Source organism: Bacillus rossius (assembly GCF_032445375.1).
Source record: "Bacillus rossius redtenbacheri isolate Brsri chromosome 9 unlocalized genomic scaffold, Brsri_v3 Brsri_v3_scf9_1, whole genome shotgun sequence".
Taxonomy (NCBI): domain Eukaryota; kingdom Metazoa; phylum Arthropoda; class Insecta; order Phasmatodea; family Bacillidae; genus Bacillus; species Bacillus rossius.
In genome coordinates this window covers 8780584-9068941 of record NW_026962012.1, presented here as the reverse complement: position 1 = coordinate 9068941, position 288358 = coordinate 8780584, and the positions used below count along the sequence as shown (strand labels likewise).

Sequence of the window (288358 nt, the reverse complement as noted above, 5' to 3'; positions counted from 1 at the left end):
GACCCACCCAATTAGCATTATTTGACAATAGGAAATGCTTCTTGGTCCATGTATATTCTGTTAGCAGATCAGTGGGAGTGGTTTGGTGGTAAGATTTAGGGCAGGGACTTCAACCTATAGTATACGCCAGGTAGGTGTTACCGAAGACTGAGATGGGGTACAGTGCTTTCGAGAAAGAGGCCCTTGCCTGCGTGTATGAGGTTCAGTGCTTCGAGAGCTTTATACAATTTGATTAACTCGATTTCATCTGATACAGCTAGACAACACAGGCAGGTAGATGGCGAGGCTAACTTGTTTCATGATTCAGGAAATTAAATTGTAGTAGCTGATGCCTTATTCTGGATTGATGATCCGAAATAACTTGTTTTAGAGGGAGAAAAGAGCAGGTGCTTAGTTCTGAGATTGAAGTGCATGCAGTTGTTACTGCTATTCCTTAATATTTTATATACTTCAGATAATGAATATGATGAGGAGGTTGCGAAATTCAATGAAAGGATTGAGGGAGGAAAACAAGAAGGGTATAAGATAATGGAGAGTATACTGTAACCAGTAAAACCTAAATAAGGAAAATGAAATTATGCTTGTGAAAAAGTTAGGCAAAAGTTAAGATATTATCATGACACACCCATAGGTGACAATTTAGGGTTATGGAAGATCATGGAAAAGGTGAGCAGAGATTTCTACTGGCCAGGTATTAATGATTAAATTGATACATATGTAAAAGTGTGTGCAGTTAGCCAAAATGTGAAACCAGTTTTGAAAAGTAAAGTAGAAAAATTGTAAGTAGAGGTACGTCAAAGATCTTGGAAAAGGTTGTTCATTGGTGTCTTTGGTCCTTTAACAAATCGAATTAAAGTAACAACTGCCTCCTGGTGGTGGAAGGGTTCACAAAATGTTTTATTAATGCTAACTCTAAGCGAAAAACAAAGCAAAAGCATTGGTAGAAGTCCTATAATGATAATATCAGAAAATGACTTGTATTCCAATGAAAAGGTTTTGTAGGATTTGTGTTTTCAAATGTGGGTGGGTGTCAAAAATGTTAGTACCAGTACAAACATAGTAAAAACATTTTTAAAAAATCCAGGTGGCTATTACCATTCTGCGCCATGAACAGCACAGAAAATGAGGTTATTTCCTTACCTTAATATTACTTTTAATTTGGCCATGCACGAGGCCACTAAATATTGATTGCTATGCTCGTTTAAGGTAGAGGGCTAAATAATTTGGAGAAGGGAGAAGATTTTTTTTGGAGAAGTGGTGGGCGAAGTCTTTGAAGAAACCCTAGAAAGCCTGCAAAAGAGTGGCTAAACACAACTATAAAAGAAGAGTTGACTACAAATTAACTAAAGAAGAGTTGGAAATGTGTAAACAATTTCCCACCGGCAGTAAGATGGATTACGAATCACCCAAATTATGTTAAAAGTATACTAACCCGCATTAAAGCTTCAAATTTTTAGTTTTCGGTGATGATACGTTTTAGAGGAAGTACATAGGGAGGTGGCAAAATTATGAAATACCAAATTTTATATTTACATTAAGTACCAGCAGAACAGCACATTTATTTGAGGTAATTTACTTAAGTCGACGACTGTACATTATCGGTACATATTTTTCTGCTCATGGTTTCTGATTTGTAATTCAGTACATTTTTTTGCGATATTAATTAATCTAATAAATTTTTGACATGAATTCGTCTTTAAAATTGCTTCCATAGTGGGAGGTAATTCAAAAAACGAATGATAACAAAATCGGGGGATACAGTTTGGTGTTGCAGCTACATATCTGTCGTCTCCATCAAAAATTTAATTACACCACTGGATAGCTAAAGGACCAAAGAATTCGTTACGCTAAGTGAGGACTGTGACGCATCGCGCGCGGCGGAGGAGGAAGCGCCGCCATTTGAGGTCATTTTGCTGCGTTTTGAGATTTCCATTTAGTATAACTTTTGACTCGGATAAGCTAAGACGTTCGTTTCTGTTTCAATCGTCAGCTCTCGTCAAAATCTATCGATTGCATACATAAAACATTAGTGTAAATTAGTTACAGTGAATAAATATGGTGTTAAAATAAAGTCATGGAAACCCGAAGGACTTCTTAGTATTCAAACATGATTATAACACACATACAATTGCGTATTTTATGTTTTTAATGGAAAATATGACCTGCTAAGTACACGTATCCACATACAACACACGGCCGTGTCCATGACATAGACACGCCCATTTAAAAAAAATGATATTATAGGATATGTTTCGGTCCGGTTTAACAGAGTGCTTAGTATCGCATGGTTCTAAATGAGAACTGTCGCACCAGCGTGGTTCTGCCGCAGCCACAGGATGCTGTGACGTCATGCCACGGCGCGGTGGGACGACCGGGCGGGGACGCACCACAACACCGAAATGCCAAATTGACCACAACGCCGACAGCTAGAAAACTGCTGTGTACCACAACGCCGAATTATACCACAACGCCGAAATACACTAACGCCGAAAAATGTCATTGCAGGACTGCCACAAAGGTTAGGTTAGGTTAGACTAGGTTAGGTTAGACTAGGTTAGGTTAGACTAGGTTAGGTTAGACTAGGTTAGGTTAGGCTAGGTTAGGTTAGGCTAGGCTAGGATAGGCTAGGTTAAGTTAGGTTAGGTTATATTACGCTAGGTTAGGTAGGGTTAGGTAAGGTTAGGTTTGATTGTGGTATTTCGGCGTTAAGGTACATTTAAGAAACACACACAAATTCATTCAGTTGTTATTTCGGCGTTATGGTACACAGCAGTTTTCTAGCTGTCGGCGTTGTGATCAGTTTTGACATTCGGCGTTATGGTATTTCGACGTTGTGGTTACGACCCCGACCGGGCCTCCGGACACACGCGGACAAACAGCACTGTGCGTTCGTACCGGAGCGGTCACCAGTTCCCACTCGGTCAGTTCTTCTGAGTGTGTTGCTGTCATTGTTTGATGTTGATTATTTTACTCGGAGCATTCACGACAGACAAGCGCTGTGTGATCTAGAAGCAAGACGTCGATAAAATATTTATTTCGAAAATTCCCGTACATGTATTTTTAATGGAACTTTAGGTTCCATTGTAGTTTGTTCTGTTAACGGAACAGAAATATTCATGTTAAATTTACAGATGTATGTAAATTTGTACATTTACTCGAAAACAACTTTATCAATAAAAATATATGTTCGCAGTAATAATGGGTTCGGGATTTTAAAACAGGTTATTTATGATTTGTATTTTCCCAGTACTTTAAATAATTAAAGTTATTGGTAGGACCATTCCTTCTATAGCTTTTAATTGGTAACGGTGTCCATTATTTATTATAATTAATAATTTAATTATTGAATATTAGATTATTTTTTCCATAGTTTTGAAAAAGATGCTTGAATGAACCATCAATTAAAATATAAAATTATACGCAAATTTTCTTAGTAAATACTCAGTATTAACACCAACATATTTCATATATGCAAAAATTATCCATAGCAAAGTATTTTGTACGAAGTTACAATAAATTTCTTCTAGTGTTACAAACTATTAGTACAAACTATTAGTACTCTTACTAGTTATTTTACAAAATCGTAAAGGTCCACAATAGTAAGTGGTAATTACAAATGTGTTTAATTACCTTCATCCTTACTAATATTATAAATGCGAAAGTAACTGTGTCTGTCTGTCGCGCTTTCACGCCAAAACTACTGAACCGATTTAAATGAAATTTGGTACACAGATAGTCTAGAGCCTGAGAAAGAACATAGGCTACATTTTAATGCGAAAAAGGGTTGTAAGGGGTTGAAATGGGGGGGATGAAAAGCTGTATGGAAGTATCGTCATTTTTAGAACTAGAAGCTTGAAACATATTTTTTTAGGCTGTTGATTCGAAATAAATAAATAAATATGACATTCAAATTTTGTAAAAGTTTTACCCTCAAGGGTGTAAAATAAAAATATGGAATAGGGGTGAAAGTTTGTATGGAAATATGTAAGGTTTATGTGAATGTTTTATAAGTTTGCGACAAGAGACAAAATATTAGAGCTATTCTGATGTAACATTTACGGAGTCATTACAAAATGTGAAACTGAAGTTAACGCGAATATGAAACTTGTCAAGCACCGCGCCGTACACAATGAGTGCTGTGCTGGCGCGTGACTAGGGGGGGGGGGGGGGGGGGGGGGACGGAGCGCGGCGAGGTACGGCGCGGTGTAGGTGGGGAAATATGCCTAAGTGTGCTTACCTGAACGGGCAGACGACTGTGCTACACGCATGCGAATACTGATTTTTTCCGCTACAAATTCATTATTATTCACTGCAAATTGGTTACAATTCGATTTTCTTACACTTTATACCTTATATACTTTATAACTTATATACTTATATACTTAAAAAATTTAATAAGCTCTTTGCATTGAAATACTGCAAATAGCTCATTAAAGTATTTATATTTTGTGTCTTATTTGTAAAATAATTAGCCTAAATTATTAAAAATGCTACCTAAAGGCCCTATTCCACGCAGACGAAGTCGCGGGCACAGCTAGTAGTTTATAAACCGGTTATTTTAAGGACAAAATTATGGAGGAATCAGCAATCCTTTAAAATTATTTATATATGTAATGAATTTTGTTTTGTAATTACGAATATAGATAATTAAAATGTATAAATCGTTGACGAAATATTCTAAATTTATAATATTTTTATGGGTATAAGCAAAATGCAAATAAAATTAATATATAGGCTACTTGTCAGAAAATCTCGTTTTAATTTTTTTTGGTTCTTCTCAATTTTTAATTATTTTCGATTTGTAAATAATACGCTTTGCTATGTTTTTCTGCTCCCATTGCAATATTGCTACATACTGAAAACCTCCAGTAGTACATTTGTAAATATACGTAATGTATCAAATAAAATTAAAATAACTGCAAGTAAGAATTAATATCCTACCTAATATATAACGGAGTTTCATATGCTGACATCAAAAGCGCAGATGGGTACGAGCCAAGAAGGCTTTTTCACGTTGTTTTCAAGTGTTTGACTTGCTTCTTACGAGAAAAATTATTATTACTGTGAGTATTTAAAACTAAAAAAATTATACAAATTATCTATATTTTGGGTTCAGTTGAATATAATAATTTATTTAGAAGTCAAGATACATAGAGAATAAAGAAACATTAATACTGGGAAGATGGAAACCACCATAGCAAATAATATTAAATTTAATGTTTTATTTACGTACTTAAAATATAACAAAATCATAATATTATATTTAACTAACTCATGGCCTTTTAGCCTTCCGCCAAACCTAAGTGTGGCCACAAACACGTTACTAGTATAACCTAAAGCAGTTAATTTATTCCCCCCCCCCAAAAAAAAATACCCAAATGAGCGTTATTAAAAAGGCTTGATTATATAAAGGCATGTTGAATATAGTATGAAGAAATGAATCTACGAAATAAACTCGGCTCTACATAATAGTTGTTTTTCACGGATAAGGGATCTAACCAAAGTTCTTCGAGGTATATGAATTAAGGGTTATTTTCGTAAAATTTTTGTAGTTATTGTTTATATTATAATTTTTAAATAGAATTATTATTTTTAAAATATTACTTAGTGGCTGAATTTAATGAGATATTGACGATCTCAAATCGAGCCACTCACTATGAATTTTGGTCACTTCAAAATTATTTTTAAGATTTTGGCGCATTAAAAAATTCCTTCAAAAGAAAACTTTGAAAGTGGGTTAGAGAAATGTTGGTTCATCTTGCAAAAATAAGTAATTTTTTTATTATCTGCGAAATAAAATTAATTATATTATATGTAAAATTTATCAAAATACAAGTTGGAAACCTTACCCTTCACCCTTCACTCGTAATCTCATATTTAAAATACTTTGGAGGATTCGCTCGACGCTCCAAAAACCCAGCCATGATTCGAATTCATAAAATTCGAGTCAGTCATCAAATGGTCAGGAGCCTTGGAGGGACCAAACATTAGGTGCCTCTGTGCATTGCATTGATACGTATGGTATAACCTTGACCTTTATTTTTGGGCATTGCCGTTATCAGAGTGGTTTGGGAAGTTCTGTAGTTGCACTGTATCGTAATTTATGAAATAAAGTTATTTATAGAGTAATATATCTCTGACATGATACTTCTTAAAAAAAATTGTTTAGAATTAACGCAGGGTTTGTTTAACCCTCCCTCCTCCTCCTCCCCCCCCACCCCACAAAAATAAATGTGTTGACAACCAGCTAGCCGTTAGGTTGCGTGACGAACGTCATTCCTAACGAGACAGGAGCTCATATTTTCACCCTGAGCAGTAGCGATCCCTCCCCGCGGAACAACACCCCCCCTCCAGAACCCTGCTGCACCCCACCACTCGGGGGTTCCCTCGCCCATGCCTCCAAACACGGGGCGACAAATCATATTACTCCCTTTTGACGCGGCTCGACACCAATTTGCGCACACGCGCGATGCCATACGCCCCCCCCCCCCCCCCTCTTAAGCAACCCTCTCCCGTAAACTGGCGAGCCTTGCCGACGCGCCAAAGAGCTGCGACGAGAGAGCGCGGAGTGATTTGTCCCCATTGTCCCCGCAGTGATACCAACCAACAAACCATGAACTACCACCCTCTTCTGCAGGCGCCCTGGGCTTCACCGCCGATGTGTCGCGCGCGTGTGCGGTTAAGGAGAGATCACACACTTAGATATTTTCAAAGACGACCACCTGGTGTTATGTACTTAGAGATTTGTCTGTGACTGTGCATTCATACGGTTTGAAATGTTTTAGGAGTAGTTTTAATTCGAATACATTCTCTAGAAATCAGTTTTGAAAGAATTTTTATAACTAAGTTTATGAAAATAATAAAATATAATTTTAAATATAGTTACTTAAAAATTACACAATATTAAATATATATGCTTAGCTACATTATTTTATGTTAATTTTTACGTGTGGAAAAGCTGTAGGTTAGTTCAGTAGCCGAATACGAAAGAACATGCAGGAAGTGTAGCAACTAATAAGTGCAATGCAGCTGAAGGTGAATCTCTCCGGAGATTCAAATAAGTGGAACCAGGTCAAGACGGGGTTGAGAACTGCGCTGTTTTTATAGAGACAGTGTCACAGTGACAGTGTCAGTGTCGAAAGGATTATTACATCTATAGTCCGAAAATGAATATAATACTTAAAGCGAACGACTTAATAGGAAAGACTATCTGAACAGCCAGGAATTCCGTTCAACTATATAGGTCTATGTACAATGGTTTGAGAATGAAAATATATAATATCGAAAGATATAAAATTGAAAAGCCAAATAGTTGTAACCAAAATGGCGTAATACGGGTCATCTATTATCCCTTAAAAAACCGCCTATTTTTTTTCTATCGCTTGCCAAATACGTTTGTCTTAGTATAGGTTGGCGTCGTATAACAGGTAACAATGCGCGTCCACAACTTCCTGGCAGGTTGGCATCGTATAACAGGTAACAATGCACATCCACAACTTCCTGGCAGTTGGTCATAGTATAACTGGTAATAATGCGCGTCCACAACTTCCTGGCAGGTTGGCATCGTATAACAGGTAACAATGCACGTCCACAACTTCCTGGCAGGTTGTCATCGTATAACAGGTAACAATGCACGTCCACAACTTCCTGGCAGTTGGTCATAGTATAACTGGTAATAATGCGCGTCCACAACTTTCTGGCAGATTGGCATCGTATAACTGGTAACAATGCGCGTCCACAACTGCCTGGCAGGTTGGCATCGTATAACAGGTAACAATGCACGTCCACAACTTCCTGGCAGTTGGTCATAGTATAACTGGTAATAATGCGCGTCCACAACTTTCTGGCAGATTGGCATCGTATAACTGGTAACAATGCGCGTCCACAACTTCCTGGCAGGTTAGCATCGTATAACAGGTAACAATGCACGTCCACAACTTCCTGGCAGTTGGTCATAATATAACTGGTAATAATGCGCGTCCACAACTTTCTGGCAGATTGGCATCGTATAACTGGTAACAATGCGCGTCCTCAACTTCCTGGCAGGTTGGCATCGTATAACAGGTAACAATGCACGTCCACAACTTCCTGGCAGTTGGTCATAGTATAACTGGTAATAATGCGCGTCCACAACTTTCTGGCAGTTTGGCATCGTATAACAGGTAACAATGCACGTCCACAACTTCCTGGCAGGTTGGCATCGTATAACAGGTAACAATGCACGTCCACAACTTCCTGGCAGGTTGGCATCGTATAACAGGTAACAATGCACGTCCACAACTTCCTGGCAGTTGGTCATAGTATAACTGGTAATAATGCGCGTCCACAACTTTCTGGCAGATTGGCATCGTATAACTGGTAACAATGCACGTCCACAACTTCCTGGCAGGTTGGCATCGTATAACAGGTAACAATGCACGTCCACAACTTCCTGGCAGTTGGTCATAGTATAGCTGGTAATAATGCGCGTCCGCAACTTTCTGGCAGATTGGCATCGTATAACTGGTAATAATGCGCGTCCGCAACTTCCTGGCAAATTGGCATCGTATAACTGGTAATAATGCGCGTCCTCAACTTCCTGGCAGATTGGCATCGTATAACAGGTAACAATGCACGTCCACAACGTCCTGGCAGGTTGGAGCACTGGAGTCCAGCAGAGCTATCTTTATTTCAGATTCCAATTGTTATCCAAAACCCACTCAAGGCCACGTATGGAAAGGTTCGATGCCTATTATTCTCCAGATTTCCCATCCCTAAGTTACTTGTGCGTTTCCGAATCTAATGACATAGCCGTCCCTGGAAAAATAAAATACAAATATATTTTAAAAATAATCTTATGCCTCTATTTATAAAATTATATATATTTTACTACCTAGAAAACTTAAATTATTGAGTTATTATTGTATCGATTTGTATTTATATCAACCTTGATTCATAAAGTACGATTGAGAATGCTATATTGTCAATAAATGTTTTCTAAGTCAATTTTACTATGGGAATGTTGAGTGTTGCTATTCTGAACTCCGCTAGTAAATTTTCAACTTTGATCATGAAAATTGCTTTCAGTCCGATCCAATTACCTTAAGAATTCTCAATAGATCTTATAATATATCACCGTCTTAAAGACGTTCTTGTCAAATTAACACCTCTGAATCAGTGTCATAGAGGCACAAAAGTAAATTTCATATGCTTCCAGGGCAATGCTCGACAAAGCAAAATTCCCGATTTCGAAATTTCAGAAGTTATTCGCGATGTTTAGCAACTTTATGACACAAACTACAGGATTTTAAACAAAAATGTGTGTATTTTTTTGAATGAGAAGCTTTTGAAATACAACACAGATGCTTTTCGTTACATCGAACAGGAACATAGTTTTTTACGTATATAATCCAATGATTTGTGTTGCACCAATGCGACTCACTTTATTTCACTTTCTTCTTGATATATTTTCAATTTTATTTATAAATTATTTTCATCGTTGCACTTAAGTATGTTGTGGCACGCGTCTCTTGTCTACGGGGCTAATTGCGTTGTCCCTGCGTATACCTGCCTCACTGATCAGCGCAAGAAGTGTCCTGCCGAAAGTTTCCTTGCTCTCTCTCTCTCTCTCTCTCTCTCTCTCTCTCTCCCTTCGTCCGCGGAAACCCCTGAAGAAGTCTGGGGACTAGCACTAATAGTAGAAGTACTGCCGTCGTCTCAACAGAAGTAAGGTTAACTTTCTGGTTCCCCAGTTGGCCACATCGCGGGAGCGCGCCACATGCCGCGCCAACTGTTGCCAACACTTGAAAACTTCCCCCCCTTTCCCATCCCAGGGCACAGCCGCCACCCTTCGACACCTTCTCACCTCTACCAACTTCTGCACCCCTACTATCGCCTCTTTCACAAGACGTTATTAGATTCCAAGGAAACTTTCTTAAAACCTCTTGTGCAGCTTTCACCGGCTTACTTCTCGGCCGCGCTGAAAGAAAATAAAGAAAATAATGACTATGTTTATTTCAAACTTTGTTAAGTACCCCAGAAAGCAAGGGCGATTAAAACTATTTCTGCTGAGTTAAACAAGCAAATGCTTTATTTCTATACTCAATAACGTAGCAGTATTAAACACAATATTCATGCATGTATAAAAAAATAACAGTTCATTCAATAATCAGAGCTACATTAAATCTAAACATTAGAAAACTTAAGATAATGGTTTGGAAAATTTTAATTTAACTGCAACGGAGCATGAATTTTTGAATTTGATTGTGTTTTGTCTTGTGTAATGAATGGCGTAACTTAAACATTTATTTTGTTCCTAAATCTATATTTAAGACTTAGATTATGGTTTCGGTTCATAACAACAAAAGACGCATAGTAAAAATTAATACCGCAGAGCCTCTTATCGTCCAGGCTTTAAGACCTTTGCCTAAGAGTAGTGCAAAAAAGTGAAATCTTGAAAGCCACTTAGCCAATAAATTTTATGTATACAGCCTTTACTTGAACTTAAAGTATATATCTTTGTTACCACAATTTCCACGCGAGATAAAGCTTAGCGATGAAATTAAAGATGGATTCCTAGCATCCAAGTTACTCTGTCTCTATAAAAACAACGCAGTTCTCAACCCCGTCTTGAACTGGTTCCACTTATTTGAAACCCCGGAGAGATTCACCTTCAGCTGCATTGCACTTATTAGTTGCTACACTTCCTGCATGTTCTTTCGTATTTCGGCTACTGAAATAACCTACAGCTTGTTCCACACGTAAAAATTGCCATAAAATAATGTAGCTAAGCATATATCTTCAATATTGTATAATTTTAAAGAAACTATATTTAAAAGCATATTCTATTATTTTCATAAACTTAGTTATAAATATTCTTTCAAAACTGATTTCTATTGCATGTATTCGAATTAAAACTACTCCTAAAACATTTCAAACCGTATGAATGCACAGTCACAGACAAATCTCTAAGTAACTATACGTAGTAAACTCAAATACTTGAACTCTTTTTAGGTAGCCAGACGATAATGAATTGTAAAAGCAGTTTCATTTTCAAAATGTATTCTGTAATTTTACGTAAAGTTTTGGTTACAAATATTTGTAAATTTACGTGATCTCAGTTCGCTCATATTCAACAAGAACTGAAAATAGTTCTTCGTTGACTCAACAAAACGCTTAAAAACTTGTAAAATCCTTGGTAAAAATTTAATCATTCATTCAAAATGTATTTTTTTGATCTATTTGAAAAATAACACAGGAATCGCAAGTCAGAACCTACTAAGTTCTTATGAATATATGAATCTATAAATAATCATACCTACTTTTATTTGAGGTGACTTCTTCCGTAGATTAACTTACATTTCTAATAGCCTACCGATGCAAAATAGACAGCGAATTAGAAGGATTTTTTTTAAATAGTTGTTGCTTTGTTACACAATCAATCATGTTGAAATTTCTGAGGAAAAAAAAGGGCAGTCATTGGGACTGTAGACAGGACTGAAAAATTAAAACTTTGTTTACAAATTTGTAATATGACATCATTTCTACGTCAAATGTATGTAAGAAAATTATTTTGGTGTTATATCGCTAGCACGTCGGTGACGTGAACCCATAAGTTTGGCCCCTACGAACAAACCGCTCAACGTGGCTATAGAAATGTTCACTCAAAAAAAATTGGTTGTCTGTAAAGTCGGTTTACGTACAATAGTTTAACGTGACAACGTCATAACAAAACATTGATGAAATGATTGCATACTTTTATGAATAAAATTTAATTATTTTTATTGAATTATCACTATTTTGTATGGATACAAAGAAGGAGTGAAATGAAATCTACAATTTAATTGATAAATTTACTTTTATTTGCACTCATTAATTCAAATATGTTTATTACTTTAACGAAAAGATTATTTTAACTGTAACTTTTATGCATGTTTGCTATTTAACTTCTTCCAATCTGTGTTATTCTGTTAAGGATAGGACGATGATAGGAAAAGTAGGAAACGAAAGGGAGTGTTTCAAGTTTAATGTGCCTCGGAAAAGTCAAATCGATGGTGATTCCAATCGAGTGGAAGAGAGATAGATGTGGCGCAAGCGTAAAATGAGCGTAACGGGACACAGCGTAACGGGACAATGTGCGCAACGGGACACTTTCTCGTGCGTGCAGCCTGCGTTCATCGATTTATTAGACGTTGTCACGTCAAAAAAAAAAAAGCGCTAGACAAGTAGAAGTTCACGATTGTGACTTGACGGACGAGCGTGATGTTTTCAGCTCGTGCAGTACACCGCCCACCCAGCCGCGCGAGAGAGCAGCCTAGCAACGCTCGGGCAGGTGAGCCACCAAGGAGTCTCGCCAGGTCTGGGTGAGGGGAGGGCGGGGAAAGTCCACCTTGACGGAGAAGCCGTGGAAACTTCTCGTCATTAAAACCGTCGTCAAGTTGTCCGGAGAAACACATCGTCCCTTCACCCCAGCGCTCTCGCTCCCACAACAAACACACCCTCTCTCTCCGTCAGTTATTGTTTCCAATTAAAAACACGTTAAACTTGCTCTTATTATTGACGTGGCAACGTCTAATAAATCGATGAACGCCGGCTGCACGCACGAAAAAGTGTCCCGTTACGCACATTGTTCCGTTATGCTGTATCCCGTTACACTCATAGTTCCGTTACGCTGTGTCCCGTTGCGATCATTGTTCCGTTACGCTGTCGGCGATTGCAGTAATAATAGGTTATGTTACAATTGACAAAAAAATTATAGTGATTCATATACTTAATTGATGATAGATATTTTATTACAATTTATTTATATGAAAACTTGTTCATAATTATATTTAAACTTTAGAGCTAAAAGCCAGTTTTTAAAATTAATTACAAGTCATCTACACGTGAACTTTTTCGTCAACTGTTTATAAAGTGGAGTGAAAAGTTAATGTGGTTTTCATTGCTTATTAAAACAATAATTTCGGCAATAAATGTTAAGTAATTATTCTAACATTTTAAAAATCTGATTACTAGTATAATTTCAAGTATTTATTCTTTTATTATTAAAATAAAAATGATTCAATTTTATTCATAAAAGTATGCAATCATTTCATCAATGTTTTGTTATGACGTTGTCACGATAAACTATCGTCCGTAACCGATTTTACAGATAACCAATTTTTTTAATGAAAACTTAAATAAGTGGGTTTAGTCTTACAAACTGTCACAGCTCATAAAAAGTTAATTTCTGAAGATATAATTCGATTAAATAAAACAGTATTATTAACAGTCTCAAAACACTAAAAAAAACAAATGCATTATAAACAAACATTTTTGTAAAAATAAACATTACACATATTAGAAAATAAACAAAGGGTTTTACAGATAGTTAAAAAGACAATTAAAGTAAGAAAAAAATATAATCATGGTCAGACCATTTTATCGTTTATGAAACCCACGATGTCAGAGTACACGAAAGCTAAATTCGTTATTGGTTAATGCTATACACAATAATATTTAATGTCACATACCTTAAGGTAAAGTCCAGAATTATTTGAAGGCGTTAAGTAAATAAATTTTTTAGGTGTACTACCCTTTCCTCAGTAAAATCGCCCTGCAGCCTTTCCTTCTTCGCGCACACGGTGCTAAGGACACCAAGAAACCCTAGTCTGGTCGATAAAACTGTGGTCCCAACACAAGAAGATACAGTCAGAGCTCCCTAAATCAGCTTCTGTAGCTATATATAGTTGTTGTTCATTCTTAATATCGTACCCTTAGATCTAATACATTCGGAAATATGCATTTTCTTCTTTAAACCAAACTTAACCCCTTTACACCCCAGGGACGCAATATTGAAAATAATTTAAGTAATAACTATACAATTTATTTTACCCATCATTAATTTACATTTTTTTAAATAAGTTTTTCAGATAATTTTTTTATTAATAAACCTTCCCCCCTAAAAAATAATAATAAAATCCAAATTTAAATAAACTCAAATATTAGCAATACCAAAATCTAAATCCACGTTTTTTCAGTTTATATCTTCGACGTTTAGTATGCATGACGAGTTCTGAAAAAAATGTGTGGTGTGTTGAACGGAATCAGCCGATCAAAATTATTTCCCAGCGAAAACGGGAAAGGCGTTTATTTCAGTCACAACGAATCTTTAAATTGGCGAAGGACTCGTGATCGGTTTTTCAGGTAATAATAGTGAAATAACTGAAATAATATATAGGTACATGAATGCCGTATACATAATTAATATTTTTTACAAAAGCTTATAAAAACACAGAACTTAAATGTTATTAATAATATTTTAACTATTGCTGTTTTAAAAGTTAATAAATGCACACATATATCATAACAAGTTCAATATTTCTATCCATCACTGTGATATATTATTTTAATTTCAAGATGAAATTAAATTTGAAAAATTGCAACTAGCTCAGTCTAACAATAAAAGTTTAAAATGTGAATAGTTTTAAATATAATTTGTATTATGTGTTCAACTTTGTTCTATGGAGAAAATTGGAAGCCATATTTCGTCTAACCCATATAACTCTACTGTCAACAATTGGAAACAAAAAGTTGACATAGTGTGACAGGGCCTTTTCGAAAAGTTATGCACCACTTGGATTTCTGTGCAAGTATGTGACCACCAGTTTACTCTGAACAGTGCATAATTGTGAATATAGTTTGACCGTATCTTTCGTTCTTGCAATATAACTGGGGGTTGCAGAACTGTTTTCTTTTTCAGTGGTGTAATATCGTTTCTGCAGATACAATATCTCGTATGTTTAATATGGTAGGATTTCAATGTATTGAAAAAAAAAAAACTCAATTTAAAAATCACTTGTTCCCGGAAAAAATCAAGACTGTTTTAGGTCTTTGTATTACAAAATTTAATCACTTATCGTATGTTTTAACTGCATCTAGAGCAGGAAATGATCACTGAACTTTCTGTGTTGAAAGCAATATCATCAAAAATTGACATATACGAGGTTTTGGGTCTGCAACGACGATATTTTAACTCGGAATACAAGCTTTGGAAGATATGATTTATAACGTGTATCGCAACATGGATACGATCTCGCCACAGGGATACAATCTAGCTACAGAGATACAATCGGTCACATGATACGATAGGATAAAGCTCCAACAGATTGACATTTAACCACAAGACTAAAAGCCACGAGGCTACAAGGCTACGATTCTATAAGGTTCTAACTGGCTACGAAGCTGCAAGACTAAAAGACTACGAGGATACTAAACTACAGTGATACAGGAATACAAGACTACCAGGCTACAGGACTACAAGACTACGAGGCAACAGGGCTCTGAGACTACGAGTCTACATAGCTTCAACTTGCTACGAGATTCGAGGCTACATGGCAACAGGCTACGAGACTACAGGGCTATAGGCTACGTGACTACGAAGATACAAGTCAATAAGTTTACAATGCCGCAAGAATACGTGGATACATAGCAACAAAGACTAAGAGGATACGAGTCTACTAGGCTGCAACTAGCTACAATAGCTTCATTTAGCAGCAAGAATTAATTCAACTCATACAAATAACTAGTTGCAAATATTCCGAATTCTTGCAATTGTTAGCGCCACATGCTGTATCGTACAGACAGAGGCTGATTTATATGTGTTGCGGGATGCTCACTAACGATAACAAGAGACGAAGGGTTTTGCTAGACATCAATGAGAATGATATTCGTCTCGCTTGTTAATGTTTCTAAGCTGTCTGAAGTCATAGTAACCGTCTAAGTAATGAATATCTTCTATTTATATGTTTTATAGACACTCATTCTTTCATGTGCGATGCTAGATGCTCACTCACAATCTCAAGAGATGGATAGATTCGCTAGACACCAAGGAGAAGGAAGTTCGTATCGCATTATGATTCTCAGCCGTCTTAAGGCATATTAATTGACCAAGTGAGTTTTTTTTGTTTGAATTCTACGTGATAAAATGATTGTTAGTGCTTTTTTAGTATCATAATTTCACTTATTGAATGTAACAATAAATAAATTGCATGTCTCATAAATACAAAATTTTTATAAAGGTTATAATTTCTCAGAAATAATCAGAAGCAACCGGAGAACATCAGTTGAAGTCTCACCAGGAATAAACAGGAGCACACAGAGAAAAAAAAAAAGCGTCACCATAATTTACCAGAACAACTTGAAGGAACCAACAAAATATTGCCAGGAATAATAAGGAGCACATGGGAAAAACCAACAAAATAATTGTAGGAGTAATCCGATGCACTCAGAGAAAACTAACGCACGATAATTCCTAAATCTAGATCGGTAAAAAAAAATTACAAATAAAAGGATAACAAAAATACAATGAAATACAAAAAAATTCTGGCTTGTGTTAGAACACTATCATTACTGAATAAACGGACGTTCAAAAGCTGGCAGATGTTTTTGTAATTCTTTATTTTTTTTTCCAGTGATCTTGATTTGGTTAAATGTACATTAGTTTTCTCAGAGTGCTCCTGATTATTCCTGCCTATGTATACATATAAAAAGTTTTTTTTTTTTGTTTTGCCAAGTTCTTTTAGTCATAAATGGCGACGCTTTTCCAACCAGTCTAATAAAAATAAGTAAATATATTCCGTGATCATCCTGCGCGCTGGTGCCTGTCTCAAGTGCCTGCGATGTCGCTGTCGTGGGTTCGCACGGTGACAAGGTCGGAGCTGTCGCAGTTCCTGGAGGACGTGGGCGCTCCTACCGAGGAGCGGGAGACAGTGTCAGTCCTCGGGCCGCAGGGCGGTGCGGTTCCTGCGCGCTGGTGCCTGTCTCAAGTGCCTGCGATGTCGCTGTCGTGGGTTCGCACGGTGACAAGGTCGGAGCTGTTGCAGTTCCTGGAGGACGTGGGCGCTCCTACCGAGGAGCGGGAGACAGTGTCAGTCCTCGGGCCGCAGGGCGGTGCGGTTCCTGCGCGCTGGTGCCTGTCTCAAGTGCCTGCGATGTCGCTGTCGTGGGTTCGCACGGTGACAAGGTCGGAGCTGTCGCAGTTCCTGGAGGACGTGGGCGCTCCTACCGAGGAGCGGGAGACAGTGTCAGTCCTCAGGCCGCAGGAGGGTGCGGTTCCTGCGCGCTGGTGCCTGTCTCAAGTGCCTGCGATGTCGCTGTCGTGGGTTCGCACGGTGACAAGGTCGGAGCTGTCGCAGTTCCTGGAGGACGTGGGCGCTCCTACCGAGGAGCGGGAGACAGTGTCAGTCCTCGGGCCGCAGGGCGGTGCGGTTCCTGCGCGCTGGTGCCTGTCTCAAGTGCCTGCGATGTCGCTGTCGTGGGTTCGCACGGTGACAAGGTCGGAGCTGTCGCAGTTCCTGGAGGACGTGGGCGCTCCTACCGAGGAGCGGGAGACAGTGTCAGTCCTCAGGCCGCAGGAGGGTGCGGTTCATGCGCGCTGGTGCCTGTCTCAAGTGCCTGCGATGTCGCTGTCGTGGGTTCGCACGGTGACAAGGGCGGAGCTGTCGCAGTTCCTGGAGGACGTGGGCGCTCCTACCGAGCAGCGGGAGACAGTGTCAGTCCTCGGGCCGCAGGGCGGTGCGGTTCCTGCGCGCTGGTGCCTGTCTCAAGTGCCTGCGATGTCGCTGTCGTGGGTTCGCACGGTGACCAGGGCGGAGCTGTCGCAGTTCCTGGAGGACGTGGGCGCTCCTACCGAGCAGCGGGAGACAGTGTCAGTCCTCGGGCCGCAGGGCGGTGCGGTTCCTGCGCGCTGGTGCCTGTCTCAAGTGCCTGCGATGTCGCTGTCGTGGGTTCGCACGGTGACAAGGTCGGAGCTGTCGCAGTTCCTGGAGGACGTGGGCGCTCCTACCGAGGAGCGGGAGACAGTGTCAGTCCTCGGGCCGCAGGGCGGTGCGGTTCCTGCGCGCTGGTGCCTGTCTCAAGTGCCTGCGATGTCGCTGTCGTGGGTTCGCACGGTGACAAGGTCGGAGCTGTCGCAGTTCCTGGAGGACGTGGGCGCTCCTACCGAGGAGCGGGAGACAGTGTCAGTCCTCGGGCCGCAGGGCGGTGCGGTTCCTGCGCGCTGGTGCCTGTCTCCAGTGCCTGCGATGTCGCTGTCGTGGGTTCGCACGGTGACAAGGTCGGAGCTGTCGCAGTTCCTGGAGGACGTGGGCGCTCCTACCGAGGAGCGGGAGACAGTGTCAGTCCTCGGGCCGCAGGAGTGTGCGGTTCCTGCGCGCTGGTGCCTGTCTCAAGTGCCTGCGATGTCGCTGTCGTGGGTTCGCACGGTGACAAGGTCGGAGCTGTCGCAGTTCCTGGAGGACGTGGGCGCTCCTACCGAGGAGCGGGAGACAGTGTCAGTCCTCGGGCCGCAGGGCGGTGCGGTTCCTGCGCGCTGGTGCCTGTCTCAAGTGCCTGCGATGTCGCTGTCGTGGGTTCGCACGGTGACAAGGTCGGAGCTGTCGCAGTTCCTGGAGGACGTGGGCGCTCCTACCGAGGAGCGGGAGACAGTGTCAGTCCTCGGGCCGCAGGAGGGTGCGGTTCCTGCGCGCTGGTGCCTGTCTCAAGTGCCTGCGATGTCGCTGTCGTGGGTTCGCACGGTGACCAGGGCGGAGCTGTCGCAGTTCCTGGAGGACGTGGGCGCTCCTACCGAGCAGCGGGAGACAGTGTCAGTCCTCAGGCCGCAGGAGGGTGCGGTTCCTGCGCGCTGGTGCCTGTCTCAAGTGCCTGCGATGTCGCTGTCGTGGGTTCGCACGGTGACCAGGGCGGAGCTGTCGCAGTTCCTGGAGGACGTGGGCGCTCCTACCGAGGAGCGGGAGACAGTGTCAGTCCTCGGGCCGCAGGGCGGTGCGGTTCCTGCGCGCTGGTGCCTGTCTCCAGTGCCTGCGATGTCGCTGTCGTGGGTTCGCACGGTGACAAGGTCGGAGCTGTCGCAGTTCCTGGAGGACGTGGGCGCTCCTACCGAGGAGCGGGAGACAGTGTCAGTCCTCGGGCCGCAGGAGTGTGCGGTTCCTGCGCGCTGGTGCCTGTCTCAAGTGCCTGCGATGTCGCTGTCGTGGGTTCGCACGGTGACAAGGTCGGAGCTGTCGCAGTTCCTGGAGGACGTGGGCGCTCCTACCGAGGAGCGGGAGACAGTGTCAGTCCTCAGGCCGCAGGAGGGTGCGGTTCCTGCGCGCTGGTGCCTGTCTCAAGTGCCTGCGATGTCGCTGTCGTGGGTTCGCACGGTGACAAGGTCGGAGCTGTCGCAGTTCCTGGAGGACGTGGGCGCTCCTACCGAGGAGCGGGAGACAGTGTCAGTCCTCGGGCCGCAGGGCGGTGCGGTTCCTGCGCGCTGGTGCCTGTCTCAAGTGCCTGCGATGTCGCTGTCGTGGGTTCGCACGGTGACCAGGGCGGAGCTGTCGCAGTTCCTGGAGGACGTGGGCGCTCCTACCGAGGAGCGGGAGACAGTGTCAGTCCTCGGGCCGCAGGGCGGTGCGGTTCCTGCGCGCTGGTGCCTGTCTCAAGTGCCTGCGATGTCGCTGTCGTGGGTTCGCACGGTGACAAGGTCGGAGCTGTTGCAGTTCCTGGAGGACGTGGGCGCTCCTACCGAGGAGCGGGAGACAGTGTTAGTCCTCGGGCCGCAGGGCGGTGCGGTTCCTGCGCGCTGGTGCCTGTCTCAAGTGCCTGCGATGTCGCTGTCGTGGGTTCGCACGGTGACAAGGTCGGAGCTGTCGCAGTTCCTGGAGGACGTGGGCGCTCCTACCGAGGAGCGGGAGACAGTGTCAGTCCTCGGGCCGCAGGAGGGTGCGGTTCCTGCGCGCTGGTGCCTGTCTCAAGTGCCTGCGATGTCGCTGTCGTGGGTTCGCACGGTGACAAGGTCGGAGCTGTCGCAGTTCCTGGAGGACGTGGGCGCTCCTACCGAGGAGCGGGAGACAGTGTCAGTCCTCGGGCCGCAGGGCGGTGCGGTTCCTGCGCGCTGGTGCCTGTCTCAAGTGCCTGCGATGTCGCTGTCGTGGGTTCGCACGGTGACAAGGTCGGAGCTGTTGCAGTTCCTGGAGGACGTGGGCGCTCCTACCGAGGAGCGGGAGACAGTGTCAGTCCTCGGGCCGCAGGGCGGTGCGGTTCCTGCGCGCTGGTGCCTGTCTCAAGTGCCTGCGATGTCGCTGTCGTGGGTTCGCACGGTGACCAGGGCGGAGCTGTCGCAGTTCCTGGAGGACGTGGGCGCTCCTACCGAGGAGCGGGAGACAGTGTCAGTCCTCGGGCCGCAGGGAGGTGTGGTTCCTGCGCGCTGGTGCCTGTCTCAAGTGCCTGCGATGTCGCTGTCGTGGGTTCGCACGGTGAGAAGGGCGGAGCTGTCGCAGTTCCTGGAGGACATCGGCGCTCCTACCGAGCAGCGGGAGACAGTGTCAGTCCTCGGGCCGCAGGGCGGTGCGGTTCCTGCGCGCTGGTGCCTGTCTCCAGTGCCTGCGATGTCGCTGTCGTGGGTTCGCACGGTGACAAGGTCGGAGCTGTCGCAGTTCCTGGAGGACGTGGGCGCTCCTACCGAGGAGCGGGAGACAGTGTCAGTCCTCAGGCCGCAGGAGGGTGCGGTTCCTGCGCGCTGGTGCCTGTCTCAAGTGCCTGCGATGTCGCTGTCGTGGGTTCGCACGGTGACAAGGTCGGAGCTGTCGCAGTTCCTGGAGGACGTGGGCGCTCCTACCGAGGAGCGGGAGACAGTGTCAGTCCTCGGGCCGCAGGGCGGTGCGGTTCCTGCGCGCTGGTGCCTGTCTCAAGTGCCTGCGATGTCGCTGTCGTGGGTTCGCACGGTGACAAGGTCGGAGCTGTCGCAGTTCCTGGAGGACGTGGGCGCTCCTACCGAGGAGCGGGAGACAGTGTCAGTCCTCGGGCCGCAGGGTTGTGCGCTTTGGGCTTGCGACGGAGCCACCGCCAGATGTCTTGTCCGAGCCAGGAGTGAGGCTACACCTCAATAGCCCACTCGGACCTAAATGTTTTCCCAAGTATATATTTTAGTTATGTTTGCACTGAGACATTTAATATTCACGAAAATCGTAACGTGAATATTTTTTTTTTCTTTCCGGACCACGAAGAAGCTCGACTGAGCCGCAGACTTCAGAAATGTTCCGGAAATGTTCTTCGTCTGATTCCATTTCGGCGAGTGTTTGCATGTCATAGAAACTCATTTATCAATTAATAATTCTTTCTCAGTTTTAGGTGCTGACTGGCAGCGGAGTGAGTGGCCAGTGCAGCCACTCACTAGCAGGGTGCGAGCGCCCCTGGTCATAAATACAGAAATGGATACAAAATATGAAACGCGTCCAAATTCCCAACCTCCCGCATGGTAGACTATTTTCTACTCTGCACAACACCTCATCCATAGCATCCTATTAATCCTGAATACTCTTATGCAATTAATGCGTGCCCTTGCATGCCGTACGTCTGTGCCGAGGGATTTTCCCTGTTTCCATGCAGGTTTTATGAATCCCTACTTATAGTTTCAAGCTAGTTTTAAAATAGGGTAGTTAGTCATAGCACCAATCGGCGGTATGCCTGACTAGTCCCTGAACAAAGCACATGGCTAATCCCAGCATAACTCGGTGCATAGGCTTCAGCCTGAGACGCATCTAGATCCATCCCTAACACGGAATCTCCTAAAATAAACGTAGAATTTTTTAAGTTAGGGAAAAAATTTGGAACGGAAGGTATTAATTATTTTCATGGCACTATTTTGTCTTTCACTATTACTAATATTACATGCTATATTTTCCTTCATCCCTCCATTCAAGTTTTCTTATCATTGGCCAACTTCAATTATGATCATACATCCGCCCTCATACTTTCTTTCCAACCAGTGGTAAGTACGGTATTGTGTGATGAACTTGAGCCAAAACTTGTACAAATACATTACGTGTTTTCCTAGAAAACAATTTAAATATTTGAAAGAATAAAAAACAGCACGTCAACTGCTTTTCTTCTTCTACGAGTACCACCACGACGGTTTCGGATAAACATGATGATTTTTTTAAATTAGAAGTTGCATGAACAAGGATCTTTCGGGCTATCAGACGTGAAGCCTTTTCCCCCTTAGTTTTATTTCTTCTGATTTTCACTCACCAGTATGGCGGACGTTTGTTTATTTTTGTACCAGCTGATCTAACTTGCTTTAATTAACGACAGTAGTTAAGCTGTTCGGAAGTAAATTCGAACAAAATATTACTGGTTAGTATGTCTATATATGTATTAAAACTCCAAAAGAAATTTTCGTAATACAAATGTAACGATGGCATTTATCTACAATTTAACCTCAAATACAAGTACAGCTGATAGATTTGTAAACAAACGGCCGCCATATTGGCACGCGTAGTGCCCTGAAATCCCCTTCACCTTTTGGCTTCACCCTCCCTCGTCCAGAATAGGACCTTGTGCCCCATCTGTGTGTTTCCCTAACCTCTGTCCCACGGGACAGGAGCAGTTGGCACACCTGCGCGAGAGGCGAGGATCCAAAATGTCGTCGCTCCGCATGGCCGCCAGGGGCGCTGGCGCGGCCGCGGGGCTGTCGCAGACGTCGGCAGCGCTGTAATTGGTCGCGACGGCTTTGCGGGACGCCTCCCCCCCCCCTCTTGTCATAGCTCGTCGCGGTCCCAGGCCACACCTCCGCTACGACGAGGCAGGAGGCTTGACGGCTGACGTCACGGGCAGCTCCCGGCTCGCAGCACAGAGTAGATGGCGCGTAGTGCTTCCAGGTCGATGACACCGAGCTTCATAACACTAACTTTATTTTATAAACCAGCATTAATTTTAATAATTGTTAATATTTTTTGTATTTTACCATTTGTTGGTTTAAAAAAAATACAAAATAGGTTCGTTTGACTAATTTTTATACCAACTTTGAAAGAAAAAAAATATTTCAATGCTTAACACATTATTTACGAGAGAAACTATTTGTTAAATTTGCTCACTATTAATAAGAAGGTAATCTTTTAAATAATAAGCTTTGAACAAACAGCAAAATTGATCCAAAAAATGTTTTTGACAAAAATTGTTGTAAAAAAACGTCGTCTTAAAGTTTCGCCTCCTTAGAATTATAAAATTAATATTTTTAGATATTGATGAAATTCAACAGGTGAAATTAGTGAAAAAAATAAATTCCAAAATTTATCTTTAAAAATATTTTATATTAATTAAAAAAGAACGCATTACAAAGTTGTGTTTATGACATTATCAGTTTATGGCGTAAATCAGGCAACAGAGCACATGTCGAGGTAGAATGAACACAACACGCTACAGTGGTGGTGAATAGGGGATGGCCATGTTGTGACTGGGGTACATTAGCGGAATTCTAGGGAGTTCTAGGGACTAGGAGAATACGATGGGAGTATGATGGAAGTATTTCGGGAAAATTAGTGGCGTACTAGGGGAGTTCTAGTAAAGTACTAGGGAAGTACTACAAGAGTACTAGGTAGGTACTTCGGGAGTACTAGTAAAGTACTTTTGGAGTACTAGAGGAGTTCTAGTGAAGTACAAGGAAAGTAATACGGGAGTACTAGGGAGGTTCTTTGGGAGTACTAGTGGAGTACTATTGGAGTTCTAGTGAAGTACTAGGAAAGTACTACGGGAGTACTAGAGGAGTACTATTGAAGTACTAGGTGAGTACTAGCGGAGTAATCGTTGGGTACTAGGGAAGTACTAGTGGAGTATTAGAGGTGTTACGTGGAGTGATAGGGGAGTTCTGCTGGTGTACTAGGTGAGTACTATTGGAGTACTAGCGGAGTTCAAGGGGAATACTATGGGAATACTAGCGGAGTTCAAGGGGAACTATGTGTACCTACTAGGAGTGTACTAAATGGTACACGTCGCCTTCCGCTTTATGGAGGACAGGCAACACCATGACAACTAGACCGGAACCCAGAGAGATTATTTTTAAACAAGTGAAACATTACTACTAGGCAGGGATTCCACCCCAGGACATTCAACTTTCCTGTCACAAGCTTAAAACATAGACCCTTCAACCCAGAACTTTTAGCGTAAGTGAATTCCAGGAAAAATGTATCCCTTTAAATATTTCATGTGTGCTTTCAGTCATGCAACAGTTAAAACATAAACTACTTGGCCTCTTCTGTTTTCAGCACTACAGGTGTTAGGAGACGCTACATTCAAGTTCATTTGTATGCTTCCTTTCTAGGGTTTATCGAGCCCGAAATGCTATTTAACTTTTTCCATGGGAGAGGAGAATTCATCGGGTCATGCAATATCAAACAATAACAAAAGAACAACGTCATTCACAAATGTTTCAACTTCAGCCCCTTGTTTCTTTTATTTTTATACTTATGAATTAATTAGGAGGACAGCTGTCCCCCTTTGCCACAACTCCCCCCCCCCCCTCCACCCAGGATTCATAGTTACCTCTTTTGACAAGAATAAGTGTCACAATTCGATTACAGAATTTTTAACACTTGCTCAAATGCACTTAAGTAGTCTGATAATATTCAGTGTTTTACCTGAAGGTTTTCTTGTTGCTACATTGCAATAAACTTTCACCTTAAATTTTCACAAAACACTGGTTACAAATTATTTATTTATCTTCGTAAATTTACGGCTAGATTACACGTCTTGAATTCACTTACTTGAAACATGATTCAACAGTAGTAATCTTTTAATATTAACAAAACATTAAAAAAAATTTTACGTCCAAGCAAATACTTTTTTTTCTGTTACGCCTGTGTGTTTCATTTGCTTACAACGATACTCATAAACCGGAAGTTGGAGTTCGGCGTAGTTTCTGTGTACATCCAATTATTTGAGATTACGAAGAACTCGTCATTTTTTTAGGAAAATTCTTTGTTAAAAATTCCATAAATTTACTTTAATTTATAACAGTTAAGAGCCAAAATGATCAAGCACATTTTTTTCTCCATTTTGCTCGGAACTGCGCCCTGTAAAAATATCGATATGCTACTGCGGTCTGAGTTGCACATGACAGGTAAACACCGCTTCCCACTGCTCATGAATGGCTTTGGATATTCTACGGCGTATCAAAAAAACAAACCGTGTTGGCAGTTATCAAAGTAAAGAAGATGCCTTCTCGTATCAAGTCTTCTCTGCTACCTCATAATGAAGCGAAATTGGCGTGACTTTATTTAGTATAGGATAACCAATTAGATATATTTTATTGAAAACAGTATCCATGACGTCATTTCCATGCCATAAATGTGTTTGATAATTTCATGTCCAAACCGGTAACACATGTCACAGACGCGTGATTTTCAAGTTTGGTGATAGAAAGTGTAAAAATTACTACTAAGTTAAACTTTTTTTTTAGATTTTGATCTTTAAACGACTTCCTAACGATATGAAATCATGTCAGATACATGTCCTCTGGCGAAAGTGAAGCACTAACTTTGAAGGATGCTCGCAGAGTCGATATGAGCGCTTCCGATGTCATGTGACTGTACGTTTTCCCCGCGTGTCGCAGACAGAGAGGGAATGCGCAGGAAGACGGTGCAAAGTGTGTTAATTGAGGTGGAATTAGCGCCGACATCTTCATTAGTCGCTCACTCCGGCAGCGGGAGGGGTGTGTGAGGGATTCTGAAACACGGATGAGGCCGGAGGGTGGGGGGTCTGAACTCAACTTGCACCCCTTACATCACCTCTCCACCCCCCGGGCACACAAACAACTTGGCTAATTCAATCACTTGAGCAGCGCCTCTGGCGGCGCCTGCTGGTACCACGCCGATAACATGTTCGGCGCAACTTCCACGTCGGCTTTAAAGAACAGCGCATTTTGAACAGTTTAATTATTAAATATCTTCAACTAATATTCAAACAACATATGTAGCAGCTCATAAATTTTAAATGTTTTCGCCATTGATTCATAATAAATATGAAGATCCTTGTCAATCTCTTTTTTCAGAAAAGTATCTATTAGTTATTATATATAAATAAAAATATTTTATTTATTCCGGCAAGTATCTATGTAATAAAATTTAATATAATATTTTGTGTTGAATGCTGAGTTGTTCAGAGAAATCTTGTGTAAAATCTCTCAAATAATTCCTGTCAAGTTATTAAAAATAAGTTATATACCTATCATTCAAAAAAATTCTTAAGCTCTTTAACTATCCTAAAAAATGTACTAGATCATTTAAATAAAGACGAATAAAGAGTATTATAACATAACATTATGGGTAAAAGAACCTTGACTTAACATGTTATTTTTTTGCGTTAACTTAATTATTTTTTTCAAAATACTCCCGTTCTTGAGATACCTTTTTGATAACTGTAATTTGAAACTCATAAACATTAACATATACTTTGTAATAAAAGGAAAATAAATGTAGATGATTCTTTAGAGTTATTTTTGGAATCTGGTGACAAACTAATAATAGCATTCCATATTGGACATCTCTAACCAAGGACTAAAATACGCTGCCAGTTACGAAAATATTTATTTATTATTGGGATTAACGAAGGCCGAGAATATTAATGAATATTAAGTAGAGTTACACAAATATGGAAGTCTATTACTTCACACAGATATTTCCAGCATTGGAATTTCAATAGCACATGAAATTCTTAGACAGAAACCACAGCTACACTATAAATTTGAGCTTAATTGAGGCTGGGTTCTTTTCCCAATTGCTTGGGAAAATGTATGTATTTTTGTTCGCAATACTTTGAATTGATCAGTTATGCAAATATATTAACTAGTTTTAACTGTACAAGTAGTTTACATTTTTGTTTTGTGATTTTTTAACATAATTTCTCCTTCTAGAATAAGTGTTTAGTAGTTGAACATATCTTTAAATATTTAAAGCCTAAATATTAAAACGTTGCATGAATTTATTTTCAGCTGAACAAAAATTCATTAATTAATTTTCTAAGCGTTAGACAACAAAAATAATCCAAAATAGGGTAGCGATATATATATATATATATATATATAAGCAGTCATCTCAAAACATGTCTTCTTCTTCCTTTTAACGAGTCCATAATTTTTACAAATTTTGGAGGATCTATGTGAATTCCGCTTTAATATATTCTCAATTTTCACGGTGATGATACTTCCATTGGTTTCAGTATTCCTTAAACCGTCATCCAACTTCAATTTGAAATCTTTGTCAACATCAGGAGAGCTATGAACATCGAGAACAGGAGAGATATGAACATAATTACTTCAAGACAAGAAAGATTATCTAAATCAGGCAGCACACTCTTCTTTAAAGGAGTAGCTTCATCGTTGTCCCGTTTCTTGTAAGTGTGCTTGGCAATAAAAATTCTGCCTTTTTTAGTTATTAATTCACTAATTGAAAGTTAATCTGATGTTTTATGGTGCGGTGTTACTGATGCCGGTTACTGATGGAAGCAACAGCGTTTGATTTCACACACTTTCAAATACTTTTGTAAACGTTTACATACTTTCTCATACTTAAGCTACTACTTCCGAACATTTTCGCAAATCGTAATTCGCTGCTCTAAACTCTTATCTCTGATAATGGATCTAGTATAAGCATTTAAATTGTGCCAATTTGTATAGTAATTTCCAATATAGTTAGTAATCATATTTATAGCTACCATAAATCCATTTATTCATTCTTAGATTCTGTTACCGGTGTCTTATCACACGGTAACGTTTTTATTTGTATAATTGTAAGCGATACGGTTTTTCGGTAATCTTTATTGGAAGTGACCTGTGTCCAGAGAACTAAGGCCCGTGTGCGTGAACGAAGACCTGAGACCTGTGACCCAGTCATTCAGCGAGAGACCCGAGTCGAATAGACTGGAAGGGACACGGTTCAGTGAACCGTAACCAGTGACCTGTGATCCGAGTCATCCACACCGCGTGACTCTTATCTGCCTCAATTCACAGATAGCGACCCGGTCCCGGGATCCCACTCCAACGACCCGTGATTCTGGTCAGCAATTGTTCGTGCCGAGACCATCGGCGAACAGCCCAGAAGAGAACCGGATCACTGAACGGTGAACCGAAATTATGTATGAAACGATGAATCAGTGACTCTTTGCGGGATGCAAGGGGGCCTGTCAACGCCATACATAACTGCCATGGCTGGAGAATCCCCTCCTAGCACACGATGCATGCGACCCTAATCCCAGCATGACTGGGCGTACAGTAGGGACCTGAAAAATTCGCGGTTTAGATGACCTTCAGGATAGTCTACACAGTCCTCTGTATACTCAGGCAAATAACGCCAGTTCATTGGCTGCTGACTTGTGAGTGGTCTGAACTGGTATTGCCCGTGATTCGTTACTTCTTTAGTTGAGAGTTTCTCATTGGCCCAGAGTCGCCCAGACGAACAGTGAGCCAATGGCAAAAGCAGTTTAAAGGTATACGTGGATGAATTTCAGAATAGCCTATTGCGAAATGAATGTGCGAATTTTTCCGGTATCTAGCGTACAGGCTTCGGCCTGAGACGCACCTAAATCCTTCCTCTCGGAACCCTCCCAAATACACTTAGTTCTAGTGAGATTAGGAAAAAAAATACAAATCGCCATAGATAACTTCATTCCTCGACTAGACAACATGAGATCGCCACTGAAGCATGGATGCACCCAAACCGCCACCACCCGCCTACAATCGTAACGCTGCTCGAAGAGGCAGCAATACCAGCAGGTACACTGGAAAATGCAGCGATAAGATACTGCTCTCCCACACTTAAAAATACTTTGTCATGTAGAAAAGAATGAGAAGTATGAGTGATTGGTTTTGGTGATGAGAAGAGGACGTATTGCTGTTTTATTACCGCTAGTTGTAACCTCATAGGCTAGTTGTAAGTGGCGTGACATTACTTGAAGTTTGACATGGCAGCTGGAATTGACAAACAACGGGGACGCCCAGGGCTGATCAGACGTTGGTGGCAGCCATTTTGTTTTGCGAGCGAGTGGTCCTAGCTCGAGAAGGTCGTCTGCGGACGAGTAGCTGGACCGTCCGTACCCCGTGACGATAATGGCGGCGCAGCTGTGTGAAGACGGAGCAGGCACATTTCTGGATCACCGGGTGGTGGTGACCAAAACCAGCACGCGGAACCGGAGGTGGAAGACGGAGCGGACGATTCCGGACCACAGCATCCTGGTGTCAGGAGACCGGCAGTCACAGTCGCCGCACATCGCCTGATGGCCTGGAGGCCACTTGCAACTGGACTCCGACTGGGCGAACAGCTGGGCTGCTGGTACCGACCAGGCGAGCGACTAACACCCTTAACGTCCTCAGAACGGGATGGGATTCACTTCTAACTAGGAACTTGCTTATCCCCAAGTGGGTTTTATATAACAGTTTGTAAAGTACACGGATCCTTGGACATAGCGCGTTATTTCATTGTTTATTTGTTGTTTATAAGTAAAGTAAATTTATGATCGTTGTGGAATCCGCTCTTAATATGAAGTATAAAGTAAATATTCAGTGGTGGTTGTTTATGCCTGATTGTAGAACGTGTACTTAGTAGGTTAGTTTTGTGGTAAACATAGACTCAATAATTTCCAAGAAATCATCATTATTTAAATAACTTGCTTATAATTCAGACAAGTGCGCTGATTGGTTATATGTGGCTTGTCGACTTTCAATTTTGGGTTCCGCCTTGTTTAAGGGCTGCTGTTATTAAAGAATTATGTCACTGATTTCTTGTCACTGATTTCTCTTAAGTTTTATATTGTTTGTTCTCAACTTAAGTCTTGAGCCATCTTAGAGGAGCTAAGCGAATGTTGTCAGCCGATAAAGTGCTCTAGTTAATTTATTCGTTCATTATACACGATTAGCCCTTTTGAAATTTATTGTTAATAAATGCTGCTGTTATTGTCCAAAGCATACCCTCGCTAGAATTTTTTGAAGATTGCCAACAATTAAATTGAATACACGGACAGACAATAGTAAAATTCTACATTCAACGCATTGTTACAGGCGTTTCAAATTTTAGAGTACTACCCTAATAATTTCCTATCCTTCTTATGCAAGGCGGCCACGCACATGTGTTTTAGAATTTAAAACAAAGAAGGCAATCTACATAAAGGGAATTATAAATAATCAATGAGGAAACAGTAGATAACTTGGTGGACACACATACTAAGTGCAGATAGCTAACATATAGTTACACGCTGGGTTCAGCTGGCGAATAGCACAACGAATTGCAATACAATTGTATAGATCGCATTTAACATTAACTGCCATCTATCGTCAGTAGGCGCAACATCCCGAGACAATTGACTATTGTATGCCTGCTTACAGATTTTTCAATTTGATTTAGTTAGTTTTTTACCAACCGTATTTTTAATATCACTCCAGTCCTTTTGTTATTTTATTTCTATTAATTATTTTTCATGCAAATTTTAAGTTGATTTTTTTATTGTGCCATGTAAGTATAATGTTAGTGCGTACATAATTACACGTAATTATTATTTATTTTCTAATAGCGTTATATTTTTTTCATGTTAATATTTGTTTCAGATTAATATTTTAGTATTTTCATAAAGTATAACTTCTAACGTGTGCAAAATGTTTATAGTATAGACCGTTTAGTGAATTAAAAAAACATGGGCACTATTATAATAATATTCCTTGTCCAAAATCAGGTCTAAAGCTGGGGTTTAATATTTTTTGGGGCCTTTTATCGGAGCCATGCTGCTATCTGCACATGATGGTGGTAGAGAAACGTTTACGATTTAGGCAGCGAATTCTAGAGTCGGGTGCAGAAATTAAGTGTGTGATTCGTGTCTCTAAATTTTAGTTTGTACTTGAAAAACGAATATTTTATCAACCATTATAAATATTATGAATATAATTATAATATTAAATAATATTTCTTCCAAGATTCGTATTATAAGTTTGTATTTATTATTAGTAATTATTATTTTTTCTTATGTTTTGATTATATTAGGAGATATAATTATTAATAATGGAAACATTTTAACCCTTTATTAACGCCCCAGGGGTGGAATTATGTAATTATATATAGTGCTATATTTAAGTTAGCCAAAGGCCTTAATAATAAAAACAAACGTTTCATAAAATTTGGTCAAGTATTTTTCGATTGATACTGGAACAAACAAAAAAATATTAATAACTATATTTTTAAGTTTACAATTTTGAAAATGATTATTCCTACATTTTACATCATTTCAACCACCATATAGACCTTTTATCTCGAACAATTATATCATTAGTATAGATTTTCAACGATTCTGTAAACTTTTCTCGTATTTTTACATGCATATTACAACTATCTTTGACCCGGAGACCCTTTTATAGCTAACTAACTTTATGGTTAACTAACATTATGGCTAACTTAAATATAGACTCCACAATAGAGTAAGTTTAACTTTGAAATTAAATAACTTGTGTTTTATTTGAATTTTTTTGAATTTTTTTGGTAAAAATACAAAGATTTTCAAGTTGAAGGTCCAGGACAATTTTATGAACCGATAAGACATCCCGAATCAATATATTTTTTGTCTGAAGAATGGTCAAACGAAGAACGGCATCAATATAATCACCAGATATAAGGTAAATCTTTTTTAATAATTTTGGGATTTTTTCCGAATATTTTTGTTGATAAGTATAGATTTTCCAAATCGTGGCTAAATTTACAAACAATATTACGGACTTTCCGATAGCTGAAGACGTGGTTTTTTAACTTGATGCACTCCAGCGGGTAAAAATAAAAATATGGCGTTAGCAAGCCCTACCAGACGAAAACAGAATCTATAATAGAGGCATTTAATAGGCTTCAGAAAGATCATAATGGCGTGAATGGTATATTAATTTGTATAAGTCTGCTGGTTGTTCCCACGGAAGAAGTATATGTTGACTTTCTTTTAAATATTTTATTTGAAATAACATTAAACTTTCCAGGTACGAACCGAGAACTCCGATCTTATGGATGTAAGTACGTTTTCATTTAAACAATTAGTATATTTTATAAATATTATATAAATTTTAATGTTTTTATTTGAATATGATAGTGGTGTTAAATTTCATTCACAGTAGCATATTTCTGTCTAGGTGGCATATTTTACGTTCAAGGTCAAGGTCCGTTAAGGTACTTACAGATGTTGTAATAATTGAATACTTAGTATTTATTAGCTGCCAGATAATATCTTCATTGATTTTTTTATTTAGAAAAAATTTAAATAGTTATAGTTATGGATATTTCTTTACAAAAAAAATAAAATTACGTTTTGTATTTCTCACAAACTGTAAAATTTGTCTTTTCAGTTTTTTGAAAACATTTCACTGAAAAAAGAAAATAATTTTCATGGAATTAGAAGTTTCTTGAAATTTTTTTTGTATTCTCCTTTAATACTGTGCACATTGCTTTAGTTTGAAGCTATTAAAATCTACTTCTACTAAGAAGAATATTGGTGTAGTAATAATTTTGGCCGTGTTTTCATTGGCGAGGAATAATTTTTTCTCAAAAACTCTATGTAAAAATCATTGATAGTAATGAAAGACTTCGTGTGACAAGGAATTAACACACGTTCAGCTACGAACATCGAGTAGCATCTTGGAGCGTTATAAATTGTGATGTGATGTCTAATAAATCGATGAACGCTGGCTGCACGCACGAAAAAGTGTCCCGTTACGCACATTTTCCCGTTACGCTGTGTCCCGTTACGCTCATTGTACGCTTGCGCCGCATCTATCTCTCTTCCACTCGATTGTAAAAACCACCGATTTGACTTTTTCGAGGCACATTAAACTTGAAACACTCCCATTCGTTACCTACTTTTCCTATCATTGTCCTATCCTTAACAGAATAACACAGATTTGGAAGAAGTTAAATAGCAAACATGTATGAAAGTTATAGTTAAAATAATCTGTTCGTTAAAGTAATAAACATATTTGAATTAATGAGTGCAAATAAAAGTAAATTTATCAATTAAATTGTAGATTTCATTTCACTCCTTCTTTGTATCCTTAAAAAAATTGTGATAATTCAATATGAATGATTCATTTTTATTCATAAAAGTATGCAATCATTTCATCAATGTTTTGTTATGACGTTGTCGCGTTAAACTATCGTCCGTAAACCGACTTTACAGACAACCAATTTTTTTTTGTAGGCAACTGGTTTCGTAAAGGTACAGACAGGGGCCACGTGAAGGAAGCAGACGTCGACGTCGAGGAAGACAGTGGAGCGCAGCGGTGCGGGAGGGTGACACATGTGTCTGTCCTCAGGGGTAGCTGGCCGAGGGCTGGAAGTATTCCCCCGTGTTTCAGAGGGCGGGCGCCTGCCTCCCCGGTTGAAAACCGCACCGCATCTGTAATGCGGGGTCGTCCAGGGGAGGGCTAATCACGGGGGCAGGGGGGGGCTCGCGGCGGCGGAATACTGAGTGATGTCAGGTCCCACGGGGGTGTGGGGGGTGGTGGTGGGGGGTGGGTATCGCCCAGGCCTCCAGGGGGGACCGCGCGGCCGCAGTGCGTCATTCATCGGGGGGACTTGCAGGGTCTGGAGGGCGAAGAGACAAGCCAGGGAGGGAACTGAGGACAGCACAGGTCCCGTCTGTCACGCAGTGGCACTCGTTTTAAGAAAAAAGCGTCAAGCATCGCCCGGAACTCCTGCGAGCGCGTCAGGAACTGTGACGAGCGTGACTTTTATTTGAACGAATCGTCGTCAAAAGTTTCGTCCCAAAGCTATTTTTTTTATCATTCATTAACATCCAACCAAGGAAAATATTTCAGGGAAAAAATAAAATAACAGCACACTCCCGATTATCAGCCAAATTAATTGGCAGGTCCACCGCGGATAGTGAAAATCGCGGATAATCCGCAAAAGAGCCGAAAATGGGCAACAAAAAAGGGAAACAATAATAGTAGTATAGGATAGTATGTTCTGGCACTGGCTTCTGGCTGTGCATGGTGCGGATTGTGATTGTCTGTCCGCCATCTTGGATTTTGACGTCACGGCGGCCATCTTGGACGAGCGTAACGGGACATAACGTAACGGGACAAGTAGATCACGGCGGCCATTTTGGATCCGCCATTTTGGATCCGCCATCTTGGATGACGTCATTTTGTTTTCTCGAACATTCCAGCATTTTGTTTTCCGCCATCTTGGATTATGACGTCACCGTTGCAATTTCCGTTACGTCAGCCATCTTTAACTTTTTTATTTACTATCCGATTTTAATGAAAATTTTTTTAAAATTTATAAAAAAATTCAATTAATAAAATTTTAATATATATTTTTTTAAAAATTGAACTTTTTAGACACGGAGGTCAGAGTCCTCGGTTCGAACCCGACAGAGGCAAAAAAAATTAAAAAATGGCGACCGATCCTTCCCCCTAGGTGACTGCAAGCAGACTGACCCCCACCACTTATGTCAATGCACATATACCATCAGGTAGTATGACGTCATGTCCGCCATCTTGAAATTGAGACGCCATCTTGGAAATCTTTATTTATTATCCGATTTTAATGAAAAAAATTCCAAAATTCATCAAAAAATTAACGTATTTGAATTCTGTTTGATAATATCGATGTACGTCCTTGGTTAGATTCCCGACGAGAGTAAACAGTCGATCCTTCCTCCATGAAAGCTACCTAGACTGATCTATCACCACCAATACCAAGGTATATATATCGTCAACTGGTATGACATCATTTCCGCCATCTTGTCTTCATCCACTGGAGACCACCATCTTGTTTTCGTCTGCTAGAGTGTGCCGATATCATGTAGTATAATTACCACACCTTTGACCTCGACCTTGAAATTTGACCTTGACCTTGAAATTTGACCTTGATTTGAAATTTGACCTTGACCTTGAACTTTGACCTTGACCTTGAACTTTGACCTTGACCTTGAAATTTGACCTTGACCTTGAAATTTGACTTTGACCTTGAAATTTGACTTTGACCTTGAAATTTTACTTTGTCCTTGAAATTTGACTTTGTCCCAGTCAACCATCATGGATCCGACATTTTATGTTCTGTACATGCTACCAGGAGCGACCACCTGCTGGAGTACACCATCTTGTGCGTGTACTCGTATTATAGAGTACATTTCCATCTGGTTAATTTTATTCTAACCTGCTACATTGCAGTAATCATTTATTACCGAGGTGCCCCCCGCCATCTTGAAATTCGGACGCCATCTTGAAATGATGTAATAATGTAGCTAGAAAAGCGGAAAAAAATCCAAAATTCATCAAAAAAATCACTCATTAACTTACATATCGATTTGATCCGCTCCAGTTTTTGGTTCGACCCTCGGTCGTTACAACAATGTTTAATTTTATGAAAAAAATAATAACTTCAATAAACCATGTTCAACATTCTTAAAGAGACTTTAAATCCTCTACTACCATCATCCTATAAGCCATCAAGACCACCATATTGGAAATTCGTAATTGTAATGCTAGAGATTCGGGAAAAAGTTCAATATTCATTAAATAAATTCGTAATCTATATACAGATTGATTAGATCGACTAAGGTCCTTGGTTTGATCCCTGGCCGATACAAAACAACTTTAATTTCAAAAAAGTACCAGAAAAGTGTAAGGTTCAAGAAATAAAACACCACAAAGTCTTTTACAAACATAAAATTTACTACACAATTTCTATCCTACTACAGGATCACTTGCGAAAGACAGCAATCTTATAAACATTTAGCTTTGCATAGACGTGCAACGACTACTTCTTAGCTCCAACAGCTCCAAATGCTCCAACAGCTCCAAATGCCCCAACAGCCTCCAAATGCTCCAACAGCCTCCAAATGGCTCCAACAGCTCCAAATGCTTCAACTACCTTTTCTTTCAACAGCTCCAATGATATTGGGCTACAATGCTACGAGTCTAAGAGACAACGAGGCTACAAGGCTACGAGTCTAAAAGGATCTAGCTGGTTCCGAGTTATACATGGCTGAGAGACTGCATGACTAAAAGACCGCATGGCTACGAAACTACATGTCTATGAAGCTACATGGATACAAGTCTACTCGGCTCCAACACGCAATGTACACACAGTACACACAGGAAAACGAAAAGTACACACAGTAAAACGAAACGTACACACAGGAAAGCGGAACGTACACACAGTACACACAGGAAACGGAACATACACACAGGAAAACGGAATGTACACACAGGAAAACGAAATGTACAAACAGGAAAACGAAAGTACACACAGGAAAACGAAAAGTACACACAGGAAAAAGAAATGTACACACGGGAAATCGGAACGTACACACAGTACACACAGGAAACGGAATGTACACACAGGAAAACGGAACGTACACACAGTAAACACAGGAAAACGTAATGTACACACAGGAAAACGTAATGTACACACAGGAAAACGAAAAGTACACACAGGAAAACGAAAAGTACAAACAGGAAAACGAAATGTACAAACAGGAAAACGAAATGTACAAACAGGAAAACGAAATGTACACACAGGAAAACTAAATGTACAAACAGGAAAACGAAATGTACAAACAGGAAAACGAAATGTACAAACAGGAAAACTAAATGTACACACAGGAAAACGAAATGTACAAACAGGAAAACGAAATGTACAAACAGGAAAACGAAATGTACAAACAGGAAAACGAAATGTACACACAGGAAATCGGAACGTACACACAGTACACACATGAAACGGAATGATCACACATACAGTAGCGGAAACACAGGCTTATTTGGAAATCAGGATACAAGAAATAAATCATACTTTTTTAAAATATAAATAATTCATTTTATTTTTCATTAGTACACACATGACAGTTAATCAAATGATTATTGTATGTAGCCAGCGTTCCGAAGTTCTTACAGTATGGACGATACTTCCACGATATGCGAGTAGTTTCCTCTACGAACAGATGCCACCATCAGTCTTAGCCGGTCAACCAATATTTTTGGATCTTTCCATGATGTGGAATCAATCTCTTCTGCCACCATCTTCATTGCTTGTTTATTATAAATATTATGATCTCTGGTGTCTTCCGTTTTAACACCATCCTCAGGGTTACTTTCATCATCTAGCCAGCGATCATCACAAGCTTGATCAGATTTATTTATTATAACACGACGTTTCCATCGCTTCGGTCTCAGGATACCACCACATTCTTCGATCTTGTCAGCTTTAGGTTCTGCATCACAGTCTATGCCTTTGTAAACAGCCTCAGAGTCACTGTAGCAATCACCGTAGAAGACAACGTCTTCACCCAGATTACTGCAAGAATTCAATATCGTTGATGTCGAAGTGTCTTCATCGCCTGTAGGCTTCCTTTTCAGGAGTCCACCATTTAAACAAAGTATGGAGGATCTGCTAAATATAGGCTTGAATGTATTCTCACTTTTCACAGTGTTGATACCTTCATTAGTTTCAGTCTTCCCGATACCATCAACATCCTTCAATATTTGTTTCTCGTCACGATCGGCGTGCTAAGGCTTCCATCTTTTCTATATTAATAATATTATTTGTCTTAAAATCTCCGCGTCCGTGTCACTATCACAGATGTAAATCATCATCATAGCTGTCATCAATATTGTCATGAGCTGCATCAATATCACTCATGTTATGATATCGTTTCCTCATTTCAATTGTCAGTGATTTACCACAATCTATGATCTTGTGAGCTCCATTCTCATTTTCTGTAAAAGCCTATGAGTCCAGTTTTATTATTTAATCCTTCAACCCATCATCCCAAACCCGATTAAATAATTGTAGTATATAGAAAAAAAATCATCAAAGTTCCTTTCATTTAATCTTGGAAACCGTATCATCCTTTCCACCTATAGTTTAGTTTCTTGAGCCCAAGAGTCTTTCATTATATACCATGCAGTTTTCTTCAAGAGATGTAGTATACCATTATGTCTACATACAAATCCATCCTATCATTAATTTGTTTACACATTAGAAAAACCTTCACGCTAATTTTACGTGTTTTATTAAATTACCACTTCGACTAAAATAATTACCACACATAGTAATTTCTACAAAGGACACTTTGTCCAAGACATTTTAACCATAATCTGTCTGAAAACAACCATGTCCCATCTATATCACAAAGTAAACGAGGGTTAGTGGAGATAGGTCAAACAAGTGCTAGTCACTCATAGGGTAAGAACAATGTGTTCGATACCTATCTCAGTCAATGTAGCATCTATGTATTTTTATTACCTCATGTAGAAAAATATGTTCCAATGCATACGAATTTAAACTTATTCACATACGACTAGTCAAAAGTACATAAATTCAAGCACGCCAACCGCAAAAAAAAAAAATTCTCAAGGATAGAGGCAGAGACTTCTCGATCGAGACACGCCTACCATCACCTGCAAATGAACATTGACCCCTCGCGCGGGAATTGCAAGCTTGCAGAATGCTGCGACACTCATATGTTTTGTTCAAGACATGCATACATCAATCACTAGCCTTCCAACTCAGTACACGTAAAACTCCAGTGAAATCGTAATCCAGCATACGTAAAGTACTTGCTGGAACCACTTCAAAGTATACATCACCGAACCAGAGCAGAAAATCAGCCTACGAATGTATATCTTGCTACCTACAAAAATAAATGTGTAGCACATATACGAGAGGAGTCGAACTCCACATACCATACTCAATACTCTGATAATTATAAGCGTCAAAATATTTCTAATCAAGACCTTAGCCAGTATACATTTTTTTTTCCATGTTGTAAAAATTCATGTTAGTAATCAGCAACGAAGGAGTGAGTAACTTGGACGAAGAACCGCTTACCAAGTATCCAGAATCTTACAGATACAGCCCATCCAGTGCACCAGCTTACTCCGAAGTGTGGTCAATTGATTAACACTCATTAATTTTTTAATATCACCACCATAGTATACACCAATATATGACAGGTTACGATTTAAGACCATAAATTTCCCACAAGTCTGTTAGTTTTATTTCGGGAAGTAATAAATTATTTCTCAAAAATAATAAATCAAGTTCCTAGTCAGATTTGCTCTAATGTTGCGGTATTACCTGTACCAGCACTTTACCAAAACATCTCCCATAAAAAAAAAATCTTAAGAATGCGGATGACATACTCTGACAAAAATAATTTTAGCAAAAAAAAACAGACTTCATCATTATTGGTAAAACAAAATAATACACACAAACAAGACAAAACGGACATTACAAACCCGACCAAAATTACGTGTCACATGTAGTTTATTACATTAAGATAAACGATGTAGGTTAGGGAAAAATAAATAAAAAATTCTTTAATTCTATAATTTATTTAAAATTGTTCATTTATACACAATAAAATTTGACACTGTATATATTATTTACATTTCTCAGTCCATGCGACATTCCAATTATTAAAATAAATTATTATAGTTCTTATTAAGAGTGACAAAATACAAATAATTCATACAGATCACGATACATCAGTTCAGGAGTGTAACACCTTAGAGGGCCAGAAATTATGCTGGAGACCTTCCTTTACAAAATTTATAATGTTTTTTCAAGTAAAATTTTCGTGTAACCTGTATACCACACTTCTCACACAGAAATTTTACACGGTCAAGATTTCTTCTGCAGCCATGCTTTTCATGGATGCGTGTACTTCGTAGTCGTTCAAATCGTTTACCACAGTAGCAGCACCGATACAGATACTCATCGCAATTACCATCGCTTCCCCGATGTACAACCTGCAAATGAACTTTGCTTTTACAATGCCTAATCAAATTACTTTTGTTTGTGAAATGTACACCACACGGGTCACACGGAAATGTCTCACGATTAGCGTTTCTTCTACAGACATGATTTTCATGTCTTCTTGCATGTTGACGGTATTTAAAACTTTTGTCACAGTACGTACACAGATGTCTCGTCGTTAGACCTTGAGTCACCGACGGCTCGGAAAGTATCTTACTTTCAATGTGCACTGCTGTTGTATGCGACGAAGTCCCGTATGTTGCATGAGCTGGAGATTTCCCAGTCGACATTGACAAATCATATGTACTGGATGCCAAAGAATCTGATGTATACACGACTGATGCAGAAGCTGGGAATTGCTCACAAAATGTTTTATTTACCAAATGCGGAGTAGTTACAGGTATTGTAGTCTCCTCTTCGTTCGTTAATGCACACATTGAAGTCTCTTGGAGTGAAGAGACAGTAGATACAGCCATCATTGAGATCTCTAGAGATGGTAGGCTCGTTACCATCGGAATCTCTGGAGCTGCCCTCATCGTTGTCATAGGGATCTGCTTCGTCATCATCGCCTCCGTCGTCAGGGACCCCGGTGAAGACGCGAGACCCTTCGTCAAGATATCTGCAGCGGGTGACCCCGTCACCATTGGGATTTGTACCGATTTCGACGTTGCTACCATTGAGTTCGGATACACATCAATATTCATGTATCGGACTTATATGCAGACAAGCAAATTCATCAGATCTGCACTGTACCACTACAAGAGGTGGACTGAGGGACCTGCTGTCTAAGACTCGCTTAAATAACAGTGTCCGCTTGTATAATACGCAAGTCAATACATCATCCATTGTTATTACTTAAAAAAATTAGGAATTTCAAGGAATGAGAATTTAAATTATATATACAATCAACTAATCACACATCCTACATACACGGTTAATTTAGACTTAATAGAGGAGCAAGAGTCTGTAATCAATGGAACTTTCACAACCCAAACAAAATTTAAAGTAGGTACCCAAATTTAAATATTATGATGTAGAACTACACATAACATCCAACTGACTCAAAATGACTACAACGCATGACTAAAATAATTTATACGATACCAGGCTAGGTCCAAAGTCAATTTTTTTTGTACCTCTCATCTACAGTTCAGAGGACATTCAGTGTTGATATAGCTACAGCCAAGACATGTCCAGTACCATACATTTTCAAAGCCTTCAAAGTCGATCCTTGTTAAGCCTTATGACAAAAGTCTCCGAAACAAGAGACCTACTCTACAAGATTACTAGACATTTTAAGCTTGTCATAGCACACATCGATAAAAATCTTCGTAAATAACCCTAAATATTATCAGACCACTAGCATTCGATTTATGCACATACAGTAGGTCACCAACATATTCGTCAACACATGACCATTCTACATTAAGCTCCTCACTTACTTATATCAGCCTACTCGACTACACCCAGCACACATAAACTAAAAGAAGTCAAATAATATCCTATTATTTATTTACATTCGAATATTTAACAGCATGCCGACTGCTAATTAAATAAGCCTGACAGTGAACATGTTAGCAAAGTTTACTTTTATATAGGACCAGGAATCCATTGAACCTTCAGAACCTAGCTACACATACACAGTGCTGGATGCAAGGAATTCTACACTCATTTGTCATCACTGACACTCACATTCCATAATATAATCTCAATTCGGCACTCATTTTCCATCATTAACATTCACACAAATGCAAATTAACCACCATCGACACTCAATTCAACACTCACTTTCCATAATCTAAACTCAATTCGGCACTCGTCTTCCATCATCGACACTCATATTACATCATAGGCACTTGAGTCAACACTCATTTTCCATCATTAACAGTCACACAAATGCAAATTAACCACCATCGACACTCAATTCAACACTCACTTTCCATAATCTAAACTCAATTCAGCACTCATTTTCCATAGTCGACACTCAATTCAACCCTCACTTTCCATAATCTAAACTCATTTTCCATAGTCGATACTCAATTCAACACTCATTTTCCATCATCGACACTCCATTCGACACTCATTTTCCATCATCGTCACTCAATTCCTCACTCATTTTCCATCATCGACACTCAATTCGACACTCAATTTCCATCATCGACACTCAATTCGGCACTCATTTTCCATCGATGACACTCAATTCAACACTCATTTTCCGTCATCTATACTTAATTCTACATACTCTTTCCTTCTTCGACACTCATTTTACATCATCTACATACAGTAAAATGGAAACTTTCCATCATCCACACACACACACACACACAGATACATATATAAATATATTCATACACAACTCAATTCTTTAAAGTAGCAAACACATGAACTTTATTAGGGCATGAATAAGGACACATTTTAATAACAATTTTTAAAATTATATTTATATCAAAAATACAAAAGTATAAAATTTCATCAGTCAATACACATTACTAACTTATTATATATACCCTGAAATTCTAAGTTCATCAAATATAGCCCACGTTTCTTTGATAACTGATAAAATTTCGTCATCTTGCGAAACAAGTAAAAGTCGCAACCTGTTCACCAACACGTTCGGGTCTTTCCACGATATATAATCAATTTCACTTGATGACACCATCTTCTTCGATTGTTTGCTGAACATATTCTGAAAATCGTTGTAATAATGATTATGATAAGTTGTATCATCATCATCGCTGCTGTCCACATCTTTATCAAACACACTGACATCTTCATCTTGCATATCCCAGTATTTCGAATTTCTTTTCATTGGAGTACCGTCATTGGCATCAAGCTTACTTGCTAATTTTCCAAACGTCTTGTCACTTTTTCTGGAGATGATACTTTCATTATCTTCTACCTTACTTATATCTCCAACACCATTTAAGCTATATCCTTTCTCAAGACCTGGAGAGATTTTAACACAATCGCTTTTAAGACTAGGTCGATCAATTTCATTGTAAGACATACTGTCCCCGAGCTTGGCTTTACAAGTTTTATAGTGTCTTTTTAAATTCTCTCTTCGTGTCATCCGCCTACCACACTTGCCACAACTTAGTATTTGACGGAATGGACTTTTAACACAATCGTTCTTTTCATGTCTACGAGCATTATAGCTTTTATCAAAGTATTTGCTACAGTATGTACAATGTCCTTCAGATCGAGATCGATATTTGAGTATCGTACCTTCACTAGACTGTACGTACTCCATAATGGTTGAATAGCCACTAAAAGTATTATTTAGGTACTTCGTATTTTTATGTATGAACATTCATCAATTATTTACGGAAAAAGATTTTTTTTCTCATTTTGACTAAAAAACTCATGTTCGACGTAGTTTTACTACCCACCTTCATATTTCCTCATATGTTATGGTGTAAAAGCAACCAAAGTTGGTTGTAGGTTACGGAATGCTCACTCACGATCTGTTGAAAAAGGTGTGCTTCCCTAGATCTCAAGAGGAAGAACATTGACCTTATTTAAAAATTTGCGAATAATATCATGGCCTAGCAAGAATCACAAGATAATCTATTCTCATATTAGCAACCATCATGTATCAGTTGTCTGTATATGCAGTCTCTGTTGTCTGTATAAGTAGACAATGTTTTGTGTGGGATGCTGGATGCTCCCTAACGATCGCAACAGAAGGAGGGCTTCGCTAGAACTCAAGGGGAAGGGAAATCTTCGTGTGTGATAGCTTTTCCCATTTGTTTCAAGACATAGTAATCGTCTGATTAATGAACTTTGGTTTTTGTGTGATTTCCACCTGTTAAAATTCTTTTTTAAGTGTTGATTTGATAATATGACTTCAGAAATTTAAACGAAACTCTGAATAAAATTACCTGTCTTAGAAACCAAGGACAATGCAGTTTGTCCTTCATGTTAATGCTTCTCAGCTGTCTCAAAGATTATTATTTGTCTGAGTAAAGTTATTATTTTTTTAAATCCACCTTGATAAAAATATTGTAAGTGCTGATTTATTGACAGAATTCACTGATTAAATGTAACTCTGACTAGAAATGACATGACTCATTAAGTAAAAAATTCTTCATGCAGAGCTAGATCTCTCACAAATAATCTGTAGCACTCGGCGAAAACCATCAGATGTCTAGTTAGGTATAATCAGAAACACTTGGAGAAAGCCATCAATATAATAACAAGAATAATCTGAAGCACTCGGAGAAATCCATCAGATGTCTATTTAGGTATAATCAGAAACACTTGGAGAAAGCCATCAATATAATAACAAGAATAATCTGAAGCACTCGGAGAAATCCATCAGATGTCTAGTTAGGTATAATCAGAAGCACCCGGAGAAAACCACCATAATATTGACAAGAATAATCAGGAGCACACGGAGAAAACCTCCATAATATTAACAATAATAATCGGAAGCACACGGAGAAAACCACCATAATTTTGACAAGAATAATCGGAAGCACACAGAGAAAACCACCACAAGTTTTCTTTGATATCATAAAAATACAGAAAAAAAAATATTGAAAAATAAAAATAAATTAATAAAAAATTTAAAATGACAAAAAAAAATAAAAAATATAAAAAAATTCTGGCTTGTACTAGAACTATATCTTTGCTTAACAATGAGAAGTTCACAAGCTAGCAGAATCTGTTTAAGACAAATAATATTATTAATATAGAAATATAGAAAAGATGGAAGCCTTAGCACGCCGATCGTGACGAGAAACAAATATTGAAGGATGTTGATGGTATCGGGAAGACTGAAACTAATGAAGGTATCAAAACTGTGAAAAGTGAGAATACATTCAAGCCTATATTTAGCAGATCCTCCATACTTTGTATAAATGGTGGACTCCTGAAAAGGAAGCATACAGGCGATGAAGACACTTCGACATCAACGATATTGAGTTCTTGCAGTAATCTGGGTGAAGACGTTGTCTTCTACGGTGATTGCTACAGTGACTCTGAGGCTGTTTATAAAGGCATAGACTGTGATGCAGAACCTAAAGCTGACAAGATCGAAGAATGTGGTGGTGTCCTGAGACCGAAGCGATGGAAACGTCGTGTTATAATAAATAAATCTGATCAAGCTTGTGATGATCGCTGGCTAGATGATGAAAGTAACCCTGAGGATGGTGTTAAAACGGAAGACACCAGAGATCATAATATTTATAATAAACAAGCAATGAAGATGGTGGCAGAAGAGATTGATTCCACATCATGGAAAGATCCAAAAATATTGGTTGACCGGCTAAGACTGATGGTGGCATCTGTTCGTAGAGGAAACTACTCGCATATCGTGGAAGTATCGTCCATACTGTAAGAACTTCGGAACGCTGGCTACATACAATAATCATTTGATTAACTGTCATGTGTGTACTAATGAAAAATAAAATGAATTATTTATATTTTAAAAAAGTATGATTTATTTCTTGTATCCTGATTTCCAAATAAGCCTGTGTTTCCGCTACTGTATGTGTGATCATTCCGTTTCCTGTGTGTACTGTGTGTACGTTCCGATTTCCTGTGTGTACATTTCGTTTTCCTGTTTGTACATTTCGTTTTCCTGTTTGTACATTTCGTTTTCCTGTGTGTACATTTAGTTTTCCTGTTTGTACATTTCGTTTTCCTGTTTGTACATTTCGTTTTCCTGTTTGTACATTTCGTTTTCCTGTTTGTACATTTCGTTTTCCTGTTTGTACATTTAGTTTTCCTGTGTGTACATTTCGTTTTCCTGTTTGTACATTTCGTTTTCCTGTTTGTACATTTGGTTTTCCTGTTTGTACTTTTCGTTTTCCTGTGTGTACTTTTCGTTTTCCTGTGTGTACATTACGTTTTCCTGTGTGTACATAACGTTTTCCTGTGTGTACTGTGTGTACGTTCCGTTTTCCTGTGTGTACATTCGGTTTCCTGTGTGTACTGTGTGTACGTTCCGATTTCCCGTGTGTACATTTCGTTTTCCTGTGTGTACTTTTCGTTTTCCTGTTTGTACATTTCGTTTTCCTGTGTGTACATTCCGTTTTCCTGTGTGTATGTTCCGTTTCCTGTGTGTACTGTGTGTACGTTCCGCTTTCCTGTGTGTACGTTTCGTTTTACTGTGTGTACTTTTCGTTTTCCTGTGTGTACTGTGTGTACATTTCGTGTTGGAGCCGAGTAGACTTGTATCCATGTAGCTTCATAGACATGTAGTTTCGTAGCCATGCGGTCTTTTAGTCATGCAGTCTCTCAGCCATGTATAACTCGGAACCAGCTAGATCCTTTTAGACTCGTAGCCTTGTAGCCTCGTTGTCTCTTAGACTCGTAGCATTGTAGCCCAATATCATTGGAGCTGTTGAAAGAAAAGGTAGTTGAAGCATTTGGAGCTGTTGGAGCCATTTGGAGGCTGTTGGAGCGTTTGGAGGCTGTTGGGGCATTTGGAGCTGTTGGAGCATTTGGAGCTGTTGGAGCTAAGAAGTAGTCGTTGCACGTCTATGCAAAGCTAAATGTTTATAAGATTGCTGTCTTTCGCAAGTGATCCTGTAGTAGGATAGAAATTGTGTAGTAAATATTATGTTTGTAAAAGACTTTGTGGTGTTTTATTTCTCGAACCTTACACTTTTCTGGTACTTTTTTGAAATTAAAGTTGTTTTGTATCGGCCAGGGATCAAACCAAGGACCATAGTCGATCTAATCAATCAGTATATAGATTACGAATTTATTTAATGAATATTGAACTTTTTCCCGAATCTCTAGCATTACAATTACGAATTTCCAATATGGTGGTCTTGATGGCTTATAGGATGATGGTAGTAGAGGATTTAAAGTCTCTTTAAGAATGTTGAACATGGTTTATTGAAGTTATTATTTTTTTCATAAAATTAAACATTATTGTAACGATCGAGGGTCGAACCAAGGACTGGAGCGGATCAAATCGATATGTAAGTTAATGAGTGATTTTTTTGATGAATTTTGGATTTTTTTCCGCTTTTCTAGCTACATTATTACATCATTTTAAGATGGCGTCCGAATTTCAAGATGGCGGGGGGCACCTCGGTAATAAATGATTACTGCAATGTAGCAGGTTAGAATAAAATTAACCAGATGGAAATGTACTCTATAATACGAGTACACGCACAAGATGGTGTACTCCAGCAGGTGGTCGCTCCTGGTAGCATGTACAGAACATAAAATGTCGGATCCATGATGGTTGACTGGGACAAAGTCAAATTTCAAGGACAAAGTAAAATTTCAAGGTCAAAGTCAAATTTCAAGGTCAAAGTCAAATTTCAAGGTCAAGGTCAAATTTCAAGGTCAAGGTCAAAGTTCAAGGTCAAGGTCAAAGTTCAAGGTCAAGGTCAAATTTCAAATCAAGGTCAAATTTCAAGGTCGAGGTCAAAGGTGTGGTAATTATACTACATGATATCGGCACACTCTAGCAGACGAAAACAAGATGGTGGTCTCCAGTGGATGAAGACAAGATGGCGGAAATGATGTCATACCAGTTGACGATATATATACCTTGGTATTGGTGGTGATAGATCAGTCTAGGTAGCTTTCATGGAGGAAGGATCGACTGTTTACTCTCGTCGGGAATCTAACCAAGGACGTACATCGATATTATCAAACAGAATTCAAATACGTTAATTTTTTGATGAATTTTGGAATTTTTTTCATTAAAATCGGATAATAAATAAAGATTTCCAAGATGGCGTCTCAATTTCAAGATGGCGGACATGACGTCATACTACCTGATGTTATATGTGCATTGACATAAGTGGTGGGGGTCAGTCTGCTTGCAGTCACCTAGGGGGAAGGATCGGTCGCCATTTTTTAATTTTTTTTGCCTCTGTCGGGTTCGAACCGAGGACTCTGACCTCCGTGTCTAAAAAGTTCAATTTTTAAAAAAATATATATTAAAATTTTATTAATTGAATTTTTTTATAAATTTTAAAAAAATTTTCATTAAAATCGGATAATAAATAAAAAAGTTAAAGATGGCTGACGTAACGGAAATTGCAACGGTGACGTCATAATCCAAGATGGCGGAAAACAAAATGCTGGAATGTTCGAGAAAACAAAATGACGTCATCCAAGATGGCGGATCCAAAATGGCGGATCCAAAATGGCCGCCGTGATCTACTTGTCCCGTTACGTTATGTCCCGTTACGCTCGTCCAAGATGGCCGCCGTGACGTCAAAATCCAAGATGGTGGACAGACAATCACAATCCGCACCATCCACAGCCAGAAGCCAGTGCCAGAACATACTATCCTATACTACTAATAATTTCAACTTAAAAATATAAATATTTATGTACAGTAAAAGATACAATTAATAGTAAAAAAATTTAAATGATGCTAAATTACTGAATAATTAACATACAATACATTTCGGTAATGTAAACATAACAAAAGTGTTCGGTTCTAGCTTAGTAACAAGGATACAGTAATTATACTGTTCGTACTCAGAGGCTTCATTTGACACTGCGTGAGTTCCGTGAAGGCATGTGGCGTTTTACTGTATACTGCACACATTACACTTGTCAGTAGAGTTCCAATTTGCTCACTTGTAATAAAATACAGATTTACATATGAGCTGTATTTTTTCGTAACATGCGCGGATAATCCGCACTACGGATTATCCGCACTACGGATTATCCGCACTACGGATTATCCGCCCGCGGATAATAGGGAGTTTACTGTAATTCAAAACATTTCTTATTGATATATAAACTAGCGTGGTAAGTCATAGCTACGTAATACGGGATTACTAGCACATCAAAATTAAAAAAATATATATATATAAGTAAAATTTATAATAAGCCACTTGGTTTTGAAAATTGTTCGCAGGTTTTTCGAGAACTCTCCCGTAACATATAAGGAAATACGTCTGCATGGAATTCAAGGCACAGAAATTTGTAATCCATAGCCTATCTCGATTTCTAAGTATGATATTTATCTTTGTTGATGACTGGTATGATATTTTTTTCACAAAAACAATGGTAAATTTAACTACAAGTCAACAAAGAATTTTAATTCAAAATATTTCTTAGTTATGTCCAAAAAAGTTTTCAACAATAGAAAAAAAAAGCCATTGAAACATTGCATACAATATCAACGTCTTCTAATGTTAAAGACAATGAAGTTTTATTATTGAGAATGCTAAACTTACTTTACTTTAGGAAATATAAGGGAAATTAAGATATTTTTTGAACACATATGCTTTTAACATTTGAAGGGTGCAGGGGAAAAACCAACAGGGTCCATAAAACTAAATTGTGCAGGAGAGAGAAAAGAAAGTTTGAAACGTTATAAGTGATATAATGTAGTGTCCATGTTTGTATAAATTATTTAAAAAATTAGTTTAGACCTCGTTGTGTTCCCCTTGAAAATACAGTAATATTCTGTTTTTATTTTATTGCACAATTAATTATTTACTGAAACAGTGACTGGACTCTGTTGGTTATTCCCCTGGATTTTGTAATAGGCTCAATATATTTCTGGAAATATTGTTTATTATTGAATGTTTTATTAGACTATTAAGTCTGAAAACAACAAGAAACAATCTACAGAGTATATACCTTCGTTAAATTATTTGAGGTCAATGGTTTCTTTTTATGTTCAACTAACATTAAAACAATATAAGATATAAAATTCTGATAGCAAAAAAAAAAGATGATTTTCTATTTAATTGTGTGACAGTATCTTTCCACAGATATCTTTATAATATTGAAATTATCAGCACACATCTAGATATCACTTTCCTCATCAGGGATGTCATTATCATGGCTGTGCTGATGAATAGCAAGAAGTTGTCTGTAGTATTCCTTGGATCCCTCATCTTCACAGAACTTTGACAGGATTTCCAGGTCTCGACACTTCTCATTGGGCAGAGGAATAGGTGCAAGGTAGAGCTGGGCAGGTTCTTGAAGATTTGGCAGTGTGGATTTTTTCTGCCGCTTCTTCAATTGATCCTTTACAAGTGCAGAGAAGAACACTCCATTGTACATTTCTCTGTGATCTACGGTTTTTGGATCTGATTGAACGAATCTTAGCTGTTTTACTGGCCTTATAGCAAAAGGAAGCTTCTTCTTGTACAATTTTGAAGAAAGAAATCCACCCCAGGCTTTGAACATTGTTTGGCCACATGATACAACAACAAACGGATTCGGCTTGGCTCTGGCCCCTTCGATAACTTCTCTCCAGGCATTAGGAGTTTCAGCCTTTGCATGCTTAAGGATTAATCCCATATTTTTATCAGGTTCCATGAAAGAATGGCCACGCACCGGGTATGTAACAGTAACCATCTCAAAACGCCTTAATTCTGTAGTTACATAGTGCAGGAACTGAATGATATTATGATTTTTGTTTTGTCCTGCACATGAGTCGGCGAAGATATGAAGCTTTTGAATGCCAGTGTCCAGATAGGTGTAGAAAAAATGATACAGCATTGAGCAAACATCATCTGACCCCTTTTTTGCCACTGTCTGGTGATAGGTATACATTATTGAGGAGCCACTTGATAAAACATGTACATTGAAGATGTAAAACGCAAGCTGTCTTCTAAAGTACACCTCACTTGAGGTTATGTTTGGCGTAGGAAGATTTGCCCCGAAATCAATAGCAATGGCCTCAACAGTTGGAGACTGCATAGCTTCCTTTTTGGCACTTCTTTTCTTTTTGTATAACCAGTCAGCTTTCTTGAGGTGAAGTGTTCTCTCATCTTCTAGCCTCCTATGATCCTCCTGCAACTTCACTAGATCCTCATTACTTGTAGCACTGGCAATTTTTCTAGCGGTATCGGTGAGTTTGGCTTTATGTTCATCACACCAACAGCATGTTTCGGTTCGAGGATAGCCGAAAGCAATGTTGAACTCAGACACGAAAATTTTTCGGAATGTTTCATAAGAGATGTCAATATTGAGATGTTTAGTCAAAAATAGCCCAAGAAGTTTTTTGACATTCAATTCCTCTGGAAGATACACTTTTTGAGAGTCTTTCAAGCTGTAGTGTGCTTTACGTCCCTTTAAACTACCAAAAAACTGCATCACAGCTTCACGGGTCTGTTCAGTGAGCTTATGAGGGCGATTAGCGTGTTTGCCTCGTCCATCAATAGGTGACGTGCCTGTTGTTCTCAAAGATGTTTTGATTGTGTGTAACCGGGAGGGTTTAATTCCAAACAGTGACTGGAACCCTTTAAAGAATACTGGTACTTATACTGTACAGCCACTCCTTACCACACGAACTTTGTAGCTATAGGAACTATCATTTAACCTAGCATCTTCTACATTCTTCCTTGGTCTTCGCCGTGCCACAGGATGTGTTGAAATAAGGCCTGAGAGATAACTGTTCTGTGCATTAGTACCACCTTCATGTCCAATGTTGTTGAATGTTCTTATTAATTCATTTCGTTCAGCCAAAGAAATATTCTGAAAACATTCAAACCGTTTACACTGACAGTCAACTCCAGTTTCAAATGTCGTTGCCCGCAGCTGCTTGGTAACATCTTTGAGGCGACCAAATTTCATGCGTTTTTTCGTTGTTGTTTCATCACGTGCATGTACATTTTCATCACTCACTTCACTTTCAAGTAATTGAAATTCGTCGTCAATCATTGTTTGCACACAAGTTACTACAGAAATTGAAGAATTATTTCATTCACCATGAAACATTGATTGTAAGAATCTTTTATAACTGGTATAACACAATACAATCTGCATCAATAAACACAAACACACAAACAACATAAAACAATAAAAACCGTCTGGGCCAAAGATAATATAACACACAGCAGTGCAATACCCTACAAGAATCACATAAGTCAGAACTAGGACTGTGTTGGTTATTCCCCTGTTTCAGATGGACTCTGTTGGTTTTTCCCCTGCACTATAAAAATAAAAGCTGCAATACCTTTGGACTGCATCGTTTTTTCCATTTTATCAACTTGCAATGTTACAATAAAGCATGACAGCACTGAATTACAATCATAACCTCAATTTTAACTTTTTTGGACTCTGTTGGATTTTCCCCTGCACCCTTCATTTGGTTTATTTTATTGTTCAACATATTTATTTTTATGTTAATGTTTTTAGTTGTTGAATTAACATACATAATATTTAGTAATTAGTGCCTAGATAATTATAATTAGGTGTTTATATTAAAGCCTTGTGCCTGATTTTCTTGCAAATAATTATGTAACTGTAAAATTATAATCATTTTTTGTGATAATTTTTTTAAAAATGTTGCTTAAGATATCATACGCAAACATTTATATAAATATTTTTTTCAATTTTGCAGGCATTAAAAATCTGACGTGTAATACTTGGTTACATATTACACATTATTTTATCCTGGATGCATATAAAAACGATGGTTTTACTTTTCGTATACATTATGGTCATAGAAGGTAAAGGATGAAATTTTAAAGTGAAAAAAAGGAAAAACCCTTAATAAACCAACTAGCTCATGGATCAATCCCCCCACATATAACCTGCCAAGTGAGTAGTATATCGTTGGTTCTTTCTGGGACTGGAGACGGAGTGAGTTGCTGGTGCCGATGTCCGCCATCTTGGTTTGTGACGTCACTATGGCCATATAGGATGACCTTGACCTTTGACCTTGACTTTGACCTTAAAAATTAGCCAAAATTATAAAAAAAATCATTTTTTTTTTTTTTACAAATTAACCAAAATTTATAAAACATTTTCAGGTTTGAGGAAAAATAATTCGCCAAAAAATCCAAATAAATCCAAAAATTCTACATTTTCCTATTTTGAGGGAATATTTCCGTTTTAAGGACAAATTTCCCATTTTCCCCCTCAAAAATAAAAAAAAAATAATTGGAAATGCGGGATGTCCCAAAAGACTCTTGCCTTTGAAAGAACCCAAATTACTTAAAGCGTCTTGAGAATCCTAAAAGCAAGCCGCCCTTAACCACCGAGTTCACGACCTTGACCTTTACCGTAAACCTAAAATTATTACATTTTTGTCCAAAAAATTCCAAAATAATCCCAAAAATATTTTAAAAAAATTGTCTACTTCAAACGTTACGATTTTAGTTACGCACACCATATTGGATTCTAGATCGATACACTTATGCTTGCGCCCGCTACCTTGGATTACAGAACACTGCACGTTTAGTTACGGTAGTCATCATCTATGTGCTTGACTTCATCGTTGTACTTTTTGTTACGCCAACCACCTTGGATTCTAGAAAAGTTGCAATTTTCTTTACGGGCGCCATGTTAAAAATCCGTATTTTTTATGCTATAAAATCGGTAAAATTTAAAAAATTTAAAAAATTTAAAATTGTAATAAAAATAACCTCCGCCAATTTGAAAATTGACCGTCATATTGTAAATTCGTAATCATTATACAATTTTAATGTTTTTTTTTTAAATTTATATAAAAATTCATCTGATTTTATTTAATAAATAAACGTACTTGAATCGTAGAGTCCTCGGTTCGAATCCGAAAAGGGCGTTCAATTAATAATGGCAATGGTTCCTTCCTCCAAGGAATCTTATAGTCCTATAGCCTCGAAGTCTCTTAGTCTCGTAGTCTTGTAGTCTCGTAGCTTCGTAGTCTAGTTGCCTCGTAGCCAAATGTTGCTGGAGCAGTTAGGCCAAAGACACCTGGAGCCTATGAATTTTGGAGCAAATGACTTTTTTAGCCATACATAGTTTGTTGGAGCCAATGACATTTTGAGCCAAAGACTGTTGCAGCCAATGACTTTTGGAGTCAAGGACTTCATCTTATGCATATTAATTTCTGGTTTTATTTTGACCAAGTAATGCAGTAGGCCTACTGCTGACGTTTGAAGAAACGCATTAGGTGAAACAAACAGAATTATATTTGTTGATTAATAAGAGATTAAAAATATTGCTTAACACTACGCTTACCTGACTTTGTTCATCCGTCCATTGATCAGCTCAACCAGGAAGATATCGAAAAACGTAGCGAGATCAGCGAAAACAAGATCACGTTATTTTCAATTTTATATTTTTTGAATCAACAAATTAAATTATTTCCAACTTAAAGTTTTTTTTAAAATAAAGTATTAAAAATATGAAGGCTTATTTTACTTTATTTTTTAAGATTTAATAAAAAAATTTAAAATGGAATATAAGGTTAATAAACTGAACACACCGCACGCAGCATGAAGATCCTAGTAGCACTCAGGCACAAGCTTGCTTTTGTGAGAGTTTATTTTCATTTAAAACTTAAGTGTGATGGATTAAATATGTAAAATAATGGAAATAAAACAAATTATTGTTTAAAAAAAAAAAGCTGTCTTGAATCTGAATCAAGGTTGCTGTAATGCTTTGAACAACTCCTGCCAGATGAAACATATGTGCCCGCTGACGGGAGTTATGGCTAGGGGTGAGGAGGGGAGGCGGCGCGCGGTAATGGCGGAGTTTCGGCGCGCGGGAGGCGCCTACACGGGAACCTACTCCAACAAGTGCGACTCCTAAATATTGGAGGCGCGCGTCATGCCGGCCGGAGGTTTCAGAGGCGACTCCTTTCTCCCTGGGACATCCCCCCCCCCCCTTCTCAACCTGCTCGGAGCGCCGGACACGACGGCAGTTTTATCAGGAACACGCCGAGACTTTTTTTAATGAAACCACTTCAGAAGGTCGAGTGCATCATTCAGTCCTTTCACCCCGTCGCGTCGCACCGCGCGCCTGGATTCAAAACATTCAGTTGCATTTCCACGTTTCTCCCGATTCCATACATCCTACATTCAATCAAAGCATAAGTTACTTTATTTTGTTAACCACGTGCATCCAATTTGTATGATTATTACTAGGATGTTAAAGACCGAAATTTAAATACCGTTCGAAGCATATTTTTTTATCAAATTTTTTCTTATATCTATTCTTCATTCATGAGAAATTAAAGACAAAACGTAGTTTAAGTATTGTTCAAAACCAACTTTTTTTTTATCCACACTATTCCAAACGCTATACTTTCTACATAGGCCATAAGAGACAAAAATGTCGTTTCAACATCGCTCAATTTTTTTTTCTTTTTTTGTGTAACCATATTATTTCAATTGCTTTACCTCCTTCATTGAACATTAAATTCGAAAACTCTTTTAAATAGTCTTTAAAACATTTTTTTTTTTAACAATAGTATTCCAACTGGATACATCCTGCATGGGACATTAAAGGCAACAAATATTAAAAATAATTTTCAAAACATACAATTTTTTTTGATCTTATTACATTATTCCGGGATCTGCGTTGATGTCGTCACCGCTGCCATCAGGGTCCCCGATGTCGATGGTACACAAAACATAATGGTCTGCGCAATTGTCGTCGTCAGTGCCAATGGTAACGTCATCGCCGCCACCATCAGGTTCTGCTTCGTCGATGGTAAACTGTCCATCGAGCTCGACATTGGAACAGCAATCAATATCAGGTAACGTACCAAAGATAAAGCCGATACGATCCACCCCTCAGCTGTCAGAGGAGGACTGAGGGCCCTGTCGTATAAGATTCGCTTCTATATCCGCGTCCGCTCAAATAATATGCTAGACAAAACATGATTCATTTACATTAATACGCAAGTAAAAACAATATTTAAAAAAAGGAAGCACACTAAAAATCAGGTAACACATTTAAAAGCTCATTAAAAAAGTAAGCGCATTGAAAAAAAAGTACATTTTACTAAAAAGACGCACATTTGTATGAAATTTTGACAAAAAGGAAGCACATTTAACGAAAAGGACGTACATGTGCATTATCATAAAATCAGCGGGGATAAGTTCTCGCCACAGGGATACGTTCACGCCTAATTAATATTTCTTGCCACAGGGATACTATCTGGCGAAAGGGATACGTTCACGCCAAAGAGATTCGATCTGGCATCTGGGACAAGTTCTCACCACAGGGATACGATCTGGTCCCAGGGATAAGATCTCATCAGTAGAATACGATAATACAGGCTTGACTATGTACATTTTAATAAAAGGATGTAGCTACATTTAACGAAACGGATGTACATTTTCACGAGAATTTAACTCAGTAGAATGCAATAGCCAATTTACGGTAAGCTACAATACTTCCAACTGTCTTTGACTCCAAATGTCTTTGTCTCCAAAAGTCATTTGCTCCAAAATTTATTAGCTCCAGCTGATTTTGGCTCCAAAAGTCATCGTCTCCAGCTATCTTAGGCCTAACTGCTCCAGCAGCATTTGGCTACTAGGCAACTTAGCTATGATGCTACAAGACTACAAAACTACGAGGCTACGAAGCTACGAGACTACGAGGCTACATGACAACAGGCTACGAGACTACAGGGCTACAGGCTTCTTGACTACGAAGCAAAAGGACTGCTAGATTGAAAGGCTGCAATTGGCTACAATAGCTTCATTTGACAGCGAGAGTTAATTTATTTCATGCAAAAAATGTTTTGTAAGTAGTCCCGATTCTTGCGACAAATGCACCACATGCTTTGTTACAGAGGCAATCACTCGTTTTATGTGGGACTAGCTGCCCGACCCGGCTTCGCATGGCTATACTAATGGAAAAAAATTAAGCCACATCTCCCATTTACAGAAATGAGGAAAAAAAATTCAGTGAAAATTTATTACTATGCTGTATAATGTACCGGAGAGAAAATGAATAGCACCGATGGTTTCCCGACTCGTGCACGCAACGTACAACTGATGTACCCGTACTTCGCTACGGCAGTCTACAGGCAGATCACTCTTGCGCCACTCATTATACATGCCCCTACTTGTGGGTACGCCACTGCCGCGCGATGCCCGTTGCCATGGAGACGCAGAAGGCATGAACAATGCAAAATCCTGTTCTCATGCAGACAAAGTACCCACTGTTTCCTGGTTTTAACCACCCGTGGGATCTAATTTTCGGAAAATGTCATCCTGCGTAACATAAGGAACATTACTGTGATGTTTCAAGTCTGTAAAATATATATACTTGAAATAAAGGGCAATAAAATAATTAAACACAGAGAGAGGAAAAAAACAATAGTTTAGGTTTGCGATTGAAAGTGATAAAAAGTATTTAAATACTAATTGAACTCTTATGAGGGTACTGATTGCTTCGTTGTTAATATCACATGGGTGTTTTTTACTTGTATGGGAAAATTAAGAATGATAAGGCATCTAGTGCGTGGCAACAATGTTAATAGGCAATAGCGCCTGCGGCATTAACACACACTTTGTACGTGTACTGCATGTTGTATTTAACCCCCTCCAACGCATTTGATTCTAAATTGGACTTTTAGTAAGGATCCCTAATGTTATTTATAATATAATATAGCCTATAGCCTTCCTCGATAAATGTACTATCCAACACTGAAATAATTTTTCAAATCGGACCAGTGGTTCCTGAGTTTAGCGCGTTCAAACAAACAAACAAACAAACTCTTCAGCTTTATAATATTAGTATAGATGCGGGATGCTCACTGACGATCGCAAGGGAAGGAGTGCTTCGGTAGACATCAAGGTGAAGGAAATTGGTCTCACATGTCAATGTTTCTCAGCTGTTTGAAATCATATTAATCGTCTAAGTAATGAATTTTTTCATTTGACATGTTATCCAGATACTTGCTCTTTCGAGTGGAATGCCGGATGCTCACTTACCATCGTAAGAGGAGGGCTTTGCTAGACACCAAGGAGAAGGTAGTTCGTCTTTACTTGATAGTTATCCTCAACTGTCTTAAGGCATATTAATTGACTGAGTAATGATTTTTTTAAATTGAATTCCTTGAGATGAAATTATTATGAGTATTGGTTTAGTAACATACATTCACTAATTAAAAATAACTCTGAATAAAATTGCATGAAACATTTTGTACAAAAATTTTCATGCAAAGATTGATATCTCTGAAATAACCGGAAGCACTCGCAGAACATCAGCAGAAGTCTCGCCAGGAACAATCAGGAGCTCACGGGAAAAAAAAAACCATCCAAAAGAAGTGCCGACATGATTGTCCAGAAGATCTTGGAGAAACAAACAAAAAATAGTCAGGAATAATTAGGAGCACATGGAGTAGACCAACCAAATTTTGAGATGAATAATCAGGGGCACGCCGAGAAAACCAACGGACGTTTTCCTAAATCAAGATCAGCAAATATAAAAAATGTAAAAAAAAATTACATAAACAAAATCTGCCTGGTTGTGAACTTCTCCTTTGTTCGTCAAGGATAGAGGTTCATAATAAAATTAGGCTTATTTATTTTTAGTGCCATAATAATATATTTTTTGCAATTAATACGGTAATACAAACAGCAGTTTCCTCCTGATAAGTGTTAAAAGTATATTTAGTAGACGTATTGGCGCAGTACTGCGTCGGGCGGAAGGGACCTGTTAATTCGCGCGTCGACTGAAGGCCACCTTGCTGCCCCGCTGGACGGGTCGAGCGCCTGTGGAAGTTAGCCCGGATGTGTCCGGTACTTGCCTCCACCCCTCCACCGGCGGTCGAAGTCGGCGCCCGGCCAACTCCTGGGCGTGCCTTTGCCACCAAGGTGGCGGACCGACAACTTCGGGCAGGGGAGGGTCGAGCCGTCAGCAGGCGGTGACGCGGTCTTTGAGCCGGCCAAGTGGTGACAGCGCAGCTAGTTAAGACACCGGCCGCCGGGAGCTGTCACCGGGCCACGCCCTTCCGGGGGTCAAAAGGACCTGCCAGGCCCTATCGCGCCAGGGCTGTTGGCCGGCGGTGACACGGGCCGCGACCCCCCTTGGATCGCACTCCCGAACTGGCGAGGCGAAAAATTTAACAAACCACCCAGACCTCTGGACAAACAACCCTCAAGAGATCGTCGGATCCACAGAAACAAGAAGCTCGCCACTGAACTTGTTTTCCTCGCATTTAAATATATATATATATATATATATATATATATATATATATATATATATATATATATATATAATAGTGTGTAGTGTCCCTCCGCGTTGAAGAAGTGAAACTTCGTAATGTTGAAATGAAAATAGGAAGTGGTAGAAATTGATTTTTTGTGAAATCATATTGTTTCTTTAAGACAAACATTATTAAAATTGCTTACAATTCACAATCGATCAAATCTTTTAATCATAATTTTCGAGTGGAGAAATATACAAATCTATAACAGTTACAATGGTATTATGATAATTGAAGTAAGATACGAAATGTTTGAGTTCTATTTTTTTCAATATTTCTTGCAAAAACTGCATCAATGGTAGTTCCCCCTTTGGTTTTCACGACGCTCACACTGTTTACTTCGCTGCATAGCAATAATACTACGTGCATGTGCTTGGGATCTACCAACTCACTCTCTTTCTCTCTCCTACTTTCTACCTTTGTGTATCTTTCTTTCTCTCTCCCTCTTGCGTTGGAATATTGGACGCTACTCGTTCCTAACGCTTGCACTGGCCTGTAACAGGTATACTACGCGCATGCGTTCGAGTGCCACGCATTCACTCATTCACTCTCGCTCTGTCTCTTTTTATTCCCCCTCCATGGTAGCGTTAAACGTTTAACACAACCTTGTTGGAAGTTGCACTAGAAGTTTCACTTCAAAAATACCAAGTCTTATATGTTAATGAAATATACTAAACGTATTTTCAATACACTGTTACATTTGATGTTAAGAAGAAATAAAGAGGCCAACAATATAATTTTTTTTGTGTTATTTGATTTGGTTTCTGCTTCACATCAAAACATTTTATGTAATTGATTAAATTTTTATTGGGAATTACAATTTTGCATAAAGTCATGTCATCATAAATATAAAGGAAAACTGTCACTAAAGCTAATTAACATTCTTACCGTAAGTTTCACACCCTTTGTTTTTTGCACGCATCGCTTAGAAACTATTTCATGTGAACGAAGTCTGGAGCACAGGAAGTAACAAAAACCAGTACTGAGTTATTTAAAGAAAAGGGAAAAGTAAATACAAATGTAGGTAATTGTGTGACATATAGAGCCGCGATGGGAACAATAGTTTCACAATTATTTATTTATTTTAACTCATTTGTTAAAATTATTTTTAGTATTTTAATTCAAAATAAATAATTATAAACTACTTGTAAAAGTAAGATTACGTAATATTTGATTTCAAGTCATCATATTCCGAAATCCCTTGAAAATGTTTACATGACATTACCAGGAACATTGTTACGAGTGGGAAAACATGTTCGGAAAGGAGAGTTCAACTAATAAACACCAGTTTTATTTATTAACTACTCTTTACACTATCGATTAAATTAAAACCATTAAAATGTCTTACCACAAATTTATTGATTTTTCGTTTAGTCCACAGTTGACTCTCCCCACTGTAGCTCGGCTCGACAGTGGCTCTCTCTACTGCTCGTGTCTTACCTCGCAACACACTGCCTCACACTACTCACTAGTCCGCCGCACACACACCATAGTCCCGATGCTCCAGTCTCCGCACACTAAGCCTGTCGCTCGTCGCCCGCTATCACTCACCAAGGGGTCACTCGTCTTGTTCACTTCACTCCACTACACTGCCTCAGAGGCTGGCGTCACATGTTTTACATCCTGCTTTTATATCACACCCTTTGAAGTGTAGCGTCATCAGAGTTGACTTGGCACCCTAAGCTCCTAGAACAATTCCGTCCTTATTACGCCATTTTACGCAGACGGGTCTCTGGGAAGTTGTCAAACCCTCTGGAAGCAGACCCACCCCGCCATCCCCCACCAAACCACTCGCAAACATGACTGTGTTTGGTAACCCTTAGAGAGGGTTATGCATTTAGACCACAAAGTAGATTTCCCATGGCTCATTAAGCTTTTTATGTATGATTTTAACAAAAGCATTTTAACATTTTAAAGTAGCTCTTATTGGATACAGAATATAATTTCAAAGAGTTTAAAGCAGCGATAAGTGATATGATTCAGTTTAAATTCTTTCAGAAAACACACGCACACACACACACACACACACATATATATATATTTATTATTTTTGCTACCAGACACCAGGCATTTTTTTAGTTATTTTTGTATTCATTAAATTTATTTTAAAGAAAACGAATCAAATTTTTTTAAGATCTTCCATGTAATTATAATTTTAAATCTCGCAGTTCTTACCAAAAACTTCCATAAACCATTATTAAAGAAGCTGAATATCAAACAACATAACTATAAGTTTATGAGTTAAGATAGTGTGTTTTTTTTTGTCGCTTGGTCACGTACATTTGGTCCTAAGGAAATATTTTATGTAAAAGATTATATTGTTTTCACACAAGCTCTTTACTGTGACAGAGTCCATATCTTTAATTTTATATAGTGTTATTGACCTCTTTCCTTGCTGCAACATAATCGTAAAGCGCTTTTGAATCCAGATAAGTTACTTATAAAGGAAACGAAAATGACAATTAATCTACAGCCACGTTTAATTTTTTTCTTGTAACTTTGAAACCTAAAATCATTCGGATACGTAGTGTATAGACGATAACGCATCAATTCCATCACCACAACCTATAATGCCAGGAAAAAATTGATTGACAGTAATACCTAATTTCACTCAAGAAATTCTATCGTCATGATTAATGTGTAGCTCTGTATTAGAGATATGAAAAAAATATTGGTTCTCTGTAAAGTCGGTTTACGTTATAGTTTAACGGGACGTCATAACAAAAAAAAAAAATGATTGCATACTTTTATGAATAAAATTGAATCATTTTTATTTTAATAAAAAAATAAATACTTATAATTATACTAGTAATAAGATTTTTAAAATGCAAGAATAATTAACCTTTATTGCCGAAATTGTTGTTGTAATAAGCAATGAAAACCACATTAACTTTTCACTTCACTATATAAACAGTCGACGAAAAAGTTCACGTGTAGATGACTTGTAATTAATTTTAAAAACTGGCTTTTAGCTATAAAGTTAAAATATAATTATGAACAAGTTTTCATATAAATAAACTGTAATCAAATATCTATCATCAATTATATGAATAACCATAATTTTTAAGTCAATTGTAACATAACCTATTATTACTGCACTCACCGACAGATGCTACTTTTTTTAATAATAAAAGAATAAATACTTGAAATTATACTAGTAATCAGATTTTTAAAATGCAAGAATAATTAACCTTTATTGCGAAATTGTGGTAGTAATAAGCAATGAAAACCACATTAACTTTTCGTTTAAGTATAATTATGAACAAGTTTTCATATAAATAAACTGTAATCAAATATCTAACATAACCTATTATTACTACACTCACCGACAGATGCTACTTTTTTAATAATAAAAGAATAAATACTTGAAATTATACTAGTAATCAGATTTTTAAAATGCAAGAATAATTAACCTTTATTGCCGTAGGTAATTGCTGTTGTAATAAGCAATCAAAACCACAGATTAAAATTCGTCCAGAATATTTTACATTTTTATATCTTCCAGTGCTCAAAATGATATGCAATTGTGGCCACGGGCACGAAATTTTATTTATAATTCATTAATAATAATCGCGATAAACAAAGGAAAATATGTATTAACGAGTGCCTGGTTCCCGCGGCAGCTGATAGAGAGCACGATTCGTTCGGTTCGTGTCCGTCACCGTAGATAGCAGCACCGTAGGGAAAGAATATTATTTCGTTTTTATAATACGATTATATAACAATACGCATCCCAAATACACCAAACTTATTTATAATGTGTTACAATATTTTTTTAAAACATTGTGCAAAAGATCCCGGGTGTAATTTGAGTTATTATGTGTAACTGTAAAACATCATTGTTCGTTATAAACGTATTTGAAAATTGAACAATACTTTTAAATAACCGTACCGATTGTGCTGAAAATCGGTGGACGATCGTTAAATTATATAATACTAGCTGCCCGACCCGGCTTCGCACTGCTATACTAATGGAAAAAAATTTAGCCACATCTCCCATTTACAGTAATGGTAAATAAAACAAAATTCAGTGAAAATTTATTACAATGCTGTATAATGTACCGGAGAGAAATTAAATGAATAGCACCGATGTTTTCTCGACTCGTGCACGCAACGTACAACTGATGTACCCGTACTTCGCTACGGCAGTCTACAGGCAGATCACTCTTGCGCCGCTCATTATACATGCCCCTCCTTGTGGGTACACCACTGCCGCCCGATGCCCGTTGCCATGGAGACGCAGAAGGCATGAACAATGCAAAATCATGTTCTAATGCAGACAAAGTACCCACTGTTTCCTGGTTTAAACCACCCATGGGATCTAATTTGAGGAAAATGTCATCCTGCGTAACATAAGAAACATTACTGTGAAGTTTCAAGTCTGTAAAATATATATACTTGAAAAAAGGGCAACTTTTGATATTTAAAGTACCCGCAAAATTTCAACGGTGATGAGGACTGTACTAACAATGAAATAGTCGTTGCCATAGAGACGAGTGAAGCATCAACAAAGCAACAGCCGTTGTCATGGTGATTTCCTACCAAAAACTGGACATTTTAATATATTACGCCTCCGAAACTCCCCTTCGGATCGGATTTCCGCAGAATACGTTCTTAGTGAGCGTCTACATTACAAAATTAGTAACTATGCTAAATTTCAAGTCAATCGGGTGTATAGTTCTAGAGATCTCGTGATGAGTGAGTCAGTGAGTGGTATTTCGCTTATATATATATATTTATATATATATATATTTATATATATATATACACACACACACACAAGTCCTTGTCAGAATTGTAACGGGAGAGGAAAATTATTGATGGTCCGAAAAATTAAATTAATTAAAATAATAAAAATAATTCTAGTAAAAGAAAAAAAACAAATTAAACACAGAGAAAGGGAAAAAAAAAACAATAGTTTAGGTTTGCGATTTAAAGTGATAAAAAGTATTTAAATACTAATTGAACTCTTATGAGGGTACTGATTGCTACGTTATTAATATCACACGGGTGTTTTTTACTTGTATGGGAAAATTAAGAATGATAAGGCATCTATTGCGTGGCACCAATGTTAATAGGCAATAGGAAATATACTTCTAGCGCCTGCGGCATTGTCAACACACACTTCGTACGTGTACTTCGTGTTGTATCTAACCCCCTCCAACGCATTTGATTCTAAATTGGACTTTTAGTAAGGATATATAATGTTATTGATAATATAATATAGCCTATAGCCTTCCTCGATAAATGTACTATCCAACACTGAAATAATTTTTCAAATCGGACCAGTGGTTCCTGAGATTAGCGCGTTTAAACAAACAAACAATCAAACAAACTCTTTAGCTTTATTATATTAGTATAGATTAATAATTCAAACGACGAAAACATGATTGAAAAGTCAAATCGATTGTTGTTCCAATCGAGTGGAAGAGAGATACGGCGCTTGCGTACAATGAGAGTAACGGGACACATCCGTAGTGGGACAATGTGCGTTACGGGACACTTTTTCATGCGCGCAGCCGGCGTTCATCAATTTATTAGACGTTGTCACGTCAAAAATGTTAATTCTATTGAATTACGCTTATTGTTACTAATAAATTTGAAGAATTACTGCCCCCAAGAGAAAGGTTTGATTAGAGCGCACACTAAAACAGTGTTGTAATAACTACACGAAATGTTTATTGAGAATATTACTAACGTGAACAAACAACACTCATAAAGGCGTGAGGATATTTGTTGCAGTGCGCTTCTATTAGGAGTACACCTTGAATCGTCACTAAAACAAATAACTAGCTAAGTTAACAAATGGCCATATTAATACAAAAATTACAAAATAAGTTATCCCTATGAAGATGAAAAATTATTAATTGACAGCAGTAAGAAAATGATTTAATTATAGTACTATATATATTACCAATGCCTACTGATGGTCTTACTTGATAGTCCAAGTGCAACATAATATTTTACAGATCACAAAAGAATTTTATTTATACTGTCTCAGAAACAAACTTAATGAAACCTTAAAAATCCTGCAAGTTGTTGCAGCTTGTGTCCAATCTTTGTCAAACTGTAGGGGACTGTTTATCTAACCAGTCGCGTAGAAACCGGGGGGGGGGGGGGGGGGGGGGGCACCCAGGCGACTGCCGGGCCATAACATTTCATGGCCGGGCAAAGTGATGGTTTTGCCCGGCCATTGAATCAGATGAACAAGAGGCATTGACTTCATTGCAATGCTAATTAGTTTTGTGGGATTTTCTTGTCTGTGCGTTACTTTATTCTTTGCCGAATATTTCAATTTAGACAGTCTCCTTACACAGTTGCTGCGATTGAAGAATCTTCGTGGAAATGTCCCCGACACTTGTGCAGCATTCGCTGAAAAGTTGGGTAAAGAGAGTGATACGACCCGTGCTTTGCTCGATCAAGTTACTCGACTCATGATACTCATCATGACTGTGCCTGCTTCAGCCGCATCTGCAGAGCGTTCATTTAGTGCAATTCGTCGTTTGAAGACATACTTGCGATCTTCAATGTCCCAAAGACGTCTAACTCATTTGACTTTGTTTCATATCCATAGTGATAAAACTGCATCAATAGACATCAAGTCGGTTATGAAAGAATTTGTCTGCCGCAAGGACGAGAGAAAGAGCGTTTTTGGTAAAGTTTTATTTTTCTGTTACTACTTATCAAAACATGAAGTCTGGGTGCTGTAATAATTCTTTCCTTTACATCAAAACTTGTGATTCCATTTCTAGTAGCTGTGTAGTTGTCAATGAAAAAATACGGATTGTTCGTACAAATAATTCTAAGAATTTTGAGAATGTTTTAATATATTGTAAATTAAGTTATGAGGAACATAAAACTGCTATGATAGTAATATGTCAAACGGCTCACTATTCCGAGTTTTGTTATATTGTGATTTGACTTTATCAATTTGAATGTGTTATTTTGTCATATAACTTATCATAAAATATTTAGATTTTCAGATTTATTAATGGTAAAGCAGTTTTTTTGTCACGTTTTAAATTAATTTTCAGTGGACACTAGGTACACCATATGCTTGTGTCAATACATTCTGAATATTGGCATCATCTAAGAATATTTAATTAAAGGTGTGTAACATTCAGAGCTCTCCTGTCCTGATATTCAAATGAATTTACTTAAGAGTGGGCAATGAGTGGGATAATGAAGTCGTTAAATTGTTTACACAAGGCTCAGCCTCTCTTAAATATTTGATTATAGCTTGTTTTGATTATTGCAGTTGTTTGTTAGCACACATTAATAAAATGTAACTATAGCTATAGATAGTTGACAAAATATATTATCTCACACTACAAATATTAATCTTCAACCACCGGCATGTAGTTATGATGCAATTAGTCAAATATATATTTTATTTATAAATACATCTTTGCCTTTTCTACAGCTCTAGATAACTTGATGATATCTGGGGACTAAATTTGAAGGTGCTTGTGATTTATGTACTCTGTGCAGTGGGAAAATTCAACAAATTGCCTTTAAAATGAATTTTATGAGGCGAAAACTGAAAAGTGAACACTGTTTTGTGATGCCGAGCCTTAAGTAAATTTGTTATAAAAAAGTTAAAATTTCTGCTAGTAGTACATTCTATTTTTATGTACGAAAGATGGTTAAATAGCACAATTTTGCTCCTCAGAATACAATTTTTTTTTCTACCGGCGGAGAGCCCCCGGACATCCCCTTTGTTAAATCCACCACTTATAATGATACTCTCCTTTGCCCCCCATTAAATATTTGCTTCCTACGCGCCTGTATCTGTCTAATTTGGTGTGTCTGTATGTTAAACGAAGTGAAACTGAATTTAAGCCCCTCGGATATCCAGGTGAAGAAGACCTATGCCACACTCGCCTCCTCAGAGATGGTTGGTAGCGAGTGTCCACTGAAGGGCCTAACTGTGGTGAGTCGTCTCGTGGTCGTGTTGCCTGCCGCGTGGTGCTCTGTTCCCCAGCGACGCTCGCCGCGGACTTCGCTGGCAACCACCGGGTGTCGAACACCAGGCTCCGATGACGCCGTCAACCGCTGGGCAAAAGAGCAACCGCCTGTCGCTCTTCTGACCCGTCGACTCTTGAGATCTGTCACACTGGTAGAGCTCCAAGTTCTCCCAGAGGTTCCCGCTTTAAACCTCTGTCGGTAAACTTGCTTCGTTCCACTTCAGTATTTCAAACAGCAAAGTCCAATGTTGGTAGATCACAGTCGGGTTGAGTTGCTCTGACTTGCATTTCACTGCTGCTCCTGACACACACACTATGTCCTTTTGTTTAAACCTCTGACCGCATACGCCCTTCTTGCACCGATACTCTCTTCGACTCGCCCACTCGCACTCGCCCGACGAGTAAACAGAAAAAATTCGTCGGTGAGTATTTTAACATTTTGGTGTCAGTACATAAATCTGCGGAGTGGTCTTTTCACTCATAACTCGCTCAGCGAGTATTCACTCGCTCAGTGCGTGGCGTCGAAAAAGTTACCTCTTCAGCGGCTATGTCCTCCTGATACCTGAGCGCTGACTGGGCTAAGTTCGAACTTGCGTGAGAATGTTTAAAAGTCCAATTTACAGCTTTCTGAGGCTAAAATCCAATCTCCCGGGCGTTGCGTTGTCGGGAAGAGTGACGTTCTGGTGATGACGCGTAGACGGGCATCGTAACGGCAGAGTGATGTATCCCGTGGGGTGGGCTTCCTCCTCAGCTCTCCGAACACTCTCGGCTTGCTGTTGACCAAAGCTGATCCTTGTGTAGTCGCTCGGCTAATAACGGGCGACCTTCTTTTCACAGACGAGAGAGCAAAACCCGAAGTTCCTAACCAAATCAACCGTCCACAATGTTTTGAAGTATGTAGCTAACCTAACCTAATTGACCATTAGTATACTTTTATCAACACCGACATATTTATTTACAATGAACAAAAACAAACCGCAGGTGCACGATCGGACGTTTGGCTCTCTCGTCTGTGAAAGGATGGCTGCCCGCTAATAACGACTCCGTTGGAGAAGCCTCCAGAAACATGGAGTTGCATCACCTCTCTTCAGGGGGGGGGGTTGAGGGGTGGTAAGATCAGGTGACCAATCACGTGGTTCCCCCTCTACGCCCGCTCCTCCTTTGCGGCTGAAGTCGCTCTGATGATGGAAGGTGACTGAGGGATAGGCTACCTGGAGGTGTATTGCTGCATTGCTGGTGGTGTATCATCCAGGCGCAAAGCCCACAAAACATAGTTCACCAATAATACGTTGCGGGCGGGTGACCAACCACAAAAAAAATTGTTATTTTAAGAATAGTATCGATAACACATAATTTGTTAGAATTATATTTAATTAAATGAATGTAATAATAAAACCGTATTTTATGTTGAAAAATCCTACTAATAATTTGAAATCAATATCTTCAAATGTTCTTTTAATTTTTTTAAAATGAGAATGACCCTTTTTAAAAATACCTTTTTTTATGGCTGAAAAGATTGAAGCAGATTTCAGGTCCCGAAACTTTGCAGTTTTTTTTTTTAAAGAAGTGGTTGGTTTGTTTATCGCTGTGTTGTCCTAGGTCGTTTCTTGCCTGTATCTACTGTTCTTGTTGCAATTATACAGTCGTTGTCAGCCTACTCATTTCTTATACGGAATTCTCTGTACTGTTGTTATAAATTTTAATTTTGACATTGACTGTTTTTGGTTTTTGTGTGATTTTGTATACATCTTTCTTGACGTTTCTCTATGACATACAGTGTAAGTCCAAAAAAAAAATGTTTTAGGAAAAAAAACTTTTACATCAACTTGGAAATGTTTAATTTATGAATGAAATTAATAAAACATTAATTTTATTTAATTTTAAAACGTTTTTGTGTTGTATGTAAAAAAAAAAGGTTTTACAGTAGGACAGTAAATATAATATTTGGTAGAAAATTTACTGCTATTGTGTCCGTAAGTAAAAAATAACTAATGAGTGTGCACTTAATGTCTTTAAAAACAATAATATATAATTATTATTAGGCTATTATTTATTTTGCATCCCGTAACTCCACCACCAATGTGACAAGTATTGCAAATCAAATCATGTCACTATCGTTCAATACAATATTTTATTGTATATATTTATAAACTATTTACTGATATGTGAAAATAGTTTATGAACAACATAAACAGTATACCTAAGCAAACTAAATTTCTGATAGTTTTAGAGGTAAAAACCTAACTTTTTGATAATAATAATAATAATAATAATAATATATTATTTTTCTCGAACATTACTTGTGACAATCCCAAATAGGTATTAATATGAATTAAATATTTAATATAACTGTCTTTAAGAACGCATTTGAGCGCTCAAGCGTTGACTCAAAAATGCACCGAGGTTCGTAATCTTCGTCAGAAGTACGGCGAAGCCGAACGGACGAAATTATGTGACGCGCGACCTGACAGCGGACGTCACTTAGCCCTTTGTTGCGCGCAGCCGCGCCGTGTCTTGGGCGAGAGAGCGTGCGGAGCTGAGGATAAGGGCTTAAAGAGGAAGAAAGCAAAGAAGAGGAGAAGAGGCGAGAAGAAAGTTTGTTACCAAGACAACCTCTGTGAAGGAGCGTCGTTCGCCCCCCCCCCCCCCCTTCTCAAACTCTTCAAGACTCTACCCCTCCCAGGAACGCCCCCCACGTCAAGTATAACTCCTTCCTTCCCCAGCGCGCTATACCCCTTTGGGCTTGCCACCTCGGCCCCAAGCCAGAGGCACGCCTTTACAAGACTTCATGATGAAAGTTGGCCAGCGGGCTGCGGCGACGTTACAACCCGACGTGAAAACATGCACCTAGGGAAAACTTTACGTTGTGCCGACGCGGGAAACTGCGTGATTTGCACGCGACATCATCTTTCACGTGTACAAGTTTCAGCAAAATCACTTATTTCCAAGTTTATATCTATAACGAAATAATCCACCGACATACAGTAGTATTAATAACTTCAATAAACACACAGCAAAAGTCTTCTGGATGATGTTTAAAGAAGTTGCTACACATTTTGGTCAATATATTTTTCAATATTTTAATTAGACCTACTTATGGATGAAATGTTTTAAAATTTTCAATTTTATTTATTCATAGTCAATAGTAATTGAAAATATTATATGTTTATAAATAAATACAATGCAACGAAATGTATGGTATAAAACTTTTTGTATTGTTATTTTCTACGCAAGTGTCATACACATAATGTCAATTCGTAATCAGCTTATTTTAATAACAAGCATATATTATGTGTGACAGTATTTCTATTACGTTTTAAATTGCAGCCTACTATTATATAAGTGTTGTATTGCTATTTTTTAAATAATTTAGTGAAACTAAAATAAGTAGCACACAAAAATAAAATATGTAAAAAATAGCATTTCGAATATATTAAAACATATAAAATAATTATTGATTATTAATAACTAGCTACATTTCCATTTCGGATACTGAAGTAAAAATTTGTTCTGTGAATATTATTGTCAATAAAACCAACAAAAATCGGTAAATTTAAATGTTTTTGTTTGGTAATGCATCCTTTATAAAAAGGTTAACAGTACAAAGTGCGAATAGTTATTTAGTATGTTCGAATAATCATAGGTTTCCAATGGAAGCGGAATTGTAATTTTGAAACGAATAGTAGCAGCGTAACCGAGAACCTCAAGACAAGCCAGGAAAGAAGGTACGAGGTTAAAATGAGGTAAGAAAAGAGGCGAAGGAAGATGAGTAGGAAAAAGGAAGTCTTGACGAGAGAGCGAAAGAAAAGCGAAAATAAAAAAAAAATAAAAAGGGGGGTTCCCCGCACACTTTCCCCGTGACATGCGCAGCATGACAAAAATCGTCCCCTCTCCCGCCTGCCAGCCCTCGCGCTACCCCTACCACGCCTTTTCTTTTCACTTCCTTGGTCCGCCGCAGCCCCTCCTCGGCCGCAGCGCCGTCTTGGAGCGGCCCGAGCGGCCGACCCCGCATCTTGACAACTCAACTCCGCCCACAAAACCGACGAAGAGAAACGCCCCCTCAAAAACCCGAGACACCCCTTCTTTCCCCTCTGCCGTGACCCCCACCACCTTCCCGCCTTTTCTTTCCCGTTCTTTCGCCTTCTTTCCCGCCGTCTTCGAAGGAAGCGCGCAGTCTTTTCGGCCGGAGCGCACCGGCGCGTCGCCCCACTCGCCGCGGGGGAAGAGGGAAAAGAAAACGCGCGCTCCCCTCCCCCTCCGCGCAGGTGCACCCTCCCGCCGCGACGCCCGGCGTCCCACGGCGTCCGCGAGGTGGCGTCGCGGCGACCCTCGGCCTCCGCCCGCCGGCGCCGCCCGAACCCGCCCGAAGCGGCGCGCGCGCGGTCGTGTGACGGGAACTGCTTTTTTTTTTTCACTCCGCCCGCCCTGGTGGCTTGAGAGGGGAGCGAGCGGGCGGAGGGTTGGTTGGAAAAAACCGGCGTGGCCGTGGTGGGGGGAGTAAAAAAAAACCCTCGTCACTCTTTCATCCGGCGCCTGTCGGTTAAAAACCCCGACCGCGTGACCCGGCGCCGGACCAGAGTCGCCGGTCGCACGCTCTCGCCGCGCGGGCTGTTTCCTCCGGGTCTTCCCGCTCTCGGGCCTGGTGACGTCACGTCGCGTGTCCACACAGCCGACGGAGGAGGGGTGAGAGAACGCTTTTCTCCCCGCCCCCTTCGCAAAAACTTCCCCTTCCCAGCGGAATTTTCCCTCTTTATAATTTTTCTCCCGCCCTCGAGCGTGTTTATACTCGCTTCCCTCCCTCGTCAAAAACCCTCTTCCTGACGAGATCTCTCCTTCCCTGTGTTTTTGCCGGACTTTCTTTCTCTCTCTCTCTCTCTCTCTCTTCTTCTCTGTTTCGGGCTCGCCTCCGCCGCCTCCCGCCGACGCCGCGAACAGACCGTCTAATTGGCGAGTGCGGTGACCGCCGGGTGTGCCGCGGCCAGGCGACCGCAGAGCGCGCGCGACCTCGACTCTGCGTCTTGCGGTGCCTCGTCAGGACCACGGACTGTGTTCAAACCTCTTCCTACCCTGTGCGTCGTTCGTTGCGTGTGCTCTCGCGTTTGACGACCTGCCCCGAGAACCAGCATGCAGTGAGCTGCCCCGCGGGAGTGCCGGCAGGAGCTCTGGGGATGGAGGGCGGGGGTTCGTCGGCGGCCGTACAGCCGGGCAGGTGATGCCCGCGTGAGGCGACGGTGTATTCCATTTGGCAGCGCGGCCAGCGGCGGCGCAGGATGCACCTGTCCGCCGAGGCGCCGCCGCCCGGGGGCGGGGAGCCCGCCGCCTCCGCCGCCCCCGCCGCCGGCTACACCGCCCTCACGGCGGACGTGCTGGCCGAGCGCACCCTCGACGGGCTGCTGTCCGAGCACCCGGGCGAGCTGGTGCGCACCGGCAGCCCGCACCTCGTGTGCACCGTGCTGCCGCCGCACTGGCGCTCCAACAAGACGCTGCCCGTGGCCTTCAAGGTCGTGGCGCTGGGGGACGTCATCGACGGCACGCTGGTCACCGTGCGCGCCGGCAACGACGAGAACTACTGCGCCGAGCTGCGCAACTGCACGGCCGTCATGAAGAACCAGGTGGCCAAGTTCAACGACCTGCGCTTCGTCGGCCGCTCCGGCAGGGGTGAGTTTCCGCGTCTGCTCGTGCGTCCGAGTCTCCGCGCCACTTTCTTCTTCTGTGGGGTCGATCCTCGTCAGAGCCCCGCCCCTCACGTCCCGCCACACGCGTGACACTCCACCTGTTGCCCAAGAAATAACCCCACTCAGGCCAAGTGCAAACAAGGATGACAATAGTATATAAACAGGTGAGTAGCGGTAACTGACACGGAGAAAAAATATTTAAAACTTTTTCCACGGCCAATCTTCAATACCGTCTCATATTAAACTTTTTCATATAAAACATTAAAAAAAATTTAAACATAGCGTCTGATTATATAAATAACATTTAAGAAAACATTTGGTAATGTAATAATTTTTTATTTAATTTGTTTACACGTTACTGCATAAATTATACTAAATAAAGAAACAAAATGAGGGTTCACGTTCAAACAATTCTGTACTCTACGGTAGATGTTTGACATAAGGTTGTCTAAAATATTTTAAAATCTTTTAAGCAATAATTAAAAATATTTAAGCATTACTTTAGTAATATTTAACGTGATAATATCTGATTCAAAAACCATTAAATGTATCGTTATAACATAGTTTCTAACTTTTTCTTCACATTATGATTGTTTACCATAAAATTACTCAAAAATTAATCATTATTTAAACACGATTAGCTAAATAAAAAATTGCAAAACATTGTAATCACAATTTATTTATTATGTTATTATTTTAATTATTAATATATAATTAAAACAGAATTTGTTGGTCAGGAAAAAATAAACAAATCTAAAAGCCTATGTTCATCGCTGCAGTAAATATTTTTTTTAGTAAAATTTTTTAAAAATAGTTTGCATCTACGTTTGCTTACAAGCATATATATTTTTTTTGTAATTGTCAAAATTATTTCTTTATATCTTTCTGGAACACGTAAATACAAAAATGAAATAAAATTAACTAAAGCAAAATTGTTCCTTTCATTTTTTTCAAAGTGCAGGTATAAACTTTTTAATATAATATATTTTTTTATAAATTATGGGGAAAACGTTTTGTAAACATTATTAATAATAATATTTTTGTGGTTTCTATGATAATTAGTGTTTTAACTTAAGCTAAAAAACCGAAATTACGTAAAAAAACTTTTTCACACTATGGCCTTAATATGAACCAATTTTAAATCAACAGATTTCGTCAAATTGCAATACATTATTCCAAAAATTAATTTTAAATATATCTCAGAACTTCTGTGCCTGCAAAACCAATTTTAATACAGCAATGAATATAATAGGATACTTGTCTCCGATTTTTTTTGTTTTACTTTTAGTGTCGGCGCATATTAATTTTAAATGAAATTTATTGTATATTAAATTTATGATTTAGTATAGGGAATAAGCAAAAAGACAACTAGATTATTTGTTCACATAATCACGTGTTATTTTGTTGAGTCTTGGTGTCTTTTATCACATAACTAAATAATAATATACTGACAAAGTAGGTTATGTAAAATAAAGCTAATTATTACTTTATTAGAGTTCAGTTTTCCTTTGCGTGTTTCTTCACTCGGGAAAATAACGTAGCTCTCTAATAATATAAGCATATCATAAAATTTTATCTTATTAGATAGTGTATTTAACTTGAATATCTATTATGTTGCACTATTTCAGTTAGTATTTATATCAACATAAACTATACAAAAATTGACCCTCAAAGATATGTATTATGTGTCGTGTACTAAGGTTGTAGAGAGGGTTCCAACATTGTAAAAATAAGTTATTATCGTCCGCTCTCCTTGTATCTCATTTTTGTAGATGTAAAGAACGCAAATTGCATTGCTTCATAAAATAAATACAAAATCAATCTTTTTAAAACGAAACAATATTTTAACGTTTTAATTTAAAATCGTTTCCGGAGCGTTATGTGTTCACTATGCTCCTAAACATTACTTGCATATACAAGGCTTAGTTTCTCTTGAGAACATGCGAGGAAGGACTGGGACTCATACTTGCCAGACCATCACTATAAAAATGTTCACTAAAATAATGTTCTGATGAAGTGATTAAGTATGTACTGGTACAGAAAAAAAATTATCTTCTTTAACAAAAGATTCTTTCGGAAAACAATTTCCAAGAAATAGTTTGTTATACATACTACAAAAATGATATTGTAACATTGAACAACACTATGCTATGGTTATTTTTTCATATATAAATAATTTTTTCGAAGTAATACTGTGTATTTCTTACGAAAATAGTTGCATAAATTTATTTTCATTCATGTTTATTTCAATAATTATTTTTAAACCATGGATAATATAATCGAATATTCATCAATTCGTATTTATTTTGTTGTATCATGCTTATTATGTGCGCAGATAATACTTGAAATATATTCAGAGATCGGTTTACACATAACGTTAACTATTGGAGATAATGGGACAACACACATAGGCGTGCGCACGGTAGGTGCCACAGGTGCCTTGGCACCACCATTAGGGTTAATGTTATTTTATTTTTTTACAAGCAGAAATAATACATTCTTACAAAAATCCGTATTATTTCCAAAAAAAATATGTTTTCCAATCGTGTCAAGTTACAGATATGTGCTCATAACACTATCATTATATCAATTATCAATCGAACCAACTATACACACGGAAACAAGCCAGTTGCAATTACTTGTGTTGTAAACGCGGGCCGCGGCTACGAAACTTCTGAAATGTAAATACTTCTCATAGTTCTCCTCGAATTACATAGAATGCGCGCTCGGTGTCCACTGTTCACTCTACTCGGCAGGCGCACGGAATAATAGCCGCCGTCCGCCAGGGTTTATTTAAAAAAAAGAGAGAGAGTTTAGTTAGTTAAAAGGATAGGCTTACTCGATGACTTATATGCAGTCGCCGACAAAACATTTTTGTTGTATTCCAAAAGTTAAAACTTTTGCCCACTCTTATTTGAGTATTTTTATTATCTTAATATTTTACATATTTTAGGTATGTTACAAAAACGCGCTTCATTTGTTGATTTTAAAACTTAACATTTGAGAATGTTTTTTCTAGCATTTATTTGGCGTCTTCAGAAAACATATAAGTACGGTTTTTCAAAGCCACCAGCATGAATTCCGTGCAAACAATTTGTGCAATTTACTTTATGACTCAACAAAGCTTAAAACTGTAAATAGTTTAGTAGTTTTCCTGGTGATTATAACGTTCAAAGCCATAATTTGTCATAAAAAAATGTTAAAATGTTTACATCTGTGTATTTTATGTTTTGTTCGGAAACACCTTAAATAGCACCATTTTGCGCTTTCAAATCCAAATTTTTCCGGGGCCTCCGCTTTAGACTCGGGGTCTGTGAATGACAGGGCTGTTGTGTAATCTGGCACCACCAATACTGAAGTCCTGCGCACGCCTATGACAACACAGAGCGTCAATTCCCGGGTAAGACTCCGAAACTATTATTACCACGAACACATTTTTGTTGTAATACAGTTGTTTTCACGAAAATGTTCAAATCTAAAATATCTGTAATTTTTCATAAATAGTTCAGTTTCATTTACAAAATAAAAATTACATTGCATAAAAATATTTATATCGTTCCTTAATTCGTTTAGAAAAATGTGAAATTTATATTAAATATACCGTATTAGGAAGGTTAACATCTCACATAAATTGTTTCAGTTAAAGTATTTCATTAAAAGTTTATGAATGTAACCATACATTTATACGTTCAGGAACTTCTGGTTGACAGTTCCAGCTGACGCGAGAGATGATGGATCAATCAAAGTGCAGTCAAAAGGTGAATGCAAAGCTCTCTAATCTATTCCAAAAAAGTGAAGCACTAAAACTTTTCTCAAATACTATCAGAAATAGTAATAACATTCCTGGAGACAAATTGATCAGTATATTTTTAACAACTTGTCATTAATTCGCGTGATTTGTATGGCAGTTAATATTAGTACTAAATATTAATTTTATAGTTACAATGTATTTTTCGAAGATCAGTGCCAATTAAGTTTCTTGGGGCACTTAAAAAAGTTAATATTTTGAGTCCAAAATTTAATTTTGTATTCGTTTGTAAAACATTATTACTTAGCTGTTATCAAGAAAAATATTATGGGGCAGTTAAAAATATATGATGGCGCCGTGAAAGATTGTATAATGAAGTGTCTCTTAGCTTATTACGAAAGAAGTAACTGTTTAGGAAATTTATTTAGGGATACAAAATTTTTCATTAACTACACGGAACAATTTTTTATGTATTATTACAAAATATTCCTTTGGAAACCAGTTGCCAAAAATTTGTTTATAATACTTCAAGAGAGATATTGTAACTTGGTACAAATCAATGCTATGGTTATTTTTGCATATTTTAAATACATTTTCCGAGATAATACTAAGTATTTCTTAAGAAAATGTTGTATGTTTCATTTAAGCATTTTTTAAACTGTGAAAAAGATTATTGATAATGCAGTAATCTGACTTTATTTTGTTTTATTATGCTTATCAATGTACACAGTTAATACTAGAAAATTATTCAGGCAATGGTTTACAAATAACTTGTTGGAAGTACTGGGCCAACACAAAGCATAACAGCCCGGGTAAGAATCTAATCCCACTATTACTGTAAACACTATTTTGAAGTGATAGTGCTGTTTTCACGTCAATGTACAAATATATAAATATATGTTATTTTACATGAATTTGTTTCTATTCCATTTACAATATATTTTTGTGTATATACATGATTTTTTTAATTTAACCACACCATGACATAAAGTGTTTAAATACAATTTAGATAAAAGTTTTCTTCAGCAAAGATTAGAAGCAATGTTTATGTCTGACATTATTAATTCAACTACAAAAATAAATATAAATATAATAGTTGTATCAACTACTAAAAACAATAATAGTTATAGAAAAAGATTTAGTAAGAAAACACTATTTTTTTACATTTCTAAGAATGTTTAATTTTTTTTACACATTATTTAAACACACTAACTCCTGGGATTTATACATATATTCGCTAGAGTTTTCCTTCGGATAGCTCACATTTAGTCAAATGAGAAATACAATTTTTTAATGGACATACTATTTGAAGAAATGTTAAAATCCTAGCCATACTACAAACATAAAATAAATAATGGCTTTCTTATCACAAACAAAATAAATTGATACATGTGACACTCACACAGGTGTCTGTATGGTATTTCCCTAGAAATTTCTTACAATAAAATATTAAGTTTACTGTTGTTTTAAGACTCATGTTTTCAAAATAAATGTAAACTAATTTTATACACTACGTTAGAGTCTTGCGCTAAAAAAATTAGACATGTCACCTAAACTAGCGTATGTTCAAGGGATTTACCATATATGTGTATACATGCAATATATTTATACTCACGGATTTACTTGAACTTATTTCAGGATAGTGACTATATTGCCCCTTCGTTTGCGCAGACCGAATGATGCTATTAATTTCTTTATTTTATAATACTATTAAAAATACAAAGGGACAGTTATTTTTAGTTTTAATAATAAATAAAATAAAACAAATCTTTTATATTTAGAATTTATAATACTAAATTTAATATTGTTTATAATTTTTAAGTACATTATATAAAATTAAACAATAAAGGATCTAATATTCCATCTATGAACGGACGGTAATATTTTGTTTTTAATTTAAACGACTTAGTTGAATTTATATATTGTTTACTATTCTAATAAAAACATAATAAGAATATTAACGAGAGAATTAAATACTTGAAAGGGCATCGTTTGACTGACTGTCCGATAAATATTGAAACTTAATACTTCATAGCTTGGCAAGTTTCTTTAGTAAATTATTTTTTTTTTTTGCAGTTTAAATGCAAGAGATTAAATAATTGATTAAGACTTAGACTGTAAAAATCACTAAACTAAATTTTCTCGAAAAAATAGAAACTTTTCATAAATTTTATTCGTAGTGTTTTTGTTTTGACGTTAGCTCCACCTCTGTCCATGTGGCTTCGACGAGTTGAGATTTCACATTAGTGTCACCGCATGCCAAATTAAAGATGTATTTCGTGTAAACTTATTATTCACAAAAAAAAATTTAAAATATTATGGGATATGGTGATGTTGCTATTGCATATCACAGTGTATAATAAAATATAACTTGCGATGTTACCTGTTGAATATTTTATAAATTTATTTATCTACTATCAATGCTCTCGGTTTCGGTTTTTAAATGTTTTTATTTGCGAAAATTGGCTATAATGTCCATTACAGGATCTACAACAAAAGAAAAAATTTCGGTGAACATGAATAATTTTTTGATAACAGTATACTAACAAGTGCCTTTATACAATTTGAATTAATTATGTGCATTAACAGTTTATTTCCATTCAAAATACAAATTGAGGCCAATTTCTGTGGAACATTTTTTTTGTACTTTTTAATTATTCTTCATAGTGCATTTTATTAGTGGTAATTATTCATTGGGATAGTATACCTATATGGTTGATTATTTATTTAAGATTGAAACAATCATTATTATAAAAAAACTTAAATAACTCTGAATAAATATATTTGCATTTCGACAAGAGGAAAGTACTTATTCATATCAACAGTTACGTTTTTCTGTGTATAAATGCATAAATCTTTGTATTAAAAAGGATTGACTTCAATAGTCGGACTCCATAAATATGTCGTACTATATTCTTAAGCATAGCTTAACTTAAAAATTACGTTACGCTTGATACATTCAAACGTACATTTCGAAAAGTTCTGTTGGAACATTTTTCTTGTTGATGTGTCTGTAAGATCAGAAGTATTATTTTAAACTATATTTATAAGATTTTTTTGCGTTTTTTTTGGCATAGTTCAATTAAAAATTACTTAAAAATATATACTTAGGTACGACAGTGCATATCTATGATTTTATAATAATATTTTGAATTTTTAAAAAAAATATATATTAAAGTTTGATTTGGATTTTATTCGTGACAGTATAACGTTTGTTAATTATATTTATATTAAAAATATTAAAATTCATTGAGCAAAGAGCATCTCCAAATTATTTCTTACGATAAAAATTCGTTTTCATACATTACAGGACTTCTTATAGCCTAGCATTAGCTCATGAATCACATTAAAAATAATATATAAAGTCGCCAACAGAAAATGTGAGTCACATAAGTCAAATGCAGATTCTTTCTGTAAAAGGAACAGTTTAAACAGTATTAGCTATATAAAAATACGAATATTTAGTATTTACCGCAGTACATACAGTAAACACATTCCAAAACTAAATTTGGTTTTACTATAAAGATTATTTTTAACCTTCCCTGCTACTGAATTAAAACATTTATGTTCATAATTAGTTAGAAAATATTAGAACATAATATATATTTGCAAAATTTAGATATTGCTTTCGGAAAATTGTTTAGTTAAATATTTAAGAACTTTTTAAAAATTATTTTTTGTTGGGCAGAAAAAGAATCGTTCCTTTTATCAACCACAGCAAATTTTTTTGTTATTAATTATATAAACATATTGTTTTATTTACCATCATTGGCAATTTATTTAGCTTCACATATAAAGTACTTGGTATGAGTTATACAAAAAACTTAATCATTTTTAATATTAAAATTTTATTTTGTTTTCTGTGATAAGTAAAGAGTAGCAGTGAGAATATTTCTAAATTTAATAATGGAAGATAATTATGAAATAAAAATAACCAAATTCACGTTAAGTTTAGGCAAAGTATTGCACTACATTTAAAAGATGTCACATGTTGTACATACATAACTAAAAAATTTTGTGAGTCAGAAAACTTTTTTTTTATTAACATATGCATTTAAATGTAGATATAAATCGACAAGCTCGCATGTTGTAAGTAAATAATTTATGTAAAAGATATATTAAATATATATATATTAATAACTAGCTGCAGTACCCGGCGTTGCCCGGGCTGAACACAGGGTGAGGGGACCTTTTTCGAAATCAGATGTAGTTAGTAATTGTCTTCTTAATTTGAATGTCAAGTGTGCAAAATAATTTATATCACTTTCAGATCCCAACAAACGTTGTTCTGCCAGTGTATAGTTATTTACATGTATGGTCTGTATGTAATCTAGACTCTATAAAGCACAATAGAAAAAGGCTGAAAAATAAGAGATTACTAATATTGAAAAGATTCCATTATCCAACTAATGCTCGGCATGCATTGCAATGCCTCATTCAGTTTTGTTTTGTAATATGTTTGAAGAAGTTACACATATACAAATCATCTATCCATCTCTCTAAATATATATTTATCTCTATCTACATCTATATACATCTATGTATCTCTCTATCTCTATTTATCTCTTTATATCTACATAAATACATATATACCTCCGACTATCTCTATCTCTTCTATATATAAATCTATATATAGCTATTTACATATATATCTCTTTATCTAACCCATTTCATTCTCTATACCTCGCTCTATCTCAAATTATCTCTCTGTCACTCTCTTTCTCACTCTGTATATATAACACTCTATCTCTGTTTCTCTTATATATTTAAATAAATTGTGTCATACGTGCGAACTTATAAAACAAAAACTGAAGAAGTGCCGCTATATAAATTGAAATAAACACATTTTTAGAAACTTTTCGTGCTCCAACTATTGCAAAATAGTTATACCGTCTCAGAAACCTTCACGTGCATGCGCATAACAACTCACCAAAAATTCATCGCAATCGGATGAATGGTATAGGAACGCATACGGCACAAACAAACGAAAATTAAAGACATGACAAACGCATCAAACGATGGTACGTTTAAAATTCAAGGCAACTCCATCTTTTGACGAACTTAAGAAAAAAACTGTTATAAGCGCCTTTATTTTGCTAGCCGCTGCGAGCTCCACTAAGTGGGCTGGTCTCACCAAGGAGATAAATATGAATTTGCCAGACCTAACTTTGTGTATGATCGTGTGGCAGACATACAGAAATGAAACTCACTATTTGTATGTCTATGACCTATGATTTTTTCTGTTATAAAATAAAATTGTCTTTTTTTTTTACTCCCTTAGGGATGGAAATTCATATTAATATGTGGTATATGTGTTAATCCAGGTTATGAGCTCGCTGTAGGCCAAATTTCATCCAGATCCGTTCAGCCGTTCTGGCGTGATTGAGTAACAAACATCCATCCATCCATACTTACAAACTTTCACATTTATAATATTAGTGGGATTATCTCTTGTAAGTAGTTTTACGAATAAATGAATTAAAAATCTTCAATCTGAGAAATGTTATGTTTTTCGGTGTTATTGAATGTAAATAATGGATTAAAATGTTACCAATCTATGCTTCAGTCTTTAGTACCAACATGTTAATTATAAATGTTATTTTAAAGATTTTTTCGTAAAAAACTTTATCTTAGAGCCATTATAAATAACTGAAGATAAAATTCTGAATAATCTATATATAACACTAGCTGCAGTACCCGGCTTTGCCCGGGCTTAACACCGGGTGATATATTGTCCGCGAGTTACAGCAAAATGGATAGCGATATGTCCAGTGTGGTGGACATTAAGAAATGACACATAATTACTGTTTGTGTATCTGTGACCTATGGTTTTATGTTTACCCATGGCGATCGGTTGAAAGGTTTAGAAGGTGATGCGCTACAGCGCCATCTAGCGGCGAGTTAAAAAAAAAAGGTTAGCATAAAAACCTTCTACATGATAAAAACACTTCGATGTGCCAACTTTCATGGCGATCGGTCAAACGGTGTAAAGAGTTTATCGACGTCATACATGCCAACATCCAATTATATATATTCTTATATTTCGAAATTTTGGGGCTTTCACTTTTGCGGAAAGTGGATGTTCAGGACCTCGAATGGTTTAGAACACTCCATCTCAAAAGAATAGATATTTGAAATTCCTGAAATTGTCGAAATTTTGGGGCTTTGTTCCCAGAGGGGGGCGGGGGGTTCGAGGACCCTAAATGGCTCGATAACACTTAAATCGAAAGAGATAGATTTTTAAAAAATTTTTAACTTTCGAAATTTTGGGGTTTTAACCACCTTGGGGGGGGGGGGGGGAGGGGGGTGATGTTGAGGACCCCGAATGGCTCGGAAATACTCCAAATCGAAATAAATATAAAGAAAAATAAGAATGTAGACATTTACTGTACTCCTATCTACCATACCTAATAACAATATTGACAAATAGAAAGCTTATTACTTACCTATGAATAATTATCTAAATAAATTAATAAATAACTGTATGTTTAAGAATTTACGTACTTACATACATAATATTAAACTTCAAACTATACACACCAAAAAAAAACTTTGGATGTTTTTGAAACTATTTTTATTTGTCATAATGTTTAAAACATTTGTAGAATTTGTTTATATGTAAAACTGTGGTGGCAATGTTCCGCTTATCCAAAGGAGTATAGAAATTAATAGAGATATCACTCCCTGTACACACCACAAAACTTTGAATTTAGTAAAAAAAACGTAGTCCAAAATGAAACAAAAAGTATAAATAACAACTAATTTGTCAAAAAAAGTTTATACAACTGGAATGACAGTGTTAACATCCGCCTGAAATTTAAAAGAATTAGGTAGGTAAGAATATATATAAGAAATTAAAACATATATTAATAAAATTATCTCACACTCAACCAAATATAATGTTTAATATGAAATAAAAGGAAGATGGCAATTACACGTAACTATGCTAATTAATAAAAAAAAATCAACTTTCCTGAAATAGTAAAATTCAAATTTTTCAACAATATATTACATAATTGATAAATATTTCTGGTCTTCGGTCTCGGCAGCCCTAAGACTCTTGACGCTCAGCAGATAAATTATAAACACTAAATCAAACTCCTTGCAAATAGGTAGGTACTGTAAAAAAATTACAATATTGACAAATAGAAAATATTAGTAGGCCCTACCAACCAATGAATAAATTTCGAAGAAATCTATAAGTTTAAGAATTTACGTACCTACATAATATTAAACTTGAAACTATCCACATAATAAAAACCTAAGAATGTTAGTGAAACTAATTTTTTTATTTTTCATAATACTTAAAATACGTATGTTTCCAAAATGAAACAAAGTTTAAATAATGACCAATTTGACAAAAAAAAAATTGTACAACTCGAATGACATTGAAAACATACACTTGAAATTTAAAAGAATTATGAGTGCCCTAGGTAGGGAGAAAATATATAAGAAGAAATTAAATTTAAAAAATGGGTGCGTGTACGTAGGTACGTGCATGAGAAGTTATACTTCTTTGTCATCATTAAAAAATAGTTTTTAATTGCATGCAAAAATATTGCGCGGAGTCCTTCCACGTGTAAGAAGTGAAACTTCGTAATGTGGAAATGAAAATAGGAAGGGGTAGAAATTGATTTTTAGTGAAATCATACTGTATCAAATCAAACTAAAAAAATTAAGGAAAAAAATTTGTAACGATTCATAGATTGAGCTTCAGAGAGAGAGAGAGAGAGAGAGAGAGAGAGAGAGAGAGAGAGAGAGAGAGAGACCTATTGAATGTCTATAAAACTAACTTTTTTATGAGAGCAGATTTTCATGATATAAATCATGAAATCATTCAACGATATAAGTTGTTTATTTAATTAAGCGGACGGGTTCGCCCCAAGGAGAAAATTGACACGGCGAGACCTCGTGGACATAGAGAAATGACACACACTCAATATTTATGTGTCTATGAAACATGATTTTTTTCTGCAATCTAAATTGTAATATACAAAAACGGTATTGAAAATTAAAACAAATATGGCGACACTACAAACTGTCAAGACCTTTATTTTTATCTTATTCTCTACTTAGTTCCTTACAATAGCAAAACGTAACGTAATGGCTTGAAAGCTATTTATTGCTCGGCAGATATAGAGGAATGCCACTAACAGTATTATATCTATGACACACATTACATAAAAATTAAGATATATATTTTTTTACCCGTTTAAAATTTATTTCTTTAAACAAAAGATAGCATATGTCCATCCCCAGGATATAATGTATCTCCTTGCCAAATTTCATTACGATCCGTCCAGCCGTTCAGCCGGGAAAAGGTATCAAACAAACAGACAAACAGACAGACAGACAGACAGACAGAGTTACTTTCGCATTTATAATATTAGTAAGGTTATATGTAACGGACTGGTATCTATCCAATAAATGTATTTTTTTTATATATTTGGATGCAAAAAATAATATTTTTTTCTGTGTTTATGTTAATTTATTAATTCATCGTGCAAAAAAATTCAAAGGTATTTTATGTTATTTGAGACCAAGGTATCCGATATATTACCATAACATACATGCTATTTATGTATGTCTAATTTAACATATAAATGTATGAAAAGGGTTACGTTTAATTTTATAAAAAATTAAATTTGTAAAGCTAATGAATGTAAGTAAAATTAATGGTTAGATATAATTAACATTTATTATTACGAAGTTATTTTTACATTATTTCACAGTTCTACATATCAGGGGATAATCAAGGTGTTAATATAAATTAAAGTAAAAAAAAATCACCTATCCGAAGCTCATCAAGTGGAATGTAAGATATTCAGCTAGAATTATAAACATGTAATCACTACCCAAAATATTTAAAAAATATAAACTTTTTTAAATTTTACCCCCTATTCCTTAAAATAAATTATTTTCTTTAAAAATTTAAAAAATATATAAAATATACTAAAGGGTGAGAAAATACATTGAGCATGTAAACATGCATCCATTGTTACGTATTTTCTGTTATTAATTATCTATGTTTCATGGCTTTACTTTTATGTAAATAGCATATTCAAAGCCTTATTAGACTTGCAAAATTTTTATTGGTTTTCAAATATTTAATACTTAGAAAAATATATATTTTTTAAAATAATATTAAACATTATAAATTTTTAAGTGAACTATCAAATTTGAACGTAACAATTTATTAATTACACAATACTTAAAATAATAAAACTTTATCATTGTCGCGTCTTTTTACATAATTGTTTTAATAGAGGAGTTTTAATTTTAATTTTATTGTATGATTATATTAACTGCCAAATATGTATTTATTTTCTGGTATTTTGTTACGACCTTTTCAGCAAAAATATTTAATAAATTTATTTAAATTCCTAACGATCGTGATATAAGATATATATTACCATTTCAAAACACTTTTCCATTTCGATAGATTATATTATTCCTGCAATAGGCACACCTTTGGTTTGCAATCATTTCTCCGAAACTATTCCAGGGAATTAAAAAAAACAATAGTTTTTTATACTATATACGATAACAAAGTTATTGGTGTCATGTTTTTAACTAACGCTGCGCTGCATATATCTTGAAACTTTTAAGCTCTACAATGCAGGTAAAGTTGCACATTGTAAGTGTTAATTTGTATATTATTATTTTGTTTTTGTTTTTGAAGTTATACCACTTCAGGCACGGTATAAAAATGAGAGGGAATTTTCACGATGCACGGGCACCATGCAACGAAACTTTCACAGGAAGACAAAAAAAGCTACATACAAAAAGGGCTACATAAAAGTAATTTCAAAGATAGTTGCACTTTGAAATATTATACTTCAGTAATTGTAGGGACAGGTATTTTTCGCGGAAAAAACTAAACGCCTATTAGACTGCAACAAGGTGTACCCGCACCAGCGATTTCTGCTTGTGATTGGCGGCCTTCTACGAGAGAAATCTTTGCCTTGTTTGACCGAGCCACTCAGGACGTGTTTACTTCCACACTGAATCACTGTGATTGGTGTTTTTAAAATCGATACATACCTGGGAGAAACTCGACCAATCACGAAACACAGATGATGCTACAGTGTTTTAAATTTCATCTAGTCTTGAGATCTTTTCGCGAAATCTTGATGTCCCTAGTAATTGATATTGAATACTGGTCTAAATAATTTTAAAATATATATTGTTGGTGAATATTAGTGATAGAAAATATTTTCTTAAACTTCTTCTTGAAGTGTATTTATATAAGTGAGATTAGGTTATACTTCTTTAGGCGTGTCATGAAAAATATGAGAGTGCAATTTTACGATAAGCCCGCAGCATGCGAAAAAATATTGGTTGAAAAAAACCTACACTCAAATAAATATTATATAAGTGTTTTTAAATCATATACTTTAGTGAATGATATTGAAGTCTTGGTAATATAGTTGAAAACATTATTAATTGTGAATATTAGTGATATAAAATGCTTTAAAAACTTTTCCCAGTGTATTTTCAATTGTAGGATTTATATAAGTAAGGTCATGTTTCCATATTTATAACAACGTCATTATATTTATAACGATGTCACCATATTTATAACGATGTCATGTTGCTTGTAAGCTTACATTTGCGTTGGGAAGGTGTGTCTGTGGAAGGTTTAGTAGTCCCCTGGCCATTTTAATGGGAATGTTTGTGATGTTATGTTCCCGTATTAGTATTTTTGAATAATAATTTATTACATTATAAAAATATTTAAAATTAATAAATAAGAATGCAATTTCTGCTATTAGATGATTTTAATATTTTTTTAAATTCATCTCGATTATTTTAATGAATTAATTAATTTCATGCATGTGTTTATATTAATATTGAATACTGAGTATATATTTAAAAATTTAAATTGATTGAAATTATACTTCAACAACAGTTCTTATATAATCATTGCAGTCGTTTTATTATTTTTTTCTATTAATTGTTTGCATGCATAATTATAGTTAGTTTTATATCACTCCAAGTAAGTATAACTTCTAACGCGCATACATAAGTAAGAACACCCTTTTTTAAATTCTTGTAAATTTTTTATTATTCAAATAACTACAATTATTTCAGGATTTCTGGTTTATTTGTTTGCGAATAGATATGACTTAAATAATTGTATTCTTATTAAGTTTTAAACTGACTATTTGCGAAATGAACGACTTAAATCGCTTTGTGATTTTGCGCTTAGTACTACTGGAATTTACTACGTTATCTCAATCCAGTAAAATTATAAAAGTGTGAGTTTTCATTTAGTATTTTAAAATATAGAATAATATTTAATTTTGCATACAAAAGCACTTTAAACCTCATGTAACTTCATAGTTAAGATTTTTTTTCATTTTCCTAGGTTACCAAGTACCTAGGTACTTGATCGTGTATGAAAGAGCATCTCATTCTAAACGCCATGCGAACGAAGTCGCTATCAATGTTACTTATTTACATATTTAATGACATGCTACATTATGAAACCTGAGTTATTTTGATTTTCTGTTGTAAATACTTCTCAGATAATTCAAAATTCCCAAGGCTATACAGTAGATTGACTTAAAACTTGTTTTCCAGTTATGAGAAAATAATGTCGTGTGTTTGAAAGAATGTTTTTTTATAGTTCACACTAAAAATGTTGCCGTTGCAGTAAAACATGAATTGTTAAAAAACCAAGCAAATTTTTATTATAATTTTTAATTATTGAATATATATAAGAATGATCGAAGAAAAATTTATCTGTGAATTCACAGGTTATTTCAATTAATTTTTATTTGTGTTCCTTGAAGTATTTGTGTAGGTAAATTATAAGGTGTCTCCCAAATTATTGTAAATAAGGAATGAGTTAAAAAGATAAATAGTTTCGTCAGCAGCTCCACGTTTACAATAAAAAGCGTTCATCTTTACAAGAGTCACTGTTGGTCGTGTAAACATGTCAAACTCTTGGAATAAAGTGATTTTGAGTCCACCTGCGTGAGACGTAAATTATTAATTATGTCACATCTTTCTGTTTACTGTGTACGTGCGTTATACACCAGTGTTTCTTATAACAATAGTTGAAAACAATGTTTTTTCATTTAATTATGGAGTTAGGAATTATTTTAACTACTACTTGGACAGCCGATAACCCACAAATATAAAATGTTTATTTGAGAGTTTAGTTACAACTGGAATGTTTGTTATTCTGCAATATTTTCTAAGGTTTCAGAAAAAATACCATATTTCGTCGTTAATGCAATAATTTACTATTTGTGATGAGATAATTTGAAACATAATTTTATACCAACAGGATGAGTAGCACTTCAAGTTTCAATGTAAACTTAGTAGTTTTAAGCTTTTTTGCAAAGGTTAAATATTTCTATAAAAGAGACTAAAAATTAACTTCATAAACATTTAACTGTACAGGTATTTTGAAATTTTAAGTAGCTATGTTTTTATCTATTTGGACAAAGATATAGTCATTATGAACATAGTGTACCCTGTAATTCATATCCGGAAAATATTTACTGGTAATAAGAGATATTAGTAACCATCCTAGCTGCTTGCCCCAGAAAAACTGAATAATAACGCTCAAACTTTCATAATTTCAATATAGCGTTTGAGTTACGTAAAGGCTTACATATTTGGAGGTTCTTTCAATCATAAGTGGAATACCAACTTCCATAATATGAAATTTTCGTAATGACTTCTGCCATCTCATGTACGGTGGTGTTTAGTTTTAATGTCTCTTTTGGTTTTGGATAATATTTTTAAGGCAACATGTTTCTATTATTCGGACATTATTACATTGATAAAGTTTATAACTAAAACTGGCATTCACTACACTAGTTTGTAACGCAGTAAATTAATTATCTTCCAGTTATTTTCGCATTTATTTCAGGAAAAAATGTCGCACACAATTTAGCATTGTATTATTGAAAAATATAATTTTTATATGTTTTATTCAAAGTTTTCCTTTTTATTCCCCACAGGAAACTACATATTAAACGTTTGATGAAATTAGAAGGCAAAGAAATGTTTATGGTGATGACAAGTCACAACACATTCAGTTTTGCAATAGATACATTTTTACGAAAGTGTTCTCATACTGTTTATGGGGGGAAAAAATCACAGCTCTGCTTCATGATTTTTCTTTACTTACTGCTTTCCAGAAAAAATTACAACCAGCTGGTGGCTAAAAAAAATGTTTTGTTAAAAAACTTCAAATAAACATTTCTCTCGGCGTGTTTGCCTGCTGTGTCTTATTAATAATATTACTACATTTTCACTTGCACATAACTTACGGTTGTTTAATGTGACATATAAGATTAAATTGTGTCTTTTGACATAATTTTGTAAATTTTATATAGTTTTATGTTATACTAGCTAATGCCTTGCATGCGTTGCAATGCCTCTTACCATTTTATTTTGTAGTTTGTTGAAGTAGGTACACATACACAAAGCATCTCTCTAATTTTCTATCTCTTTATATATCTAAAAATATCTCTCAATAAATGAATATCTCTATATATTTATCTATGTCTATATCTCTAGCTATCTCTCTATCTACATAAATAAATATAATTATCCATTTATGTCTCTACCCAGCTATCTCAATCTTTATATATATAGCTATATATCACTATCTCCCTTTGTCTCTCTATTTCTCTCTCTTTACATATTCCTCTTTATCTCCCACTATAGCTCTCTATCGCTATCCTCTATTTACCTATAACTCTATAACTTTATATTTCTCCTTCTATATCTCTCTTTATGATATATCTATCTCCCTCTATCTCTATATTTCTCGCTCTCTCTATCTTTATTGTCTCTCCATATCTCTCTTTTATATTAAATTCAATTCAATTCGGTCATGTGCGCACGCATACAACGGAAACATACGAACTGTTGCTAAACTATATGATATACAACATTTGTTGAAACGATCCGCGCACCACCTATTGTGCGTTACCTCACATAGTGTTTCAAAGTTCAAGTGTGCAAAATTGTATAGAGATCGAATGAAAATGCGTTAGAAATTAAATAGCGAAATATCAGCAAGAATTATTGACTTCTGCTTAAAGGATTTGCGTTGTCGAAATCTGACCTAGACAGTGACATTCGTTTTGTTTTAAGGTCAAGCGTGCAAAGTTTTTTTTCGCAATCGGATGTATGGTTTAGGAATGCGTATGTGGGACAAACAAACAAAAATATGCTTAAATATATTTGACTACGACAAAATATATTCTCTAAAATTATTTTTTTTCTTAATGAAAATTTAAATTTTAAATTAAGTCAACTTATAGCATGGCAATAATATTTACAGATGAATTTTGTGCACCGGGCCAGTTCTTCATGATTGAATATGTTTGAGTGAAATGCCATATCTATAATAGGCTACATTAATCCGTGTTTTAAGTTGTAAACTTTCAGAGTAACATAAATTCTAATGCAGCAATATATCACCATCATAAACAGGAATGGAAATATAGTACCTTTTATAAATGATTAATAACTGTATGAACTATATATGCTCGGAAGAATTGACTTGTATAATTATATTATTGCGTGCATAAAATATGCACTGATAAATTTACAATATACAGTTGTTATAACAAGTTTGAATGAAAATAATTATATTGTTAAAACAATATATACTTTGAAGAAGAAATTGTACGTAGCCACTCGCTTAAAATGAGTTATTGGGTGGGTTTATTATGAGTTTTGGGCCTTAAGTAGTGAAAGATAAAATAAGCGTGAAATAAATGTTCTAAATTTGAAACAAAACTTAGACATTTAAAATAGTTTTTTAAAGTGAGAAACTCATGGCTATGTATAAAGAGTGATAGGCACAATGTCTATAAAATAACAAACATATATTCTCTCTGCATAAACATTTTACAAAAACAAAAAAGTAATTGTAACTCCAAACTTACTGCTTACTATAAAAAAATTCATAACCCGTATCTCCTTAGATTTTATTTTCAATTATAATATAAATAATTATATGGTGATATAAACATGCAATTTTGATTCCAACTCAAAAATTGTAATTACATTAAACTTTTACATTGATAATTAAATACAAAATTAAGAACAAATATTATATGTTTAAAGCTACAAGGTTTACTAATGATATTAATTTATCCTTTAGAGTTGAAGTATCAAAACTGGTGGAAATTGTGTTCTATAAAACTTTTTCTCGTGTATTTGGCTTGTAGAGGACTTTCAGAACATAATTCTAAGAAACGTACTGAAAGAAATGAAAATGGACAAACAATGGAATTACGAGGCTAGCTAATTAGACAAATGATAAACGTTTGTATTGTTAAAAACTATAAGATAATGGAAAACGTGCTTTATCGATGTCACATCAGCAGTAAGTATGCAGTTACGAGTTTTCATTCTGGCCTCTAAAAGTTTGTTTGTATAGAAATTATGCCTATCACTCTTTATACATAGCCATAAGTTCTTCCATATAAAAACCCATTTTAACTAAGTTTTGATTTAAATTTAGAACATTTATTTCACGCTTAGTTTAACTTTCACTACTAACGTTCGCGCGTTTTGAAGGCCCGAAACTCATAACAAAGCCACACTCCCTAGTGATTTCGTGCCGGTGAAAGTTCATTTTAACAAAATCCAACTAATTTTTTTGCATTGTCAACATTTATCAACGCCAAATACCTTCATTATCACTCAACGATTGTAAATAAAAAGCACATCACATATAAATACGTAATTACATACATATAATAAGTGTGGCTACGAGATAATGCATGATCCACTTATTTGTAGCTGCAGTTCAATCGTTCCTTTGTGGTTAACGTGCCCTGTAAATATGTGTTTTATTGATGTCGAAACATCTTAGCAATTGGTAGGAGTAATTTCGTGAATGAAACGGAAGTCGATTGGAATGAAAATGTGCCCCTAAAAAAACGGTGCCGCCATCTGAGTAAGTCTCAAAATTCTCAAAAGGATGGTGGACCCACGTTATTCATCCGTTTTCACACATTTGTTTGCCAAAATAAACTTTATGATTGTACAACTATCCTTTAGTATTTTATGATAAAATTTGTGGTCATAATAGTTAAATAATAACCGCTTAAATATACGTTAGAATCCTAGCATTACACACCTTAGCTAAAATTTAAATGTATAGATAGCGAAGCGTTCATAAAACTGTAGAACGACGAATAATTCGCCTACATATATTCGACGCCATGAAAAATATAAGAATTTCATGATGAAATTGTTACTGTTAAATCTTAAAAATAGTTTAAGGTTTGTTGGTAAGAAGTATTTAATAGCTAACTTCTGTCGTTTAAGAAAAAAAATATACCTACTTATATTTAGTGATATAATATGTGTTTTAAACTGTTTCAGGTTAATTATTTACTAATTTATTGGACTGCAACTTTTTATTTTGCAAAAATACCTTTAAAATATCACAGCATTCATTATGCTTTAAATAACACTTTTAAAATCTTTCACGCCATTTTTTTACAACAAATTTGCTTGGATAATAAATGTTAGGTATTTTTAAAAATGTGAATAGTTTCTCTAGCATAAAGTTTACTTTGGCATACCAATACGCTTAGTATGACTACATCCTCCGATGTCCGAGAAAGTTAATATTTACGGGTGCATTTGCCACACGTGTGTCCGCCATCTTGATGACTTAAGATCTTGGCTATAGCAGTATCTGCATGCATGCGCATTGGACTTTCAACCTGATACATTTCCGTTATGAAATGTGCGCTTATTTCATTGTATTTTTTGGTGCATACTAACATTTCACCCTCAAAACCTCTAAAGAAGTATAATCTCAAAAACGCCAGGCTATGCTAATTCCGGGCTGGGAGAAAATTTCTCAGGTTAAGTGTTGCGGTACTCCTGTCGTTTGGCTAACACTAAGACATCAATAGTAGCATCTTGTTGGACCAAATTATAGTTTGGTTTTTTAAAAGGGGAATAGTTTTTAACGGTTAATTTTCGTGTCCAAATTTCTTATTAGAAGTTTATTTGCAACATGAGAACACATGAATTCGCTCGTTACCGAGGTAACATGTTTACACACCGCTGGTGAATAGTGAAATACTCGCTCACATTTCGGTTTATTTAGCAGTATTTACCGTGTGGTCAAAATGACACACGCATCATTCTTGCGCTCTCACGGTGAGACATTAGCTTTTCCGTGATCAACATCTCGTTATAATAAAACGTATATTTAAGGTGTAGGTACTGAATTTTTATATTTGCGTTTACATATTTTGATATTAGATTATTTTGAAGTAAATCGATTATGCAACTGTCAGGACCTTAGGTAGAGATATTTCTCTCCCATAGAAACAGCTATTATGTCAATTTTAACCAAAAAAGATTATACATATTAAAGAATGCCAGTAAATAAAGTTTTAATGTTTATATTTATTTATATAATTGCCGGTTATGTGGTAATTATTAGACATATAAAAACTAAATCATATAAATTATACGACGACAGTAAATTCTTCAGAATTTAACTTAAAAAGCAACATATATATATATAGTGTACGGTATCATTGCGTTTTTTTTTCAGGCTACGTAAGGGAAAACAAAAAGTGTTCCCAGAAAGGACTGTCACAAAATAGTGTGAAATAAAATTTTAAATAAATGATTATAATTCTTCGTGCAATATAAAGTTAATATTTTTTCTACTCGCGCTTGCTTCTGTGCCCTCGCGCAGTTGCTCAGCGACTTTCAAGTTGGCCACCATTAACTTGTTCCGAAAAAGTTTTCCCCATAAAGTTATTAGACATGGAAGATATTTTCTAAAGATATTTGAACTATTTCTCTGCTTCTGGTTTTCAGGCCTGTGCCGAGCTGTGGTTGGTGTCCGTGTGCGGCCATTCAATATTTTCGGATCAAAACTTGTATGTTATTATTTGAAGTGCAATATGATTATGCATATTTTTCTGCCTTGTAAAAAAATTAATCGTTAAATATTTGCGTACTTGATAAATAACTGTAGGTATGTTTACGAGTTAAATCACATAAAAATGAAATTATTTTGTTACAAATATTATGTGTCAGTTCGAATCTTTGGCATGCTTTCATACGATAAATTATTATTGTAGGACTTAGGTTACAATTAAATATTTTTTTATTAATTTTTCAGCTTATGCAATTAACATGCATTAAAGCACTTGAAAATTGTATAATTCTAGGTTATGGTACGAATCATTTATTAATTTTATAAAACATCCAATACAATTTTATAAATTATGTTATAAAATTAACAATTTTTAAGCAGTTTAAATGTGAGGGAACAATGGCGAGACAAAAAATTTTTTTATAAATTATTTTATTCAAAATTTTTATCATTGTTTTATATTGGTTTATATTGCTTCTTAGGTCTAGCTTTCTAAAATTTTAATTTGGTACTTGATTGAAATTGGAAAACAATATTTGTTTTGGTTTTTTTTTTTTTGGTGGTTTATTCGAACTAAATGCTGCACGACGTAAACGAAATGAACCCTAACTTTGTTATTGGAGGGGGTGGGGGCGGGAATTTAATGTGTCGCAGGCTGGAGTGGTTTGTGATCGGCGGCGGGAACAGGCGCGAAGCCATTACAAGTTGTTGCGAGATCGCGGGCGCTAATTTCGCGCGCGCAGAAGTAGTGGTTCCCCGGGGGGGGGGGGGGGGTGAGGGGTCGGGTGTCGGCTATATCACGGCCTTTGACGGCGACCAGCATATAAACAAGAGGTCAGGCGGGGGCGCGAACAAGTGAGGGGAGGGGGAGGTGGTGACGGCGAGCTGGAGAGAGAGAGAGCTTTATTTCAACGGCGAAAAAGGGGCGAAAATAAAAGAACGCGAATGTTGGAAAAAAAAAGAGTAAGAGACACTGGAAAAGGGGAAAAGGGGGGGGGGAATGAATTAGTTAGCACCATTCAAACATTAGGTAACCCAATCTCTTGTACCTGTTCCTGCTCTTTTACAACACCGTGCCACCTATTTCCCTTCACAGGGCCTTGGGTGGGTGAAAGGAGGGGGGGGGGGAAACGGTTGACCCCCAACACGACTAATTTTGTTTCACCCTCTCAGCACTCAAATAGAATCGGTTATTTTTAATTCCGTCTCCCTGACGAAAAAAGGGTGGGTGGGGATGTGATGGCGCTGGGTTGAAAAGGGGGGGGGGGGGGGGGGAGGTTTCGGGGTGGCCACATCTGGCCTTGGGGAGGGGGGTTGGGTGGTTTGGGGCACGAACAAGTGTTCTGGCACAAACACGCATCACTATATTGTTCAGTTTAAGTTCTTTATTTGATTTTTTCCCTTGTGTGCTGACACGGTTTTTTCTCTCCCCAATGCACCAGGGTTACCCTGCGCTCTCTATTCTCACAGCCTTTGTTTTTTAAACCTCGCCAAGTCCTCCCCAAACACCGCTACCACCTCCCCCCCCCTTTTCCCTACTCTTTCCTCTTCGAGCGTCTGGTACCATTTAAATCTTTTAGGTCGTTTGCGCAACGTCATTTTAACGAATCAACAAGTTCTACAAAAGAGAATGGCTGCGGAGCTGCGTTTACGAGATTTGAATTTACGTAGGGAAAAAAAAGTACATATTACCACCAGATTTCGAAATTTTTAATCTCTCTGATTCGTGGTAAAATTAAAAAAAAAATAAAAAAAATCATGGTGTTAGCTATATAACTGCTTAAAACAGTTCAGTATTTCAACATACAAAAAAGTTGACATTGCAGGTAAAGTATTTTTAATTGACTGGAGATTCACAGATTTAAAGTTTTCATTTTATAAGGATAAACATTCTGATTCGGTACTGTAAAACTTGAACCTTCCTTCGAGTTAAATTTGATGTCGGAAAGATTGATTTAGGTTTAAAAAAAATTAATATTAAGTGTTTTGAAAGGGAAATTTTTATTAATTTTGTTGTTTATCTTCCTTAAATATCAATAGTACGCAGGAAATATGTAGCGCAAATGATTGTACACAGACGGGCATCCTTGTTCCAAAATTCACAAAGCTGCGAATAAGTTTAAATCCAGAAAATGATTTTGCCACTTGTAAATCCCTAACAAGCTACAATGTTTATTCCACAATTCAACATTCGGCTAATGGAATTTTGGGTAAAATGTCTGAACAATAGCTTAAGAACACGTATTTGAAAATTTTAATAAAGTAAAATTTGCGTTGCAATGTTATAATTATTGGAATTTTTAAAGCATTTATCAACGAATGATATAATATTTCAAATAAATATTTTTTTCTTAGTTGATTTTTTTAATTTTTGCTGAGAAGGTGCTTAGTGACAATAGGTGCTAAAAGTAATGGCCGGAAGTTATTAAAGAAATGAAATATTGGCAAATTTCCTTTCTAAATAATCTGAGATCAGATTTAAATATTTTTTTTATTTTCTTTCTTACGAAATATCTCTTTTCCCTTCAACAGGTATATATATTTTTCTAATTACACGTATGAATATTTTTTTGACTAATTTATCGGTGAGAACCAATCATAACATATTTTTTCATCTCTCTGAAACTTGTAATTCCCGCATTATTTATTATAATATTCATATGTTCAAGACTCTTCATAACTCATTAGAACATACTTTCGCAATTTACTTAATTATTACTACTTTACTTTAATAAATCCCAAATGCTTTAAAATAAATCCTACCGTTTTGTGTATTGTTTCGTAAACATGATATAGATCATATTTGTATTTGATATACTAAGCCATTTTCTCACATCTATTTAGAAACATAAGTTGAATTATATTTATATTTACTATTTCTTACGGAGAAACACCACATAAAAAATTGAAAGATGTAGAAGTTTGTTGCTTAAACCTTTTTATTATATTTGATGGTTTTGTTAGTGTTTTCTTATCGGCTTTTTAAATCTTTGTATTTAACTTTCTCTAAAAACCTATTGTTTATTTTATTTCATTGTTTTATTTCGTATTTATTTCTTATATTTTTTTGTATTTCATTTAACATGCCAGTTTCTCTTCTGACCTGTCCAACAAAACAATAATTTTCAGTTATTAAATATATTTATTTTTCTATTCTTAGTATTAATTCTTCTGTTTAAAATACTTACTAAGCCAACCAAGTACACACCCGCCTCTTTCTTGTCCAGTAACGTGCTCACATTTTTGTATACCACAAATTGTGGTGAACTTGTGACATGCGAACGGCCGCCAAAAATGCTAGCCATTAGTGTACGAAAACAGGTGTAGTATTATTGGGATTGTCGTATACCTGAAATTGTACTCGAAAAAACTGCGCGCACACCGAAGACGGAAATTTTACACGATGAAGTATAAAATGCGCATGCGCCCATGAGCCGAAGTCATTCAGACAGCTGACTTTAACCTGTATATATTCGCCTTCGTGAACATCTGGGAGCGTATCAAGCGTATCGGTGTGCCAGAACTACATTGAAATACATTTTATAAACGTTTATTTCTATAAAAAAATTCACAACGAAAGAAATACGTTGAAATCTTAGGATTACAAGATTAATAATACAATATTTTTCCAAACGATTATAGTGTCTCTGCAGCTGAGTTTTCAAGGACATGATTTGAAAACCTCAAAAGTCTCGTTACAAATCCCATCCCAAGATAACTCTTTTAAAGTTTTTTTACAACCTCTCGTTAGATCATTTTACACCATGATTTAAGAAAATAATAATATGATTGTTTTTTATTAACTTATTGTTAAAATAACTTTAAACATAAGATCTGTTCTTTGGTTTGGATATTTTACATCATGAAGGCATAAAACATGATTTTTTACATATGAAAAATACAAAATTATACAAAAATAATTGAAGCTATCGATTGGAATACAAGTAGGTTGTAGGTTTTTACGTTTGTTTGTTAGTAAGTTTAATGGTCTTTTTGTTTTGTTTTTTATACATTATACAATCTACGGTTTTACTGCGAACGCCATGCAATAATGTTTACTTGACGCTCAAAATTAAAGAAAAATTTATGCCCGCATTTGATTCAAAAAAAAAAAATAATTCCTTTCTCTTAAATGAAATTTGGTTTTTCTATTTGTAAAACCCAGGCAACATATGTATACATATAGGTACTTCATTTTGTATCCAGTATGTAAAATGATTTCTTTCACAAAAGGTATGTATATAATTTTTTTAATTATTGAAAAAAATTTATTTCAAAATAATTAATTACATTACAAAAATATAAGTATAACTTCTAACGCGCTTACGTAAGTGCACGAACCTTTATGTTTTATTTTCTTTAGTGTTAAAATTCTGTGAAATAATGGGTATTAGACAGAATGCTTTATCAGCTCTCTCAATCGTTTTCCAATTTTATTTGTAACTCATTACGGGTTATTAACTGCAGTCTTGGCATATTTTATCTGTTATTTTAATTCAAGCTACGGAGGATGTCTATGTTTCTGTATTTATTACGAATTTTCAAAGAAATACTTAATAGGTTGGTTGTGTCACTAACATAACGGACTGGTACAAACAAATCGAGTTACAAACTATATTTAATTTCTAACATTGTCAGCTACTTCAATAGCAGATATATGTCCTTAATGTTACTAAATGTATTAAAGCATAATAAATGGATTAAAAATCATTATTTTGGAATTAAATTAATGGTGAATAAAATATATCCTTCTTTTAACGGAAGATATAAGACAACGTTTTGGTTGAGATCGAAGACATATAAAAAAATAATTTTTTTATAGGTCGCACAAACTTTCTCTAGTGTATTACAAAAATTATTAAATAAACACAAATACAAATAAGGAAAGCTGCATTTGGCCTAAACCGTTTTTTCCCAGTTGTTGCTGAGTTGGGATTGGATTGATGCTGTATCCCACTAAGCTAAAAAAATTGAACACAGTTATTTTCAGTACTTTGGGAGTGAGCATCTTTCCTACGTCAGCTGATCTGAAGATCCGCTTGCACAGTTATTGCTCCTGGTCAATAGAAATAACCTGTAATTTTTTCACGACTACTTGACAAGAAATGATTTTGCAGCGTCTTCCTGGGGATGACGTGTGTGATGGCACCGCATCTTACTGACACTTTGTCCTTTTAAACACTGTCCATAGTCTTCATGATATCCTCTTGAGTTAATTTTATTCCCAGCCTTATTTTAATGATAAACTTTAAAACCAAACAAAAATCATACACTATTGGACACTGGCACAGAATTTTTACATTAAAAATGAATAGAAATTTTGCAAAATGTTGTCAACCATATTTTAAAAAATTATTTATTAACTGTGACGTACCTTGTTAACTATAAGCATTTATTGATTTAAAGATATTCTGAGCATAACTACCAAACTAAATACGAAATTTATTCATATTTACTAGGTACAGTTGTCTTCAATAATATTATTTCAATATTTTACCAAATTCATACAAGGTTTTCAAGTTGCGCTACTTTGGCAACCTTAGGAAACTATGGCACGAGGACTTTTTAACAGTAATTTGGTATCGTAGACAAAAATAAAACTTACATGTTTACATATACGTAAGTCCATAAAAACATCTTCCAGTAAGTGAATCACGTGAATCAATGTCTTTGCGAATAAATAATTTTATTTAAAGTTTTAAACTCACCTTAACAATAAAGAGCGTGTCCTGCCTGAACAACGCAACTCTAAATGGCTCACAACATGGCGGCCGTTCAACCGAGAGACTTATGTATCTACATAGATCGCGACAACACCGAACAAGTTATTCTCTTGTGGCGACCTGTGGCAGTGTGGGTCATCTTGAAAACCCGGGTCACCTTTGGTTCACCTGCTTAAGTAATATATGAAACATATATATTATGACGACCTGCCAAAATAATGCATAACTAAAGCTAGTAAAGAAACAGCATTTTTTTTGCCGTAACAGGATACAGTGAATAAATTACTGAAATTTTGAGGTCTATATAATTTGTAAATAAATAGTGACAGTATGTTCAATATATAACTTATCGCTCGCAAAGCGGAGAGGGGTCGATCTCCCTCTTCACTCCACTGCCTTCCAGACTATGCCGAGGAAACCGCCGGTGTCGCCACCACCCTCTCTAACTCACACTCGAAGCTCCAAGAACAATGGCGTCCTCGTTACGCTATTTCACGCAGACGTGTCTCTGGGAACGTGCTGAATCCTCGAGAGATGTAAAGAGGCGCAATAGGATTACTTTTCCGGGAGGTAGCCCTCCCCTGGACCCCCCCCCCCCCCTTTTCAAAGCTGACTGGTGCTCCGGGTTGACTAGCCTTCCTCGTTGCCTTGCCTCTAGTATCCTCGTAACATTATATATTATTAATTTTAAATAGCATTTAAACAGTTTTCAGCTGTCGAAAGAAAATTAATGGTAACATAAAACTTACCCTCTCGTAAACAATTAACTTGAGATGAGAATTACATAAAGTAGATAAATAATTATGTGATTTGTAAAGAATATAGAGAAATTTTATCATACTCTAACTTGCTTCTAGTTACGTTGTGTTAAAATTAAATGTCTAAGGTTTAGCTTATTAAAAATTAGAGCAAGATCTACAATGATCATCATGACGCTAGAAAAACCAAATAGGTATATCAAGATGGGGCACTAATATTCCCAAACGGCTTTTCCTGATAGAAACCAACAGTCGTAAGCGACGAGTGTCATCAGCAGGAAAGGCCGAGCGCAAGACAAGACGCGGGGAATGTCAACAGGCGCCCGAATTAAACCAGCAGCCACCCCCGCCCCCACCAAACATGACGATTGATGTGGCCGTCTGGACCGCTACAAAGACGCCTGGAGCCTTTCCCCCTTCCTCACACCACTTTCCACCCTCCCTTCGTGGGCGGGCCTGATTAAACATGGCGCCGAGGCCCGCGACGTGCAAAACGTTTCCCAGCGCGCACTTTGGACTGGCGAACTGACCCAGGGGTGATGAGGGGTGCAGAGGGGACGTCCCATCTGCATACGTATTGCATTCCTACCTCGAACTCACCCGTCAAATTTGTCTTCAGCTCTTAACGTGGTCTGTCCCTGCCTCTACGTCCGATGTATTCCCGGCCGGTCTTCGTTGTTGTTCCCTGCGCAATTCCTCTTTTATCGCTCTTTCAGAGGTGACAACATAAATAAAAACCAACCAGAAATGGTTTGTAACAATGTCAAGTAAGAAAAAAGCTATACATACAATTGACCTTGTAAAATTTTCGGATTCAAATAATAGATTTGTGAAGGGAAAAAAATGTGATAAAGACAAAATGCACATTCATTTTAACTAAAACCTGTTTTTTTTTTAATATAACAAAAGTTTGAAAAAATTAAGTCACGAAAAATGGTAACATAATGTTATACCTTTTAAGGGGTACAACAAGGTTTATATGGGCGAGAATGTGACAAGCCACAGCTCCAAACTTTCCAGAAATAAATAAGCATTTATCCTCAGTTTCGAACAAGAAATAATTCATACTTCTTTGCAACGAACGAAATGTTAAGTAGCGTGTGGTTTACAAACGCCCGATTTCAAGATGGCGGCCTCGTTTACGTGTTTGCTGGGAACACGAATACAACAATTATGGGTTAAGTTAAGGCTTGACAAAATTTTCAATTAAAACAAATCAAATCAAATATATATATTGACCCCTCTATGAATTTACAATAATTTCTCCACATAATATTTTAATATGTCTAAAATTTAAAATGTTGCACCCGATAGCGCAACATTCTTTTCTTTCCCTATTTTTATCTTTTTGTAACTTTAAAGTGTTTTTCCTGAGACCTGTAGCTAGGCAATTGTTGATACTCCCCGATGTGACCAAGTGCTGCCCCTGCTTGGTAGGCTACTAGTGTTGCTATCTGTATAAAAAAAATGGTCCTCTGTATAAAACGTGTTCCTGGTGTCAAAAAACCACCACGATACTCCCTGTTCTGGATGGTCAGAGAAGCTTCTTCGTCGCGACAATCGCCGCGACCTGGGTACTGCGAGTCACTCAGGCGCAGTCCCCCGAGTGGAAGAGTTGGTACCACTGCCTCGTTCCAGGTCGTCACCCGCCGTCATGCCGCCATGAAGACCTTGCATGCGACGACTTAAGTATTGTTACTTGGGTGATAGAAGTTTAACGAAGAATACGTGGAACTTAGCCATACTTCTGGGGAAAGTCAATTTGATGATAAAATATTCCTGCAGAAGTTCGACTTGGAATAATTCATGAAATAATCCACTTTGGACATAAAATATTTTCTGGTCAGTGGGACTTCGATTATTTTTATTACGGCCAGAGGACTTAGTAATTTTCGCCTGCAGTCTGAACTTAGTTTTTGAAGAGATCACCCAAGGACTTATTCTTTTCAATATGTTACTGACTTCTAGAGAGGCACGACACTGCTGAGCTGCCTTGGGAGGCCATCTTGTTCATAGCAACTAGCACTCGGTCAGCTTTTCAGATGAACAGATAATTACGTAACAGACGTATGAGTTTACGTTACATAATCGTAAGGATAACTGCTAAGCGGCAATGTGATCAGATGACTATGCTACACGACATTCACAATTTTCAGCGCCATTGGTGAAGTTTTACTTTTGCGTTCACAATGCCTTACGTAATCGCCGTATCGGACTAGGAGAAGTTCGAGGACTGCACGAGCGACTGGTGTAGACTGTACGGGTGTTTGTTGGGAGAGAAGTCTTAGTGTAATCTCCTTTGGTCCTGGTCGCTGGAGTTAAGAAGAGTTCCTAGATTTGTTTCAAGGTGTGTACGAGGGGTAACGAGGTGAACAAGTTGCCAGTCAGATCCCAGAGGCTACCAACACTTGAACAGCCATGCCAGCCTTGTGTTCAGCTGGTCGGATCCCTCGGTGTGGAGCAATGATGACTTCTTTCCGAGGATTAGAGAGTCACCGAGAAGCCGCGCAGCATTTTGAGGACTCGTGAGGCTTATCCTTAAAGCAGTGACTTTCTGGTGCTGCATCGTAAAATATACCTCCATCCATGGTGTCTAGACAGTTGTAGTATATGTAGATCGGAACAGTTTGTCAACACAGTTGAGGTTTTTGTATTTGTACTTGTTTTCTATTTAATGTGTTTAACTTAAAAGCTTCGCTTTTTAAATTAATACAAGTTATGGTTTTATAATGATTGTTTCGTTTGCTTTCGATTTTAATAAGTTGCCATTATTTTTGCTATTTGTTTTTTTCACAGTTCATGCATTTTAATAGCTCTTGCATTGATTATTTGTTTATAGATGTTCACGGTATTTAAAGACAACTATTTTTAATGCAATGTTTTTTTTTCAATATTGTTTTCCACATTCTTACATATGGTCTGAAATGTTTTTTAATAGGAACAGGCATCGGTGTCAATGAATGAATTTATTCTGTTACAACGAGTACACGGGCTCCGTGTATACAGTATAGTAGCAGAGAAATTGATGAACCTTTGTTGCTTGTTTATTGTTTATTAATATTGTGCAATAAAAAATAATGTTAGCACGACTCACCTCGCTTTATGTTCGTAACCCAGTAAATATGCTTCTTAACAAAGACTTACTTACACTGGCAAAATGTCTCCAGTGAATAAAGCAACAATATTATTACTATATTCTTACAATTAACCAAATTACGTAAAATTATATAAAAAAGCGTTTGACTTATTACTTACTAGTAAATTGCTACTTGTGGACATAAAAGAAATATGGAATAGTTTTATGAGGGCCAAAAAAATCATGAAATGTATGATCCAATGCCATAGTGGTTAGCTGCCGAATTCAAATTAACCTCCACCGAGCAGTGCGGTTTCAACTTCCGTCAGCTGTAGCTGTAGCGAGCGCCACACTCGTCCTCCGCACTCGCTCGAGGCGCGAGCAGCTACAACTCGCCCGCCAGTCTCTCTGTCTCAGTGTCGAGCCCACGAGTGTCGGCGGCACAACCGTCTTCTTCCAGGGAACCCTCGCTGCAACCAGCTCAAACCCGGGGCGTCCACTCCAGCCGTGTCCTCGGTCTACTACTCGTCTTTCTCTTACTCAGCCCTGCCGCGGCCAAACATCGGTCGGAAAACCCCTGGTCAGCTACCTCCTGGACCGCAACCCGGTGTGGCGGTCCGCTGACGACTCGCAAACGGGACCGCCCAGACTATGGCATCGCTGAACACGTGGGTGTTCCGACCTGGCTCACTCTGCACTCCAAAAGGAAGCGAGTATGAAGCCACTGACCTCCAGCTCAATCGTCATCAACCACGGGAGCCTCAAGAGAACATCAGCCCGCCCACAATTAACGTCCAAAAATATTAAGTAATACTCAGTTGTCAAGAAGTCCACAAACGTGGCTAACTGCTCTTAACTTGCCGTCACCACCTAGTCCAGCGACTCACTACTCCGCCATAATGACCAGGTCAGTAACCACTCGCTGACACTGGTCTCGCGCCACCTGAACACCACACGGGTGACGTCATTATGGTCCCAAAGTGCAAATCTCACCCTTATGTGGATGACGTTCTCGGGAAGTCTCTCTGGTCGGGCAGGGCAGCGGCTAGCGGCGATGACGTGGACAGCACTCACACTCCTGCCTCGCACACGGCAGTCCGCACACCCGGCAGACACATAACTTAGAAACACACAACCTAGAACAGTCATAAATTAGAAACCTCGAAAAAATCCAAGTAACTTAGAACTGTAATAAGTTGGAACGATCATAACTTAGAAACACACAACGTATAAACACACAATTTAGAAACGTCATAACTTAGAATGTCATAACTTAGAACTATCACAAGATAGAAACTCACAAATTAGAACTGTCATAACTTAGAAACATGCAACGCAGAACCACACAATTTAGAAACGTTATAACTTAGAAAGTCATAAATTAGAACTATCACAACTTAGAAACGCACAACTTAGAACTGTCATAATTTAGAAGCACGTAACTTAGAAACACGCAACGCAGAACCACACAACTTAGAAAAGTCATAACGTAGAAACACACAACTTAGAACAGGCAAAACTTAGAATATTATATCGTGTGTGTTTCTAAGTTACGTGTTTCTAAGTTGTGTGTTTCTAAGGTGTGACAGCACCCCGGCAGAGGCGGCGGTGGTTTTTGTCACCTCGGCCCTGTCGTGCGGGAAGCCTGCCTGCTAGGCGCGGCTCCCGTCCGCACGTGGCTGTCAGAAGAACTGGAGGCTTGTGAGGCTACCTCGCTCTGGCGCTGCCGGGCCACCTATCCCGCAGGCGGAAACAAGTGCCTTGCCCTGCGAGTGTTGCGGGTTGCGTTCATATCAGGGATAAATTACAAACCCTAGCAAAAAAAAAGTCCCATGGAAAAACACATACGGGACGGAACGTTGGAAACCACCCGTAACAGTTAAAAACTATCATGACACCTCATAATAATCTATAATTCAATTACTTGGAGAGAAAAAAATGTAACTCAAACAACTTTTTTTTTTCATTTTAGTGAAATGGCGCTCGTGCCAGATGTTCACACTCAAACTGAAACAAAACAAACAAATGGAGCGTTTCCTTTCCGCTCCCTGCTGGACGTTTCAGGCAGGGTAAAACCAACCTACGGGCTTTAATTAATTTATCTAAATTAAAACTAAAATAATCATCTTATTATTACTAAAATTTTAAAAATTATGAAAGTTTACAAGTCATAATATAGACCCAAAAATTAATGTAGGCTATACGAGTAACACCCAAAATCCTCTGGAATTAAATAAATTATATGATTAATTTTCGTTTTGAAATTATTACGACCTTTGCCAAACATATCGTTTATTAAAATTCATTATAAAGGTTAAACCAATCCAAATGCAATGATTTATTAATGATAGAATAAAAATTACATTAAAATAATTGTATTTATTATTAGAGTATTGACTAACCATGAAAATTCAAACATCATGCCTAGACACCTGCAAAATTCGCGGATTCATTCGGTGATAGGCTAGAATTCAAACACATATACCTCTTAGATAATTTTGCTATTGGCTTACTGTTATCTGGACGAATCTCAACCAGTTATAAACCCTCAATCAAAAAAGGATTGAATCACAGACAAACCAGCTGAAACGACTTACAAGTCGGCAGCCAATGAACTTGCGTTATTTGCCCAAGTGTACAGGGGTATGTGCAGTCTATCCTGAAGGCCATCGAAACCGCGAAATTTGCAGGTCTCTACATGCCTTATCTTGGACTCGAAAGCCGTAGTGCAGTCCGTTGTGCTACGCAGGTAAGCATATTTCACCATGCAGTCAGTCGGGTTTGTATTTACCATAAACTGCAAAGTTAACACGCACTTTTTTTTTCTGTAGCACATTTAGAGGTAAGTTTTCAAGTTGAATTTCACAGTTTCGTATGGCCGCCGCCCTGTCCCATACAAAGACAAATATTAATTTTAATTCGGCCACCATCTTCTCTGATCCCACCGCACAATGTTCATGCTCATTATCCGGCGGTAGTTCCCTAGAACAGTTCGATAGTTTTCCAAGACACGTATGTGGGTGTCATCTGACGGTGCCTTCAATGAATGTTCCTTGTTAATGCGAGGTGGATCAGGTGTCACGAGAACAAGGTTCGCTAATGTTTATATGCGTTTGTAATGCGTTTGCTTCTGTCTCGGGGAAGTTGGCAAGCTTGCTGCCGGCCACAGGGACCAGAGATACACGACGCGCATACTCTCTCTCTCTCTCTCTCTCTCTCTCTCCTCCTTTCCCACAATTTCCACCCCCAACCCATGTGCGTCGTGGTCTGCCGACGGCGGTTCGAGCGGAAAACGTCTGCGGGTGGGACGAGACCAAACGATTGTCCCCCCTCCGCCCCTCACTGCCCCCTTCCTTTCTGTCTTCCTCCAACAACGAGCTTTTGAATATTCCCTTTTCTGTTTGTGCACAGACTTGGTTGGGCATCTCTCCGCGGGAGCTGTTCTCCGTCCTCGTTTCTTCCTTCGGACTTCCGCACAAATGGGCAAAGGAATTCGTGAAACAAGGGAGAAACCAAGAGAGAGAAAGAAAAGAAAATAGATGTATTCAAACCGCTTTCAGCACGACCGAGAGAACAGTAATGAATTGTGCGTGTAAGGGGGGGGGGGGGGGGGGTTTATGAAAGAGCAAAAGAATTTTGGGCCAAGATTTTTTTATTATTATTATTTGTTGCGTTTTCAGTTCGGCGAAGAAACTCGCGTCGCTGCACGGGAATCGCTCGGCGGAGTAATATGCGCGTCTGAGCTTCCGAAGCGGAGTCCCGCCCGCGAGAAGGAATTCTTGGAAGTGAGGGTCAGTTTTGTGTTCCTTGGCTGGTTGTTATGAATTGGGTTACAAGTAATTGCTCGCGCTTTAGCGTACGGTAGTTGCTGAACCACGTTTGGAGATTTTTGTTACTGAGCACCAATCACGGGGGAAAAAAAAGCCGATCTGCACAATACCAAAAGTACACTTTTTTTTACAAAATGTTATGATTATTCAAATACCTTTATCTGTGCAACATACGTAATTGTTATCTGAGTTTCTTTTACATACCTCGTTTACAATACCCGATGAAACCGATATGAATTTTTTTTAAAAACTTAAAATATTCAGTGAATAGTATTAATAATTTGGTTCAAATTTTATAAATTCGAGGCTACGTTTAGTTTTATAGTCTGAAAGATATTTCAATAAAATGAGAACATTAGTTAAAGAATCACTAGGTTTTATTTAGTGCCATTTTGCGTCTAAAAACTTGGTTTTTAAAAAAATAAAAATCAACACTACGAATTCAATATCCCTACCACTTTATTCTATAAAAAGTAATATTTAATTTAAAAAACCCTTAACAGGAATTACCCTCTAAAAAGTAAAAAAAATATATATGTATTCGCCTTTAAATTAATATATTATGCAGTTATTTTTTGATCCAAGAGTCGTCTCGTCGGGGGACCGCTAATTAAATTAAATATAAAAATAGGAAATTAACAGCAGCTATCCTTTCTACAACAGCATAATTTTATTATTGCGGGTACAAGTCTCTTTTGTTTGGGGTTATCACATCTAGTCCTGTACGTCACGTATCCACAGCTAAAAATAGCTAGTGAAGTTATAATAAGTTATTATATAAAACATGAAAACCTATTCGTCTTAAATTAGCCGAATTATGTTTAAAAATGGAGTTGCCGATTTATTTTAAATCATATTTTCACAACCTTACGTACGAACACAGTTTCATGCATTAATCTATCCTGGGAGGCCTATGTAGGGCAGTTGTTTTTGATGACATCGTACAAACTAATTTAACTAGAAGCTTTTAAATACGAATACACAAACATGTTCCTGCTTAGAAGATGCATTAATAAAATATAAATTCAAGCAATAAAATATCTGCTTCCATGCATCTCTTAAACATGAATATTCAAACACACATTCCTGCTTAGAAGAGAGAAATCCGAATATTTATGCAAACAATAATAAACTCTGCTTCAATGCAGCTCTTAAACACGAAAACGCAAACATGTTTCTACTTAGAACATGCATTAGCAAAATATAAACGCAAACATTAAAATATGTGTTTCCATGCAGATTTAAATACGAACATGCAAACATGTTTCTACTTAGAAGATGCATTAGCAAATTAAAAATGCAAACATGTTCCTGCTTAGAAGATAAATAGGCTTAAATAATTATTTGCTTAGAAGATAAATAGGCCTAAATAATTACCTGCTTAGAAGATAAATAGGCCTAAATAATTACCTGCTTGGAAGATGAATAGGCCTAAATAATTACCTGCTTGGAAGATGAATAGGCCTAAATAATTACCTGCTTGGAAGATGAATAGGCCTAAATAATTACTTGAGAGTGAGGACTCGGAAAAATGTCTGGTGTTGTAACGTCCATGATGGAGTAAATAAAACAAATATTTTTGGAAGATATGTTATAAATTACTTTTTAAAAAGTATATTTATTTTAAAATTTATGTAGACATCGAATGTGCAACGATGAGACGATTTATTTGATATATAAAAATATATATCTGACTCGGTACATAAATATTATATATAATAAGTCTTTAAGATTAAATTGTATGTCTTTAAGAAAAAAATAGTGGTCCCAACCAACAGCACGACGGAATTATCATTCGCAGAGATGGCCGATGTGTTAATGTTGTACGGCCAGGCGAGAAAAACAAATAGCAGTGCTCTTTTACCGAGGGCGTTTCCTCAACGGATGTGCGCCGAATAGGACGACCTTCATTCGGCTCAAATAAAGCTACCCTGAAACTGAGAGTTCCATACCGCGAAGGGCGATGTAAACCAAACTGCGCATGACTAACTCTTGTCTGCGCCTGGCTCAGATCAATTGAATCGTTTATTTCAGAAACCACCTAAGCGACAAAAATTCCAAAAATGTTGTTTTGTTGGTACTGTTCACTTCGGAGGTGAATACATCGTTTAGTGCAGAAATAACCTATGTTTCATATCACCGATGCTATTTGGCAGCCTTGAAAAGAATCCGTTTATTTCAGAAAGAACCCAAGCGCCGTCGCATAGGTTCTTTCTGCGGTAGATTTCACTCGCGACGGTTGGCGGTCTTCACGACACGTGTCACGTGTTCCGTGGCTCGCTGTTTTGTTTGTAGTTTGTATCGAAGGTTACCGACATCCAAACACTGAGTGGATAATATTATTTTTCGTGCGTTTTCGGTGAAAAATAAGGTGTTATTTTGTGGTTTATCATTCATTATTATAGTTCTTAAGCCATGTCTGATAGTTCGGATGATGAACCTAATCCCAAGCGTAGGCGTGGAGTTGTGCACGAAGAAAAATACCATCGGAACATTATTCGGAATGCTAGGCTCAAAGGATTGCAGTACGTCTCGTACAAAGGAAAAGAAGTTCCCAGCAAAGCCCATATGAATGATGTAAACTGTGAGTGCCATTTGAAATGTTATTTGAAACTTACGGATGAAATAATACGAGAACAATGGGAAACATTTTACTCTTGGGAAAGTAAAAACACCCAAGACACGTACCTCCAAGCTTTAATGGAGGTTATGCCTGTGAAACGTAGACCCAAAAACCGCAGCCCTAATGAAAATAATGAGCAAGCTCAAGAAAATCCTGACGTGCCTACTGGCGACTTGGCAAACCGAAAATCCCATTCATACAAGTATAACTTGAAAGTAAATGGTGTTCTTACTCAAGTTTGTAGAGGTGTTTTCTTGAAATTTTTTCAAATTTCTGACAATAGAGTCAAAAGAATAAATAAATGTTCTGTCCTTCACAAAAGCCCTTTAGATATAGGGGAAAATCTAGAAGTGGAAACACACTTCCAGGTAACGTTTGTGTGAGAATACAGCAGCACATTGAGAAATTTGATGTCAAGGAAACCCATTATGGGGAAAAACCTAAAGAATATCTTGACGCTAGGCTTGATGTCGCAAAAATTCATGCAATGTTTATTTTAGACAACCCTGATCTAAAAAATAAAGTAAATTATAGTTTCTACAACAAATACTACAAAGAGAACTTTGCCTACTGTTTTGGAAGGCCACAAGTTGATGTGTGTTCAACTTGCGAAAGACTGTCGGCCAAACTGAAAGACAAGGGTTTAAGTGACAATGCTAAAAGAAATGTAGCTGCTGAAAAAATGGTACACTCAAGGCGAGCAGAGAAGTTTTACAAAGCTATGGATGAGGCAAGCAAAAACAAAGATGACGACACGGTCGCACTAGCCTTCGACTATATGCAAAACTTACCCTTGCCACACATACCTGTACAGGAGGTTTTTTTTATGAGGCAGCTCTGGGTAAATGTGTTTTCGTTACACGATTTGAAAACTAATGCTTCCAAACTGTATTTCTATCATGAAGGCGAAGCAAACAAGGCCCAGACGAAGTATGTTCAATGCTACTGAACTATTTCAATGACATTCCAGTTAATGGGAAGCATCTCATACTGTTTTGTGATGGCCCATCACGCCAAAATAAGAATCATACAGTTGTGCGTTTTTTACTAAACCTCTGTGACTCAGGATGGTTTGAAACAATAACTCACAACTTCCCTGTACGTGGCCACTCATTTTCCCCATGTGACAGAGATTTTGGAAGCATAAAGCGTCTCTTGAGATAGACTGACAGGATTTATACTCCTGATGAATATGCAGAGCTCATGCTAAAAGCTAGTAAGTGTGGCCGATTTGCTGTATATCATCTCACATCAGACGATGTTCTAAGTTTCAAAAAGTGGTGGCCCAAATCATATAAGAAAATGAAAAAATTCGGACAAAACTTCAGGCAGGAACGTACCCAAAGAAAATAGCAGCCATTCAAAATGTCCAAGTACAAGCAGTTTCTCTACAACAAGGATACTCCAGGAAAATTGGTCGCAAGCGAATACATTGCAGGAATAGCAACATCTACCTTCACATTGCTAAAAACTGCCAACCCTCCGGAACTACCAGCAGAGAAATCTTATCGTTTGGGGAAGGTATGTTTACTTTTATTTTACCAAGGTCATTTTAAACGTTTATATTTTTACTTTTAGCTAAACATTTTTGTAGGACATACCTAACAAATTTTAAAATTTATCGGGTTTTGCCCAGTGAAATTTTTGTTTTTAGGTCCCAATCAACCAAAAAAAGATTGATGATATTAAAAAGTGGATGGAGTACACTGTTAGATATGAAGCCTTCTACGACACCATCATCCAATGTCCAACAACTGACCACGAGTTGCCAGAAGACATTCCAGAAGCTGAATAGACCAGATCTGTAGCGTGTAGTCTACTTTTACGAGTATTTTCCGTTTAATGCCTAATAAAAACACTCTTGTTTATACCTAAGTGTCTCTGTTACTTACCTTTGATACCAAAACAGGTAAAAATTAATAGTTTGACTTAATTTCAATATTAATTTTTAAAAAATCACTTTGGATTACACTAATTTATTGCAGAAACCACCTAAGTGAAAAAAATTCAAAAATTTATAACTCAAAAACTTGAAGGGGAAAAAATTTTAACAAAATAGATTATTCCAATAGCATGTTCTTGATTTGGTAAAAAAATATTTGAAGGAGACTAGACCTATACTTAAGCTGCAAAACAGTTTTTTTTAGTTTTCCGAAAGTTGAAATAAGCGCACATAGGTGGTTTCTGAAATAAACAATTCAATTGCTCAATGTAGCGACCCCAGGCAGCCATTGCTGACTGACTGACAGGGATGTCATCATCGCCAGTAGCGGACCCAGGGGCCGAGTACCCTAACTTGGGCCCGCGAGGAGTCCCAGGCCGGCTGAATGCGGCCCCCTAACCTCCTGTTGTGTGCCTATAAATATTAAGTTTTTACGGACTTTAAATAATTAGCTGCGAAGCTTGGTGACCACAAATGGCCTTAGTTTAATTTATTTTAATTTCGAGGGAAATGAATTCATTTTGACGTGACAAAGTTTAATAAATCGCCAGCTGCATGCACGAAAAAGTGTCCCGTTGCGCAAATTGTTCCGTTCCGCTGTGTCCCGTTACGCACATTGTTCCGTAACTCTGTGTCCCGTTACGCTCATTGTACGCTTGCGCCGCATCTATCTCTCTTCCACTCGACTGTTTATAAAGTGAAGTGAAAAGTTAATGTGGTTTTCATTGCTTATTACAGCAAAAATTTCGGCAATAAAGGTTAATTATTCTTTCATTTTAAAAATCTGATTACTAGTATAATTTCAAGTATTTATTATTTTATTATTAAAATAAAAAATGATTCAATTTTATTCATAAAGTATGCAATCATCAATGTTTTGTTATGACGTTGTCACGTAAAACTATCGTCCGTAAACCGACTTTACAGACAACCAATTTTTTTACTTTAAACTCGTGTGTTGTCCAGCCCTCCTTGGTTTTGGCGGAGAAGGAAGGGGGGGGGGATCTAATATTTAGCTGAGCAGCTGGCCTTAACTGGTCAGGTTATTTTGTGGATTATGTTTTTCGTCGCCTGCTACCCGCGTAGCCTCTGGACGCCACGGCTCTGCGGTCGTTTGGTCTCTCAGCCAATGGGAGGTGTCCTCCGAAGCCCGCCCAATTCAAACACATGCGCACTGCTGTTCGCTCCTGCAACTTCTTTGCAATTAAGTTACACTTCTGTACCGCGTGGACTCCACACACACGCACATGTATGTGGATTATGTAGTAGAGATTTCTCATCTCCCTCTTATTTCGCGTGCCGCGAAGTTTCTCGAGCCAGCGGCGAACTGCGGACATGTTCCGAGGACTGATCGGAGATCTGTGAAACGCCGGGTTCCCGTCTCTTAAGGGGCCCACCTCGTCAGGGGTGTATGTGTGTTGGTGAGGCGGAATGATAAGCGCGACGCTCACTCGTATTTCTAGCCCGCTATAGCCTCTAAGCGCAAGGCTCCGAACTGGCGCGCAGTCTTCTTGTCGTCACAGGATAACTGTCAAATTTGAGCGATGACCGTTAAATTATGTGGTGAACAAATGAAGATAAATGTGTAATGCAAGTCCCTTAAGTGCTTTCAAGAATCTGTGCCGGTTGTTTTACGTCTAAAAATTACTCTGAAAACACGCGTTTTAGCCATTTTCACTCTTCCAAAAATACAGTTTAAAAACTTAATACGAAATTAAAAGTACTTTTAGGCTCTCAGCGAACTCTTGAATGATTTTCGTAAGCAGACCCCACTGGGATATCTTGAGTTGTTTTGAAATCGCGTGGTTTTTCCTGAAGCTCTGCGCACCGAGTGTGTGCCCGGGTGGGCGGGTGCCTTAAGGGGGTTCGGCCTCACTCACGCAACGTGGCGGTCAACACGGCTGCTGCCTGGCGGCGGGGAGCGGCACTATATTATTCGGGAAGAGGGCGCAGCGTACCGAGAGACGCCGTGTGCTTGACGAAAAGCCCAAGATGTCCATCAAGTTCTTTCCCTGCCCGAACACGCCCGAATATTCACCTTCGGCCAACCTCGGGATTTGTTTTATTTTTACGCAGGAAAAATGAATTCAAATATTAAAAGTGGTCGGTTAGGTTAGCTACATTAAAACACTTTAAAACACTATGTTCGGTATAGTTAGGTTAGTATAGCTACATTAAAATAAACAGAGAAATATAAATGTATATAAATAAACCCGAGGTTGGCCGAAGGTGAATATTCGGGCGTGTTCGGGCAGGGACGGAGCTTGATGTACATCTTAGACTTCCCGTGCGTGACTGGGCGGGCGGGAGTTAAGCCCCGTTGGAGCACGTCAGTTGCCGGCGGGACTGAAGGCCAACACCAGCGGAGACACGCACCACATTTTATGGTTACCAGCCAACATGCGCACTGTGTTCCATTAGAATCCGCGGCACTTGCGACCCACTGTAGTAGGGGGCAAGCAAACACTCAATACTGGAGACAGGAAAAATTTTGCGAATTCATTTCGCGATAGGCTAAAATACAAATAGTTATACCCCAGTGATGCCTCTGCTATTGGCTCACAACTCACCTGGATGACTCTGGGCCAACGAGAAACACCCAACCAAAGCTTTATCGAATCACAGGCTGCTACGTTGGGACGTCTCACAAGATAGCTGCCAATGAGTGGGTGACATTTGACCGAGTGTACATAGAACTATGGAGTTCATCCTACAGGTCATTAAATCCGCGAATTTTTCCGGTCCTTACTTAATACATAACATTAGGGGCGTGCCGATTCCACGAAAAGATTTAGGGACCAGCCGAAAGTTACAACACTGTAGCGTCGTCTGTGTTTGGTGATTGGGTGAGTTTCTCCCAGGTTCATATCGATTGTAACAACACCAATCACAGTGATTCAGTGCGAAAGCAAAAGCGTCCTGAAAGGCTCGGTCAAATATGGCAACGACTTCTCTCGCAGACGAACGCCAATCACAAGGAAGAAACCACACATGCGGGTATATCTTGTTGCAGTCTATTAAGCATTCGGATTTTTTTTAGCGAAAAATACCTGGCTTTACATAACGGGCTTCTAATCCAAACAATTTTGTCTGCAAACCATTACTTTTTCTCCCTCTCTCCTGGTTTTTTGCCAAATAAGAACAAATATATGTTTGTATCAACCAATATTCTTTCCCTCCATGCAAGTACTGTAGATAATATTTGCCAAATATTTAAGAATTTAACATTGAAAATGTATATTAGTTAACAACAAAAGTTATGAGTGAAAAAAATCTAAACTCGTTATGTTGGTTAATTAGGCTCTACATGCCAGTGCAATTAAAAATGAAGGTATTTATTTTTCATACTTGTCCATCAATTTTATTTTATGATACAAAACTATCATTAAGAACTCTCGTAATAACCAAATTTCCATTTCTTCAAAATTAACTGGAGAATAAAAGGCTGTATGGACAGATATGTAAAAAAAATGATAAAGTAAAATATAAAAATTGAGAATATATCACACCTTGTAAACGCTTATCTAAATAAACAGGTATTTAAACTTGGGATACTGATGTTAAAAGTCTATATTAATTTTATTAATGTCACTCATTTGGCATTACACAAAAAAGAGAGCTGTGACGTCATTGGGGGAATTGAAGGATTCATCAGAAAAATATAACACAAAAGGTTTCAGCTAAATTTGGGAATGTTTCATTGCCTTAACTGTAACATTGTGTCCTTACAGAATCGCATATGCAGCTTTATATGCAACCCAGCGTTTCTCCGGGTTTTACTGGTGGTCTGTTTAATATAAATATGACGATAGTTTGTAGTTTAACCAGCCAATTGCTGTCCACATTTTATTAATGTGAACTTATTATTGTTAACTGATCAACTTGAACACCATGAAATTAAAATTGCTTTGAATTATATCTATTTTTGACAAAAAAAGTTTCTATTAGGGTCAAAAGAATTTGGATATCCTTTCATGATTCGTTTATCACTGAATGTCACACACACACACACACACACACACACACACACATACACACACACACATATATATATATATATATATATATATATATATATATATATATATTAAGACTCCATTGGTAAGGACTGCATCATAAAAGGACGCATGTTTGCCATTCAGAAACAGGTTTTTTTTTAAAGATTCTGTAACATCAAAGAAAAAGTTATTGATTTTTTTTTCATATATGAACGTGATCGCAATACAGACGTGTAACGCAGAAAAAAAACGTGTGAACTAGTTTTTCAGTATCTACCAAAGATGTGTAACATAAACCTTGGTAACGAGCTAATTAGTTTGTTTTCATGTTGCAAAACGCTTATAATAGGAAAATCGGAAACTAAATTTACCGTATAATTCTTTAAACTAATGCCGAGCGTGATAAATATACTACACGAAAATTGTATTCGTTTCTTGAAGCGAATCACACGTAATTTCCACACCCGCCGCTAGAATTCGTTTCCGGAGCAACTTCGTTAAATATTTAATCAATGGATTAATAGACCAAAATCTTTGAATAATGGAACGGCTCTGACAAAAAGGAAACGTACCTTAAAAAAAGTCTAAACCTCATTGTTTTCCACAAGAAATTTCTTTAAAATAATGCCCATCTTATTAAAATTCATTAAACCGTTAATAATAAAATATTTTCTTTTGGCTTTGCGAATATTGGTTCGCGTCATCCGCTACGGGTGGCAGCAACGTATGTAGTTACACATTTCCGTTCCACTCGACTTAAAGTTCAATTCACGAACTTACTCCTACCAAAATGCCGTATGCCGAGAGCCTAAGATGTTACACGTCAAATACTAAGCCTGTGAGATGTTCCTGGATAAGAACATAGGTATGCAGCAGTGCAACGGTCTCGAATATTGTAAGAGTGGGTGGGAGGTGGGAACCTGCAAAAAAAAAAAAAAGCTGGATCACACCATGCGCCAATACCCCGACAGACGTCGGCGACAGTTAGTTCCCGTCTACCGTTCCGGCCAATCGCGAGAGCGCCGCGCTCCTCACCAGCCAACCACAGACCTTTTCCCCGCCGCAACCCCTCCCCTCTACCACCACTGCTTCCACCCCCCCCCCCCCTCGCTGTCGGCCGGCGACTGTCCGGCGAGCAGACGTGTGATAACACCCTCGCATACGAGGGGCGTGTTCGCGATACAAACATATGACCGGGAGAGTGGGGAGTCGGAGGGGGAGGACGTCAATCACAGCGTCGGACGCCAGGCGAGATTTATTCCGACGGAATAGATTTTCAACCGGGGGGGGAGGGGGGGTGTGACGCGACGGTATAATTCCCCCGGCTCCCGGAAAATGTTTAGTGCTCGACAAATAAATAAATAACCCCAGGAATAGTCCGGTATTCTGATTTTCGACCGGTGAAAGTTTTGGGTGAGGGGAAGGGGGGGGGGGGGGCGTGTGGACAGGGGGGTTTGGACCGAGCACACGGAAATATCTGGGTCATGTTCCGTGTCACACAGCGTGAAATAAACAGGAAGGGTAACATAAATTATTGTCAACGATGCATATGCACGGCGCTCACCCGCCATCATAGTTGAGTGCTAGAAGTAGTGCGAGGTTTCAAGCTTGGATTTCAACAACCTGACACTGTGAATTTCTGTGGTCTGTAGTACAATTTATTTTTCCCTACAAACCTACAAACAATTCCTTTTTTAAGTTTAAATTTCCGAATATCGTCAAATTATATCTATTTATTTATTTCAAATTCGTAATTTTGGTGTAGATATTTTAGAAATTTACGTGAGCAAACGATAGGTTACATGCCTCTTCAATTACACAGGTCTTCTTTTTTTAAGTTTTTTGTTAAAAGGTTAATATTTTTTTTAAATTGTCTTAAAAGTAATAGAAAATGGTATTCATATGACGTCACATTTATCAGTTTTAGATGCTATAGTATTTGAATACGAAAAAGAACAAAACAAAAATTTAATAAAATTATAGAGAATCATTTAAATTATTTTATAAAGTTTTATTATGTACATAGCTATTAAAATACAACATTAAGGTATACATGAAGAAAACAATTAATAAGTAAAAACGTTTTCTTTTTGAAAAAAAGCTGCGTTTTGTTGGTTTTCGTTTATGATTTTTTATTTCATCTCTGTGTATCAACCAGTAATAGTCCGCCATAATATTAACGTCCCAACGGCCTTGATATCTTCTTTCCATCTCTTTTATGTCCTGATGAAACCGTTCATATTGTTCTTCACTGTAGTCGCCTAGATTTTTTGGGAAACAATCAATGTGAGAATTCAAAAAATTAATTTTCGGACTCATATTACAGCCTAAATTTTTATAGGCGTTTAACGTTTTTTTAACGCAGGATCTTTTTTGCTGCCTAGAAACTTAGATACAAAATTTTTAAAGCCATGCCAGGCATTTCGTTCCAAGGTTGTCATTACTTTATTTAATTCTATATCCCTAATCAGTTTCCTGATATCAGGTCCCGTAAATATTCCCTCTTTCAACTTCGCATCAGATAAACTAGGGAAACATGAACAAAGAAACTTGAAAGTACAGTACTTATTTCCATCTTGCGGTAATGCCTTTACGAACTGTTTGATCAAACCAAGTTTGATGTGAACTGGTAGAAACAATATTTTTTCGGGATCCATCAAGCTAGGATTGATGACATTTTTTACTACAACTTTCAATTCCATTCTAATTTTCCAATCAGTTTTTTTTAATGTAAATTTCTTGCTCTACTGTTCCATTTACAAATATAACAGGGGAATTTTTGTAGCCTTGCTGTTGGCCAAGAAGCATGCACATGATTTTCAAGTCACCGCAACCTATTCATTTGTGTTCGGTGTATTTTATTTTCTCCAAAACATTTTTCAAGTTTGCGTAAGTTTATTTAAGATAAACTGAATGAGCTACATATAGAGTAGAGTGGGGCAAAAGGACGCACTTAATATTTGGACTCAAATATCTGTCATGTTAATAAAGCAAACAATTTTTTATTTGTAACATAGAACCTATTATCATTCGTGAGTCTAATGAACTAGGTATTAGAACATAATTATAAATATTATGAATGCTAGGATGTGTTTGCCGACATGAAGTAAAAACGTACTTTTGCCCCACCAGTGGGGCAAAAGTTCGCATGATGTGGGGCAAAAGTTCGCATGTTACCATAAAATTGTAAAAGAAAAATTTAATTGTATAATTTATTTAGATTCATATGAGTTTTACTTAAGACACTAATTCATTACAATTTAACACTAATAACACAGAAAAATAGATTTAAGTGGCAAATGTTAGCATGTTATCCGCTTCAAAAAACAGTAGGGCTTATAATGTATTTTAACAGTTATCATAAATAACATCTTTCTTTGCCAGAACGATTAAAAATTGTGAGTGGTTTTTTTTAAAACTTTTTATTTCTTTGAACTCTATTTTATTGGTACACAAATTGTTGTAGTAAACTTACTAGACATAATAATTTCCTTACTAAGGGATTATTACTTGTTTGAGTCTTTTACGTAAAGTGGCCTCTGAAATGCCATAATCTGCAGCTATTCTACGTTTAGAATCTTTTTATGCAAGTCTCTGTTGAGCTATCTTCAAAATCTTTGGAGTACACGGCTTTCTAAATCGTAAGTAAAATGTATTGTTGATGAATTTTAAACCCAAAAAGTTATACAAAATATTTTGCTAAAGGGTCCCTAAAATGTTCCCCAAAATGTCACTAAAATAATTTCCTCAGAGTCTGTAGACACCCTGCTTTCGCTTCATTTTCCTCTGATAATTCCTGCAAAAAAAATGGTTGTCTGTAAAGTCGGTTTACGGACGATAGTTTAACGTGACAACGTCATAACAAAACATTGATGAATTGATTGCATACTTTTATGAATAAAATTGAATCATTTTTATTTTAATAATAAAAGAATAAATACTTGAAATTATACTAGTAATCAGATTTTTAAAATGCTAGAATAATGAACCTTTATTTCAGAAATTTTTGTTGTAATAAGCAATGAAAACCACATTAACTTTTCACTTCACTTTATAAACAGTCGACGAAACAGTTCACGTGTAGATGACTTGTAATTAATTTAAAAAAACTGACGTTTAGCTATAAAGTTTAAATATAATTATGAACAAGTTTTCATATAAATAAAGTGTAATCAAATATATATCATCAATTATATGAATGACCATAATTTTTCACGTTAAACTATCGTCCGTAAACCGACTTTACAGACAGACAACTAGCAAATTTTTTTATCAAATAATAAATTTTCAATGTTAACAATTAAAACTTTAGTCAATGTTTAGAAATGAAATCGGACGCACGGGCCAATCGAGTGGAAGAGAGATAGATGCGGCGCAAGCTTACAATGAGCGTAACGGGACACATCGTAACGGGCCAAAGTGCATAACGGGACACATTTTCGTGCGTGCAGCCGGCGTTCATCGATTTATTAGACGTTGAGGCGTCAAAAATGATCACATTACTATATCTGAAGTTTAAAAGAATAAATATAAGTATGTAAATAATGTTTTAACATAACTATAACTTTAAATGGTATTACAATCATTACCGACAATATTTTCAAGGACTGTAAACTACAGATTTGTATGCGGGGTAAATGTTCGCATTGCGAACTTTTACCCCTCTTATACTTGCGTACTTTTGCCCCCACATTACTTCTCTTCCATTTCCAGGAAGTGCTGCTATATGTGGTATGCAATGCGAACTATCTGATACTTTACGACACTCTGGAAAAACCACTTTATCAAACAGCCTAGCGTATTATTTTCGTACACTAACTCCTTTCTTGATAAACTAGTTCCAAGAAATCTAAATATTACATCAGTATCATGAAATACAATATTTACCTCATGGTTTTGATGCCGTTCGTACAAGCCAGCTGTTCTTTCGTGTAACGATGCTCCACCATGACACCTTTAACACCAACTAAGGTTTTCCAATATAATATTAGTGGGAACAAATATACCAGCACTGCGTACTTTTACCCGCCGCGCACTTTTACCCCACTCTACTCTATCGATGCAAATTTATTGCCGATATGCAAAAGGACAGCCTTTAAGCTTCTTTTTGAAGAATCTATAAAGAGTTGCCATTATTGTGTACTGCATTCGATATTGAATTGTTGTATTAAACCACCAAAATCACAGCAAAATACTAAATTATCCTCTTTCTCAAAATACTCCACAAATTCTTGTTCTCTGCTTCGATAACAGTAAAATGTAGTTGCAGCATCTAATAAATAGTTTTCTTTTAGTCGAGAACCGAGAAGTTCTGCAGCGTCATTAGGTAATCCAAGATCCCGTTCCAAATCATTCACTTCTTGCTGTTTTAAATGTCGAGGGTCATTTGTAGGGTGAAAAATTTCACCACTGCTTTGCAGATGATCACTTATTTTTCTGAGTTTTGTGCTAAAGGCGTTTCGAGGCTGTTAGTGTTAGTAGGAACTGGTATGGGTAATTAGGGTCCATGTGGAACTGGCTTTGTTACAGACGAAACATCAGGATATACAATTTTGGCGCGGTTTTTAGAATTATATCCTGTTACATTGGTCAAACTAAAATAACAATCATCTGTATGATTTTTTTGTTCCCGCCACAATATAGGAATACCGAATGACAATGATTTTGATTTACCGTAAGTCCACTGTCTTAACACTTCAACACATAGCCAGCATACTGTATGCGGAACCCACTGTTTCTCTTGGTAACATAACCTTATTCCGAAGTAAGCATAATAAACATTTTTTTTTACAAAGTCTGTTGTTTTGATTCTTTGCTTAACTATTGTATATTGTCCGCAAATATAGCAAAATACATTTGGATTGTTTTTACAACTCTGAGGAGCCATAGTTACAGATTTAATAAAACAATCTTTCATTACACTTTTTTTGCAGTTTAAACCTCTATGATTAGTCGTAGACTACATAAAACTTTCTTTTGATACTTTTTCTCACAGGGGAAAGGCAGGTTAGTAACAATAGACTATAGGATGGTCGGTCGTAGAGTAATAGAATAGAAATATAGATCATGGAATCAATTTTGTAAAAAAAAAACTAACGAACTATTATATATTTATCTATATGCAAAAAGAATGTGACGTGATACGTTAAAACTAAGTTTATATTTGCTGTATACAGACCAACATCTAGTCTACATGTTTGTGATAAATTTATCAAAAAAAAATTTTCATCGCAGACCTGTGTTATTAGAATTAATTGCATTTAATTTAGTTAAAAATTGAATACATGGTATAAAAGCTATGTAATGGTGTTTTTATATTAATAATAACATTTTAAGCATAATTTCAAAGATATTTTTAAAAGGAAATAAAGGAAGAATCTGTTAGTACTTAACTTTATATAATTATGACTTTCATGATAACCCAAAAAGAATCTATACGACACTACCAAATAAGTGTACATGAATGTATAAACACACTAGGGAATTATAATTGAACTTGCGACATTCACTACATGTTAGCGATCACGTTCACCAAGCTCACCAACTGCCGAAAGATGCTTCAAATCTTGTGATCTCAACTGTCGAAAACATGTTAAATTTATAGTATAGTAAATGATTGCAAACTTTTTTAATTTCCAACAATAAAAATGTTTGCAATTTCAAAAACTATCAAATTAAATTTGCGAAGAGTACTGGTTCAAAATAATTCCAAAGGATCTTCTCAAATGAAGGTAATATCTGCGGAAACTGACGTATCATAATTCACATAGATTAATTAGGAGTATTTTTATTTTTAGAAAAACTTTCAACAATGTTTCCGGTTTAAACGAAAAACTTATTATCATATTCCTTCTACTTTCATAGGTATCATGTGTCCAGAGCTTCATAACAAACCATGCGATTTGAAAACTGCTGAAGATATCAGAGGGAGTCATTCTAAGAAAATCCCTTTATAATACGCTGAGGACGAATGAGCAGTTTATTTTTCATGTTTGGTTTTAAAACTGTATATTTAGAACAGTGAAAATAGCTAAATCACGTGATTTCAGAAGAAATTTTAGGCACGAAACATCCGATATAGATATTCTAGAAAGCCCTCACGGGAATTGCATTAGACCTTTATCTTCATTTATCCGCCATATAGTGTTGTGGGTACCGCTCTAATCTCACATTTGCCACAAGAGCGACGAGAAGACTGAGCGCTATCTCACAGTTCAGCTCTTAGAGGCAATACCGCGCTAGAAACCCACTTATCGACTCACCTCACTGAGACAAACACATCCCTGACTAGGCCGAAACCTTTACAGCAGAATACTGGACTCCAATGTCGGAATACGACACAGTTCTTATGAAGATACATTTTTCTGGAAGTTCTTGGGATACTTTCGTTTATTCATGTGTATTCTTCGTTGATCAGTCCTTACAATTACTGTAATTTTAAACAGTTTGTTGTCTCAACAGGGATTTTTGTTCTTCCCTAAATATCAGGAATAGTTACACTTACAAGTTCTTTGTAGATGCACAATAGTAAATGGTACTATATCAGTTCGCGAAGTCCTGGCGCTCGACATTTTATTAGATAAATATAACGTGGGTCGTATGAAAGAAGTAACGATATATTTCAAAGTATACAGTCTTATAAAATTACTCATTTTCATGCTCCATTAAGTGGTAAGCTCTTTAAGCGCGAAGATAGCATCAGATAGGTCTGATGATGGCATGGAGCAAAGAAAGAGAGACGAATGTTTGAAATGAAATAAACGGGCAAAATGTTTCGTTGACATCAAGGTCGTAATCGATGATAAAGCGTGATGAGATGAGAATGGGACGTTGTAGGAACAAACATAGTTGTAGAAAACGAGAGAAGGCTGCCATAATCGTACTTGAGAAAAATTGAGGTCTGCCTGGATCACCTGGGTAGTTGGCGAGTTGTCTGACCACTCAACACATTGAGTGTTTGATAGGTGGAAGTTTTGAGGGTCGGGTCCATACCCTATAATTCTGACGCCGACACTTAACCTGCACTCTCAATGCATGACTTATGGCCGGTTTCACCAATTTCCCCTAACTTTTAAGGGCTGCTTAAGGCATGTGTAAGGGCTGCCTAGCACATTGAATCGTTTCACCAACAGTTAAGGAACTCTTAAGTAATCTTGAGCATCCCTTAGTTTTAGTGGTGGAAATCGGGCCCCTAACTATTTAAGCGGCACTTACTGTCACAAAACAAGAAAAATAAAATGGATGCCGTGGAGGAATACGAACTAGCCGAAGATGTACATTTTATTTTTGATATAAATGTTATTGCTGAAGTTGTGGAACATTTTTAAGGTGAACTTAATGTGAAATCCTTTATTATAAATACATTCGAGAATGTTCGCATACTCCACTTTTATTTAAGAACTCATTTAATAAGGAAGTAATTAAAGGTTTTTCTTTTGAAAAGTCTTAAAAGAACATTTATTACAAGGAATTTTGTATGTCCTAAATGAAATAAACTGATATTTTTTTTATTTTCATCTGCTATTAAAACTTAGTTTAAACTTAGACAAAATTACAATAGCGAATAAATTCTCCCATGCTGCGTCCTTTTCTTTGCTCGAAACAGCATCCGTCCTCTTATTTTCTATTATATTTTTATGCCTCTCAACTAGGCTCAACACCTTCATTTTCTCATCAGAAGAAAAGTTTTGCGTTTTCATTCTCTTTGTTTCAAACATTTTCACACTACTTTGCAACGACCATATAGCTACTACTTTCCGTGAAAATACACTAACATCGTAACATCCAATTACTGCGAAATTAATAAACATTCAGATATCTGTTTACTGTTTAGTAAAAATATTTGATTGGCTTATGTATGTCACGTGACAACAAGTTCGAAGTACCAACCTGAAAACTATTAGTACTTATATCTGTACGAACCCTCGCTCTATGGCAGGCAAGTCCCTAACTAAGCAACCCCTACATAAGTGAATGTTACGATGGTGAAAACCAATTTCGTGAGATTTAACTTTAAGGAACGCCTAAACTTAAGCAGTCCTTTGCTGAGGGTGTGTTTAGGAGGCGTTGGTGAAAACGGCCCTTAGTCTATTGCAACCCACATGACCGAGCCCAGGGGGATCTCATGTGTCTGTGGAGGTTTTACCTGGGCCTACCACAGGGGAGATAGTCATGCTAGAGACATGCAAAATTCGCGGATTCATTTCGCGATAGGCTAGCATCAAAACAACTATACCTTCGTACCGCTTCTGCGATTGGCCCAAATTTTATCCGGGGAACTGTGAGCCAATGGGAAACACTAAACCATGAAAGTGCCGAATTACGGATAGCCTAGTTGAGACGTCTCACGCGTCAGTAGCCAATGAACAGGTGTCATTGCCGCGAGTATTTTAAGGACTGTGGAGTCTATCCTAGAGGTCAATGAATCCGCGAATTTGGCAGGTCTCTAGCCACGGCATAAATCAATGCCATGGCTGGCTAATCCCCAATTAGGGCTCACAATGCATGCTACCCTACTGATACGGTTGAAACCCCGCGTGATATGGCGTATAGGCTTCGGTCTGAGACGCTCTTACAGTCTTCCCTAACTCAGACCGCTCCCAAACCAACACTCTTAGAATATGTTAGGTTAGGAAAATTAAAAATCTACAGTAGTCACCATTAAATTTGCCAAACACGTTCATGTTTCCCGCGGGGAGATGTTTGTCGCGGAGAAGGTTGGCAAATAACCTGGGCTGGCAAAAGACCGCAGCTGATTGAGTGACAGTCAGTAGACCGAAAGTTTTTTTTCCTAAATATCGTAAAAATGACAACAGTTAAAGTGACTGTTGGTCAAAATACGTTTAGGAAAAATGACTTTCAGCAATATGACTTCAAGCCTAGTACTTGTCAGTCAACTGCTTCTTGCTTTTTATAGTAAGATAAATTTTCAGGTTCTTGTGTGGACACTGTTTTTTACAATGAGACAATCAACACACATTTTGAACTGAATAAATTGAGCCTAAAGTTCAACAAAGACTGGCTGGTATTTTGGTAGTGGTTTTAATGTTTACCCCCAATGGCACAATAACTTTGGAATGTCGCTATGTCGATAACAATTTTTTTTAGTTGTTGGTTAACTCAGTTTTGCATGTCGTCGTCCAGTTCAAATGAAAGTCGGTCAAGCAACTGTCGCTTAAATGACACTTCAGGCAAAAAAAAACACGTCTAGTGCCGCGCCGACTCTGAGACTTGCGACAGTTGATTGATCGGGCATACGGTGTGGAGGGGAGCTTCGAAACTGCTGTGCCCAAGCTTCGTCCAGAGTTCCCCCCTCCCCCCTCTCCAAACTCCGGCGGCCGCCGGCGAACAGATTGGCTAATTGATTCTCGATGATCGCCCCGTGCAGAGGAAGGGCGCAGACACGCTCCCCTCCCCTCTTCACCCCCCCCTGTTGGCCGCGGCAGGGTGTCGGAGAGTGCGGGCGACATAGTGGGCCGCCTCCGCGATGGATTAAAACGTCGAGGGCAGAAGGCAGGGCGGTGCGTGAGCGAGACAGCCGGGTCGGACTGGCAGGAGGCTGTCTGGTGGCAAGTCGCTGCCCCGCAGAGCAAGTCCGACGATTTGGGAGATTTATTAGGGGACAGGTGCCCCTCATCACACACACACTCTGTCCCTCTCTCTCTTCACCCTGTCAGACATCGGCTGTCGAGCGATTTATTGAAAGGCGCGGAAAAGCGTAACAGGAGGTTTGTAGGCTGGTAGAACCCGCCGTATAATGGAAGACTCGATGCCAACGAATTGGGAACCTGTCGCACTTGCTCGCTAAACGTTCTTTTGAGATTATGACAAGTTTGATGAAACGAATAATGGTCATCAACAAAGTTAAGGTTGTTTCTTTTCTTTTACCGTGAAACAAACATGACACAACCCATAAAAACCAATACGTTTCATGCATATAGTCGGTTTAAGTTCAAATTGTGGATTAAAGTAGACTTTAGAGTGATAAATCTTACTTGGGTATTTTACTTGTTAGTAAGTGAAAGGAAGAAAAATTCTATACAACGTAACAAGTAGACCTTTGAATGCTTACAAACCCAAGCGTTAATTGTAATTATATATCATGTTTAAATGCACTCTTGCTTACTATACCACACAACAGCCCTAACATTTTTAATTAATGTACTAATGACTGACAACCGCAGCTTTTTAACCACATAAATTATTGCATGAAATTTTAAAGAAGAATACAATTCTTCGTTTATATTGTTATTTATAACAAATTTTATTTTTTACTATTGAAACAACGTTTTATAGACCCTAAATTTGTGTACTTTTAACGTTCAAATATATACATCAAAATAAGAAGTTTAAAAAGAAAAAAATTTATTACCCTGTGCAACACAAAAAAGGGTAACAAAACATATTTCCTAGAGGGGTTGAGTATAGTTTTGAATTTAAAATAAAATCCTTGTTCATACTATTTTGGGAACATACATTACACTACGAATAAAAGTTCCGAAACTTTTCAATCATAAATATTTAAGCACCAATGAGTAGTTTATCCTGATCATGTTAAACGAGAAATTGTATGTACCTACTGAAAATTAATATAAAAAGTAAACATTTCTTCTTCGAGCTGCCCACTTAGTTGCAGTAACATGAAACATAATAAAGATAAGTATATATGAAATAAAATACCATATGTTCAATATTTAATAGTTTCCCTTATTCTTACGTGTAACATTTTTAATTCTAATAAAATAATATATATTATTGGATTACAAAATTCCCAAAATATCTTTCAAGTTGCGCAAAAATTCCCGATTTATATTTTTTCTTTAAATTCACTAATATATGTTTTTCTTTAGGCACTCTATTTTCACATATTTAACATGACCACGAAAAGGACATTTAAGCCATATACTTTAAACTTCACCAATTGCAAAGGATTATTCACAAGTATGTCAATTTCAAAAGGAAAAATAAATATTGTGAACTTAGCGTGTTGTTAATACTATGATTCATAAATTTTAGGTTTCCCAAAAAGGCATTGATCGAAGAATTCTAAATAATTCATGTTATAAAGTGTTGTAAAAAAAAGGTGTTTTCAATAATGGATTAATGTTTATTTGGAGCTGGAATCAATATTTTGCTACCGTAGTACAGTAAAACCTCGTTTATCTAGCCTTCATCAATCCGGATCTCCGGATAATCCGGATCTCCGGATAATCCGGATCAGATTTGCAGACATTGTATTTATTGTTCAGATAAAAATAATAATTGTATTCTATGTATATCTATGCAAACAAAAACCGTTAGCACACGCTCATGTACCTAACCGTTTGCTGACGTAGCTTCCATAAGGAAAACTATTTTGACCGCTATAGCTTTATAAACTTTAAAGAGTCTCATTCAGTGCTGAGGCCAACAAGAAAACATAATACCAGCTGATGTGCAAAGATAGTGTCTAACCATACTATATCCAAATAAAAATTTTAAAAAGCTAAAAAAAATTTGATAGTTTCCCAAGCATTTAAAATAGCTGTCGAAACGATAACCAGTTCAAAAGTAGCCCCATTAACAATCAAATTGGCTCAATCACAAAGTGAGACACCACATACAGCACTACTTGCGCTGTACTTGCAGCAGTTTATAACGACAGGCTCAAACCACAGATATCTGATGCGGGCTGGCGAACACAACGTTAACCACCACAGCCGATGCGTGTAATATTTTGAAGTTAGTTCCAACACACGCCAAAAACAGCCCGGTGCCTGGCTGCAAGCGCTTGATGACATTGCTTACTTGTTGTTATGCAGCGACTCTGCAGTCCTCTTACTCGTGAGCGCGACCTCCACTCGTGATGTCAACAGCTCGGCCTCAGTAGTGGAAGTCCACATACAGCCCGAGGTCTCACAAGTCCCGCGCGCGGCGAACGTCGCAGCAACAGTTCAGGCTCTAAGCGGCGGTGGCGCCGTGCAGTGGCCAATAGTTTCGGTACGCTGACAGCTGAGTGGCGATATTTATCGGTAGACTCAGACACAACAGAAGTTCGGCCAGCCTTCTTTTCACAGACGAGAGAGCCAAAACCCGAAGTTCCCCCGAAGTTCAAATTTTTGTTCCGTATCTTTAATGTAGCTATCCAAACCAAATCAACCGTCCACAATGTTTTAAAGTATTTATAATGTAGCTAACCTAACCTAATTGACCATTAGTATCTTTATATCAACACCGCCATATTTATTTACAATGAACAAAAAAAAAACCGAAGATGCACGATCAGGCGTTTGGCTCTCTCGTCTGTGAAAATAAGGCTGCCCCAAAAGTTCCGTTCCTAACTAAACGTGGTGGCGTGCGGCTCAGGTTTAACCTTATCATGCTGCAGGGATAGGCGGGTCGCGGCGGTAGGGACCCGCCTGCGCCTGACGCCATCCAACTTGCTGGCATCTAGTAAAAGAGTATTTGGGCAGAGGGCAACACAACGGGGTTTTAGCTTATTGTTGTGCACAGCACCACTGGCCATTTTCGCAAGAACATTGTGTTCTTTTAAGTACGTATTATTTTAATTAATTGTTAAAGTCAGTATTTTTAAACAGTGTTAAATGAGTATTATTTTTACCTGTGTAACTAAATATTTTTTTACTGTTAGAATGATTTTTACGCTTTAGTTTGACAGAGTAATTTTTTTCATGAATTATTATTAATTAACTTAAACACACACCGTATTATAATAATTATGAGCTCACGAGGTATTAATATGTCAAGTCCAACTAAGAATATACTATTTAAAAAATATACTAACATATCCCGTGCGTGGAAAATTAATTGTTTTTATTTTCGCAATAAGGTTACAATTTAAAGATTTTCCGTGAGCTAGGTTGGTACCGTTTAGTTTTCGCGTTGCGGAGTGGTGAAAATTTTACTCATTGTTCATTCACTTGACGGCAGAATAATTTCAATGCCTATGAATGCATTGCAGTATGTCTATGTAGCTTGTTGGCAGAATCTGTCCCAATATATCTCAATGGTAAGGTCTTATTTGCAGAAATACATTTTCAGTCTAATGGAATGCTTGATCACATCTAAATAATTAAAATAAAACAAATTTTTTTATAATCAATCCTAACTTTGATATTAACGAAATAATTTTTTTTTAATGATATGAGTATTTAAACAGTAAGTAATATTTATTGTTTATTAATCATTATTGATTGATCAATAATTCTTGATATCCTGAGAAGTTATTTTGAAGTGAGTAATGATTTTGTTAGTTCATTATTTATTAATAAACGTCTTCTTTCTCTATTTTTGTCTCTCTACCGTTTTACGCCTTACGATAAACTTGCGAGTCAAGAATTTATTTGCAAAGAAGTTTCACTTCTATCACATGTAATTAGTTAAACGAGCTCTTTCTTATTTACCTCTTGCCTGATAGCCTACCCTATTAACCCTGCCTTCAAGCTGTGAAGGTAAACAACGCGGAGGCAAGCATCAGACTGCGACGTACGGTTATGACGATCGAGTTTAAGCGTAGTGATTTATAACTTTCCTCCTCCTGGACCTCTGTCCCATTTAACGGCGAGAGACTGGACGCGCCGACGAGTGAATCAGGTTCGCCAACCATGACGCGCCAGCGAGACCCTTTTCAATTTGACCACTCCTTCCCCCTTTCGCCGCGACTCTTTATCACCGTCGCTTGGGCGACCTGACAGCTGGGGCATGCTGCAAGCATCCCGCCCCCTCGCCCTTATCAACCGCGCCCCGGCGCACTCCGAGCGCGATGTAAAAAATCACGGATAATGGATGAACTTTTTACCTGTAGCGGGACTCGCGCCCAGAGACCCAGCATTTCATTTATTGCCGCACAGTGTTGCCGCTCTGCCCGCTATACCCCCCCCCCCCCCCCGCAAGCCTCCAATGCCGGGCACACACCCCTTCACCCCCCGCCGACGACACAACACTGGCCAATAATTAGACGGATGTGGCGAACAGACAAATCCGGACACTCGCCCCAGTGTGCGAACGCTTCAGCAACGTTTGATCGTGATCCAAGATGACTCGTTACGTAGGGGCATGCAGATTTCGCGAAAAGATTTCGAGACTAGATTAAAGTTAAAACACTATAGCATCGTCTGTGTTTCGTGATTGGGTGAGTTTCTCCCAGGTACATATCGATTGTAACAACGCCAATCACGGTGATTCGGTGTGGAAATAAACGCTTCCTGAGTGGCTCGGTCAAATAAGGCAACGACTTCTCTCGCAGACGACCGCCAATCACAAGAAAGAAACCACAGGCGCGGTTATACCTTGTTGCAGTCTAATAAGCGCTCAGATATTTTCGCGAGAAAAGCCTGCCCCTACGCGTTAGTGTGAAAAATGGCGAGGACATGTTTAACATATCGCATGTTCTTCGACACCTCTTATTTCACAGTTGAAATCACATTCAATTCGCTATAAAGGCCGGAATTTCAAGACACAAAAAAATTAAGGGTTTAGGTGTTAAATATGCTACACCCTAACTATATTCCTAGTGCACGATATAACACGACCAGTCCCTTATTTTTAGGGAACGGATTTCGGTGTCCTATCCGTGGCCTATCTGTCACCCAAACTTCCGCGAATGCGCCGAGCTCACTTTATCGTTGATTTCGTAAATGGTCGGCCCGCGCCTGGTTCCACTTGATAGTATATATTAAATTTCGGGAACATATGGGGACGTACCGCACGTATTGGTGTGGCAAATGAAACTTTATGGTAGCGAATCTATCCTGGAACACATTTTGTACATTTTTAACGACAATAACAAGAAATAATCGCAAACTTTAAAAGTACTTGAGTACACCAGAAAGACCGTTCTATTTTTGTGCGATGTTGCTGCTATATCTGGTACTTTAGCAGTAATAATTATTATATCGATGGTTGTGAAACGTCAGCTAGAATACGTTGAAACCAGTTTCTAGCCTCGCGCAGGGCATCATTTATTTAAACGGTTGCCGATTCTTTTTCTTAGTGGGATACGGTTTGGACGAGTTCTGAAATACACCCCGCGAGAAATTTTGCGGTTGTGTCCCAACAAGGCAGTGCTTATTCACTAGGTTTGGAATACGGCCTAAGTTGCACATTTCAGTCACAGATAACGACTGTAAGCACTTGTCATGAGGTGTTCTTGCGCCATTGCGAGAGTGAGGATTCGCATCGTCAGCTGTGAGGTCGTCGCTGTGAAGACGCTCCACGTGTTCGCTCGTTAGCAGTTTGTTCGCCACTGTCGTCGGGAGCGCTGAGAGTGGTGGCAGGTTAGGTCACCGGAGAAAAGGTCACTTAGGGCAGCGGACAGCACGGAGCGTTACGTAACAAGGACGAGAGCAGAGTGACGATTAATTAAAGGGAAGTCTACAGATGATTGTTACGAGACGAAGTTGGGCTAGGAATCAGCAGAATTTCTCAGCGTGAACTAAAATTAAAAGGCGGGGAAGGTTAACCCCAAATTATTGTAAAAACGAAAAATCAATACGTTCTTTAAATGATTCATGCAAGGAGGAATTTTGATATAATGCAGTTTTTTGGTCGTACACAATTGTAGTTTTATTTTACATGACTAAGTTCCTTGAACGGAATAATTGTGCTGTCTGAAATTAAGAGATTGAACATTTTTGTCCATGCTTTCGTCGTTGTCTTGGCCATAATACTTGTTTCGTTTCATCGTTGGTTCCGTTTGTCCGACATCAGCTGATTCAGTTTTGTTTTCTGTATATTTTTTTATATTCATATTTTTATTTATTTTTTTGATTATTGGAATATTTCCATGACAAACAGTGCAAAACGGCATTGGCGTACGTCCAAAAAACTGCATTAAGACGAAAAATCAATGCTACCTTATTTCGAGGTTCTCCCGAGGCTGTCGAACAGTGTCAGACCCTGTTTGGTTTGTATGTGTTTATTTATGTATGGGTGAGGGGTGTTCGTTCTCAGCTTCGTACTGTCGGAAACACGAACAATTGATTTTCTTTCAATTTTGACGTGCACCATAGGCATTCAGGCACCGTCTCACACCTTATGGATGGAAGATGGCTGAACTCTAAACACCCGATTTATCGGGACACTAACAAAATTCGACATACATCCATTTTTAAGTGCCTGCGAAGCATTTCGCAACCATTGTAACGCCCATCTCAAATATTTTCATTCTTTCTATTTCACCATACCTCGAGGTCACGGTAGTTTGCGTCGTTGAGGCATTTGTTTCACGCGAGCGGTGATGGGTTTAACCCCACCCTTTTTACTCCCCTAATCCATTGCACGCGTTGTACCGTGGGCCATTCACCTGGTGTATGATTGTTAGTAAACAAAACCAAATATATATTATGTGTAAACATCTTAGCTCTCGGTATAGGGCATTTGGTGGGAGTAAGTTCGTGAAAATGGAACGAAACACGATGAACGGAAATGTGACACAAAATTAAAAATGGAACTACGTGTAGCAACATACACCCGTACATAGTCACTTTCGTAAGCACTGTGGTACAATACCAAACATATTGGTGTGCCAAATGTAACTTTATCACAGTGAAACTATCCTGGAATATATTTTCTAAACTAAAATAGTCATGGAAAAATTAATACCAAGTTTTGAAAAACGTAAAAAACTTGCTTTACAATGTAGGCTACATATTCTCCTTCTAGCTTCCCTACAGACTAAGTAGCAAAGTCGTAGGACGCGCGCTTACTAACCTTAAGGGCCTTGGTGGAAATTTCCTCAATTAAAGGTTTTTTTTTACTATTTTATTCCATAATAACATAATAATCTATGTATAAATTCAAACTTCGTATGAATGTGCTCGTAAAACTCTAAACGTGGTTGATCGACTGACTAAATTTTGATACAACGTTGCGTATCAATACGCAAAATTTATTGTAGTAAATTTTCAAAAAAAAAAAAAAACTTCGGAAATATTACGGGAAGTCCTTCATTTTCAAAGTAAGAAGCATGAATTTCGGTATGGTGTTCGGTCGGAAATAAACGGTCTCGGCGTTTCAGAAAAAAAACTATATGTATTTTAATAGAATGTTTATACGTTTTATTCACATTCTGCTAATATGTATATTAGAACCTAATTGTATCGGGAAGGTCTAGCGAGAAAGGAGATTAGACACTTCACGGAATGAATATATTCTTCTTGGAATGCGCGCGCGAAAAGGAGAAAGGAAAAAAGAAAAAAGTTTTTTACCTACGTCTTTTATGTTCGCTTGCCATAGTACGCGTTTTACGAGTTGGCTCACAAGAAGTCATTGGAAGCATTACAAGATGATACATTGAAAAACTTGATAAATACTCAGGTTAAATTTGGTGGAGCATTGGTGTTACTATCAGGTGAATTCCGGCAAACTCTTTCAGTTATACCTCGCTCAACACCAGTTGATGAATTGAATTCTGGTTTTAAATATTAAACTTTTAGGAGCACAGTAAAAAAACACATTTAGCAACAAATATGAGACATCAGCTTCAAACCGATATAACAGCTGACATATTTTCAACAGAATTACTCAAGATCTGTTACGAAACTACACCTACAAATCAAGAAACAGAAAAAATCACCTTACCATCTAATTTTTGCAATATCGTGAATTCAAAAAAAGAATTAGTAGACATGGTTTTCCAAGCCATCAAAAAAATTTATGTAAATCACGCGTGGTTAAGCGAAAGTGCCATTCTAGTGGCTAAAGATGTAGGGGAGGACGGGGCAAGTTGGCGATGTTAAGAGTTCACCATTTTTTATAATTTTAATTTTGGAAATACGATTTCCTTCTTTCCAGACACTATTAGAATAGTCTTTTGTCGTGGTGTAACTACATGAAAAAAATCTATATTTCTATATTATCTCAAAAATTCTGCCCTTTTAAAAATATAATGCAAATGTGCCATCTTGCCCCGTTACCGGGGCAAGATGACTTTGACTACGGGGTAAGATGACATTTTTGACACAAGTTTAAACATATTTATTCTTAGAATGCAAACTACTGTAAACTAACTAATTTAACATTGTTACATGCGTTTTTACATATAAGGCATGTTATTAAAGGCTTGGTTTGTTGAAAATTACAATTAATAGTTAACTTACATAACTAATTCAGAGTTGGTGTTTTATAAACAATAATCGCACACAAATTTTCCTCCTTCAAAGTTCGAGCAGTCCTCGTGCCACCATGTGTGGCATTTGCAACACTCGATCCAGTCTTCTGATGGAGGATTGACATAAATCTTATCACACACTGGACACTGCACTTCGGATATTTGAGCTGAAGTCATGCCTGTCGAAAGTTGGAGCTTCTTGGATTTTTCTCGAGAATCGAGCTTCAGTTTCTTAGAAACAGTTCCTTTTTTGGCTTCTCTAGACTCTTGTCTTTGTTGCTTCAAACGTTCTTGTTCTATCCTCTGAGCTCTCCTCTGAACCAGAATCGCTTTCATGGGTGAGCTTGTGATGACACTTGCATTTTGCTTATGAGATTATAAAGCTCAGAAAATCAAATAAAAGTTATAAAAGAGTTGTATGTGGATACCACAAAAACCGTATAAAGCACTTGGGGCAAGATGACGAGTCGTCATCTTGCCCCAGTCAACTTGCCCCGATCAGCAATGTTATTAGTATTGGATTTTTTCGCTAGGAAAAAAAATAAAAGGTTAACAATATATAGTGGTTAAGAAAAGTATATAGTCTAAGGTAATAATGTGTGGCATTGAATATCCAAATATCTTACCTGTTTGTCCATGAGATATTACTTCGAAGTTCTTGAAAATTACAATACGTCAGACCAAATGTACGAACATCATCTAACAAACAACTAAATGGTGGCAGCGGCTTCACTGTGCGATTCTTTAGTGCCCACCAGTGTGGAGCGCTAGTAGTGTCTGTTAGGTGGTGCTATCTAGTGCCATGACGTGGAAATAAGTCATTCGTCATCTTGCCCCGCTCGTCAACTTGCCCCGTCCTCCCCTACGTATACGATATGAACATCATTCGGAACAGAATCGCAGGTGAAACAGTGACGAACAAATCCACTGACTCTGTGATAAACCAAAATTAAGTAGTGAATTATCAAACGGAATTTGCTAATTCACTCGATGTTACCGGATTAGCGTCACACAATCTGAATTTGAAAATTGGAGTGCCAATTATCTTACTCCGAAAAAATCTATCTGCCAAAGTTATACAATATCACACGATTAGAAATTTAAAGAATTACTAGATAATGCCCGGCATGCGTTGCAATGCCTCAATCAATTTTTTTTTGTAATTTTTTAAATGTATACTAAGCATCTCTCTTTATCTCTCTAATTCTCTATCTCTATGTATATCTCTATAACTCTCTCTATCTTTCTATTTATATCTCTATCTCTCTATATATCTTTCTAGCGGACCCGACAGACATTGTCCTGCCCAAATTTACTTTTTGTGAGATATGGATATGGCGGTAAGTATTTCTACGCTGGACATTTTGTATCTTCTCATTATACATACCCCTCCTCTTGGGCACGCCACTGCCGTTACCAAAAACCTTTCCCATGGTTACGCAGAAGGCAACAACAATGCAAAAGCCCGTTGCCATGGAGGCTAATTATCAACAATGCTTAGTTTTTTTTTGCTTTTAAAGCGTGTATTTTTAGTTTTTCTTAACTCAGAATCGAGATAAAATATCCAATTGTGAATCCAAACCATCCTCGAATCCCCGTGAACTCACACACAAAATTTCATCAAAATCGCGTACAGACAGACAGAAAAAGTACTGTTTTATTATAGTAAGATAGATAGATTATTCTTACATGTTCGCATCCATGCAGTATATGAAAAATCAGCATGCATAGCCCCACACCTATAACTATACGTATCTGTTGCCCACGACTTTTTCCGCATGGAATTTTGTATTATCTTGCACCATTTAGAAATTTAAACATTATAACATAACAGTTGATACAGTTGTAGTAGTTTTCTTATGTTCACAAATGATAATTTTTCTCACCTCTATTTCAGTCTTTGCAATAAAAATATGTTAATACCTAAATTTTGAGTAAATATGTTTCTACTTTCAAATGTAATGACGGAAAGACACTTCATAAAATGTCTTTGTAAACCACATTTACTGTTTTTTCCGTCTTGAGCTAGAATGTAAAGATTGTCTGCATTACTGACCCGCGAGCAAGCTACATACATTTCAGAGAGAGAGAGAGTGAGAGAAAGACACCTATTAAATGTCTATCTAACTAATTTTTTTATGAGAGCATATTTTCATTAAATAAATCATGAAATCATTCAACGATAAAAGCTGTTTATTTAATTAAGCGGAGGGGTTCGCTCCAAGGAGAAAATTGACGCGGCGAGACCTCGTGGACATAGAGAAATGACACACACTCACTATTTGTGTGGCTATGAAACATGATTTTTTTCTGCAATTTAAATTGTAATATACGAAAAGGGTATTGAAAATTGAAACAAATATGGCGACACTATAAACTGTCAGGATCTTTATTTTTTTCTTACTCTACTTAGTTCCTTACAATAACAAAACTTAATGGCTTCTAATAATGCGTTGCAATTTTTGCTTTTAAAGCGTGTTTTTTTAGTTTTTATTAACTCAGAATCGAGATAGCATATCCAATTGTGAATCTAAACCATCCTCACTATTTGTGTGGCTATGAAACATGATTTTTTTTCTGCAATTTAAATTGTAATATACAAAAAGGTTATTGAAAATTGAAACAATAATGGCGACGCTATAAGCTGTCAGGATCTTTATTTTTTTCTTACTCTACTTAGTTCCTTACAATAACAAAACTTAATGGCTTCTAATAATGCGCTGCAATTTTTGCTTTTAAGCGTGTTTTTTTAGTTTTTCTTAACTCAGAATCGAGATAAAAAATACAATTGTGAATCTAAACCATCCTCGAATCCCCGTGAACTCACACACAAAATTTCATCAAAATCGGTCCAGCCGTCTAGGAGGAGTTCAGTGACATACACACGCACACAAGAAATATATATATAAAGACTAGATAATGCCCGGCATGCGTTGCAATGCCTCAATCAAATTTTTTTGTAATTTTTTAAACATATACTAAGCATCTCACTTTATCTCTCTAATTCTCTATCTCTCTATGTATATCTCTATAACTCTCTCTATCTTTCTATTTATATCTCTATCTCTCTATATATCTTTCTAGCGGACCCGACAGACATTGTCCTGCCCAAATGTACTTTTTGTGAGATATGGATATGGCGGTAAGTATTTCTACGCTGGACATTTTGTATCTTCTCATTATACATACCCCTCCTCTTGGGCACGCCACTGCCGTTACCAAAAACCTTTCCCATGGTTACGCAGAAGGCAACAACAATGCAAAAGCCCGTTGCCATGGAGGCTAATTATCAACAATGCTTAGTTTTTTTTGCTTTTAAAGCTTGTTTTTTTAGTTTTTCTTAACTCAGAATCGAGATAAAATATCCAATTGTGAATCTAAACCATCCTCGAATCCCCGTGAACTCACACACAAAATTTCATCAAAATCGCGTACAAACAGACAGACAGAAAAAGTACTGTTTTATTATAGTAAGATAGATAGATTATTCTTACATATTCGCATCCATGCAGTATATGAAAAATCAGCATGCATAGCCCCACACCTATAACTATACGTATCTGCTGCCCACGACTTTTTCCGCATGGAATTTTGTATTATCTTGCACCATTTAGAAATTTAAACATTATAACATAACAGTTGATACAGTTGTAGCAGTTTTCTTATGTTCACAAATAATAATTTTTCTCACCTCTATTTCAGTCTTTGCAATAAAATTATGTTACTACCTAAATTTTGAGTAAATATGTTTCTACTTTCAAATGTAATGACGGAAAGACACTTCATAAAATGTCTTTGTAAACCACATTTACTGTTTTTTCCTTCTTGAGCTAGAATGTAAAGATTATCTGTATTACTGACCCGCGAGCAAGCTACATACATTTCAGAGAGAGAGAGAGAGAGTGAGAGAAAGACACCTATTGAATGTCTATCTAACTAATTTTTTTATGAGAGCATATTTTCATTAAATAAATCATGAAATCATTCAACGATAAAAGCTGTTTATTTAATTAAGCGGACGGGTTCGCTCCAAGGAGAAAATTGACGCGGCGAGACCTCGTGGACATAGAGAAATGACACACACTCACTATTTGTGTGGCTATGAAACATGATTTTTTTCTGCAATTTAAATTGTAATATACAAAAAGGGTATTGAAAATTGAAACAATATGGCAACACCATAAACTGTCAGGATCTTTATTTTTTTCTTACTCTCTACTTAGTTCCTTACAATAGCAAAACTTAATGGCTTCTAATAATTCGTTGCAATTTTTGCTTTTAAAGCGTGTTTTTTTAGTTTTTCTTAACTCAGAATCGAGATAAAATATCCAATTGTGAATCTAAACCATCCTCACTATTTGTGTGGCTATGAAACATGATTTTTTTCTGCAATTTAAATTGTAATATACAAAAAAGGTATTGAAAATTGAAACAAATATGGCGACACTATAAACTGTCAGGATCTTTATTTTTTTCTTACTCTCTACTTAGTTCCTTACAATAGCAAAACTTAATGGCTTCTAATAATGCGTTGCAATTTTTGCTTTTAAAGCGTGTTTTTTTTAGTTTTTCTTAACTCAGAATTGAGATAAAATATCCAATTGTGAATCTAAACCATCCTCGAATCCCCGTGAACTCACACACAAAATTTCATCAAAATCGGTCCAGCCGTCTAGGAGGAGTTCAGTGACATACACACGCACACAAGAAATATATATATAAAGATGAGCAATCAATTGAAGCAACAATTCTGGTTGGACCTCATAAAGGTGAATACGTACTACTTCCACGACTATCACTCATTCCGACCGACATAGCGTTCGAGTTCAAACGACTTTAATTTCAATACGCCTTGCGTTCGCTATGACTATCAATAAAGCGCAAGGGCAATCTTTTCAATTGTGCGGTTTGAATTTATAAAACGAATGCTTCACTCAACGGCAATTATACGTCTCATCCTTAAGAGTTCGGTTAAATCTCTGATACATATTTATGTTTATGCAGAAAATTGACAAAAAAAAAAGTCTAGTCCATGCACTAGCTTTCAAATAAAAAATGATTTTATGTGAAAAAAAAATTTTCTTCCTTTCCTTTCATTCAACAGCATAGGCACAATAACGCAAAGCAGGGTATTAAATTGAATGACGTGTTTCTTCGGTGAAGCTATGTGCCCTAGAATACTTTGTTTACTTTCCTATTCATTTAATATCAGACAGAGCCACAGCAAAGTGTGGCCATGTTTAGCTAGTAGCATATAATAATGTTTATCAGCTCATTAAGGTTAAGGTTTGTGTTAGGAAGTATATATTATACAGAGTTATTTTAATCTTTTGAGCAAAAAAATACAAATATATTCTTAGAGTTAAAATATGTATTTAAAAATGTTTCAGGTTAATGTTTTAGTAATTTCATATTTTTAAACTTATAACTGTGCGGAAAATTTATAGTATTAACTGTTAAGTGAATTATAAGATGGTCGAAAATCAGATCCGAAGCCGGGGTTTTACTGAAGCCGTTTCTAACCGTTTAACATTGAAGGTGGTTTCGTGCTGGTAGCTGCTATCTGTGTTTGATGGTACCAAGCAACGTTTTAGATTCAGGCAGCGAATTCTAGTGGTATGCGCAGAAAGTATGTGTGTGATTCGCACCCAGAAATGTTGGTATTTGAAAAGAGACTATTTTATTTATCAGTTTATTTATCACGCTCGGCATTTTATTTTTAAAGAATTGTACGTTAAATTTCGTGTCCGTGTTTTGTATTATAAGTTTATTTGCAATACGAACAACATTAAAACACATGAGTTAGCTCGGTACCGAGGTTAGATGTTTACCTAACACTGGCGAGGAATGAAAGTCTTGCACACAATTTTTTCTTTTTTGTGAATTTATCTTTCCACTGTATGAATAAACAGCTGTAAAAATTTTTGTGTTTTTTTTAATCTGCTATTTTTTGCGGTTTCTGCAAGAATTTCATGTGAATATAACAATTCCAGCGATGCGCGGACTCGCAAGCAGAAGGGCGCTGGTCGCCCCGCGAGCCCGCACAGGTCTGCGTGATCAAAACTTGTCCGCCCGTCGCCCGCGAGCGGTCGAAACAAGCGCTAAATGTTGATGGAGATGATTTCCAAATTCCGCCGGACAACCCCTGATTCGCCACCTCACCAAACCAACCCCTCTTCGCCCCCTCTCCCCCTGCCCAACCTATAACGCGCGCTGGCGGCTCGACCGTGTAATTTATGACAACAGCGAGGGTGGCGCCTAATTTTAAAAGGCCCGCGAGGGGAGGAGGTGGCTGGGAGAGGGGGGGAAAGGTTGGTCGGGAGTGGCGAAAAGCGCTTGTTATCGTAATTGTAGCGTAATCCATTTTGGGAGCTCTTTATACGGATTGCATTTCCAATTAGATTTTCGGATTCCGGGACGGACGCGACACTGGCAATGTTCGCTTGTTTTTTTTTTATTGTTTGTTTGTTTTTCGACGTTTCAATTTTTTTTTTTTTCGCCCCCGCCTCTGCCGGTCCGCCATAAATCGGGGCTGCGAGACCGAATTAGGCTTCATCGGTGCCACGACGCGTCGTGCGCATGGCGGTGACGGACAGGTCGTTCCGTTTCGCGCCCGCGATGCCCCGCATCAGTGCCATCACCGCTGCGAGGGACGTACCGCTGGCTGGATGACGGGAAGTTTCGCATATTCTTCTCGCGAAAGGGCTAAAAATTTCAATAGTTATTACTAGTGCTGCTACTGCTATTGGCTCACGTTTCGTCAGGAGGACTCTTGCACCGCTGAGAAGCCCTGGGACCGCAGGCTGCTGCGATTTGGGACGTCTCGCGGGACAGCGGCCTATGAGTGGGTGGCATTTCCCCCGAGTATCCCAACATCTGTTGAGTCTGTCTCAGCGATCACTGCTATTCCCGGCGATGGTCGCTCTTCCCAGAACCCTCCCCACCACGAACTGTTATGCTTCAGGCCGGTTCTTTTATGAACCACACCGTAAAAACTTTGCGTAATTTTACACAAAAAATACATGTAACAGTAGTGTCTCCGTGGATGTTAATGTGATTACACACATATACGTGTTGGGGTTTATTTGCTGATGTATTTAAGTAGAATTACCCCAACACTCGGCTTCCCCACACGTTTAATGTACAATTACAATGACTATATTTGGTGAATATTCCATGGCTCTTGGTGTTCTTTTACCCGGTGTTGTATAAATTTACAAATGCATGCATATGTAAATCTATTACAACCGTCAGTTAATATTACTGCATCATAAACTAAGCAAATTAAATTTTAAACTTTTTTATACAATAAAGTATTTTGTAATGATTTCGCTGTAAAAAAAGGTTTCCAGTAATAAAATACAATTTATGACATTCACAATCGTAAGGGAAATCGATAAATATTGATTACAATTTTAATATGTATACCTATTACGAGTATAGTCATATTTTGCTACACCTTAACATTTTGTGCCAATGGAAACGAGCATTTGCGGTTTGAAAAAAAAATTACTAAGTATTATAAAAATATTTATTCACGAAATACGCAGTAAAAATGATATTTTGTGTATTAAAATATTAACCTACGGTTTTTATATTACGACTTATTATTATATATTCAAAAGAAATACAGAAACATCATATGCATAATTTTGTACTAGTTCATAAAATAGTTTTACAAAGTGTTAAAAAGTTTTTTTTAGCAATATAACGAATATACTTTGATGATTTTAAAAAAATTACAAAATTTTAAATAAAATTTCAATAAATTTGATTTCAAAATATACAAAATATATTTATATATCCAATTGGATAAACCTTTTGAGAAATAACCCATTTGGGTTGCAACTCTAAAAATATTAATCGAATAAGTGTAGGGTACCAGGAGAATTCAATAATTTTAAATCTTTCAAAAAAAATTAGTTAATAACGGTTAGTGTACCGCATAACAACAAATAAAAAATTATTCACTATTGAAATTTAATTTTATTTTACATCTCATGCGATTTTGTACAACATTACATTCAAGTGGATAATTTCAGAAAGTTTTATATCGTCAATTAAAATTTATGAAAATTATTGACAGTTTAGTGAATTTAAATAAGATATTTAAATAATTTTTTCTTATCGAAAATCAAGTCCAAATCCGGGGTTTAGTATTATTTCAAGTTTTTTCTGTTTTATTGGAGCCGTCTCATTACATTGTTTAAAATGTTTTCTCTACAAATGTAATGATTCGATAGACAACTATTTCTATTCTTTGTACCATAATTAAAAATTACAGCGTAGCAGAAGTTATGATGGTTGTTTTCATTAAATATTTATTCCGTGTGTTGCTTGTTCGGTTGTAAATGCAAGTGCTAGGCTTGGGTGGATGTGATTCACACGATAAAAACTCTGGTTGCTAAAGGCGTTGGCCACGTCGACACACGGACGGGGTAGGTACCTCGATGTCCCTAATCTCCACGTGCACCACGCAGGGGCTGGGCGAGAAGTGCGGCCCTCGGACGATGAAATATCTGCGCGGCTGCGAGATTTGTTGGGCCGCTGCGGTTCTGAATAAGTAACCGGGCGCGTTCCTCATTCGGGGCGTGAGGTGCGCCGGGCATGATCTCCGGCTGTGTACGCTCCGTTCGCGCGCAAACTGGCGCACTCGCTGAGCTACGCCCGCTTCTGGCGTGTGCCATCTTAGCCACTCAACACATGGGGCGCTTGCGTCCCTTGTCAAATATTCCAGATACAAATAAAATTCAAAGCGGACCACGGGTCCAAGTGCCCAACCCCCGCATGGTAGACTCTTTTCTTCTCTGTCAAACACTTCATCCGGACCATCCCCTGTCTCCTGTAAATTCCTACACGTAATGCATGCCAATTTTCATTCCGCATGAATGTGCCTGGGGTTTTCCCTGTGTCTATGCAGGTTTTACCTGGGCCCAACCTATCTCTAGTTATAGTCTAGATTTAAGAGTGAGGGGAGTTAGTCATGGCGCCAATTGTTGCCATGGCTGGCCAATCCCCTCCTAGCACATGATGCATGCGACCCTCTTCCTGCATGGCTAATTCCAGCATGACTAGGCGTATAGGCTTCGGCCTGAGACGCACCTAGGTCCCTCCCTAACCCGGCCCCCTCCACAATACACTTAGTTTTAGTTAGGTTAGGAAAAAAAACATCATAGCCCCTGAGCGTACAGCTTCTTATGATGGCCGGTCGTGAAGGGGGGGGGGGGGGGGGGAGCGGGGAGTAACCTCGTGAATGAAACACAAGTCGCACATGGAACAGAAATGTTTAACCACGGTGCTGGCATCCGTGATAAAACGACGCAAACCAAAGTCCTCAAGGAATGAATTTTAATGAATTTTTTTTTTTAAACAGATGAGCTGTATTTTAATAGTCCAAATCTGAGGTTTAGTATTATTTCAAGATTTTTTTCTCGCTTTTATCGGAGCTGTATCATTACATTGTTGTGAAACATTTTTGCTCTACAAATCAAAGATTCGATAGGCAACGAATTTTATAGGCGGGTGTGGAAACTACGAGTAACCGCGTCTAGAAAGTTAGTTTAAAAAACAATTTTTCTTTTATTAATTACGCTTGGCACTTTTTTCAAGAATTCTGCGATAAATTTCGAGTCCGAGTTTTACCTCAGTGTTAAACAGTTCAAGAATATGTAACGCTTGATCTTTATTTTTCCGTTATTATCGACAGCCAACGTCAAATAATAAAAATTTTTTTTTTTGGTGTGTCGGGAGTAGAGACCGGAAAAATTCGCATGTTCAATGACCTCCAGGATATACTCCAATATCCTCTACACACTCTGGCGAATGCCAACTGTTCATTGGCATCTGACTTGTGAGTCGTCTCGACTGGGTGGTCTGTGATTCGACACTTCTATGAGTGAGGGTCTCTAATTGGCCCTCAGTCCTCCAGATTAACAGTGGATCAATGACAGCAGCAGCACTAAGGCATAATTATTTGAATTTTAGCATAACACGAAATGAACCCGCGAATTTTTCAGGTCTCTAGTCGGGAGGAATTTGATAAAAATAAAAAAATAAAAAATTCAAATCGTGTATTTAAAAAAAATTAAAATACTATTGGCACGATCCCACTGACATGTGTCTGCACAAGTAACTGTAGGCACCGCGGGTTCTCACCCAGTTTCACCCAAAATACAGATTTCCGTCGCTGGTATTTTGCTAACTTTTTCCTAACTTCGGTGCGGGGGGCGTGGGTTTTTTATACATCTCCTCATAACTCATCCCCTCCCTATGTCTAACACTATTTACACATAAATAGTTTATTTTCTTATTCGTGATGCATAATGTAACAAAAACTTCCTCTTGACAAAATTAAAAATATCTAGCACAAAGTGATTATTTTTAATAGATTTAAATAGAGTTACTTCGTTGAAAATAAAATTTTAATGGTATTTGTTTCTTAAATTTAGGCAATGATAAATATGAAAAAAAATATATATATACCTAGATTGTGATTTGTGTAATTTATTTGTATGATGAAATTATTATACGTAGAGACTTGCAAAATTCGAGGTTTCGTTGGCCTTCAGGATAGACTGCACATTCTCCTGTACACTGGGAAAATAACGCAAGTTCATTGGTTGTTGACTTGTAAGCCGTCTCAGCTGGTTTGCTGTGATTCGATCCTTCTTTGCTTGAGGGTTTATAATTGGTTGAGATTCGCCAAGATCAGCAGTAAGCCAATAGCAAAATTAGCTAAGAGGTATAGGTGTTTGTATTCTAGCATATCACCGAATGAATCCGCGAATTTTGCAGGTCTCTATGTATTGGATGTAAATGCAACTCAATTACAAACTGGAACAATGTTTGTTTTAGATCTTTAATGTTTGATAAACAGGTTTTTTATTTTAAGGTTTTTCCTTATATTTACACCAGAATCGTTAAACGTATTAACAATGTATCTAAAATATTGTGTTTTTAATTATGGCGTAACTGAACACAAGAAAAAAATTTTAGTTTCAATATGAGACCATTTTTCAATATTGTGAGATTTAAGACAGAATCTGGCCAGAATTTGAGCTGCTGTTACTATTTTATCGTCTATAAAAGGAAATTTTTTATTAAGTACAGAATCAATTTTGGTTGTAATGCTAAATGTACTGTCATAGATTCTGATAGGCGGATACGTAGGGGCAGGCATTTTTCGCGGAAAGATCTGAACGCCCATAAGACTGCAATAAGGTATACCCGCACCTGTGGTTTCTGCCTTGTGACTGGCGGCCGTCTGCGAGAGAAGTCGTTGCCTTGTTTGACCGAGCCACCCAGGACGCGGTTAGCTTCCGCACTGAATCACTGTGATTGGTGTTGTTACAATCAATATGTATCTGAGATAAACTCACTCAATCACGAAACACAGGTACGACGCTACAATGTTTTAACTTTCAGCTAGTCTCGAAATCTTTTCGCGATATTTGCACGCCCCTACGGATACGTTAATTTAGTATTCCGTTCCGGAGGTAAATACGTGTGAAATGGTTTCTGAGCGCACGGCATTGATCTGTATCAAAAGCGTCGTTGGTGATCTCCGCGGAGCAATGTTCACTCGGCAGAGAGAGTGCTTCATTTTTTTTTTTTTCCACTTCTCCGTGCAGCGCATGGAAGTGGAAGTAGCTGACAGTATCGAATAAATGGTATCGTAACATTTTATAGTTCCCTTTTTCTTTCCGCGGCTCTCATTTCCTCGGTCCGCCACAAGCTCGCGGCCACACCGCAGCAGCAGCGCCGCGCGGCGGCAGATCCGCGAACCTCGCCGCGCCGCGCGCGATTTCCCCGAGCTGCTGTAACCGGGCGCCATGAATTGTTTAGCTGCGCCGGGTTGGCGCGCCTGGCGAATAAAAAATATATATATAACGACTGCGCTTGCTTCCGCTGGAAAATGGGGTTGCTACCGAGTAGCGTTTACATTTGCGCCCCGCCGGAATGCCTACAAAACATCTCACTAAGAAAGCTTCACTCAAGCTTCAACGTTATAAGCGCAGTGAAGCATTTATTTAAAATATGTTTTCTTATTTCCCCTTCCCCTACCCCAAACAAGCATTTCTAGGTGTGGACTTAGACAGCCTATTTTAATAATCATGCATTTAACTAATTTATTTTCCTGGATACCTAGGGTAAATCCAGGAGTGATGGACCACCTTTTTTGAAACTCTTATAATTTTGTTATTTGTCAAGATATTGGTGAAGTAAATTTCGCTTTGATATTTTGGTGAACTATGTATATGAAAAGCAAAGGTATATGTAGAAAATTTACGTTAAGAAAGTGAAGACAATTGTTGAAAAATTTTGCAGTACTGGTCCATCTATACCATATACCTAGGGTTAGATGGACCAGCCTATATGGGAGAGATGGACCAGCATTGAGAAAGCTATTTAATCATTTATGACTAACTTTAAATTCATATTTAAGCACTCAATTAAACAAAAATCGTTTCTGACGTACAAAAAGTCTACAGTGCCTATACATTAACATTTTTTACAAAGTCTTTCTTCTTTGAAATGTAGTTTGTCAAAACCCGTAAAGATTTTAGTTCTTTTTTTTTCCACATACATCGCACTTATTTTCGTACTTTGTGCAGTTCTCGTGCAACCAACGGGAACACACTGTGCATTTAATCCAGTCTTCTGTACTTTTTGTAGTATTGTTGTCCTCATTACACCCAATACATTCATCTTCGTCCCAGTCACCATCATCACTGTCATCATACAAAATTGGCTGAGAAAATTTTTTGGTGTTTGGTTTTTTATGTTTGGTAGGCCTAACAGTCCTAGTTATGATAGCTTCTTCTCTCTGTCTTTTTCTTTCTTCTTGTTCTTTTATTTTCTTCAGTTTGTCATATTTTCCTTGGGTAATACGTTGTACATTATCCTAAGAATTTAGAACTTTCGAAACACTTGCACTCTTACCACGGGCTGTAGTTTTTTTGTTAAGATTGGAATAGGTGAGATGTTGTTCAAAATTTTTGTTGACGTGGGGTTGTCGACCTCTTTGACTCCACAGACACTGGTGGGCCCTGACGAAGTTCCAGGAGTCGCCAGGCATTTATAACTGATAGGCCTGCATTTTTTACAGTCGCTGATTTGGACCAAGCACATCCTAGCAACTTGCCAAATTGCAGTCTCGTAATTTGCCGCAATGGGTTGTTCCTCATGAACACATTACATTCTTTGTTGTAGTTAGACTTCAAAGATTTAAAAAAGTTTTGTCAAGTGGCTGCAAGAAATTGGTCGTGTGACTAGGAAGGCTAACCAAAATTATATTATTTTCATCAACGAATTCAAGCATTTCCACACTGCTGCAATGGGAGGAGTGTCCGTCAAGAATCAACTCTACTTTTCCAGCAGACATTCTTTGCAAAAAGTGATGTTTCAACCAGTCGAAAAATAATTCAGAGGTTATGTAAGCAGATTTCACGTTAATTGCAATCATGGAACCTGGAGGCATGCCATCACTGAACTCCTGTTTCTTATTCTTCCCTTTAAAAATGCAATAGGGAGGAATGTAGTTGCCCTTGCCATTGAAACAACATACAACGGAAATGGTTTCACATTTTTCTCTTGATGTAACAGTGCTGACATTTTTTTATCCTTTTATTGCAACAACCTCTCCTGGTTTGTTGCTTAGTTGCAACCCACTATCGTCCACAATTTAAATGTGCCCAGGCTTACCTATCAAATCATTTTCAGTCAAAACATTTTCCAGTAGGTCAAAATACTGTTTTACAACTGTGTTATTCATTCCGAGAGCTCTATTCTTAGAAATACCCTCTGACTTTCGGACTTTTAGTTCAGGATTACGAATCAGAAACGATTGCAGCCAATCATAACCTGCTTTTTGGGCGTCTATGTCAAAGTTGTGTTTAGTTTTCATTTGTTCGGCTAGCTGGAAAGCCATTGACCGCACATAATCCCGCGATGGTGTAAAGCCATGAGTTTGCAGTTTCTGAATGTGAAGTACAAACATTTTTTCATTTTCCGTGCCCAACAATGATGATTTCAAATGACTACAAAAAGTTGTAAAAAATTATTAAAGGCTGTACGAGGTAAAGTTAGCACTTCGCAACTTTTAAATACGAACAAGAACACGCGAGTAATACGAACACTTCATGTAATAGGCTCATAAGCGATTATTTATATCCTATTTAAAAGTGGCCGAAATATAATAATTTGATTGAATGATAAAAGTAACTATGGCCTCTAAAGTGTTCACTTTACCAAATACAGCCTATATTGTATTTTTGTTTTTAAGTAGGCCTAACGGAGAGAAGAATTTACCTTAAAAATTTGGAAATGAACCTACAAATTACTTAACAATATGTTATGTGACTATTTTTTTTGTAGAAACGACACTACAAATCTACAGCATACTCATTAATAATACGTAGGCCCATTTAAAACGATGGTCCATCTCTCCCACTTTATTTTGGTCCATCTATCCCGATCTTTAGGGAGAGATGGACCAGGCCGCCATTACGTTCCTGTTGTGCCCAGCGTAGCTACAGAACACTACAAAGATACGTTTAGCTTGTTTACATGTTGTAAGGAATGATGGTTCAAAAATATTGCAAAATACTGTCTCTACGACACAACTGCGTTCACATGAACAAAATTTTTGACCTACCTGTTTTCTATTTTCTTTAATATCTTCTCAATTTACTCATACAAAGGAATTAAAACAACACAGCACGCGCACTACAGTTGCCACGACACATTCCTACTAACCATGACGCTTTCTATTAGCAAGTTCGTGAATTATGCCACCGGTCCATCTCACCCGGTGGTCCATCTCTCCTGGATTTACCCTATATATTTTTAGGTTTATAATTTTCTAAACCTGCATTTACTCTGCTGTCAGCTTAATTTTTTTTTCATCCCGCACCTTTTTAAAATGTTGATTTTCACGAGCTTGACGCTTTCATTAAATTATTCATTTAGTGTAACAATGAAGCTGTGAAAAAAAAAAACCAATGTGTTTATCTTCCAGTACTTCTTACTAATCATGAACTTCGTAAAGGGAAAGTAATTTCTATTATGACTTTCGTAAATAAGTTAAAGGCTTAAAAAAAATATTCATACGAGATAATGTCTTACTTAACTATTGTCATGATGTATAAAGATTTTACAAGGCAAAGTTTTAAAGTAAAATTACATAGAGTAATTTTTTTTGTTAGTTACATTGGGGAGCACTTAAAAAATATTTATACTTCTACTAAGTGATTTAACTGTAATGTGTTGTATCAATGTTTTGAGAATATTTTATGACCTGTTAATGTTTAGTAAAATTATATATTTTTAAAAAAAAATACAACGGAAATCACCGTTGCAATTTTCTTTATGGTTTCCTTATGGAATTTTGACGTCACGGTGACCATCTTGAATGACATTGACATTTGACTTTGAACTTTAATCTTTATCTTTACCTTTGACATTGAACTTAACATAAAATTCGAACGTTGAGCTTAACTTTGAACTTAAATCTTTACTTTGACATTTACCGTGACCTTTGAACTTGATCTTGAACTTTGTCCGTGGCCTTGACCTTGATCTTTGATCTGTACCTTGAACCTCGATATTTTACTTTGACCTTGAACATTGACCTTGAACTTTTACATTAGGCGCCATATTATATTCCGCCAACTTGTCATTGAGCGCTACAATCCCCGAACATTGCAGGTGATGATTTATTCCTGCAAATTAAATATATACTTATATATATATACAAGTCCGAATGTGTGTTATTTTTGTATATACCTTAATAATTTTCAGTTGGGCAAATGTCTCGATGACCGTGTGGTCAAAGATGTTTGCTTTCCAGCCCAGAGGTCTGAAATATCATGGTTCGATTCACAACACTTCCAATTAATTTCGTCAAAAAAAAATATTGTTCCGATAAGGACCATGAGAATATTATTAGGTAATGAAACATCGACTATATGTGCATGAGACAGAGCGATGCTGACGCTTTATAGGAACAAACAGCTGAAACAAAGATGATGGAATCCAAGATAGCGGCCTCCAGTAGAATATAAAAAAAATGGTGGTTGTGTTGTCATCCAAGATGGTGGCCTCTAGCAAACGACCACGAAATGGCGGCTGTATCTTCAAAATCTAAAACAAAAGTGGCTAAGACATCAGAACTAAGATGGCTGATATGTTATTATAATTCAAGATGGCGACCATTACGAAAATTGCAATGTTCGGGGATTGGATCGCTCGGTGACAAGTTGGTGGAATCCAAGATGGCGCCTGAGGTCAAAGGTCAAGGTCAAGGTTCAAGGTCAAGGCCAAAGTTGAAGATCATCCAATATGGCCACCGTGACGTCATTGGAGATGTAGATACCAAGACAACAGAAACCGCCACCTACACCCAGAATCGGAACCATGTCGTCGGAGCCCCTTTACTATACTACTTTTACTATTATCGCTTGCTTCTTATAGATTTCGTTTTTTAATATTAGGTACAGCTATACCATAAATATGAATTGTGTTTTGGCTTAAGAATACAAGTTACTTAAGTATATCTTAAATATTAATGAAGTAAAGGTTTTAAGGCTTTAAAACTGCATACCTATATGAAAACTAATTCCCTTACTTAATATTTATATTTTTCGTAGCAATTTTTTTTATTTTTAACCGAAGTTCATAGTTGCGACAGCAAAATTATCTGTGCAGAAAAGTAGCAATAACACTGGTGGTTATATTTAAATATTTTACCTAGCTGTAGGAACTATATGGGCAAAGCTGCTTTTTTTATTTATAAAAAAATGTTAGAAAAATTGGGGTATTATAGATATTTTTAACGAAATGTAAGCAATGGTCTAAGTGTGTGTGTGAATATATGCACTTTTTAATGCAGCGCAACAGGTAAAGCTATCAGTTATCATGCACTTACGGCTAGAGATGTAAGATTGTTTACAACCAACAATTTAAAAAAATAGATATGTTTGAAAACTGCGAATGCTTATAAAGAAGTAACGAAATATATTTAAGTACTTCTAAAATTACAAAAATTATGATAGTAAATAGTTCCAAATAAAAGTCTTAAGTATTTATACTTGTCTTTTTTATATAAGTGCAATGTTAATTTACTTTTGTAAATGGAAATGAAATTATCATGTAAAATTACAAATTTATGTAAATATGCACATTTACATGAAGGCAAACTGTATCTCTAAAAAATAAAAATTTTGCATTTATACTGGGTTTGGATTCTTGCCCGGGCATTTGTGCTTTGTGTTGTCCGAGTTCCTAAATTAGTTAAAGTTATTGGTAAACTGTTCCCTGAATAGCTTACCAGTACTGACTGCGCTTATTGACCAGCATAATAAAACAAAATAAATTCCAAATTCATAAATATTCGATTACATTTTCCGTAGTTTAAAAAAATATTATCCTTATATAAAACATTTATAAAATTTTAAATAATGCGCTAATTATTGTAAGAGTGACAAGAAATATTCAGTATTTTATTCCAAAAACATTTCATTTGTGCAAAAATAACCAAAGCAATGTGTTATTAATAAGGTACGGTAGATTTTTTGTAGTTTTAAGAATTATTTCTTGGAAACTGCACTGTAAAAAATTTTCACCTTTATATTACGAAGAACGCTGACTACAAATTGTCCAGGGATCTTCGTAAATTTACCGATATCTTCGTGAATTTACGGGTACTATGTTTATTGACCTTGAAAATTAATTCACAAATATAATGTTGGTATGTTAGCCAAACATTAAAAAACTTGTTCTTACTCCTACAAAGACGCTCTTATTTCTTCTACGAATGTGAACCTTAAAAAAAAACAGAACTCGAAAGTTGAAATTTGGAGTAGAATCTAGACAGATTCAGTTTATAAAATTAAGAACTTTTCGTTCATTTCAGGTAAATACTTCTTCTGTGAAAAGTCCATAAATTTACTGTGGTTTCCATAGCAATCTTTTTGTAAACGCATACAAGAAAAAAAAAGTTTTCTGAGTTTACACTGACGATGTTTGTCCGTTGCAGGCAAGAGCTTCTCGCTGACGATAATAATAGGCTCGTCCCCGCCGCAGATGGCCACCTACAACAAGGCCATCAAGGTCACCGTGGACGGTCCCCGGGAGCCCAGGTCCAAGACAAGTAAGTATGTGCGCCTTAGCTACTGCTGGGTAACAAACAACATATGACAATTGATATCAGTCGAGCAGGAAATTTGAAGGGAAATAATTCAGATTAATCTTTTATACCAGACATTTTCGTGGCACAACTTTCAAGGACTCAAGTTGTACAATGAGAAAAATGTTATGTAGCCTTTAAGGTGCCCGTCTACCTGAACACACATGCAGTGTGCAGAACTTCAGACGAAACCACATGATTTTTAACCTTTCCAGATACCCGAGTGGTCTCAGTTTAAAAAAAAAAAAAAAAAAAAAAACTTTTATAATGCGCTGGGCACGGATAGATAGTTCAGTTTCTGTATTTGTTTTTTTAAGCTGCATCTGTAGGAATGTGAAAAAGGCTCAAACATATGTTTTCATAATACGTAGAGACCGGAAAAATTGGCGGATTAATTTCGCGATAAGCTAGAATCCAAACACAGATACCTTCATATTTCTTCAGTAATTAGCTCACAGCTTATATTAATGACTGTGAGCCAATGAAAAATCCTTCAACCAAAAAAGTATCAAATGGCAAGCATCCCAGTTGACAGGTCTCACAAGTCAATAGCCAATAAACAAGTGGCATTTTCCCAAGTATGTAGCGGATTGTGAAGTCCATCCTAGAAGTCATTGAAACCGCGAATTTTTCCAGTCCCCAATAATACGTTTTAGTCGTGAAACGATCGGTGGAGATTCTTGAGGGCTCTCATGGGATTTGCATTAACTTAATTTCTCCGCAATATAATGTTATGTTTAACGCTGAAATTGCATAGTTTCCCATGCACGACGAGAAGACCGCGCGCCAGTTCAAGGAGATAACAACGTCAGAAGCACCAGCGAGCTTCCTACTCATCATCCCGCCTCACCAACACGAATATTTACACCCCTGACTAGGCGGGACTCTTAAATGGTTGTAAGTTAGGTATCCGCGAGTCTCTTATTTTCATAAAAAAAATGCTTGTCTCTAAAGTCTGTTTACGGACTACAGTTTAACGTGACAACGTCATAACACAACATTGATGAAATGATTGCATACTTTTATGAATAAAATTGAATCATTGTTATTTTAATACCTATTAAAAGAATATATACTTGAAATTATATTAGTAATAAGATTTTTAAAATGCAAGAAAAATTAAACTTTATTGCCGAAATTGTTGTTGTAATAAGCAATGAAAACCACATTAACTTTTCACTTCACTTTATAAACAGTCGACGAAACAGTTCACGTGTAGATGACTTGTAATTCATTTTTAAAACTGGCGTTTAGCTATAAAGTTTAAATATAATTATGAACACGTTTTCATATAATTAAATTAACTGTAATCAAATATCTATCATCAATTATATGAATCACCATAATTTTTTAGTTAATTGTAACATAACCTATTATTACTGCACTCGCCGACAGCGTAACTGAACACAGAGTAACGGAACAATGAGCGTAACGGGACACAGCGTAACGGGAAATAGCGTAACGAAACAATGTGCGAGACGGGACACTTACTCGTGCGTGCAGCCGGCGTTCATCGATTTATTAGACGTCACGTCAAAAAAATTAATAAATTTATTACATTTTAATTTAAAAGATAACCTTGGGGTTTTTAAATACTCCGGACTACAGTTTGTTAAAATTTAATACAGTAATGAATAAAAAAATAGTAGATCCGTTGGCAACCACTAACAGTAATATCATGTGTTTCAAGTTGTAGGCACATATTACCATCTGACTTTTCAGATACAAATGAATTTTTTTTGTTTCCTATTTTTTTTTTATTATTTGTAAAAAAATGCCATTTGCATGATATGATGAGCCAAACATCAACAAAAAAAAAACAATGGACAATATTTCATTTAGTGAAGCTATGTCATTCGGTAAGATTCCTTAAGTTCATTTAACTTTCTGTTTGCAAGTTTAGACTATTAGTTACCGTCGCCAGCCAGATAAATATTTACATATGCTGAAAATTTGTCAAATGCACACACATAAACGCCTGAAAGGTTTTATTTCATTTTAAAATAATGTTTACGTTCCCACAATAAATGTTATTTTTTATGATTATTTACTGAAATGACGTCTCTTTGACACTAACAGATTTAATTTTTATTAATCCTTAAAAAAATTCATAAGGCATACTAACCGCCATATTAAGTCCACCAAAAAAATTACATTTCGAAAATAAAACTGGTTGCACAAAACACCTGAACTGAATCCAAAACACGAATTTACTCTTCGTGGGTACAGAGAGCTGAAAAATGGATTATATTCGTTAGTTTAAACCCGTAGTTGCTGGCACCTAACAATGCAAGACGAAGGACTCCGTCCTCGGAAAACAATGATTAATTTACGCTTTCATTGCCTTGGGCTATTACCTACCACTGTAAGAGTCGCACTTCTGTATCTCCCTCCTTGTTCTATGCTCTTGTTCTGCGGCGGTGCCACAGCACGTCGCTGGCCTTGTTAAGATGGCGGCCGTCGTTGGGCTTCTCACCATCCCACGACGCACTCCGAACAAATATTTATCTGATACTTCTCGGAGCTGTTTCCACTGGAACAACTTTTCCCGGTACCTTTCAGCCCCGCACTTTCCTAAGAATACAGTTGCTTGAATATTTCCCCAGCGTGTTTCCGTTTTTACAACAATTTCTTATTGATTTATATATATAGCCTATATATTTCGCTGGTTTTCTCAACGTGCCCACGTAAGTTGACGAGCGTTTATATAACATTGGAGTTAGGAATATGCATGAGGTAGTATTCTGTGACTTAAAGAGAGTCATTTATACCTCAAAATTGCGATTTTCCAACACCTTAATGGTTTATGTCCCGTTACAGGATAAAATTTTATATTTGCGTTCCATACGATTAAACTTTCCGACTTTCTGATTGGATGAACTTGAAAAAAAAGAAAAAAAATAGCGCATACTTTCAGCATAATTAGCTGGCAAAGTTGAATTTTGAACGATTTTGTGGAGTATGGAAAACGAGAATAAAATGGAAAATGAAACTGGATGTTTTTAGTTTTAAAGTCAATTTTACTAGCTGGTAAGTGAATGGTTTGATTTTTTTCCTTCAGAAAAAATTATTTTATTTTAACCGATATTTTAATAATTGTCAGCAGCTAAATAAAATAAAACATTTTTTTTTTTTCAAAATGAAATTTAATTCACACCTTCCACGCAGTAGCGACCAACATTGTTTTAAGTCCCAAATATTTACGTTTTTAATTCAATTTATTTATTTCAGTTATTTATTCCGTTTTTCTTATCCATATTGCAAAAAAAAAGTTAAAAATTAAAAACTGCCAGCATATCATACAAAAATATTGCATTATATAGAATATTTATTTTTATTTTGTTGAAGCTTGGCCACTTATAATGGCTAAATGTTTTACCGTGTTTAACGCAAATATAAAATAATAACCTGGAATGGCTGATGCAACCCTAAACATTTCGAAAATGGTGCTTGACCATGTCTCATGCTAATTAATAAAGATAAGTTTATATTATCATAGCTAAACGTGTTCGCTGCCATAAAAAAAGGCTACTGAACCAGTGTCCATGATGAGAACATGACACTTCAGCAAACACTGCGCTGACCATCCACTGGAGTAGAAGTGGTTTCACGCGGTGTCCGTGTTGTGAGGTTGTTGCGCGGACACTCCCTGGTTGTAATGTCTTGACCGGCGAGCGCGCATGTTCCAGGGCACCAGCAGTTCCATCCGTTCCACTTCGGCCCGCGTCCGTTCCACTTCGGCAACCCGCTGGACCAGAGGGTGCCCGACCCTCTCGTAGGAGCGCTGCCGTTCAAGCTGACAGGTGAGTGCGATCGATACATATCGATGTTGTTCTTCTGGGCACAGTTCCAACAGTGTCGGGGTCCTCGATGGTCGTGACTGCTGATGCATGAGACCTGTCTCGAGACTTCGCGATCGATACATATCGATGTTGTTCTTCTGGGCACAGTTCCAACAGTGTCGGGGTCCACGGTGGTCGTGACTGCTGATGCATGAGACCTGTCTCGAGACTTCGCGATCGATACATATCGATGTTGTTCTTCTGCGCACAGTTACAACAGTGTCGGGGTCCACGGTGGTCGTGACTGCTGATGCATGAGACCTGTCTCGAGACTTCGCGATCGATACATATCGATGTTGTTTTTCTGGGCACAGTTCCAACAGTGTCGGGGTCCTCGGTGGCCGTGGCCACTGACGCATGCGGCATGTCTCGAGGCCTCGCGATCGATACATATCGATGTTGTTCTTCTGCGCACAGTTCCAACAGTGTCGGTGTCCTCGTGGTCCTCAGTGCTGACTCCCCGTCATGACACAAATTTATGAGCATCAAGTTGTTTTCAAAGTGCTTCGGAGTTCACTTTTATCTTTTTGGTGCAACCGCATTAAGCATTTTTACATAATCTGTCAAAGCAATACCATACAACATAAAATCAAACACAAGAATGGCATACAAACAATTGTCTAAACTTATGTGTTTCAGCCCATTGCATTATCAGACATTGCAATCTACATAATGGACACAGTTTTCCTGCCTTAATGTACTTACACCTGTGTAAGGCACACTTTCTAATGGACTGAAGTGGCTCGGCCAATCAGAAAACCATTTTCTTCTTATTGGTTGGGGGGTACGACCAATCAGAGACACACGTTTTGTGACTGGTTGATTGGCAGTGAGAACCTGCTGCGAAAAAATTGAGGAAGGGTAAAAAATTTGGGGATTTTTTAATTAATGCTAAGCTAACTAAGAATAAACTAATAAGTTAGGATCATAAATTTGATATATATACTCTTTACTTCAAATAAAGATGTGATTGTATCAAATATTCTTTAATAATGGTATGTATTTGTTATAAAGTGAAATTATTCAATTTATCTAAGAAAATGAAAGTGTTAGTGTAAACGATAGCATAAACATAGATACAATGAAATAGGTGCGTGTTTAACAAAATTTTTTGTTTACCTCATAAAATCAAAAGGAGGCAAGTGTGATTTCATCAAGGTAAGATACACACCGAAGTTTTATTATTAGATACTTAAACTATAGTAAAAAATAAAAAAGGCCTTCGCATATTCACTTTAAAATATATCATTATTAAACAGTTTGTAATCCTCCTGAAAAAAATTGTTGTGTCTATTTAATTAGAAAAAAATGCTTGGAATTAAACACATATATATTTTTAGTATTGTTTGATTTGAGCAATATTCTGAAATTGCACGAGCAAAACCGCGAGTTTTAAGCCAATTGGATAATAGGTCTTCCAAGTTGCAACATAAATTTTTTTACTGCGCATATAGTGTGTGCGATACATTTGTTATAATTTAATGATCAGAGCAGAAATCGAAGTAAATAATTTATTTAGCAACCTCAGCTTAGAAAATATGTTTAAGTGGTTTGTCTAGAAAGAGCACGATCGATTTTTTATTAACACCTATACATAGGTCATAATATTTTTTCTTTTATTTTAGAAAATAGTTTTTCGTTAAATCATAACCGATAATTTAACTGAATGGATGCAAAAAATATTTATTGGCTGCAACAAATATATTATTCTGTGTAAGCTCACTGACGTTTAGTATAAAAAACGTTTTATGAATACCACAAACCTGAGAACAACTAGCTTTTCACGAAGCAAAATAAACGTTTGGAATCGGGGCTTCATATCTGCAGGTAATCACGAATAATGGGGTTAACTGTAAGTTCAACATCATATTTTGGTCTACAGTAAAACTTGTTTATCCTTACACTATGAATGATCATATTTTCAGCTAGTGGAAATATCATCATGCCCACTAAATTTTGGGGCATATCGCTAATGACAATGTTTCTTTTAAGTTTTATAAGTCATGAATAGTTATGTACCGGATATGGCAATGTTATTTAACTATAATGCCATCATTGGTAAAATTTTTATAATCTCGGGAAATATATTTCTTTGCGCTCTCTCTCTCTCTCTCTCTCTCTCTCTATCTCTCTCTCTCTCTATCTCTCTCTCTAGCTATACTTTTAAGAAATACAAATTTGGAAAATGACAATTTAAATTTTGAATTAAAAGTTGAAATCTGGTTAAAATAAAAATAAATATCCAATTTCGGTTTCTGTTGAAGAGATATACATTTAAAAATCATTTGTTTTTGTTTTCGTGGAGAGTGAGACAACAATAAACGAGAACACGCAAGAAAACAAATCGCCAACAATAATTAAGACCGTTCGTTACATGCCAAACAATTCTGTGATAGAGTCGACAAGGAATGAGAAATCTAAACGATTGCACTATTAATGTGTTTCTGGGATAATTGAGGTTCATTCAGAATTTTTAATTTTTTAGTAAGACTATAGGTACTGGTATTTTATAATCTGAAAGGAAGAGGCATTGAAACTGCAATATTTTTATTCTGTGTGCCCTATTCTCAGTAGCCGATTGAGAAATAAACTACGTAACAATGCACATTATACAGAGAGAATTGATATTCTCTTTTAAAAAAAACATTCAAGTATGTATATTAAAAATTAGAAAAGAACTTATAAAAAATTTATAAGACAATACTTGATATCATGTTTCTAAAGTACAAACTATTGTTCTCTTTATTTAACAGTAGTTCGTAGCTTTCAAAACAATCGCTGCATTAAGATTTTAAGAAACAGAGCTATGTATTAACATTTTATTTTTTCATATTTTAAAAGATCATTACTATCAAAAAATACCAGACTTAATGATGCAGTGTTCAGAGCACATTTAATTTATCCCTGGTGTCGTAAAGTATGAATATCGCATTAGACGAGATCGCATTAAGTTTTAATTGCACTTATTTGCCATACACACCAATAAACAGTAACATAATATGATGTAAACCAAAAACGAATCATTTTAAAATCTTTGTTATATGTTTTTAGAAGTCATACATCCAGTCATTCAAGCATTAAATAGAAACAAAAATTTGTAAGTTCGAAAATTCACAATATCAATGGAAACAAAAAGCAAAATAATTGGTACAGGCGGAGGTTTGCAAACACATACAAGCATTTCACGTGAAGCCACCATGCCTGTGTGAGCGATCTTCAAAGGACTTACAGCTTGCAAGCTCGGACCTGCTGTAGCGAACCGAGCAACTACCTGGGGAACCTATCCTCCACTTACGACTCGGGGCATTTTCCATGCCAGACGGCTTAACTCAACGGCACGAGCAAAAATGTTGTGAGGGGGGGGGGGATCCTGATTTTTCCACCGCAGACCAGCAATTTGTAAGAGGATTGTCCCGGAGAATTAGGGAGGCGGAGATCGCTGTAACAAGTAGCAACTGCTTTCTGCTCTTCTCCCTATCTCTCTCTCTCCCCCCTTGCCGTGCCTGGCTACTCGTCGTTCCACTGCGCACCCCTCTCGGAGAGACTGTTGTCGTGGCTACCGACTCTCAGCTCCGAGCGTCCTGCTCCGACGGGGCATAACGAGGCGGGCGATATGGTCGTCGGGTACAAGCGCGGTTTGTCAACGTGGAGCCCAGCGCGCCAGTTCCTTCATGACATGCACGCGACTGTCAGGGAGCATACTCACAAACGCCTATTGGACTGCAACAAGGTACACCTCCACCTGCGGTTTCTTCCTTGTGATTGGCGGCCGTCTGCGAGAGAAGGCGCGTTGCCTTATTTGTCCAAGCCACTCGGGACGAGTTTGCTTCCTCACTGGATTACTGTGATTGGTGTTGTAACACTCGACATGCATGTGAAAGAAACTGACCCAAACATGAAACACAGACAATGTTGCAGTGTTTTAACTTTCATCTAGTTTCGGATTCTTTTTGCGAAATCTCCATGAACCTACTCATAAATAAGGACCGAAAAAATTCGCGGATTCAATGACCTCTAGGATAGCCTCCATTATCCTCTGCATTTCTCAAGTAAACACGCGTGGGGTTTGGTACTAAATTGTGAGGCGTCTCCACTGGGTAGCTTGTGATTCGAAGCTTCTTTGGTCGATAGTCTCCCATTGGCCCAGAGAGCTCCAGTTAAACTGCGAGCCAATAGCAGAACCAGCAGAATTGTACACACGTTTGAATTTCAGCCTATCACGAAATGAATCCGCGAATTTTTCCGGTCTCTACTCATAAACTATCGTGGCTTCCATGGTCTGTGCCAGGTCTAAGTGGCGGTGTTAAATGAAGTCTCGCTCTGCATTGCAGTATGCATCTTCAGGATCTATAAAATTACTATTTTTTCTACAACCCTATGTATAACACCTTTATCAACTTCCTACCCTAAGTTGAATTTTTCAACCTAAAGGTGTCTTCTGCAATTCAGAGCGAAACGTCAGTTAACACTTCCACTGCGGCGCGCCTCAATTCAAAAGCCAAGACAGCTTAACAGACTTCTGTACTTGAGATCGTTTTGTATTTACGACATATTCATAGCCCATTTCAATAACAGCCTTTACGGTTTCTGCTTGTAATTCCTACAAGGTATGTTTATTCATCTTGCTGTTTGGGCCCAATTATATGTTCTGACATTTAGTAACAAGTTTATGAGATTTATGTCTAAAATGTTTTTTTTTTTCCCTCTCAATCTGCATTTTTGAAGCTTCCAAACAATTTTTTTTTGTCAGAAGGGAACAACGGTTAGGCATTTTGCGCTAAATGTTCATCTAGAGTTACGAAGCCCTTTCTTGGTTCTACTATACTAAATAATTAAATTCAATAAATTTATTGTTTTTTTTTATCTAATATCTTGATCAAGTTCTTTTGTATCTCTGTATCAGTGTTTCCAAACCACGAAGCCTCTGCAGGTGAGCTGCGGAACCGTGGTTAGTAAATCATAGGTTATACCTATAAAAACTAGTACCTATATTTCATACAGATTTGTAATATAACCATTATTAAATACCACGTTGTATGACTTTTCTTGTGTGTAACATCTTAATTATCGGTATGCGGCAATAAGTTGGAGTAATTTCGTGAATGGAACTGAAGTCATATGGAAAGAAAATGTGTAATCTCGATGCTGCCATCTGTGGCAGATGGCGATAAACACAGTTTTCAAATACAACGGGAAACTTTAAAGTAATAACATTTTAATGTGTTTAAAAAAAATTGTATTTTAATAAAATTCCTTGTTGAGAATTAGGTCATATGCTTGGGTTTAGTATTTTTTTCAAGATCTTTTTGCTTTTATCGGAAATTTTTAGTTATATAGTTTTAAATTTCTGTCTGCAAATGGAATTATGTCGATAGTCCACGTAGCTGCTTCGGCAGCGAATTCTAGCCCGGGTGTGGAAACAACTTGTGATTCCCGTCCAGAAATTTTGTTGAAAATACAATTTGTGTATATTTATCTCGCTCGGAATTGTTTTTAAGAATTCTACGTAAAACTTCGTGTTCGGGTTTTGTACTGAAACACAAGAACACATTAAATTGCTCGTTACCGAGGTTACGTGTTGCACATCTCTGGCGAGTACTGAAATAAGACTAGCTAAAAAAAAAATTCAATTATAAAGGCTATTAAATCATTAAATCAAAAAGAAAAATTATAAAAAAATGGTTGTCTGTAAAGTCGGTTTACGGACGATAGTTTAACGTGACAACGTCATAACAAAACATTGATGAAATGATTGCATACTTTTATGAATAAAATTGAATCATTTTTATTGAATTATCACTATTTCGTATGGATACAAAGAAGGAGTGAAATGAAATCTACATTGTAATTGATAAATTTACTTTTATTTGCGCTCATTAATTCAAATATGTTTATTACTTAAACAAAGAGATTATTTTAACTATAACTTTTATACATGTTTGCTATTTAAATTCTTCTAATCTGTGTTATTCTGTTAAGGATATGACGATGATAGAAAAAGTAGGAAACGAATGGGAGTGTTTCAAGTTTAATGTGCCTCGAAAAAGTCAAATCGATGGTTGTTCGAATCGAGTGGAAGAGAGAATGATGCGGCGCAAGCGTACAATGAGCGTAACGGGACACAGCGTAACGGGACAATGTGCTTAACGGGACCTTTTTTCGTGCGTGCAGCCGGCGTTCATCGATTTATTAGACGTTATCACGTTAAAATGAATTTAAAAATTGGCTATAAAAATTGTTAAATGATCCACCGAATGAGATCAGAAAATGGTTGATAAATGCTTGTCTATAGCATTGGAAATCTGCAAATGGTACTTCTATTCCTCCAGAGTTAGTGTCGAGCACTTGTGCAAGCGACACTGCTTCAAACGAAATAAAACCTGGTACTCGAAATAAATATATTAACCATTCTTATAACGATACAAAAAAAATTATAAAATTTATTTTAATACTTTTTAAGTTTAAAGACTATTAAATAATTATTTTTTACTCTTTCCTTCCCAGTCCTTCGAATGCTTGATCTTCGTGCATCAGTTTCTCAGGACATGCAATTGTTTCCGGGAGTCGTGAATATCATAGTTTAATTATTGTCCCTCAAATTTTGTCACTGGAAATTTTTTTAACAATAATAAATAATTCGGATTTCCCATCAAACAAATGATTTAGAAAATTCATAAGTCATGTTTTATTTACAAATTTGTAGTAAGAACATATATTTACAGCTATCCTAGGTTCACAGAAAAAAGTTCTGTATAGTATAAAATAATATTTGGGAAACCAGTTGCCAAGAAATAGTTTGTTATACTGCAAGAAATATATTGTAACTATTTACAACAAATGGCTATGGTTAATTTTGCATATATGAAGTACGTTTTTCGAGATAATATTGAGAATTTTTTTTACGAAAATTGAATTATCTTTGTATATTTAATTGATGTTTCATTCAAGCACAATTTTTTAAACCATGGAAAAATAATCTATTATTTAACTATTGGACATTATTTTGTTTTATCGTGTTTATTATGCACACAATTAATACTGGAAATCTATCAGAGAACAGTTAACAAATAACTTTAACTATTGGAGGTACTGGGACAACACAAGCCATAAATTCCGGGTAAGAATCCAAAACCAGTACTACTGCGAACACTATTTTGTAGTGATACATTTGTTTTCAATAAAATGTAAAAATTTTAATATATCTGTATGTTAACATAAATATTTATGTTCAAATTAAAAAAAATTCCGTGTGCCCATAGTGTGGCTGCAAACGGTTTTATTGTTTATTACTGACCTATACTTAAAAACTACTATGGGAAGTGATAAATTTGAAGGCATATTTTCATACTAAATCACGCAGATTTTTTGTTTGTTTGACATTCATATAATTTAAGGAAGAATGCGTTAAGGTTTCCGAGAGAACATTTTTTTCGTTCAGAAGTTATTTTGCTTTCTATTTACTGCTATTTTTAATTAATTTTCGATAAATAATTACCTTCCGTTAAAATATTGATTTTAATTACCGTAGTTTTATAAAAATCACTCTACAAAATCTCACTTTATTGGCTAATTTTGGCGTCGTGATGGAGCAAAAATACGAATAACTAAATATCCATATTTCCTTAAAAAAAAAAAAAAAAAAAAAAAAGAATTCTTGGCTTAAAGCATTTTAGCTGAAATAAAAATTTCTAATCTAGCTTCAGTTATGGTTTTAGAGTGATACTGAAGTCACCGTTGGGTATACCTGGGTGTACACACGGGTAAACGCCGAATTAGATTTATTGTATTGGATGTTCGGGCTCTACCCAACAAATTTGTATACAGGTAGGTAAACCTAGGTTGACTTCTACTAGCACTCCGCGCGACGCACACTAGCAGACAGCTGTAACCAGCCTATGTAGTCGCGGGCCCGCAAGAGCGGGAGAAAGACAGGCGCCGCGACGATCAGCTGATCCCTCCTGAGCTCAGGCCAGGTAATCGAACTGCGGCGGTCAGAAGGGTTGTGTACCCTCGCCTCGCACCACCCAACACCCTTCACTCGCGGGGAAGCCAGTGTCCGTCCTCTTTGACAGGTTTCCCCTGCGCACAGTTTACCCTGCCCGCCTGCCACCCCTGCGTGCTTCTTGCCTTACAGCGCCCGGGGCCACGCAAGTACAGGCTGTCCGTGAAACAACACCCCACTTTCAATGGTAAACTATAGGGGCATGCAGACTTCACGAAAAGATTTCAAACCTAGATAAAAGTTAAAACACTGTACCATCGTCTGTGTTTCGTAATTTGGCGAGTTTCTCCCAGGTACATATCGATTGTAACAACACCAATCACAGTGATTCAGTGCGGAAGTAAACAAGTCCTGAGTGGCTTGGTCAAAAAATAAGGCAACGACTTCTCTCGCAGACGGCCGCCAATCACAAGGAAGAAACCACAAGTGCGGGCATACTTTGTTTGCAGTCTTATAAGTGTTCAGATCGTTTCGCGAAAAATGCCTGCCCCTAGTAAACTAAAACAGTTTAATTTTGACTGTTTGCAAAAAAAAATAAAGGTTAACTAACCTATTATTTTTACAAATGTTCAATATGTGCGCCTTTAGTTATACGGCACACATCACACCTAAAGTCCCATTATTCCCGCACTTTGGTTATCACCTCCGGAGTAATTAAATCAATGGCCTCTTTCGTGATTCACAGATATTCGTTAAGGAAAACGTGCGTTAGTTTTCTCTATGTGCTCCTGATTATTCATGCCAATATTTTGTTAATTTTCTCCGCGTGCTCTTGATTATTTCTTTAAATATTTCGTTGCTTTTACCCGTGTGCTTTTTATTATGCCTGTTTGTTGGTTTTCTCCGTGTGCTCCCGATTATTCCTGTCAATATTTAGTTGGCTCATCCAAGATATTCTGGCCATTCCTAGCGAGACTTCAGTTAGTTTTAAACGTGTGGTACTGGTTATTCCTGGCAAGACTTCTGCTCTTATTTTCCGAGTGCTTTTGGTTATTCCTGAGAAAAATTCCCTGCGTGTATAATTTTCGTCCTTAGATTAATAAGTGAATTTCTCTTCTCAGAGCGTACAATATCTTTATAAGCTGGCTTTCAGTGAGGAAATAAAATATTTATTACTCTGGCGATTACTATGTCTTAAGACTGTTGAGAAACGCTATAGAGCAAGACGTACATCCTTCTCCTTGATATCTAGTGAGTCCTCCTCTTGCGATCGTGAGTGAGCATTCCGCATCCCACATAGAAGAGCCACTGCCTGTACAACACAGCATGTAGCGTCAATTGTTGCAAGAATCAGGACTACTTGCAGCAAGTTATTTGTGTGAGATGAATTAACTCTCGCTGCTGTATCGAGCTATTGTAGCTAGTTGCCGTCTTGTAGACGGGTAACCTCGTAGCCTTATAGCCTTGTAGCCTCGTAGCCTCGTAGTCTCGTATCCTGTTAACATGTAGCCTCGTAGTCTCGTGTCCTGTTTAGATTTAGTCTCGTAGTATCTTAGCTATTTGGAGACTCGTAGACTCGTAGTCTCATAGTCCTGTTGCCTCGTAGTCTTGTAGTCCTGTAGCCTCGCAGTCTGTAGCTTCGTAGCCTCCTAGTCTCGTAGCTAGTTGGAGCCACATAGACTCGTAGTCTCGTAGCCTGTTGCCTCGTAGTCTTGTAGCTTATTAGCCAAGTCGCTTTGTAGCCAAATGTTGCTAGAGCAGCTAGGCCTAAGACAACTGTAGCCGATGACTTTTGGAGTCAATGACTTTTGGAGTCAATGACTTTTGGAGCCAAAGACTGTTGGAGCCAATGACAGTTGGGGTCAATGACTTTTGGGGCTAAAGGTTGTTGAAGACTTTGTAGCCTACTGTAAATGGGCGAGCGCATCCTACTTAGATTAAAGTGCGATAAAATGTACATCATTTTCGTTAAATGTTCGTAGTCAAGTCTGTAGTATAGTATCCTATTTTTGACATTCTATCCCTCTGATAATATCGTATTTCTCTGACAAGAAACTATCCCTAAGACAATGTGTATCCCTCTGACGAGAGCATATCACTCTGATTAAAACGTATCCCTCTGATGGGTTCGGTTCCCTATGACGGGAGCGTATCTCTGTGTGCGAGAACGTGATCCTCTCATGATTTCTTAATCTCTCCGATAAGAGTGTATCCCACTGATAAGAGCGTATCCTTGCGATTATATCGTAGCCCTGTTATGAGAACGTATCCTTCTGATGACTTAGTATCTCTGTGGCCAGAGCGTATTCCGGTTTCGAGAACATATCTCCGCTGAATGTTCGTGCATGTACGTCCTGTTCTTAAATGTGCTTCCTTTTTGTCAAATTTTCGTCCAAATGTGCGTCCTTCGTCCTTTTAGTTAAATGTGGTTTCTTTTTTGATATTCTTATATTTTATGTGCTTCCTTTTTTAGTGTGTTTATTTTTTGTGTGTGCTTACTTTTTTTTTAACGTGCTTCCAAATGTGCTTCCTTTTGACGAATGAGTATCGACAAGTCTGTACTCATAACATAATTATCCTCGTGGTTCGGAGACGCTAAGTCTTTACTCCTGACATTGAACATGTTCACCGAGTATCGACGAAAAATACCTCCTGGCTACTGACTGGATGTTTCTGACCACCTACTATATATTCCTGCACCTAACACCTGGATGTGGTCTCGCCACCTAATAGACATGCGTTCCTGGCTACTGCATAGACGTGTCTGGCCACCGACTGTGTGTGTTAGGTTGACCAACCGACTGACATGCATAGCTATGAAGACGTGGCTGGTCACCGAACTGGGCATACCTTGCCAGCAACTGATCGTGTTAGCCTGACCAATCAACTGATGTGTCTTTCCAACCAATCTGACGTTCCTAGACAACCAACTGGATGTGCCTGGCCACTGATTGGACGTGCCTGTTCAATCGACTGTCATGGAGATCTGTCCTGAAAACACATGTCAAGGCATGCAAAGGAATTGCTTCGTAATCTAAGAAGATTGCAGAATATCGGAAAACTGTAGTTATTGGCTTGTTTTCTGTTCTTGTAGAAATTACAATTTTTTGTTTGTTTTATTTCTTCATCCTGTCACTTCAATGTTAAACCAGAATATGCAGTATGCAGTATGAATAAATATTGTAAACTTGATATCAAATAAGCCGAGGGAACTGAGTCGGAACTTCGAAGCAACTAATGAGTAGTGAAAAATTGTTGCTTAAGGACTCTGTGATGTTTAATATACATGTACGCCGTTAAAGAAATAAATAACAGCAAAGTTAAGGTCCGTCATTTAAATAAAGGCAAGACAGACGTTAAGTTGCAGGCATATAAAATGTTTAACTATGCTCTGCACGACCAGATCGATAAAGTGAAAGTGAAGATCGCTATCCTCGATTTCATGTGATTGGATCATTTTAATCTTGTGATGTTTTCGTTCGTTCCATGTCGTTTGGGGTACGTTAAAACTGCCCGTGGTACAACGATAATACTGCGGGTCTCTATTTACCCCTTTTTACACCGTGGCAGCGATTTGTTGACGGTGCGTTTAAGTGTTGCGGAAGAACTTTTTTTTTTTAATTTTAAGTTTGGAAGTGACAAGCGACGCGGTAGGTACTTACCCTGTGAAGTGACACGTAATTTTGAAGGCGTCGGACCGAAAACTCCCTCTTGCTGAACTTGTCGTATCACCTCGTCCCCCCCCCCCCTCCCCATGACAGCGACACCCGCGTCTCGCGGAAGACCGGGGACCCTGGGGCGCCTCCTGGCGACGTCTTGACGAAGCTGGTTAATAACGAGGAGGTCACCGGCTGCTTGCGACGCGTGGTCTCGGCGGTGGCTGACCTCTGACCCCGGCCTGAGGCACGACCTCTGCACCACAGGGACTTCGCGAACAACACAGCTGCTGGTTACATTGTCTCACTCGTTTTCAGTCGAATATTAGCCGCACAAATATTTACATCTAAAAAATATTAAAAATATATGATTATTTATCATAGCTTTATTTATAAGTTATTTATTACCGTGATAAACCAAAAGAACTTTGTAAAAAAACAAATCGAAATTTTTCTAAATCTTTTAACTGAAATGACTTTTACTTTTTTTGGCCATATTTTTTGTGATTTTTTATTTCAGTAAAAGCCGTTTTCAAACAGTAGTAAACTTTCAAGCATTTACGCAATTTAGAGACACATAAGGTGCTTAAGTTTTGATCTTAACTTTTCTACATTAAAAATAAATTTTTCCACGATCTTGCGGTGCGTTTCTGTAAAAAATGTCCGCATGTTAATGGACGTTTGTTAGTAAGTTTATTTCAGTTTAAGGAAACAAGAAAGATGATTTCAGTTTATTCTACACTACTGAGAATTTTGATTGCAATAAACTGGAAAACGCTGCTTGATGGGTGATTTCACTAAAAATTTTTTGGTAGCCGTTAAAATTCTGTTAAAAATTTATATCTTTAAAACATAGTTGTACTGAGGTAAGTTGTTTGTGTCGTTTTAATAATGTTAAATAGTTTTTGAATTACTTTACAATTTATTCTTAGGTACCTTAACACTTGCAGGTTAGTAGCGCTTGAGTACGTGTTGGGTAAACGTCTTCAAAAAAACTTATGAACACACTGCAAATGTGTCTTTATTCGTTAAACATATACAAAAGTTTTTATCTTCAAAAATTTTAATTATATAGTTATACATAACTATAGAATTTTCATTTTTATCATCGTACAAATTTTGTAGCTATGTACAAGTCACGAAAATTGTATATAACACAGAAATAAAATTAACTGTAATGTTTTCATACTTAGGGCTGGAGTAACAATGATCCCTTAAATTCGTTGGTAAACTTTTGGGCTAATTATTGGTTAACAATAGACAGAAATGTGAAAATACCCGTCAGTGATATGTCCAATTGTATAGTGAAATATCAGTATGGCCCAAACTAACTTTCTCCATAAGTCGGAGACGTTTGACGCCATACTGATATGCATTCATATAATTATTAATAGAATTAATAAACATTTGAATTTACAATGATGTGCTGATTATTATGATAAAAAAAACTAGAAACAAGAAAATACCAGTTGAGATACACGCAATTTTCGTTGGGACAAGTATTTTACATTCACGTAGAAAATAAATTCTTTATTCTTAATCATAAAAATTAATTTAAATTACACAGTGCTTTTTGCTCACAGTAAAAAAGTTTTAATTCTTTACGTAATAACAATGTTCATTGACATGTCACATGTTTACAAAGATAAAACTCCAACAAAAGAGGTTTAACGTTTCGTTTATCACTGAACTGAAACGACGCCTGAATAGCCACCGTGTAATCTTTACAGATGCGTGCTTGTAGCTTGTTCCGCAGTTAAGCTTGCGATTTATCTAGTGGTTTCTCTAAGTCGCTGCCGAACGCTCGAGACACTAAGCTCCAAGAAGGGTGTAAGTAGAGTCGAGGTGTAAGACTTCGCAAGTCCAAGAATCTGACGGAAGAAATATGGCGGCGTCGTGGAAGCATGTCCCGGTCTTACGGAGGAGCTGTTGAAGCTAAGGGCGACACTGTGTTGTGCATCACACGCATCTTCGCCCCTACGAGCAGCGCCACCGAACTGGCGTGCGGTCTTCGCAGAGAACTTTTAAGCGGTGACCCGGTAATTCCATTTATAAAATAACTTTTGTAAAAAAAATGCCAAATTTTAAATTTATAATTAATTAAAATTTTTTTAACAATATTAAATCAGTTTAGACATTATAATTTGTCTGTCTGTGCTATAAAATTAGTTCAAGTTTAATCTTTTTTTGGGATGAACCTCATCCATGTTGGAATTTGGGGCGCAATCAGATTTAATCTGTATAATTAAGGAGCCACTGGTTATATAAAAACTCCTATGTAGCTATAATTTGACTCCGTTCTTGAATCACTCGTGCGAAGAGCTGTGAGATTTCAATGAACTTAAATAATGTATCAACTCAGTACTGGTGCGTCCATTGAGGTCCCAGGTTCGAACCTTGATCGGGTTTGGGGATATTACACTTGTCGAAAAATTTCCTTCGTGGCTTCAGTACTGGTTGTTGCGTTGTCGTGTTCGCCTTCATGCTGCGGAAGGCAGTGGCGAGACATTGCAGAATCATATTTCCTTGTACGTCCAGTCACGCTATGGGAACCTACCCCACAACCTTCACTGGGGATGACAACCAGCGTTCGGGAAGCTCAACCCTCCATCATCAGCATCAGTGTGCTAGCTGCGCTGTTGGGAATTACAGTAGATTTTCTCACTTTTCAACCAAGATTGCACTTCTAATGAACGAACAGTTATTTTGTTATTCCCGGCAATTGAATCCTCGCAAAGAATAAGCTGGATTCCGAATTACGAGTTTTATGTCTCGTGGTAAACAGGGCAAACACACGCTTTCAAGAAACAGGAGATTTATTTTCTGTAAACTTAAAACAATTTGTTTTCCGTGAAGTCGGTTTACGGACGATAGTTTAATGTTACAACGTCATAACAAAACATTGATGAAATGATTGTATACTTTTATGAATAAAATTGAATCATTTTTATTGAATTATCACTATTTTGTATTGATACAAATAAGGCGTGAAATGAAATCTACAATTTAATTGATAAATTTACTTTTATTTGCACTCATTAATTCAAATATGTTTATTACTTTAATGAAGAGATTATTTTAAGTATAACTTTTATACATGTTTGCTATTTGACTTATTCCAGTCTGTGTTATTCTGTTAAGGAAAGGACGATGATAGGAAATGTAGGAAACGAATGGGAGAGTTTCCAGTTTAATTTGCCTCGAAAAAGTCAAATCGATGTTTGTTCCAATCGAGTGGAAGAGAGATAGATGGGCGCAAGCGTACAATGAGCGTAACGGGACACAGCGTAACGGGACAATGCGCGTAACGGGACACTTTTTTGTGCGTGCAGCCGGCGTTCATCGATTTATTAGACGTCACGTCAAAATGTTGCGATTATGAAACAAGATTAATCTTATGGATTCATGTTCAAAGAAAGTGAATACGTTGCCGGTACATTTACGAACATATCCCTGGATAATATGAGGCCAGGATTATTCGTACATTTAATGTTAACATGTCCAACATGAGGCTGTTTGTATCCAACTCTATAATCAAGTAAGCTGGCCAATGTAGGTGGGTCAGTACATGGATTTACTGCGCTCTCTGTCTCGCAACTACAATTGCTGGCACCACATTGTTATAATGTGCAGAAAAGGTACAGTAATTTCCGCGCAGAGTGTACCTCGAACAGACGAAGGGTTCTTTGCACTTCCAGGGAACTGGATCTTCAAGGAAACTACGGTAAATTTACGATTGTGATGATCTGTGTTCATAAATTATTATTTTTTTGTTAAAACACATCAGATAATCTTTTATATGTTCATTTTACAAGCACGCTAACTCGACACCGTTAAATATTTCTTATAAATCGAGATTCTAGTGAAGTATTACTAAAATATCATAGATTTTGAATTGTTGTATCTATTTCAAGTAAACCAGGCATTGTATATTCCAGTTGCACATACGTAAATGTAGGGTAAGGGTTTACGCATGCACCATTATAAACAGTGCTTGTGTATATTATAAACATGTCACTACGAGTAATAGGAAAGTTTCTTTAACATTCGATTTCATGTGACTCATCTACTTTGGGAGCAGATATTGGACTCAGCACGCGTTGAACAATTTGAATCGACAAAAAAGAATTGTGTAAAAAAAATAGTGAACTATTTAAGCCACGTTTCATAATTTTGAAAACTTTACGATATTACTACTCTGAGACCAAAATTACGAAAATAATTCGAAAAAAAATTACAGTATCGAGGCATATGGCGAATTTATTACCATCGAAATTGCAAGAAACGACGATTAAGAGAAAGACCAGCTTGTAAGGATTCCAAAAAGGCACCACTCATCTGGGCCAAACGGGACAGACTCTGCAGGAATGGGATGGAAGCTAATATGGCAGATATCACTCGGCTTGGTTTTTAACGTCCCATTAACCTGACGTTAAAAACGTGCAACCGTGATCCAACGCGGCCTACCCTATTTGTTTTTAGGTATATGGCATTTTGTAGGAGTAATTTTGGGAATGGATCAATAAGTAGCATGGAATGAAAATTTGCAACAACGGTGCTATCATCTGTGTGGATGGTGCGAACTAATGTTTTAAAATACAAAGGGAAACTTTAAAGTATTACCGATTTAATAAATTTTAACAGGAAGGGCAGTTTTTAAATAAAATTCCATGTTGAAAATCAAGTTAAAAGCCGGAGTTTAGTAATTTTTTTCCGCTCTATCGTGAACGTTTCATCACATAGCTTTAAAAATTCTATCTGTGAATCAAATGTTTTATCAGTCGACGTAGCTTCTCCGGCAGTGAATTCTAGCGATAGGTGAGGAAACTAGGTACGATTCGCGTCAAGAAATGTAGCTAAAAAAATTGGTTTATATTGATCATGCTTGGCGTTATTTTAACGAATTATACGTTAAATTTCGTATCCTAGTGTCATGTTATAAGTATATTTTCAACACGAGAACACATTAATTTGCTCGTTACCTAGGTGAGATGTAACACATCTCTGGCAAATACGGAAAAACTAGCTCACTTTTGTTTTAATATAGGCAAGTTGATAATTTTGACCTGTGTAGTCGACAGCGTGTAGAGTCTACTGGAGGCCCTGGCAGGAATTCAGATAGTGACACTGAAGGGGTCGCAGTATTCCTTTGTTTCTCCGGAGGGAGAGCTAGGGATGACGTTTAGAGGGGGGGGGGAATTGAAAAGTGAGGGGAGAGAGCGCTGGGATATGTTCTAGTGTGTCAGATGGAGGGTGTCGCAGAATCAATATCGTGATAGAGAGGGGTGTCGACAAAGGCTGTTGGGAATAAAATAACTCTGGTGACTTTAGGGGTGGGGGGGGGGGGGTGGAATGTCGGGATTATGAACGATGTGTATATATCTCGAAATAAGAAATAAAATACAACTGTGCTTTACGTTCACCATGACTCAACAATTTTAAAAAAAATTCTTATAGCCTTTGATGCTGAACCTCTTTTTAATTGTGTTTTTGAAGTCAAACACGAAGTCTTTGTTTACTACGCGGTTATGCCATGGCTTACTAATTAAATATTTAATACTAAAATTACTTACTGCGCATAAACTCTTAACCATAAAAAAATATATAATTTTTTAATCATCGAACAATTAATTTTTAGAGCGAAACAGTAGATTCTCAATCATTTTCAATACATTTTAAGTGAAAATAATATAATTTACCTCCACTCATTACATAAATAACAATTTCTAAACAAGTGACCTAACTGTTCTTCGCGGATCAGTGAATTTTTGATTAATATTTCCACAATAAAGCTGTAGACGATTATAAGTAACGAAAAAAATTATAAAGCAATTGTACAAATGGCGATATATGTTTTTTAAGTGTTTGGAAAATGTTGTATGCAGAATTTTTACATTTTATCGAGTTATTTAAATATCAGTTGTATTTAGTTGTATTTCGTGGATGATATAAATTTCAAACGTACTGTAAATATTTAGTTTTTTACGTTATTGTGTCATAAAAAGTGAATATTTATTAGCTTTCATACTTAAAAAAAATTATTTTTTATCGTTACCCTAACTCGTTCATTATTTTTTTTATGACGCATCCATGATTAACCCTGCAACGTTTGAAATTCTCTTAGTGAAGTGTTTATTACGTGTTATAATCCTCTATGTATTTTGGTCTTGACAGTGTTCATTTAGCTTAGAAAGTAAGTGCGCGATAAAACTTAATAAAATACCGATAGCTGAAATTCTTCTTATGTCGTACTAAAATAATTTGAGACTTATTTATGTTAATTTTTCCTACAGACAAAAGCTACACCATCACAAATGTTTAAGTCACATTGTAAATTCTTCAATAAGAATCATAGTGAATAAAATATAGTAATAAATAAACTAGGATATAAACTTTTTTTTAAATAAATGTACCTCATTTTTCTGAGGTTTTACTTTAAGAACAAGTATTCCTCACGATAAAATGTCGGATAATTAGCTCCACGAAAATTTGTACTATTAAATACTGGAACGTTCAGAGTAGGTAGACTTAATTCAAAATACCACATACAACTCACACGCATGTACTCACATAACTGAAATATTTTTCAAGCATTCGACTGACGAAACAGTTAACTTGTTATTCTTGTGTCAAAACGAGCGTATAAATTGTATGGCTGTTTAGCAACAGTTAAAATTAACTACGCTCACAGTAAATGATTTTAAAATTTTAGATAAGGAAATGTCATACACAATATGTTGAGATAAAATGAAATAATTTGTCTCAAACAGCTGGTAAAGATTCAGTGTTATTTCAATAATGCCATTCTTATAAAAAAAACTTATTTTAAGCTGTAGCAACATTTATTGTTCTATTTGATATATTGTTCACATAGAAAAGATTAATGGCATAGCAGTAAAATCTTCATAATTTTTTACACAGTATTTTGGACTCAAAAATAATACAAACAACTATACGTTCCGAAACTCCAGACTGTTTACCGGGCCGAAAGGGTTAACTGACCAACGCTCAACTAGTTCGTCAACTGGTCACTAGATGGCAGCACGCGGCAGTTTCTCAGTTGCCTGTAGCTCCCATTCGCCCCGCGCGCAATTCGAGACTAATTGTTACTTTCCGTAAAAATTAAAATAGTGTATTATAGAAATAATTTGATTTATTAACAAGGCGCTTTTCTACGTCTACTGTTTTCAGAAATGTGTTACTTAAAACGCTTGGTTTTTTGTAAACCTCATTGAAGTTTTTAATTTAATAGTGGCTTAGTATCTAAAATATGTTTGAATAAACAAATTGTTTATTTTTATTGACAGTGAAATCTTTAATATACGTAAAAAAACATATTTTTGCTCTTCGTTTTAAAACAATATTTTTGGGCTATTTTTACTATTGTATAGATTACTTTAAAGCAAGGTGTATACCACAATGCTAGAAAAAACAATTGGATTTCTCAGAAAAAAAAAACGTTTTGTTACAGTTATTCATCGAAGAAATACGTTCAATTTAAATACAGCACTTCATTGGGCAAACTACGACATCTTTATTCACAATAAACTCGACATTTAATTAATGGTGTATCCTTGTTTGCGCAGTAGATAAATATTTTGCTAAGAAAAACACTTCTCTTTGATTCATAGCTTTAGGAAATTGGAAAATGTTTTCGAAGATTTTCTGTATATTCAAGTAAAACCGGAGGAGCGATGATGTTTGAGTTTATTGACGGAGTGTTCCTTTACTTTTCTTGGCTGTACATCTATCCAATTTAACACCCTTTTTATTTCTACTCAAGGTAAGTATAATAGCGATAAATATTTTGTGATTGCAATCAAAGCATTATAGGTTTTCTTGTGTTTTCACAATCATGTGCAAGCCTCGCATACGTACAAAAATAGGAGCTATACGTGATGTAAAATCGTTAAAGGTAGAAATATTTCATTTTTGCATAATATAATGGTTGAGTGTAAAGTTTATTGTGATATCACAAGTTACGACGTTGATCATGACACAGCGTCCTTACTCTTGGAGGACCTAATCAATGGACTAATTACAACAGTATTTCCACAAGGTAGGTTTAGTTGTGTTAGTAGTGATAGACTTCATTTTACATTCTTTTTTTCTACATCCAAGTAAGTTTAAACCTATTTTAATTCTCACGGTGTACCTAAATTAACTTTGCTTATGAAATGATGCCAAAAACCCATTATTTCTATATTTACAACCAATCATCAATGACTTTAGGTAACCAGTATTCCGCAAATAACATTCAGATCAATTGTTTTATTTATTTTCTTACGAAGCGAATGAGCGAGTATAGGCAACATAGTTAGTCATTCGTGAAACAATGTTGCCTGAATTCAGGCGCTTTAAACATTTAATACACGTTTATCCGAAGAGGGTAAATGTAGGTTACGTATTATTGTGTTACGTTTTGTTATGTTTTTTTATTTAGATAGGGGTGGGTTAAGGTTGGTTGGTTCAGTTGATATGGTTCGGGCTAGGTTATGTAGGGTTTGATTTTGTTAAGTTAGGTTTGAACTGAACTTAATTAAGCAACGCTGCAGAATACTAATCACCGCTGAAAATCAAACGGGATGAAATGTCGTGCTGAAATAAACTGTAGAAATCCACTAACATCCGTACAAAAGTTACTGTCAAAAAATGCTCGCAATTTTTTTTTCTTATAGTCCTTTCCCTTGAGGGCGAATAAAAAAAAATACCATATTCTGCCATGTGTCACACTTACAGCATAACAATGAAATGAAAAGTATTCCTCTCTCACGAAATCAAAGTCCTTTTTAACAAAGTTTACTTTTAAACATAAAGTGGTAATACATCAAGTGACTTGAAAACTCATGGAAGCTTTAAACATTTTCAGCTATGCTTTTAAGCCACCAACATGGCTGAAGTTAGTCAAGATTTAACGTATAGTTGTCTTAAGCTAAGTAATGCATAACATTTTATTTATATGGCCATCTATTTGAAATATTCTTTTACAAAACCTGTAGATAAGATAAAACTGTATACTTATCAATAATGACGGATGCTTTACCGATCAAGTTTGATTTAATAGGTTTATTCAATTTCCTCATGTATAAAATAATATACGAAAATATACAATTTTAGAAGGTGACTCATAATGTGACACAAAGGCACAATAAGTGTGGCAAAATAGTCTAATTATTTAGAATACTAGCTGCCCGAACCAGCTTCGCACGGCTATACTAATGGAAAATATTAAGCCACATCTCCCATTTACAGTAATGGTAAATTAAAAAAAATTCTGTGAAAATTTATTACAATGCTGTATAATGTACCGGAAAGAAAATGAATAGCACCGATGGTTTCCCGACTCGTGAACACATCGTACAACTGATGTACCCGTACTTAGCTACGGCAGTCTACAGGCAGATCACTCTTGCGCCGCTCATTATACATACCCCTCCTTGTGGGTACGCCACTGCCGCGTGATGCCCGTTGCCATGGAGACGCAGAAGGCATGAACAATGCAAAATCCTGTTCTCATGCAGACAAAGTACCCACTGTTGCCTGGTTTTAACCACCCATGGGATCTAATTTTCGGAAAATGTCAGTCATCCTGCCTAACATAAGGAACATTACTGTGAAGTTTTAAGTCTGTTATATATATATATATATATATATATATATATATATATATATATATATATATATATATATATATATTTAAAAAAAGGACAATTTTTGATATTTAAATTACCCGCAAAATTTCAACGGTGATGAGAACTGCACTAACAATGAAAAAGTCGTTTCCATAGAAACGAATGAAGCATCAACAAAGCAACAGCCGTTGCCATGGTGATTTCCTACCAAAAACTGGAAATTTTGATATATTATACCCCTGAAACTCCCCTTGGGATCGGATTTCCGCAGAATCCGTTCTTAGTGAGCGCCTACATCACAAAATGAGTAACTATGCTAAATTTCAAGTCAATCGGGTGTATAGTTTTAGAGATCTCGTGATTAGTGAGTTAGTGAGTGGTATTACGCATATATATATATATATATATACACACACACACACACACACACAAGTCCTTGTCAGAATTATTGTAACGGGAGAGTAAAATTATTGATGGTCCGAAAAATGTAAATTAATTAAAAATAATAAAAAAAAATTCTATTAAAAAATAAACACAGAGAGAGGAAAAAAATGATAGTTTAGTTATGCGATTTAAAGTGATAAAAATTATTTAAATACTAATTGAAATCTTATGAGGGTACTGATTGCTTCGTTGTTAATATCACACGGGTGTATTTACTTGTATGGGAAAATTAAGAATGTTAAGGCATCTAGTGCGTGGCAACAATGTTAATAGGCAATAGGAAATAAACTTCTAGCGCCTGCGGCATTGTCAACACACACTTCGTACGTGTACTGCATTTTGAATCTAACCCCCTCCAACGCATTTGATTCTAAATTGAACTTTTAGTAAGGATCCCTAATGTTATTGATAATATAATATAGCCTAAAGCCTTCCTCGATTAATGTACTATCCAACGCTGAAAGAATTTTTCAAATCGGACCAGTGGTTCCTCTGATTAACGCGTTCAAACAAACAAACTCTTCAGCTTTATAATATTAGTATAGATAAGTAACCCAGCTTAACGCGTGAAGATAAGGCTCGGCTAAAATCTTTCAATGTTAAATAATTTTAATTCCTTAAAGTCAATTTCGTTTGAAAACCATCGCTAGAAATGTTACATTATGAAATCATCGCTTTTTATGTTATTTCTGCAAGTTTTTTTGCCAATTATATTATATACGTCAGATGATATTTGTTAAACGTTAGGTAATTGTAAATAACTAACACTTTGCGTTTGAAACATTTCTTTGTATAGTCTCACAATAATTTTCAAGGCTGAGCTATTTATACAACTAAACTCTTACGAAAAAAAATTTTAGGGATATATATTCTACGGGAAATGCTAGAAAAAGAAGTAAACTTAGGTTTACGGGTTAAATTAGCATTATCCAAATTTGTTGTGTAAAGTTTGAGTAGTAACAGAAATAAATTATAATTCGACGTTTACCCGTGTACACCTAAGGTCTACTCAAAGCTGACTGGTTAATGTTTGAAACACCAAATGGTTGCTGACATTAGTTCCATTGGTACCTTAAATAACCTAACGTGCTCTAAAAATGACGCAACACCTATTATTACCCAGTCAGCGTTGGGTAGACATAGGTGTACACGGGTAATTGCCAGGTAAAAATTAATTTTTGTGATTGTTCGGACTTTACCCTAGAACCTGGGATAATGTTAAGTTAATACGGGTGAACATAGCTTTTCTTCTTCTTCCAGTATTACCCTTAGCATATACATATATATCTTCATATATATCTACAAAAAGCAAAAAAAAAAAAAAATAATAATCGGTTCGACGCAGTCACGTGCATTACAAGTGAGACTAAACAATTAAGCACGTAATGGAAGTGACAGTTAGTGATACAAACATGGCGACTGAAAACTTGCAAGGAAACACACAGCTGCCTGAGCCTCTATTTGATTCGTTGTTATTCGCACCATCGAGCGCCCCACTCGTGAGCTGTAATATAAGTGCAATATAAGTGAGAATAAACAATGAAGTACGTAATGGAGGGGACAGCATAACAAAGATTACAACTGAAAAACTTGCAAGGAAACACACAGCTGTCTGAGCCTCTATTTTACTCGTTGTTATTCGCACCATCGAGTGCCCCACTCGTGAGCTGTAATATAAGTGCAATATAAGTGAGAATAAACAATTAAGTACGTAATGGAGGGGGGAGCATAACAAGCATGGCGACTGAAAACTTGACTTGCTGCCTGGGCCTGTATTTTACTCGTGGTTGTTCGCACCATCGAGCGCCCCACTCGTGATCTGTGATGAGTCACCGCGCGACTGCGAGCGGAGTGCTTCGCCCGCCCGCCGCACGCAGCGCTGGCGAGGGAAGCGCCCCGCCCTAAGACGCCGGCGCCCCTGGGAGCAGGGATTAGCAGCTCGGCGGGCCGGAGAGTTAGCGAAGACAGCGGACTCGGTCGCCGCGCAGCTACGGAGGAGGCGCCCGGGATTACGGCGGCCAGCCCCGCCGGTTCCACGGGCTTCCGCGGGGCTTAACCTTTAGTGCGGGTAAACAGCTTTGTAGCGCGGCTCTCCGGGGCTGCGAGCAGCTAGTGACTCCGGCCGCCCGTACTGCGCGCCTGTTTGGTCTCGCCACACCCACCTCACTAGCTGTTCAATCTGCCGGGGACGCACCACAACGCCGAACGTAAAATAACGCCGAAAACCATAACGCCGAATGCCAAATGCCAAATTGACTACAACGCCGACAGTTAGAAAACTGCTGTGTACCACAACGCCGGAATACATTAACGCCGAAAAATGTCATTGCAGGACTGCCACAAAGGTTAGGTTAGGTTAGGCTAGGTTAGGCTAGCCTAGGTTAGGTTTGGTACACAAATTCCTTCAGTTGTTTTTCATTTTGCTCCTGAGGCGCCCCCCCCCCCCCCCCCTTCCGCAGCAACATTTTTTTGGCGTTACTGTATTTCGGCGTTGTGGTACACAGCAGTTTTCTAGCTGTCGGCGTTGCGGTCAATTTGGCATTCGGCGTTATGGTATTCGGCGTTATTGTACGTTCGGCGTTGTGGTATTTCGGCGTTGTGGTAACGACCCCAATCTACCTTTTAAAAACATTCAAGTAATTCACTGTAGATTTGTATGGACACACATCATTTCTGGTTTTCACCGTATGCCATAGAGAAACCACAACAATGGCCAAGATTGATGATTACACAAAACACATAGAAAAAATTATAGTTAAATGGACGAATCCGTTCCTTGAATGAACACGTTCAAATGGTTTTTTCCTTTATTTATTTATTTATTTATTTTAGTTCTGACTAACGACAACGGGATCTGGCACATCTCAAGAGTCATCACTCGTTTACCGATTCGAGTATTCTTTACGTCTGGGCAGCTGTTCATGTCATCTGGCTGGTTATCGCAATCTGTTTGGCTCGGATAGCTGAAATTCCAGGTGTCTAGCTGTTACAAAAAAAAATGCGTGTGAACACATTTCAAAGCTCTCACAGAACCTAGACGACACGTGGATAATCAATGTAACGGGATAATTGTTGCACCTTTCATTTCAGTTTACGATCGCTCTCGTGATCCCGCGCACACTGTGACTACTGACTACTCTGATTCCTGACTTCACTAACGAATCAGACTGACTGGTTCACTTCTTTCGTTATATCTGCGTTTTACATTCTGCCGTATCGCGTCCAGTTTTCAAGTTCAAGTAATTGACTCGTAAACAACCGATTATTTATATAGCAAACGAATCGTGTTTTTTCGTACGCTCAAAGGTTAGTTCATTTTGAACGTTTTGTTGACGAACGACACACCCAATGATGATATAGGCCTAATACAGAGAATGACAGCACTACAACACACAGGCGAACCCAGCGATGAAAATAGACAAATGTTCTGGACAACTCAACGATGACGGGACAGACGAACAGAATGTTTTTTTTTTTGTAAATTCGTGTAATTTAATGTAAACACGGCCCAGGTTTACACCCTTTAATTTTGCAGCAAATAAATATAAACAATTCTACAAAATAACGTCTTCTAGAAAGTGCTACATCAAAACATATACTACTTACTACGTTTCTACTCGCAACGAAACTAACCAGCACATTTAGTGAACTATGTGTTATTTTCAGTAATGAACAACGTTGCAACATTCATTCGTATTTAATTTCACGTAGAGGTAAATAAATGTGAAAGTTTCTTCCTTTTGCATAATATGTATTTAATATGAACTGAAAATATGCTTAATTGCATTATAAAAACCTAAAAGAAATTATTTAAAAAAAATTCTATTTGTGTTTTTGTAAGACCATTTTTACATGGAAAATAAAATCAGTATGAATCTGAACACACTTATGATAGAGATACTTGAGAAATATTTATTTTAAAAAAATCGAGGTCTTAAGATAGTTGTTCATACCATCTGTTGATCCAAATGAATATAAGTTTGTACAGAATTTTTGTACTACTTCTAATTCGCAAATAACTACTAAATAAAGTAGACAAATCAGTATCTAAACAGACCTTAGTTGAAACTAGAAAAAAAATTAAACATAAACTTTTGTAGGGAAGCCAAATTACGCTATAAACCATTCTTAAATGAAATGAAAAAAAAAATCAATGGTAAGTTAGCATTGTTTCAACAGTTTTGAAAATTCAAGCAACCATTCATTTGGATGTTAAACTGTAAAAAATCTTAAGCACCACATTTTTTAGCTTCTGCCGTCGTAGAACGTCGTAAGTCCTTCCGTAAATAAGAATTTAATTTGCAGCATAGGTATCTTTTTTCCGTGTCATCATAAGCAAAATGTTTTAAACTAGTTTCGCAATCTCTTGCACGGGCGCTTGAATGTACCTGTTTAGAATAACAGAGGAACTTTAATTTCTGCTAGAAAAAAATTATTTTTCTTTGATTAACTTTACTATAAATAAATAAATCTCATTTGACTTGCATCACGTTAGGTAATTTACAATATTTATTTTATCGTTTGATGTTGATCTCTGATTTGGTTTCTTTAGGACCTGTTTTTGATCACGTTTTATACCAAAGTGGTTACAACATAACTTTAAGTCATTCCTACTGCAACTTATAAGTATGTACCTTAATTTTATATCATCTTAAACGCAGTTGCAAAAAATTAGATAAATTAGAAGCTATAATTTTTCCTTCAAAAATTACTTGTGTATTGAGTGTTTATAATACGTATTGCGGTAAAATAATATAACTTATCATAAAGAAAATAAGGTCAAAACATTGAATGTAAAAACAGCAAAGAAATAGCATTTATTTCAAAAGAGAAATGTTGCTGGCTTTAGGTAGGAACAAAAACTGTGAACTTCTTAAAACGTGTTCAACTAGAATTACAAAAAATACAATAACTAATTCAATAATATGCCTTAAATAATAAGTTTATACAATTTTAGTGGCTATAAGATCATTTTATCTCAATGAATTTTAATTTTATTAAAACCCACACATCGTTCATAGATTTTTTTTGTATCAGTGCACAACATTAAAAATCTATGTAAATAGTATATAAGCGATTTGCGTAAAGAAATAACGGCAAATAATATATCTTTCCCACATTAGGTTCATCCAAACACAAGTATTTTGCCATATTGTTTATAAGTGCTTATAAATTTTGTTTTTTTTAAGGCGGTTCGCTGCTTTTTCCTTTTAAAGCCAACAAAGTATTTTTTTAAAATTCTATTTTATATGTTTTTGAATTAAAATATTTTTATTGGGATTAAATTTTTTCATGCAACCGCCAAATATATTCATAGCTTAATTATAAAGACATATTTAGTGAATTTTCATCATAAACAAATTTAATAGTCAATTAACGTTTTAATCACCACATTAACATTTTTAATATTTTGAGGGCCAAGTTATCAGTAGTTTTAAGTTATGTGACATTTTCAGAATTCCGAAAGGAAAAAAAAAACTTAAAATTGTTAACGACCATTTCATTACATTTGGTTTTGGCCACAACAACATATATCAAGGAAATATTGTTACGAATGAGAAAGTGATCTCATATTATTAGATCGTTATTTTTTTTTTTAACATTTAGAAAAAAAAATAGATTTGACCCCTTTTTTGTTACACTTTATAACAGTAAAATAAAAAAAACGTTTACAAATAAAATATATACCAAATTAAATTATAATATATGTACGAATATAACCAATAAGGAAAAACTAAATTAGGTTAGTTCACTTCTAAGTAAATTAACTTCAAGATATAATGATAAGTAGTTATACTCATTACTGGGTCACGTGAGCACGGGCAACGCCACTGGGATGACATTCGTGACGTCACAATGCCATGTCAGTTTGAAATTAATAATATAATAGTTATCCAACAAATTATGAGTCGAATGTACACGTTTAAAAGGTCTTGAAGTGAGTTGCATATAAATTTATGCAGTGTTATTTAAAAATTCTTAGATTATTGTATTTCTGGTCGCAACTATTCAGGAAAGTAGCTAACTACGTTTATTTTGAAGAATCTTATTATGTCGCAAACTCTGTATTAAATTCACAATACATATAAAACATCTACTAAAAATATAAAAAAATCTTTTAAGAAGATACTTAACTTCACACATTGAATTTAAAACAATTATGTCATCTTAATCAAACGCTAAGAGGAGACAATTTTTTTTAAAAACTAAATTAAAGTCTAACGCATGGTAAAAATAAAGTATCCTTATTTATTTGTAATTATTTTCTCACTCACGACAAAATAAATATCACATATCTATTGAAATAAAATATAGAAAAATTAATTATTTTCCAGCTAAACGTTTCCTTCGCTTTTACTTATAAGTTTCGTTCCCACACCTCTGGAGGTATATTAAAGAAATTTTAATGTGGGCAAAGCGATTGTATGTTTTTAAGTGATGCTATGTCTGTACCACCATTAACACAGAATTATTAATTTATCATCCATTAATACAGATATGCCTACAACCATTCACATTTGTAATGTCAGTCGTAGCACAGCACGGGCACAAGTGTGGTATGAATCAATGCCGGGATGCTTATGTACCACGAATAGGGTCACGAGTACCAGGTGAGTAGTGCACACAAAGCGGGTACTAAAAAATCACGAAAGGCCTAAAAATTTAATATTTTTTATAGTTCAATGTGTTGCATAATTGTTTCTCATATTAGCAAAAATAATAAGCAGCCAAATTATAAACAGTCGGAGAGTGAGTATTATGCAGGAAATTGCATTTAAAATTAAAAATTGGATAAAAGCGAAACAAAACATCTGAGCTGTAAATAAATAAAAACGTAGTGAGAAACAACCTAAGTAAATTTTTTTTAATCAACAGACACTTGTAATGTAGCTGATTCATCCATGACAGTAAATCACTCTTACACAAACTCCTTCTTGAACACTACAGTGCCCACTTTTGCCATAATTATATGGCAAAGTTGATTTTTAAAATTTTCTGCTGTATGCGTAAGAAGAACCAATCGGAATAAATAACTGAAATCATTTTTGTTAATAAGCAATGCGGCTACTGAGTAAAACGACTTTAAATTCCGTTGAGAAAAAAAACATTTAATTTTATTCAGGCTTTCAAATTCTTAAAATTTCTAAGGGTTTTAAAGACTAGGTAAAATTCCATAAATTTTTTGGAAAGGAATCAAACCACGTCTCATAGAAGCCAGTGAAATTGACCTTAAACTTAGATAATACAGCTTTATAGTCCGTTTTATTCTTCTAATCTGCACTGCACATAAACATTAAAAATGCAACCCAACGAGCCAACTAGGCAAAGTTCAACCATTAAATAAGGCAACAGGTTTAAGTGTGTGGAACGTAAATATTGAATAATGGCCTGAAATGGGACATAGGCCCTCAAAGAAGCTTCAAAAAGAGACGCGTCAAGGTGAGGGCGGAAGTGTGGTAACCGTGACCCGGGAGATACCTGACTATTTGGGCAAAAGGAAGCGTTTCGGGACCCTATGCGGGAGGAGACATCGAGAATGTGGCGACAAGTGTCTGGCTGCCGAGGCGCCAACATCATCTCCGACGAGGCCTGGCTGCGGGTTGGTCGGAAGGAGGAGGGGGGGGGGTGATAGGGTCGCTTCCAGTCTTGGGGAGCTTCCGTGACACCTCCTTGTGACTCCCTTCCAGCGCCACCCTTACAGCCGGGTCCCTGGTGTCAAAGGCCCCCCTGCAGACGAGGGCGCCCTAACACAATTACCAACACCTCTCCCGCTGAACCCGGCCCACCCCTGACGAAACTTCAACCCCTCCCCCCCTACCCATCACCACCAGCCCTTCTTCACCAACTCCCCCGCCCTCGGCCGCGGATACGCCGTCATATTCACCACCGCGCGGCACGGTCTGTGTTCGTGAAACACGTCCAAAATGGACACAGATCTAATAATCCTCGTGTCGCTGTTGGTCTTTCAACAGTTTTTTTTTACAAACAACTTCGTGTGGTTGTTAAGTGTTCGTGAATGAACACCCTGTGTTGCTTTGCGACTGACAGTTGGATACTGCTTCTAACAAACCGTCAAAATTTGACACGGAGAATAGTTTCGTTTGGGAAGAGCCACAGCAAAAACACCGCTGTAGTTTGTTCGTAGATATTTAGAAAAGAAATGATATTTTCTTAGCACGATGTATAAAGCCTGATATACAAGAAAATTCCTTATAATTGTGTGTGTCATGCGTATTACAATCACGATAGAACCTGTTTTTTTACGCGTGATAAAAATAATTTAGAAAATATATGTAAAACACTATTTCTGCTTAATTCTACGCCACGTTGTAGCAGAAATTGTATAAAAACCATTCGAACTGTGGAGAGAGAGGATGAAATAAATAGTTACAAATTATTTCTCTAGCGCCGCTCTGGTTGAACTAAGCTACAGGAGTTTCATGATAATGGAAGAAATTTATACATTTATTTAACTTGTATATTAAGTTCACTAAAGCGTGTTGACTACACTTCTAACAAAGTAAAATATAGCATCTATTTTATATTTTATTGAATTACTGGAATAAAATAAATGCATGAAACACGAAGCAAAATATTAAAACAATACTGCAAAAGAGCACTATCAGGAGAGTATTTTCAACTGTTTGCCTGGGTGAAATATCGTGAGGGATAAAATACTAAACGGATAAAATTATAAGTGTTTTGTGATATAAACTATTGTAAAAAATTAACTATCGAGGAAAACTATTACCTTTCCAACGGGATCTATGTGTTGTGGTTGCTATTCTCTGCCCACACGGAAGTTATTTTTTTCTCTGGAACTGGACGTTGTTTGCCCCTGGATGGTCTTACTGCCGTCAAACATCTGCGTGTTTCGGGTGGCCTGTCCACCCAGAAAGGCTTTTCACCATGTTTCGCGCGCCTCGGTTGGGGCAGTTGAGTGGTGGGGGTGACTACGTGACTGATCACTAGGGACCGGAAAAATACGCGGGTTCAATCACCTGCAGGATGAACTCCATAGTTCTACGTACACTCTGTCAAATGTTACCCACTCATTGGCTGCTGTCTTGTGAGACGTCCCAGAGTAGCAGCCTGTGATTCGATAAAGCTTTGGTTGGGTGTTTCTCATTGGCCCAGCGTCATCCAGGTGAGTTGAGAGCCAATAGCAGAGACAGCACTGAGGTATAACTATTTGTATTTTAGCCTATCGCGAAATGAACTCGGGAATTTTTCCGGTCTCTACTGACCACGTTACTCGACCGCTCGTCATATCTTCCCCGCGGAAGTAGAAGAAACTCGCACCTTCTGGTTCGCTCGGGAACGAAGGGGAGACGCACCAGAGGAGTATACACAGACCTGACCTGGCCGCAGCAAGCAGAGAGGGGGAGTGAAGGAGTACGAGAAGCACGACTCAAAGAACCTGCCGCCGCCATGCCAGACCACTCGAAGAACGCCATTATGCCCGACAGAGCACCGACCGTTTGAATTGGACTTAGTCTCTGTGAGCGGTGAGAGGAACTTTAACTTTAACTCTGGAATCGGACTTAGCCCAGTCGTCGACTAGGTATCCCGGAGTGTTATGCTGTAGACAGCGACAGAGTAAAGAAGGTAATCGTCAGCGACTTGAAGTGTCAACTCGTGCTGCGAGTTGGGTACTCGTTGGGCGAGTTTTGCGGTAAAAAGTCGTTCTGCAGTTTTGGGCCCTGTGAGTGGTGGCCAGTAGCACCAGGGGTAGAAAAATACTCGCCGTTGACGTGTCAAATATTACTCGCCAGGCGAGTGGGAAGTAGCGAGCAGAAAATACGAATGCAGTACCGAAGGCTTACGTGCGTGAATGCGTGACGAGAAAAAATGAGTGGTGATCTGTTTGAGGCAGGCTTGTTGTGGCAGCGTATATGTACAACCGACTGTGGCATATTTTCCCTACAATTGACTTCAGAATTTCAAGCACATAATGTGTTTTGCTGGTATTTGTGTACGAATGTTGTGGGTCTACGACAGGAAACTTGTTCAAACTAACTGGAGTTAGTATAACAGAGGCGGACATGCTGGCAACTCTGTAAGTTCAACAGGCCCGCTCATATAACTCCCTCGGTAACTAATTCCGTTAGGGCAAAACCCGAGAAGGAGATGAATGGATCGTTTACATGTCGAAATTCGGAGAATCTACTATTCAGCATGGGTTCCTAGAACCGGGATATAAATACGCCATTTCCAATCACGGCATGGTTCTGACAACTATTCGAGAGGTCGAGGAGACGCAAGACAATTTACTCAAAGACAAAGGAAAAATTTATAGATTTTACTGATTGATGTTTTTTCAACAATATGGGTAGTATTTTAACAAAATTCCTTGTCTAAAATCAGCTCCAAAGCCGGGATTTAGTGTTTTTTTCAAGACTTTCGCTTTTATCGCAGCCGTTTCATAATATAGTTCAAAAATTTGGTTCGCTAATCAAAGATTCTATAGTAGACGCAGCTCTCCTGGCAGCGAACTCTAGCGGTGGGTGCGGAAACTACGTGTGGTTCGTGTCCAGAAATGAATTTGTAAACACAATTCGTGTATATTTATCACGCTCGGCATTATTCTAAAAGGAGTCTACGCTATGTTTTGTGTATGTGAGTTTCGTATTATAGCTGTATTATGCAAATGGGAACACGTGTATTTGCTCGTTGCCGAGAGTAGATGACAAGCGTCACTGGCGGGCACTGAAAAACTCGTTCACATTTTTTACGTAAAAACATCTAATAAATCGATGAACGCCGGCTGCACACACGAAAAAGTATCCCGTTACGCACATTGTCCCGCTACGCTCATTGTACGCTTGCGCCGCATCTATCTCTCTTCCACTTTTGGAACAAACATCGATTTGACTTTTTCGAGGCGCATTAAACTTGAAACACTCCCATTCGTTTCCTACTTTTCCTATCATCGTCCTATCCTTAACAGAATAACACAGATTGGAAGAAGTTAAATAGCAAACATGTATAAAAGTTATACTTAGTTAAAATAATCTGTTCGTTAAAGTAATAAACATATTTGAATTAATGAGTGCAAATAAAAGTAAATTTATCAATTAAATTGTAGATTTCATTTCACTCCTTCTTTGTATCCATACAAAATAGTGATAATTCAATAAAAATGATTTCAATTTTATTCATAAAAGTATGCAATCATGTCATCAATGTTTTGTTCTGACGTTGTCACTTTAAACTATCGTCCGTAAACTGACTTTACAGACAACCAATTTTTTTTTCCTAGTTGTTTTCACGAACTGCAGAATTCTTTAAGAGTCCGGTGGGCTGTGCCGGGCGTGTTTCGGCTGTCGCCTCGGGCTTCGCCCGCTCGCCGCCAGAGGCGCTGCCCTCCAGGGGAGAGAGGTTTTCTAATCAGCCCCCGCAGTGGCGCCGCATGTGTCGGCGACAGGAACTAACGAGCGCCTTCCTGCTACAAATTGGCGTAGCTCTCCCCTCCCTCTCCCCTTCTTTAACGCTCCTTTCCTTTAAAGTCCCTGGGCGGGGGTGGCGGCGGGGGTGAGCGACGCGAGGGGACAGGACGTCGCAGAAGCGCCCCTGGGAGAGTATGCGTCGAGCCTGGAAGACGTCGTGGCGTGATGAATGTCTCAGGCGAGGAGATTCCCTCGCTCGGCCGATCCTGATTCGGCCATCGGGTTAGCCAAGAAACCATCAGCCCGAGGAGAGATGTGAAGGATTTAACTCATTAAATTGAAGCCCCAGGCGCTGGCTGACACATGAAACCATAGAAAAAAATAACAGGTTATACACACACACTTTTTTTTTCATTCACACAAACAAATTTTACCTAAGATCTTTTTTTTTAATAAAAATAACATTTACAAAGGACATAAATTAATATCAAAAACTGCAACTAGTTTTTCTCAAGAGCTACAGGTGAAAAATAATTATTAATGTTTGTTATTATGATTATTGTGAAATATATCATATCCAGAGAACGAAATTATGTCGCAAATAAATTTACAATTGGAGTTCGGAATTTCGTCATAAAATTAATAAAGAAAATACTAAACATAATGAATAAAATAAAACAAGTATTAGGTTTTTTTATAAATGAATGTCTTTCATTAGATGAAGGGTACCGTTGGAGGCGTGCCTGACAGGCCAGAAATATCGGTGGATACTCGGATCAGAAATGCCAAACGCCATGTACTGTGCGCATACAGATGGCCTCAATTCTTTTAGCTGCACTCCTTTATTTACCAACCACTTTATTTTAACCCTGTGGTCTGGGTTACGATTACATTCATGGATGGTAACTCACCAGGTCTGTATAATAAGCTGCACAAGTGTACATCATGGATGTTTTTTACGGATGAAAAATGTTAATCTCCGCGTATTTCCTAGCCAATTGTAGAATCTACTTGAAACATGATACATAGAGTGTGATGTGGGATTAGAAAGGTGTAAAACATAAAACGGAAACTGAGTACCCCGACAAAACGCACACTTCTTACGTCCACGTACATGAGAGTTTATACTTTTAAATGATTTGTGTGTCTCCACCTGGAAATCAATTGGTTTCGTCTTATTACATGAAAGTGTTTTGACCACTGAACCACAGTGGCTTCTTAGTTACTAATAGGTGTTATTATTTAAGAATACCTAGTGTTCTATTAATGCTTATTTTTCTATTGTTTCAGATTAACACTATTCCAACTTCTTTAAATTTACAAGACTATTGGTCATATCCGTCGTTGACAGGGTAAATTAAGGAATTGTACGGGATTTCTTACACCTAGACGTACAGCACATACGTTTTAAATATATAAATAAGTTATTGATAGGGGCAGGCATTTTTCGCGAAAATATCTGATTGCATATTAGTCTGCAAAAAGGTACACTCATAACTGTGGTTTCTTCCTTGTGATTGGCGCCCGTCTGCGAGAGAAGTCGTTGCCTTATTTGACCGAGCCACTCAGGACGCGTTTGCTTCCGCACTGAATCACGGTGACTGGTGTTATTACAATTGGTATGTGCCTGGGAGAAACTCACCCAATCACGTAACACAGACGATGCTACAGTGTTTTAACATTCATCTAGTCTCGAAATATTAACGCGAAATCTGCATGCCCCTAGTCATTGATTATACAATGTTATTCTAAAAGATACGCTCAATTTAATTTATTTGTATTTAATGAAGTACAAATTGGACATGAACAACCTAAATACTGGTAAAAAGAGAAACTTTCAAAGTTTCTAAAAACTGGTTATGAATGTTCAATGCTTCCCCCATTTGCCGCATGGTGAACACCTAAGCGGGAGCCAGACTCGTCCCACTCGCGGAGAAGCCTGTCTTGTGTTACTGAGTTCACCGCAGCAGAGACACGGTTGCGCAGGTCGACCAGACACCAGAGTTGTTGGTGGAGGTGGGACGTAAACACCCTCCTCAACAAAACCCCACGCACACGGCGTGAGATTCTCGGTGGCCAGAAGTGAAGAGCCAGGTCTTCATTTACCCTTGCGACCTATCCATCCCTGAGGAAGAAATTGATTGAAAAATCCTCTAACATCACTGTGCCAAGGGGGAGAATCTCCATCCTGTTGTAAAATGAAGCCTTGTGAATCTTCACTAAGGGAACAGCCATTTTTCTAATTATGTCCAGGTACGTTATTCCACTTTTCGCAAAAAATAACTGTCCGTAAACTTTTGTCCGTGATAAGACAAAAAACACTTTTACCTTCGCCGATGTTGTACGGGGATTTTGCAGACCACATATGAGATCATTGTGTCTGTGCACTTTTACACTAAATTGGAACGTAGCTTCATCGCTAAAAAATTAAGGTGGTGGAAACGTGCCATCCTCCATCATTTCTAGCATATCCACACAAAATCCAATACGCTTTTCTTTGTCATTTTCAAGGAGAGCCTGTCCAAGTTGTAAGCGGTGGGGGTTGTTCAGCAAACGCGGTCTCAAAACTCTCCATACAGTTGGTTGGGGAATATCCAGTTCTCTGCTAGCTCTATTGGTTGACTTTCGTGGACTACGGACAAAACTGTCGTCTATTCGTCTGATGTTATCCTCTGACACACGTGGTCAGTCCGGGCTTTTTACTTTGAAGAGGCATCCGGTTTGTTAAAATTGATTAAACCAACGGCTTGTGTTTTTACTAGTTGGTGGTTTGATGCCGAATCTGAGACGAAACGCCCGCTGAACTATAACTGCCGACTCACTTCTTGCGAACTCAAGAACGCAGGAAACCTTATGCTGCATAGTAGCTATCATACTCACAACTAACAGTGACACGAAATGCCTGAATATTGCCGCGAGTACTCTAGCGGCGGTTTACGCAACTATCACTGCTCGAGCGGTGGTAATTGTATACAAAAATTTGGAATTTTTTCTTTCCTTCGGTATGTTAACTGATCATAACTGATTTGATAAAATACAAATTAATTAAATTGGGTAAGTAGTATATAATAGCCGGTACTAGATCTGGCGCTGGCGCGTGGTGCCGGTGCCGGTGTCCGCCATCTTGGATTTGTGACGTCACGGCGGCAAAAATTCCTCAAAAATGACTCAAAATGACTCAAAAATTCCCGTTTTAAGAAAAAATTTCCCGTTTTCGGGGGAAAAATTCCCGTTTCGAGGGAAAATTTCCCGTTTTAGTCCTTAAAAATCCCAACGGCTAGAAATGTCCTGATAGAGGCTTAAGCATCCTTAACTCAAGCCTCAGTTAAGCCTCTATCAGGATGTGACCTTGACCTTTGACCTTGACCCCGACGGCCATCTTGGATCCACCATCTTGGATGACGTCATTTCGTTTTCTCGAACATTCCGGCATTGTGTTATCCGCCATTTTGAATTATGACGTCACTGTTGCAATTTCCGTTACGGCCGCCATCTTTAACTTTTTTATTATCCGATTTTAATAAAAAAAATTAAAATTTATTAAAAAAATTCAAATAATAAAAATTTAATAAAAATATTTAAAAAGCATACTTTTTCGACACGGAGCTCGGAGTCCTCGGTTCGAACCCGACGAGTGCAAAAAAATTAAAAATGACGACCGATCCTTCCCTCGTGGTGGGTGCTGGCAGACTGACTCCCACCACTTTTTATCATCATCTAGTATGACGTCATGTCCGCCATCTTGTCCTCGTCTGCTGGAAGCCATCATCATTGTATCGTCGGCTAGAGTGCGCCGATGACATGTTAGTTTAATTCGTATCCGCTAGAGTGCAGTTATAATTTATTACTATGACACCCGCCATCTTGTCATTTGGCCGCCATCTTGAAAATCCGTAATTATTTAGCTAGAAATTCGGGAAAACTTTCAAAATTCATTAAATAAATCACTCATTAATTTACATATTGATTCGATCGATTCCCGTCCTCGGTTCGATCTTGGATGATGCAAAAAAAATTAAATATAACATCAATTTAACATAATAGTAACAGGTTCGAGGAATTAAACACTGCAAGTTCTTTTACAAACATAATATTTATTACATAATTTCTATTCTACTACAGGATCATTTGAGAAAGCCAGCAATCTTATAATCATTTAGTTCCGCAGCGGTGTGAAATGACTAATTCTTAGCTCCAATCGGTTTATACTAGACAGAGTCCAGCCAGAACCTTTACAGACATAGTCCACCTCTTCTTGACAGAGTTTCTGGATACCGTTTTTAACAGTTTGCTTCACATCGTTAGAACTGTAAATTACTGCAGCCGATGTCTTGAATGCACACTTCTTCACTTTGTCATCGAACGGATATGGCTTTCCATATATACAGTCCAACCACAAGTTATATTTCAAAGGTCCGTTTGTTGCTACATCATCAGTAAGCTGATTGATTATGTCCTCTCTGATATCATCAAGAAAATTACAAATGTCTTTCGACTCACCTAACGTATTTAAATAATAATAGTCCTTCAATGTTCCACGAAATGCAGACTGCGCCAAGTAGAAGCCATTATCGTTCACTTGTAATGCTCCGAACACAGTCTTAGGTTTATTTTCCTGTTCAGACGTCATACCAATCGGTTGCTGCACATCGGTTTTCTTGCTTGTACGCTCACGAGCCTTCAACCTAAACCGAGGAGTCGAAATTTCTGCAGGTAGTTCAGCAGTAGGCACACGGACTTCACCTTTACAGTTTTTCGCATGTCGTCGCAAATTATCAATTCGAGTAAACCATTCATGACACTCATCACATCGAAACTTCATGCGAGATGGATTCTTCGTGCATTTGCTCCGCTCATGTCTTCGTGCATCATGGGAAAATGCGAACGACGTATCACAGTAGCTGCAAGGATACCGTGGTGATGAAGACGATCCTTTCAGACCCGATCCAGATACAGGCGTTACAACAGTAGTACCATTTCCAGGCATTCTCTTATGCACATCGATGCATCGTTGTTGCGACGAAACCTTTACTTTCTGCCGAACAGCAGGGCCTTTGCATGCCTTCATGTGCGTTTTCATATTATCTTTTCTGGCAAACTGCTTATGACATTTCTCACAAACAAACATTTTACGATATAGGTTCTTGACACATTCGCTCCTCTTGTGTCGCCGAGCATTGCTGCTGTTTGAGAAAATCTTGTCGCAATAACAGCACCGATGTTCGCTAGTTGTCAAATCAGCATCCATTGAAGTCTCCATCGAGGTCGTATCGTCGATCGTCGTGGTTTCCTGCACATCCAGCTCAGTAGTCATTAAGCTATCTTCTGCTGGTGGTATCACATCTGTTGAAATCTCCCTTAGTGTTGACATCGACGTTGTCAACGGAATCTGCTCCTTCTCCGTCGTAGCTGTCGTCAAGGTTCCCGTAGACGATGGTACAACCTCCATCGAGTTCGTCGTTAAAGTCGGTAAAGATGCCATCGAGTTCGCAAGAACAGGTAATTACATGATTAATGCACCAGAAGAAACAAACTAGGTGATCCTTACACCGACGACGTCAGTAACAAACTGAGCGTCCTGTTGTCTAGGACTCGCTTATATACATGCACCGTATGGAATAAAACGCTAGTCAAATCAAGAACCATTTACAATAATACTAGAGTCAAAACAACATTAAAATAGAAGGACCATCAACGAAAAGGCAGCACATTTGGAAGCACCGACAACGAAAAGACAGCACATTTGGAAGCACCGACAACGAAAAGGCAGCACATTTGGAAGCACCGAAAACGAAACGGCAGCACATTTGGAAGCACCGACAACGAAAAGGCAGCACATTCGGAAGCACCGACAACGAAAAGGCAGCACATTTGGAAGCACCGACAACGAAAAGGAAGCACATTTGGAAGCACCGACAACGAAATGGCAGCACATTTGGAAGCACCGACAACGAAAAGGCAGCACATTTGGAAGCACCGACAACGAAACGGCAGCACATTTGGAAGCACCGACAACGAAAAGGCAGCACATTTGGAAGCACCGACAACGAAACGGCAGCACATTTGGAAGCACCGACAACGAAACGGCAGCACATTTGGAAGCACCGACAACGAAACGGCAGCACATTTGGAAGCACCGACAACGAAACGGCAGCACATTTGGAAGCACCGACAACGAAACGGCAGCATATTTGGAAGCACCGTCAACGAAACGGCAGCACATTTGGAAGCACCGACAACGAAAATGCAGCACATTTGGAAGCACCGACAACGAAAAGGCAGCACATTTGGAAGCACCGACAACGAAAAGGCAGCACATTTGGAAGCACCGACAACGAAAAGGCAGCACATTTGGAAGCACCGACAACGAAACGGCAGCACATTTGGAAGCACCGGCAACGAAAAGGCAGCACATTTGGAAGCACCGACAACGAAAAGGCAGCGCATTTGGAAGCACCGACAACGAAAAGGCAGCACCATCATCAAAAAGGCTGCACATTTGTCATTGGCTCCAATATTCATTGGCTCCAATATTCATTGGCTCCATTATTCATTGATTCCATCAGTCTATTGATTCCATCAGTCTAGTGACTCCATGTGTCATTGGCTCCTACAGTCATTGGCTCCTACAGTCATTGGCTCCAACAACTGTCTTTTGTCTCACCAACTCCAAATATATATATTTGGCTAGAATTCTACGAGTCTAAGAGACTATGAGACCACATGGCTACGAGTCTAAAATGATCTAGCTGGTTACGAGTTATACATGGCTTGCGAGGCTACAGAGCTACGAAGTTTCTAGTACACAGGTTTACATGACTGCGAGGATACAGGACAACAAGTCTGCAAGAGTACTTGACTACGAAGGTACTCGTCTACATGACTCCAGTTACCGCATCTGTCTTCGACGGAATTTTCTCTTTTGCTCCAACTGCTCCATCAGCATTATGTTATAAGATTACAAGGTCTCTTGCTTACGTAGCTTCAAGTCTACAAGCCTCCAATGCATCATGACTGCGAGACTACGATCAATGAGGTTACGAGTCTACGCGATTGCGAGTCTTCTAGGTTACATGATCGCGAGGCTATAGGACTACGAAGCTTCTAGAACGCATGGTTACGAGACTGCGAGGCTACAATTCTACGAGGTCCCAAGACATCCAGGCTACGCGACTACGAGCCATGAGGTTACGAGACTACGTGACTACGAATCTTCAAGTTTACGAGACTGCGAGGCTACAGAGCTACGAAGCCTCTAGTACACAGGTTTACGTGACTGCGAGGATACAGGACTACGCGACTTCGAGCCATAAGGTTACGAGATTACGTGACTACGAATCTTCATGTTTACGAGACTGCGAGGCTACAGAGCTACGAAGCCTCTAGAAAACGAGTTTACGTGACTGCGTGGATACAGGAATACAAGTCTGCATGAGTTCTTGACTACGAAGCTACTCGTCTACAAGGCTCCAATTGACACATCTGTCTTCGATGGAATTTTCTCTTTTGCTACATCTACACCATCAGCATTATGTTATAAGATTACAAAGCTACTTGCTTACGTAGCTTCAAGTCTACGAGGCTCCAATACATCATGACTACGAGACTACGAGCCATGAGGTTACGAGACTATGCGATTGCAAGTCTTCAAGGTTACGTCATCGCGAGGCTATAGGACTACAAAGCTTCCAGAACGCATGGTTACGAGAATGCATGACTAATTGGCCGCATGGCTACGAAACTTTATGTCTCTAACTGACTACAATAGCACTATTCAGTGGTGAGAGTTAATTTATTTCATGCAAAGGTACTTGCTGCAAGCAGTTCCACTTTTCAACATCAGATGACGTCACGTTTTGCTTGCAGGTAAAATAATATTTATTTATTTTATGCGGGATGCGGGTTGTTCACTATCGATCGCATAAGAAGAATGGCATCGATAGTCTTCAAGGAGAAGGAAGTTCGTCCTTCCTGCTAGTGCTTCTCAGATTTCTCACGGTCCGCCATCTTGGATTGTGACGTCACGGCTGCCATCTTAGATGGGTGTGACTTTGACCTTTGACCGAAACCGCAGGAATGATCGCAAGCACACGGATTAACCATCAAAATATATATAAGAATTATCAGGAGCACACGGAGAAAACCATCATAATATTGGCAAGAATAATCAGGAGCACACGTAGAAAAACGACACATGTTTTCTTTGATATCATAAAATTACAGAAAAAAAATATTTAGAAATAAAAAAAATTATTAAAAAAATTTAAAATAAAAACAAAAAATAAATAAATAGATTCTGCTAGCTTGTAAACTTATCATTGCTGAGCAAAGATAGAGTTCTAGTACAAGCCAGAACCAGCTAGATCATTTTAGACTCGTAGCCATGTGGTCTCATAGTCTCTTAGACTCGTAGAATTCTAGCCAAATATATATATTTGGAGTTGGTGAGACAAAAGACAGTTGTTGGAGCCAATGACTGTAGGAGCCAATGACTGTAGGAGCCAATGACAGATGGAGTCACTAGACTGATGGAATCAATAGACTGATGGAATCAATGAATAATGGAGCCAATGAATATTGGAGCCAATGAATATTGGAGCCAATGAATATTGGAGCCAATGACAAATGTGCAGCCTTTTTGATGATGGTGCTGCCTTTTCGTTGTCGGTGCTTCCAAATGCGCTGCCTTTTCGTTGTCGGTGCTTCCAAATGTGCTGCCTTTTCGTTGCCGGTGCTTCCAAATGTGCTGCCGTTTCGTTGTCGGTGCTTCCAAATGTGCTGCCGTTTCGTTGTCGGTGCTTCCAAATGTGCTGCCTTTTCGTTGTCGGTGCTTCCAAATGTGCTGCCTTTTCGTTGTCGGTGCTTCCAAATGTGCTGCCTTTTCGTTGTCGGTGCTTCCAAATGTGCTGCCGTTTCGTTGTCGGTGCTTCCAAATGTGCTGCCGTTTCGTTGTCGGTGCTTCCAAATGTGCTGCCGTTTCGTTGTCGGTGCTTCCAAATGTGCTGCCGTTTCGTTGTCGGTGCTTCCAAATGTGCTGCCGTTTCGTTGTCGGTGCTTCCAAATGTGCTGCCGTTTCGTTGTTGGTGCTTCCAAATGTGCTGCCTTTTCGTTGTCGGTGCTTCCAAATGTGCTGCCGTTTCGTTGTCGGTGCTTCCAAATGTGCTGCCTTTTCGTTGTCGGTGCTTCCAAATGTGCTGCCATTTCGTTGTCGGTGCTTCCAAATGTGCTGCCTTTTCGTTGTCGGTGCTTCCAAATGTGCTGCCTTTTCGTTGTCGGTGCTTCCGAATGTGCTGCCTTTTCGTTGTCGGTGCTTCCAAATGTGCTGCCGTTTCGTTTTCGGTGCTTCCAAATGTGCTGCCTTTTCGTTGTCGGTGCTTCCAAATGTGCTGTCTTTTCGTTGTCGGTGCTTCCAAATGTGCTGCCTTTTCGTTGATGGTCCTTCTATTTTAATGTTGTTTTGACTCTAGTATTATTGTAAATGGTTCTTGATTTGACTAGCGTTTTATTCCATACGGTGCATGTATATAAGCGAGTCCTAGACAACAGGACGCTCAGTTTGTTACTGACGTCGTCGGTGTAAGGATCACCTAGTTTGTTTCTTCTGGTGCATTAATCATGTAATTACCTGTTCTTGCGAACTCGATGGCATCTTTACCGACTTTAACGACGAACTCGATGGAGGTTGTACCATCGTCTACGGGAACCTTGACGACAGCTACGACGGAGAAGGAGCAGATTCCGTTGACAACGTCGATGTCAACACTGGAGGAGATTTCAACAGATGTGATACCACCAGCAGAAGATAGCTTAATGACTACTGAGCTGGATGTGCAGGAAACCACGACGATCGACGATACGACCTCGATGGAGACTTCAATGGATGCTGATTTGACAACTAGCGAACATCGGTGCTGTTATTGCGACAAGATTTTCTCAAACAGCAGCAATGCTCGGCGACACGAGAGGAGCGAATGTGTCAAGAACCTATATCGTAAAATGTTTGTTTGTGAGAAATGTCATAAGCAGTTTGCCAGAAAAGATAATATGAAAACGCACATGAAGGCATGCAAAGGCCCTGCTGTTCGGCAGAAAGTAAAGGTTTCGTCGCAACAACGATGCATCGATGTGCATAAGAGAATGCCTGGAAATGGTACTACTGTTGTAACGCCTGTATCTGGATCGGGTCTGAAAGGATCGTCTTCATCACCACGGTATCCTTGCAGCTACTGTGATACGTCGTTCGCATTTTCCCATGATGCACGAAGACATGAGCGGAGCAAATGCACGAAGAATCCATCTCGCATGAAGTTTCGATGTGATGAGTGTCATGAATGGTTTACTCGAATTGATAATTTGCGTCGACATGCGAAAAACTGTAAAGGTGAAGTCCGTGTGCCTACTGCTGAACTACCTGCAGAAATTTCGACTCCTCGGTTTAGGTTGAAGGCTCGTGAGCGTACAAGCAAGAAAACCGATGTGCAGCAACCGATTGGTATGACGTCTGAACAGGAAAATAAACCTAAGACTGTGTTCGGAGCATTACAAGTGAACGATAATGGCTTCTACTTGGCGCAGTCTGCATTTCGTGGAACATTGAAGGACTATTATTATTTAAATACGTTAGGTGAGTCGAAAGACATTTGTAATTTTCTTGATGATATCAGAGAGGACATAATCAATCAGCTTACTGATGATGTAGCAACAAACGGACCTTTGAAATATAACTTGTGGTTGGACTGTATATATGGAAAGCCATATCCGTTCGATGACAAAGTGAAGAAGTGTGCATTCAAGACATCGGCTGCAGTAATTTACAGTTCTAACGATGTGAAGCAAACTGAAAAAAACGGTATCCAGAAACTCTGTCAAGAAGAGGTGGACTATGTCTGTAAAGGTTCTGGCTGGACTCTGTCTAGTATAAACCGATTGGAGCTAAGAATTAGTCATTTCACACCGCTGCGGAACTAAATGATTATAAGATTGCTGGCTTTCTCAAATGATCCTGTAGTAGAATAGAAATTATGTAATAAATATTATGTTTGTAAAAGAACTTGCAGTGTTTAATTCCTCGAACCTGTTACTATTATGTTAAATTGATGTTATATTTAATTTTTTTTGCATCATCCAAGATCGAACCGAGGACGGGAATCGATCGAATCAATATGTAAATTAATGAGTGATTTATTTAATGAATTTTGAAAGTTTTCCCGAATTTCTAGCTAAATAATTACGGATTTTCAAGATGGCGGCCAAATGACAAGATGGCGGGTGTCACAGTAATAAATTATAACTGCACTCTAGCGGATACGAATTAAACTAACATGTCATCGGCGCACTCTAGCCGACGATACAATGATGATGGCTTCCAGCAGACGAGGACAAGATGGCGGACATGACGTCATACTAGATGATGATAAAAAGTGGTGGGAGTCAGTCTGCCAGCACCCACCACGAGGGAAGGATCGGTCGTCATTTTTAATTTTTTTGCACTCGTAGGGTTCGAACCGAGGACTCCGAGCTCCGTGTCGAAAAAGTATGCTTTTTAAATATTTTTATTAAATTTTTATTATTTGAATTTTTTTAATAAATTTTAATTTTTTTTATTAAAATCGGATAATAAAAAAGTTAAAGATGGCGGCCGTAACGGAAATTGCAACAGTGACGTCATAATTCAAAATGGCGGATAACACAATGCCGGAATGTTCGAGAAAACGAAATGACGTCATCCAAGATGGTGGATCCAAGATGGCCGTCGGGGTCAAGGTCAAAGGTCAAGGTCACATCCTGATAGAGGCTTAACTGAGGCTTGAGTTAAGGATGCTTAAGCCTCTATCAGGACATTTCTAGCCGTTGGGATTTTTAAGGACTAAAACGGGAAATTTTCCCTCGAAACGGGAATTTTTCCCCCGAAAACGGGAAATTTTTTCTTAAAACGGGAATTTTTGAGTCATTTTGAGTCATTTTTGAGGAATTTTTGCCGCCGTGACGTCACAAATCCAAGATGGCGGACACCGGCACCGGCACCACGCGCCAGCGCCAGATCTAGTACCGGCTATTATATACTACTTGGGTACAATTATTTAAAACAACCCTAATCGTAAGTGGAATATATGCCTATATATTTCAGCCTTACATCTAGGAAACTGCCATGTCCTAAGACACGGAAACATATAATTCAAATCACAGACACTCGGGAAGTATTCTGCCAGAGATCATATCAGAATAGGCTATCCCGGGAGTGATTTCAGACAGCAAAATTAAACTGAGGTGAGGTCGACTGAGAAGTTGAATTCGAACCTGAATCGTCCAAGATGCGCGTTAAGTGTTCTGCCGTTGCACCGCTAAGGGTAGCTGAGCACCTCTTATTACTACCATGAACCGTTTAGTTCTTTTTGCTTAATTCTTTGGTGCACATAGAACAATTTTGTAGAAATAAAGCTGGGACACACACAGGATGAAGCCCGACACGACATTTTGTAAGTTCACTTCCATGCATCTACACAAAAGAAATGCACGCAGAATCAGACAGGGCATGACGTCACAGAACTGTGGCGATCAGACACGAGGAGACAACACCGAACGACTGCTCCAACTTCGTCGCGAGCAGACTTTCTGATGGCTGCAGTGTTCTGCGCATGCGCCAGTTCAAACAAATTGGGTCAATAAAGACATGCCTTACTGTGCATACCGTTATTTACTCTAGGGTAGTGTGTTAATAGCTGTCCAGTTAAACATTTATTTTCATGGTTACTTTCATTTGAGTAAATATTATCTTGTCAAGTAATTCAGTTGTGTTCTTTTTCTCCTTATGGAGCTGGATGCTGATCCATTAGTGTGGTTAGTTCAGGAAAGACAGTTTTATTTAATCTATTTTCAAAGGACTGTCACGACAGCAATTTTATTTCAAGAGTATGGGAAGAAATAACGTTAAATAAATACGGCTAAAGCTGCCGCGAGAAGACGGAAGTTACGCTTTCGTGTGGTGTCATGTGGTGTCTCGTCGCGTCTGATTCTGTTTGTGCATCTTCAGTCTAATACCTCAGACATGTCTGATAGGACATCATGAGAATCATGCAGTAAAATTTATTGTTTTTCGATTGTTATGAGTTTTGAAGGGACCTACTTAAAACTGTTTAAAATCTATACGTACGTTAACTGCAATAAAAGTGTTAAAAATATATATATATTTTTGCTATTGCTTACACTGAAGCGTTAGGCAAGCAACGAATATAGCATTAGAAATATTTTCAACAAAATTTATTTGTTTATATATATTGTACATGGGAGACTATTATGAGCACGGTCTTTGAATATTTTTTTTTTTCCATAGGTTGATTACCAGGATAAGTTTCAGCAGAAAATGTAAATAAATAAGTTAACTAAAATGTATGTTATATTTATCTTCAGTTATTTTAAAAACTTCCTACTATCGATCTTAGTTCGATCTATTGCAGACCTATTTCCTATGGAGTGGCACCTATTGACAACTACTAAATACGTGTATTTACAAAGAACAGAACCTTTTTCTGCTTTAGATATAAGCGTTTATTTCCAGGCAACGTGTGCTATAATGTTTAGAAAAGTTGACTTTCGTTTAGGTTTTTCAGTAACAAGCTCTTTGTAAAATTCCCTTTCTCCCTATTTCCCCCCTCCCTTACTCAGTCTCTCTCTCTCTCTCTCTCTCTCTCTCTCTCTCTCTCTCTCTGTCTCTCTGTCTCTCGGCGAGAGTGCTTCTCAGAGGTTGGCAGCGGATTTGGGCGGCGGTATACAGCCGAAGGCCGAGCTAAGGGACGCCAGGAGCTCCAAGTGCAGGGGTGTCCAGAGACGCTTCAGCGGAACAACACAAGTGCTATGAAGGGAACGCGCGCTTTCAAAATACAGTAAAGCCTCGTTGACCCGGCCATCGTTGATCCGGATCCCTGGATGATCCGGATCAGATTTGTAGACTTTTTATGTTATGCACACATAACATTTTTTTTAAGAACGTTAGCAAGAACGTAACTTTAAGTACGCCGATTATTCACTTTTTAGTTTGATTCAACGTGCATTAATTGTAAAGATAATGGTAATAAAATTCTTTATGTTGAGTTCAAGAAAGCGCACCAGCTGACAAACATCTTGGAGCGTCAGCACAACACCGCTTCAGCTGAACTTTTGGTGATAAATAGGGACACCTGTATTTCGCGAATACATTTCGTGTCAAGGTATTTCACAAAATACTGTAGCTTTTCTCCTGTGGTTATTGGCTGAGGTCGGGGAGAGGTGTCGTCCCGCTCTTGACGGGGCCGATGAGAATGTTGTCACCGTACTGCTGCACCCTCACAATTTGCCATGACTCTTAGAAAAAACTACAGTGTTTTGTGAAATACCTTGACATGAAATGAAATCGCGAAATAAAGGTGTCCCTAGTGATAAAGCGTTTGCCTCACCGTGTTTCATTCCAACGCCATACAGTTTAAAACAGAAGAAAGTGGACAAATTCTTTTTTAAGAAATTATGTGAAATATTTAATTTTTTTCTTATCTTGTAAACAATATAAATCATCCACACTACGTATTTTTTTTACAAAACTTAGTTTTTTTATCGTTATAAACCGAAAGACTGCTTTTTAAAGGTTTTGTTTTTCTTAGTAACCATATTACCTGAATCATCCGGATTATCGATTGTCCGGATTGCCTTTGGTCCCAGTTAATCCGGATGAACGAGGTTTGAGTGTGCTTGCTTTTTTACAAAGTTATTTGGGGAAAAAGAAGGGGGAGGGAGAGACTGCTGCTCTAACCACGTTTGACGTAGATTAAAAATTTTCAATTCAAGACACCAGTAAAATAAAATGACTCCGAATTTTTTTTTAAACACTGCAAAGTCAAGATCAATTCCAGCCATTAAAAACCGCCATATCAAGTAGGTCCATACAGGATCTATTCGTAAACATGTGCCATTCCATTGCATTAAACAGTGGAATACATGCTCAAAAAATATTTTTTTTTAAAATTTAATATAATATACTCTCTTTAAAATACTAACAAGCAAAACCATTTCACTAGAACTACTTCAATACGTTAAGATGCTGATAATATTGCTTAGCGTAGATACAATTTGAATTAACGGAAATAAAAAAGGCTTAGATATTATTGAAAATTTGAAATTTTAACTATCATTTAAATAATTACGTCATATGACACTAAACTAGAGAAATAATGAAAATAGGGAGCAACCAATAATTCCAATAAAATGATAACGTCCAATTGAAATAAAAAAAGAAATAGGTTCTTCTAAAAGATAGAACAGGTGTTTCTATTTATTTTCATTATTTTTCATGAAAGACTTAAAAAAAAGTCAATGTGCCAATAAGAAAAGGCCTAAAAAAATAAGAAAAAATTAAAATTTTAATGAATTAATTTAAAAAATAATAACTGTTATAACATAAACATTTATAGAATTTGTATGGACGTCTTTGTTTTGAATATAGAAAAAATAAGACTTTTACACTAACAAATAAGTACCTAGCTGTTTTTTGTTTGCAGTATCCCACGGATTAATGTCATGAAAGATGAAAAACACAATCCCTATTATAATTACTTGTGTAATTAAAATCTCTCAAATTTTGACTATGTGTCTTTCGAAGCAGCGTTGTTAAGACTTATTCAATTTACGGTTAAGGAGTCGATATTGAAGAAGTCCCTCTGGACACATTCCGCCAACCCGCTGTCAGATCGTGTCGCTTTTTCCAAGCAAACACGACTTAAAAACACATCATATAATGCCATGGCTACACTTCAATATATGCAGGCTTGCCTTTAATTTTAGCGGCTGCTGCACAGACCTAGTTTCAAGGTGAATGTTGTAACTGCATTCATTCCGGTCTATTTCACCTCACACAGATTGCCCCGTCAAGTGAATATAATACACAATGCTACAAGAGACTATATTGGTCAATAGAAGGTATGTCGAGGAATAAAAGTGTCATGGAAATTCGTCTACAATTTTTTATTTTTGTAAGCATTACAAATGCGCTTTGAAAAGTATAGGCGGGGACAAAAGTTAAATATCATCGGGTCGTAATTGTAAATACTCTACTATTTTTCGAGTAGCCTTGCGTTCAGATATTCCAAGTGGTTTATGATTGGTGAAGGCACAATGTTTACGAACGTGTGCGCAGGAATATCTTTCCGAAACTAACCAAGCAATCATTCGTAAGGTTTATTTTTTTTCTTACTAGAACTCTATCGCTCAAAACCAACAATGAACTTATAATTAGGGATTTTTAAATATTCGCGGATTCTTTTGGTTTCAAGATAGATGCAAACATATATTCATTTGCCCTGCTTTCATACTTGGATTACTCCCCTTTGACTGTGGGCCAGTCAGTTACCAGCTACCAGTAGATTAGACGAATCACATCGACCTCCTACAGAGGAGGGGAGGTACTACAGTAATAAATAAGCCAATATAAAAACATTAAAGCATATTATACATAGTGATTACTATGGATTTCAGCCTGACATGAAATGAATCCAAGAAATTTTCGGGTCTCTACTTATATTCCAGATTTGTACCACATAACTAGAGACAGGAAAAATTCGCGGGTTCAATGACCTCTAGGATAGACTCCACGATACTCTATGTACTTGTACAGATTACACCTGCTGAATTGGCTACTAATCCGTGACACCTGTCAACTGCAATGCTTGTGATTCGCTGTTTCTTTTGTTGAGGATTTTTCATTGGCTTAGAGTCATTAAGGTTATCTGTGGTCCAATCACTGAAGCAGCAAGAAGTTGATCTAGTTTGGATTATAGCCTATCGCGAAATGAATTCGCGAGTTTTTCCGCTCTCTACACATAACTTTAAACATTTCTAATTAAATTATTAGTTTCCATGTTCTGTTCCATATGTTTTACTTGGCACATATCTACTGCACAGTTAACATCAAAGAGCCCTAAAAACCGATAAAATGATCAAATTAAAAAATATGGAACACTCATTTTGTAGAGGCCGCGCTCGTGTAAGCCGGTCTGGCCATCGTGTAAGCCGGTCTCTCCTGGAGGCACGACCCCACGTGATCCGCGCGCCACGCGTGGCCCCGAGCGCGCGCCTTGTACAGCCCTCGGCAGGGCCGCCAGCATCCTAGCCTTCCAGTCCAGGGGGCCTTACTTTGCGTGCATGAAAACTAGACGAGGCGTAAATTTCGGAATAAATGGGAGTTTCCGTCATCGTGAAAGGGTTAGAAAAGGCTTAGGAAGGAAGGAAGGGATGCCGGCGCACACTAAGAGGATTGCTCCCACCCCTCCGGCTAGCAACCCTCTTGCCAGCGTCACCCCCTCCCCTTTTCTTCTCCTCCTTCTCACTCTTCTTCCGTGTGACAATACACAAGCGTTTAAATGTTGTAATCCTATTCACAGACTTAACCTAACTCCGTCCTTCTTATTCCTCAGGCTGCCTTTTCACAGCCCTGCAAGAGGCACCTCCCTCCTCCCCCCTCCATTTTCTTCTAGTCCTCGGAGTCTGATGAGGGAGGAATTAAAACTGCGGCTCTAAGGACGACGGGGTGGCAACATCCCCTAAAGCGTCTTGTGCCGTTCTTGTAGGGCCGCGCCAACATCTCACGTCTCACAGAGGGCGCTGTGGCACTCGGGAAGTACGGCACTGGGGCAGAAAAATAACAGTAGGTGACAGAGAGATGCCAGTCTGAAAAAATCTCTACCCCTTCAGAAAGCCTGTTTCGCACCCTAACCTCTAGCCATGTACAAATTACATATTTATTTTAACTTCCATTGTGTACAAGGTCCTTACACAAAAAAAATATTCTCTGTACTTTTACAAAAGACTCTTTTGGAAATAGTTGCCAAGCAACAGTTTGCAATACTATAATAAATATATTGTAGGCCTAACTATGTACAAAACATGGCTATGGTTATTTTTTCATATATGAAACACGTTTTTCTTACGAAAATTGGCGGATTATTGTATGTTTAATTTATGTTTCATTCAACATAACTTTTTTAAACCATTAAAAAGATAATTAAACTAAAATAATTATACCTTCGTTTGTTTTATTCTGCTTATTAGAGTGCTCAGTTCATACTGGAAATATATTCAAGATACAATATACAAATAATTTTAACTGGTGCAACAAAACGCATCAATTACCTGGTAACATTTCAAACTCAGTATTACTGCGAACACTATTTGTAGTGATACAGTTGTTTTCATGTAAATGTTCACATACAGTACTGTTGTCACCACAAAATAAAATAATTATAATCTAATATTTTATCTCAGATAATGTAAGTTATTTCTCTAAAGATGGCAGATAAGTTTAAAAATATTTTTTTAGACTTCCTATGCAATGATTACTTACAATGATTTTACTGTACTACACACGCAGTAACGATAATTATTTTATCTCTCAGTTTTACTGATTGAAGCCCCAATGTTTTCAGCACGATATGGTTGAAAAAAATTACTACATGTTGTAGGAGTGAAAAGTTTCTGTTCTCCACAATTTTCTAGACCCCGGACTGGAAGGACGCCAACACATTCTAAATATTGTTCTCCGCAACTGTCAGTGAGGAACCAATCAAATTCGAAGGGCGCGCTGAGGACGCGCTTATTAACATTGTTTATACTTTTGAATGTTCGACAAACTGATTCAAAAATTCTTAAATAATTTCAAACACATGTAACCGTAGACATATTGTAAAATATAACTGACAAATGATTCAATTGCAATTTTTAAAATATACAATATTCGGGCATAAAATATAAACAGAACAAAACCACAGAGAAAGTGTACTTTGAGATAGTTTATGTCTATATCATAAAGTTTTCGTTGGTTGGTGTTCCGAAATATCCAGTCATTGTTTAGAACTAAATACTAAGTATATATAATTTACAAAATATTTTATTTCGTTAATGCCGTGGCATTACCAAATACTTATTTAGTATATTTACTTAGTGTAATGTAGTAAATGTAAAATGTCACCTTAAGTATGTCTTCCTAGTTATTAGGTTTAAGCCTTTTTAACCCCATTAAATTACACTATTAAAAAATCTGTTAAAAAGTTATTGACAGAAAAATTAATTCAAGAGAGTTATCAATGTTAAAACGATAACTAGCCCTTAAATTAAAGTAATAAAGAAAAATTTAAAAAAAAACCTACTTGGTGAGTGAGACTGACACTTAAAGCAACAGCATCTTAAATATTAGGCTCTGATGGTCTCCGAATTACTTGCGTATTGACTAAAACCATATTAAAGTGATTAATAAGGCTCGTTAAGGAAATCTCTAAATGTTAATGTTTGATGTGTAAACAAATTCGCTTTCGTTATACCCGTGTGTAACACACATACCCGTAAATAGTTACTTTCGTGAATATTAGGGTACATACCGAACGTATTGGTGTGCCAAATGTAATATTATGATAGTGAAACTAATATAGTCATTATAAAAAGTAATTTAAAGTTTTAAAATACCTAAGAAAATTGTCATTACAAGGTTTAATAATCTCCTTCTAAATTCTCAACAGGCAATTAAAACAGCAATAGAGCGTGCGCTAGTTAGATTGAAAGGACTTGGTTCAAATCTCATTAGTGAAAAAAAATTTAATACTATTATAATAAAATAATATCATAAAATAATGTCGAATCATCTCAATAAAATTAAAGTTTGTTTGTAGGAAATATTTACAAGGTGCTTTCTGTCGTTTAAGTGAAAAAAAATTACAAACATTTACTTCGTGTTATAATATATGATTTATTTTTAAAGTTTCCGGTTAATATTTTAGTAATGCGATGGCGGTATAGCTAACTTCAAACGTGTGCCAAACTTTTATAGTATTAGCTGTTTGGTAAATTTTAACATGGTGGACATTATTTTAATGAATATATTTGTCAAAAAACCGGTCTGAAGCGGGAGCAGTTTTTAATAGTGCTGCTATCTGTGGGTGAAAATGTCAAGCGACTTTTACGATTCAGGCAGCGAATTGCTTATAACGGCTGGCGCAGAATGTACGTTTGTGATTCGCGTCCGGAAATATTTTTACTTGGCAAGCGAATATATTATTTTTAAGTATATACCTATATCACGTCGGCATTACTTTAAAGATTTTTACGTTAAATTTCATGTTCAAGTTTCGTACCATAAGTTTACACTGGCGAGTACTGGAAGACGTTTTTTTACGTGAAAACGTCTAATAAATCGATGTACGCCGGCTGCACGCACGAAAAAGTGTCCTGTTACGCACATTGTTCCGTTACGCTGTGTCCCGTTACGCTCATTGTACGCTTGCGCCGTGTATATCTCTCTTCCACTCGACTGTTTATAAAATGAAGTGAAAAGTTAATGTGGTTTTCATTGCTTATTACAACAACAAATTCGGCAATAAAGGTTAATTATTCTTGCATTGTAAAAATCTGATTACTAGTATATTGTCACGATCCACCTTCAGAGGGGGGGCGAGAATCGTAGCTCTTTACATAGAAACAACTCGCTTGGCATCAACTAGTCTTAACTTCATAAAATACTTTACTGTACCTAGGATCATAGGTTCGTCATCCCGTACAGGATGTCTGGTGAGAGCTGAACTAAGGAGATTTTGCAAAATAACATAATACTTAATTAAAATTATTTTATTCTTAAAGTCAAATACTCAACATCATTTTAAAGAACATTTAAATAGCGGGATTACAATTTAAAACAATAATCTCTTTACTTCCTTAACGATTGAACGACCTTACAAGAGAGAGAATGAGAGAACTTCACTAAACACTTCCCTAGTCCTTCCGAATACCTCAAATCATAATTACTACTTAAAATTAAAACAAAGATAAGTCCATACTCACATTTTCCAAAAAGCCTTTCTTGATCGATTACTTAAAACTAACGTAGGGGCCTCTCCTGCCCTTAAAATCCGAACGAACATTACATTTTAAAAATTATAACTAAACGACTAGTGACGAGGGCCATTGCCTCCGCCCAAAAGCTTGAAGATGACTACATTATGACCTAACTTAAATTAAACGACTCGTGGCCTCTGGCGTCGGCCATAGCTTCCGCCCGAGAGCCTGAATTCCTACATCACGAACGAACTAACAACTCGTGACCACAGGTGAGACGCATAGCCTCCGCCTGAGTGAGCCTGAATTCCTACATCACGAACGAACTAACAACTCGTGACCACAGGTGAGACGCATAGCCTCCGCCTGAGTGAGCCTCCGCCTGAGTGAGCCTGAAGTCACCACTCACTTGCGCTTAAATTCGCGCGCCCTGCCGCGCCTACCATAACAAAAGCTCGTTATTGAAGTCAAATTTACTAAACAACTAACTAGAACATCTGGGAAGACTACCCCCCCTCTACCCCAATGTGCAGGCCACACCGCGCGGCTTGTTACGACAGCGCGCCCCAGTAACTGCGGCCCGTGGCTGCGCCAGCGCGCGGCCAAACAAACAAACAAAATTCTGCAAGCCCGCAGCGCGCCGCGCCGGCCCCGTGCCCCAATTACATGGTCACGCCACTTGCGCTGACGAGTGAACAGAGCAGCCAGCCCAGAGTCCCGTCAGTAAAGTCCCTAAATTAGATTTCAACAACCCTGCAAAATTTCAACCCGCGACATAACCCTCCCCTCACAGAGCTCGAGCCCCATCGAGCTACCTCAAAATTACAAATTGTCTTTTTCCATTAAACCATAACTATAAATTCCTCATTTCACAAAAATAATAATTTTCTTAGTTCCTTGCTGTCTGAACATACATCTAGATTCTGCATAAGATTTATTTTAAAACAACAAGTATTCATAAAATTAAATGTAAAACTTTTATCTGGTTTGTTCTCACAGGAACCTTCAGAGGCTCGAGTTCTCAATTCTAAAAAAAATTGTTCTGTTAGTGAAGCTCTCTTTACAAATTAAATTACTGTTCTTAGTTTCTCAGTATTCGTTAAACAATGTGCAAATTCTTGATAATTATTATTATTTTTTTTTTTTTCGGTTTCCGTTTATTACCATACTTCTTTCGTTCTTCAAAAAAAATTAAGTGTCCTTACAGTGTTTCAATTAATTAAACTCTTATCTCGTGAAGGTTGGTGCAACTCCTCGAAGTCAGTGTTGTCGAGAAGAGTAGCTCCCTGGGCTGGCCATCAGCAAACACCACTCAACTCCAACAGCTACTGGACTGGCTTCCAGGGCAGCTCACAACTTCTCCCCACATCTGCTTCGGAGTTGTGCCATCCTCATCACGAACAGATTACAATTCTGAAACATCATCAACAGGCATTACCATCACGCCTGACAAATACAAAACTAACTACTAAACTGCAATCGATGGGCAAGGATGTAAACACACAAAAAAAATAAAATTAATTAATTCAACTGCTAACATAAAGTATCCCACCCTTAGCATAATCTAATCAGGCAAATAATTTGATAGGAAAAACTTAAGGAAGGGAAACATGACCTCCAATGATTTTCCCTAACTCTTGAGTCTTGATCTTCTCTATACAGCAAATAGTCCCCACGAAGTAACTGGGTTGAAGGTCAGTTCACATGACCCACCCATAACCTCTTCTACTCTTCTTTTCTTCTGGGGGCAACCACAATGCCCACCAATCTCTCTCCATGGTGCCGAACCAGCTATCCCATGAGAGTAAACAACGTAGTCAATAGAAGCGCAGAGGGGAAACACCAATCTCTGGCTTGTCGAGTCATAAAACTGCTTTATCTTCTTCTTCTTCTGAGTAAAAATATCTGACTAACCTTGCTTCTATTCTTCCAAACAGTAAAAGTTCATCAGGTATCTTCATGAAAGAAACATTCTAACTAATAATTCTTCATTTTTCTTCTTCTTTATTTCTGTTAGTTGTAATAGAAGGCCATGTTAGGGAGGTTATAGGGAAAAAGAGTGGCCAATTCCCACCCCATCACCCACCTAGATCATGACTAATTAACTTTTAAATTTTCTATTTCAAACAAATTAAAAAAAAAACATTTTTATTCAAATTTTTAAATTATAGCTACTTTTCCTTCATAACCTCAAAAGCAAATCAATAATTCTAAATGAAATTGTGATTTACTGCATCCTTGTTCCATCCGATCTGTTTGTTTATAACCTTTCTGGTAAAGTATAAAATTTTCAAACATTACTAATTCAAAAAAAAGTAAATTCTGGTGTCCTTCGAGTTACAATTAAATTTACTATTTCTTAGCTTGAAATAATTTAAGTTTTCAGAACTATTTCATTGTCTAATTCACAACACTTAAAAATCAACTTAAAACAACAAATCATCAAAATCAATAAGATCATCTGACCTACCTATCAGTACTGTGAACTTGAACTGTTCGTACACATTTATAATAAGCTATTGTATTTAAATTCCAACCTAAATAAGGTTTTAAAAAAAACTACTAATCCCTCTGTAAATTAAGAAAATTAACTTTAAAAATTAAACTTAAGGTATTAGTTCTTTTTGACAGCTACCACAACTCACTAGTTCCATTACATTACTATAACCTAAAAAGTTCTGTAAATAATGTTTATAACAAAAAAACTCCAGTTACTGTCTTCCATAAAAAAATAAAACTTTACATGACCTTATTAATCTCCACTTGTAAGTCCATGGCTGCCAGCTTTCTCTTCTCTTGAATCTTCAGTCTTGGCTCTTGTTTCAGTGATCTTGTATCTTGTCTCTCGAACTCTTGTCATCTTGTAAACTGGACTGCTGCTCAGCTCATCTTAAGGAATCTGTAACAGTTTCAAAAATACATGTTAATTTAAATTACATAATTCCTGTTCTTTGGTCCTAAAAAAAATTGTATTATTAGTACACATTACCCTGAAACAACATTATTATTCATTGTTTATTACTTAAAAAAAATGCTTTACCATAAAATCCTTTTTTGTTCTTTTCATTAGGCCTATTTATTTTCCTTCTTCTTAATTAAATTCTGCTTCAAATGTTAATCCTAACTTAAGACCTACCATCTATTTATTATTCATTACCTACATTATTTATGTTACCCTAAAATTCCCATAAGTTTCTAATACTTCCTATCAAAGACATTCTCTCTAAAAAAAAATTTACTTGTGACTCTTAACTTAACAAACTTAAAAAAAACTTTTACACTAGACTTAACTTATTATTCATTCTTAGTTACTAAATTTCTATATGTAAACTTTAGTACTTACAAACAAAAACTGCCTATTTCTCTCTACCTCTTAATCTCTTTCAATTATTACAATAATAATGTTACCTTGCATCTTTAAACTTTCTTCTTTTCAATTAAATTAGACATCTCATAACAATAAAAATTCTGCCTATACTCTTCTTATGGGTGTACAAACCCAACAACAAAATTTCAAATTCTCAAGTTTCCTTATATTTAAATTATGCAATGCACATAACCTCTGTGGTGCCTGTACCCTTTTAGGCCTACCACCTTCTCCTCTCACAGCATGACAACTCTTATTCCTCGGGGTCTGTATTCACTGTTACAAATCAAATATCTCAAAAAAATTAAAAACAAATTTATTATTTTAAGAAAACAAAAATTTACATTGAATTTACTATGGAGCCTGGAAATCTTAATGTCTCACAGCAGCTAACATGACTAAATCCCATGGAACCCCAGGTTTACATAACCTGTGCCCAAAAATTTAAGCATACCAGGCTTTCTCTGCACTGGTTTTACAGCATCACACACTATTTAGGGCCCCTGATCTGCCATCAGTCCCAAGGAGTTTTCCCACAACCCCTCTCTACACAAGCGCCTACCGCATTCCTCTCAATTGGCTATCGGTTTTACGGCATTCTTTTGGGATCCGACCATCAAGTTAGGGCTAATCGAACACTAAACCTCCATACTTCCAAACTAATGTAAATCAATTAAATTTTCTCTGTAAATTCTAAAAATCAAAAAAAATTATTCCAACATGCCAAAGAAACTTCCAAAAAAAATTCATAATCTTATCTTCAAACCATTAAAATAAAAATAAATAGATTACTCTGTTTTCTCCTTAATAACTGTAAACTGTCAACAAATATCATGTCGTAAATTTTAACTATGCTTACTGACTCTTAATCATAAAATCTCATTTGTCCTAATTAATAAACAACCGATTTCCTTAAAATCTCACTGTATCTCTCACACTCAAACTTCACTGGCTGAATATCTCAATAAATTCAAAAACAATTATCTAAACTCTTAAAGAAACTCCTCCCCAATTATTCAAATTACTTCACCTTATTTTATTTCATTACTTAAAACACCTTACTCAAAAAAAATTAATTAATTATCTAGCTATCTTCCATTATTATTTATTTACCGAACAAAACTTTCTCCTAAATTAATTTAGTAAAATTCAATTTCACATTAGGCAAGTACACTAACTCTCTACAGCAATGTTTCTCATTTCCCTCCTTCCTAACTGAATCCAATCTTACTTAACCTCCAGGGAATTTACCTCACAAAATAACCAAAAATTTCACTGTAGTGCCTATCTGCTATAGGCCCACTACACAGCAAGGGACTCTAACCCCACCAACAAACTTCATTGAAATGGTACCCTATCCCATACAGGATAGCCACTTCGGTACTACCATGGGGAACTCCTGCCCCAAACTACTCACAACTCTCAGGATTCTCCTGACCCTTAATTCCGTAGTCAGCCCATCTCCTATGGTCTGCGCTACAATTCCCTTTCTTCCCAGGGACACAACGCCTCACCTTAGGGTCCCTCGCCCTAATGAAAACATTAATTTTGTCTCTCTGTTCTTTTGGAGTAAATTCCCTCTACACACAAAATCTAGCCTTCCCAGTTTTCTCAATGCTTATCGATTTTATAGTGTACCTCCTTAATAATGTTTACAAATCCCAAAAAAAATATTTTTAAAACCGAGGTAGAATTTAACTAACAAAAACATAAACAACTTACAACGAAACACTTCTAGCCTATACATCATACACTTCTTAAATTAAATTACTTACATACTGAAAGTTCCTCTTCTTCTAAAACACACTTAAATTTAAATTTATTTAACCAATAGTCTATTTTCTTATCGCTAAGTTACCGTACAGCTGATCAAAACAAGGTCACGGCCGTCCACGTCTCTGTACGTGCTCGTGACGTCACCGAATTCCATCAGGTGCGCCAACCCTCGCTTGCGGTTCCTCCGTTCTCCGCTAGGTCTCAGCACCTCCCCGTCACGTGTTCATTCTGCCACGTCCACTGACGTGTCGTTCTGAAACAACTCTCAACATTTTTCTAATTAAAACAAAACATCACTATAAATTCTATAACTCTCTTTTACATAAACTCTCGTTTTCTTTTTAATTCCTTTCTAACGTTTATCCTTCCCTCGACTGATTTAATTCGTACGTCTCGTCTCCTACGCGCACGACAACAAAACAAACTTCACTTGAAAATAATTCCTATTTACGACAAAAAATTTTTATTTTAAATTATAATTCTCTTAACCTACAATCTTAAAATGAACTTCAATTAAATTAAACCACTTGCATTATCTCTAATAAGCATTTAACTTATAACGTATTCTCCTCACGTAATAATCCCCGATAAACTCAACGACTTAAAACAACTTATCACTATAAACTTTATCCTTACAAGTATACTCAAATAAACATCTGTTACGTCAAAAAAAAATCTCAAAGACTTCCTCCACTTAGATTAAATTCCGTAATCCTCTCCTCAATTAAACTCTTAATAACCTGCTATCAGAAGCTGAAACTAACTTAATAATAAACATAAAAATCTACCTCTCTCTCTCTCCAGAAATAGAACCTACCCGGCGCCTCCACCATTTCTGTCACGATCCACCTTCAGAGGGGGGGCGAGAATCGTAGCTCTTTACATAGAAACAACTCGCTTGGCATCAACTAGTCTTAACTTCATAAAATACTTTACTGTACCTAGGATCATAGGTTCGTCATCCCGTACAGGATGTCTGGTGAGAGCTGAACTAAGGAGATTTTGCAAAATAACATAATACTTAATTAAAATTATTTTATTCTTAAAGTCAAATACTCAACATCATTTTAAAGAACATTTAAATAGCGGGATTACAATTTAAAACAATAATCTCTTTACTTCCTTAACGATTGAACGACCTTACAAGAGAGAGAATGAGAGAACTTCACTAAACACTTCCCTAGTCCTTCCGAATACCTCAAATCATAATTACTACTTAAAATTAAAACAAAGATAAGTCCATACTCACATTTTCCAAAAAGCCTTTCTTGATCGATTACTTAAAACTAACGTAGGGGCCTCTCCTGCCCTTAAAATCCGAACGAACATTACATTTTAAAAATTATAACTAAACGACTAGTGACGAGGGCCATTGCCTCCGCCCAAAAGCTTGAAGATGACTACATTATGACCTAACTTAAATTAAACGACTCGTGGCCTCTGGCGTCGGCCATAGCTTCCGCCCGAGAGCCTGAATTCCTACATCACGAACGAACTAACAACTCGTGACCACAGGTGAGACGCATAGCCTCCGCCTGAGTGAGCCTGAATTCCTACATCACGAACGAACTAACAACTCGTGACCACAGGTGAGACGCATAGCCTCCGCCTGAGTGAGCCTCCGCCTGAGTGAGCCTGAAGTCACCACTCACTTGCGCTTAAATTCGCGCGCCCTGCCGCGCCTACCATAACAAAAGCTCGTTATTGAAGTCAAATTTACTAAACAACTAACTAGAACATCTGGGAAGACTACCCCCCCTCTACCCCAATGTGCAGGCCACACCGCGCGGCTTGTTACGACAGCGCGCCCCAGTAACTGCGGCCCGTGGCTGCGCCAGCGCGCGGCCAAACAAACAAACAAAATTCTGCAAGCCCGCAGCGCGCCGCGCCGGCCCCGTGCCCCAATTACATGGTCACGCCACTTGCGCTGACGAGTGAACAGAGCAGCCAGCCCAGAGTCCCGTCAGTAAAGTCCCTAAATTTGATTTCAACAACCCTGCAAAATTTCAACCCGCGACAATATAATTTCAAGTAGGTCTATTTATTCTTTTATTATTAAAATAAAAATGATTCAATTTTATTTTCGTAAAGTATGCAATAATTTCATCAATGTTTTGTTATGACGTTGTCACGTTTAACTATCGTCCGTAAACCGACTTTACAGATAACCAATTTTTTTTTTTTTTTTCGTGGTATAGGTTTTTAAAGGCAGCCTTAGGCTGGCTCCTATGTTCACCTTTTGATATTCTGGATACAATTTCTGCAGGACGTGAGTCGAGATGACACTCCGCGGGGGTTCCACTCGGTGCTCACGAAGTCGAGTGCCACCGGGTGTCGGGGTTCGAAAGCGATACCTCCGTGCGCGCGCCTCTCGCAGTTGTTCCCACTGAACACTGCCGAGGATACGTTTCCTTATTGTCCTGGAGTTGTACCGGCGCACCGACGAATCAAGCGTCTTGCCATCGGACCACTCCACGCCATGTTAAGTTGGCCCGCCTGGTCAGGGCTGTATCTGTGAGGCTGGATGATAAGGGCGACACTCGCTGGTGTTTCCAGCAAGGTTATCACCCCTAAGGGCGAGGCTCAGAACCGGGGCGCGCAGTCACATCTTCGCTCACAGGACCGCTATGAAATTTGAGCGGTAATCATAACATTTGATGACGAATAAATGAAGATAAAGTTGTAATGCAAGGCCCTTGGGTGCTTTCAAGAATCTGTACCGAGCGTTTCATGTCTAAAATTTATTCTGAAAACACGCAGTTTTTGCCATTTTCACTCACATAAAAATACAGTTTAAAAACGAAATACGGAAACACAACAACACATCTGCCCTCAACGCATTCTTAAAATGCTTTTCGCAAACAGACACCACTCGGATATCCTGAGCAGTATTCAAATCACGTGCTCTCTTCTGAAGCCCTGCACACAGTGTGTGTGCCCGGGTAGGCGGGCTTATGTGTTACTTTCCCCTAGACAGACTTTGAAGCACCTGATGTCTCAAAGCAGGTGTGTACACGTCGCAAGATTAAAAATTGGAACACTGCTAAGACTTGAATGTGCCGCCTTTGCAGTGTGGTAATCAGTGGGGACCTGCAGTATTCGTCCGCCACGCTGGGCTTCACACACTTGTACAAGCACAAAAGAAAAGTCAGTGTGTTAATTTCACTGGCTGTTGCCATAGTTACTAACTTTCCTTTGCACACAAATACAAATTCTGTTTTGCAAAAGATTCCTTCGTAAATCTGATGCCAGAAAATATTTGGTAATACTACAAGAAATTTTGTACTCAGACTTTGCAGTACACAAGATATTATACGGATAGTTTTTTAGTGAACTTTCTTTCGATTTTGAAGCGAATTAATATGGGTTTGTATGTGTGTTTCCCACTCACTTTAAAGATTTTATGATTTTAAAACGTTTTTAATGTAAGTAGTATATGATAGCCGGTCCGGAAACAGGATGCAGGTAGTGGATTGAGATTGTCGGTCCGCCATCTTGGATTGTGACGTCACGGCGGCCATCTTGGATGGTTGTGACCTTGACCTTTGACCTTGACCTTGAATTTGATCCTCAAAAATCGCCAAAATCCGCCAAAATTGGGCAAAATTTGCCCAAAATTCCTCAAAAATCGCCAAAATTTCCATTTCTGTGGAAAAAAGTTCCTCCAAAAAATCTCAAAAAATTCCACAAATTAAAAATTTCTCATTTTGAGGGAAAAATTTCCCGTTTCGAGGGAAAAATTCCCGTTTTTAGTCCTTAAAAATCCCAGCGGCTGAAAATTCCTAAAACTGGCTTAAGCATCCTTAACTCAAGCCTCAGTTAAGCCATTTCTAGGAATACGGATACCATGGCCGCCATCTTGAATTATGACGTCATCGTTGCAATTTCCGTTACGGCCGCCATCTTTAAATTTATTATCCGATTTTAATGAAAAAAATTTAAAATTCATAAAACAAATTAAATAATAAAATTTTTAATAAAATATTTAAAAAACAAACATTTATGACACGGAGCTCGGAGTCCTCGGTTCGAACCCGACGAGTGCAAAAAAAATAAAAATGGCGATCGATCCTTCCCCCGAGGTGGCTGCAGGCATACTGACTCCCACCACTTTTTATCATCATCTAGTATGACGTCATGGCCGCCATCTTGTCTTCGATGCTGGAAGCCATCATCATTGTATCGTCGGCTAGAGTGCGCCGATGACATGTTAGTTTAATTCGTATCCGCAAGAGTGCAGTAATCATTTATTACTGTGACATCCGCCATCTTGTCATTTGGCCGCCATCTTGAAAATCCGTAATTATTTAGCTAGAAATTCGGGAAAAGTTCCAAAATTCATTAAATAAATCACTCATCAATTTACATATTGATTCGATCGATTCCCGTCCTCGGTTCGATACCCGATCGTTGCAATAATGTTTAATCTTATGTAAAAAAAATAATTTAAATAAACCATGTTCAACATTCTTAAAGAGACTTTAAATCCTCTACTACCACCATCCTATCAGACATCAAGACCACCATATTGGAAATGTGTAATTTTAATGCTAGAGATCCGGGAAAAAGTTCAGAAATCATTAAATAAATTTCCGATCAATATACTGATTAATTAGATCGACTAAGATCCTTGGTACGATCTAGGATGATGCAAAAAAAATTAAATATATCATCAATTTAACATAATAGTAACAGGTTCGAGGAATTAAACACCGCAAGTTCTTTTACAAACATAATATTTATTACATAATTTCTATTCTACTACAGGTTCACTTACGAAAGCCAACAATCTTATAATCATTTAGTTCTGCAGCGGTGTGAAATGACTAATTCTTAGCTCCAATCGGTTTATTCTAGACAGAGTCCAGCCAGAACCTTTACAGACATAGTCCACCTCTTCTTGACAGAGTTTCTGAATACCGTTTTTAACAGTTTGCTTCACATCGTTAGAACTGTAAATTACTGCAGCAGATGTCTTGAATGCACACTTCTTCACTTCGTCATCGAACGGATATGGCTTTCCATATATACAGTTCAACCACAAGTTATATTTCAAAGGTCCGTTTGTTGCTACATCATCAGTAAGCTGATTGATTATCTTCTGTCTGATATCGTCAAGAAAATTACAAATGTCCTTCGACTCACCGAACGTATTTAGATAATAGTAGTCTTTCAACGTTCCACGAAATGCAGACTGCGCCAAGTAGAAGCCATTATCGTTCACTTGTAATGCTACGAACACAGTCTTAGGTTTAGTTCCATGTTCAGACGTCATAACAATCGGTTGCTGGGCATCTGTTTTTTTGGTTGTACGCTTTCGTGTCTCCAATCTAAAGCGAGGAGTCGAAATGTCGGCAGGTAGTTCAGCAGTAGGAGCACAGACTCCACCTTTACATTTTTTCGCATGATGTCGCAAACTGTCAATTCGAGTAAACCATTTAAGGCACTCATCACATCGAAACTTCATGCGAGAAGGATTCTTCGCGCATTTGCTCCGCTCATGTCTTCGTGCATCATGGTAAAATGCGAACGACGTATCACAGTAGCTGCAAGGATACCGTGGTGATGAAGACGATCCTTTCAGACCCGATCCAGATACAGGCGTTGCAACAGTAGTACCATTTCCAGGCATTCTCTTATGCACATCGATGCATCGTTGTTGCGCCGAAACCTTTACTTTCTGCCGCACAGCAGGACCTTTGCATGCCTTCATGTGCGTTTTCATATTATCTTTTCTGGCAAACTGCTTATGACATTTCTCACAAACAAACATTTTACGATATATGTTCTTGGCACATTCGCTCCTCTCGTGTCGCCGAGCATTGCTGTTGTTTGAGAAAATCTTGTCACAGTAACAGCACCGATGTTCGCTAATTGTCAAATCAGCATCCATTGAAGTCTCCATCGAGGTCGTATCGTCGATCGTCGTGGTTTCCTGCACATCCAGCTCAGTAGTCATTAAGCTATCTTCTGCTGGTGGTATCACATCTGTTGAAATCTCCTCCAATGTTGACATCGTCGTCGTTGCCAACGGGATCTGCTCCACCATTGTCGTCGCTGTCGTCAAGGTTCCCGTAGACGATGATACAACGTCCATCGAGTTCGGCGTTAAAGTAGGTAAATATGCCATCGAGTTCTCAAGAACAGGTAATTACGCGACTTATTCACCAGATGAAATAATCTAGGTGATCCTTACACCGTCGACGACAGTAACAAACTGAGCGACCTGCTGTCTAGGACTCGCTTATATACATGCACCGGATGGAATAATACGCAAGTCAAATCAAGAACCACTTACTATAATACCAGAGTCAAAACAACATTAAAAATAGAAGGACCATCAACGAAAAGGCAGCACATTTGGAAGCACCGACAACGAAAAGGCAGCACCGACAACGAAAAGGCAGCACATTTGGAAGCACCGACAACGAAAAGGCAGCACCGACAACGAAAAGGCAGCACATTTGGAAGCACCGACAACGAAAAGGCAGCACCGACAACGAAAAGGCAGCACCGACAACGAAAAGACAGCACATTTGGAAGCACCGACAACGAAAAGGCAGCAGCGACAACGAAAAGGCAGCACATTTGGAAGCACCGACAACGAAAAGGCAGCACCGACAACGAAAAGGCAGCACATTTGGAAGCACCGACAACGAAAAGGCAGCACCGACAACGAAAAGGCAGCACATTTGGAAGCACCGACAAAGAAAAGGCAGCACCGCCAACGAAAAGGAAGCACATTTGGAAGCACCGACAAAGAAAAGGCAGCACCGCCAACGAAAAGGAAGCACATTTGGAAGCACCGACAACGAAAAGGCAGCACCGCCAAAAGAAAAGACAGCACATTTGGAAGCACCGACAACGAAAAGGAAGCACCATCAACGAAAAGGCCGCACCGCCAACGAAAAGGAAGCACATTTGGAAGCACCGACAACGAAAAGTCACACCCATCTAAGATGGCAGCCGTGACCACTGAAAACATAATCAAATATTCAATATCTGGAGTTCCTTTGTTGTATTTCGCTTGTCACGGTTAATATTGGGAAGATATTCAAGGAACGGTTTAAAAATATCTTGAACTACTAATAAAAACACACGGGTAAGAATCCGAACCTCAGTATTACCGCGAACACTAGTTTGTAGCGATTAATTTTGTATTCATGTAAATGTATAAATTTGCACGTGTCTGTAATTTTACATGAATATTTCTGTTTCATTTATAAAAAATATTGTACAGTGTGACGTGCCGGTGTGCGAGTCGCCTCACTAGAGAGCATGTGTAGCATGTGAGGCATGTGAGGAAGGAAGCGCAGGCCGGAGCAAGAAGGAGCCAAGTCGCCACTGTGTCAGGGGAGAAGCGAGACCGTCGGAAACTATAAAGGGGTCGCGTTGTCGTTTTGTTGGTGCTGTTACGGCGCGCCTCCATGGTTCGCCTCAGTCGCGGCGGGCGGAAGTGTCGATGTCGCACCGGACCTTCTTTTTTTTACTCTCGCCCCCTTCTCTTCCCCCTCTCAGTCCCTCGGCGGGCCTCTTTTCCCGCGCTCCGTCCCCGCGGAGGTAAGAAAACGAGGCAAGAAAAAGGAAAAAGGGGTAAGGGTTGTGCAGGAGGTGGAAGTTTCGTCGGCGCGGGGGTGAAAGGGTTAGGGGAAGGGATGGGTGAAGGGGGGGAAGGTGGTCGTGTGACGTCACGCGCAGCGGCCGCCAGGATTGGGTGGCGTCTGCGGGCCACCCCATTGGTGCCCCGCAAAGCGACGCCGCGCGTCCTCCTCGCCATCTCTCTTTTCGAGCTCTTCCTCGCGTCTCTCTCTCTCTCTCTCCCCTCTCTCTTCCTCGCTCCCTCCTCCCGTACCCTCGAGAGACGTCTGGCGCCCCGCGCAACAGCGGCACAACGGTCCGCCGGCGCCGGCGGAAGGGAGGGCGGTCATATTTCATACGACGGACGGGGGCAAGGTGTTGCGAACCCTCTCGGTTGACCTTAGAGGTTATCGATCAAGAGGTTCATACACGTTATTCCCCGTTCCGAAAACATGCGAGCTCTCCGGGGTAAGCGAACGCTAACTGCAATTATGGCCAAAAACACTTTCAAAAATGTGATTGTTAATCAACCAAAAACTAAACTTGGCTCTTTATATTTTATCCGGAAATATATCAGTGAATGAAATAAAAAAAATAAATTAATAAAATAAAATAAACTGCGAAATATTTTATAAAGCTCCTTTATTTGCAATAAAAATATTACATATTTTCTTAGTAATTATTAAAATCTTTGACATCTACAGCCTGGAATTTGAACAAATCAATAGGTTTAAAATTTCTCTGCCAACCACGCTTTCAATTAATATTTTAAGATTTTTTTTTTAGTTTTTTCCTTACGTATTACTGGCACATCAAAACAATTTTTTTTCTAAGGGTTAGGCATTTTCTTTACTTATGCGGTTATACCTTATTGCACAAATGGTTTCTAAGCGTTAGGCATTTGCTTTAATTATGTGGTTATACTTTATTGCACAAACGTGACAACATACATATCAAAGTAAATATTACGGTATTCATTAAGTTTTGGATTTGGTTTTGTTTGAACAAAAATTCATGCAATAGGTCTTTGTATGAGGACGTGAAAACATAGGTTAATATTTATTTTAACTAAATAAATAATGTTCCTGATATAACTTACATATTTTAATGTTAAGTAAGCCCATGTCTACCTTTATCCTTTCTGCTAACTTTGTTTTTACAACTTTCGCATATTAACAGTCAATTTAATAAATATATATATACAGTTAATTACCACCTCTTATATTACTGAATGTCAAGCGGATCACCATAAGTTATCCAGCTATTGGAATAAATCGTTTTAATCATGCTAGGCTAATTGTTTATTTTTCAAAAGAAATATTATGAAGAAAATTGAGCTTTTTTGTTGTTTTAGATAACAAACCAAGAAAAGGTTATGGAACTATTTCAAACGAATCATAGACTGAAACAGAATTATTTTTATTTGAAGCAAATTTGACTACAATGATCTCGCCAATTATTTTTAATATGTTAAAATATTAGTTATGTGACTATTTCTTACTTTAATTTTGTTTGTATTTCTAAGCCTAGTTATTAACAAACAAATATTTACGCCTATTCAAAAACTTTAAAATCGACATCTCAAGTAATATTTTAAAGTACCTACCTAACAGCAATTATTTTAAAGCTTTTTTTTTTAATTGAAGTGATTCATGTATATTGTTTTACCGCCCTTTAAAAAAATTTCACGCTTTTTAAATGTGTACCTTAAGTATCGTAAAGGTTCGAATGTAGACTTTAGTCTATTTAAAAAAAGATAAAATATTGGCCTATTCATGTAGGCTAGTCGACGTTTAATTTCAAGTCAAATAACCTACTGCAAAGTTAATTTTAACTTTATATAAATGTGTCCACAACTAAATGATAATAAAATTAAAAGGGTTAAAAAACTATTCAAACAATAATCTGTGAAAATTCATACGTTAATTTGTGTATTTTTTAAAAATTTTGTTTACCAAATTTATAGCCTACATATGTTTGTATTACCTATAATCACTCCTTGTTGTGCGTTTTTACATTTATTCCGATTTAAATTACAATATGTAAATATAAACAGTATAAAAAATAAATAACAAATTAAAAAAACTAAAAAAACACGCTTTTATAGTAATTCCAACTAAAAATAGAAAATAAATTTTAATAAATTTAATTTAAAAATAGTGTAAAATTAAAAAAAATTATTTTATTTAAAAAAAACCGTGGGGTGAATGGTGTCAATAGTTATAATTATTTTTCTGACAGATATGAGTAGAAGGATTATCATTTTGATAATATCTTAAAAAGCACCCCACGCTTTTAAATAAAATACATTTTTTTAATTTTAAACTATTTTTAAATTAAATTATTAAAAATTATTTTCTATTTTCTAGTTGGATTTTCTATAAAAGCGAGTTTTTTAGTTTTTTAAACTCTTATTTATTTTTTACTTTTTAGTTTTGTTTATTTATAAAAAATGCGTGCTTTTTTAATTTTTTTCAAACTGTTGGTTGTTCAAATCTACTATTAATTCCGTGATAACTATAAGTAACTGTAATTATTTTACAAATTATTAATGTGTACAGCTGTATTGATAGTCAAATATCGATTTTAGAAGCCATTCAAAAATTTTAACGTTATCAATATATACAGTGAGACTTAATGGTTTAAGGTTATTGACGAACAAGTGATATCGACCAGTCTTACATACTGTACGAAATTAATGCTGTGAAGCAGGAAATGATGGGAGTTACGAATTAATTATTAAGTGAAGCGTTCCACATTTACGTAACAGGAATTTTGGGAAGGATATGGATTGAGAAAGGATGAGGAAAGGACCTGCTCAATGAGAGTGTAAACAATATGTGAGAAAAATTCGGATTGACCGGACTGGGATTTATTTCCTCAATTTCTTCCAGGTAAAAATCCTTAAACTGTAAGTTTTGCTCTCTACCCAAATATGTTTTTGATATATCATCTGTCAAACTTATCCATATTTTCCGTGTTTGATGTCTTTTATTTAATGGTTACTGACCTTGGCATAGTTTGGAGTATTTGTAACTGCTTGGTGTAGATTTGCAGGTTGGTGTTCGAGTGGATTTTCAAACATCTGCCCATCAGGTGTAGCTATTGAGGTTATGCATACGATGTTTGATTTCCCATCTGCTGTTGGTTTCACAGCAAAATCAAACTTCAATTTTTCCATGTTTCGTGAAATATTTGCATAAAATGTTGTTTTATAATAATTTTTGCATAATATTTCACTCTTGGTTAATTGGTAAAATGAAACAAAGACGTAATTGTGTTTCTCTATTTAACGAAAGAAACAACATTTAAAGCCCTTATTTCAGGTTTTACTCTTCATATTTTTACAAATATAGATAATATTCTCTTCAAGAAAGTATATTTTTCACAATAATCTTAACCCACTCTCACTTTTCATTTAATTAAATGTCACAATATTTAGTAGGCTTTGTTTATATCGCGCCAAAGACAAACTGAAAGAAAAGAGTTCGCACATGAGCGAAATTTTCTTTACAAATACGTCTTTGCTTCATTTTACCAATTATATAAAATGACAAAATTCTTATTTTGCAAATAGATTAATGAAATAATCTTATCAAATTAGTGTATTGTCATTGGTCCTCGATAAATCTACAAAGTTTGAATGAAATCTGGCCGTTTAAAGTGGGTCAAAATCGCACCCAAAGGAGTCTGTTACAATTATACATACAAACATACAGGTGAAGCTAATATAAAGCGTGTAATATTTTGTTAGCATATGCGGAGGGTCTCAAATAGACTCCAAGCTGGGAAGGTTTATACTAGCACAGGTTCAAATGTAATCAATCAAGTCAATCATTATTTTATCAAACTTTTTTATCAAGCTAAATTACTGCGAATTTCCAAGAAGGCGGTTCAGACAGCCGATTATATGGTGAACGCCTCTGTATTAAATACTTACTACTTTACTTTATCGGTTAAAAATTAAACTACTATATCTGTAGCACATTCTAGGAGACGAAAATGAGACGGCGACCTCCACCAGGAGACAATACGGTGGAACATAATTTGTTTGCATGACGTCATACTGGCCAAAGTAATATATGCCTATTCCTTGGAATTAGTGGTTGAAGTCAGTCTACCGGTGATTGCCGTGGAGGAAGGTTCCATCGCCACGTTTAATCGAATGTCCTCATTGAGTTCTAACCCAAGACTTCATGACATAGTACGATATTTTATCAAAATTGTAATTAAATAAATATTTTATGAATTTAAATATTGTTACCAATTATTTCTGATGAAAATAAAGGAATTTCGGGAGTGTGGCGATAACGAAAACTACAACGTTCTACATTCCAAGATTGTAAGTGAGATGTTAGCAAGTTTTTGACTTGAAAACGTCTAATAAGTCGATGAACGCCGGCTGCACGCACGAAAAAGTGTCCGTTAACGCATATTGTCCCACTACGGATGTCCCACTACGGATGTGTCCTGTTATGCTCATTGTACGCATGCGTGGCATCTCTCTGTCACTCGATTGGAACAACAATCGATTTGACTTTTCAATCATATATTTGTCGTTTGAATGATTAATATAATGTAATTTAACGATCGTCCACCGATTTGCAGCCGACAATATAATTTTAATTTCCCGCCTACCACTATAAGAAATAAACATGGCGGACTACATGCGTTTTTAAAACTCCCACAACACAAAACAACATTTTTATAAATATATATGTATAACATCTGAAACAATTATTTTAATATAGCCTCGTGGCCGTGTGATTAGTTTCGCTGACTACCAATCCAAAGGTTGACGGACCGAATCCTGGTCGCTGCAATTTTTTTGTACTTGTAAAAATAAATACGGTGCGCGCGACACTTTAAAATTAATAAATATATTTGAATTAATGAATGCAAATAAAAGTAAATTTATTAATTAAATTGTACGTTTCATTACACTCCTTCTTTGTATCCATACAAAATAGTGATATTTCAATAAAAATGATTCAATTTTATTCATAAAAGTATGCAGAGGTAAATTTTATCATAAAAAAGATAGAAAAATTAAAAAAAAATTCTTCCTCAAAGAATATAATATTTTTAATGCCTAAATGGTTTGTTTGCAAAAACCTATTACGGCTCAGTCTCAGGCCGAATATGATATTTAATTTTCTTCTGGATCAATCATTTAATCAATGTTTTGTTATGACGTTGTCACGTTAAACTATCGTCCGTAAACCAACTTTACAGACAACCAATTTTTTATTAAATTGTAAAAGGTTTTTTATTACTTTTAATAACGTGTTTATTTTTACTGGTAATCGAACCGAGTTCTGAAATGAATTAAATAACTATACATTTGAATTAAGCAATTTTTTTAATATTTTTTTGGAATTCGTTCGGACAGTTTTGGTAAAACTCCCCTTGCGAGTTTGCAAGTGTAAATTATAGTGTGTGCAAGGATGCAAGTGTGCAAGTATGCAAGTATGTAAGTGGGCATGTATTCAAGTGTAAAAGTTTGCAAGTATGCTAGTAAGTGTGCAATGTGCAAGATTGCGAGTGTGGTGATAAGCAAGTTTGCAAGTTTGTAAATATGCAAATGAGTAATTACTAGGGGCAGGCATTTTCCGCGAATAAATCCGAACACCCATTAGACTGCAACAAAGTATACCATAACCAGCGGTTTTTTCTTTGTGATTGGCGGCCGTCTGCGAGAGAAGTCGTCGCTTTATTTGACCGAGCCACTCAGGACAGGTTTGCTTCCCCGCTGAATTACTGTGATTGGTGTTGTAACACTCGACATGTACCTGACAGAAACTCACCCAATCACGAAACAGAGACGATGCTAGAGTGTTTTAACTTTCAGCTAGTCTCGGAATCTTTTCGCGAAATATGCGTGGCCCTAGCAATTACTTATACAAGTATGCAAGTATGCTGCGTCATTTATAGCTCTCCCCTGCCAAATTCACCCCTCCCGATTACACCCCCCCCCCACGTACCTAACTATTTCCGTCGAGCGATCGAAATTTTTGTAACGCTCGAAAATTTATTTCTCAGGCAAAGAAGTTTCACTTCCAAAAGTTCGAAAAGTTAAATGGAGAGATATTAATAAATTTATTTCATACCATAAACGAATTCGACAGAGAATATCGTTGAATGTTTTAATTGTTATTTTGTAAAAGAAAACTGGGCCCAGGCGACGGCAGTTTCACCGCCGGCTTTGTGGAGCGCGTTTCCCAGCCGCCGGAGACGGCTCTGACCTTTCAGCGTGCTCCGCAGAACACAAAGGAAAACGTTTAAACACCTTTTATTCGCCGCGTGTCCTTTGAGATATCCTCTCCCTGTTTGCGACGCAACAAGATTTTTGAGCAGTAAATGTCGGCCCTCGTGAATGTCTTTTGACGACGGCTACCCCCTCTTCGGTTGGCCTTTCAAGGGGTTGGCTCCTGGCCCTCTTCCCCGAGCAAGAAAAGGGGTGTGTTTGGGAAGTGGGGAGGGGGGAGAGAAAAGGGTTGAAGTGCTGATCGCTAATTACGAGCGAAACAAGGAGGCAAGAGAAGGAGGGAAAGGAAGACTACGGTGGTAAATACTTAGTGTTACGTCGTCATATGATCAAAGCGCCATTTGCCACGCTCCCAATTACCAGGCTATTTCACCTCTTCGGCATTGTTTACGGTAGACGAAGAAAACTAAATGGGCTCTCTCTCTCTTTTTTTTTTGCGAGAACCTCTTCTCCGGCCTGATGTGTAAGCGAGTGTGAAAATTGACAGCGATTCTGCTGGTTTTGCAGCGAAGCTTTGTGCTAGGGGAATGGCAGGAGAGGTTGGGAAAGCGTGCCAGGTATAGCCACGTCTGCAGGTAGCTAAATGGAAGCGTTAATGAACGGTTACGAACACTCTGAGAGTCACATAAACAAACTGTGTCAAAGGTTGCCGGCAAAACGTGGAACAAAGCTCTCAGCTTTTTTAACTTTATGGATAAGAACGACAACAGTATTTAATTTTCGAGCATATTATATCCTCGTTGTAGATACTGAAATTGTAAATATTTATGACAATATTATACCACAAACCCGTATTTTGGATTTAAAATTGTAACATGAGACCAAAGTCAAAGTTTATTATCAGTGATAAATATTTGTTTCTAATTAATGTACGTATTTGAAAAGATTTTTTTTATCTATATTAACATCACACATAAAATATTATACAATATAAGAAAAAGTTATAATAATTTTTTAAAACAATTATTTGCATCAAACCATCGCACTTTTTGGTATCCAAAATCAAAATTTGAACGCTGTGTGCTAAAAATCTTTGCCGAGAAATTTTTATATCCTATTAAGAATTGAACCTACTTTTATTAGAAAAAGTAATGGTTTCTTTGCATATATATAGGTATATATATACAGTGAAATAATCTTCACGTATTTACTATTTTTAAAGTTAGTCCAAATAATCGCCATTAAAGAAAGTTTGGCATCACCTGGATTTTTAAGTATGCCTGTGGCCAACAGTTTACTACGAATAGTGAAAGAAATTACAAATTTTATGACACCCAAACACACACCTAGCGTACAAACAGAAACACAGTCAGAAATCTTTCAATTCAAAAGCTAAGCAGTGCAAAACATTTATTTGAGTAGTGCATGGCTTTGTTAATTACTTTGAAATTTAAAGCAAAATTGAACCTGTGTTCCTCTTTATTTTAATTTTAAAAAATCATTTATATCAATTGGTTATTTATTAAATCTGTGTTATTATTTAATTCAGGCAAAGAATATCTTTTTTTCGTGCCATCTCAGTCTGAAATATTCGAAATTAATAATGTTATAAATGACCGTAAATAAATTTTTATTTTTTATTTTTCGCGTTAAAATTAAATTACCACAATAAATAGAAAAAAGTTTGAGTTCCATCGAAAGTATTTATATGAAACTTAGAGCATGGCCATTCTTCGAAAATAAATCCAAATATAATATGTCAAGGACGGTTATTTGGTTGCTAGTTTCAAAGAAATAATTTAAGGTAATAAAATTAACCTTTATTTTACACCGGGCTGCTTTAAGCAGCACTCGATTCTCTTGAAAAATTGTTCAGGCCTGTTTTCAAAGACACAAAAATAAGGTTTTAGGTGTTGGTTATGCTACACCTGTACCCTTACTATATTCCTAGTACACGATAGAACACAGCCAGTACCTTATTTTTGGGCAACGGATTTTGGTGTCCCATCCGTTGACGATCTTTTTCCCAAATTCCGCGCGTGCGCAGAGCTCACTTTTTCGTTGATTTCTTCCAGTTGGCGGACCCGCATCAGGCGCCATTAACACGTGTGCAGTCATTTTGTGATCATGGGTGGTCATACCAAGCGCGTTGGTGAGCCAAATGAAACTTTATGGTAGCGAAACTATCATGGAGCACATTTTTTTTACACTTAATGATCATAACAAGAAATAATCGTAACTTAAAAAGAACTTGAAAAAATTAAAACTGCTGCTATATTTATGTGCAATAGTGCTGCTGTCTCTACTATTGTTGCCATAAAAATTGTATCGTTGGTTGCAATACATCCGCTTGTATGTATTGACAACAGTTTCTAGCCTCGCGCAGGGCACCGTTTATAAAAACAGTTGCCGATCTGTTGCCTTACTAGGATTCGGATTGTATACGTCCTGGAATTTAGCCCGCGAGTTAGGTTATGCTTGTAGCCCAACAAGATAGTGCTTCCTATATTAACCCAATGTCTAATAATACCGTTTTAATCATTTTTTAGCCAAACTGGTAAAATTTTAAACGGTGATCATGAAATAACTGTTTGATAGCAAATTTTTCCTTATTGAAAAGTTATTAAGCTTACATACCGCGTTAAATTAAGTGACCTTGTCCACCTTTCATTTTAAAATACTAAAATTATATCAGCGCAGTAAAAATATCACTTTAAAGAGATAAATTGATTCAAAAATTTAACTCTTTAAAATTTAATCTTGTCTATAAAAAGCTGTACATATCTCAGTATTAAAAATATAATTTATCTTCATCTAATTGAACTAAAATTTGATTAAAAAAAATGTAATTTTAAGTTGCGGAGTACTCCTTTTGTACTTCACTCTTTTAGAACATTTTGGTATGTTATTTACTTAAAAATTTACAAGCCATGAAAATAATTGTTGCCCTGATCTAGCAGTACATCGTATTTTAAGATTCTCACTACACTCAGTTGCATCTGCAGTAAAAAAGAAAAAAAATGTTTAAGGGTTGTTTTTTCGGTCGGTGTCTTGGGCTACCGACGCATTTGCCCCGGGGTCTGTGAACTCTAAGGCACCCAGCTCACCTGGCGAAGAACACCATTGTGTGGTTGTTCGGCACCAAAACTCAGCATGAAGCATGATTGTTGTATGTCTGTTCTGCTGTCAAACTTGGACTGGAGATTCAGCAAGGAAGTAATTAGACGACAAAGAGTATACAAGAAATGGTCTATAGTGCTTCCTGAGGCTGGTACACAACTTCCCAGTTGGAGTTGATTAACTGTTTATTTAAAAATAATATTCGAAGTTATCAGGGACGGATTTAAGGCCAGGAGACCCGTGCAACAACCTAGAGACCCGCGTTATGTTTACTTTTTGTAAAGCTTTTTCAGTGAACAAATAATGACATAATGGGATAAGGAATAATATCATTTTTATTTTAGTCTAATTTAAAGTCAATACTTTTCGATTTAAATTGAGTTTTCATGATTTTACATCGTAAACATCCACAAACAGTTTTTTTATTCTTCATATGACTCGATTTCACCGTAATTTCACCGTCAGCGTTTATAAAACCAACCCGATTATAATATTTATAGAAAGAACTTCAACATTTCTGAAGATAAAACACAGTTTTCAAGACTTGTTTTTTTACATTTGCCTGCCTTTCATTATCGGGATATTCTTTACCACCCAGGACCCGAGTAAGGCCCCTTTATAGTACCAGAGCCCTGGAAAAGTGAATCACACAGGCCCCGAAAAGTCTGTCTGGAGCAGCCACTAAACTCCTTGAATATGGATTATTATATACATTGCAAAACTGGTGGCTGTCGATAAATAATTTGACTGGTGATAGCTTCCCTATAACCAGGGGCATTCAGATTACGCGAAAAGATTTCGAGACAAGCTGAAAGTTAAAACACTGTAGCATCGTCTGTATTTCGTAATTGGATGAGTTTCTCCGAGGTACATATCGATTGTAACGACACCAATCTAAGTGATTCAGTGCGGAAGCAAACGCGTCCTGAGTGGCTCGTTCAAATAAGGCAACGACATCTCTCGCAGACGGCCGCCAATCAAAAGGAATAAACCACAGGTGCGGGTATACCTTGTTGCAGTCTAATAGGCGTTCAGATCTTTTAGCGAAAAATGCCTGGCCCTACCTATAACCATAAAATTTTGAGACTTCCTTATTCTGTCAATAAATCAAATGAAATCATTTTCACCGCGACAAGTTTTGCATTGATTGTATATTATTATTAAATCAAACACATTTTACTCGATAATCGTTAGATCTTTAATAAATTTCACTTTATTCGCAAAAACCAGTTTGCTTAGCTCAAACTTCAATGACGTAGGACTATACCATTCTTGGGAAGCTCTATAGACCATAAGTCATAGGCCTACATGTGTTTCAAACGTATTCCTTCAATATACAACTGCAGCGGATGTTTGTTGGTCGAATTCAAACCCATCGTGTAGTTTCATGTTGTTCAAAGCTTAAACATTCTGAAGACTTATTGTGCATTACCGCCAGGTTACTCTAATGAAACACCATATTTCCATAAGCATGTATTTATCCAAAAACCGAAGTGAATACGGTTCAGTTTAAGTAAATACGAAAAAGCCGAGTTTTTTTTAACATTAGTTCCATATCAAACTCAACTCTGAGTTTAGACAATTCTTAAAAAAAAATGCAACCAGTCCCAAATTATCTGAGCATATTTTCGTCACAATTTATTATCATCTCTGCCTTTTTCGTTGTGTTTAACAACATTTATTGTAGGTGTCCATAAAAACTGTTCTCGCTTTTCCTCTAGTTAGTCACATGCTATGAATTTTCCTTCCCAGTTTCTTTAAGACTACGTCCTTTCTTCTTTTTGCAATGTTTTACATATTATAGGAACAAAGAATAAAACTATCTCATGTTTATGGAAAATCGATGGGAGTTAGAAAGGGAGAAGTTGAAATATACATAGGTGTTTATTTTATTCCACATGAAGTAGTTAGAACGAATGAAGGGATGAAGTGATGAATGAATGTGGTTTAGGTTAACCTCTGGTCGTCATGGAGATCATTTAGTACGACTACGGACAAACTTTTAACACAAGCCAAGGAAATTGGGGAAGGTTATTATTCCAAAACCCCAGCATTTAAATGGAATGTTTCGGAAAATCAAGCAAAATTCAAACCTGGATGGCTGGACTTGGATTCGATATCCGAGCCCATAAAATGCCAACAATCATTTCGGCACATATTTATTATTTTTTTTCCAATCTTTTGTAGCTCGTCATTTCCTTGGGCATTGTAATGCGCGGGGTGCCGCTTGGTAACAGCCCATGTCACACTCGGGTCTCGAACGCAGCATCCCTCGCTTCGAGAGCCGGCGCGCTGCCAACTGCGCCACGGAGCTTGGCTCTGGCGAGACTCGGGACTCGTTACCTCGGACTGGCTTGTGGAAACTTGAGCTCTTGTTTTACGTTCCGTGGTCCCTAGGTTCCAAGAACCATCTTCGTCTGAAAAGTTTACAGATACGTGTCACCTTAATGTCGACACGATAACCGTCGTCATTTTGCACATAATACTTCCAGACAAATACACATGATAAAATGAGATACATTCTCTTACGAGTTAAGTTAATAAGTAAGATATTACCAAGGGGGGTGAAAATTGGAAATATTTTCAATAAAAAAAACTAATCAAGCACTTTAACTACTACGGTACCAAACAACACAAAAAAAATTAAGTGCTTTTATCGTGTAAATGATTCCTTTTAGGAAAAAACTGAAAAACATTTTTCCTTGTTAAAGCCTAACAATAATTCTGTTTAACAGCATGCTACTATTTGTTGTTAAAAATATGTACTTGTATATATATTGAACAGGAGTAATTCATTGGTTCGTTGATATTCTTCAAATTACTTATGCCCTTTTTACTTCTGCGAATACTTTAGAGAAGTAGTTATTTTAAAATCTTAAAATGTCTGTAACTTTTTCAGTATTCATTTTAAGGGGAAAAAGTAAAACTTATTTTCCCTCTTTAGAACCAAACATTAATCCTTTTGGTAAAAATCTGGTACTTTTGCTTTCATGTTACACATTTCCGTTTCTTGATTCCCACAAAAAGCCTTATACCTAGAGATAAGATGTTACACATCAAAAATAATTTATACCATCCTTAGTATACACAGTGTCAAAATTGTTCACATTCATTTAAAAAATAATATTATCATCAAATATTTTCTGAAACCTTTTTCTGAAAAAAATTTTTGATACCAAACCCATTTTTGTTTTTCAAGGTGCGACATTTGGATAAAAAGGACATTGGCCACTTTTTTTCTGGGGTAGTGAGTTTGGAGATGTTTCAGCGCCTGCAGGCCGAGGCTCCTTAATGAATAATAAACTATCCTTACTAATATTATAAATGCGAAAGTAACTCTGTCTGTCTGTCTGTTTGTTACCTTTTCCCGGCTGAACGGCTGAACGGATCGTAATGAAATTTGGCAAGGAGATAGATTATATCCTGGGGATGGACATAGGCTATATTTGTCTAAAAAAATAAATTTTAAACGGGTTAAAAAAATATATCTTAATTTTATGTAATGTGTGTCATAGATATACAAGCTGTTAGTGTCATTCCTCTATGTCTGCCGAGCAATAGCTTTCAAGGCGTTTTGCTATTGTAAGGAACTAAGTAGAGAGTAAGAAAAAAATAAAGATCTTGAAAGTTTGTAGTGTCGCCATATTTGTTTCAATTTTCAATACCGTTTTTTAAATTGCAGAAAAAAATCATGTTTCATAGACACATAAATAGTGAGTGTGTGTCATTTCTCTATGTCCACGAGACCTCGCCGCGTCAATTTTCTCCTTGGGGCGAACCCGTCCGCTTATAAATAAACAGCTTTTATCGTTGAATGATTTCATGATTTATTTCATGAAAATCTGCTCTCATAAAAAAGTTAGTTTTATAGACATTCAATAGGTCTCTCTCTCTCTCTCTCTGAAGACCAATCTATGAATCGTTACAAATTTATTTCCTTTATTTTTTTAGTTTGATTTGATACAATATGATTTCACTAAAAATCAATTTCTACCCCTTCCTATTTTCATTTCCACATTACGAAGTTTCACTTCTTCCACGCGGAGGGACTCCACGCAATATTTTTGCATGCAATTAAAAACTATTTTTTAATGATACCAAAGAAGTATAACTTCTCATGCGCGTACCTAAGTACACGCAACCATTTTTTTTATTTAATTTCTTTTATATATTTTTTTTCTCCCTACCTAGGGCACTCATAATTCTTTTAAATTTCACGTGTATGTTTTCAATGTCATTCGAGTTGTACAATTTATTTTTGTCAAATTGGTCATTATTTATACTTTGTTTCATTTTGGAAACACACGTATTTTAGGTATTATGACAAATAAAAAAAAATAGTTTCACTAACACTCTTAGGTTTTTATTGTGTGGATAGTTTCAAGTTTAATATTATGTAGGTACCCTATATAAATTCTAAAACTTATAAATTTCTTCGAAATTTATTCATAGGTTTCTAGGGCCTACTAATATTTTCTATTTGTCAATTTTGTTATTTTTTTTTACAGTACCTAATTATTTGCAAGGAGTTTGGTTTAGTGTTTATAATTTATCTGCTGAGCGTCAAGAGTCTTAGGGCTGCTGAGACCGAAGACCAGAAATATTTATCAATTATGTAATATATTGTTGAAAAATTTGAATTTTACTATTTCAGGAAAGTTGATTTTTTTTATTAATTAGAATAGTTACGTGTGATTGCCATCTTAATTAATTTCATATTAAACATTATGTTTGGTTGAGTGTGAGATTATTTTATTTATGTATGTTTTAATTTCATTTAATTTCTTGTATATATTCTTACCTACCTACTTCTATTAAATTTCAGGCGGATGTTAACATTGTCATTCCAGTTGTATAAATTTTTTTGTCAAATTAGTTGCTATTTATACTTTTTGTTTCATTTTGGACTATGTTTTTTTTTACTTAATTCAAAGATTTGTGGTGTGTACAGGGAGTGATACTTATCTCTATTAATTTCTATACTCCTTTGGATAAGCGGAATATTGCCACCACAGTTTTACATATAAACAAATCCTACAAATGTTTTAAACATTATGACAAAAAAAATAGTTTCACAAACATCCTTAGTTTTTTTTTTGGTGTGTATAGTTTGAAGTTTAATTTTATGTATATACGTAAATTCTTAAACATATAGTTATTTATTAATTTATTTAGATAATTATTCATAGGTAGGTAATAAGCTTTCTTTTTGTCAATATTGATATTTTGGTAGATATGAGTATACAGTAAATGCCTACATTCTTAAATTCCTTTATATCTCTTTCGATTTGGAGTGTTTCCGAGCCATTCGGGGTCCACAACATCACCCCCCCCCCCCCCAGGTGCTTAAAGCCCCAAAATTTCGAAAGTTAAAATTTTTTTAAACATCTATCTCTTTCGATTTTAAGTGTTTTCGAGCCATTCAAAGTCCTCGAACGCCCCGCCCCCTTCTGGGAACAAAGCCCTAAAATTTCGACAATTTCAGGAATTTCAAATATCAATTATTTCGAGATGTAGTGTTCCAAACCATTCGTGGTCCTGAACATCCACTTTCCGCAAAAGTGAAAGCCCTAAAATTTCGAAATATAAAAATATATATAATTGGATGTTGGCATGTATGACGTCGATAAACTCTTACATCGTTTGACCGATCGCCATGAAAGTTGGCACATCGAAGTGTTTTTATCATGGAGAAGGTTTTTATGCTAACCATTTTTTTTGTAACTCGCCGCTAGATGGCGCTGTAGCACATCAACTTCTAGACCTTTCAACCGATCGCCATGGGTAAACAGAAAACCATAGGTCACAGATACACAAACAGTAATTATGTGTCATTTCTTAATGTCCACCACACTGGACATATCGCTATCCATTGTGCTGTAACTCGCGGACAATATATCACCCGGTGTTCAGCCCGGACAAAGCCGGGTACTGCAGCTAGTAGTAAATAAATATTCTGCTAACAAAACTTTAACTGGTGAAACAGTGATTTCATTATGAAACTATGCTAAAAGTTGTGAAATTCTTTAAAAAAAATCAGTAAGGATCATATTATTGAATTAATAACGAAAGTTTCACTTATAAATTAAATTCGTTCCAGGCAAATTTGAAATTTTCTATGAAGTAGATTGTATTCAATACCTGTGGATGTCCCTTTTACATCCAAAGAGGCAACCCCGAAAGGTGAAAATTGTATTTAGAATAGTTTTTGCAGCCGGTGTGGATTGTGGACTGTGCTAAGTAGTGGTGTGTGTCTTTTTGGAATGGTAAGCATAGTATACCTTGTAAGATTCTTCTGCACGTTGTCTACTGTGGGCCCGTCGGATGGTCAATAGTGAATGAGCGATCGTACTTACCATTTTAAAGTGTAGCAATCCACAGATGAATGATGATCAGTTTTAAAAGTTCGCGATTAAAACCCAATGATTTAAAGTATTTTCCCTTATTTCAATTGTTTTGAATACCAACAGTGTGGCTTATGCTATTTCATAAAAAAAATATTATGAATGCCACAACTAGTTCAGTAATCTCGGGCCGACCTGATTCCCGAAACAACCAGAAAAGCAACGCCTATTCACGCCACTCCTGCCTCGGGAAACCCAAAAAATTTCCAGGCTGCCAAATGAGTCTTCGACAATAGCCTGAGGCGTGATGGTGCCTTTGAAGTGGAAGAGGTGTAGGTAATCTAGCCAGGCACGCGTGGCATGCCTTACGTCAGTGTACGGCGCGTCACATCAGTGGCTGTGCGAGGCCGCCAGCCATATCCGAACATGGCGCGCATCGTGGTACTGTCTGCGTTCGTAACAATATACAGTGTGCTTGTATCGGCCTTTATATACTAGTAATTAATAAATTTATAACGCCCCTTTCAATGCCATGATAATTCCTTTATGTAATTTGATCCCTTCCTTTTGAACCCCCGCAAGGCTTCTCCGTGAACATGAGATAGCCTGTAAGCAAGAAGTTGCGAAAGGAAGCAAGGATGTAGCCTGTGACCTTGACCCGGGCATGGTCGGGTGTGTGTGTCGCCAGGGCTGGCGCACCACCTTGGCATGGACGGCCCGTGGGCGGCGGCGGCGTTCGCGCGAGCCGCCCCCGGCTACCCGCAGCACTGCCTGCCGCCGCACTGCGCGCCGCCGCCGCACTTCCACCACGTGCTGGCGCTGCAGGGGGCCGCGGCGGCGGCGCTGCAGCCGCCCCCGCGCCTGCCGGACCCAGGTAACCCGCGCTCAGCGCTCAGCGCCCAGCACTCAGCACGGGCCCAGGTTACTACAAGCTGGACTTGCATTCGTCTCAAGTTTATTATCAATTCACAGGCTCAGGTTCAAACAAGCCCTACTGGACTTGCATTCGTCTCAAGTTTATTATATATTCGCGGGCTCAGGTTCAAACAAGCCCTACTGGACTGGGAAGCCTTTTTTCACAGACGAGAGAGTCAAACGCCCGATCGTGCATCTTCGTTTTTTTTTTGTTCATTGTAAATACATATGGCGGTGTTGATAATATGATACTAATGGTCAATTAGGTTAGGTTATCTACATTATAAATACTTTAAAACATTGTGGACGGTTGATTTGGTTAGGATAGCTACATTAAAGTTACGGAAAAAAACATGAACTTCTGGGATCTTCGGGTTTTGGCTCTCTCGTCTGTGAAAAGAAGGCTTCCCCTACTGGACTTGCATTCGTTTCAAGTTTATTATAAATTCACAGGCTCAGGTTCAAACAAGTCCTACTGATCTTGCATTGGTCTCAAGTTTACTATCAATTCACTGTCAGTATTATTTATAGCATATTTTAAATTAAAATTTATTTCATTCTAAGAAAACACTCATAATTCTCTTTTCGATGCTATACAGAAAAAGTTTAAATGAATTTTTACAGATTTCATATAAAATATAAATGTTCTGTATTTATAACCATGTGCAAGTACAACTAAAAACCTTTTTAAATTTTTTTATTGATATCAGTCAGCAGTTGACGTACACAACTTGAATCATACAATATTGAGTATATATTATTAAACATGTTTTGTGATCCAGAATGCAATATGTGCTACAGATATAAACTTTGGAGCTTGTTTAACTCACAAACTTGTCTGTTTTATTGACAATTCTGCCCGCAAAAATACTAGATTATTTGTAAACAATTTTATAGATTAAAATGAGGGAAAAAATTTTGGGGCAATTCATAAACTGCAATATAATAATTTCATTGCAAGACATACATTAGTTTTCCATACAGGTCAAAATCCCCCATGACCAAGCTCAAGAACTTGATCAGAGAATTCGTAAGATTTTCTTAAAAATTAATTTTTTTTTCTATATACCTGAAAATTTCTGATCATAAGCGTATTACGTTATAGGATAACTGTTTTATAATTTTACTGAATATACAAACTCAGGTAAAAATATTATTATTAATTTTTGGTTAAGTTAGTATTAATACCTTAAACTTTTCTCAAATGGATTAATTAGCAACTTCTACTTGCAAAATTCTTTCGTGAATTAATTGCAGATGTATAATTAAAATGAAGTTAATTTCATACATTAGAATTTCAGGTAATTTTTTGGAAATATTAGCTTCAAAGTTTAAAACATGGTTTTTCTCGAATTATAAAATAATTGATACATAATACCGAACAATAATGATAATAAATAAGATTACCTACACAAATAAATTGTTCAAGGAATTTAAATATAAATATTTACTTACCGGATAAATAAAATAAGATCAGTTTCCATAAAGGAGTTACCAACGTGAAATCAATGGTTAAAGCAAATTTAACATATTAAGTAATAAGTTTGTTCAAACGAATGACGGAGACACGTGATGCGAGTGTGTGTTGTGTGTTGCCAGTGGCCGAGCACCCAGGGGCGTCGCCCGCCGAGGCGCTGGGACCCATCAGCATCAGCGTGCCCGGCCCGGCGGCGGAGGACAGCCACCGGAGCCCGCCGCCCGCCGCCGACGTCGGCCTGCTGACCACGGCCCCGCGGCGCCTCGCCGCCTCCCCTCCCGCCACCGCGCACTCGTCCTCCTCCTCGTCGCCCGCCGCCCCCGCCCGCCTCGCGGCGCTGCACGCGCACCACCCGCCCCCGGCCTACTTCGGCGCCGCCTCCAGCCTCTTCCTGAACGCGCCCTTGCTGCCGCCCGCCTGCCACTGGCTCTACTCGCAGCTGTACGGCCAGCACGCGCTCGCGGCGCCGCTGCACTTCGGGGGCGGCGTCGCGGCGCTCGGCGTCCCGCTGCGCGCCGACACGGACGACGAGTCGTCGGACGAGCACCGGCCCAACGGCGCCGGCAAGAGGCCGGTCACGGTCGTGCGGTCCGCCGACCGCGAAAATACCCGGCGCCTCCACCAAAACTGCTCGCCCAAGCCCCTCCACCAAAACGGCTCGCCCAAGTCCCTCCACGAAAGCGTCTCGCCCAAGCGCATTCACCACAACGGCTCGCCCCAGCACCTACACCAAAACGGCTCGCCCCAGCATCTAAACCAAAACGGCGCGTCCAAGTCCCCGCCCCCGGCCGCGGGCAAAGACATATCCCCTTGCGCTGGGGCGCCCAGGTCGGCGAGGCAGTCGGACGTGTGGAGGCCCTACTGAAGGACTCGTGGTCGCGAGCAACTGTGTATACTCGTGTGACGTGCACTACGTACTTGCAGACACGCCACCTAACGGAACATGTTGTTGATTCTGGTTCGGACTTATGCAACAAGAATCCTTTAAAGACTTATATATCCATGTTCGTTCCCTCCCCCCCAAAAAATGTGTTTCTTTATCTAGATCACAATAAAATTTTTGCCTTCATGTAAAAATGGTATTTTATTCATGTTCACTTGTGTGTAGTTATTTTTAGATTGCTTCATTATCAATACTTTTAAGTTTTTTTATTGGTACCTTGGTTAGCAAGCTATTTGTTAAATAGCCTTTAAGATTACAATATGAGCACATCAGAAAAATATTATAACAAACCCTTTAAGTACACAAATATAAAATTTTTGGTAAGAACTGCCAAACTCAAGGTCTGTATCCTCACTGATAGTTATTTTTCAAATACATAATTTTAAAATGCATGGCCAAAGTAAGATGATGCATCTGTAGTTGTATAAAATATAAAAAAAAACATAAAAATTATAACAATAACATTAAATGTTTGCTCTTCCCGCTTCAAACAAAACTATTACTAAAGAATTAACAAAACAATTCGTTACATCAAAACTGTTGCATAAAATTGTGTACACAAACTGATAATACCTACATAAAAAAAATTATTTTACATTTAAAAATTTTTTTTATGAAATTATATTTTTTTGGCGCGTATTGGAAAAATTATGAAAAAGAATTTTGATTATGCGCGCGCACCATGCAACGAAATTTTCTCATGGTAAGATAGCGGACCCATTTGTATGAACATAAACCCATTAAAAGGCACTGTTATAAAAATTAGGGAACATACCAAATTATGTTTCAAATGAACCTTATGAAAGTGAAACTACCCTGAAACATATTTGGTAAACTTAAGTGATAGTAAAGAGTAATCTCAATTTTAAAACCTTAGTATACTGGTATTACAAAAAATATAATACATATTCTCCTTGAAGATGTCGATCATACCTAGCAGCGCAGGGATTTAAGCCGCCCTTCGTAGCTTAGTCGGATGCTCACTGGCTTACGGTGCGAGGGGTCCTGGGTTCAGGTCCCGGGTAAGTCATGAGTATAAATTTGTGGTTGCTTATATTTTTCACTAATTTGTTGAATTCAATAAAATTGTTAAACGAAACTTTCAAACTATGAAACCATAATATAAATTAAAGGGGTGACGAAAACCACGAGCCAGCCAAATATTAAAATTTAAAAAAATTGGATAAAGTGCGCGGTTACTAAGCTAAAAAAACGGGGTTCAAAACTCGGCAGTGAAAATAATTTAATTTTTAATTACAGATTTCTTGATTATACAACTTTTGGTTTATGCAAATATACCTATGTAAATAAATTTTATTTTTTTATCGTATTGCTAAAATTTTATTAAATACATCGCTCAGTACTATATTGAATTTGATTATTTCATAATAGGTAATCATACATTTAAAGTAAGTATATAATATTAAATTAATTACGTTTCTTAGGAAATGAATTTCCATGAACTCGCATAGCTACATAATAAAACATAACTATATAATATTACAAAGATCCTTTGATACTTTATCATTTATAGTATTCTTACGTGTGCAGGCACTAAATAGTATTTCCTTTTTAAAGAATTTTAACCAGGCTGGCAGTATTTCAATAAAATTTCCTATGAAAAATCAGGTCCAATCCGGGGTTTAGTGTTTTTTCAAGTATATTTCTTTTTTATCGGAGACGTTTCATTATATAGTTTAAACTTTCACTCTGCGAAACGAAAGACTCGATAGTCGAAGAAGCTGCTGCGATAGGGAACTCTAGCGGCGGCTGTGGAGTGGCGTTCATACATTTAGAGATTGATACTGAATATTGGATCATTTAATTATAAACACTTATTTATTGTTAATATTAGTGATAAAAATTGTGTTAATAAACTTTTTCAAGTGTATTTATATAAGTGAGGTCATGTATAGTATATATGTATTATCAATTTTATATTATTACATTTATATTAAATAAATAATAAAAATTAATAAATTAGAATAAACATTTGCATTCGTATATTGATCTTCCTTATTAATTAAAATCCATTTGGATACTTTTACTAAATTAAATATTTAATATTATAGGCCCTACACATGTATACATCAATACTGAATATTGAGTATTTATTTAAATATTTTTATTTGCAATAAATTTTAAAATAATTTAGTGTCTTAAATTCTGTTGAAGAAAACTCGTAACCCGCGTACATAAAAAAACACACATTTTTTAAAAAACAATTAATGTAGCCTGACAAATGATTTCTTTAGTAAATAAATTAATGACATTATGGCACTAATATATGTATTCACAATCTCAGTTTGGCATTCGGGTATAAATTAATGTATTACATTTTATTAAAGCTTTAATTATAAAAGTATACCTTGATACCTAAAGTTATAATTTTTTTAGTAGTTATAAAATTTATTTTGTAAACTTATCTTGCTGTGTTGTTTTAAATTTAGTCCATGTAAAAAAAAGATTTATTTTAAATGATTAATAATTTACACTCAGCCCCAGTGCCAGTATATTTCAAATATTTAATTACGCTACATTATATTTTGATTGTTGTGAAATATTTTGATTTGTGAAGTAAAACTTTTTTTATTTAATAAAAAATTTAAATTTAAGATGTAATAAAAATATATATTTTGATTGCATTAAATTTGTATTAAAAATTTGCAAAAATATTGTAAAACCATAAATTATTTTGGATTTCATATTTCAGCCTCGACGCAGTGGTACTATTGACAATAATAGTTTGTGAGACACAATACACTTTATTGTAACTTCATTTAGTTTGCAACGTTTTACTGCTTCCAACAAATATTTGTCGTGGTATAGGGATTTTGTTACATTAAAACATACAAAGAAGATGGGTAAAAAAACACTAAGAAAGGTGATATTGGGAATTCCGTGAACTAATTTTTTGCCACAGTTAACTGTCACTTGCCTAGTACAATACATCAGCACATTTTCCAGTTCACATTTATGTTAAATATATGTAATATATTACAATTATTTTTATGTTTCGTAGTGTGCTGTGTCGTGAATATACAAAGCTAGAGTAAAAAAAAAAACATAGCGGTATAGTTTCCAGATGATAAACAGTTGAATAAAATTGTTAAAATTTCAAGATAAATTTACTGCATAAACAAAACAAATCACACCCTGAAAAGAGTACGGCTTTATAACCAAGGCTATACATAGGTTTCTCCCCCCACGCCTTCATCATTTCACAATCTAAATCTTCTTTTACACTCATAAATGTACGGGTTATTTTTACTCACTTTTGTGACGACATGGTTGTATTAACATGTTTTAAGAAATATTTACCGATTTTAATTTAGAAAATACTCTATATTGGAACAAACTGTTAGATGTTTCATACGTCTGGACGAAAATTTATTTTCAGTAAAAAAATTTGGATTTTTCAGAAAGTTAATGACAATTTATTATACTTACATATATTTTATTTCGTTAGGAGCTTTTGAATTATTTTAATTGTCTATGAGTTGTTTTATATGGTTTGGTTCATTTTCACTTCTTACATTAATGTAAAATATTTATAAAGATATTATGTTAATATTATTTTTACTCTTAATAATTGTAAATTGTTAACACGTCAAATTATTTATAGTTTAAGTACGAGTACAGTTGTTTTGTTATAATTGAATTGATAAAAAAATGGTATTTTTAAACTACTATTTTGAATTATTTTGTTAAACATAGTTTATGTCTGTATTAATTAGAGCCAAAAATGATTAATATATTTTTTTCCTTTTACTTAAATTTTATTAAGTTCCTATTTAATTTTTTTTCCACTTTCTGAGCAGAACTTTGGAAACTAATTAAATTACAAATTCAAAGCACAAGCAATGAATTTAAAAAAATATATAGCTCTTCCAAATATTATTATGTTATAATTAATAAAGTTTTGTTGATGTTCTTGTTTTTTTTACTTTGATGTACAAACATCCAGTAGCAGTCGCAAAACACGAAACTTGAAAGATACTGCAATCATTAGCCCATAATCTATGAGTCATTAAATGCAGTACAAAAAATTAACTGCCAACAGTTTTTTTAACTAAATAGAATTAATATAGTGCATATCAATTAAATTCTCGTTTTCCTGGGATTAAATGCCTGACGATTGAACGGGATACAGCCAGCACTGAAAGGAAATAAGCTATTTTATTTTGCATTCCACTGCTGAAAACCACAGAGTAACTATGTAAAAACTAGAAGCAAAAACGGTATTTCTTCATTTACAATAACAGAAAACTGTTATAATTATACGAAAATAAAGTTTAAATATTGCAGCTTCGTGAATCCATAAAAAATTCTCCAAACTATATTAATACATTTTAATTGGTTATTAATATTTTTTGTTAATATGCCTAGTAATATTGTGCATTTTCTTTAATCTATTCCATAGTCAAGAAAACGTATGCTACAAAGTTATAAAAAAAATTAGTTTCATTACAATATTCATTTTTGTTCATTACTAAAGCTGAAAGGTGATATTGATAATAATCTTCTCAACACATAAACATGTATTTACTGAACATGTACGTTTGTCTAACACATACGGACCTTAACCTCATTCCCAGCTTATATTGTCAAAATTAACTTAACTTATTTACTTAAATAGGCCTACCAATATTTTACCGGTATTATTTAAGCTCTAATTCCAGCTGATATAGATATTTCATACAAATTTTTTTTATCTGTCTATGCCGAAATGGCTTCAATCATTAAACGTTTAATTTAGAAAAACTATCTCAAGGGCGTATTTTAAAAAAAGTGAAAAATAATTTATTGTTTCCATATATGACATTTCAAGCTTTTGAATTAACTCTAGGAATATATATTTTTATATTTATTTGTGATGTATGGCTTTTATCATATAAATATTAACCATCTGCAACAGTAGATAAATTAAATTTGATAATTTTATTTACGTTTAACTTAATGTACGATTTAATAAATCTAAATAGTTATCAATAAAACTATTCAAGTAATGATATCAGTGTTTATTTCCCGCCATATGTGTTTGTTAGGTTAATTAAAAAATAAAATTTATAGCACGAAAATTACTACACCATGCTTTTGAAAAAATGTAATTCCCCTTTTTTTTAATTATTTCTTTCTTTCGCCACTTTAATTTTTTATAATGCAAAGTAATTTATATTTTTTAATTTAACTTTTTATGGCTTTTTTGAGGAAGAATATTTCAATGACTTCAATATTAAAATGAGAGTTATAACACAATAAAACAATAAAATAACTTTCATTATTCTGGACTCTGAAACTAAACTTTTAGTTGACAATATATTATTTTATTAAATTTATGTATCATTTTTATATTTAATTTTTGTTTGTAGAAATGTTAATAATAAATCAGTTAATCTAATTTTTTTTTGTTGAAATTACCCAGTATATAATAAGTTTTGTAATTCAAATGGACGCGCTTCTGACTCACCAAGACATAAGGAAATACCGCCTCTTAAGACAGTAAAGAATTATTGTTTACGCATGCTGACAAGATATTAAGTGTATGTTAATAACGCTATTTTGTAAATATACAAGATAAGTAATTTTTTTTTTGTTTAATCTGGGTTACTTCTTATTACACTACAATGAGGGTAAGTGCTTTTATTGGCTAAAGAGCCTTTAACAGGGTAATAATATTTATACACAAGATTTATTTCTAAAAGATTTTTTTACAAAGATTTACCAGAGAGATGATGTTACACATACAGCTTTCAGTTGTATTAAAGTAAAAACAATTCCACCCCAGATAATGTTTTTTTTTTTTTGATCGCAAGCAAATTTTTTCTTCTAAAGTTACAGCATTATTCGCTCTGGAAAGCTGTCAGATTAATCTAACTAAATACATTTTACGGAAACACATACCTGTATCCGGACCTTGTCTTAAAGACTCATGACTTAAATTCTTTTGATATTAGGATTATGCTATTATAATATGATAAAATATATTTTCGTAAAACCCTCAATAAAATGTATGAATTGAAATTTAATTTTATGAATGGGTATAGCATGATTATGAAAACTTTATTTTTATTTACCTTTTCAAATAACTCAAACAGTAAAGGTTTTCAAATGTATTTTTATTGTATTATTTTACTTGCAGTACATTTCAAACGTATGCATTGCGTTTAACAAATAACGTTCTTGTAATTGTAATATATAGTACGGAAAACTCTACACATGTTACAAATATTCAGTATGAATTTAAGTAGCAGTTACATATCTAGGATTGTTTTAAAATATATATTTATATTGTATCACATGTAAAAGATTAAATTGAACACTTATGATCACAAATTAACTTAAAAATTGGTCATTTTATATCAGTATTCAAGAGCTGAAAATTTTTAGTTATAAGATTTATTTATAGTTTTTAACATAAATAATTAAAAAGTATAAAACTGAAAAAAATAGGGTCTGAGTTTAAGACATGGTGAATTAACATCATTGAGATTTTAAAAAGAGGTATTAAAATAGCAAATGGATAGTGTTAACATCTAACATTTCTGAGTTTTTAAACTGAACATATAAACTCACTCATTTACATATATAAAAGAGAGCATAAACGTAACTTTATTTTTTTTTAGATTACCACACGTACATACTATATAAATATCTCCTTATGCTGCCTAAATTGCAAAATTATTTTTTTTAATTTATATTCTTTAGAATCCTTGATGCGGTGCTTGTTTCTTACAAGAAAATAAGTTTTCCCTTTTTTCCTGCAACATATATAGTAAACATAACAATTTAATAATTTTTGTATAATCATAAAGTACACCACAGAATTGTAAAAAATATTATTACTGAATATATATCATTTTGAAAAAGTACAGCTTTCTTTTTTTTCATTTTAATGGAGAAATTTATAGGTTTGGGAACTAAAGTTTACAGTTTTACTATAAATGTTTATTAATAGCTATATTTATTAAAATTAAAACAAATGAAGCCAGAAAGTTAATAAAGTAAATAGTATTGTCAAAGTTATAGGGCCTACACATTATTTGTTGATCATTCTTTCACAAAACCATTATTAATGCGTTTTATACTCGGTCAAACAGCAATACATATTTAACAATCACATATTTTAACAATCACAGTGACTACAATGTGTAATATTATTTAAATTTTTTATATATGAATGTAGTTGATTCGGGCAATGACCAATAAGCGATCAGATAACTCGCCTCCCGCCGATGTGATTCCCAGCAAGTTACCAACCCCATGTTATTCGCTAGTGGGAAACATGACGGACGTTACTTCCAGTAAAAATGAACGCCTGGCCTAGATTATGTCAACCAGCTGCTGTAAACCCATCTATTCTCCGTTTACCTTTCCTGAGGTGAAACACCCTTAAAATTTATATTTAATAACTATATTAATTTTAATTATCCATACTTTTGTGTTCATACAAATTTTTCTTTAACTAAAAGAAAACTTATCATCCAAATTACGTGGTTGGTGGTTATTTTTTATTTAAAAATAGAATGCTTACTATTTTAACAGGGGTCTATCATAAATCATAACACTTTGAAGTAGTGCAAAAGATAGATTGCTGGTTTATACGCAGTGGAGGTACTTTCCCCAACACTGAGGATATCCCAGTTCAAATCTTTAGTAACGAAAGAATCTTGAATAACAAGAGTAAAGCCGTGTTAATTTTTTCCGCAATAGTTTAAAGATATTTAGTAAAGTTTGTATAATTTTTCGGCTAATAGTCAGTCTTAGATTTTCATTGATTTTAAACTGAAAAACCCGCTATGCTAATTTGGATGTCAGTTTCATACCAAAGAATTCTAATGCACACAGCTCCACTCTATGTTTGATTTTAATGAATATAGGTCTAAGTCTTAGAGAAGAAACGGATGTTGTTTTTAACATTTCTCAAACTAATAAACACATAATAATAAAATAATACACTGTGAGACTTAATAAAATGCGTATTAATATAATGTACTTATTTATTCAGTATTAATTATTTATTGTACTATTTTTAATGTATTTTCTATTTACTAATAGATTATTTTTCAAATGATGTAATAAGTCTTCCAATAAATGAAAACAAATATTTGCGATCTATAAGTGTAAATATTGGGAATAATATATTAGGTATGTTAAGATATACACGGAGACTATTTAAGAAAATATTTACTCCAGTTCATTACGTGGTGTCGTTATTTAATTTTGCAAATGATTTGGTCCTATTTCTAATAAAAATTGGTAAAGAACACAATAAATTATGTTGTTCATTGGAAGTCATTTTAACAGTTTTACTTCGACATTCTTATGAAATACCTGAATTTACTTATAAATAAAATGTGTGCAGTTTGTAGTTTAAATGTATTAAGAGGTTTCTTCATACTAACGCTGTATTTTGAGGAAAAAATCAGTTTTATAACCGAAAGCCACTTAACTTGTGAGATATTTAAAAAGGCTATATTCCTTGTTATTTCCGAGTATAAAAACAAAATTCATGAAAATCTTTGACTTCAAGAGGTGAATGGTTTTGCCAGTATTTTTAAATTTATTCGCACTGAAGCTGTATGTATAGATTGTTATACAGCTTTTTTTTTGTTCATCTGGTTGACCTCGGAAAGAATACATTGTAGTAAAAATATTTATCATGCTGGCATTCTCCTTTCAACACTTTGGCATCGTCAACCCAAATCGAACAAACCCTTACAGGTAAGTCATCCCAGAATTTCGTAGATGGTATGAATGATATTTCCCATAGAAGTTTTAAATTATAACCAATATTTAAGAGTGAATTTACGGGTTGAATTTAAAACAGATCTGTTCGGAATCAACATAAATATTTTACTTTTAAATTTTGAAAATAAAAAATAAAAATATTATTTTATTAAATTTGGGATGATACGAATATAAAACCCAATACCGCACTATTTCTTGTGTTTGCACGCCATTTGCAAGTGATTTAAGCAAGGAACTCTAGCACACTGCAAATCACCAATACGTAAAAAAAATATTCGCGGATTCATTTCGTGATAGGCTGAAATTTAAACATGTGTACAATTCTGCTGGTTCTGCTATTGGCTCGCAGTTTAACTGGAGCTCTCTGGGCCAATGAGAGACTATCGACCAAAGAAGCGTAGAATCACAAGCTACCCAGTGGAGACGCCTCACAATTTAGTACCCAATGAACACGCGTGTTTGCTTGAGATGTGCAGAGGCTAATGGAGGCTAATGGAGGTCGTTGAATCCGCGAATTTTTCCGGTATCTACCAATACGGGCTTGTCACCTCGGGCATGAAGTTAGTACCACGATTCGGAGCAGTGAATTGCTTTGGAGCTGAGGTGGGTGGCAGATCCTCGTGCAAACTCCCCGGCTAACTCGAATCTCGCGTCTCCTGTGAGGAAAAACAAACATGCGAGCGAGTCTTTCACTACTGGCCAGAGAGTACCTACTCGGTAACGAGCGAGTTCATGTGTCTCACGTTGCAAATTCAATTAGGAAACTCTGGCACCAAATTGAACTTAGAATTCTTAAAATAATGCCGAGCGTGATCAAAATACGCAAATTGTGTTTTCAACTACATTTCTTGTCGCGAATCACACGCAGTCTCCAAACCCGCCGCCGGAATTCCTATCCGAATAAGCTACCTCGACTATTGAATCATTCGATTTGCAAAGCGAAATTTTAAACTATATAATTAACGGCTCCGTTCGAACAAAAAAAAAGTATTTGAAAAAAATTCTACACCCCAGCTTTGGGCCTGATTTTCAACAAGGAATTTTATTAAAATACTGCCCATCTTGTTAAAATTCACTAAATGCTTTAGAGTTTACCTTTGGCTTTGTGAACTTTGGTTCGCGCCATTCGCCACAGATGGCAGCACCATAGTTAAACATTTCCGTTCAATGCAACTTCCGTTCAATTCAATAAATTATGCCTAACGAATGCCGTATAACGAGAGGTAAAAAGGTTATACATAAAACATGTTTAAAGGCTAAAAGTACGACCACTATAACCCCATAAGCCCAAATATTTAATGAGGTTCAACTAATTTACTTTAGGTCACAAAACACGACCCTGCGTAAAGATATGGTTCTAAGTAATGAATAAAATACAACAACAAAAAAAACCAAGCATACAGTAGCCCGGGGCAAAACGGACCCCTTAAGGACTCTTATGCTGCTAAAATTACATAATTGGAAATAATATTCTTTTTTTTTATTATAATTACTACACATGTAAGTAATGATGCAGGGTGGTTATTTAACACATAAAATGAATAGGATGTATCATTTTAAAGTTTTAAGTTGATAATGTGAAATGGCCATTTTACCCCATAGGTGGGGCAAAACGGCCACCTTTTAATTAAAACTAAAAACACATGTTTTATCACTTAAACTGCACACTCATCACAAATGAAATCATATTTAGCCTTGCCATAAACTCCAGCACAAATTTCGTGGAACCAAATGTCACAACCACTGCACTGAATCCATGGTTCACCTTCTTCATCATCGTAAAAGTCTTCTTCACATTTGCTACATCTATTATGTTCCTGCAGTGTCTTTTTTTGGTTGAATTGTTCTATTAGTTCCACTTGTAGAAGGTCCAAGGCATATTACCCAATGCTGGGGCTTTTTTTTACCTTCACTTGCTTTGGCAGCATAACCTTGAGAGACCGTTTATTTTTTCTTTTCTTGCATAGCACATAATTATACCAGTTTCAATCGTTCCTTCCTCTGTGCTAGCCTTTCAGCTTGCTTAACTATTTTTATGTTTTCTGGGCTAGTTAGGCGACGCACAACTGTGGTTTTTGGTTTCCGTTTCGGAGTAAAGTTTACCTTTCTTGGTAATGGTATCAAATCATGAAACATTTTCAATGATTTACAGTCGTTTGATTTTCGTTTACAGATTTCTTTGTCCAATGAATCATCTGTGTTTATAACTTGTTCGTGGGATTGTTCAACAGAAACCACTGAACAAAGTTCCATGTTTTCTTCAGGTTGTTCACGGTTAATTTCAGTGGCCACAGTATCTCGTATCTCATTATAATCTCCACTGGTATCCACTTCTTCATACTCTGGAGGCTCCAGAGTATTTTTTGGGTGATCTGGATATTCTTGGTCTTCCATGTCTTCACATTGGTGTCACCAGACTCATCCAAGTGTACATTTGCTGTAGGCCCACTAGTCACCTCACATGGAGCAAAGCTTTCTTCTTGGAACACATTATCATCAAATGGACAGATGCCTGTGATTATGAAACCTGTGATGGCAGTGTGCATGTGGCTGCTTGCAGATATGCATGAGTGAACATTGCTGAGAAATCATCTCTGGTAAGAGCTCTACCAGGATGATTTCTCATAAACATCCTGCAGTTATCTCTGTAAAAACTCTTGAGTGGGTTGAAAAATGTTCGGTCTAATGGCTGTGTCCAATGGGTAGTATGTGGAGGAAGGCACACCATTTCAATTTTGTCTTTGACTGCATACTCAAGAGTTTTGCTAGACTTGCAGTGGGATCCAAGACCATCTAGCACCAGAAGTGCAGGCTCTTCATTGCTTGGGAGATGTTTCTGGAAATGTTTAATCCACATAAGGAATGTACCTTATCCATGTATCAACTTTTTGTAATAGTTACAAAAGTACCATGAGGAAACCTGGTCTTGAGTTTTTCAGGAAGTCTCTTCCCCTTGAAAATTATAAAAGGTGGTATATAATGTCCACTAGCAGAGAAATATGGCACAAAAGTTGTTAGGACTCCCCTTTCTGAACTTTGTATTTGGTAGGAAACACGTCTCCCTGTTTTTCCTATGATTAGTTTTGTACCGGACACCATGGACAAACCAGACTCATCACAATTGTAAACTCGAGACACATCTCTGTCAGCCCCTCTGATCTTTTGTGCACTATTAAGACGTTTAAAATAACTTTTAATTGCGGTTCTGTTCATGGAGCTAGCTCTTGCTAAAGAAAGTCCAGTTGGTTTCCTTAATGTTATATCTGGGTGTCTATTACGAAATCCAGAGAACCAATCTTCACCAGCTAATTTATTCTCACTCTCGAAATTGTTTGGTATCCCATTTTCTTTACAAAAATTAAAAGCTATCTCCCTCACTTCTCTTGGAGTCATTCAAAACCCCATTTTCTCTAAATTGTGCAGATGCTCGACTAAAGTAGCTTCATGGTTTCCTAGAACTATATTCCTTCCTAAACACATGAATCCTGGTCATTTAATAATGTTTTTTCTGAGGATTTTCCAGCATTCCTTAAAAAAAACACACCATTACTGCTCCATTTACATCTCACTCCACCCCACTAACACTAAAGACATCAGTTGTTACTCATCATCAAAATTTTTCACAATCACAATCCTAATGTGTAATTTGTGTTTTTATTGAGTAAACTGGTACTGTTTTATAAATTAATACTGAATACCGATATGAAGTGAGGCCAAAATACAACTGTCAGTAATATTTTAATGGCCATAAAGAGTCAGAATTAAATTTTAGACTGAAATTTTCATTCCGGGGTAAAATGGCCACTCCGGGGTAACATGGCCACTTATGTACACTAATTCAAAATCACTTAGTTGAAAAATACTAGGATACGTTACGGACACAATATTGTTTTTTACTCTTAAACTAGACATGACAAGCAACACGTAACAATGATTAGACAGACTTCATGTTCTGCCAAAAATATACTAGAGATTTTTAAATACTTACCTCTCTGTTAGCTCTTCATTAAAATAAATACGTAAAAAAGTCGTGTTGTGCCACACACGTGCGCACCATCTAACGAAACATGAGAGCCTGGCTGCTCGCTTAAGATAAAGTTTCGACTAACCTTGCGCAACGCGCTGAAGGTCAGACAGGCACTCGGGGTTGCTGTGCCAACTGTACAAAATAAAAAAACAGTTCAGGTGGCCGTTTTTACCCAGTGGCCACATTACCCCGGTCTACACAGGATGTTTGCGAAAAACGCCGACCCCGCCAACACCTGATACCTTACAAGAAAATAAAACACAAACATTCATAAGTAAACTTTTTTGAAATGAAACTTATAAACAGCCGGTAAAGTAACCTGAATTGATGACGTAATCAGAGAGTAAGTAATGAATTAACGGAAAGGGTAAAGAACATGAAGAGTTTACTGTTACTTTATGTATTGCTATTTTGCGTCATGTTTGTTCCACTTGAACATATATGGCGATACTGAGCATTAGTGTGTGACGAGCCCTTGTAGCTGCGGGTGCGTCAATTGACACTACACACATTATTCTGAGCTCTCTTAACATTACTAGAAAAATAAATTTCAGGTTTATAAAAACGAATTTTTTTTCACATAAACTGAACATGTGATGTACTAGCATTAAAACAAAAAGCCCATTAAATCATAATTTTTATAATATTTAAGTTATAAGGTTACTTGCCAAACACACAGATGGCAGCAGAATAGCTGCCTGAAACAACGTTAGTGAGCTTACTTAGAACAACAACCACACATCCAGGATATTTTTATCCTTAAAATTATTGTGCATCACTCTTAAAAAGGTTGTAAATTTTACAAAAGAAATTCTTGGAAACATGTTGCCAAGGATATTTCTTGCAAAACTACAAGGCAGAGCCTTGCAAAATCGCACATGGTACAAAGCTCTGCCTTGTAGTTTTACAAGTAATATACTTAGTAACAGGGTTTCCAAGGATTTTCCTTGTAAAATATACAAAAATTTATTTCAGTTAAAAATTATTTTTCAAGTACAAAGATTTTGAGGAAAAAGTAAACAAAGTACCTAACCAACAAATCGGCATATGATGTTTATTATAATAGTGTAATAGAGGTTCAGTGAAATAATACTAAGAAATATATTGAAATCAAAGAAACAATAGTTTTCTGTCGGAACACTTTCGAGCAATCCATTATTGCTAAATGCGTACGGTCAGATGCTAAATTTGAATTGTCTGTTTATTTGGAGATAGGCGACAACCATTGCTGATGCAACAAGGGGGTAGAAAACTTTTGGTGATTTCAAAATGAATATACAACACTCTTCATAGCAATTGTTTTTTTTTTTCTTCTTCAGATATATAGAAGGTTATATGGTTATCTGCTATATTAAAAAAGGTTAAATATTTTTATATTTATAATTTTTTAAATTGTATTGTAGTCACTTAATTTGAGCTAATTCAAAAAAAAAATCTTGTTCCAGAGTATTACTAACGAAATTGTATATACGATTTTATTATAGATAAATTTTTTTCAGTAAAATCTTTTAATAAGTAAAATAAAAAATTCAACACGACTCTTTAACACGACTTTCAAGTATTTTAATTAAGTTTAAACTTCAGAAAACCTTTAACACTCCACTAATATCACTAGCCACAATAACTGTACAAAGATTTTACCATGAACTTCAATAAAAAGCATAGAACACACGTCATGTTAAAAAAAAAAACCACAAATTATAATTTTCTAATTTTATTATTTTTTAGAAAATGAACTAATAATTTAAATTAAAATTCAAAAATCCAAATAAAAAAGTTTTTTTAAAAATAAGTAATTAGGAGGCATAAAGGATCTATTTGCAATATTAAGGCAGTGTGACCTTACGCTCACTTATTGTGTTGCTAATTAAGGTCAATCAATCGAGCACCAACGTTTGCATTTTTTATTTTATTTTACAGCGAGATAAATGAAAATAGAACCGCGTCTCCTCCGTACATAGAGCAGCTAAGTGGCAAGTAAATAAAAAGGGGCGGGGGGGGGGGGGGGTAATTGCATGTTAAAATTAAAAACAATTTCGATGAAATGCAAGAATATTTATTGTGAAAAGAATATATATTTTTTAATTTATGAACAAGATAATGTATTAAAACAAGCATTTAACATGCTGAGAAGTCTTACTTAATTTAGACTATTACTACAGGACCAAAAATTTTATTTCATGAAATAAGAATGTTGTTTAAGTATCTAGGCTGTCATACTTAGATACTACTTGAGACCTATACAAATGTTGTTTGGAATAAATGGAATAGTGTGTAACGATCCCTTCGTTATGCCCGAGGCCCTATTTTTTGAGGTTTTAGTAGCACACGATATGTAAGTCACGTAGTATTTACCTCGAAAGGAACGTAGTTTCGGTATGCTGGAACCATTCGAGCCTGGTCGTGTGTGACTGAAGAGTTCGCAATGGAAGTTTACTGGTTCGCACCCTTCGTTTTAACGAACTCTCTTGAGGAATTTTTAAAAATTCGACTGTTGAATAAAGGGAGCTGTTTAAAATAAAAATATATGTAAATATCGTAAATACAAACAAGATCATTTAAAGATGACAAATAGTTTAACAATTCAACTTTAATTATAATTCTTCTAGGAATGTTATCTACGTTCTGAAATAAACTATATATGCGGTTTACAAGCATAACCCTTTCTATTCTATTGCAGTGATATCCTTATGGCCCAAACTAATTCTGTTTTTTGACTGTTCTGTGACGTCGGAAAATAAAAAAAAATAATCCGAAAATTGGTGAAACATAGCAACACCCAGGACCAAGTTGTATCTTGACGGCCATCTTTAGTTACACTGGTCTTTGTTATTGGTGGATACACAAATATAGGAGAAAGTTTCGTCCACATCAAAACAACACTGCCCAAATAAAATATTGTGACATGTCGAAGTTCCCAGCACAAACAATAAAAGTATCAGTTTTTATCTGAATCGATTAATGTATTTATTTTGTATTCTTGTAGGGTGTGATATCTACCCTCTGCACTCGGTAGATAGCACAAGCTCAACACCCGACTGGTTTTTAAAAAATAATTAATTGAAACCAACTGCAAAACGGTACGCAAAATGTGCGCAAAAATCCAGACCTAGTGTTAAGATAATTAATAATATTAAAAATGGTGTCAAAGTGGGCATTTGCTGGAATAAAAGAAAATATTATTAATCATACTACCTTTGTTTTTTATTTTACGTAATAGTTTAACGAAAGATTTGGTATCCATTACAAACGTAAAAACCCCAGGAAATATCCTGGTAAAACACTGACAAATTAAAACAAAATATAGTTATATAAAAATTGGATACCAGCAAAACAAATCCATTACATAATATTACAAACGTCTTATATAAGGACTATCCCTACACTGCCGGCAGTTTTTAGAGCCTACAAAAATTTATGACGTCATTTACATTAAGAATAAATGCAAAATATTTACTATTAAAAAAATACAGCAATTTACAATGTATCGAAAAGCGCCAGGGGAGTGCGCGAACCTATCACTTCAAAAATTGAGTCCTCTTGACGAATTATAAGCTATACAACCAACACCCAGAATAATCGGAGCAGCTGTACTTACATTTTCGCTTCGTGGGCGCACCAAACACACTCGTAGCTAATTCTCAAATCAGGATTTAAATTTTCTTGCTGCCTGCAATAAATAAGTCTAGTCCGACCCCGACAGCCGAGCAGTGCGTGCTCGAGGCTCAACGTTATTCAATCCAGGTATCGCGAACTTTCCACACTCCGCGCCCGACCATTGCTAAACAGCCAACAGACTTCGGGTGAATTTAACTTCGCGCGCGCGAAAGGAGCGCCCTGGGAGGTCTGCTCCCGACCATCCACGGACGGGAAGCCTTCTCTTCACAGACGAGAGAGCCAAACGCCCGATCGTGCATCTTCGGTTTTTTTGTTCATTGTAAATAAATATGGCGGTGTTGATAAAAGGATACTAATGATCAATTAGGTTAGGTTAGCTACATTATAAATACTTTAAAACATTGTGGACGGTTGATTTGGTTCGGATAGCTACATTAAAGTTACGAAAACAAAAAAAAAATAATGAATTTCGGGGAACTTCGGGTTTTGGCTCTCTCGTCTGTGAAAAGAAGGCTTCCCTCCGCGGACTCCGAAAGCCAATGTTTTTGCAAAACACACACACACACCATCTTCCAGGGCTGCCAACTTGCACTTATATTACCAATTGTCCCATAAAGTCACTACTCGAGTATACTCGTTGCGCACTCCTAGCGCAACTCCCCAGCAATTAAACAGAATTATTAACAAGAGAATTAATTAAATAATTTAACTAAAATAAATTTAACTAAAATTTAAACTAGCCATTAAAAATAACAACATTAAAAAGTTAAAAAAAAAATCATTTAGAAAACTCTAATTACAAAAACATAATTTGGGCAGAGGCTTGGCCACAAGGACTGCATTGGTTAGATTTGCAGTAGTATTCTGTGATCCTCTGAATGTAAGCATGGAGTCAGGTATTAAGTAATGTAAAACACATTTGTTTATGTTAGGACAGCTCCCTAAAATAACGGCGTGAGCCACGGCAATATAAATGCCATGCGTGAAAGTTTTATTTATCGTTTGAATGTTTCTAGAGATTCAGAGAAGGTAACTAAATACATTCTCTATGTTAAAGTTATGCTTGACTGTTACTGTGATTGTATTTTGAAGTTAATTCCCATTTGTAAAATAAGTAACATAAATAACAGACACACAGCAATCTTTTACGTAACCTGCAAAAAAATTACTTGTGAACTTCCTTGTGTTTTGTAGGTCACGTGTGAAAAATTCCATGTAGATTGGAGGAAAAATGCGCGAATACATGAAATACGAACACACTGGCATTGATTTTTTTTATATAAATACAGACTTACGCTCCAGATCTATCCCACAGAAACCATACATTTTTTTTTCCGGGATGAAAATGAGCCTTTGTCCCTCTCCAGCTCAGAAAATATCTCTATGTGAACAATTCACGTTGATCCATTTCTCCGTTGCTGCGTGAAAGAAGGACAAACCAGCAAACACACTTTCGCATTTATAATATTAATGAGGTTTTCAATCGTAAATATGCCTTTGTTTGAAGTAACACACTTGGAGGTATAGGTAAGACTTCTTACTTCCATGGCGACACAAACACTTTCACTATACCACCACTTTTGTGGTTGAAATATCTCTTTGGGGTAAAGTTTCAACGTGTGCAAATCTTGAAGATCGCAAGAGGAGTCCAAGCATCTATCATAATATAATTTCCTTGGTATAGAACCAATATTGCTGGTTTTCTTTAAAATTCTTTCACTTGGTTGGTGGGTATGCTAGATGTTTAAAGATTGTTCAGGGTTTCAGGGGAAGGGCGAAGGATATATATCCTCCCATCACACTTCTCTCCCTGAGTTCTACCCTGAAAGAGTCCTCGTCAGCCTTCCTGTACATCCCCTCTTCCCTCCTCATTGTTTCCGTCACCTTGTCCGACGTGGCGCATGAGCATTATGCTCTAAGAATTTACCGCCGAGTCTATTGATATGAAATTCCTTGTGCTTATTACTGTGGTATGTTGAGCACACTGATTAATTAAGTTGGAGCCTCCTAGGTAACACTTCAGGAAAGCCATGACAACGCCCGATTCGCTGTAATGTTTGTTCTTTCACTTGTGGCGGACATCCATTTAGCATAACTATAACTGTACTAAGTTTAAAGTTTAAATTTGTGATTTCGGTCGTCCACCTTCTAAATTCATGTTTTGTCCTATTTGCTTTTCTGTCTCCGACGCTCAAGCATGGCACGGCCCTAGGCAGGAGATTCCGAATTTTTTTCTGTCGAACTCAATTTGGATTTAGTCCTTAACTATTCGTTAGTTTGCTTAAAATTAATTTCTCAGCTGTTCTCACTACTTGTTCTTTATTATTTTCATGCTCTGGTCTAAAGCAACTTGATATCTCGGTGTAGCATCATTGCACACTGTATTATTTTTGTGTGTTGAAATTTTAATTTTCTCCCATGTAACCAAGCACCTAACGTTAAACATATACTAACACTAGCTGCAGTACCCGGCTTTTCCCGGGCTGAACACCGGGTGAAAAATTGTCCGCGAGTTACAGCAAAATGGATAGCGATATGTCCAGTGTGTTGGACATTAAGAAATTACACATAATTACTGTTTGTGTATCTGTGACCTATGATTTTCTGTTTACCCATGGCGATCGGTTGAAAGGTTTAGAAGTTGATGCGCTACAGCGCCATCTAGCGGCGAGTTACAAAAAAAATGGATGATAAAAACACTTCGATGTGCCAACTTTCCTGGCGATCGGTCAAACGGTGTAAGAGTTTATCGACGTCATACATACCAAAATCCAGTTATATATATTCTTATATTTCGAAATTTTGGGGCTTTCACTTTTGCGAAAAGTGGATGTTCAGGACCTCGAATGATTTGGAACACTCCATCTCGAAAGAAATGATATTTGAAATTCCTGAAATTGTCGAAATTTTGGGGCCTTGTCCCCAGAGGGGGAGGGGTGATTTTGAGGACCCTGAATGGCTGGAAACAATAAAAATCGAAAGAATGATATTTAATTTTTTAAATTTTGGGGTTTTGACCCCTGAGGGGGGGGGGGGGTGATGTTGAGGACCCCGAATAGCTCGTAAACACTCCAAATCGAAAAAGAATAGGTTTTTGGAAATTTTGGGAATTGTTTTAATTATTGGGTCTTTGACTCCTTGTGGGGGAAGGGTAGTTTGAGGACCCCGAATGGCTCGGAAACACTCCAAATAGTAAAAAAAGTATTCTTAAATTTAAGAAATTTTTCGAAATTTTGGGGTTTTGCATTCCCCCAATCCCCTTACCACAAATTTGTGGGAGAACACGTCTTTGGGTAAACGTTCCGCCATCCCCCGGACACTTTAGTTAGTAATGACTTAATTTTAATACAATTACCTCCAATTTTTCGAAATTTTGTGGCTTTCACTTTTGAGAAAAGGGAGGGGGGGTGGATGGAGGTTCAGGACCTCGAATGGTTCGGAACACTCCATCTCGAAAGAAATGATATTTTAAAATCCTGAAATTTTCGAGATTTTGGGGCTTTGACCCCAGAGGGGGAGGGGTTATTTTGAGAACCCTGAATGGCAGGGAAACACTAAAAATCGAAAGAGAATGATTTTTGAAATTTTCTAAATTTTGGGACTTTGACCCCTGAGATGGGGGGTGATGTTGAAGATCCCGAATGGCTCGTAAACACTCCAAACCGAAAGAGAATAGGTTTTCGAAAGTTTGGGAATTTTTTTTATTATTGGGTCTTTAACTCCTTGTGGGGGGAGAGTAGTTTGAGGACCCCGAATGGCTCGGAAACACTCCAAATAGTAAAAAAGTATACTTAAATTTAAGAATTTTTTGAAATTTGTCGTAATTTTGGAGTTTTGCACTCCCCCCCCCCTCCCATTAAATTGGGTGCGAAGTCGACTTTGGGTAAAAGTTCCACCATGCCCCGGACACTTTAGTTCGTAATGACTTAATTTTAATACAATTTTCTCCAATTTTTCGAAATTTTGTGGCTTTCACTTTTGAGAAAAGGGAGGGGGGTGGAGGTTCAGGACCTCGAATGTTTCGGAACACTCCATCTCGAAAGAATAGATGTTTGGAATTCCTACAATTATCGAAATTTTGGGGCTTTTTCCCAGAGGGGGGCGGGGGGGGGGGATTTTCTAGGACCCTGAATGGTTCGAAAACGCTTAAAATCGAAAGAGAAAGATTTTTTAAAAATTTTAAACTTTCAAAATTTTGGGGCTTTAACCACCTGGGGGGGGGGGGGATGGGGGAGGGGGTGATGTTGAGGACCCCGAATGGCTCGGAAACACTCCAAATCGAAAGAGATATAAAGGAAAACTCATTACCTACCTATGAATAATTTTCTAAATAAATTAATAAATAACTCTATGTTTAAGAATTTACGTACATACATAATATTAAACTTCAAACTATACACACCAAAAAAAACTAAGGATGTTTGTGAAACTATTTTTTTATTTGTCATAATGTTTAAAACATTTGTAGGATTTGTTGATATGTAAAACTGTGGTGGCCATATTCCACTTAACCAAAGGAGTATAGAAATTAATAGAGATATCACTCCCTGTACACACCACAAATCTTTGAATTAAGTAAAAAAAAAAAAAAAAAAAAAAAAAAACATAGTCCAAAATGAAACAAAAAGTATAAATAACAACTAATTTGTCAAAAAAAAATTATTCAACTGGAATGACAATGTTAACATCCACCTGAATTTAATAGAAGTAAGTAGGTAAGAATATATATAAGAAAATAAATTAAATTAAAACATACATAAATAAAATTATCTCACACTCAACCAAACATAATGTTTAATATGAAATAAAGGAAAATGGCAATTACACATAACTTTTATAATTAATAAAAAAAATCGATCTACCTGAAATAGTAAAATTCAAATTTTTCAACAATATATTACATAATTGATAAATATTTCTGGTCTTCGGTCTCAGTAGCCCTAAGACTCTTGACGCTCAGCAGATAAATTATAAACACTAAACCAAACTTCTTGCAAATAAGTTATAAGTAGGTACTGTAAAAAAATAATTTAAATTGTAATATACAAAAACTGTATTGAAAACTGAAACAAATATGGCGACACTACAAACTGTCAAGATATTTATTTTTTCCTTACTCTCTACTTAGTTCCTTACAATAGCAAAACGTAACGTAATGTCTTGAAAGCTATTGCTCGGCAGACATAGAGGAATGACACTAACAGTTTGTATATCTATGACACACGTTACATAAAATTATGATATTTTTTTTTTTAACCCGTTTAAAATTTATTTTTTTAGACAAAATATAGCCTATGTCCATCCCCAGGATATAATCTATCTCCTTGCCAAATTTCATTACGAACCGTTCAGCCGTTCAGCCGGGAAAAGGTAACAAACAGACAGACAGACAGAGTTACTTTCGCATTTATAATATTAGTAAGGATTGTATCAAATCACACTAAAAAAATAAAGGAAATAAATTTGTAACGATTCATTAGATTGATTATCAAAGAGAGAGAGAGAGAGATAGATAGATAGAGAGAGAGAGAGAGAGACCTATTGAATGTCTATAAAACTAACCTTTTTATGAGAGCAGATTTTCATGAAATAAATCATGAAATCATTCAACGATAAAAGCTGTTTATTTAATTAAGTGGACGGGTTCGCTTAAGGAGAAAATTGACGCGGCGAACACTCACTATTTATGTGTCTATGAAACATGATTTTTTTCTGCAATTTAAATTGTAATATACAAAAACGGTATTGAAAATTGAAACAAATATGACGACACTACAAACTGTCAAGATCTTTATTTTTTTCTTACTCTCTACTTAGTTCCTTACAATAGCAAAACGTAACGTAATGGCTTGAAAGCTATTGCTCGGCAGACATAGAGGAATTACACTAACAGTTTGTATATCTATGACACACATTACATAAAATTAAGATATATTTTTTTAACCCGTTTAAAATTTATTTTTTTAGACAAAAGATAGCCTATGTCCATCCCCAGGATATAATCTATCTCCTTGCCAAATTTCATTACGATCCGTTCAGCCGTTCAGCCGGGAAAAGGTAAGAAACAGACAGACAGACAGACAGACAGAGTTACTTTCGCATTTATAATATTAGTAAGGATTATAATCCCTGATTGTCAAGATCGTTTTAATAGTTTGTCTCCTGTTGTTGCATGTTTTTACATCTATGTTTACTGTGTCCTAAATTTTTATAAAATTGAAAACAAATAGAATTTATCATTATTTAAAATATGACACATTTTTACATTTTTAATTTCTTTCATATATATATATATATATATATATATATATATATATATATATATATATACAGGTGAAAATCGTGGTACAAAATTAGAAAATATTTAAAAGTACGTTTTAAGCCATAACTTATTTCCATTGCACACAAATAACTGTCTCCTGCTTTAACTTTAATTATTTTGGTCTGAGTGTATGCTGTGAACATAACAAATTGCGAAGTCTTGGGGGCTGAGTAACCCAGGATGGCACAATTTTTTTTATTGATATCCATAAAAACGTGCTGTTGCTTTTACATATTAATATTTAAGATGTATATTAAAATAATTTTTCCTTTAGTTGGAATATTTCGTGATCGGGCTTTGGTCCATGAAAACCCCTGTTCGGTAAATTAAAACGAAATCTTTAAAACCGATTTCAAGAACGCCATTAAAGTGTTTGTGTTTTAAGAGTATAATAAAATATAATTATGAAGCACCGTGGCTGTTTCGTGCCATAACTTTATTTTCACATAGCATACAATTTGCAAATACGTTCAAGTGAATAGAACACGAATTTATTACATATTATAGTAGGTTTACCTAGTACTTAAATACGCGACCTATATACAAAATCTTAAAAAAAGTTTCCATTGACTTTTCAGGTACAGTGTTACAATAAGCATGCAGCTCTTCCGTAGTCAGAATGGTATTGTTCATCAAGCGTCGAAATTTGTAAAAAGGTTCGTATACATTCGGACCACTTTCAACACATTGAGTGAGTACATTGTCAAGCCGGTAATATCTTGAAATAAATATACTTTTCTTAATGAACACAACATTTATGAAGGATCCGTCTTATTCGCTGTTCATGAAACATGGAGTTTAGAACAGCTGCCTTGAGAAGTAAGCTCGCTGAACTTCGTAGCTTAGTTGAATGCACACCGGCTTTTATTGCGAGGGGTACAGGGGTTCGAGGCTAGGGTAAGGCCTAGGCGTGAATTCGTGTTTGTCTTAATTAGTCACAACACGTTTCATGCAGTCAATAAATTGACAAATAAAAATTAAATTACAACGTTGTAAAAAAATAAGTCATTAGCAATTCAACATTAAATATTAAAAAAGGATACATAAAGCTTTATTAGTCATGTCTTGTGATATGAGCTTGGATTCGACCTTTAACGGGACCCTGCTTAAGTCGATAATGTGCTAAGCTCAAGGGTCCGTTCTCCGGGCGACGCTCCATCTCAGTGTGATAACTGATATCGCTTATTGGCGCCCTATCTGCCGTTCTGGGATCGGCTGTCAAAGAGGAAGCAGGGCGGAGCATGGTTTAGAGGGTGAGAGACACCATCCGCCCCTCAGAGCTCGGAGAGATGGACTCTCGGAGAAGTGGTCATTCGGACAAGTGGCCCTTCGAACTAAAGGAGCTCGGACTAGCGGTAATTCGGACAAGTGGACATTCGAACTAAAGGAGCTCGGACTAGCGGTAATTCGGACAAGTGGACATTCGAACTAAAGGAGCTCGGACTAGCGGTAATTTGGACAAGTGGACATTCGAACTAAAGGAGCTCGGACTAGCGGTAATTCGGACAAGTGGACATTCGAACTAAAGGAGCTCGGACTAGCGGTAATTCGGACAAGTGGTCCTTCGAACTAAAGGAGCTCGGACTAGCGGTAATTCTGACAAGTGGACATTCGAACTAAAGGAGCTCGGACTAGCGGTAATTCGGACAAGTGGACATTCGAACTAAAGGAGCTCGGACTAGCGGTAATTCGGACAAGTGGTCCTTCGAACTAAAGGAGCTCGGACTAGCGGTAATTCGGACAAGTGGACATTCGAACTAAAGGAGCTCGGACTAGCGGTAATTCGGACAAGTGGTCCTTCGAACTAAAGGAGCTCGGACTAGCGGTAATTCGGACAAGTGGACATTCGGACGAACGGCAGCATCCCCCCTTCCCCCCGAGAAACATAAGAAGTGTCAGTTTTTGTTGTAATGACGACTGCTCTGGCTTATGCTAACTTATGTTGGAAACAGAGCAACGGGGCAGTAACGGACTCCAGAAGCTGAACAGTGGAGTTGTAGGCGCGTCAAGGTGGGTAAGCAGAAGTACAGAGGAACTAAATGCGGTAGTTCGGGGACCCTGGAGCCACTCGCAGCCCACTGGGAAGTGTGGGTTGCCTCAGCGAAGAGACCAGCCTCTTCGGCCGCGCATGGTAGCGCTTTCCAATGGAATATTTTTTTTCCTCGCCCATCTCGACTCACACGACTCACACCCTCCCGAAAAGAGAAGGGCGTGGGGTGATTTGTAGAAATCAGTCTCCTTAAGTGGCGTTTCTCTTTCTCTCTCTCTCTCTCTCTCTCTTTCCCGCTTTGGCGCGACGGCCGAGTGATTTGTCGACAGGCCCAGACGCACCGCAAACGACTTTTAATCACAGGGAGCCGTTTGGGAATAGGCGAGGAAAATGTGGAAGGGGGGAAGGGTGGGTGGCTCCTCAGAAACATTTCCAACGACCAAAACACACAAATTAAAACTTTCGACCCGTCCCCCCCTATACCCCGCCCACTCGGCAGGAGACGGGGGTTCTTCCGAGGCGGTCGGCAGCAGCGATCGAGACGACCATTAGGGCTCATGATGGGCGTGGCCGAGGAGCGGCTCAAGGCCGGGAGGCGAGCTCTTAAGTCACCCCGGCTCCAGCGGGCCCCGACAGGTGGCCCTTCCTGCTGTCTCTCGGGAGACAGTCTCCGAGCTCGCGCCGCGCGGGGCAACAGCGGCCCAAGCGCCCTCTGTGCAGCTGCATCTGCATTGCAACTAGCAGTCCCTGTTGGCTCTATATCGAATACATCGGAAATGTAGTTTTAAAACCTAGTATGCGACCTCACTGAAGAAATTGTATTGCTTATAAAAAATTATATTTCATAAATAAATTTTTTTCCAAAAATAATTACTAAATTATCTAAAATTTAACGTTTTTTTTTAGTTATGGAATATATTTCGTAACATATTCTAACAAGATATGTCTTTGCCACAGCTTGATGTTAAATTTACAATACCACCATTTTTAAGTGATTTTTAATAATTTTCTTTTTTTCCTGTTGGCAATCAGTGCTTTCAAAGTGTCCCTTTTTATGCAGCAAAATTTTTAAAATTTTAACGTAATGGGAGTTAACTAACATAATATAACATCTGAGGGATTAATGTGATCAAAAACCCATATTGAACAAGGGACATTAAGGAAAATGGTTTTACCTTTACCATCTTTGTCAGAATAGCTAAAGGCATTAAAAAAAATTGGTTGTCTGTAAAGTCGGTTTACGGACGATAGTGTAATGTGACAACGTCATAACAAAACATTGATGAAATGATTGCATACTTTTATGAATAAAATTGAATAATTTTAATTTTAATAATAAAAGAATAAATACTCGAAATTATACTAGTAATCAGTTTTTTTAAAATGCAAGAATAATTAACCTTTATTGCCGAAATTGTTTTTGTAATAAGCAATGAAAACCACATTAACTTTTCACTTCACTTTATAAACAGTCAACGAAACAGTTCACGTGCAGATGACTTGTAATAAAAACTGGCGTTTAGCTATAAAGTTTAAATATATTTATGAACAAGTTTTCATATAAATAAACTGTAATCAAATATCTATCATCAATTATATGAATCACCATAATTTTTTAGTCAATTGTAAAATAACCTATTATTACTGCACTCGCCGACAGATGCTACTTTTTTAATAATAAAAGAATAAAAAATACTTGAAATTATACTAGTAATCATATTTTTAAAATGCAAGAATATTTAACCTTTATTGCCGAAATTGTTGTTGTAATAAGCAATGAAAACCACATTAACTTTTCTTTTAAATATAATTATCAACAAGTTTACATATAAATAAACTGTAATTAAATATCTAAAATAACCTATTATTACTGCACTCGCCGACAGATGCTACTTTTATTAATAATAAAAGAATAAATACTTGAAATTAAACTAGTAATCAGATTTTTAAAATGCAAGAATAATTAACCTTTATTGCCGAAATTGTTGTTGTAATAAGCAATCAAAACCACAGATTAAAATTCGTCGAGAATATTTTACGGTTTTATGTCTTCCAGTGCTCAAAATGATATGCAATTGTGGCCCCGGGCACGAACTTTTATTTCTAATACATTAATAATGACACCCATCGCGATAAACAAAGGAAAATATGTATTAACGAGGGCCTGGTTCCCGCGGCAGCTGATAGAGAGCACGATTCGTTCGGTTCGCGTCCATCACCGTAGATGGCAGCACCGTAGGGGAATAAAATTATTTCGTTTTTATAATACGATTTTATAACAAATACGTATCCCAAATACACCAAACTTATATATAATGTATTGCAATATTTTTTAAAACATTGTGAAAAAGATCCCGGGTGTAATTTGAATTATTATGTGTAACTGTAAAACACCATTGTTTGTTAAAAACGTATTTGAAAATTCAACATTACTTTGACAGACCTGAGAAGAATGGCATATTTACTTGCCCAGAGAAATGGCTTGATAACCCCTTTCAAAAATGGAGAGGCAGGACGAGCATAGGCTGACCTTTTTCTTGAGAGACACAAGGATCAGCTATCAATTCGCAAACCCTGTGGAACATCCTATGCTCGAGCTTTAGGTTTCAATAAAGAGAATGTAGCTGCTTTCTTTGATCTCTTGGCAGATACTTTTAACAAACACTCATTCCCAGTAGATCGAGTGTATAACGTGGATGAGACGGGACTGTCCATTGTCCAGAGCAGAATTCCTAAAGTGATTGGGATGAAAGGGTAGGAACAAATTGCAGCTCTAACATCCGCAGAAAGAGGGGCTACAATTACAATTATCGCAAGCGTGAGCGCTTCGAGTCATTATGTCCCACCAATGATAATTTTTCCTAGAACAAATATGACCCATGCTCTGATGATAGGCTGTCCCGATGGTGCAGTTGGTGATGCCCATCCTTCTGGATGGGTTCAAAACAATTTGTTCACAGAATGGTTCACTCACTTCATTGAGAAAACATGCCCTACTGAACAAAGGCCTGTTTTACTCATCTTGGATGGTCATTATAGCCATGTTCGTAATCCAGATGTAATTGACTTGCCAAGGCAGAACCATGTGACTATCATCTCGCTTCCTACTCATTCCACCCACAAATTACAGCCCCTATACAAAACTTTTATGGGGCCTCTGAAGTTGTACTACAGCGAGGCAGTGAGTATGGTTGCAACAGAATGGGCGTCCTCTCACACCCTATGATGTTATGGAGGTTTTTGGCAAAGCCTATGTTCGTGCCCAAACGGCTGAGATTGCAATAAATGGGTTCAGAGTAACTGGAATATACCCTTTGAATCGCTATATCTTCAATGACGCTGACTTTATAGCTGCTGAGTTGGTATCAGGAAAAACTTGCTCCATAGTGGCAAATAATGTTTCTGAATCATGTGCTCCTTAACTTTCTTTCTGTGCACCATCAACATCATCTGCCTCTACTTCAAGTTATCCTGATACACAAGCTCATCAGGCTCCTTCTATGCCAGTTGATGAGGCTCTTGAAACACCAAAATTTTCCACAGGAACTTCAAATGCAGTTTCACCATTTGACATATCTCCTGTCCCCAACATTAAGAGGAGAACCACCACTCGGGGGCGCAAAGCAGCAAGGGCCACCCTCATCACTGGATCACCATTCAAGATGCAGTTGACCAAATCGCTTGACGAAAGTGCTCACAAGAAGAGGTCATCGAGTTTTCCCGGGGCAAGATACCAGCCAGGAGGTAGGGGAAAAAAGACAAAAGGCCTTCAGAAAAAGAAAATTAAACCCACGAAAAGCTACATTTCATCATCGGACTCATCAGACTCTAGCGACCCTCCCCTTGTCGACAGCGATGACTTGAATATAAATGATGGGGATACACCAGACTCGAGTGATGCAACTTGCATCTTTTGCGATATGAAGTTCTCTGAAGACACTCGTGGAGAAGTGTGGGTTAAATGTGTTATGTGCCAGATGTGAGCACACTTAGATTGTGCCGGGGCTGAAAGAGACATTTATGTTTACGATTTATGTAAATAATTTTTGGTGTGATGTTCTGTGTAACATTTTTAATTATTTATCCATTTTTAGAAAGGTTTAAAATAATTTTTTTTGAAAGGGCCCATATTTACTCCTCATTTTTCCAGAGGCCTTTTTTAAAGCTTTCTATATATCTCTTTTGGAATTGAAATAATATATATTAATAATAGTTTTGCCACCTATAATGTAGTAAATATTTAATAGTAGTTAATGAAAGTCAATAATCTAGAATATTTTTAAAATAAATTAACTTTTAAAAAATAAATAAATATGGTGCCCATATTTACACCTTTTCCTCTAAAAATTCAAACGACGAAAACATGATTGAAAAGTCAAATCGATTGTTGTTCCAATCGAGTGGAAGAGAGATACGGCGCATGCGTACAATGAGCGTAACGGGACACATCCGTAGTGGGACAATGTGCGTTACGGGACACTTTTTCTTGCGTGCAGCCGGCGTTCATCGATTTATTAGACGTTGTCACGTGAAAAAAGGAAAAAATTGAATTTTCCAGTGACGAGTTGTGTCAAAAGTAAAATATTTGCTGTAGAACTTTACAAGCACGCGTTCTACCACTGTGCTACTAAATATGTTGTGGCCTTAGAAGGAGAATATGTATTATAATATTGTAATGCCAGTTTTCGTAGTTATTTTATAATTTTGTCAGAAGCTTTTGCTCTATTTTAGTTGACCAAATATATTCCAGGGAAGTTCACTACCAAAAAGTTTTATTTGGCACACCAATACGTTTGGTACGTCCCCTAATGTTTAGGAAAGTGACTATGTACGGGTTTATGTTGATACACATGGGTCCGCGGTTTAACATTTACATTCATTCGACTTCCAATAAATCCACGAAATTACTCCTACCAGAAGTCGTATAAAGAGAGTTACGATATTTTCACAACAAAAAAATTCCAGATATTTTCTACGTAATGAAAAAAATGTTTTCGGTGAATCAGATGTACCGTTTACATTTTTATGATTCTCTGAAACTAACACATAATTTGTGCTCATCCTCTACCAATCTCAGGTTCGTCGTATATACGACACCCATTTTTTGACGTGAATAACTTACGTCTTTAAAATTGCTTCCATAGTGGGAGGCAATTCAAAAAACGAATGATAACAAAATCGGCGGATACAGTTTGGTGTTGCAGCTACATATCTATCATCTCCATCCAAAATTTAATTACATCACTGTATAGCTAAAGGATCAAATAATTCGTTACGCTAAGTGAGGACTGTGAAGCATCACGCGCGGTTGGAGGGGGAAGCGCCGCCATTTTGAGGTCATTTTGCTTATTTAGTTTAACCTTTGACTTGGAGAAGCTACGACGTTCGTTTTAGTTTCAGTAATCAGCTTTCGTCAAAATCTGTCGATTCCATGTATAAAACATTAGTGTAAAATAGTTACAGTGAATATGTATGGTGTTAAAATAAAAAAAAACAGCGTATTTAATATTTTGTATAGAAAATATTACCTGCTACGTACACGTATCCACGTACAACACACGGCCGTGTCCATGACACAGCCACACCCCATTTTTTTTGTCTCTGGAGTGTGGGTGTAACTGCACTAGTGCTCCTTAGTTCGTTGTTGCCCGCGATGTCGCTCGAGAAGGCTGCGGGTTATTTTGACGCGACGTAAAGTTTTAATTGCACGCTCCGGGAAGCGAGCAGCAGCACAAATAACAGGAAAACTGTAGGTCTCGGTGGGAGGGGGAAGGAGGAGAATGAGGGGAGTGGGGGGAGGAGAGTATAAAAGCGGTGGAGGGGCGAGAGGCTAACTGCTTGGAAATGTCCTCAGAGTTCAGGTCGCTCGGACCCAGCCGCTTATCGTTTGGCCTAGCAGAGGGCGGTCGGAGCTCAAATTGCGTAACGATCCATGTTCAAACAGTTCCAGATTACTTCAAATTAAATATTTTTTTGTCGTTGTTTACATTTACCCAAATGGAAAGAAATAATTCTACCTTCATTTAAATATCAGTATTTAAATGAGCCACTGCTACCTTTTTTCTTTATCACAAATCTGTCGTTCGACACAAACAGTGGTTTCTATCTCGTAAATATGGTAAAATACCAATTTCTAAAATATTAAACCATAAACCTTCTTGGAATTTTATAGCCCTGTAAATTAACTTCTAAAATTCGAGCCTAAATTGTAATTTAAATTAAATAAAATGTATCATCTTGCGATATTCTATTATCAGGCAATTCTCAGTATGGATCGTACTGGAAAACGATAATGGCGTAGTACAAAAAAAAAATAACGAAAAATGTTAAAAATTCTATATTTATGCGATGTCAAAGTACTTCTTTTTTTGAATGAGTTTAAAAAAATATATTTTAATTTTTTTGTTGGGAAAAACTCGGTGAGTGATGCTACCTATATTTCTGCTATTATTTTTATGATAGGCCTATGTGTTAGTATTATAATTATTATTGAAGGAAGAAAGATTCGCTCGTTATTTCAACTCGTCCTAGGGGAATGGAAGCGGGAAATTGTTCATGAGATGAATTGAATTAAAGCTCCCAAAGGTGAAAATTTAACTTAGAATATTTTTCGCAACCGGTATGGATAGTGGATTATTCTTATGTAGTTGTGGTGCTTAGTTGTGCTTAATTTTGATAGTTCTAGATTTAGCGAGTGTCTGTTACGGCATAGCAAGCATGGTACATATTTTAAGATTCCCCTCGTTGTACCACCTTGTAAGCTATTATTCGCTGTTGATTGTAAACCAATTATGCTGTTGTACGTGCGAGTACCTGGAAGGCGAGATTACACTAAATAATATTAGTAAATATCTTGATAATTTTTCTCACGACAGTAGGCCTATATATGTTTATGTTTATGATTTTTATTAATTATGGTAGCATAACTATAGTGGAAGTATATAAAAAAATTGGTTGTCTGTAAAGTCGGTTTACGGACGATATTTTAACGTGACAACGTCATAACAAAACATTGATGAAATGATTGCATACGTTTATGGATAAAATTTAATCATTTTTATTGAATTATCACTATTTTGTAGGGATACAAAGAAGGAGTGAAATGAAATCTACAATTTAATTGATAAATTTACTTTTATTTGTACTCATTAATTGAAATATGTTTATTACTTTAACGAAGAGATTATTTTAACTGTAACTTTTATACATGTTTGCTATTTAACTTCTTCCAGGAAAAGTAGGAAACGAATGGGAGTGTTTCAAGTTTAATGTGCCTCGAAAAAGTCAAATCATTGGTTTTTCCAATCGAGTGGAAGAGAGATAGATGCGGCGCAAGCGTACAATGAGCATAACGGGACACAGCGTAACGGTACAATGTGAGTAACGGGACAATGAGTCATCCTTTTTCGTGCGTGCAGCCGGCGTTCATCGATTTATTAGACGTTGTCACGTCAAAAACAATATTTAGTTACTCTCAAGTTGGTCACGTCACTCATAAACCGCAGCAAATATCCGTATTCAGAGAAATTAATTTTTTAAAAAATAAATATATAGTTAAATCATGGTTTTGGGGTTTGAAAAGTTTTGACACTACCTGCGAAATAATGTGTTTCATTATTGAAAGAATAACTGTTATTCAAACAACATTCAAGGATTATGTATAGTTAAATAACTTGTGTTAATTTTTATATTGACAATTTTAGATTTTTATTAGCCTATTTGTCTCGGTTTTAGATTTTAAAAATTATTTTTAATAAATGTTTATTTTACTGTCACATAGATAACTTGGAAAAGAAGAGTAAATAAGTTAAGATTAAAATTTTTTATATGGCTAAAAAAAATAAATTCATGGTACCTACCTCCCGCTATCAAACCTTAAAATTACATGGTCCAAAATTACCAGGTGTTTTATCATCGAAGTCTGTTTAATATATTTAAGTCTCAATGTAGAACCTAGAGTAAAAAATACGAGTACTACACTTAAATATTTGAATTGTTTTATTAACAAGGATCATTATACAGAAAAAAATTAAGTAAAAAGATTACACAGCACCATCACGCTGATAGATAAATTTGGAAAAATGTTTCATAAAGATGCATACCTGAGATTAAATTCACAACCATGAGATTCAAACATTTTATGAGAGTGAAGAACAAACAAAATATAGCGTACACAAATAAATAATGACTTAGCCTAAAATAGGGCTTTGGTTTAAACTGATTTTGTATTCTATAGGATAGGTAAAAATACATTAAGAACCTACCCAGAGAAAATATTAAATACATATATTTACTAGCCTTAAACAGGTTACGCATTTTCAAGGTAGTTAAATTTTTTTAATTAGACAGTTTATATATTTTTTTAATTTTTAATGTTTCTATTTATAGGCATTTGATTCAATAACCATTAATTGCTCAATTATCGATGTGAATTATTGTATTATTAAAAGTTAACTTTCTATTTTGATAAACAAAGCATTGGTTTCTTTCAATGTAAACTTTCAACGAAAAGACTTTGTCTCTGTCTGCACGTCAGGGGCGGTTTCAAAACGCTCTCTTCAGTCACGGCGCTAGCAAGAAGGAGAGGGACAGAGGGACAGAGGGATGGAAGAATTAGCACCGACAGAGACAGGAAAGAAGCGGAGGAGACGGAAGCAGGGAACTAAGAGACTCGTATATTCACACATCATACGAGTCATTTAGCAGAGACGCACACATTCCTCCCGGAACCCTCAACTCGCCTCGCCTCTCAAGCAGAGCGAGAGATGCGAGTTGTGAACACCAGTCGTGTATGGTGCGCCGCAGCACGCTCTTCGAATGATTCTTCTTGCAACAGAGAAGATCGATTGAATTCATTGTTTTAGAGATACGTAGGGGCAAGCATTATTCGCGAAAAAAAAAAACCGACCGCCTATTAGACTGATACAAGGTACACACGCACCAGCGGTTCCTGCCGTGTGATTGGCAGCCGTCTGCGAGAGAAGTCGTTGCCTTATTTCAACGAGCCACTCTGGACGCGTTTGCTTTCCCCCTGAATTGCTGTGATTGGTGCTTTTACAACTCCATTCGGGAGCGAAAATAGAAAACAGCAAATCCCACTTTCTTTCTTTAATATAAACTATGCCAACAAATTTTTTCCTATTTAATTGTTTTGTTGGTATGCATTCAGTTTTTGAGCTACAGACATTTTTATAAAAGTTTTAAAACCCCACTCTGCACCCAATTTATAGCTATTGTGACTACAAAATTTTCATATTATATGTACTATTAGAAATATTGTTATGTAAACCTGAAAAACCTTTTAACTGGTAACAGTTAAAAATAAACTTATACCCGAATTATTTTGAAATAAAAATAACTTTGCACAACTTACCCGAAAAAACTTTCAATGTGGTAAAGATAGTTATTCATACCGTAAAAACATCTAATATGCTTACATGACAAGGTACTGTAAAATATTCCTCTTTAATGCAATATTTCCAAATAGTTAAATTATATAGGCTTATTGTAGAAATATCATATTAAAATTATATATATAAAAAAATAGTGTCGTCTTATTTTGTATTCTTGATGAAATATAGTATATTTTAAAATAACCAGACCAGTAAAACCGATAATTATCTAACATTCTCCATAGTAAATTTAACCAATTAAAATTTGGCCGCATTTTTTAAGCAAATATATATAATGTTTTGCCAAAATTATATCAAATTCATTTTATTTTTAACAGTTAACAATCGTGGGAATAGTCAGAGTTTCGGGACAAGTATTATAATTTTTTTTAATATAGAAATTTTTAGTTACATTTGGCAATAATAAGGTGGAGGGTTTAAAATAAAAAATAAAAGTCTATGTCTCGAAATCTTTGATTCTTCAATTTATTTAAACATATATATTTTTATTTTGTTCGTAACAGAATACATTCATTTATTTACGTATAAACTGTTCTTGGTTTAACGTTTAGTTCTGGGAAATAATGCACATTTGAGTTATTAATTATACCTATAACTAACCGATTGTTAGCTAACGTTTTTATAATTACATGCAATGTACAACCATTACACCTCGAACAGATTTATTATCAGTGTTTAATTTTATTTTATTTTTGGTATATAAGTGGTTTAAACAGTATGCCTGAGCGATAAAAAATTTTATAATTTAGAAAACTTGCTACGATCTTCATCTCAATGTTACTACATATATATTATACAATAATTTTTATTTTTTAAGTGTTTCCTTAATATTTTGTCAAGATGAAGTCTTCAGCCACAAATATATTTACGCAGTTCTAGAGATGGAAGACGTTATTTAAATATTTAAAGTTTTTGTAATTTGTCTGGAATTTAGGTTTTTTTAATTTAGAAAAAAACCGTTCAAAAAAAACAGTATTTGCATATTAAGCACTGGTCAACTACTTTCGTCTGAAATAAACATAGATATTTGCGGCAAAAATATATTTACCCTTTATGCTTGTAAACAAAAGCCTTCATTTGGCAACTACATGCATCATAATTGTAATATAAACTGCCAACGCATCTATGACATGGATTTAAAATCTGAAAAAACCAACAACACGAAAGCCATACAGAGGCTCAATTTTCTTCGGTTTGAAAATGATTGTTTTCAAAAGCGCATGACTAAAAACAATTTTATATAATTTTAATAAAATAAATTTTTTGTAAGAAAAAAAACTTTCCAGATAGGGATTAATAATAAAATACGGTAAAATACTTTTAAAATTATTTCTCCACAATGCCTGAAGTGATGATGCGCGGCGAGATATTAACAATTGAAACGAACTGCGTCAATATATTCGTCACCCCGCTGCCGCGTGTGGTGCTAAGCGAACGCGGGCTATTTTTTTTTTATTGCATTAGGGCTAATTTCGCATGCGGGACCGTCACCCGACGTCCATTTCGGGCGCCCATTTTTGCCACTCCCGTGCGGTTGCACGCTCTCAATAATAACGTTGAGTGCATGCGAAATAATTGATCGATTTTTTTTTACTCGTTGTTTTGTTTACCCGACTGTATTGCATTGCTCGCTCGCCCTCGTAACGTCCCCGACACCTCCCCCCACCAGGGGGTGCATCAACCCTTTTGCGCACAACGCAACCAACCCTGTTGTGTGCCGACCCCACTTTCCAACACCCGCCATTCTCTCGGTTTACCTCGGAATTAAAAAAAAAATAGAAAAAAAGTACAATGACACAACTGTGCCCGCATATCCACTAATTAATTGAAACAATGCAATTTTCACTGCGCGTGCCATTTTTGGATTGGAAATGGAACGAAACGTGCTGGAAAAAGCGAGAGAGAGAGAGAGAGAGAGAGAGAGAGAAACTCAGAATGTATAAACAGGGAAAAAAAACCTCTGCCATTTCGAATCAATAAATGAATACATGATGCAAAAATCAACGTGTGTGTCCGTGCATGCTAGAAGGCGTACCAGTGTGTGGGTGGATTTTGATGGTTGGAAGGGGGTTGGGAAGAGGAAAAAAAAATTTAAAAAATCTATTTCGTTCAGTGACCCTTTACATACTGAGCAACCCCCGTGCGACCAACGCGATATTAAACAGCCACCCCTTTCCTGCCCATCCGACCATCGCCGACGACCGAATCATAGGTCGTATTTTCCCCTTCCTCACCCTTTTCCCTCCCCCCATCCCCCTAAAAAAAAAACGCAGCTGGGAATATGAAATGTGTAACAAGAGGCCTCCTCCAGCCGCAATATTGCGATTTTAACACATTTTGCATCGCACGGCGTGAATTTTTAATAAACACCCCCACCCCTCTGTCCTTGACCGCGGCTGCCACGCCGCCCTCGCAGTGGGTCGCGCCTCCGGGGGGGGGGGGGGGGAGGTCACGTGACCTCGTGTCTTCCGCACGCAGCATCCGCGGAATGTTCGCGCGCCACCCAGGACCATCAGCCCCGTGGCTGGGCAGAGCTGGCGAACAGAACACCCACAACTATCACACAACCGTTCAAAAAAGTGGGGTGTGGCTGTGCCATGGACACGGCCGTGTGTTGTACGTGAATACGTGTACGTAACAGGTAATATTTCCTATACAAAATATAAAATACGCTATTTTTTTATTTTAACACCATATATATTCACTGTAACTATTTTTACACTAATATTTTATACATGCAATCGATAGATTTTGACGAGAGCTGACGATTGAAACCCAATCGAACGTCGTAGCTTCTCCGAGTCAAAAGTTATATGTACTAAATGGAAATCATCGAAACGCAGCAAAATGACCTGAAAATGGTGGCGCTTCCCCCCTCCGCCGCGCGCGATGCGTCACAGTCCTCACTTAGCGTAAAGAATTATTTGATCCTTTAGCTATCTAGTGGTGTAATTAAATTTTGGATGGAGATGATAAATATGTAGCTGCAACACCAAACTGTATACCCCGAATTTGTTATCATTCGTTTTTTGAATTGCCTCCCACTATGGAAGTAATTTTAAAGACGTATTCACGTCAAAAAAATATTTCACCAAAATAATAATTAGAGCATCTCTCTCATTACGTAATTATACATTACCTGCTTACGACGTGTGACATCTTAGCGCACCGTATACTGCATTTGATATAAGTGATTACGTGAGTGGAGAGGAAGTCGCGCGGAACGGAAATCTGTAACCGGGGTGCGGCCATCTGAGGCGGATGGCGAACACCAAAGTTCACAAAGACAAAGGGGAAAACCTTACAGTACTAAAAGTTCAGTGAATTTTAACAAGATGAGCAGTTGTTTAATAACACTGCTTGTCGGGAAGCAGGTCCAAATACGGCGTTTAGTAATTTTTCAATTCTTATTTTCCCTTTTATTGGAGCCGTTTTCTTATAAAACTTAACATTTATGTCTGCTTATTAAATAATTCGATAGTTGACGTAGCTACTCTGGCAGCGAATTCTAGCGGCGGGTGAGGAAACTACTTGTGGTTCGCGTCCAGAAATGTAGTTGCAAACACAATTTGAGTATATATATATATTTTTTCTTCATTATTAAAAAAATGATTGATTAAATATTAGCTCATTTTACATGCAGCGAAAATATTACGAATATTTTTAACTCAATGTATCCAGCATTGAATACTTTACAACGCAGCATTGAATACCTTAGAACGAATTTAATTTCATATTATATGCCAACTAAAGTAATTATTATATTTTTTTGACCTTCAAACACCACTTTTCACCCCTTGCACTAATAACGTGGTTGTATAAAAATTAGTTTCTCGCCAGGATTTAAGATTGTTTAAAATAAATTCAAACGTATGTGAAAATAAAATGATTGAATTAATTATTTTTTTTAATTTCAACCAATGTTTTTAACTTGATAATAGGCTTTTGGACATACGCCATTGCTATGCACATGTTTGTTTGTAGAAGAAAACTACAAAAAAACACAAATGGAAAAAACAAAAAAAAAGCAAAAAAATTGCTGTTGTCAGGATATAAACACCACATAATACTCCACAACACTAAATTTCTCAACGCGATTCACACGTAGTTCCATACTCGCCGCTAGAATTCGCTTTCGGAACAGCTATTTTGACTATAAAATCATTCGATTTGCAAGGAGAAAGATTAAGCGACATAATGAAACGTCTTCGATAAAAAAGAAAAAGATTTGAAAATAATAGTAAACCCAGGCTTGGACACTAATGTTGAATTGAAATTTTATTAAAATATTGGACCACTTTTTAAAATCCATCATCAAGTTAATACTATATAGTTTCAGCAAAAGTAAGATGATTATTTATTATGAAGTGTTAAAGGATAGATTTAATATTCTAAAGTTTTATGTTTTTTTTTACCAATGCGAAACATGGAAATTCATTTCCTTACAAATATTTTTAACTTAATTTTACTTTAAGTAAAAATTAATGTTACAGGCCTACATTGTTTAAATAATCCAATTTATTAAGTTATTTATTTAATAATAATATAGCAATATGATAAACAAATAAAGTTATTGAAATATTTTTATTTTCTTAAAGCACAATTGATATAATCCAGTAATTCGTAATTTTAAAAAAAGTTTAAAAAATCTTTCCGCTGCCACGGTTTTAACCAAGTTTATTATTTTATTTTAACTTATAAACCGCGCTCTATAACAAGTGCTCTACGAAGCCTGCAAAACGAACATCTATTATAACTGTTCTAATACCTGTCCCCTTACGTTTTCCAAAACTTGAAATTACTCTTTACTATTACCTTTTTAGTTCACAAAATATATTTCAGGGTGGTTTCACTATCACAAAGTTTCATTTTGCTCACCAATAAGTTTTGTATGTCCCTTAATGTTTTTGACAGTGACTTAAATAGATTCGCATTCATACATGTCCACCCGCCATCTTCCTGTGAAAATTTCGTTTAATGGTGCGCGCGCATGGTAAAAATTCACGGTCACCATTTTTTTTCCATAACGCGCCTAAATAAGCATAAATCAAACATGAAAAATATTTCACCAACAAACACCATGACTGTCGCATGCAAGCATGTACGCAATAGGTAACTAATGGAAAAAAATATTTGTGAATATTTTTTTGTGTAGTGAAAATTAAGAAAACAAAATGGACCAATGGCCTGGGTTCGGTGCAGCTTCGTGTATGTAGTTGGGTTGGTACGAGGAAAAAAATGTCGCCGCGGACTGGATCACTGCTTAGTGCCTGTAATCCGAATACCGACGACGTGAGACGATGTAGCGGAGGATCACGTCGGCTATCGTCCACTCCCGACGAGGTAGGGGACTGTTTCTCTCGCCGGCCGCGGGAAGCTGGCGGCGAGGCGCTAGCAGGCGCCCAGAGATTAGAGAAAGTTACAGATGGAGCATAAGCTCTGGCACTGTGGCCAGTTTGTTCACGTAAGAAGATGGCGGCCATTTGTTTATTTAGTATATAGAAATGTAGTTTACTACATACCCTTGTACACAATCATTTTCCTCGAGTAAAAAGTCTTTATTTGTTTAATATTCATGCACTTTTCCACCACCATAGGTACATACATCACTTATGAGAAAATGCGATTTTCTTCATTGCACAATATGGCGGTGACCTGCTTCCCCTTTACGTCCCCTGGCTTCAGCAGTGATACCTACAAACTGTGTTTATGCTCCGTCTGTAACTTTCTCTAATCTCTGCAGGCGCCTCCACCCGCCGCGACGCCGACAGGCCAATCTCTCGCCGCGGGGAGCCGACGTCTCATTCCGCAGGGGGAGTCCTCGGCGACCCTGCGTCACCCTGCGTCGCCCTGCGCCAACCTGCGTCAACCTGCGCCCCCCTGCCGCTGCTGCCACTGACATCCGTCAATCACGGCGTCTCCTCACTCGTGCAGTTCATGCTTCTACGTCGTCTAAGGCATACTCTGTGATTTTCAAAAAAATATCCTCCTTTAGGCACCTTACGTAAAAAATGATGAGAGTGAATATTTTTTACGATGCCCGCACACCACATAACGGAATTTTCACAAGGTGAAAAAAAAAAGGGCTAAATTTTTTTTTTGTTCTTTTCAATCTTATACTTTACTGGTTGATATTGAATACTGGTCCATGGCATTAACAACAATTATTCATCGTGAAAATTAGTTATAGAAGTTTTTACTATTAACATTTAAAAGTGTTTTTTTTTCAAGTGTATATCTTTAGGCGCGTTATGAAAAATAATGAGAATGAATTTTTACAATGCGCACGCAGCATGCAAAGAAAATTGACAAGATGACGAAAGACTACATGAAATTTTAATTTTTATATGTGCTTTAGCAGTATATGAATGAATTTTCTGGTGCAGGAGTCAGGAGTTTTTTGCGTGGTGCCGGTCCACCATCTTGGAGTGTGACGTCACGGCCATCTTTGATGACCTTGAACTTCAAAACTCCTCAAAAATGACTCTAAATTGATCTAAATTGTCACATTAGTTCCGTAGTTGTAGCATACCTGTCGCCAAAGTTATTGTAGGCTCCTTGATTATGGTACTCCCCTGGTACGCCTTCGGGCACCATACGACCTACTCGCAGGGTGGAGGTCAGTCAGCCCCCAAATTCTTGGGGCATAGAAAATGGATATTGTGGTGCATTCCAAGGAATTTATAAAAAAAAAATAATTAAAAATAACCTAAAAAATATATATTTATTTTTTTATTTTTATGGCTTTAAAACAAGATTTCTTTTTTATGAGCTAAAAGTAAAAAAAGTCGTTAATTTTAAATAATTTTTAACAGCGATAAAATGACTCTGTAAAAAGAATTTTTTTAAAGGTTTAAATAAGAATGCAGCATTAAACAAAAAATCTTTTTAATGAAACAAAAGTGTGTGTGCTCTATTATTTCATTTTCTTAATGACTATAGTAACGAACATATATTAGTAATGGTAAATTTAATACAACGGATATCAAGCACCTAACGCATTTTTTTTATTTTAAATTGTTTTTTCATTTTTTATTATTTTAAGATTATTAAAAAAATTACGTTATACGGATTCATAGTTCATTCTGTTGCTGTTGAACTAATTTCTTAAATTAAATTTTTTTTACTTTCAATTTCATAAAACAATGAAAGCGTTTATTTTTTAGAATTTTAAAATATAATTGTATTCTTTTTTCAAATTTAAAGTCGCAATTCAAAATATAGCTGTTAAGTTTTGCGCAAAGTATTATAGTAGCAGTGGTTTATACGGCACTTATCATCTAGAACTGAAAACCGTAAAAACTTTGTAAAAAATTATACGAGACTACGAGATGAATTGAATTTTTACCATTGTCTCTTGATTGCTTTCATTTCGGCTGGCTATAATTGGATAAGTGTTAATGTTTTAAGGTAAGATACTTTTTAAAAAAAAATTGGTTGTCTGTAAAGTCAGTTTACGGACGATAGTTTAACGTGACAACGTCATAACAAAATATTGATGAACGGATTGTTCCAGAAGAAAAGGAAATGTCATATTCGGCCTGAGACTGAGCCGTAATAGGTTTTTCCAACCAAACCATTTAGGCATTAAAAATAATATATTCTTTGAGGAAGAATTTATTTTTAATTTTTCAATCTTTTACATTATAAAATCTACCTCTGAATACTTTTATGAATAAAATTGAATCATTTTTATTGAATTATCACTATTTTGTATGGATACAAAGGAGTGAAATGAAATGTGCAATTGAATTAATAAATTTAATTTAATTTGCATTCATTAATTCAAATATATTTATTACTTTTGAAGTGTTGCGTGCGCCATATTTATTTTTACAAGTACAAAAAGGAACTTACGCAGCTGCCGGGTTTCTAACCATGAACCTTTAGTTTAAGAGCTAGATACGCTAACCACACGCCCACGAGGCCATACTAAAGTAATTTAGTTTCAAATGATATATATATATATAAAGCTATATAGACTATATATATATATATATATTTATTAAAACTTTGTTCACGGTAGGGGTATAATATTAACACGATTTTATAACAAATACGCATCCCAAATACACCAAACTTATTTATAATGTGTTACAATATTTTTTAAAACATTGTGCAAAAGATCCCGGGTGTAATTTGAATTAATATGTGTAACTGTAAAACACCATTGTTGGTTCCAAACGTATTTGAATTTTAAACATTACTTTTAAATAACCGTACCGATTGTGCTGAAAATTGGTGGACGATCGTTAAATTACATAATATTAATAATTCTAACGACGAAAATATGATTGAAAAGTCAAATCGATGGTTGTTCCAATCGAGTGGAAGAGAGATGCCACGCATGCGTACAATGAGCATGAAGAGAGATGCCACGCATGTGTACAATGAGCAAAAAGAACACATCCGTAGTGGGACATCCGTAGTGGGACACTTTATCGTGCGTGCAGCCGGCGTTCATCGATTTATTAGACGTTGTCACGTCAAAAAAAAAAAATTGGTTGTCTGTAAAGTCGGTTTACGGACGATAGTTTAACGTGAAGTCATAACAAAACATTGATCAAATGATTGTATTCTTTTATTAATAAAATTGTATCATTTTTATTGAATTATCAATATTTTGTACGAATACAAAGAAGGAGTGAAATGAAATATAAATTTAATTAATAAATTTACTTTTATTTGCACTTATTAATTCAAATATGCTTATAACTTAAACAAAGAGATTATTTTAACCATAACTTTTATACATGTTTGCTATTTAACTTCTTCCAATCTGTGTTATTCTGTTAAGGATAGGACGATGATAGGAAAAGTAGGAAACGAATGGGAGTGTTTCAAGGATGATGTGTAGGAAAATGGCTTACCCAACACCAAGATGCAGTAAAAAATAATACATTTGCACCACGGACTCTGCAGTAATGCTAGGAGGAACGGGTTAGCAAAGAGCAATGAAAATGTTACATTGAAATGCATGAAAACAGAATTACGCCACGGACTCGGTCGCAATGCTAGGAGGTTCAGGTTAGCAAAGAACAATATAAAATGAGCGAAACGGGACACAGCGAAACGGGACAATGTGCGTAACGGGACAATTTTTTGTGCGTGCAGCCAGCGTTCATCGATTTATTAGACGTTGTCGCGTCAAAAAAACTGTAAATAAATAAGACATATAAATAGGTGAGCGAGTGTATTTCAGTACTCGCCAGTGATATGTGAACATCTAACCTCAGTAACAAACGGATTTATTTGTTCTCTTGTGGAAAATGAGTTGGTTTAGTTATAAAAATATACTCTCAGAAGCAAATCAAGCGGGAGGTAATAAACCAAGGGAGATTAATTTTGAACTGAGAAAGAATAACATTGAAAAGTGGGAGAAAAATTAGTCAACTTTGGTTTGTAAAAAAAAAAACCTTATAAACGAATCTAATTGATTGGGAGGGTGAATTTGATCGTTTTGGAATTTATATTTATTAGAACTAAGCATAACTATCTGTCTACTCAACCATGCGATAAGAAAATTGATACCAGTAATATACATTTCAAATTAAGATGCGATTGTTTCAAAAATCTTCAAATAATGTAGGTGTCTGTAATGAATTGGATAAGGAGGAAGTTTATTTTTGCATATAATCAAGTTAAATGGAAGTGGAAATGTCATAAATGACAAAGGATAAATTAAAGTTAAATACAAACGTCCGTGTTTCACAAGTACTAAAAGACGCTATTTCAAAAATTAAAACCAACAAAAAAATATACATAAATGTGATTTCAGCAAGTAAATACATCTCCGAACACACTAAGACGAGAGTTATAAAATCTGTGTAATTATACTATATAATTAAAATGAATATTTATTACTTTTAACAATAGTAAGAGGCGGGGTGGTCGAGTGTCTAGAACATTCACCTCTACCCAGCGGAGTCGAACTCGGATTTTCGCAAGTGGGAAATGTGGCGGACGATGCCATGGCCTGTGGGTTTTCTCGGGGTACTCCCGTTTCCTGCACCAATTCATACACCATCCCATCTCCCCTCATGCATTCTCCCTCGGATAGGGCAACTAGCTGTGAGTGACAGCCCCATTCCATCCATGCTGACCCTGCCTCAGGCGGGACACTGTGTGACTATTCTCAAGGTACACTTTACAACATTACAAATTCAACCTTATAATTTTGACGTGACAACGTCTAATAAATCGATGAACGCCGGCTGCACGCACGAAAAAGTGTCCCGTTGCGCACATTTTCCCATTATGCTGTGTCCCGTTACGCTCATTGTACGCTTGCACCGCATCTATCTCTTTTCCACTCGATTGGAACAACCATCGATGTGACTTTTTCGAGGCACATTAAACTTGAAACACTCCCGATCTTTTCCTACTTTTCCTGTCATCGTCCTATCCTTAACAGAAAAACACAAATTGGAAGAAGTTAAATAGCAAACATGTATAGAAGTTATAGGTAAAATTATCTCTTCGTTAAAGTAATAACATATTTGAATAAATGAGTGCAAATAAAAGTAAATTTATCAATTAAATTGTAGATTTCATTTCACTCCTTCTTTGTATCCATACAAAGTAGTGATAATTCAATAAAATGATTCAAATTCATTCATAAAAGTATGCAATCATTTCATCAATGTTTTTTATGACGTTGTCACGTTAAACTATCGTCCGTAAACCGACTTTACAGAAAACCAATTTTTTTTTAAGAATGAAATCATAAATATAGCCCTAGCTGATATTCAATATGATTAATTTAGTTAAAAGTATTGGAATTATTCACAAAAATGTCTGAAAATGATGCAATAGCATGAATATCCTGAGCTTACCACGGGCGAAGCTGCGGGTTATAAGCTAGTATTAAATAAAATCTGAAAGAAATAAAAATTAAAGTTAAACGTGTTAAAAAATTCACTCAGCTCATACTTTACCTGAGATATCAACCAAAGTTCACTTCGCACATTTTGACTAATGCAAAAAAAAAAAACTTAATTTGTTTTTATGACACTTAAGAGGAAACTTTTTTCGTCTTTTTAATGTTCGAACTAATTTATATAAGGTATGGGTTTTAATGTGTTTTGAATTTCTGGTATAGTTTACATGCTATTGAAACAAAAGCTAAAAGGTATAATTTTAAAACATTATTCTTTGAAGTGCCGAAAATAACAGGTATCTTTTCGTAGCGATTTATTATCGAAAGTTCTTGGGGGTGGAAATGCCACGAATGAAACAATGGTTGGGGTGGCGTCCTTAATAGCAGGGCACGAACTCATAAGAATCCATTTAACAGTTTTATGGGTTACGTCCTAACAACCCAATTGACTTGAGTTACAGGAACTTCACTGGGAGTGACTTTGTTCAAAGGCAACCAGTAGTATAAAATTGGGGCTCCGAGTCCAGATTTCAGAGTGTGGAGTCGTGAAGCCGGTCCACCATTTTGGATTGTAAAGTCACGGCGGCCATTTTGGGGGTCCCATTTCCTCAATTTATATCAATTTTTTTTTAAAAATCCACGAAATATCAAAAAATTGCTATTTCCGAAGAACACTTTCCATTTTCAGGAAAAATTTCTAATTTTTTTTTCGTCAAAAATCCGAAGACTTAATTTTCCTCTGAAATGCTTTATTTCCCCCTGAGAAGATAAATTTTCCTCTGAGAGACTAAAATTTCCTTGCCAAGGCTTAAATTACTCAAAATCGCCAAAGTTCAAGGATCTGGGTTATGATCTTAATTTTGACCTTAAACTTGAAATGATTAAATTTTTTTAACAAAAACATTGTAA

General features: G+C 37.0%; 1 protein-coding gene and 1 long non-coding RNA gene across 2 annotated transcripts; one reads left to right on the top strand and one right to left on the bottom strand.

The window, feature by feature from the left end:
- Window positions 1-71677: 71677 nt before the first annotated feature.
- On the top strand, window positions 71678-180549 carry LOC134542707 (runt-related transcription factor 1-like). Its single transcript, XM_063387173.1, has 4 exons — window positions 71678-72065; window positions 152828-152941; window positions 156667-156834; window positions 180371-180549. The coding sequence occupies exons 1-4, from the start codon at window positions 71678-71680 to the stop codon at window positions 180547-180549; spliced, it is 849 nt and encodes a 282-aa protein (XP_063243243.1).
- A 29950-nt stretch (window positions 180550-210499) lies between these two features.
- Window positions 210500-215946, bottom strand: LOC134542603 (uncharacterized). Its single transcript, XR_010076825.1, has 2 exons — window positions 215864-215946; window positions 210500-213620 (listed from the first exon to the last, which is right to left on the bottom strand). It is a non-coding gene; the product is annotated as an uncharacterized LOC134542603 (long non-coding RNA).
- Between the last annotated feature and the right edge of the window lie 72412 nt (window positions 215947-288358).

Bases quoted from the DNA above. Each gene is read 5' to 3' on its own strand.
- LOC134542707 (XM_063387173.1), top strand. From the start codon at position 71,678: ATGCACCTGTCCGCCGAGGCGCCGCCGCCCGGGGGCGGGGAGCCCGCC. The intron at 72,066-152,827 runs GTGAGTTTCCGC...TGTCCGTTGCAG, and splicing joins CGTCGGCCGCTCCGGCAGGG to GCAAGAGCTTCTCGCTGACG. The intron at 156,835-180,370 runs GTCGGGGTCCTC...CGCCGCACGCAG, and splicing joins CTGGGCACAGTTCCAACAGT to CGCTGGCGAGGGAAGCGCCC.